Raw genomic sequence first — 258,007 nt, 5'->3', positions numbered from 1 at the left:
TCCCAAGCACCTGATCATTCACTCGGTAAATATGGAGTGTGCTCTGTTATAGGCTGAATTGTGTCCCATCCAAATATGTTGAAGTCCTAACCCTTGTACCTCAGTTGGAAATAGGACCTTTGCTGATATAATTAGATAAATTAGGGTGACATTTTACTGGATTAGGGCGCACCCTTAATCCCATACAACTTGAGTCCTTATGAGAAAAGGAGAGGACACACAGAGGGAGACACACGGGGGAAAAGGCCATAGTCCACGAGACAAGGCACACCGGGAATGCCCAGCAGCCCCCAGCAGCTGGAAGGGCAGGAAGGACCTCCCCGAGAGCCTTCAGAGGGAGCGTGGACCTGCCCACACCTTGATTTCAGACTTCTGGTTTCTAGAGCTGTGAGACAATAAATGTCTGTGGTTTTAATCGCCCAGTTTGCAGTACTGCTGTCACGGCAACCCTAGGAAACTAACACATGCTCCGGCTATGTGCTGGGCCCTGAGGGAGTCACAAGGTCACAGAGCTGGACAATACAGGTGAGGACCCTGCACTCGGGCTCAGAGGCCACAGGCCTTTCCTACAACCCACGAAGTTTATGTTTATTTGCAATAAGAATGTTGGGAAGAACTGTTGCACCACCACCCCACCCCACCCCACCCCCGCGCCCCCGCCTTGTCACCTTCAAAAAGAGCAATAACAACTGGACTATAAATTTCGTGAGGCCAGGACGATGGCAGCTTCATCCTTCACACTGAAGCCCCACTCACACATTCACACCAGCCTCTCATCCTAGCTCACACATATTTCACACTCCAGTTATAACGGCAGAACTGGGGGGGGGGGGGGAGCAACACTTCAGTGCAGGGAACACTCGGGGGCTGACAAGCCTTTCCAGGGGCCCTCAGATCCCACCCACCCCCTCATCCCCAGTAAGCAGACAGTCAGCATCTATGCAAGGTCAGCTCCAAATTAAGCCAGCACCCCGCTAAAACTCTTCAGCCACTTGAGGTGTCAGCTTGGTTTGTGGTTGGGTTTCATTTTCATTTGGGGGTTTAATAAAGAATAAAAAACAAGAGACAAAAAAGAGCAGACCACTGTGTAGGAATGGTAGCAAATGACACAGTGCTAGGAAAAATGGAATTCGATGAAAGACAGGTGTCTTGGGTTTGTACTGAAACCATCCGTGACATGACAGAGTCGAGAAGCACTGCTCTCTCTCCCCCTCCACATACACACCCATGAGATCCTTCAGGCAAATAAAACCAGCCCTGCTCCAGCACATGGAAGATCAGAAAGGAACCTCTTTCTCCCCCACATACCCTCTTAAGAAAGCTCAGGCCGGGGGCAGGGTTGACCCCAATGAGTCTGCTGCCTGGGGTCTTGCGTGTGCAGCGTGGGAGGGCAAATGGAGAATTCACACTTCTGAGAAGTGCTGGCTTCACACCCTGACACAGGCCTCTGCAACTTTGACCAAACACGCATGTATGGCAAGCTGACGTAACCTAGCTAACAGGGAGGCTGTCTCCCTGTTAGACTGTGACCCTCCAGAAAGGGTGGGGTCATGGGGCTAGGGTTCCAGATGAGAACTGACAGTCTGTGCCCCTACTGTGTGTCAGACGCTGGCTGAACACCTTACATCCACTCTTCAACATGTTCACCCTGTCAGTTAGATGTCGGTGTCCCATTTCACAGGAGGGAAAGTGAAGTCATGCGGCTTGCCCAGCACTGCACAGCCAGTAGTGGCAGAGTTAGGACCCAAAGTCAGGTTTTCCAGTGGTGTGGGGACCGTTCATGTCTACATCCTCACGTTAACCAGGAAAAGCTGGGCTGTGCTGCCTAACAAACTAATCTCCAACTGTGTTCACACAGGAAATGTGTAGTGTCTCTGATGTCCTATGCTTTGCTTATTTGCAGCCCTCCTGCCCCTCTCACCACACCTCATGGCCTCCAAGGCCACAGCAGGGAAAGAGGGACATCAAAGAGTCACACTGGTCTGCCTCAGCCCCGAAGTGACACACTCACTTCTACTGACAGCCCATTGTCTAGAGGTAGTCATGTGACCCAACCTAACTGCAAGGGAGGCTGGGAAATGTGGATGAGCGCCTGCAATATCGGAAGGCTGTGCCTGTTGGCCACCATAGCCAAAGACAGCGTGTCCCTTAGGTACCATGCATGTCTTGAATAAAAGGGCAAATGAGCCTTAAAGAGAAATTTCTTCACCAGTCAACTTGGGGAGCAAGAGAATGGCTCCACGGCAGGGATAACGCACCTGATTTGTTACATAACTAACTTAGGGATTCTTATTCTGAGCCAAAATTTTGTTTTGTTTTTTTCCCAATGCTCTGATATTCACGGGCGGCACTGTTTCTTTCACCATCTCTCTCTGTGTGCTTGCCCCCATCACATTGCAGAAGTATGGGGCCTTCAGGGTAATACAGGTGTCTGAATCCAGCAGACTTTATTACTCGTTGTGCACTTGCCACCAGGGACAAACAGGCCTGCAGGACTTGGAGGTGACCAGTCAGCTCCTTGGAAAAAGCGGCTCACAGATAGAGCCCCTCCCACCCAGAAATGTGTCCATTTGGTGTGCCAATCAAGAGACTTTCAAACTCTGGAAAGCGTGAGATAGGTGTGTGGGATAATAGAAAACACCTACTTCAAAGCCCACTTCACTTCAAAGCCCTCAAAATAGTGTTTGATGGATGGATTTGGAACAGAGAACTTTTAAGTTGGGAGGAACCAAGAGATGGTGCCATCCACCTACCTCGGGAGGGAGTCTGAGGCCAGGGCGGAGGCACCTGCCCGGAGGCAGTGCCTGGGCCCAGCAGGGCCTCCACGCCTGATTCCCAGGCCCATGGCTACACCCAAACATCCCCCAAATCTCCTTTCAATCTGTCAATCAGCAAATGAGAAACAAGCTGTTGAGAAACCACAGGACTTTGTCTCCATTAGGCCTGACAAAGGCTTGAAAAAGGTTCATGACTCCCAGTTGCCCAGGACAACACTGGGTGACAGGGAACTGGCAGGCGTGATGGGACGCTCCAATCAGGGAAGGAAAAGGGCAATTTGGGGCTTCTCTCTGTCTGCTCCAAGTCTCCTCGCCTCACTACCGTGCGAGTTCCCACTGTGTGCCACGCATGCCCTGTGAGAGGCCAGAGAGGCCAGCCCTCACCTCGGACTAGGTGTCCAGGAAGGCTACCAGGTCCTAAGGAGACCAGGGACTCACTCAGGAGGGAAGGGGCACCCAGGAGGTGACATACTGATGCGTGTTGGGCTCCCAGCAGGAGAGGCCATTCTCTGAGCGACCTCGCTGTGGCACACAGCCAACCAGGGGAGTGTCCAGGCTGCTCTGCCATGTTCTCAGGGTCGTGAGGCTCGGCACACTGCCCACCACGGGAAACCGAAACACTCTAAACTGCCAGGGACTCATTGTGACAATCATGTCAGAATGGACATGATTCCATGGTGAACACTAAGCGTTAAAGGAATCCTGGGGATGGTGGTTCAGCCCCATCTGGTTACAGATGGGGAAACCGAGGCCCACTGAAAGGACCTTCAGAATCTGATCTCATCCCCAGCCGGACCACCTTCTTCACTTGCTGTGGGCTCCTGCAAACCAAGTGCTGTGCTCACCATGGCCTCCATCCGTACACTGTGTCTCTGGGGGGTTCTGGCCTGGTTCCTGTAGCAGGTGACATTCTGCGACTCGTGTTCAGGGCCCTCCTCTAGGAAGTCTGCAAGTCTGCCCCCTCACCACCTCCTTCCGGCAGGGCCCCTCTGTCCTTCTGCTCCCATGGCAACCACCACATCCCAGGCCTCGCAGGTTTTTCTCTCTGTCCCTCACCTGGGCCATGAGTAACTGCAGGCAGAGACCACAGACACCCACTTGTGTGTCACGAGCCTCCACCCTCAGGAAGCTCCTGGGATTAAGGGCATGGACCAGTAAGTCCATGGATAGTGGATGGAGTGAACGAGGGAGACGAGGGAGGGAGTGACAAAGGAGCACACATAGCGATGGGTGGGGACTGAGGCAAGGGTGACCTAGTGAGCGCTATGCCTCTGCCGCAGGCCCACCGGCAGGAAGGTGCAGCAGCCTCCTCACCAGCGAGACGAGCAGAACACAAAACACACAGCATGAGCCCAACTAAGAAAAAGAAATATATAAAAGAGAATATTTCACGGTATTTTTAATAAAAGGGAATGAATGAAAGGAACATAGAGGAAGAGAACAGAGAGAGAGAAAGAAGGGAGGGAGGGAAGGAAGAATTAAAAGGGAAAGAAGAAGGAAAGAAAGGAAGAAAGAAAAGAAGAAGAAGAGAGAAAGAAGGTAGAAAGGAAGGAAGGAAGGAAAGAAGGGAGGGAGGGAGGGAGGGAGGGAGGGAGGGAGGAGAGGGGGAGGAGGGAGAGGGGAGGGAGGAGGAGGGAGGAGAGGGGGAGGGAGGGAGGGGGGAGGGAGGGAGGGGGAGGGAGGGACGGAATGGAAGGAGCTATGCCTGGCTAATTTCATTGAACATGATCCTGAGGCTCCTGAAGTGGGTACAGGCGGAGGCGGGGCTCTGATGGCAGGACCATTCAGAGTTAGCCTATAGAAGTGGTTGGACGTGTTGAGATTGGAGGTAGGAGACCAGCACAGGACCATGCCTTAGTCCAGACATCAGAAGGCGAAGAAACGTAGCAGGACGTCTGAGGACTCTGAGATGATACAGGCGCAAGTACCAAACTGAGTATCTGAGTGTGGACGGTGCCTGACACACATAAATGGAATCCAGACAAGTGACCAATACCAAACAGAATGCAGCAGGAAGAAGATGGGGATGTTGTGCGAAAACAAAGACAAGATAACTCTGACTAGGTGGATCATGGAGGGCTTCCAGGGGGTAGAGGCCCCTTAACCTCCTTTTCAAGGCTCAGCTGGCATCACTTCCACCAGGAAGACTTCCCTGACTGCTCAGCTGGGTCAGACTCCTCTACCAGGCTCCCACCAGCTGCTGGACTTTATCCATCACAGTGCATCATCACCCACTGGGCTGTAAATCTCTGTAGGTCCATCTCTGCTGCTGAACTGTGTGGGGGCAGGGGTGGTATCCCTCATCTCTGAGTCCCCCAAGTGCCACAGTATTGACATGTCCTAGGCATGGACTAAATGGCCTCATGTTAGTGGCTTTAATTAAAACATGCTATAATTTCCCCATGTCGCCTCCAGGTACCACCCTATTTCCCCAAGAAGAACAAATTCTTGAAAGGAGTCGTTCGCACACACTCAGATGAACAGCTGTCTTCCCATTCCTCCTGGAAGACAGGCCATCAGCGCTGGCGCTCCAGCCCCACCCAGCTGCCCTTGGCAAGGCGACCAGGGAACTCCCTGTTGCTAAATCTAATGGTCGGCACTCAGTCCTCTGGACGAAGCCCATCAGCAGCGCGTGGCCCAGCTGAGCACCCCCTCCTCCTCGGTGAGCTTTAAGGAGGCTACATGCCCCTGGACATTTCTTCTCATCTCACCAGTCAGCAATCTCTTTCCTGTTCCCTCTTCATCTCTCAGTCTCTGACCGTAAGACAGCTCCAGGGTCATCCCTCAGACTTCTCAATTTGCCCTCACGCCCTTGATGACATCAATCGCTCAAGTGGCTTTAAATACTATCTACATGCCACGACTTCCAAATGTATAACCCTGCCCCCTGAACTCTACTTCCCTGTACCCAACCCCCTGTGACCTCCTCACTGTGTGTCTAATAATAGACTGATACTATGTCTCCAAAACTGAGTTCTGAACTCTCTCGTCAAAACCCGCCCCTCCCACAATACTCCCTCCCTCGGTACATGGTCACGGCTCAGGCTGAAACCCTCAGAGTCCTCCCTGACCTTCCATGCTCCCACACCAGGCATGCAGTCCACCAGTACACCTACTGGTTCTATCCTAAAAACCTTCGCAGAGGTGACCAGCTCTCACTGCCTCCCCTGCCACCTCCCTGGGCCAACAGCCTAGCTGGTCTTTCTCTTTCTATCCTTGAGCCTATTCTCAATAGCTACTCTGACCTTTCGAAACATAAATTAGATCACAACATCGTCCTGCCCCAAATCCTCAATCGCTCAGAGTAAAAGCCAAAGACGCTGCAACAGCCCAGATGGTCTTAGGTCTAGGCTCTGTGACCTGTTGACCTCATCTCCATCTCTCTATCTGTCTCTGTTTCTTGCTCTTGCTCTCACTCTCCACTGGTCTGCTTATTGTTCTGCAACCCACCAGGCACACGCATGCCTCAGGGCCTTTGCACCTTCTGTTCCCCCTCTCCGCGATCCTCTTCCCCGAGACACCTATATGACCTGCTTCCTCCCCTCCTTCAGGTCTCTGCTCCCATATTGCTTTCTCACGTGGTCCTCCTGCTCCAGCCTGTTTTACAGCAGAACCCTGACAGCTGAGAGGAAATGGACTAATTCCCTCCAAAATGCAACTTGTCAAAACTGACAGAAGAAAAAGAAAATCTTAACAGTCATGTCTGTTAAGGATGGAATCTAATTTGAAAGCTTCCTTCCCTCCTACCTCTTTTCCTGCAGCCCCCATCAGAAGAAACAAAAACAAAGCAACCCGTCCCCCAAAAAAGCCTTTAGGCACAGACGAATTCCTTGGTGACTTTTTCCAAACATTTAAGGAAGAAGTACTACCAATTTTATACAACTTCCAGGAAACAAAGAAATAAGGAAACCTTCCTAACTCATTTGTGAGGACAAGTACTGTTCAGACCAAAACTAACAAGGACATTACAAGAAAATTACAGACCTTTATCCCTCACCAATATAGGTGTGAAAAGCCTAGACAAATTATTAGAAATGTAACACTACAATGTGTATAGAGGATCATGCATCACGACCAAGTGGGATTTACTCTAGGAATGCATGAGCAACTTACTATTCAACAATTCATGTACTGATGTACAGTATTGGGTGAAAAAGTGCAAGAGTACCTATAGTATATTCCATTTGGTGTAAAAGAAAAGTAGAAATATAAAAACATACCTACATTTTCTCACTTGAACAAAGAGAAACAGGAACAATAAACCAAGAACTAGCAAGGCTGGTGACTGTACCCGTTGGCTCAGGCTGCCAGAACAAAGGCCCACACACAGATGACAGGGTGGCTTACACAACAGAAATTTGTCTTCTCACAGGTCTGGAGGCTGGAAGTCCAAGGTCAAGGTGTCGGCAAGGTTGGAGTCTCCTGAGGCCTCTCTTGAGGCTTGTGAGGGGCTGTCTTCCCTGTGCCTGCCTGTGTCCTAATTTTCTCTTCTGAAAGGTCAGACTGGATTAGGGCCCACCCTAGCAACCTCAGTTTATATTAATTACAGACCCTAACTCCAAATGCAGTCCCATTCTGAGGTACTAGGGGTTAGGACTTCAGTGTGCAGACTGGCAAGGCACACACTTCAGGCCGTAAGAGAACTTGGGTGAGAATGGGGTGGGAAGGTTGGAGGGGAGGGCGGTGCTAGAATGACACTTTTCTGACTATAATGTGTTGTATAATCCCAACCATGTTAATGTTTTACATACTCAAAAAAGAAAAGAAAATCAACAAGGATTGGGGATTGGGAAGGGGACCTAAATTAGACTACAAACCACACAGAGCTGTATTTCAAATAAATAACATAAGTATATTGAAAGGAGAGAACGAAGTAACTTTTGAACACAGTATTTGCATTATATGCCCTCAGACAATAGAAAAAGATCTCTAAGCAAATATTGAATTCTCGTTAGAGGGCTTCTTTTTTGCAAGGAATGGGTTATGTGCATAGAAACTACTCAGTGCACATTCTAGGATGGGACAAGCAAGTGAAGATATTGCTGACAACGAGAGCTGAGCTTTTCACTGTCAAGAAGGCAGTTACAAATATGGAAAGGGGGAAAGATAAATGGACCACAAGGCATTGTTGGGAATTGAAGTGCTTAGTGTGAATGTACAGGTTTTAAATATATATAGACAGCGAGATATAGAAATAAATATAAATGTGAGTGAATATGTACATGAGTGTGCGCATGTGCACGCGCAATATTTCCCAGTTCTGTCTGCTAACAGAGCAGAGTAGCACTGAGCACACGTATGGACAAGATCTCGCTTTATAAATGCCACCCTCCACTAAAAGGAATCAATGACTAATCCCAGGGCTGGGGCAGGGAAGTACAAGACGAGCTTGGAACCGCTTCTGGTGGCAAAACGTAAGGAAGTGCTCAAAAAAGTGATGGAGACAGGTGAAAGGCACAAGAGCCAGAATGAAGGGGCTTCCACTGGGCTCAGGTGGGACAGTTGGAGCATTAAAAAAATAATAATAATGGCAACAAATGATTATAGTCTATAGAATGAAGAATCTATGAGTCCATGCTAACTCAAAAATAAATGAATAAATGAGAAGACTTCCTTACAGTAAAAGGCCAACTAATAAAAGTAGAAAGAATGACATAGTTAAAAATCACCATTTATCAATAGTAATAACAGTAACAATTTATTATTATTTCAGGCAAGAGTCATCAGTGGAGGCTAAAACTAGCGGATAAAGGTTTGAGGACTAACTGGACACTTACATAGTCTCAAAGTGTCGCCCCATGTGATGCTTTTTAACTATGAAAGGTAAAATACTAACTACCCTGGAGAAACCTGGCAGATGTCCACTTAACCAAATGCTCCCGTTAACATCGCCAGGACAGGGATGACAGCACGTGCCCCCTGGTATGATGTACTGAGAAGAACATATCCCTCCCGTGGTATTCCTGCCCAAAGCGCCTAACCTGAATCCAAAGGTGAGGAGCCACCAACAAACCCATTCTACAGAAGAACTGGCCTGTGTTCCTGGAAAGTGCCGGGAAAGAGGAGACAACAGAAGAGCCATGACAAATGAGTGCAACAGATGACCCTGGATTTTCTCCTAGTGTAAAGACATTATTGAGACAATTGGTGAAGAAACCTAACAAAGAACTAGAGTTTAGATAATAGTTTTGCACCAATGTTAATTTCCTGGTCTTGATGACTGCACTGCGGTGATATAAGAGAAGTACAGACCCTGAAATATTCAGACGTAAAGAGGCATCATATTTACATCTTATTTTTAAGTACTTCCGGAGAGAGAGAAAGCGAGAGAGAGACAGAGAGAATTAACATTCAGGAAGTCCAGTTGACGAGTATCTGAAAATTATTTGTATTGGTCTTCCAACTTTTCCGTAAGTCTGAAATTATGTCAAATAATTAGTCAATGTCATAAATTACAGTACATCTCTTGGCCCTTCCTATCTCCTCCCTGTGCTTTCCTTTCTTCTACAGCAGCTATTGATGTATCAGTGTAATATATTTCACTTATTTATTTTCTTGTCCGTATTCACATACCAGAATATAAGCTCTGTGAGGGCCGAGATTTGGATTTATTTTGTTCACTGCTGTGTCCCCAGCAACGAGAAGCGTGATTGATCAGTGATAGAACAATAAATATTTGTTGAATAAATGATTTGTACAGAGGTGTGTTATACATTGAATAAATTAGTTGGGGGTGGGGATGAATGGTAAGCTGGGCCTGAAAGCTGAGGTCCTCTCAGCTTTATGGCCTCAAGATTAACATTTGAAGGCAAACTTTCGTTGGAAGAACCTGATAGAACTTCCCTCCCCCTCACCCCCGACCCCAGCCTGTCCCTGGAACTTGCTTTGTTGTGCTGTTAACCTGACCTGGTTTTCCTAAGTCTGGCCTACCTCCAACAGGAATGAGTATGACCCCAAGAGAAATGCCTGAGACATGGTTCTGCTTAGCCCCCAAGGTGAGATGGGGATGAATTCTCCAGCAGCCACCAGAACCCATGGAGATAGATCTGGTCACAATCCCAGGCCCACAAGTCAATCCTCCCCAAATATCATCTCTGAGTATACTCTGCTTTTCTTCGTGGGCATGACTGGAGAGCAAAGGAAGACTCAAGAATGGCCAATCATAACACAACTTTGGGAGCAACTTGGGAGGAGGCAAAGGGACCCAAGGAAGTTAAGGCAGCAGAGAAAATACCTGTTTCTCTCTCTCTTTCTCCCTCCCTCCCTCCTCTTCTTCTCAGAAAATTTGTAATAAGCAGTTGTACTTTAGCAATTCTAGTCAGTGTGTCATCATCATTCTTACCCCTTATTTTAGAGCAGTAGTTCTCAAACTTGAAGGATCATGAAAATTACTTAGGATACAGATTCAATAGGTCTGAGGTGGAGCCCAGGAATGTGTATGTTTAACAAGATAAAGGGCCAGGATTCGAACCTAGGAATCTGGCTCAGAACCCAGGCCTTCGACCATTATGCTACGATCTTCTGCTTCTCTGATAGAGTCAAAAAAGTAGTTATAAGACTACCCATTGCAGGATTCTTCAATATCATAAAGCATCAGAAACTAACTAAATTTTTACCAATAAAAACATGATACGGTGGAATTCTGCTTTCAGTTAGGACAGAATAGCTTACAGGAAACTAATGTACCTGTTAAAAACAACTAGAAAATTCAGATAATGTTTATAAAAACATTTTTTAAGACATCAGGACCATACATTGGGCCATAAAGCAATTCTCAACAAATTTGAAAAGATTGAAATCCTCCAAAGTTTGTTCTGGTACCATGGGGGATTTAAGCCAGAAATCAACAACAAAAGGAAAACACAAAAAAATCTCCAAATACTTGGAAATGAAGCAAAACACTTCTAATAACTACAAAATAGAAATTAAAAAATATTTTAATGAAATGATAATTAAATGCAACATATAAAAACATGATATAGAACTATAACTATGATTAGAGGGAAATATACAGCCTTACAAGCAGATATTACAAAAGATGGAAGGCTGGAAGACAAAAATAGGAAACAAAGAAAGAAGAGTACAGAAATAAATGAAAAAGAAAACAAACAGGTAGTAGAGAAAATCAGCAAAAACAAAAATTAGTCCTTTGAAAAAGATGATTAAAATTGATAAATATTCAGAAAAATCAATCAAGAAACAAAGAGAGGGAGAATGAATTACCAATTTAGAAATGAAAAGTGGACAACACTACAGATCCCATGGACTCATTATGAACAACCATTTTCCAAAGCATAAGACCATCTAGGTGAAATTTCCAAAGTCCTAAAAAAATGCGACTTCCAAAACTGACACAGAAGAAATTTTAAAATGTGATTAGTATATAAATATTTTTAAATTATTTTTTAATTTAAAATCTTCCCAAAAAGAAATGCCCAGGCACATACAGTTTTCCTAGTGAGTACTTTCAAACATTTAAATGGGAAGTGATGTTAATATTACACAAACTCTTCCAGAGAATAAAAAAGAAGGAATACTTCCCAACTAATTTTATGAGATCAATATAATCTTGATGTCAAAATTTGCTAAAGACATAACAAGAATGGAAAATTACAGGTCAATTCCTCTCATGAAGGTAGATTCTAAAATCCAAAACAAAATTTAAGGAAAATGAATCGAGTGATTTATAAAATAGATAATACATCATGACCACAGATGATTGATTTCAGAAATGCAGGGATGGTTTAATATTTGAAAATCAACCAGGTTGATTCATTACATTTTCAGAAAATGATATTATCATTTCATAAAATTCAACATTCTTTCCTAAAAAAAAAAAAAAAATTCTTAGCAAACCCAGAATAGAAATTAACTTTCATGCTCTGCCCTTTTCCCCTTGATATAGAAAAGAAGACAAGGATCCTACTACTGCCATTTATATCAACATTGTTTTGAAGATCCTGGACAGTATGATAAGGAATGAAAAATAAAGAATACATGAGGTGTGATCAAACAATACGATGAATGTTTAAATAAAAAAAATATTACCGTGAAAGACATATTGCCATTAATCCTTTTTAAAATACCCCCCTCGCTTCAAGCACACTTATCCCATTGTTCTTGCCACTTTCTGAAGCAGTTCTGGAAGTCCTCTTCCGTGAGTGTCTTCAGTTGTGCTTTCATAGCTGCCTCAATGTCCTGAATCATTTTGACTTCGGGGAAGAGCCAGAAGTTACACGGTGCCAGATCCAGTGAATAAGGAGGATGAGGACACACTGAAATGTTTTTATTTGACAGAAATTGCTGTACCAGAAGCAATGTGTGTCATGGAGCGTTGTCATGATGGAGAATGTTTTATAGCACACTTTAGAACACACCTTCTCTCAACCATTGCTCACACCTAACTGACTACATCAAACAAGTTGAAACTTGTCACACACTGTTACTAAGGCTCAATGTGCCACTTCCCGTATTGAAGATCCCTGCCTTTCTGTTGGCTGGCACTCGGCAGCAGCATTCACCGTATTTTGTGATCACAACGGAAAGGCACTGTGTCACACATCACTTCTGGTACAGCAATTTCTGTCAAATAAAAACATTACGGTGTGTCCTCATCCACCTTATTCACTAGATCTGGCACCATGTGATTTCTGGCTCTTCCCCAAAGTCAAAATGATTCAAGATATCGAGGTAGCCATGACAGCGCAACTAAAGACACTCACCAAAGAGGACTTCCAGAACTGCTTCAGAAAATGGCAAGAATGTTGGGATAAGTGTGTTCGAAGCGAGGGGGAGTATTTTGAGGGGGATTAATGGCAATGTGTCTTTTACTGTAATACATTTTTTAATTTAAAACATTCACTATATTTTCTGATCACACCTCATAAGACTTGGAAAAGATGAAATAAACTCATTTTCTCAGACAATACAGCAGCCTATATAAAAAATCCAAATAATCCACAGATGAACTATTAAAATTCATAAGTAACATTAACAAGATTACTAAATGCATATAGTAGAAAAGAGAAAAGGCCTAAAATCTGTGCTATAAGCTACTATATTAAGAAACTTTTAAAAATCAAAATAAAAGTAAGCAGAAGCAAAGAAATAATAAAGAGCAGAAATCAGTGGAAGATAAAACAAACAATCAAGAAAATAAGTGAAACTAAAAGATGGTTCTTTGATAAGATCAATAAAATTGATAAACTTCTAGCCGGAGTAATCAAGAAAAATAATTATCATTTTCAGGAATGAAAAAGGGGACACTACCACAGATCCCATAGACATTAATACCTATAAACAGCATCGTGCTGGTAAATGAGCTCTCTCTGGCAGGGAAAAAATGTTTATTTGTAGTGTTTGTCAATTTCCATGTTGTGACTACTGCCACCATGGCTGCTTTCTACTGTCAATGTGACATCACTGAGTGCACAGCTCAAAAGAGATGTTCACAATAGACCCTGTGAGTCTTTAAGAGCTGGCTTCATACTTCAATAGTCCTCACAAAATTAAATATAAAAATCCTTACCAAAATACTGCAAATAATTTTATTCCAGTAAATTCAACAACTTAGGTGAAATAAGCAAATTTTTGAAAGACATGAGTTACCAATACTAACTCAAAATGAAAACACAAAACAAGTAGTAGACCAGTAACTGTTAAAGAACTTGAATTTATAATTTAAAAATCCTCTCACACACACACACACAAAAAAAAATGTCCAGGCAAATACAACTTTCTGGTGATTTCTATCAGACATTTAAGGAATAAATAATACCAAGCCTACACAAATTCTCAGACACAGGAAAGAAATACTTCCTGATTTATTATCTGAGGACCTGATACCAAAATCAGAAAAAGACATAAGAAAAGGACAGTATAAACCAAATCCCTTATAAAAAACATACAAAATTCTTGACAAATATTAGCAAATCAAATCTAGCAATACATAAAAATGACCATACATCATAACTAAGTAGAGTTTGATTTGAAATGAAATGCAAAGGTGGTTTCAGATTTGAAAATCAATGTAATTTGCCATATTAATAGAATAAAGGAGAAAACCCACATGATCATTTCAAGAAATGCAAGAAAAGCATTTGAAAAAATTCAACACCAATTCAGAGTAAAAACTCAGCAAACTACAAATTGAAGGAAACTTTATCACCCTGATAAAGAGTTTCTACAAAAAACTCTAGCTAACATACTGAATGGTAAAAGACCGAATGCTTTCCCTTCAAGGTTAGGAACAAGGCAAGAATGTTGACAAAAATGGAATATGAGCCTACCCTGTCATTCCCTCCTCAACAGAAACGTGAATATACAGGTACCAAAAGACAGGTTTAAGATTGTGCATAGCTGCTTTATTCATTATAACCCCAAACTGGAAACAACCCAAATATCTCTCAATAGTAGAATGAATAAATAAACCGTGGCATGGGCATAAAATGGAATACTATAGGTCAATAAGAAAAAAATTGAACTATTTATATATGCAACAATACGAACAAATTTCACAAAGCCAGATACAAACACCTATATACTGTATGAGCCCATTTATATAAAGCTCAAAAAACAAGCAAAATAAGCCATGGTGATGGAAGTCACGATAGAGGTTACCTTTGAGGAAAGCCGTGACCGCATGGGGATATAAAGGAGCTTCCAGGGTGCCAATAATTCTCTATTTCTTGATATATGTGGTAGTTACACAAATGGGTTGGCTTGCAAGTAATTTCTTAATTTATATGATTATGGTCTTGTGTATGTTGTTGTATGTATGTTACACTCAATTTTTTAAAGTACTTAAAAAATTATAGTGCATTTACACTATAAAATGCCATGTAGCCATTTTTTATACGGAATTTCTTTTTTTCATTGGGAAAGGGGAACAGGACTTTATTGGGGAACAGTGTGTACTTCCAGGACTCTTTTTCCAAGCCAAGTTGTTGTCCTTTCAATCTTAGTTGTGGAGGGTGCCGTTCAGCTTCAAGTTGTTGTTCTTTCAGTCTTAGTTGTGGAGGGCGCAGCTCAGCTCCAGGTCCAGTTGCTGTTGCTAGTTGCAGGGGGCGCAGCCCACCATCCCTTGTGGGAGTCGAACCGGCAACCTTGTGGTTGAAAAGACGTGCTCCAATCAACTGAGCCATCCTGGAGGCAGCTCAGCTCAAGGTGCTATGTTCAATCTTAGTTGCAGGGGGTGGAGCCCACCATCCCTTGCAGGACTCAAGGAGTTGAACTGGCAACCTTGTGGTTGAGAGCCCACTGGGCCATGTGGAAATCGAACCGGCAGCCTTCGGAGTTAGGAGCATGGAGCTCCAACCGCCTGGGCCACTGGGCCGGCCCATGTAGCCATTTTTAATGAGATAATTTTCCCTATATATAATTTGAAAATCTCTTCAAGACACCTTAAGGGAAAATTTTTTAATCACATAGCATGATATTAAATTTTAGAATGATCTGTTTATTATACATTTAAGTGTGTATATATACACACCCATTTTAGATGGATGGATAGAAAGATATTAAACTAATAGTTTTGAATGAAGCACAAAGATGTAATAAATGTGAAATTAAAAAGTGACAGTCCCAACCAAAATGAAAAATTTCAAAGGAAATATCTAAGTCAATGGCATATGATGGTGTGTCAACTATGGGCTCATGAGAGTAGCCCACCCTGTATGCAGGCAATTATCTACAGATAATTTTAAAACAAGAATACAACTAATTAAAAGTTGACCTGTTTTTTATTAATACCATGCATTTGACGATTCTAAATAAGGCTAGTAATAAAATACTCCTCCTGGAAAAAAAAACTTTTGTTGGTCTAGCTTCTAAATAATTGCTGCTATTACATTTGAATATTAATAATATGTGGGCAAGTTTGAAACTAGCACATTTTTATCACTTACCTTTTATTGAATACTGTATCCTACGTGGAAGTTAATTCAAAGAACTTCCAGTTAAATGGTTTGCACCCAATACACATGAACTCAGTTTCATGTGTTCATTTGGAAGGTAAATTCATAATGGTTGGGAACTGTGCAAACTTGCAAACTGAGAACTGTAGTATTTTTTATGATCGGAGAAAAATTTTAACTCATAAATAAAATATGCTTAATTTAAATATATTTAACATTGATATTTTTTAAATTGTTAATTGTTTTAGAACTAAATAACAATCAATAAAATAATGATTATTGTATGATTGTTACTGAAAGTAATTTTCTTATATTGAGGAGGGAAATTGTTAAAAAAAAAAAAAGCATCTGCTTCAGATGTTAAATACACCAGAAATGCTACTATTTCACAGGGTTACTGTAAGATTCAATTAAAAAAATGTATACAAAGTTCATGATATAGTGCCTAGTGTATAGTAGATGCTCAATGTATGGTAGCTTTTATTATTAACATCCTTAAACAATTGGTCCCCTACCCACCTTTCTCAACCTCTTATCCCTCTATTTCCAGACTTTGAGAAGTTCAGATTCAAATTCAGATGAAAGTTCCAACTATGTGCCAAGCCCTGTGATCAGTGATTTATACACAATATCTACTTTATTTCTCACAAAAACTCCATGAACACTATTTAAATCCCTACCTAATATATTACAAAACTACAGAGAGTTGAAGTAATTTTCTCAAATTCATTCAGCTGATAAATGGAAGTTTTATTGTCAAACCTAAGTTTTTCTGTTATGAATCCCACTCTTTCGCCATAACCACCCTGGAAGCTGTGTTCACCATTGGCACCATCATCATCATCACCACCAACACCACCATTTCTGAGCACCTACTCAATATGCACATGCCACGTGATGCCATGCTTTGATATACTCCATATAAAACAATTTATACTCCTTATAAAACTATTTTTCCCACATTGTATCACTTTCCTAGTTATTCATTCCTTCTTGCACCTCACGCCTCTGACCTGGAATCATTTTCCATCTGCTTAAAGTATATTCTCTTTAGAATATTTTGAGAGATCCAAGATGGCAGAATAAACACTGTGCCTGCATTCTTCCAGGAACTCATTAAAATTACAACTAAATTATAGAACAAACAACCTGGAGAACCATCTGAAATCTGGCTGAACAGAAGTCCTATAACTGAAAGTATAAAGAAGAAGCCATGTCAATACTGGTAGGAGGGGCGGAGATGTGGAACAGGCCCCAAACCTCCAAGTGGAGGTTGAAAAGCAGGAGAGATATCTCGGCCATGGAGGTTCCCCCTGGAGGCACAAGTGACCCCAGCTCCATACCAGCCTCCCCAGCCCAGAGTAGTAATGCCAGAAGAAGAATTCCCAAAACATCAGGCTGTGAAAAACAGTGGGGATTCCAACCGTTTCGGTAGGACAGAAGGCTGCAGGAAACCCAGGCGTCCTCTTAAACAGCCCGTGAACAGACTCACTCGCAGGCATTCACCTTAGGTTCCAGTGTAGGGACGGTGACTTGGGGGACCTCAGAGACACACGGGGGATGGAGGGGCAGACTGAGGTGTGTGGCCTCAGGGGGAGGACTGGAGAACAGTCAGCATTTTCCCTGTGAGGAGTCCTCCTTTTGTGCAGCCTGCAGGTGGACGCCCTCTTGCCTTTGTTGAGCCTGCCCCCCACAGGACAAATCTGAATTTGATTGGCCTGGTGAGCTCTGCTGCTTTGCCCTGCTGACTCAGCTGGGACCTTGCTTCACCCAACTAGCAAACCACCAAGAGGCTTTATCTGCGACTGAACCTTAAGGGAGGCGGCAGCAGGCCTCCAGGTGTCCTGGCTTTTTGCAGACCTTCCCCAGGCCTGGTACTGGTGACAGCTGACATCAGTTCACAGCAAGCCCTCTCCCACATGCTGTCATGTTTAGCACAGGCAGCGAACAACAGCAAATCATTTTATAGCTCCTACCAGGTAGTCCCCAGCCAGTCACAGGCAATGGCTGAACTGGGCCTGCACCGGAGCCTCTCCCAAAAGGCCCCAGAACTAACATACTTGGATCTTGGCTTCAGACCACAGCAGAGCACTGCCCAAGGAGCCCCAGAATCAGGACACACAAAGGGTGGTCTCAACAGGCATTAGAGCCCACTTGGCTGAATCCCACTCTGTGTGGTAAGCCCTGCCGCACAGCAGCCCATAAGCTATGGATGTGACCACACCCCACAGCCAATCAGCCTGAGGATCAATCCCACCCACTGACCTGCCAATAGCAAAAAGGCTCAACTATAACAGCAGGGTACACCCAACCCACACAAGGGACACTCCTGGAGCACCCTGCTCAGGTGACCAGGGACTCTGGGCCCCACAGGACACCTACTACATAAGGCCACCCGGCCAAGAATGGGAGACATAGCAGCCCTGCCTAATACATAGAAACAAACACAGAGAAGCAGACAAAATGAGGAAACAAAGACATACATCCCAAATAAAAGAACAGGAGAAAATTCCAGAAAAAGAACTAAACCAGTGCCGGCCGGGTGGCTCAGGCAGTTGGAGCTCCGTGCTCCTAACACCGAAGGCTGCCAACTCAATTCCCACATGGGCCAGTGGGTCCACAAGCTTGCCGGTTCAATTCCTCGACTCCCACAAGGGATGCTGGGCTGTGCCCCCTGCAACTAAGATTGAACACAGCATCTTGAGCTGAGCTGCCACTGAGCTCCCGTATGGCTCTGTCAGTTGGATCGCTTCCTCTCAACCACAAGGTTGCTGGTTCAACTCCCGCAAGGGATGGCGGGCTGCGCCCCCTGCAATTAACAACAGCAACTGGACCTGGAGCTGAGCTGTGTCCCCCACAACTAAGATTGAAAGAACAACAACTTGAATTGGAAAAAGTTCTGGAAGTACTCACTGTTCCCCAATAAAGTCCTGTTCCCCTTCTCCAATTAAATATTTAAATAAATAAATAAATAAATAAATAAATAAATAAATAAATAAATAGAACTAAACCAAATGAAGGCAAGCAACCTACCAGAGACAGAGTTCAAAACAATAGTTATAAGGATGTTCAAGGAACTCAGTGAGAACTTCAACAAAGAGATAGCAAGCATAAAAAGGATGTAGGAACCATAAAAAAGAACCAGTCAAAAGTGAAGAGTACAATAACTGAAATGAAGAATGTACTAGAAGGAATCAACAGCAGATTAAATGAAGCAGAGGATCGAATCACTGATTAGGAGATAAGGTAGCAGAAAACACCCAATCAAAACAGCAAAAAGAAAAAAGAATTAAAAAAATTAAGATAGTAACAACATTGATTGTAACAACATTCACATCATAGGGATGAAGGAAAAAAGAGAAAGCAAGAAATTGAGAACCTGTTTGAAGAAATAATGACAGAAAACTTTCCTAACCTGGCAAAGGAAATAGACATACAAGTCCAAGAAGTGCAGAGAGTCCCAAACAGGCCCACAGCTAGACACATTATGATTAAAACAGCAAAAGTGAAAGACAAAGGGAAAATCTTAAAAGCAGCAAGAGAAAGGCAACTACACTGTTTCCCCAAAAATAAGACCTAGCCGGACCATCAGCTCTAATGCATCTTTTGGAGCAAAAATTAATGATTAATGTAAGACCCGGTCTTATTTTACTATAATATAAGACCATGTCATAATATAATATAATATAATATAATATAATATAATATAATATAATATAATATAATATAATATAATATAATATAATATAATATAATATAATATAATATAATATAATATACCAGGTCTTATATTAATTTTTGCTCCAAAAAATGCATTAGAACTGATGGTCCAGCTAGGTCTTATTTTCGGGGAAACACGGTAGTAACTTACAAAGGAGTTCCCATAAGACTGTCAGCTGATTTCTCAACAGAAACTTTGTAAGCCAGAAGGGATTGGCACAAAATATTCAATGTGATGAAAAGTAAGGACCTTCAACCAAGATTTCTCTACCCAGCAAGGCTATCATTTAAAATTGAAGGACAGATAAGAGCTTCCCAGACAAGAAAAAGCTAAAGAAGTTCATCACCACCAAACCAGTATTATAAGGAATGTTAGAGGGACTTCTTTAAGACGGGAAAAAAAATTATGAATAATAAAATGGTAATAGCTACATATTTATCAACAATTACTTTCAATGTAAATGGATTAAATGCTCCAATCATAAGACATAGAAGGGCTAAATGGATAAAAAACAAAATCCTTACATATGCTGCCTACAAAAGACTCACTTCAGATTGAAAGACAGAAAATAAAGAGATGAAAAAAGGTATTTCATGAAAATTAAAAAGAAAAAAATGCAAAAAAACAAAAAAAAAGCTGGGGTAGCACTATTTATACCAGACAAAATAGACTTTAAAACAAAGGCTATAAGAAGAGACAATGAAGGACCCAGTAATCCCACTTTTGGGTATCCATCTGAAGAAACCCAAAACACTATTTTGAGGGGACATGTGCATCCATATGTTCATTGCAGCGTTGTTTACAATGGCCAAGATGTGGAGGCAGCCTGAGTGTATGTTGATGGAAGAATGGATAAAGAGGAGGTGGTATATATTGCTCAGGCATGGAAGGGAATGGGTTCTTGCCATCTGCAGTGGCATGGATGGACCTGGAGGGTATTGTGCTGCGTGGAGTATGTCAGACAGAGAAAGACAGATGCAATGTGGTTTCATTTATATATAGAATCTAAAGAACAGAATTAACAAACAAAACAGAAACAAGCTCATAGATACAGAAAACATTGACAATTACCAGATGGGAGGGGGATTGGGGTGTGGTTGAAAAAAGGGCAAGGGATTAAGAAGTACAAATTGGTTATTACAAAGTAGTTATGTGAATTTAGGGTATAGCACACGGAATATAGTCAATAATATTATAATAACTATGAATGGTGTCAGAAGAGAGCTAGATTTGTTGGGGTTGTAGATGGGAGGGGGTTGGGGCAGGGTGAAAAGGTAAAGAGATTAAAAAGTACCAATTGGTAGTTACAAAATAGCCATGGGGATGTAAAGCATTGGGAATATAGTCAATGATACAGTAAGAACTATGTATAATGCTATGTGGATACTAGACCAGTCAGGGGGATCACTCTTAAATTATATAAATGTCTAACCACTATGCTGTACACCTGAAATTAATATAAAATAATATTGAATGTCAAAAAAAAGAAAGAAAGAAAGAAAAGAAATGAGGATTCAAAAGACCTTAAACTTAGGTGAGAAAGACACTTTCTCTTCTCTCTGTGAGGAGACAATGAAGAGAGGACTTTAACTGTGGGAAGGTAAGCTGGGCCGTTAGGAGTTTGGCAAATAGCTATAGCAGGCAGGGAATTTAATGCCTGTAAGATATACTTGGGGTTCTTCAGGAAACACATATATAGCAGGAGTTGAAGTTATTCTTTGTGTGTTAACTCTTACCTGTTGTACAAAGACTTCCAGGAATATAGCTTAAAAAGTTGTACTCAAGCATCAATGTAGAGCATTGTGGAACATTCCTTGCCTTCCTTAGGGTGACACTATAGTAAAGAACCAGTAGGTTGAGGGAAGATGGTCTTTAAGTTGATGGAGGTGATATGTAGCAGTGAGGAATATGTTAAAAAATTAGAATAGGGGTCTGTGCCATTAAAATTTGGGCATTAGAAGGAAGTGTGGCCTGAGATATAAGGAATTAGATTCTGGGATATAATATAATGTTTACATTTCCATTTTATGAATGAATAAATGGATGCTCATATATGGAGGAGTGATACGCTCAAGACCACATAGCTAAAATGTGCCAGAACCAGGATGCTAGCACAGGAGCATCAGACCTAAATTTCTTCTCTTAATCCTATAGCACAGCCCTCAGAAGTATGGCTGTCTTCTCTAGATTAGCATCCCCTTTGCCTAACAGTCCTACAGCTACTTGTGCCCTCAGAACTCTCCAACCAGGTCTGTCCAATATGGTAGCCACTAGCTACATGGGGCTATTGAGCACTTGAAGTGTGGCTAGTATGAATTGAAATATGCTGTAACGGTAACACATACATGAGATTTCAAAGTCTTGGTGCAAAAAAAGAATGCAAAATGTCTCAAATAATTTTTATATTGATTACGTGTTGAAATAATGTTTTGGATTTACCACATTAAATAAAATGTATTATTAATATTCAAAGAAGAATATTTTTAGTGAAGGTCTATTGGTGGCAAATTTTCTGGTTTTGTTTATCTTAAAAAATGAATTTTATCCCCATTGATAAAAGATATTTTCACTGGGTATAGAATTCCAGGTTGACAAGTATTTTTTCTCAACACATTTAAGATACCATTCCACAGTCTTCGGGATCCCATTGTTTCTGTTGAGAAGTCAACTGTCAGCCTGTCCCTCCTTTACATATAATTGATCTTTTTGCTCCTGTTTGTAAAATATTTTCTTTGTTTTTCGTGCCCTGCAGTTTCATTGTGCTGTGTTTTTCTTTTCATTTAACTTGCTTGGAATTTTGGGGCTTTTGAGGATTGTTCTTTTCTCAATTCTGGAAAGTTCTCAGCCATTTCCTCTTCATGTTATTGGCTTTGTTCCAGTCTCTCCTTTCCCCCTACCCCTTCATTCTTCCCCCTCTCTCTTCTTTTCTCTTCCCCTTTCATTTTGCTGCTGCTATTAGGCTATATTTGAACTCCTCACTCTATTTTTTAGAATTCTCTCTTAAGCTTTGTCTAAACTACTATTAAATCTGTCCATTGCGTTTTTAACTCCAAATTATATATACATTTGTATATAATTGTATATACAATTGTATATAATTTGTATATATATAATTGTATATATATACAAATTATATATATGTAACTCCAATTACATATATGTGTGTGAGTGTGTGTGTGTGTATATATATAATTTCTAGGAGAAATAAAATGCGCACACACTCACACACATGCACACACCACCTGGGCAATGGCAGCTCACCCTGAGGAGATGCTTGGAGCTCCACCAAGGTGTGATGCTTTCCTCTCCAAGCCCATCAAGCAGCCATCCTCATCTCAGTGAGTTTGTCATGTCTTCCCCTTGAGTTGCCCAGGCACTGAAACCTTCGTCTTTGAGGTGAAGACACGTAAGCTCAGAGACATTCAGAATGTGCCCCAAGTCACACAGCTATCAGGAGTGGGAACTGGAAACTGAGCTCAGGCTTCCCAATTTGCACCTGAGGTTTTCCTTCTGGAGACCATGAGGTTTGTGTGTGAGGCTGAGAGGAGAAGACGTAGGTGCAGGTGGCACCCATTCTCCCATTTACTGCTGGGTGACCTCAGGTAACTAACTACGCAACCTCTCCAAGCATGGGAAAGTGCTTGGTCAGTGCCTGGTGCAAGTTAACTATTACTGTTTGTAAAGGATGGAGACCAGATTAATGGGATGAGGGAGTTTTAGGAAAGGCAGGTGGGTAGGACTATAAAGGGGCAGCACGAGGAGGTTCCTGTGTCATGAGGGAAGAGTTCTTCATCTTGATGTGATGGTGGTGACACAAATCTCCACATGTAATAAAACACCATCGGACTAGACACAAAAATATGACCCAAAGACCAGTGCATGCAAAACCTGGTGAAATCTGAGTTAAGACTTCCCCTGTAACTCATCATATTGTGCCAACCAATTTCCTGGTTTTGATAACGTACGTAATTATGTACGTAATTATGTCAGATTCACTGTTGGAGAAAGCTGGGGGATAGGTAAATGGGACTTCTCTATTCTTTCTGCAATTTCTGGTGAGTCTATAATTATTTCAAAATATTAATTTTTTTAAAAAGGAGTATAGACCAAAAACACCCTCAGTGTTACAGGTAGTGCCTGCGACTTGCTTGTTGTACAAATCTTGCAATATAATTTTCACTTATCACTACTTTGAAATCATAGTCGTTGGTAGATAAAGTAGTTGGCTAATAATCTTATTCTTCAATGCATTCATAAAGAAGCACATGTATTTCTAGGTCTCAAATTTCTTTTTAAATATTTTGATGACTGCATATCAATATAATCAGTTTTCTTTGTAATCTTCTGGTTTTATTGCACTTAGGAAACATGGCTCTGAGAAGGGGGTCCTTCCACATCCCCAGCTCCATACCACAGAAAATATTAAGAACCTTGCCTGGGGTGTGGAGTGTAAGCTGACCACCATGGTCCAGTTGAGGAAACTGAGGTCCAGAAAGGGGGTTTAACAACACCTTGACGTCTGTGATTCCCAAACTCACTTGGAGGAAAAAACATCTCTTCCTGGAGAAAAAGAAAGCTCCACTCCCCGTTGTCACCGGCCACCTCTGGGTGGGTGTTTACTCTGCCAGGTGGAGTCCGTCTGGGTCCACTCTGGGGCCGCACGGTGGCCTTTGAGACGGAGAACAATGCCACATTGTGGCCCTGGCTTCAGATAAAAGAGAAACTTGGCCCGATTGCCAGGCAAGAGCGATTGTCCCTTAATATTAATACAAGGAGGGTGTGCCCCTCGCCCACACCCTCGCCACTTTCACCGTTGTGGCAGTTGCATAGAATGTGATCCCAATGCCTTCTAATGGGTGGTCAAAGGCCAGTGTGCCGGGCACTTTTATTGTCAGCTGCCTCAGTAATCTTTAACCTCCCGCTGGCCAAAGGGCTGAAACCCAGAAAGACAAAACAAACATGGGTTGGGCACCAGAGTAGAGTGATTCAAGTGAACCAGTGCTGGAGGGAGTCAGTTCAGCCCTGAACCCCACCGTGCCCTCCCAACACCTCCAACCCACAAAGCTGGTCCGAATGTCCGAATGCTGGAGGACACATGCCCGAGACGTACCCCTGGGATGCCATCAATATCTCTCCCTTGGGGAATGGCTGTTAGCTTGTCCCTGCAGGTTCAGGGAAAGAGGACAGATGCCACACCAGCTATGCTCACCTCCAACCTGTGGCTGAGACTGGCCCAAGGAGCGAGGCATGCAAGGCTGGATGGGCTTGCTCCAGGAGCTGACACTTCCACTGAGCCCTGGAGGGAAAGGGTCTGAGTGGACAATGAGGTTCCTGGGCATCAGACCGGCTGGGCTGACCCAGCCCCATCATTCATCTGACCATCTTCCTGGAGCCTCACCTGTGAAATGGGGACACTGACATCCCCTCTTAGCATTGTTCCTGGCTGCTGCCATTGACTGAGCACTTCCCTCCACCAAGGGCATACTTTGCTTCAATTCTCACCAGATCCAGAAATGGGCCTCACTGTCCCCATTTTGCAAACAAGAAACAAGTGCAGAGAGGTGGACTCCCCAATGGCGACAGCAACATCTGAACCCATGTCCGCGTGATTCCAACATTGTCCACTTTCCACGCGGCCACACGTGGAGAGCCCTCCCGGCAAACAGGCAGTGATCCCGCTCATGGCGGCCGTGAGGTAGGGGTCATGACTCTATGTGACGGATGCAGACACTGAGACTCAGTCCCCGTGCAAGTGAGGGGCAGTTTCCGGTTGAAGCTCGAATCGTTTGATTCCATGTCCTCTTACTTCCTCTCTAACTGAGAACGGCTGCCCACGTCCATGGGCAACTATTCTTGTCACCGTGGTGAGAAGGTTTAGACACACAGCCAGGGCCTGAATCATTTTAAGATGCAAAGACAGAAACCCAGGGGTCCCCTAATGGCCGCTGGTGATGTGGGGGTACCTGCTGTCCCTGTCAGTGGCCTCGCTCTCTGGGAAGAGCAGTTGTCACTGTGTGTGCAAGGAAAGGACAGACAAGGTGAAATGCAACCCCCATCCCTACCTCCAAGGGCAGCAGCTGTGGACAGGGGGAAATACGCTGGCGGGAGATAGGGTGTCATTATTCTGGACCGGAGTCCCCCCTGCCTTGCCCTCACAAAGCTGGGCAGCTCTGGGTCTCTGCGGTGCTGGCAGAATGCCCCCTCTCTGGCCATTCCTTGGCTGGGGCCCCAGCCAAGCCCTCACCAACCCAGCTAATAAAGTTCCCTTCTGTGCCTAGGGCAGAAGGTCAGGAAAAGCCAGCAGCAGTTTGAAGAAGGTTATGGTCTTGGGATCTGCTGTCAGGGGAGGGAGTGGGGAGGGAGAGAGATAAGAGTGGACAATAAAAGATAGGCAGAAAGAGACAGTGGGGGGGTTGGCACAGGAGCGTAGCCCCCAGTGGTGCCATCTCTTTATGACCCATAAAGGGCACATAAACAGGCATCAATGACAGCCTTATCTCCCCCTCCAGGTCTGTAAATGATCATCCAGAGTCCACCACTGGCCTCAGAAACGACAGCTGTGCTGGTCACAGTGGGAACCGAGCCATCGGGAAAGGGAAGCCCAGGCTGGAAGGCCCTGGGCCTGTCAGCTCCCCTCCCAGGCCTCACAGCCCTGGATGTTTCTGGTGACACATGGTCTCTTCTGGGCCAGGGCAGCCTCTGCACAGGTGATGGTCCAGGTGCGACTGGACGAGCTCACTCCCTTGGGACGGTGCAGGCTGTCAGGGGTCATCCTTTGTAGCACAAACTGTCACTGGACTGCAAGGGCCTCCCTGGAAAGGGGAACTGACGCTTACCATCACGAGTGTTTCGGGCAGTTTGGGGAACAATTTAGCAGCATCCAAAACGATAAAAGATGGATGTTACTATTATTCATCGTAATTCTTGCAACAGGCCTGTGAGATGTGCCTTACTGTCTGGGGTCCTGTGCAGGTGTCCAATCTCAGGGGCTCTACTGACCCCCCTCCCCTGCCCCTCCCTCAGGGCTCTGGATCCATCATCACTGCATTTGCTACGAGCCCAAGGCCTGGCCTCCCACGGCGGCTCCAGCTGAGGGCTGAGCGCTGCGGGCCCTCACAGCACCTCAGAGGCCGGGGGCACGGCTGCCCCGGGGCCCTCTGTCTAGGGTCTTTCTGAAACACAAGGGAATGTCATGGGTACAGAGTGGGGCTCTTCCTGATGCCCTGGCAATGGCAGCCAGGGCCCAGAGCCACCAGAGGTTAGGTGACTGACTCTGCTACCGTTCTCCAAGTGCCACCACCTACACACCCTCCCAATCCATCCTCCACCCTTTGTCCTGCTCTGTGGACCAGGCCGAAAGCCTACACTTCCTGGGCAGCTTTACCCTCAGGTTTCCTGTCCAGTCTAGCCCATGGGAAGCCCCATCTGTGGATAGGAGGGCAGCTGGGGGGAAAGACGGGGGTATTTCTTGGCTTCCTCAGCTTTATCCGCACATGACGGCAGCTTTTGCCAGGTGCACTTCCCCCCACACAAGCTGGAACGTCGCTGTTGGCTCCTTCAACCCAGTTCACACATCCGTAAAAGGGGCCTGTGTCATTGTCCCTTCCTTTATGGGGTTCTGCTTACTGTAGGACCCTGGCTGGATGAGAACAAAGCGCACCTTTAGGGAGGCTGAGGCTGGTGGCAGCACCAGGTAACTATAGGAGGTGAACTCCCTCCCCCACCTACCCTCCAGAGTCTCTCCTGGTCGGTCCTCTTTCTGGGTGGTGGGTTGGCTGCCCTGCCCTAGCTGGACTCCCTGGGGAGTCGAAAGAGAACAATCCCCAGACAGTGGCAGAGAGAGGGGGCTGAGGGTGCGCCACTAGGCATCACAAGGCACGTACAAGTCTCCCAAAGGCCAAGAGGACACAGAGCAAAGTGAGGGGTCTGAGCTCTTGCTGCCTCCTCCCTGAGATGGCCACTTTGGAGGAGAAGGGACGCTGGCATGCAACCAGAGGCCATGGGACAACCTGCTGCCAGGGGCCAGCTGTGCACAGAACAAGATTGAAGAGAACCAGCTCTGCCACGCTGTGTGTGGGACAGCCCCTGTGCTCACACCTCCCCGGCACCCCCCACACACACACACAGACACACACACACAGACACACACACACACACAGACACACACACGAGAGCCAGTGTCTGGTTGGCCACCCAGGGGACATCAAGTGTCCCATCACGTGGGAGGGGAGCCCTGCCCTGAGTATGAGACTGGAATTCTCAGCTGCACTGGATTCTGCCCAAGGGGCCTGGGGTGATGTGACATCGTCCAGATGGGGCCAGAGCGTGGAGACAAGGAACACTGCATTCTTAGTGCTACTGGCGCACCAGTACAGCCGAGTAACAGGACATCCTATCTTGTTACTGCAGCCTGGTCCACAGTAAGGGGAGCGCCCCACAGAAGGGGGAAGACTTTAGAGCCAGAAGACGGGATGTGGAGTAGTTCTGCACCTGTCTCCATTTTTAAACAGTTAACGCACACCTGTGCGTTATGCCAAACACTGCAAAGTCCCTCTACATACGTTATCTCATTTAATTCTCACAACAGCCCCAGTGCCGCCCTTGCTGCATCTCTCTGTGCCTCAGTTTCCTCACCTATCAGATGGGCTCATAACACCTACATGACTGTCTTAGACTGAGGGTTAAGGGGTGCAGTGTCCAGAATGCTTCAGAAATGGAGTGTCTCTGAACGTCTGTCTCTCCCAATGGGCCTTGGGCCCCTGAGGGCACAGACCTGCCCTGTTTATCTTGATGCCCCCCACTCAGTGGGTAAAGCTTGACATGGTGGACCCTTGGGAATCGTTTGCTGGGCAAAGGAATACAGTTTTTAATTTTTTTAATAAATATTTTTGAGCTGTGATTTTTAAATGAAAGATCAAAACAACATACAGGTGAATTGCATTTGATGGAAACCCAGATCACAAGAATTTGCTGAAGCCTGATGTAACAACACGGGGACGTCTCAGAGTGACAGAAGTGGAATTAAGGTAAAAGCCCCCACACACCCATTTTAAAGCCCATCAGCAAATCGCGTAATTTCTATGTGGGTGGGGCAGAGGGCACTGTAAACTGTGTTCGTGATCTTGCCACAAGGGGGCGCCACTCTAACTGGTAAGCCCCGTCCATGCTGCCTGCCGGCGGGAGGTCTGCGAGCCTGGGGCTCCCATAGACCCGCCGCCCTGTGCGCGGAGCTTCCTTGAGCTGGGTGGAGAGCCTCCCAGAGCGGCTATAGGGGAACTCGCCCCAACGGCTGGGTTGGATAGACTGGGCAGCGGATGGGCAGGAAATGGTCAGTCCCAGGGAGGTCAGGAGGCTTCTCAGGGGCCCAGAGAGGCTCAGGAAAGCTTCCGGTGTGGCCTGAAGAGCTGTCCCACACCCCCTCCCTAAGTGCCCCCTCCCTAAGTGCTGCGGGGCCTGGAGGCCGCAGAACAATGACCTTCCGGAGTCAGAGCCTGGGCCCAGGGGCTTTGTGGACGGGGTGAGAAAACACCCCTGAGCTGAGCATCAGCTGGGTTCTCACCTCCACCCACCCCTGTGGCCCTCTGTCCACTTCCTCCCGGGACTGTCCTCAGTCATTTGACCCTGGTGGTCCCTCTGTCGTTACCCCTAGGAGGGTATCCAGGACAGAGAGCACACTCTCCCTGACCAGACACGTCAGATGGGCTCAACAGGTGGTCGCAGTCCTGTTCATTTCCAAGTACAGGGAGCCAGCTCCCCAGCAGCCTAGAGTGGAGAGACTTCCCTGGGTCCCCAGGGCCCTCTGCCACCGTGATGTCAAGACCTCTGCCACATCTTCAGTTGCTCCTGTCCAGCTCTGCCCTAGTTTTCTCAGAAGACAGACCAGAGAACCGGAGACACCCACAGGTGTCTGGTGGCCCACGTGCCGTCCTCGCCCACTCCAGCGTGATTAGCAGGTTCAGGGCCCAAGCTGCCACCAAAACCTGGACGCACGGCCAACTGGCTGGCTGCCTGGGGGCATCTACACACTCGAAGTCTGTGTCTGGACACCTCCTGGGTGCCACCGAGGCTGGTCCCGTCAGGCACCAGCTCATGCACCACTGGTTAATGAGGATGCTGTGTGCACGTGCATACACGCACACACTCAGATACACTCAGACACACACAGACATGCACACACACACTCAGACACTCAGACAGGCACACACACACTCAGACACACTCAGACACGCGCACACACACACTGAGACACTCAGACACACACACACACTCACTCAGACACACTCAGACACACTCAGACACACACACTCAGACACTCAGACATGCACACACACTCAGACACACTCAAGACATGCACATGCATGCATACTTACACATGCATGTAGACACAGACATTCTCACACACTTGCATGTGCATTACACACTCACACTGAGGGGCACACTGAGAGCTTCGAGGAGGAAGAGTCTCCAGGTTTTCTAGGCCCTGCTGCATGATGTATCTGGAATCCCATCTCTCCCTTCTCCCTCTCTCTCCCACCCCTTCTACTCCCCTCTCCTAGCCCAGCCCCTGATGACAGGGGATGTCCCTTCCTCTCTCAGTCCCAAGACCCACTCCTCAGTTCACATCCCAGCATGAGCAAGCCACACTTCTTTCCCAGCTACCTCCCTTGTCACCTGGCCTGGTGACTGGAGAAGCTTCTTCAGGAATCAAGGTGGCTCTGTGGGATTGGACACAGACCCAGGCCTGGGGCTGGTTGGCTGGTCAATCCTGGCCTCACCTACCTGTTGCTTCCTGTATGGTCTTGGGCAAATCTCACCCAGCACTTCTGAGCCTCCACTTCTTTGTGTTTCAACATCTCAAATACATGCATATGTGGATACACACCTCCAATACCTCTCCTACTCCCGCCACTTCTTCCTGGAAGCCACTTCTTCCTGGAAGCCCTCTTTGATCTCCCCAGGCAGTCAGTGCCTTCCCCACTGGCCACATCCTCCCATCTTCTCCTGTTCCTGTGTCTCCCCCTACACACTGTGACTACCTGAAGGCAGGGGCTGCTGTGACCCTGGTGCCCATTGCTGGAGGCCACACAGCCAGGCTGTAGAGACCCCAGTCACTGTCCCTGGAAGGCACCGGAGGGAGCAGAAAGGAAATGGGGATGGCAGGCTGTGGATGGGCGGCTGCCTCTCCCGCAACGTGGAAGATGCTGGTTTCCCATGTTGCTCTCCCTCCTGCACCACACGCCTGGGCGCAAACTTTGGGTTTGGCCTCCACCCAGGACTCCGTGCTTTTCTGTTCCTCCCCAGGCTCCAGGAGGTGTCTTCCTGCCCAACGAAATGTGGATCCTGGGGGCTCCCCTTCCCAAGGTTGTTCTCCTTCCCAGGCACCCCAATTCCTGCCTCAGTTCTCCAAGGGAGCAGAAAGTACTGGAAAGGAGGTCTGGGAAGGGGCCAGGTGGCCTGAGCAAAGAGTCCCTGATCTGGCCTTGTCCTGGGAGGCTGGCGCCATCCAAAGGTTTGGCCGGCCCTGGCTTTGGCCGCTGGCATCCCAGCCCTCCACCCCCTAGGACTGGTACCTGACCTTGGCTCTGACCTGCTCCCGCGGGTCACACCATGTCTGTACCCGCTCGAATCTCCCACCTGCTTCAGCTCTGACCCCGGCCCCTGGCCCGTGGACAGTGCTCTTACAGCCTGTATGAATCGCGCCTCAGCTGGAACCAGACCTCCTCTCCTCAGAGCCAAAGTGTCCAGTGTTCCTGTTCAGCTTTTCTGGCCTTGCCAACCATCCTGTTGGCGTGAAGAAAGCAGGCCACAAACCAGGACATTGAGGTGTGAGCATGGCCTGTTACATCACCATAAAAACTGGGCCTCGGTGTTCTCATCTGCAGAATGGGGACAGTAGCCCTGATGCAGGGAGGGCTGTGGAAGCTCAAGTGAGCACGTACACCCATCCCCATCCCTCCCACCATGCAGCTTCTGTTCCCTTGCACATGCCTGCACCCTGACTCTGGCCAGGCCCTGCCTAGGCCACCCTTTCTCCTCCTTCTCCACTCTAGTGCCCCCTTCTCTAGGAAGACTTCCTGTTTTTCCCAGTCTCAGGGATAACCGAGCATCATCACCAAACTGCCAGATCCTCCTCATATTCCTTCTCTCTCTTAATTGCTTATCTCCCCAACCTCTGAGGGCAAAAAGCGGTTGTGCCCACATGCCAAGCAACGTGTGCTGCCCACAAGAGGTTTGCTTGGGATATTCCAGCCTCAGGGGTCAGGGGAGGTCTGTCTCCCCTTTCAGCTGCAAATCACTGTGCCATTCTCAGCCTCAGTTTCCTCATCTGTACAATGGGGATAAAATGGGTGCCACCTTCCAGATTGCACTGCGAGCTCAGAGAGGAACGCACCTGAGTCCTCAGCCCGGTACCCAAGAAATGGCAAGTGTTTCATAAATGGCAACTAAGAGAATAAAGCCTGAAACCGCAGGCCTCTTCCTCTTCCATCTTTCTTCCTTGAAGATGGCCCCATTTGGTCGTAACCTCCTGGAATCTCTATCCTGGGCCATCTGTGGCGACGTAGGCGATTTTGGCTGCTCACACGCCTGTCTGTTCTGGGGCTAGTCCTGTGAGTTTGGGCATCCCTTCCAGGACCCTGCAGGCAGTGGCCAGGAGACACGACCCTGAGGTGAGCTGCCTTATATGTCTATAGTTTGATTCAGATGCTCAGGGTACCGATTCCAGGGCAGCAAGAAGGCTCAGCCCAGCCCTCATGACGGAGCTCACCGAGCCTGTCTTGGCTGCTGAAACCAGAGGGTAGGCAGGCATCCTAGGAGGCCGAAGATGGGCCCGGCCACTCTTCCTCAGCTACTGGGGGGCCTTGGCTTCCAGGATGGTGCAAACCCCTCGGGAAGAAGTCTTCTCAGAGATATTATTAAGATGAGAAAACGCACACGTTAGCTCTGAGAACCAGCTGTCTTACTGTCGGCCTGCTCGGGCTTTCACAGCAGAACACCACAGGCAGGGGCTCAGACCCCCGACATTTACTTCTCACAGTTCTGGAGGCTGGAAGTCCAAGATCAAGGTGCCACCAGGGTTGGTTTCATGCTGAGACCTCGTCTCTTGGCTTGTAGGTGGCCACCATCTCACTGTGTGCTCACGTGACCTTTCCTCAGTGTGTGGAGAGAGAGTGAGGAAGAGAGAAACAGAGAGAGTTCTGGTGCTTCATCTTACAAGGACTGTAATCCTGTGGGCTCAGGAGCCCACCCTCATGGCGTCATTTAACCTTAATGACGTCCTTACAGGCCCCGTCTCCAAATACAGCCACATGGAGGGTTAGAGCTACAACATGAATTTGGGGGATGGGGCGGGACACAAACATTCAGACCGTAGCACCTGGTGACAGTGGTAGAGTCAGATTCAGACCCCAGTTGGTCTGACTCCAAAACACATGCTCAGCTCAGACACCGAGTTGCCTGGCCCATCCTCGGAGCAGGAGTCAGAAGGGGCAACGAGCGTCCTCCCCCGCCCCCCACCAGGGTCCTTAGTGCCTCATTTATCCCCTGGTTTTGCAGCCCAGAGGGGAGAAGGGATGACCACTGGGGTGTTCGAGAACATTCCACAGGCCTCCTCCCAGCATACACGCAGGAGCGTGCCTGTGCACGTAGGTAGTCTATCTGCAAAATCTCGCCTGGCTCCTGAATCCTAGTTCTGTTTGTGCCCCTGGTCTTAGGGAATGGATTTGTTAATTGGGAAATTCAATGTGAGCTCAGATGAGGACGAGCCAACCCACCTCCCACCCCTCTGCACCTAAGGATGGTCACCGCAGTGCCGTTTTCTCCATGTGGACACATCAAGAAGGATGGTGTTTGGTTACTCAACAAACATCACAGCCCCTGGGGACACTGTGCTGAACAAGGCAGAGCCCCGGACCTGCCTGTGGGAGATGACCACCCCTTGGGGGCCAGCTGCCAGAGCTCAAGGAGCACGGCCTTGGAACCAACTGCACAGGCTCAGGGTCAGATCCCAGCTGGGCCACTCACTGTGCCGGAACTCTGCTTGTCCATCTGTGAAATGGGCCAGCAAGCCTGGCTCCACGTGGTTCCAGGGACGTTCAAGAAAAGAGATGCCTTTTTATGAAGTTTTAGAAAAGTAAAACTAAACAATATAACTTTTCTAATACTTTTCTGTGAAAATTATGTAATTTTCTTTTTTAATTTCAAACCCAAGATTCAGGGGTGTGGTCAGCTGGGCTGGGGGAGAGCAGAGGCCCTAGGGAAGAAGCCAAGTTGTCCCGTATTGGGTGGCGGGTGCATGGGGTTTATGATTTCCATACATAGAATAAAAACACACTGGGTCAGTCAGGAGCATGTGGCATAAACCAAGGACCATAATGACCCGGTCCTGTGCTCCTGAGGTCCTCACAAGAATTAAAGCGGAATGAAACGATGTCTGTAGGGAGCCTGGCTCCTTGGAAGCACTTAATAAATGGCTCCTCCCCATCTTCCTTCCTGGGATGTAACATTTCCCTTGCTTTTAAACAGCAGATTTGTGCCATCCCAGTGAATTTGAGAAGGAAAAAAGGGCACATCTCCCTTCTGAAAAGTCTGTATATTCCTCTTGGAAGTCACTCGAAGTACCCTCCGTCATCAAGCAGCAAGCGACAAAGGTCTCCCGTGGTGGCCTGTGCCAGGTCCATCCAGTGCCCCGGCTGTCCACAGCAAGGCCAAGGCTGCCTGTGCTCAGCCGGCCTCTCGCACACTGAGGCACATGGTACAGGCCAAGGGAGCGGCTTATATTATAAGGAACTGGCTCACGTGATAATGAAGGCTGACAAGACCCGTGATCTGTGGTCGGCAAGCTGGAGACCCCGGAGAGCCGACGGTGTGGGTCCCATGGGAAGGCAGGCATGTTCACGACCCAGGAAGAACTGTTCAAGTTCAAAGTCAGGAAAAGCCTGTGTCCCAGGTCGAAGGCAGTCAGGCAGCAGGAGTTTCTATTTCTCAGCGGGTGGGGGTCGGGGGGGGGAGCCAACCTTTTGTTCTATTCACGCTGTCAACTGATTGGGTGGGGCCCACCCACACTGGGGAGGGAAATCTGCTTTAGTCAATCTACAGATCTAAATGTCAATCTCACAGGTACACCCAGAATCTCCCCCAGTGGGGTGCACTATCTGGGCACCCCATGGCCCAGTCAAGCTGACACGTAAGATTACCCACCACAGTGCCCAGAGCCCACATGGGAGCTCAGCATCGGAGCACTTGCTCACCTGGACCAACAGACTGGGCCTGGTCGGGCTGCACTTTGACCTCATGCCCCACACACATTAAACACAATATAAGAAGCTGCTGGGAAGGTTCCTGCTGGGGGTGCTAGCAGCCCCATCACCCCGTCTCCTCAGGTGTCAGTGCCAGACTTAGCAAATAAAACCACAGGATGCCCTGTTCAATGTGAATTCCAGAGAAATGATGAATTGTTCCAGTATAAGTATGCCCCATGCAGTATCTGCATTAATTTTGTGTCCTTCACTCATGGCTTCATCCTATTTTCCTACCTTTGTCTTTCCTTTATTCTGATTTCTTCATTTCTTTCAGGTTGAGGAAATGAACCCAACACGAGGAATGGGGCCAGGCTCCCCACCCTGCCCTACCTGTTGCATGAATCACCCTTGGTGCGACCCCACTCTGAGGGCGGGTGCCCTGTGGCTTCCAGCCTCAGCCGTCCCCCCACGGAACTCTGTCTCTCCCCTTTTTGGACCGAAGTGCTTCGTTCCCCTGGTTTGGAGCTTGTGAATCACACTACGTTGGCTGAGCCCTGTCTATCTATGTCCCCAGCTGGGGGCTCGTTGCTCTACGTTCCTGACAAGTGGCCTGAGCTGCTCTGATTACTCCTCCCAGGGTGTCTGTGTGACCCCAGATGTCTTGAGCCAAGGGCATGAAGAGCCTGTGAGGGATATGTTAGTGTCATGGCCATCCAATGGGAGAGATGCTTTGTTTAGGAGACCTGCAAATTCAAAGCCCATCAGATGTACTTTCCTGGCCTGTGCCTGACCAGCCACAGAGGTGAGTGTCCTGGTCTGAGGGGGGGGATCTGGCCCACCTCCCATAGAAGGCCGTTGTGCCACCTTGAGTGACCCACGTCGCCTTTCAAGCTTGTTTCCTCCTCGCCAGAGTCCTGCTTGTCAATCTCAAGTTTGCTGTTCCACGCAGAATTCTGTGATTCTCTGTGCGGGTAAAGCAGATAATCTGACTAGTGTCAAGATGAGCAGGACAGAGGGGCTCGACCAATATTCAATCGGTCCCAGAAGAAACATTCATTCATTTGTTTAACAAACAGAAAAAGTTTGTTCATTGGTGGCACTTGGAACGAATCACCCACACACTTGAAATGCTCACAAATGCTGACTTCCAGGAATGCCAGCTCAGTGGCAAAATATTGGGAAGAGTGGTTTGGTCTTCCAAGGCGAGATGTTGGCCAAGCCTCTCTGGCTAATACCAAAAGGAGCTGGTCGACCTTGACATTGGCGGGAGCCCAAACTTCCCCATTTTATTTATGCTGTGCCCAGAGGAAACTGACAGAAGAATGAGGGATGGCGATGGGAACCTGCTGACCCTCCTCTGTTCGGTCTGTATCATACGGAACAAGAAGCAAACCTTTGCTGGGCAGGCAGCGAATGGGTCCCTGATCCACTGCCCGCACCTGCTGTGAAGTTCAGCATCATCCCGGTGCTGCCAAGTTCCCCCCCAAATGACAGCTTATTACCACCAGGTCCTCCATAAAAACAGCTTATAAGGTCTTCAGACCCTCCCCAATAGTAATAAGTCATTAAACTTCAAACTGGGATAATTCCAATAAATCACCTGTACCCACTATCTTAGTCCATGTGGTACAGATGGGGAAACTGAGGCTCCAAAAGAGAAAGTGGCTTGCACAGGTGGGCGGGATGGCTGATAGAGGACCCCCTACTCTGGTCACTGAACCAACTAAAGAGATCGTAAAAGCGTTCTGTGGTCCCATCATGGACTCCTGCCCCTGAGAGCCAGACACCAGCTTCTACAGAGTAAGAAAAGCAAAGGCAGCATCTCTACAGCCAGCAAAGCTACGTCAGTCTGTCTGCCCTGCTTTGGGCCACATGGGGGCTTTTACATTCGCAGGGTGGCTCCAGAAAACCAAGCTTTGATTTCAAAGGGGCTCTCCCTCCGGTTTTTAGACCAGGACCATTGAATGATGGAAATGCTCTGTGCCGGGACCACACATACATCGAGCTGGCTTTGGAGGCTCCTGGAATCCAGACCGCACGTGGAGCCCAGCTAACACCCTCTGTCAAGCCCTAACATGCTGCCAGCATCTCCCCAGGTCTCTGTGCTTGATAAAGGGGTGGCCCAAATAGAGGAGATGAATTCCAGGAATTTGATCTTTCAACACCCAAGGAGGTGGAGACTGGGGCTAGAAATGTCTTCCTCCCTCTAAGTGGCTTCAGGTGCTCCTGGGACGTGGCATCCCGGTGCCATCTCGTCATCTGTTCTCAGTCACTCATCCATCCACCAAGAGGCAGTAAGCACCTACTGTGTGCCAAGGGACTGGCCAGGAGGGCCCCCGAACTGAGTACAGCCATGCTCTGCACTCCCCTTTCAGGGCACACATCACCCCATCTTGCACCTGCTTTGCACGAATCTGATCCCCCTCCACCAGACTGTGAAGCTCACGGTTGGAGACTAACACAGAAGAGGGTCAAGTTAAGATGAGGTCATGAGGGTAGGCCCTGACCCAATATGACTAAAGTTCTTGTAAAGGGAGAAATTAGGACATAGACATACACCAGTGAGGACACCGTGTGAAGATGAAGGCAGAAATCAGAGCAATGCATCTGCAAGTCAAGGAATGCCACAAGATTGACGACAGCCACCAGAAGCTAGGGGAAAGGCCCGGATTCCCACCCCACGCCTCCCCCACCATCCTCAGAAGGAACCAGCTGAGCAGACACCTTGATCTTGCACTGCCAGCCTCCAGAACTGTGAGACAGTCCATGTCTGTTGTTTAAGCCACCCAGAGTGTGGTTTTCTGTTACAGCAGCCTTAGCAAATGAATACAGATGTGGGCAAGGGTTTGGTGGAATTGATGCACACAGCCGTGAGCTATGCACTGGCGACTTGTTTCCTAGGAAGAAGGGTGAGCGCTTTTGGGGAGCAGATATCCTCTAATTCATTCTGTGTTTACCCACCTGGCCCTGCGAGGCAGGCACTAGAACTGCCCTCTACTCAGAGAGGAGGATGGAGGTCAACTGGTGGCTTGCTGGGGATGGGGGAGGTGGGATTTGAACTCAGGCCATCTGGCTCCGGGACCCTCAGGTAGGTGTGTGTTGGTCCCAGATCTGCCTCTTATCAGCTGTGCTGTTTCAGCAAAGTGACTCACCGCTCTGGGCTCTGGGCTCCTCATTTACAGAATGCAGATTTCTCACCTTCCTTGAAAGGAGGTGAGAAAGGGAGCCAGGTAGAGGTGTACCCAGGGCTGAGCCTGCAAAGGTGACTTCCTTGGCAGTTCAGTAGCACAAGGACATGTGCACTGATAGCTCTCAGACGAGACCCAGCGTGCTCAGGACCATCGGAGAGGGACAGGGAACAGCAGATGGGGGTGGAGTGGGGTCGGCCACCTGCACAGGTGTGGTCACACCTTCACACCTGTCGGGAGGGGAGGGGATTTGCACAGACACTGCCACCCACACCCTGAGTCTCCACAGAAAAGGTCTTTCACATTCAGAAGAATTCAGTGCGTGGACCCGAGCCCTCTGACCTCGTGCTGGGTGCTCACGGTCCCCAGCTCCTTTGGACGACAGCAGCACTCATTGCCCCTCCCCCACATCACCTGAACTTTGCAGGGAGGGGTGGAGTTTTCAGAGAGGGGTTGAGCCCTCTCCAGATGGCCATCTCTCTCAGCCCATGGCACGTCCTAAGACAGCTTCAGAGGGTGGGCGGGGTGGGAGGAGTGGAGGATGGCGGGGGACAAGCACACATAAGGCCCAGCCTGGGACCACCTCCCTGCCTGCCACTGCGTCCCACGTCAGGGTCTCACCTGCCTCCTCTCGCGCCTTGCTGTCCTAGCCTGAAGCATCACTCGAAGGAAGCCCACTCCCCAGATTCACCCCCGCCTATGCTACTCCCCGCCCCCGATAATCCCCCCCTTCTGTTTCGGGGCTGTCTTTCCGAAACACGGATCTTGTAGGGCTGGTCCCAAGCCCCCAATGGCTCTTCAAGAACCTCAGGAGAGTTCAAGACTCTCCTGCCTGGCTACTCAGTTTCAACCACTGCCGCTATTGACGGGGACCCCAAAGTGACACCAGAACGCTTAGCTGCCCGTCTAGGACGTGCCTGTCACTGCCTCCGCACCTGCTGTTTCTTCTGCCCTCCCTGCCCTTTTCCGTCTGCTGAAGGCCTGCCTGCTTTTCCTTCCCTCGCTCTCCAGCACATCTGGCCGCAGGGCAGGCTCCCAGGGAGCCCCAGGGGCCTTCCCGCTTCTGTCTCCTGCCCACCCAATACTCTGCCCTGCACCACATGTTCCCGAAAATGTGTCAGAGAGCATGTGCCCCTCCTACTCCAAAACCACCCATAGCTCCCGTGGCTCGTGGGAGAGCCCCACCTCCATCCCCGGCCACCACGTCCTGCGCCTGCTCTGTGCACTCCGTGGGCCTGGATACACAGGGTTTAATGTCTGTTCTGTGTGACCTTGGACATGTCCCTCTCACTCACTGACCAGCTGTAATGGGAAGGTTCAACTACATGAGTTCTGAGGTGCCTACAGCTCTGAGGCTCTGCTGCAGGAGGAAGTCCCTGCACAGGGCACCACGCACTCAGGAAAGGGGTCTCTCTATCCGGCCAGCAGCCTCCAGGATCATTTGTGAGGGGCTCAGGCACATGCCCCTGCGGTTCAATCTGCAGAAACCACTAACCTTTGGCATCTCAGAGAGGATTAAAATAGGAAACCGTTTCTGCCTCCCACACGGGGTAGACAGTTTTCACAGTTCACACAGCACTTTGGCTCCCAGAGCCGCAGCTGCCGTGCCAGCATTTTTAGACGTGACAATCAATACTTAAAGATGGATAAAAAAGGAAAGGTGAGCAGTGGTGCCAACAGGATGTCTGCTTACCAAGGCCTCCACCTGCTTGTCAGGACATCTCTTCTCACTTCTGAACAGGCCCAAGGGGATATTCTCAACTGCCACAGGCACAGCCACTGGTCAGACGTGTGGCAGGTGTCCCGTGTGCCTGCACCCATGCACATGTACACGCCACTCTCTCCTCAGGGTGATGCCCAGCCTGACCCCACGTCCATTCCCCCAGCTACCCCTCTCGATTCTGATCTGCCTCTAATCAAATCTATGAGATGACACACAAAGACACAAACCGACACACACCTCGCAGCTTCTCTGTTACCTAAGATATTGACGCACATACCAGCACATACCAGCACGCAGATATACACACGTAAGTGTCTTCTCAGGTGGATTTTCTGTGAAGTGGGCGGAGCTCGGGCTGCAGGGCTCCTTACTTGCAGGCGCTTCTAAGGTCTGGCAGGAGCAGAGCTGGGTGGGCGTCCGGGAGCAGCAAAGTCAAGGCTGGGGGTCAGGTCACCGCAGGGCTATTTTGCAACAACATGCGCGAGAAGGAGGCATTCAAACTGCTGTGCATCTGAGCACAGAGCTGGTCCTGAGGGGAACCTAGAGGTCATCCACCCCCATCACTGTGCAAATGAGGAAATTGAGGCCCAGTTGAGAGCAAGTGGGAGGCCTGCCTCCGGGCTGGCCCTCTTCCCGTGTCCCATGTCCTTGCCTCTGGTGCCCGGACACAGGTGGCCTTTCCTCCTGAGTGCCAGCAGATGATGGGAAGGACCTCAGAGCTTGGCTGCACATTCACTCCAAGTGCTGAGCTCCGGGAAGTGTCATGAGCTCGTTGGCCAACCACCTAGTGAGCCCCCTGTGTGCCAGGCCCCCAGCAAGCCCCCAGGAAAGGAAATGGAAGACGCAGTCTCTGCCTCTAAAGAGCTCCAGGTCTGGCGGGAAAGGAGGTGGCTGCCCTGGCTGAGCAGAGCAGAGGGCAGGAGGCCCACCCAGGAAGGGGATGCCGGAGGTGAGGGGACAGGGACAGCTTCCAGGAGCTACAAGTGGTTTGGCATAGGGAGAGCACTGAGCGATGGAGCAGCTTGCTGGTACTTGCCAACGGCCTGCCGGAGAGTCAGGGTGGGCTCCTGGCATCAACACCCTTTCTTCTGGAGCTGCTGGCTCCAAGAGCCCAGAGGAGGGACTCCCCACGGTTCCTCGCTCACAGTTTGCTTTCTGGGCAACCTTTACCATCTCCGAGCTACATGCTCCAAGGAGATGTCAGGGTGTCGCGCTGACATTTCAACTCCTCCAAGCTGCTTGTCACCTCCGTGTTTTATTTCTAAGCAGCACATAAGAGGGTGGTGTCTGGCCAATCGTGGAGCCCAATGAACAGGTCTGGCCTTTTCTTGGGGAACATTTGAAAGGCTCTTGGCAGGACCCCAAGTGCATATGGGAGGGGGCTGCTGGGCCCACTGAGAAAACTTCAACGGGGGAGAGAAGAGACTTCCAGAAACCCAGGGGACTTTCTGAGCCTCTAATCTAAGGGAAGCACCTGCTGGCAGGCTCCCCCTGGCCCTGGGTTAGAGGCAGGCAGGGCTGTGAATCTGTAAAAGGTGACCTCCCATCAGAAGCATTGTGACCTGCATCCCAGTCCTGCCTCCACATCTTTCTCACTGTGGGATGCTTGTCTGCTTGCTGAGGGCCTCTGAGCTTCAGTCTCATTACCCACAAAACTGGGATAAAAATCAGTAGCCCGCAGGGGTCCTTTGCTTTGTAAAGTGAAAAACACCATCTGTACCTGAGGGATGACTGCTTTCCTGAATACCAGACAGGAGAAGGAGGAGCCTGAATGCCTGAGTCACCACCAGGAGCAGAGGAGGCTGCTCACCCCGGGCAGGCGATGCCTGAAAGTAGGCCGTCACCCCCCGTCCTGTCTTCATGAGCCACTGGATTTGGGACGCACCTTGTTAGCACAGCACAGCCATCACCCCAATCCGCACAAGCCCCCTTGTTATTCACTGCACAGGACAGTGCTTCACCTCCTGAGAGCATCATTGCACACGTGATGTGACTGAAAAGTGACAAGTGGGCTGGGCAGCGTAGCAAGTCATCTGGGAAAGCTGTTTGGAGGGAGTGAAAGGGGCAGAAAGCAGCCTGGAGGGGGCTCCAGGTAGAACTTAAGAAAACATAGACAATTACTTCCCGAAGTCTTCATTGGAGGGTCACACAGGGTTAAGGGAGTTTTGTTTTCTTTTAAAGAGTTTGAGCTTGTTTAAATATTGATGGAAGGGAGACAGAAGTGGGGGAGGGGTGATTGATTGTATTAGGTTCCTGAGAAGGGGAGGAGAGGACGTGACATACAAAGGTGGAGGGATGGGCCATAGGTAGGACAGGGTCCCATCTCCAGATGCTACTATGGATGTTTAATAACATAAACCCCTCATATACTTAGCAAGGTGGCCAGTACATAGTAAAACCTATTCTACATTAAATATAGCGTTTAAGAATGGAATAAGTGTTCATTTGGGTTAAATGCCTTTTAGGCATGTATTGCGATAACCCTATATGTCTTTTCTTATGCAACATATTGATGACACTTTTTATACTAATAGATTCACCTTAACATTAAACCATTCTTACATTCTTGGGACAAAGTCTACTGGACTTTGATGAATAATTAACACACTATTGAATTTGACTTGTATTTTATTTAGCATTTTTCCATCTGTGTTCATAAGTGAGAAAGGTCAATCGTTTCATTTTGAGGTTAGCTTTGATAGATTTTTTAGTGATGAGATTATTTTAGTTTTGTGAGGTTATTTGGAGAGCTTTTGGTCTTTTCTGTGCTTTGGAAGAGTTGTACATCTGTTTCTTAAATATTCTAAATAACGTAACATATAAAACTACCTGGACTGCAACCTTCTTTTGAAAGTATTTTTACAAAACTTTCAATGTATGCTATGCTTATTAAGTTTGTGATAGTTTTCCAGATAATTCCTGATCATTGAGGTTTTTGAGAGATTTCGCGTAACTACATATATTGTTCTTTTTGTCAACCACCTCTCTGCAATTAAATCCTTTGTCAGATTGTTTGTATTTTGTATCTTTCTATTTAATTAGAGTCACCAGATTACTGAACTTTATTTTTGAAATCAACCCACATTTTTCTGTCAGCTCTGTTTCTCACTGCATTAAGTTTGGCTTTGTCTTTTTTATTTTACTAGCATTGCTTTTTCCTCCTTTTCTAATTTATTAAATTGACTGTCTAAATTATACATAGTTTAGCTCTCATTTATGATAAACAATGCATTTAATACTATGAATCTGCCTTGGAGAATAGCTTTAATCTTATCAGGTAGAGTGTTTTTATTTTTATTACTTTCCAAGTATTCTGTAAATGTATTTTATTCCTCTATGTTCCAATCATTACTAAGAAGAATTTTTTGTAATTACAGTTACTTATGGTGTAATGTTTTGATCAGAAAATGTGATCTGTGAAGTATATATCTTTTGTAACACAATAGGATTTTTATGACCTAGCATATCCTCAGCTCTGGTTGATGTCCCATGGACTCTTGAAAATAAGGTGAATTCATCACTTGTGTGTACAAAGAGAGACACTTTATTGATATTATTTTTCTGAGAATCTTTGTATTTTTTGAGATTATTTAACTCACTTACAGCCTTGTTTCTGTTGTCTTGTTTTATGCTTCGTGTTTTTTAGTGCCTTTACTATTCTTTGTTCCCATTCCTTGCTGTCTATTAAAGTGTTGCTCATTTTTATCTGTTCTGCTGAGGAGAGAGGAGCAAATGTTTGGGGGTGATGGATTTATTCACTATCTGGAGTGTAGCGATGGATGCACTGGTGTTCACCTATGCCAAAACGTATGAAATTGTACACTGAGATATGTGCAGTTTATGTTTATCATATCTCAATAAAGCTGTTTTTAAAAATGCGTGCCATTTTGCTCTAAAAAATTTGCATTCTCACTAGAGATCACCCACTTGGGACTTCAGGTGCCCTCCCTAGCAGTAATCTACTTTGTGCAAACATTACAGGTGTATGTATCTTCGTCTTTCTTACACAAATGTATAAGCTCTTCTGCATAGCTTTTTCATCTAATATATGTTGGTGCGTATTTTCAGTTCTGTTAGTGATCGCCTTCCTTTAAGTTCATCAAATGCACACTTGTGCTTTTATATTTCTGTATTTTGCGAAAATCAAAAACACTGTAATGAGGCTTGATTGATTTCCACGTATTTTTCATTACTCATCATGCTTTCCTTCTTGCCTGGCCCCCAAGTCTTCGTTTCAATTTGGGGTTATAAATTCAGCTCTTTTTTTCCAGACAATTTTTTTACTTTCTAAATCTTTTTTTCATGAGTTTTTTTTCCCCACTCTGTTGTGTTGACCTGCTTATAGCATCATTTATACCTGTGCCTCCATGTTTAGTTGGCTTGGATGCTTTTCACCAGCCCCTTTTCCACGGCTGCTTTCCAATCTTGAGGTCTTCCTTCTAATTCACCTCTCTGTTGGCTGTACATCCTAGGGTAATTTTTTTCCAGGAAGGTGACGTGAGCCACATTTCTCTTAGTCTTGGCCTATCCAAGGATATTTCCTTTGAAGACACTTGGCTGGTAATTAACTTTTGGCCCACAAACTTGTCTCCTCAAATTCTGAAGAGAGACTTTCTTTGCTTCTGGTGTGTAGTCTTCAGAGGAGAAATCTGGAGTAAGCCTGTTTTTTCTTTCTTTAGAGGTAACCTGTTTTTAAATATCTCTTTGCTCAGTGAAGACAACTTGGGAAACACAAAGAAAAGTAACTGATCACCTATAATCACACCAAACGTAGATAAGACGGTTAATACTTTGGTGTACATCTTTTTGATTTTTTTTCTTTATGTGAGAAAACCATATATTCAAAGCTGAACTGAGAACAAGAACTACAAATAAAAAGGTATAGGAAATGTTTGGTTAAACTTTTCAGCTACTTGGAAGAGAATTAGTGAGTGAACCCGTTTCTGAACACAGTTTTTATTAATATAAAGTCACTTTCTCCTTGAACTCATAACATTAATTTTAAGCAAATATTTAAAGACTGTGGGGGTGGGGGCACAACACTAGTTTCTGACCTGGGTGTGATGACCTCATGCCTCACTATTGAGAAAAAAGGAATCTGTCATTTCACGTGGCTGGACACCTGGGAATTCTCATCTTTTCCTCCCTCGTGCCGGCCCACATCTGATCAGCAGGAAGTCCTATCCTGTCCAGTTGGCCTCCTTGAGGTCTCTTCCTCTCATTTCCCACTGCCTCTGTCCTAGACGAGGTCACCCCATCTCTCACAGGGACCACTGCCTTGTCTCATCTGCTTTGCTCCCCTCGTGCTCACTCCATGTACATCATGTGCCCCACAGCTCCCTGAGGCTTCACCGGAGGGAGCTCTTAGGTCTTTATATTTCATGTGCTCTTCCCTCTTCCAGAATGTTCTTACCTTCCACGACCATCTCCTCCTCGCCACCTCCTCTTTGGAACCCTAATTATCTCCGGAGCATATTCCTCCATCCAGTTCAGTGTTATGTCTACACCTTGATCAAAGGCCACCTCCTCCAGGAAGTCTTCTCTGATTTCCTCTGAACTCCCAGTACTTGCTCCATCTTTCTCTGAAACACTTGCTACTTTGGAGAGTGATTTTTAAAGGTGTTTCCCAGTGACCAATATATTTTCCAAACCAAAACTCAGTGTGAGTGATCTGTCTGGAACAAATGTGCTTTGGGAGAAAAAAAAATTCTTAATCATCTTGGAACTTTTCTGGAAAGTCTAGGATAGGAGTTGCTAGATTATTCTCCCTCCACTAAGAGAAAGTATAACAAAACAGAGCCAGGCAGACCTGCTAAACCATTCCCTATCGGGCAAGCCACACCACCCTTTGAGCCTCAGATTTACCATCTGTAAAGTGAGGATAATAATGCTGTCATTGGGAGATTTGGAAGGAGAAAGAGAAGCAGGAGTTAACATGGTTGTAATGAATGAAAATGGGCTTTGGAAATGACAAACTCTGTCAATGCCAGATAAGAAATCCCTTGGGGTTGGCTCCATGAATGTCTCTTCTTTGTGTCCCTCCGTCCCTTATGTCCCTGTTATAGGAGACTCCCCACTGGCCTGAGAATTTCTGTCATCACCATGTAACCATTTTCCCCCTCTCATGGAAAACAGATGGGATTAACAGATTGTAACTATTGTCTCTTGTTCTTGAACAAGGTACACCAGGATCTGTGTGTCCCCTCACAGAAGACAGGCTCGGTAGCTGCCACAGGAAAGTGAACATGTGAGGTCCACAAATACCCTCAGAGTTCCTCTTTGTTTAGAAATCAAGCTTGCTTAGTATATCAGTTAGGATCATGTTCAGCTATGTGTGACTGCAAACCCAAAATAACAGAGACTCAGACACAAGAGAAATTTATTTCTTTTTCACATTAAAGGAATCCAGAAATAGGAAATATAGGACTGATATGAGGGACACAGGGACATCAGGAACCTGGGCTCATTCTAACTTACAAAAATGGGAGCCTCACAATCTAAGATAGCTGCTGGAGTTCCAGCCATCACATCCATGTTCCAGACGGCAGTACAGATGAAGAATTGAAGAAAGCTATGCTCCTAACTTGAAGATGAATTCCTGGAAGTCCCACAGGACATTTCCGTTTATACTTCATTGGCCATAAATTATTCACTTAGCTGCAAGGGAAACTGGCACACAGTCTCCTGGATGGGTAGCAATGTGAGAGCTAAAAATCAAGGTACTGAGATGGCCCCATTTAAGGTCAGCTGGTAGATGATTCCAGGGACTCCTGAAGGGGAAAACATCGTGAAGAACAAGAGATTTTGCCAGGTAACCTTGTGTGTGTGTGTGTGTGTGTGTGTGTGTGTGTGTGTGTGTGTGTGTGTTTAGGTGGGAGGTTATTGTTGCTGGAACATGGTCTGATTCAGCCACCCCAGCACAAAAAGGAAAATCTAAAAAGCCATACTGGGCATCCCCGCCAATCTATTGTAGGATTGTGCTTCTCTAGTGGCTGTTAAGAAGACCTCCAGCCTCCAGGGGGAGTGTCTGAGTCAGGTTTCAGTGGGGACACAGGGACCAAACCCTTTGCTGAGTCCACACCTGGAGCTTCTGAATCATGACCAGAGGAAACCTCAGGAAGGGAAGCATGACATTTCTCTCCAGGACCCACAGAGATGAGGGGCTCTGGGTCTCATTAATTTGAATATTAAAAGCGATGTGTGTTCATTTTGTATCCCAAGCTGCTGAAAGAGAAAGTTATCTGTTGCCTGCAAAGCTTGGGCTGAATCTTGATGGGACCTGAGCTCCTTTTTTGCTGGGGAATCCTCAGATATAAAAGCAGGAGGGTTTGATGGGGCAAACTGAAACAGATTTGCATGTGTGCCTGCCATTAGCAGAACACTTTGATCCTAGATAAAAAGAGCCAGTACCATAAAGTGTGGAGCCTGGAAGGGCACTTACAGGTTACACGCATGCACACACATGCACACACACACTCACACACACAGACTTCCTTTACAGAGGAAGAACAAGGCCTCCATACCAGGAGATAAGCCGAGAGGGAGATAAGTATGAGGAGACGGCCTCAGAGCCACTGTGGGGAAATTAACTCTGGTTGCCCTTTGACGGGGCAGATGGTGGGAGACGATTCTTCCCGAAGCCAGTCCCCAAGGAAGTGGGGCCCATCAAGGGGCTCCCTGATGACCATCACAGCATGAGGCTGGCCCCAACCCCTGGAGCCCAGCTCGGAATTCAGCAAACGGGGAAATCTGCAGAGATGCAAACATGGCCGACCCACTTCCCAAGTAGAGGGGCATGACAAAGTGGGACCACCTGTGACTACAGGGCAAATCAGTTTGTCCTGAAAATGTGCCAAACCAAGTGTCCCCAAATCCTCCTTGTCTGTCCTGAGGGACCCGAGATGGAACTGGATAAGCAGACTGATGGAAAGGACAGTGGACCCTCACCCAAGGACCTGACCTTGGACACCTGAGGAATTTGGGGCAGGTCACATGGTGTCCCTGAGACTCTGTGCCCTCATCCGTGAAGCAATGCCTCTGGACTAACTGATCGCAAAGGGCCATCGCAGGTCTCTTCAGGGAGGTCAGCTACAACAGGCATAATAAGCCTAGTGGGGGAAGGACAGATGGGGCAGGGAGGTGGGGGAGGGAGAGAAAAGAGAGGGAAGACAGGGAGGAAAGCATCTGGGAATCTGTATCTGCACCTGAATTTCAATCTCCAGGTAGCCATTTCTCCTCTCTGTGCCTCGATTTCCTCATCAGCAAAGGGAAATCCGAAAGCACTGCCCTGACTACCTCCCAGGATTGTTGTTAGGACCAAGGCATAAGCTTTGCCAATTGTCAGACACTAGACACAGGCACAGGTGGGCATTTTTAACTTCTATTTTTAGTTAATTGGATGCAGAGTGGAGAGACATAGACTCTGGTCTTGTGGTCTTGGATGAGCCCCTTTTCTCTGTCCTTTGTTTCTCATTGTTCCCGGGGGAGGCTGGTCCACTGGATGGACCCCAAATCTCCATGCGCTCATGTGTTGTCTCTTCTATGAACCAGGTATTGTCTCACCTGTGTCTCAAATGCCCTAGGAGGTAGGTAGGGCCGCGCTGGATTCCTCTGTGCTCACATTCCAGAGCCTGCACTGAGCTTGGGGACATGCTGACGTGGCCACCTCTCCCTCTCCACGGCCACGTCGTTGGGGAGGCAGAAGAGGTTTGCTTGCATGGTCACATTTAGGACTGCCTGCCCACGAAGTTATTACATTTGTGTTTTATTTGACTCTAAGTGCCATGTTGATGAATAAACGTTCCCAGAGGAGGCATCTGTCTTGCTTATCTGGGCTTTTTTAGCTCACTTCTGTGTCCATCTTGGCTGCTTGAGTTGTAAACCACTTTAGGAAGATGGAAAGAAGTGAATCCTATGCCATCCTTTCATTTTGGCTCCATCACCCTATTTAAGCAGTGTAATATTTTTTAACCCCTGAGGACTATCGTCTAGGTATATGAAACAAAAAAAAAAGAAATGATTTTGTAGAATACTGTGGAATTTTGCCAGAGTTTCATAAGATCTGGAATTGTCACATGGAATATGATGGGGTTCTATGCAGTAATCTGGGTGACGTTTGTGGGGTTCTCAGAAACCCTGGTGGAGTTCTAGGAAGGCTGGTGGGGGATCACCAACTATTCCACAAGTTGGGGAGCGATCCCACTAGGTCCCACGTGGAACTGGATGGAAAAACCAAGAAGACCAAGCATGGGATGTGGCAGATGCAAGCGCTGGCATGCTGAGGTTCAGAATTGGCTAAGCCAAGGCCAGGTACCCCAGGGAAGAGCAGAACTGGTGTTCCCAGGGAAGCACAGGATCTGGGAGGAGGAGGGGTCTATACAGAGCCAATAAAACTCTATTTATAAAGACAGGTGGTGGGCCAGACCAGCCCTTGGCGATGGTTTGCTGACCCTTGGTTTAGGGCGGTGTTAGCTGCTGCTATACATTGATTTAGGGTCAGTGGGCATCTTTCCTCTAAATTTTGACTCAGACCTCCAAGCTCCTGCCACCTGGTATCTCCAGCATTTTCAACGTGTGTACATCAATTTAGCCCGTGAAAGGACTAAAGAGAAGACGGAGATGGGCCTCTCAGGCACCTTGCCTAGAAATGGCACATCCCTTCCCCTCGGGTCCCATGGGTGAGAACCAGTCACCAAGCTCCACCAAGATGCAGAGGGACCTGGCCAAGTCCATTCCAACCACGCTCCCCACAGAGGCACGGAGCTGAACTTTGATGAACACTGGCCTCTGCTGCAGACAGGTGATAGGGAAATTACCGCAAGTATTCATAAGGCACAGATGAAGTACTGATTAAGTCTGCGACAGGCTGAAGTTTTGAAAGAATCACGGAAGTCTCTCAGAGGCAAGAGGAAGGAGAATTCTTAACCGAGAGCCAGAGGACGAGGAGTGAGCGGGAGATACAGCAGAAGGAAGGCCGATCCTAAGCAAGGGGGCTTTGCACGCAATGTCCGGGACCCCGGGCCTCATCTTTAAGACAAAAGAGAACCAGAAGGAGAGCGAGACTATTAGATGTGTGTCATAGAAAGGTTACTCATGTGGTTGTTGGAGGATGGCTTAGACAGGAACAAGATTGGGGGCCGGGAAATCAGGGTTATTCAGCAGCATTTACAAACAGGAAACAAGAGGCCGGGTTCTAGATCATTTTAGGATATAACTCTATAAAATTTGTTAACGGGGTTACAGGCATGCAGGTTCTTGGTTGGGTGACTGGGGACCTTCACAGAGATCAGAAAGCCAAGAGGAGCCAATGTGGAGTGAGAGGGGATGAGGTTTTTGGATATGCTGAATTGTCAGTGTTGGGGGACATCAGGTGAGAAGAGAATGCCCACCAACGCTGGGCCCAGCTGCTGGCCGAGATCCCGGAAGTCATTTCACAGACCCGCCATCAGGGCGCGCGCCTGCCAGCCAACGTCTGCACTGAAAGCTGTCTAGACAGAGCTGGACCATGGCATAGTTCAGAGGGCGTGTCACAACTGACACCAGACAATATTGATTTCAAACAGGTGGAAAATACCAGCTGGCGAAGGTAGACGGGAAAAGTACCTCAACACCCCTTCATCAGGAGTTGTGGATCAACGAGACCAGATGTTGCTGCACAAAAATGCAAAGAATTTCATAATTTATCCACAGACAAGAGGAGCCTGTTAAAGTTGGGGCAGGCCGCCTGGAGTAGCAGGTCAGATGGGAACTCTCGGGGGGTGGGGTGGTGAATGGGACTGCCCGTTACCAATTCATGCCAGGTGATATCAGACACACACCTCCATACACGTGCACTGAGGGCCAAGACGCCGCCACGGAATAGCAGCAACATCTTGATCCAAGTGTCCCAACGATGGGCTAATGAGGGAGCCTCCTGACCCGAACATTCGGACTACCCTTCCTCTGGTGCATTTTGTCCTAAAAACCCAGTGTTGGTATTGTGGGCCCCTCCCGGGGACCAGGCTCTCTCCTGGGCAGGCCCATGTCCCATGTCGTGTGGTGGAGTCCTCACCACAACCAGGCCTAGGGCCTCCTCCTGCCATTTGCCCGGGGGGCAAAGGAGGAAGGAATTTACCCAACTCCATGCCTGGGACCCAGCAGGACCCATCTCCATACCACCTTTGGAGTTAAGACTGGACATCAAATGAGCTCGATCTCATGGCCTGGAAAATAAAGGCCTCTGGGCTTGTGGGGCCTGGATTCAAATTGAGCCTGTGACGTGGATACGGAGAGTGCAAGCTGAGAGCTGGGATTCCCCATCGGCCGCAATCCTCGATTATACATTAAAAGGATCATTTACCATGACCAAGTAGGATTTATCTCTGGGACGCCAGGATGGTTCAACATGTACAAATCAATGTGATACATTACATAAATAGAATCACAGAAAAATCACGTGATTTGCTCAATAGATGCAGAAAAAGCACTTGACAAAACACAACATCCTTTCAGAATAAAAACCCTCAACAATCTGGGTATAGGAGGAACACATCTCAACATAATAAAGGCCACATGTGACAAGTGCACAGCTAATGCCACACTCAACGGTGAAAGGTTGAAAGTTTTTCCTCTAAGATCAGAAACAAGACAAGATGCCTCCAAGACACCACTCCTATTCAACACGGCACTGGAAGTCCTCGCTTAGAGCAATCAGGCAAGACAAAGACATAGAAGGCATCTGAATCGGGAAGGAAGAAGTAAAATTGTCATTACTTGCAGATAATAGGGTCTTACATAGAGAAAATCCTAAAGACTCAACCAAAAAACTGTTGGAACTAATCAACCAATTCAGTAACGTTGCAGGATATAAAATCAACATACAAAAAAGTTGCGTTTCTATACAATGAAACATTTGAAAAAGATATAAAACTGTCCCTTTCGCAATAGCATCAAAAACAATAAAATATCTAGGACTAAAGTTTACCAAGGCAGGGGAAGATCTGTACACGGAAAACTATAAGACTTCGATGAAAGAACTTGAAGAAGACACAAATGGAAAGACACCCCGTGATCATGGATCAGAAGAATCAATCTTGTTGAAAAATCCATACTACGCAAGCCATCTATAGACAGTATAATGCGGTTCTTACCAAGATTCCAATTGGCCCAAATCGCTCGTTGAAAGGACTCATTATAAGGCATCAGCCCATCACAGCCCCTCTCCCACATCCCAGGTGACACTCCAGTCATGGCTGCTGCTCTACTGGGCCCACCAAGAGCTCCATGGGGACAGCATCTGAAACATGGAGTCAAGATGTCGACGTGGTGCGGTCTGCACTGGAGTCTCCAAAAGCAACAATAATGGGAGCTAGCCGGTCAGGGACAGGGCCAGGAACGGCCCCTGGAGGAAGGCCCTCTGCTCCTCTGTGCCCACCCACAGGCCTGGCAGGCGCAGCTGCTCAATAAGCTTATGTGCTGGGGGCTGGAGGAAGGGGTGGTTGGAAGGATACTGAGGGGAGAAGAGAAAGGGCCCCCAGGAGCATGGCCGTCAGTAGGAAGAACACTCCAGGCAAGGAGACTCAGACCCCTGGGGCAGCAGGGGCCGTGGGCTGGCTGCCTCGGTAATCCTTAGAGAGGACCCCCTCCCCAAATTCAATGTGGGACCTGGTCCGTTTCCCCAGGCTGGTCAGGCACCTGTCCTGGGTCCCCACAGCCCTGGGACATCCCCTCCCATACCCAACTTCAGTGTGCCACATTTTTGCCCATCTCCCATCTCCCAACTCCCTCCCCAGCTGGGCCCCCCCTAGGTGCCTGGGCACAGGGCACGTGGGGTGCTCAAGACTGTTTGTTGAGTGAACAAGAGAAGGAATGGACCTTGGGGAGCGAGGTGGTGGCGGAAGGGGCTGGATGGAGAAGGAGGCGGAGAGGGGTGGGGCCTCCTCCTCCTCTGCCCCCCACTCGTCCCCCAGCCCCGAGCAGCTAGGCCCCAGGGAGGCAGCCGAGGAAGCCGGCAGACAGCAGCGTCCGGACTGCCGGGAGCGGTGACTCAGAGGCCATCTGTTATTTAATGAGGAGATGACAAGCCAATTGGCGTGTTCCCCCTTCTCTTTAACATGGCAAATCGAAAAATGTGACTTTCTTGATCTATATTTTAATGATTCTGACTTGCTCACTCTTATTTCTCTTAATTCAACAGTAAATAAAGCTGCGATTTGCCCAGGGATTTCTGTGGGATTTCTTTTTATTTTGCTTTGGGGGGTTGGGTCTTTTTGGGGGGATAGGAGGGTTTTGCCGGGTTACAACCTTCCTGACTGCCTCTGGAAGGGGCCACTCAGTCGCAGGGTTTGCTCCCAGAATCACAAAGAAACGGGGCCCTGGAAAGGCCCCCAAGCCCAGCCCACTTCAGAGAGGACAGGCTGCTTGGAGGGGGGTCACAAGACGGCCTTGCAGTACAGACTAATCCTGAGGCTGCAGCGCCCCAGGTGGCTCTGCTGCTGACCCTGCACACCCGGCAGGTCCCTCTCCCTCTCGGGCCTCAGGTGCTCGGGCTGCAGAAGGAAGGCCAGGCTGGTCCCTGTGGGCCCACCAGCTGTGAGACTCACCCTGCAGTTTTGGGTTCTTGTGGATTATTCTAGTGGTTTGGACAAGCCCCATGCTCCAGTGTTTAAGAGCTGACCCTGCCTCCAGCCCGGGCTCCTCATCTGACCTTGGGCAAGTCCCCAACACGTGGAGCCAGCCTTCTGGTCACATCTGTCAATGAGGAAGCATGGCAGCACCCAGACTCCTCACTAAGCCCCAAGGAATGAGTGTGGCCACCCTTGGGGCCAGGAGAAGGATGAACCCAGGAGAAGACTTCCTGTCCTGCAGGAGGGGCTCTGGTCTGCGATGGGGAGCGCCCCTCTCCCTGTCCTGGGCTCCCAGTAAGTTTCGCAGTAGCTTCTAGCTCAGGAGGCCACTGGGTATAGTGAGAAGAAGGGGTTGGGAGTGTAACAAACCAGGGTTTGAAAGTGTTTATCGGCCCTGTGACTCTGGGCAGGAGACTCCTCTGAGACTCAGTTTCCCTAACTGTTCAGGGCTGAAACGCCCACTCACCACTGCATGTGGGGTGGATGAAATAACATGGGGCTAAGCAAATGTGAAAACTCAGGGGGCTACTGTGTCTTGAGAAGAGACGGTTGGGTTTTCCTAGTTAGCGACAAGTTCAGCCCTTGTGCCCAGGTGCTGTGCGCCTCGGCTCCCCACCTGGATGGAGGCCCTATGGGGGTGGGGGCGCTGAGCTGTGACCACGTGCTCTGCCTCCGTCCAAAAGCCCTGCTCACGTGACCATCAGCAGTGGATTGATGAAATTAAGCACAGATGGCTACTTTGTTGTTGTTCTTTGAACTGACAGCTGGTGGTATAAAAATAAATTAAATTAAATTTCACATAAGTCAGACTTTTTTGTATTTTTTTTAAATGATCTAAGTTTTTTTGTGTGTTGTTGTCGTTAAATTGTTTTCTTTCTTTTTAACATACGGAGGCAGAGAGAACTCCAGGGCAGCAGAAACAAGAATTACAAGAAGACAGCTCCAATGCGACCCCCAGATTTGGAGAAAGTCCCATCCCATCTTCCTACAGCCCCACCCCTCAGAGCTGGTGGGTTAGAAAAAAAAATCCTTGGCTCCTTTCTCTTAAGAGCCACAGGCCAGGGAGTCAAACGGTGCTGGGTTTGAAACCAGGCTCAGCCACCAGCAACCATGTGCTCTTAGGCAAGTCACCTGTCTTCTCTGCACCTGATTCTCCTGATGTGTAAGGGACGGGAAGTGCCAGTGTCAGACTCGGAGTCCCAAAGTGCTCAGTGCTTCTTGGCTTGTTAGCTGCCTGACGTTGAGCAAATCTTCACTCACATGGAAGGAATAGTGTAAAGATGAAATCAAGAAGAATATATGGAAAGAAGCCCCAGCCCCACCTGGTTCCTAGCAGGCTCTCAGAAACCACCCCTGGGCTGGCCTCACCCATCCACTCAACCCCTCCCGCCTCCTTTTCCACACTCTGGGCTCTGGGTGGGCACTGGGCACAGCCACATGCACACACAGGTGAAGAAGGAGGCTTTGCTGGGTCTGGAGGAGCAGCCCCCCCCTCCCCTGACCCCAGGGTGTCCATCCCCTTTCCCTGTGGCGGCTGCATTGTTAAACAGCCCACCTCCGGGCTGAGCCACTGGCCCCAGCGGCCACACCCCCTCCAGCAGGGGTCCCACTCCCCGAGCACCCCAGGAGCACTCAGAGCCAGCTTCTGTCCAGTTGGGCAGAGAAGGAGGAGGAGCCAGCGCCCCCTTTCAGGGAACCTGCAATCCAGGCTCGGGCAACTCTGGGGAAAGAGGGGCGGAGTCCAGGGGACAGGCCCTGGACGTCCTGTTGTTGGAGGCGCACGGCTGCCGGTTCATTAGAAAAATGACGCGACACTACACATTTGCATAGGGGTTCATGGAGCAGTTCTTACTAGTTTCGTACAAAACAGGAGACAGAAATTGCTCTTGTTGGAGAGATGAAAGACTGTTCCTGAATCCCATGCCAGCCGACCTGCCCCACCCGAAGGTGGCTCCCTGGAACCAAAGCACACCGTGAGAAACCCCAGAGCCAGAGAAGGTCAGACAGCGCCGCCACACCTCACACTGACACTCCAAATTGCATTTTCAGGGGTCCCTGGAAGATCCTGTACTAGAAGTCAGAGAACAGGGGTGCATAGGCCCCACGATGCCAAGGAACGACTAAGTGACCTTGCAACTACCCACAGTGCTGTGTGATAGAACTTTCTGCCAAATATCAAAAATATTCTATACTTCTGTGTTTGCCAGTACGGTTGTCACTAGCCACTCACTTTATTTATTTATTTAGCACTGAAAACTTGGCTAATGCTAATTAACTGAGGAATAAAACGTTTCAAGTTGTACTGTATTTTAATCTAAATAGCCACAAGTGGCTACCATACTGGCAAGCCCAGCTTCAAATTCTGAGCCTCTGTCTTCCAATCTACAAATGGAACTGTGACGCCTGACCTCCCCTGGGCTTTGAAGGGTGAAATGAGATGAATGGACATACAGGAACTTCATGAACTAAAACCTGGTGAAGAAATGCAAAGGATTCCATTCAGGTTCATTTCTTTCACCGTAATTAACCAGTATGGACTATGAAGTACTGAGCCTGCAAAGCAGCAGGAGACAGACTCTAGAGGTGCAATCAGCCCAATAAATGTTATAATTGGGGAAAAGGACAGTCCGGTCAATAAGTGGCAATGATGTGGGTTTTTGTTCCCTGAAGAGCGGCTGCCTCTGAGCGGTGCAGGTGGTCCTGGACATCTTGGATGGGGCCTTTTCTCGCCCATGACATTACCCCTCCCCAAAGCTCCCGGATGTGGACCTCCAGGACCCAACTCTAGAGGCCTCCACTGCTGCCCAGCCTTTGGGTCACCTCGATGGGGCACAGGGCTGTCCTGACTCTGATGACAATACAACATTCAGCAGCTGTTGTGTTTGATGGATCCTTTCCCGCAGGGACCAGACCCGTCAGTGCAACTGTTTTCAAATGCAGGTGCTTTTATTTTTCCATTTGTGGGGAAAGGAGGCAGAGGGTAAAACGGAGCTCTGCTCATTTCTGCTGATGCCAGGTTGAGCATGCATTTCTCTTCTGTTGACTTGGTTTCTCAATTTGTATAAAACAGGATTTGAACCAGGTGACCTTTTTGGTACGTGATTTTCTCCAATTCTAAAACACAACAACAATGACGATGATAACTACAATGTTAGGAGTGTTTACTTGTTACCAGACCCCAGGCTAATGCCTTTACACTTCTGCTTTAATTCCCACCAAGGAGGCAGGATTATTACCTTCCTTTTATAGATGAGGTAGCGAGGGCTCAGAGAGGTGAGTGTCTTGCCCAAATGCACAGAGCCCACCAGTGGCAGAGCCAGACTAACTCCAAACCTGCTGCTCGACTCCGTCTGATCTACCTGTATATTGTGTCACATGTCCCCATCCTCACCGATTCAAGGATTGGGAGACTCGAGAGAGTATCATGCCTAGAGTCCCAAATATCAGACCTACAGGCAGCATCTGATCCCATCCCCTCAGTCAAAAGTGGGGACCAAGACCTTGAGGGCAGAAGGAATTTATTTGGGTCCCATGGCCAGTAAGCAGTGGTTGCTCAGCCTGACAGCCGGCTCCAGGAAGAGCAAAGGTTCCTGTCTCTGCGATGGGCTCTTTGCTGATGTGGGCAGGTGTGTGATCTGGAAGGCGCCCCTGGAGCAGACAGACAGACAAACCTAGGGAAACTTCCTGCTGTTGCTACCTAGGCAGCCTTAGCAGAGGCTCCTCAGTTCTCTGAGTCTGTCTGTCCATCTTTCCATCTGAAAATGGCGTGCCCACTGCTCCTTCCTGCTGAGGAGACTGGATGCACTGCTGGCATGGGGGAACCACAGCACTCCAGGTTCTGGGTGCATACCGGGCACTCAGGGCGTCCAAGCACTTAGACCACTGGCCTCTCGGCTTGTTGTGCACAGATGACCGTAAGGCTCAGAAGCCCTGGCCAGGGGAGGGCCACTGTACCACCAAAGGTCAGGACCCCAGGAAGGGCACAGAGCCGTGGACCTGCACCAGCACCGCCCCCTCCATGGGGCGGTCCTCAGGGCTGAGTCCCCAGCTACGTGACCAGAAGAGCCTGGCAGCTGCCCGCCCCAGTAGCACCAAGAGAAGAGGATTTCAAGTAAATTAAAAACAAGCATGTGTGTTTCTCCTTTGCCCATCTGTGGCAGCTTCTCAAAGCACCAGCTCTTGGAGGGGGGAAGGAACAAGGCGGAAGTAGAATGGCTCTTGGAGAAGCTGGAAAAATTAGCAATTAGGAGGGAAAATTGTAATGAGAAAATGAGACTTAATAAGGCAAACACAATACTGCGGCGGCTTTTTTCTTGCTCTCTTGCCGAAAACAAGTGGTGACTTCATGTCTGGGTTTCTCTGCTTTCCTGTGGCAGAGCCAACTGGGAAAGAGCTGGAGGAAAATGTCTCCATTGTTCCCAGACAGTGTCCCTGGCATCCAGGAAAGAAAAGGCCTGCTAAACTGTGACGAGCAGGAGAATCTGCCCGCCGCCTTTTGTGGGACACCTACTCTGCTCTGGGTATCCACACTGTGTGCACATACTCCATTAGTCAGGACGGGCTAGGTCTTGCTGCTGTAACAACCCAACTCTAGGGGCTTAACAACCAAAGTCAACAACTAAATAAATCTGTGCTTCTTGATTTCCTATAACTCATTCAACATTTAGCCCACATTTCTTGAGGACTAACACTCTGCTAGGCATGGGGCCACTGGGGTGAATAAAGCATACACAGTCCCTGCCTTCATGGGGCTCACATTCTAGGGGGAGACGCACACAACAGAAAGGAAGGCAACAAACAAGAAAGGGACAGATTATGAACCTAAGAAGGAAAGCATTAGAACTGTGAGATGACTTTGCTGAATGAATGAATGAATGAGCACACACAGGAGTGAATGAATGTTTTCCACCCTTATTTCTCAAGACCCACCTCAAAGGACACACAGGCAGCCGAGAACACAGCTTTGGAATCAGAAGTTGAGTTGCGGTTTCCGGTTCCACCATTTTCTAGAGGTGTGGTCTTGGGTTAATTACTTGACTGTGTGGGCCTCAGTTTCCCCATCTTTACAAAGAGGACGAGGAAGCTTACCACTGAGGTCTTCACAGATTTAGTGTTTACATAAAGTGTCCAGCACGATACAGGTGCCAGTACCCATTCAACACAGGGCAGCCAGCAGTCTAATTGTTGCCACCCACAGAACATATCGGTGAAAGGAGAAGGTCCCTAGAGGTCACTCAGATGCAAAGAAAACACAAGATTGGGTGGGGGCTGGGCTCTGCTCCTGCCTGAGCGCCTTTCCTCCCTGAGAAGTGGGGAGTTTCGGTCCTCAACTCCGATATCCCTGGGCCTATGAGTTAATATTTTTAAGGGCCAGCAGACAGACACCTTCAATATGGAAACAGCTGGCTCTTTTATAGATATTGATGGGGATCAGTATCCCCGGGCTTTGCCGCGTATAACAGTCTGTCTGCAGATGCTGGAATTCGGTAGCGGTGACAATGCTGAAAAGCCTGTGGCAGGCTACCCGAGTGGGCAGAGGCCTGCTCCAGGGACATCCCAAGCTCTCATCTGGGAGGGTCAGTGCCATCTAGAAATTCAGTTCCAGAGCACTAGCAGGACACCTGAGCTGCTGGAGAAGACAGAGTGGCGCCCACTTGCGGCCAGAGGTGTGCAGGCAGTCCCCCTGAGTATTCATAGCGTCTAGGATGGGGTGTTCCTATTGGACAGAGCTCATGCCATAGCCCACCTGTGGTTGTCTTTGGTTCTGCCCCCAAGCCCTGGTCCAATCAGCTATGCAGGCAGGTAAGTGTCGCTGTCCTCTGGAGGGGCAGGTTAGCAACCCCTCCAAGGCCCCGCAGCCAAAGGAACGCAGTCACCTCAAACTGCTGCCATAACCTTCTCCCACCCTGGTGATCTTGGGTGAGTCACTTCCTCTGTCACCAGCAAAATGGGTTGAGTGGACCAGACACCTTTACTACCCCTGTTCGGATGCCGTATATACACACACACAGCGACTGGTTTCTGGCCAGTTCCTGCCACATCTAGGAGAAGGTCAACCCATTTCGCATACATGGGACCTCAAGGACTAGTGGAAGGGTGGGAAAGACCCCTGTAAGGCGGCCTGAAGCCCCAGCCCCTTAGATGCACACACAGTGAGCAGGCAGCACCTGTGACACACTGTTCGGCCTCTCCATGACCATTTCCTCTCCATCTAGCTTTTCAAGCATCAGACCAGCTAGCGCGGCACCAGCACCATTCCTGCTGTGGACGGAAGGCTCCTCTCTGCCAAGGAGTTATGAGCGGAGCGTGGCGCATTAAGGCCCGGAGTAGCCAAGCGTTTCCGGCCCTCCCACCGCCAAGCCAGTCCCTTGCAGCCCAGGAAGGCCGGAGCAGGCGAGAGAAACAGCTGGGCTGCCTGTGCAGTGTAACTTAATGGGAGCTGTAATTTCTCCAGTGCCTCCATCTAGAAATGGGAGTGATGTGCATAATTTATGGGGGTCTGGGTCTGCGCAGCCAGGCTGGGCGCCCACTTGCTCACAGTTGGACGGATGTGAGAGAAGAGAAAAGCGCCCAGAGGGGACCTGCCCAGAGTTGCCTCCCTGGCCTGGCTCCTCAGCCCTATTTTCTGGGAAATTGAGCATCCGGCACTGGAGGGGAAGCCTAGGGCTAACACTTCTCTGGGCTCGTTTCCTGCGGCGGCAGGGTGAAAGGGGTCAGCTGGTCTTATTATTGGGGGTGGCTCTTATATCTCTGAGACTGCCCAGCTTGTGGGGGGGGGGGCATTTGAGCAGCCATGGGTCCTCTCTTTCACCTTCCATCCTGATGCCAAGCTGGGTTATGTGTTTGGTTTCCATCCCCTCCCCCACCGGCCACTGGACTATCAGCTCGCTGAGGGCCAGGATCCCTTCTGTTTTGTTGACGGCTGTTTGCTCAGCATCTAGAATAGGGCCTATTATTTATGTATTCAATTATTATTTGTTGAATGACTGAGTGAGCTCAGCATCTCAGCAGGAATGAGGGAGACCCTGTGGTAGAGTTGAAAGGAACAGATACGCATTTGATCCTAAATCTACTGCTGTTTTGATGTGTGACCTTGAACAATTTAAGCCTTGTTGAGCTCTCTATACCTCTGTTTCCTACTCTGTAAAATGGAGTTATTCTCTTGGGACCCTAATGGGACATGTTTAGGTTGGGAAGAGGGACCCGTCAGCAGCAGGCAGGGTTGGTGGGGCAGCTATCAGGCCTCCTCAGGAACCAACACAGGTTTCAGGAGGGGGCTGGGAAGCTCTGCACAGTGACTGGAGCTCAGGTTTCCAGACTAGGGAGTACCAGGTTCCAGAATCATCCCAGGGTTCTAGAACCACGGACTTGGAGGTTCAGGAAATTCTACCACAAGGTTCCAGAACTGCCCATCAGGGTGCTAGAGCCAGTGGCTCTGGGATTCCAGACCCACACACCATGGCATTCTGCCGCTCTAGAACCATGCCCAGGGGCTCAGAGGCAAAGGTTCAGGAAGGACGAGTGCCCTGATTCTAGAAGCATGGACCCTAGTGCTCCACCTCTTGCTTAGGGACCCTGTTCACACTGACCTCAGGGGGAGCCAAAGCACACAGAGAACCAGGGTTTTCCCCCTGATGGATCCGCCATGTTTACAGTCACATGGCGGACACAGCACTGAAACCAGGTGTCCTGAATGCCAGGTTTTCCTCCTGGAGGTATTCACTACCCCAAAAGGTGCACAGGCCCGGCACACTGGGCAAGCGCCCGCTGGGAGTGGATTCACTGGGGCTCCCAGCAGCAGAGACACAGCTGAGCCTTTTTGTCCAGAAGTCTGGCTGGAGATAGCCCATGTGCTCAATAATACATTCCCCCAAATGAGGACATCGATCAGGTGGCACAGGCAGCCCGCGCCCCAACCTGGGTCAGGCCAGGATGACACATCTGTCCCCGCACAGGGCGCAGGCAGCTTCCCCAGCCCACAGGGGCCTTTTGTGAGAACAGCTCAGCCAGCCCTGACTCGCTCATCCCTCTGCCCAACAGCCTGAATATTCCATGGGCTTGAATAATGCAGGCCTCCCACATCACAACAAACCAAGGGGAGCTGCTGGAAAACTGCAGACACAAACGGTGGTGGGGTCCCAATTTCTTTTCCTAACCCATCACTGATTTGAATTAGAGGAGGTTCCCACTAGGCTAAGGACACGGCCTGATACATGGGATGGGATTGGGGTGGGGTTGAGGTGGGGGAGGGCTTGGGGCTGTGTGGAGGGGCACCATACCCCCCCAACCTCTGCGGTGTTGGAAGCATCTGTCAGTTGGAAGGAAAACGGGTTGGAGCTAGGCTAACGCAGGCTTGGATCCCGACTCCATGACGTAATAGCTGTGGGCCTCCACCCAGATCACTTGACCTCACTGAACCTCAGTTTCCAAATCTGTAAATGGAAGCTACTGCCTTTGGATGCGGAAGAGGAAAGTGCAAATGAGACATTTCAACATGCATTAATTCTCTCCCTCCTCCTCCTGCATCACCACCACCACCACCACCATCATGGTCTCATCCTCATCCTCACCAGGAAGGTCTTCATTCCCCAGGTCAGAAGAGCAAGAAACACGTTCCTGCCTGGCTTTCACCATACCCAGTTCTGTAGAAATGTCCTGACTGTTTCAGAGAATATGTTTGGCCAACAAATTTAGGGGCTGGAGAGGAGGGCTTTACAGAGAAGAGTTAAAATGTCCAACCGTGGACGGTGAAAGAAAGAAATGAAGGGAGCCCCCAAACCTGTAGCCCAGTCCTCTTAAAAAAAAAAAAAAAAAAAACGAAAAAAACTACTCTTGTTTTTTAAATGCAAAAAGAAATACCTGTCCGTTATAACAATTCAAGCAATAAAAGGATACTTAAAATCCAAACAGCCTCTCCCACTCCAGTCCAATCCCATAAGAGAACCAATGTGAACAAACTAAATTAATATAAAGTAATCTCTATTTCTATTGTGACTCTCTATTAATTTGCTAGGGCTGTCATACCGTGTTTCCCCAAAAATAAGACCTAGCCGGACCATCAGCTCTAATGTATCTTTTGGAGCAAAAATTAATATAAGACCGAGTATAATATAATATAACATAATATAATATAATATAACTGGGTCTTATATTAATGTTTGCTCCAAGACACATTAGAGCTGATGGTCCAGTTAAGACTTATTTTCAGGGAAACACAGTAAGAAGTACCACAGATTGAGTGGCTTAAACAACAGAAAGTTATTGTCTCACAACAATCTGATCTCACTAGAATGCCAAGATCAAGGTGTCTGCCATACTCGCTCTGAAGGCCTCAGGGAAGGATGTGTTCCAGGCCTCTCTCCCAGCTTCTGGTTGTTCCTTGGCTGGTGAGAGCTTAACTCCAGTCTTCACGTGGTGTTCTCCCTACATGCAAATGCCTGTCCAAATTTCCCCCTTTTCTAAGAATTCCAGTCATTTTGGATTAGGGATCCACCCCACTCATGACAGCTTAATTAATTACATCTGCAACGACCTCATTTCCAAGTAAGGTCTTATTTTGATTTACTGGGAGTTAAAACTTAAATGTACGCATTTGGGGGGTGAAGGGGGGGACTATTTCAACCCATAACACTCTGAAACTTCCTTTTTTCACTTAAGCATTTATCATAAACATCTCTCCACATCAATATATTGTTCCAACTTTTTTTTTTTTTTAAGGAGGACACAGCTCACAGTGGCCCATGGGGGGATCGTACCAGCAACCTTGGTGTTATATTAGCACCGTGCTCTAACCAAGTGAGCTAACTGGTCACCCCCCAACTTATTCTTTAAAAAGAAAAACAAACACAGATATATCAAGGTGGATCCAAGATGGCAGAGTAGATAAACACTGTGCCTGCGTCCTTCCATGAACACATTAAAATTTTAACTAAATTATAGAACAATCAACCTGGAGAACCATCTGAAGTCTAGCTGAACAAAAGTTTTATAACTAAAGATACAAAGAAGACACCACATCGAGACTGGTAGGAGGGGTGGAGACGCAAAACAGCCTGGCCCCAAACCTCCGTGTGGTAGTTGAGAATCAGGAGGGATAGCGCGGCCACAAAGGTTCTGCCCAGAGGGACGAGGAACCCCAGCCCCTCCAGGCTCCCCAGTCCAGAGCACTGGTGCCGGGAAGAAGAGCTCCCACAAATCTGGCTGTAAAAATAGTGAGGATTCTGATGGTTCAGGCGGGACGGAAGGCTGCAGGAAACCCAGACGTCCTCTTAAACAGCCCACACACAGACTCACAAACTCACAGGCACTCACCTTGGGCTCCAGCGGAGGGATGGTGACTTGGGGGACCTCAGAGACATACGGGAGGGCAGACTGAGGTGTGTGGCTTCAAAGCCAGAGCTGAAGGACAGTTGGCGTTTTCCCTGTGTGGGTCCTTCTCCCTTGCAGCCGGTCGCCATCTTTCCTGTGTTCAGCCCACGCCCATCATGGCCAAATCTGAATCTGATTGGTCTGGTGAGCTCCAGCCCCGCCCCACCCAACTTCCCCAATGCCTGAGGCACTTTATATGCAAAGCAGCCGCCCTGCCCACATTGCACTCTCCCTTGGAAAACTATGGGAGTCCGCAGGCCCCAGGAGGGTGGCCCCAACTGGCCTTGGTGTGCAATGAGATTTTTGCTGAGTATATCCAAGCTCAGCACTGGCACCAAAACAGAATGTAAATTAACCTGATGACCACAACTCTTTCCACTTTACTGACTCCCTGAGACCCTGCCTCACTCAACTCACATACCGCATGAGCCTTTATCAGTGGCTGAACCTTAAGGGAGCCAGCAGATGGCAGCAGGCCTTGGGTGTCCTGGCTTTTTGCGGAGCTACCCCTGGTGGCAGACATCTTCAATTCACAGCTTGGCCTCTCCCACACGCCTTTAGATCCAGCACAGGCAGTGGCCAACCATGTATGGCTTTGTAGCTCCTACCAGGTGGTCCCAGGTGACCGGTTAGCTCAGTTGGTTACAGGCAGTGGCTGACCTGGGCCTGCATTGGAGACCCTTCCAAAAGTCCCCAAAACCAACGTACTTGGAGCTTGACTTCAGACCACAGCAGAGCACTACCCAGTGAACCCCACAATCAGCACATAAAAAGGGCAGTCTCAACAGACACCAGAGCCCACTGGGGTGAATCCCACTCAGTGGGGTAAGCCTCCTGCACAGCAGCCTGTAAGCTGTGGACATGGACAACCCCACAGCCACTCAGCCTGAGGGTCAATCCCACCCACTGACGTGCCAACAGCAATCAGCCTCAACTAAAACAAGGGGGCACACAGAGCACCCACACAAGGGACACTCCAGGAGCACCCAGAGCAGGTGACCAGGGAGACTGTGCCACTGGGCCCCACAGGGCACCTACTATTTGAGGCCACCCGGCCAATACCGGGAGGCATAGAAGGTTGACCTAATACATAGAAACACAAAGAGGCAGCCAGAATGAGGAAACAAAGACATACATCCCAAATGAAAGAACAGGAGAAAATTCCAGCAAAAGAACTAAACTAAATGGAGGCAAGCAAGCTACAACAGACAAAGTTCAAAACATTGGTTATAAGGATGCTTAAGGAACTTAGTGAGAACTTCAACAAAGAGATAGCAAGCATAAAAAAGGACATGGAAAACATAAAAAAGAACCAGTCAGAAGTGAAGAATACAATAACTGAAATGAAGAAAGCACTAGAAGTAATCAACAGTAGATTAAATGAAGCAGAGAATTGAATCGCTGATTTGAACACAAGGTAACAGAAAACATCCAATCAGAACAAAAAAAGGCAAAAGAATTAAAAAATGAGAAGAGTTTAAGATATCTCTGGGACAACATCAAGTGCAACAACATTCACATCATTGTGGTACCAGGGGGAGAAGAGAGAAAGCAAGGGATTGTGAACCTATTTGAAGAAATAATGACTGAAAACTTTCCTAACCTGGCAAAGGAAACAGACATACAAGTAGAGGAAACTCAGAGAGTCCCAAACAAGATGAAGACCCACACCAAGTCACATTAGGTTAAAGACAAAGAGAGAATCCTAAAAGCAGCAAGAGAAAGGCAACTAGTAACTTATAAGGGAGCTCCCATAAGATTGTCAGCTGATTTCTCAAGAGAAACTTTGCAGGCCAAAGGGATTGGCACAAAATATTCAATATGATGAAAAGTTAGGACCTACAACCAAGGGTACTCTACCCAGAAAGGCTATCATTTAGAATCCAAGGACAGATAAAGGTCTTCCCAGATAAGAAAAAGCTAAAGGAGTTCATCACGACCAAACCAGTATTACAAGGAATCTTAGAGGGAATTTTTTAACATGGAAAAAAAAAAGATCAAAATTATGAATAATAAAATGGCAATAGCTACGTATCTATCAACAATTAATTTCAATGTAAATGGATTAAATGCTCCAATCAAAAGACATAGGAGGGCTGAATGGATAAGAAAACAAAACCCTTACATGTGCTGCCTATAAGAGACTCACTTCAGATTGAAAGACACACACAGACGGGAAGTAAAGGTTTTGAAAAAGAGATTTTATGAAAATGGAAAAAAAACACAAAAACAAAAAAGCTGGGGTAGCAATAGTTATACCAGACCAAATAGACTTTAAAACAAAGGCTATAACAAGAGACAATGAAGGACCCAGTAATCCCACCTCAGGGATTATTTATCTGAAGAAACCCAAAAACACTACTTTCAGGGGACATGTGCATCATATGTTCATTGCAGCGTTGTTTACAATGGCCAAGATGTGGAGGCAGCCTGGGTGTCTGCCGATGGATGAATGGATAAACAGGAGGTGGTACATATATGCAATGGAATATTGCTCGGCCAGGGAAGGGAATGGGTACTTGCCACCTGCAGTGTCATGGATGGAACTGGAGGTGTGGTGCTGAGTGGAGTGTCAGACAAAGAGAGACGCAATGTGATTTCACTTATATGTGGAATCTGAAGAACAAAATAAACAAACAAAACAGAAGCAAACTCATAGATACAGAAAACATTTTGATGGTTGCCAGATGAGAGGGGTATTGGGGATGTGGGTGAAAGAAGGGGAAGGGATTAAGAGGTACATATGGATTGTTACGAAGTAGTTATGGGGACGTAGGGTACAGCACATGGAATATAGTCAATAATATTGTGATAACCATGGTGTCAAACGGGTACTAGATTTGTTGGGGTGATAGATGGGGGGGGTTGGGGGCAGGGTGAAAAAGGTGAAGGGATTAAGAAGTACAAATTGGAAGTCACACAATAGTCATGGGATATAATGTACAGCATAGCAAATATAGTCAATGATATGGTAATAACTATAGTGCCAGGTGGGTACTAGACCAGTCAGGGGGATCACTTCTTAAATTATATGGATATCTAACCACTATGCTGTACACCTGAAATTAATATAAAATAAGATTGAATGTCAACTGTAATTGAAAATTTAAAAAAGGGGGAAAGGTGAAGGGCAATAAGAGGTTCAAATTTCCAGGTATAACACAGATAAGTCATGGGGATGTGATGTACACCATGGGGAATATAATCAATATATTAGGTATGTTTTTAATAAAAATCATATATGTGTATATATACATATATACACACACACACAAACATGAAAACAGCTTTATTGTGATGTAATTTGCATACCATACAATTGAACCACTTAACGCATGTATTTCAATGGTGTTTTAGTATATTCACAGATACGTGCAATCATCACCACAAACACTACCTCACCTCAGAAAGAAACTGCATATTGTTGAGCTATAGTTCACCCCTTACCATTCACCCTTTTATTCCCCCTCCTGCTCAGCCCTAAGTAACCACTAATCTACTTTTTGTCTGTATAGATTTTCGTATACTGGGCACTTCATATAAATGGAGTAATATAAATATGTGCTCTTTTGTGCAGCTTCTTCCAGTCAGCATAATATTTGCGAGGTTTGTCCATGTTATAGCATGTGTCAGTATTTCATTCCTTTCTGTAGCCAAATAATATTCCATTGTATGGATAGCACACATTTTGCTCATTCATTCATTAATTGATGGACATTTGGGTTGTCTCTCCTTTTTGGCTATTATGAATAATGATGCAATAAACATCCATGTAAATAAACATCTGTATACAAGTTTCTGTGTGGACTAATATTTTCATCCGTCTTGGGCATGAGCCTAGGAGTAGAATTGCTGGGCCATGTAGTAACTCAACGGTTAATCATTCAAGGACCTGCCAGACTGTTTTCAAACATGGCTGCACCTTTCTACATTCCTACCAGCTATGTATATCCTCGTGGTCACTTGCTATTATTTGACATTTTAATCTAGCCATCCTACTGAGTGTGAAGGGACATCTCATTGTGGTTTTGACTTGCATTTCTCTGATGTGGAGAACAAGATGTGGAGCATCTTTTCAGCTTCTTATTGACCATTTGTATATCTTTTTTGGAGAAATAGCTATATTCAAGTCCTCTTTTCAATTTAAAATTGGGTTGTCTTTTTATTATTCTTATACCAGTTCTTTATGCATTCTAGATCCAAGTCCTTTATCAGATATATGATTTGTAAATATTATCTCCCATTCTGTGGGCTGTCTTTTTGTTTTATTGAGAATGTCCTTTGAAGCACAAAAGTTTTTAATTTTGATGAAGCCCAGTTTACATATTCTTTCTTTTGTTGCTCTTGCTTTTGGTGTCACATCTAAGAATCCATTGCCAAAACTGGTCGTAAATATTTACCTTTGTGTTTTCTTCTAAGAGTGTTATAGCTTTGGTCTAATTTAGTTTAGTTCTTTGACCTGTTTTGAGTTAATTTTTGTATGTGGTGTGAGGTAAGGGTCCAACTTCGTTCTTTTGCATGTGACTATACAGTTGTCCCAGCATCATTTGTTGAAAAGACTATTTTTCCCCCACTGAATAGTCTTGGCACCTTTGTCAAAAACAAATTTACTATAGACACATGGATTTATTTCTGGACTCTCAATTCTATTCCACTGATTTATACATTTATCTTTATGCCAATCCACACAGTCTTCATTACGGTTGCTTTGTAGTAAGTTTTGAAATCAGGAATGTGAGTCTTCCAACTTTACTTCTCTTTTTCAAATTCTTTTGGCCATCCTGGTCCCCTGAAATTCCATATGAATTTTAAAATCATCTTGGCAATTTCTGCAAAGAAGTCATCTTGGATTCTGATAGGGATCGCGTTGAATCTGTAGATAATTTGGGGAAGTATTCCATCTTAACAATACTAAATCTTGGCTGGCTCAGTTAGTTAGAGCGCAAGCTCTGAATAACAGGATTGCCAGTTTGATTCCCACATAGGCCAGTGAGCTTGCCCTCCACAACTAGGTTGAAGACAACGAGCTGAACCTGAGCTTCCAGAGGGGAAGCCAGATGGATCAGTTGGTTAGAGCGCAAACTCTCAACAATAAGGTTGCCAGTTCAATTCCTGCATGGGATGGTGGGCTGCGCTCCCTGCAAGTAAAGAATTGAAAACAGCGACTGGACTTGGAGCTGAGCTGCTCCCTCCCCAACTAGATTGAACGACAATGACTTGGAGCTGATGGTTCCTCGAGAAACACACTGTTCCCCAATTAAAAGCAAAAAAATGAAAAAGAAGACAATGCTAAATCTTATAATCTATGAACATGGGATGTCTTTCCATTTATTTAGATATTCTTTCATTTTTTTCAACAATGTTTTGTAGTTTTCATAGTATAAATTTTGTGCTTTTTTTTGTTCAATTTATTCCTAAATATTTTATTCTTTCTGATGCTATTGTCAATAAAATACTTCAAATATTTCCATTTCTGTTTATTGCTAATATAAAGAAAAGCTATTTTACTGTTGCTTATTTTTCCAGCATCCAGCCACTTTACCTTTTTTTGTTTTTTGTCCTTATTTAATTGCTTGAATTTTCTAGATACATAACTATATAACCTGCAAAAAAGAGAGAATTTTATCATTTCTTTTCATGTATTTAAATTGTTTTTGTTTGTTTCCTTTCCAATTGTATCAGCTAGCCCAGTGTTGAATAACAGAAGTGATAACAGGCACCGTCTCTTGCTCCTAATTTTAATGACACTGGCTTTAAAATTTCTGTCTGCTGTTCAGTTTGGTGAAAGGCCTCTACCTGTTCAAGCAGTTTTCTTATATTCCATCTTACTTAGGAAAATATTGTAGTTAAAAAGTGTGTATTCTTTAGTCAGACACTATAAGTCTGAATCATAAGTTACTTACTAGATTCGTAACCTTAAAGAACTTACCCAACCTCTCTGTTTCCTTGGCTGTAAAGTGAGGGTAAATAACACTCCTGACTTACGGGGTTGTTGTAACAATTACATGATTCCTCTGTCTTCTGACTTTCAGGGTGGCAAATGAGAAGTCTGATTTTAGTCTAGAGTCTCTTAGTAACAACATTGTTTTCCTCTGTCTGGAATTTTGAAAGCTTTAATAAGTTTCCCCTGGAATTTAGGAATTTTGCCAGGCTAATCCTGCCTGAAACTCAGTGTGCCCTTTCGATCTGAAAGTGTTTGAGATTCTACTGAGGGGGAAGGAAGGCAGTGACCTCAGACTCCTGTACCTGGCCATGATATCATTCGTATATGAGTGCCAAATTTTTTTTAAATTCTAGGCAATGACAATATCAATTATTGATGATAATGTGGAACAAAGGGAACTTCACACTGGCAGGAGTCAAAATGAGAAGAAACGAACACCTCATGACCCAGAAATTCCACTCCAGGGTGTATATCCTGGAGGGTTCTGGCCCACGAGCATCAGAAGACTGGCCTTATACTGTTATGATAGCAGAAAACGAAAACTGGAAACACCCCTATTTCATCAGCAGGAGAATGAATCCACAAACTGTGGTCTATTCGTGACAGGACGTTACACAGCAGTGAAAAAGAAGGAACTGGAATCCGTGTAACGTGGACGATCTTGGGAACGTGGCATTGAGGGGAAACCAAGCAGGGGACAGAAGAAGGATACACATAAAATTACTCAATTGCATGCGGTTCGAAAACATGCAAAACTAAACAATGTCACCTTTTGGCCACAAGCACGTAGTAAAACAATAAAGAACAAGAGAATAACAAACAAAAACTACGGGGCGTGATTGCCTATGTGGGAAGGCGGGCCGGGGGTGGGACCTGGGAGGGTCCACAGAGGGCTTCAAAGTTGACATACGGTCCTGTTTCTTAAGTTAGGTGCTGGGCACACGAGGCTTCCTGTATAGTCGCTCCTTATACCGTATGCATTTGCACAAATACTCTTTTGTTGGTCTCCCTGTTAAATTAAGCAAAGCGAGTTTGCTGTGAAAGGGGGTAGAGAAAGGAGGCCGTAGCTGGAAGGGTGGAGATGAACGCAGGTGGGAGTGCTGGAAGTGGTTCTCCCAGGTGCACTGTTTGTGGAGAATTTAAAACATAATAAAACCGACTAAAAGGCAGTCTGCTTTTTATTCTCATCACATGCCTGCAATTCTATACAATATCAGCAATAATGGAGAAAAATTTTCTGTTGCTCTGAGTCCTAGACAATTGCTGCCATTATTGTTGAGTTTTAATGACACATGTAAGCTTCAGGTCAGCATACTTTGTTACTCACCCTTTAACAACCTTTCAAGTCTACAGGGAAATAACTTCCATTGGCCATTGAACCAGGCAGACTCAGCTACCCCTGGGCAGCCCCCTGGTCTCCTCCTGTCCCCACCCCCAGGGACACACCCCTAGGCCTCCAGCTTGCAGTCCCCAGCCTTGTACCTCACACCCACCCTGGGCACCCCCTACATGGCACACAAGCTCAGCCCGAACAGGCCTCAACATGACTCAAGGGGGCTTCAACTCCAGTTACCCCCCACTCGGGCCACCCCACTCCTCCCACTCCCTGTCCACATTGCTGTGTCTTATGTACCATATCCTCTCCCTACACTGCCCCACAGATGCCCAGAAAACCAACCCATCCTGAAGAGATGACCTTAGGGGCTGTTCCCTTCAGGCAGCAGCAGCGGCCCTTTCCTTGGGGTTACCACACCATGCTCCACAGGCAGGAGTTTGTTGCCTGGTCTTTGGGTCATCTCCACACCTGGTGCCTGGACCTCCCTGGCCGCAGGTGTTCAGTGAGCATTTGATGACGGTGAGTGAGTGATCTTTTCAGGCCAGGATTTTGTATCCAGATCCTTTGGAGGAGGGCTGGTGGCCCTGTGTGATGGGCAAGAGACACTGTGTACCACACAGAAGGGCCTAGACCCCAGGGCAGGAGCTCATCTCAGTGGCCCAGAGAGCACAGCTGCCTACCTGCGGTGCAGAGTCCATTCACGACCGCGTACTTTCTCGGGGCCATATCATAAGGCTAAGAATTAATATTTTAATTCCATTTTAATCTCCTCGATAAATCTATATAAATTCAACACAATCCCAATCAAAACTGATCAAGATTTTAATGGGATTTGACAAGCTGATTGTAAAATTCAGAGGGAAGAGTAAATGTTCGAGAATAGCCAAGACAGCTTGAAAAAGGAGAAAACAAAGAGGTGAATTTTGCCCGACAAGATGTCAAAGCATATTACAAAGTAATTTTAATAAATATAATGTGATATTAGCACATGAATGGATAAATAGATCCTGGGAACAAAAATAGAAGATAAAAAATAAAAAACACTCATGTATATAGGAATTTAGTATATGAACAAAGGTGGCCTTTCGAATCAGTAGGGAAATAGTGGATTATTCAATAAATATTGGAACAATTTCCTATCTGGAAAAAATAAAATAAAATTCTTCATACCATTAACAAAAATTAATGGAAAAAAGATGTAAATCTTAAAAAAAGAAAAAAAAATACCTGCAAGAGGAATAGAAGAAAACATGAGGATATATTTATGACATTGACGAATCTTAAATCAGATTTAAATTCATAAATTTTACTACGGAATTAAAAGTCTGTATGAAGAAAGATAATATAAAGTTAAAGAAGAAGTGGCAGACGAAAAATATTTACAACATAGGTAATAAATGTATCCGAAATATATAAAGAAGTCATTCACTGTGAAAACAGGAAAAAGATATGAGTAGACAAGATGCAGAATAGAAGCTATAAAGGGTTACTACACATATTAAAAGATGCTCAACTTATTAGTAAAAAAAAGGGAAATGCAAATTAATTGACATATTTTTTTCCCATCAGATTGGCAAAAGTTTAAGTGTGCCAACATCAAGTGTTGGAGAGCAGCTAGAATATAGGCTCTCTCTTACCCTGCTGGTGAGATTACAAATGGGGAAAGTCACTTTGGAGACCAATTTGGCAATCTCTATTAAAATTTAATATGCAGCCTGCCTGCCTTCTTTCCTTGTGGAATATTCAGTCCAAAAGCCATTAGCTAAGGCTGAGCAGGGTAGGTGGCCACACCAAAGAGAGGAAGGGTGAGCGTTTCCATGCTGGAGTTCCGTGGTGTGAATACCAAAGGCCCAAGTGGGGTGGGAGGGCATTTGAGCAGGGGGTCAATGGGATATCATGGTGGGGAGAGATGGGAGAGGAGGGTGCCTGCACACTTGGGTGATGGTGGCGGGACACTGGCGCCCAAGCAGAGTGAGGGGATCATCCAGGCAACGGGAGATGGGTCACCTCCTGGGGGATTGATCCTATACATAAATATGTGAGGACAACGGGAGTCTGGACTCTCACTGTGGGGGAAGGGCGTTAGAAACATGGGAAGGGAGAAAACTGGCATGAGCTCTGTGGTGCTGGACTGGAATTGGAGATGCGAATTGTGAAGAAAGATACAGACATTTCGATGTAAAGGGGTGTATGTGAACATGTGTGTGTTTAGCTCTGGCCACTGAGAGAGCCAGGGAGACCGACACCCCAATAGTAGTGAGCACACTTAGTGCCCAGATCTTGGCTGCTAGCCCTACGTTCCACTAACACGAAACAGGGCTCCTGGGAGAAGTGGTTGAGCCATTGATCCAGGGCTGGGGCAGAGAGAGGTGAAGAAGGCTCAGAGAACGATGAGGACACCAGGGCCAGCCTGAGAGGCTAACCCACTGGCCAAATCGGGGACAACTGGGATATCAAATAAATATGGTAAATAACAATAATGATCGGAACAGATGGGGAATGGGATATTTACATATCACACACACAAGGTAACACCTTCCCCAACACACATACACACACACATGCATGTGTATGTTGTTAGTTACAAAGGGAAAAGAGTAACTCTACAGTTACAAATTGGCAGAACTTACCATAACCAAATGAACAAAGTCAAGCGCACTGGCTATGGGACAAGGTGAAATCTTGTATCACCTGATGGGATGCAGGGAGTGGAACCCAGCATCACTTCTGTCGTGTGCCTGAGAAAGACGTAGAACCAGAATCTAATCACAAGGAAACAGGCAGGAGGGTCCACGCTGCCGCAGTCTGTCCTCAGAGCGAGACTCTCAGTCCTCGCTCGGCCACTGGCTGGGCCAGCCTGTCTGCCACGGAGGCTCCCTGCCGCCCAGGAGGCTCTGATAGACACCTCAGGTAGCCCACGAGGATTTACTTTTTATTTTTTTATTTAAAATGTCACAGGAAGTCCACTCGAACACTTGAAGCCACTGCCAAGTGTGTACGCGGTTGATATTAATTAAAGCAAAAGATGACAGCCTCCAAGAAAGAATCGTTTTCTACTCTCGGGTAAATGACCTTTCAGGGGATCTTGCTCTTCCGTTCTGGTTGGTCATTACCAACCATTACTGAGTGTTTTCAGTACAGCTGGGCTTGCCAGCTCTGTTGCAGCATTTGGTCTCCCAGCAAGCAGAGGGCTTCGTTCCAGGGAACCCCGGGCCAGCAAGCTTCAGCTGGCCAAGCCAGCCACGACAGACGTCTTTGCTGAACAAAGAATGAACTCTGCTTGGAACACAGCTCTCTGCCCCTCCAGGGACCCTACAGCCACGTTGGGGATGAGTTCTCACCCTCAGCTTTTCAGCGACATGACCTCACTTCCTGTGGTCTCACTGCCTCCCTCCAGCACCGTTCCCTTGCAGTTCTGGGGCCTCCAGACCTTGCCTGCTTATCAGCCCCTCAAAATCGCTCCCCTGCCTCCTCAGGGGAGAGCCCCAAGCCCCACATTACACCCTGTTCCTCCAAACCTCAGCAGGGGTCTTGCCAAGTGCATTAAACTCCCTCTTCACGCCTACAAGGACGGTGGCTAGAGAAAAGAGCGGCATCGCACGAGCAGTTTCACTTCACATCCCTGCTCGCTCTCCCAGAGCGTCTTTTCAAGTGCCAGCTCTCCCTCCTCCCAGAACCACATTTCCCACCTTTTCCTCTTTCCCAGATGTCCACTCTGCTCCCTGGGCCCCTAAGGAGGAGTCTGCTGTATTTGTCATCCCCAAATCGACCCACCTCCCTGAGCTGGGCCCACACTCTGCCCCTTCCCCCACCTTATAAGCTCCCCATAGGCAAATCCAGTGGTCACTTACCTGACAGAACGGCCACCTGTGTCCCCACAGCTGACGGCCCACCCTGAGATGCTCTCTCATCCTGCCTGTGGCACCCTGCTGACATCCCTCCTCCGTCTCAGCCCGATGCTCCCACGCATTTACACCTCCGTGTAGGTGCCCCCAAGTCCTGGACCCTCTTCTCCATCACACTTGCAGCAGCGGGATCCCGTCCAGACCGCCTGTGCCTCCCTGCACGGTCCTCGTGCTGACAGCACTGTGATAGGTCGGCTGGTAAAGGAACACGCATGGTCAGGCAAGTTAAGAAAGTTTTTATTGTAAGAGAGAAAAGTGTATCGGACTGAGCAAAGACCGCTACAGCCCGGGCTGCGTGTCTAAAGGAGACTTGCAGCCCCGAAGGAGGGGGTGAGGAGGGTTTTACAGGGGCGGGGCGGACAGCGTAGCCTTGTTTGAACAGAAAACGCTGACTGCCTGCAAACCAGTAGCTGTTTTGTGGCGTTTTCTGTTATCGCAAGTTTGGCTCTGTCTGCAGGTGCAGGCCAATAGACATTTCGTTGTTTTCTTGCAGACATGGCTCTGCGTGTAAGTCAAGGTCTCTGAGACCTAACAATGAGAGACCTGACATTAAGTCAAGGTCTCTAACATGCAGAGACCTAACACGTTGGTCACGAGCTTAGACGAAGACGGTTAGGATACAAGCAGACCAAGCCAGAGGTGCCAGTTCCTAGGCCCCTGGATTTGTCACCTGGATGGTACACAGTTGCCACTGATACTTTCTGAGTGAGTGAGGGTCCCAGTGGACCTGCAGAAATTCATGAGCTCCTCCCCAAAGCCAGCATAGGCGGAACCCGGCCCACACAGAAGCCTGGGCTGGACGCAGGTGGGGCCCCTGCTGGCGCCTGTGCCCCTCTCCACCCGCGAGACTGCAGAGCAGGACACAAGACACTCAGATGTGAGCCTCTCCGCATCTGTCTGTCCCCCTCGGCAGCTCCACGCTAATGCAGGCTGGTCCAAGAACTGTTTTGGACCTAATGCTGCAAAACTAGGACAGGACCATTACCTGGATATCTCAGGAACTCACGCCATCAACGCTTGGGGGCCTTTCCCACATTCCCACATTTCTGTCTGCAGCTGTACCTCTGACACTCATCCAGCAGGTCTCCTGGCCCCTCATCCCCGCTCTGTGTCCTCCTCATCCCAGGAAATGGCTTCCACACCCCCCAACCAGAGGCTTGGCAGAAACCTGGCTGCACCCCGATTCATCTTGGTGCCCTGCAGCTCTTGCTCATTTGGCCTCGACCATGGTGGTCTTCCAGTGCCCTTAAACCTTCCCCCAAAGGCGCCATCCCACCCCAGGGAACTTGCCACAGCTCCTTGTGGATCACAGCTCAGCTCACATGTCACCTCCCCTGAGAGGCCTTCCTGGACTATTGCAGGTAAAGGGCCTTCCCTCCCCAGCCACTCATTCCCTACTGACTCTCTTTCCCTTTTAGTACTTGTCACCCTCTGGAACCATCTTACCTCTTTACTGGTTTGCTGTAGGATTCTCCCTCCAGAGTGGGATCCCCTCAAAGACCCAGGACCACCTCCCCACTCCGCCCAGCGCAGGAGCTCCCAAGCTGGGAAGTGGATGCACCTGGCCCCGGGCTTGGCAGGAGCCTGACTCCTACATTCTAGTCCCAGCTCATCTCTCTGAGCCTCAGTTTCCTCATCCATAAAATGGACAGAACCCTGCACCCCGCCCCTCTCGGGGCTGTGCTGGAGGTCAGTTGGGATGCAAGTCACCCTGGTGGGAGGGGTCCCTGCATAGACTAGCTTCCCACCGGCACTCACTCTACTGAGCTGCTCCCTGAAAGCCAAGAAATGCCTAGCTGACGCCTAGTTTGGGCGCTATAGGTCTGTTTGTTTTTGGGAACATTCGTCTATGCTGCTGCTTGGGACCTTCACTGGTCCCAGCTTTCTGTGCACACCATAAATTTCAGTCACGTGGACTCACTCAGACTGATCAACACTGAGGCTCTTTACTGTAATGGAGAATAAGCTTCTTTAGAATTATGACTTCTTTTTGCAAGATAAATAGCTGGAGGAAAAGTAATAGAGTGAAGGAAAGGAGTGTTTTAATATGGCTGGATGCAGCGCGGGGTGGCGAAAAATAGCTTCGTTTGTTTTTAAATAAGAGAAAAGAGAGGTGAGAAGTTTCATCCTCACGGTAGAATTTTCGAGGCAGACACAGGAAACGCTCAGCCCTGGAAGAAGTTCTCCACAATGGTGACAATGTCGTGGAAAGGGAACGGGGTCAAGTCACAGCTTCATCTTCCCAGAAATGGGAGAGAAGGAGTTTGACCTCAGTGGGCCTCAGTTTTCCTCCTCTAGAAAATGGGGTACTAAATCGACCTTCCCCCGGTGTGGAGATTGGAAGGGCACAGGGCGGGGGTGGGGAGGTCCCTGTAATCTGGTGGAGAAATAACAAGTGGTTTCCAGTCGTGAGGCCTCAGGGACACCGCATAAGGTCCAGGACGCCTTTACGTCTCCTGGGTGGAGAAATGAACCAACGTGCTCCAGGCTGGCACGTGGGCTGTGGTACATGGCAGGGCAGGGTTCACACCCCGGCAGTCTCAGCCAGGACACGGGGTTTGTTTGTCTGTTTGTTTAATTAATTTTAGGCTTACAGAAAAGTTTTAAAAATAGTACAATTTTCCATATACCCCTCACCCAGCTTCCCTGCAAGTCCGCATGTTGGGGACCGCAGTGCACTTAGCAGACCCCGGAACTGAACAACCTACAATACTACTGACTGCACCACAGACCTTGTTTGGATGCCGCCGGGTTTCCACTACTGACCGTTTTCAGCTCCAGGACCCCATCCCTGGCCCCACCCACGCTGCTGTAGAGCCCAGGGCTCCTTCGTCTTTCCGTGGCGGTCATGCCCTGGCACTGTTGATGTGTGCTGCTCAGTCACTGTGTAGAACGTCCCTCAACTGGGTTTGTCTGACATTTCATCAGGATTGGACCGCGCTGTGCATTTTGGGCAAGAATCCCGCAGAGACGATGCTGTGTCCTGCTCAGTGCTTCCTGTCGGGGGTCCATGGTGTCCGTGTCTTATTCCTGGTGACGTTGACCTTGATCACTTGGTCAAGGGCACATCTACCAGGCTTTTCCACTGTCAAATTCCTATCTTTCCTTTGTAATTAATAAATATCTCGAGGGAGCTACTTGGAGACCGTTCACATTGTGTTTTTCAAACGTTTGCCCACTAACTTAAGCCTCCGTCTGTGGATCGTGCCCAAAAAATGTGTTACACTACAATGTTCGCCAAAGGGTGACTTTCTATGTTCTTCTTTCCTTTTACATTAATAACAGGACTTCGACTGTAAGGAAGAACCGTGCCTTTTCCGTACTTATTGATTTAGATCATATGGGCTCGTAAAGATTGATTTTATTCCGTGTTATAATCCGATACCACCATTACTCATTTTTGTTGCACAAAGTGTTCCCGTTTGGCCATTGGGAGTCTCTTCATGTTGGCTCCTGTGTCCTCTGGAAAAGCTCGCATCCATTTTCAGCACGTCCTGAGTTTCTGGTGCCACAAGATGCCACGAGCTCCTCCTGTGAGAGCCTCTTCCTCTGCCGAGCCTGTCCTGGAGGATGGTGCTTAGAAACCAAGTTTGGGGGCGAGGTGTGCTCATTGTCACTGGGGCACCATTGCTTCAGACCCTCCCGTGGGTGGAGCTGGCAAACACATGTGCTGTGTGCTGAGCCACACGCCCCCACACCCAGGACGCATGTCTGCCATGCGGTCCAGTGCCACCGGGGCTTTTCATTCAACGCCACAGGGTTTGTGTTAGCCTTCCCGTTTTCCTGATTCGGAACTTTTTCCTCCAACAGTGAGACGCCCAGCTCTTGTTATCTACATTACAATGACTTGTTTGTTCGAGCCTCAGGGCTGGAGAAGGTAGTTTCAGAACGGCTGTGAGAAACATACTCACTGACTGACCAGACGACAGCACCTGTGCGCAGTTCTTTCTCCTGTGGCCTCGCAGAATCTAGTGAAGACATTCCCATCCCAAGTGGCTTGGGTTAGTTCTTTCCGTCCCCATCCCTTCCAGGGGGTTATGTCATCCATTTAGAATCTTATTCAATTCCTGTCCTATTTATGAACTTTTGAGCAGCTTCCAATCTTTTGTAATATGGTTTGGTTCATTGTTTGGGCTTTTGTTCCATTTAGAGATCCCACGTGTCCTGGTTTGTTTGGTTTATTGGGGGGGGGGGGGTATGTGAAGGGCATGTGAAGGGCCTGAGAAACCTTGTGGAGACACTCAGGGCCCTTTCCCTACCCCAGGAGCAGTCCTTTAAGGTGAACCCCGAGGGGTGCGGGAGCTGCAGGGGAGTGGAGGCTCTGCTGGAAATAGAAGACAAGCCCCTTCCTTGTGGGCCTGGGAAGGGTCACAAAGGGACTCACACAAGTGGCCCCCCAAACACTTTAGGTTTGGGTAGATTTGCTGAAGTTGAGCTAGACACCCATACCTCATGAAGACATCGATCTGTTTCATGGTGAGGTTCAACTGCACGTGTTCTGTGCCCCTCCCATGCACACACAAAGGGGTCATCTAAGCCATTAGGTTCAGTGCGGGTGCTCTGCCATGTTCTTTGCTCTCCCATTGTACAGATGGGGAAACTGAGTCCAGGTAAATATCCCTGCCAAGTGCTGCAAGAGCTGAACTGAACCCACCTTCCTGCAGACTCACACTTGTCATGCAGCCTGTTAGCTTTGCAGCATGGAGAGGGTGGGGGGCTTGTTTCTTCCCCAGAAAACCTGCTCCCCATCCTCAGAGCCATTTTGGGTAATGGCATTTCCAGCCCCCAAGCTGTGGCCGTGTGGTCCTGGCTCACCTCTCCTCCATAGGCCCCTCTCTCAGATCTGCCCTTCCTCCCGGTGTTGTCGGATGGCTGGGCCCCCTCGCCTCCCCATACCTGAGTGGCTCCTCACTCCAGCCTGGTCCCCCCAGTGCACTGTGTAGGGCCCCACAAATATCTCCCCAAAATTCAGAGAGCCCCTCTCTAGAGGAAAAGAGCCACACTTCTTTTGCCTGAAGTGGGAGGCTCTGTGAGGCCTTGGTCCTCTCTGAGGGGGCTCCTCTGCCCGTGGCACCAGCCCAGCCCCAGGCCAGCCTGGCACCTGCCTCCCTGTCCCTAGGGAAGAATGTTCCTGTGTGCTGGGGCCGGGCTCCGAGGCCACCTCCTCTGGGCACCCCATGCTGGCACTCGTCCCTCTGGTGTACCCTCTGGTGTACTAGCCCTGATCCCATCCACTTGGGGGAGTCTAGCCCTCCCATAAATGCTGAGAAAACTGTAGATGCAAAAATATCTCTGATACAATCTATTATGACATAGGGAGAGGAGGGGGGAGTAGCAGAGTGGCATTGGAGACGGGGAGGGAGGAGGCTGGGGAAGCAGGAGGGAAGAGGAGGGATGCAGGGAGGGGGTGGGCAAGCGGAGGAAGCCAGGACGGCGGCATCTCGCAAACAATGGAGGCAGGTCCCCTATGAGCGGCGGAGGTAAAAGGGGAAGAAAAAGGCAAGGCCGAAGTCGCCTTTCTGCAGCTTCCTGGCTAACACACGACAGCCTGCTTGACCACCAAGCCCCATAAAGGGCTCAAAGCCTCAGGGGCGCTGATTTCACACAGGTCTGCCGCCTGCAGGGACATTTCTGGATGGCAGACGCTGCTCGGCTCTCCTGTGTCTCATCCTTTCCATGGCCCTCCGTGCAGGTGGCACCCACTGCCTGCAATGTGAGCTCCTGGGGGCACCCCACTAGCCGGAGTGCTGTAAACCTGCTCATATTTTTGTCTCCCGATTACAAATCTTTGGGAAAATGATTTATCCTCCTTAAAAGTAGGTAATCCCCCTGTGACTTTCTACCCATCAAGGAAGGCATGCGTCCTCTCTGTTCACAGGCGTAACATTGGTGGAATTGTTGGGAATAAAGCATTACAGCCAAAGTCACCATTCTAACAATTTCCCAAATTATGTATTTTTTAAGACTCTGTTATTGTCCACTGTTTCAAGACTTCTTGTGGAGCTAAATAGCTTGCACTTTTCTTCGGCATTTTCTGGGCACCTACTGTGTGCAAGGAACAGCGGGTGCACAGGGCTCTAGACAGGGCCTTGGATGTCAACCGCAAAGTGAACTGCAGCCAACGGGATGCTAGGACAACGACAGGACACCACACCACGCGCGCTGGGATGGCGGGGCTGAGCCGCAGTGTGAGCGCAGAGAGGCCCGGTGGGGAAGACATCCCAGCCACAGGGCAGGCGGAAGCGAGGGGTGCTGGGTCCTAGCACAACGCTGGTATTTCTTGGATAAATAGATGCAATGTAAACGTGGTTTTTATATGTTGGTTCCTTAACGTCGAGCACATCTGTACTGAAAGGCCTTTATTTACACAACACAACAGCAGCAACAACAAACCCCAAACATACCCCATGCAAACAAAAACCCACCTCTCGGACCAGGTTCTTGGCTCGGTCTGAAAAGGTATCTGCTCTCAGAGCGAGTTGGGCGCAAGAACTCTGCCCCGCTTCCCAGGGCAGCGTCCTGGCGGGCGGTTCAGCCCATCGGGCACCGCCACCAGGGGGCGCAAAGGAGGGGGACTGGGGAGGCCCCGGTAAGGACTCCCACAGAGGCCTGCGGGGGGGCAGGAACCCAGGGCTAGAGGGAGGGCACGTGGGTTTGGTTTTGATGGGGGTGGGAAGGGAGGTTTGGCTTGTCTTGTTTGGACGGCAGAGCGAGGCTTTGTGGGGTTTCTCTACCGTTGCCCCTGCCTTGTATTCTCCTCATCAGCACCCGCCAATGTCGATTCTGGGGGCGGTTCCGGGTGGTGCTGTGCGTCGCCCCCACCACTCAGCTGCGCCCTTGGCTTCTGGTCACGGAGACTTAGCTGCTTTGTGCTGTTTGCCTGTTGTCTGTGAACTCATTTGAGGGAGGCAGCCTAGTGGGGCTGGGGGGTGGGGTGGGGGGTTCTTTGACTCCTAACTCACCGTTGTACTTTGTTGCAAGTTTGCAGAAATCACTTATTTTAAAATGTGCAGATTCAATAGTTGAAGCCTGAAGTCTACATAATTGAATGAATAGAATCCTGAGATGATTTAACAAGCGCATATACTCATATTATCCTACTAACTGCACACATTATTTGGGCTTAATTTTTCTATTTCCTAGGCTTGTAATCTACTTTCCTTCCCATCAGATACACAGCAATTCTATTCTTCCAGTATCAGCTGTTTTATAATCATCACCCTGACAGCACAGCTACATCCTTGTATTCATTTAATAACTATTTATCATCCTCTATCTTCCCATTTTCAAAAAGGAATAAGTTAAGTGCCCCAGAAATTGGAAAAAATTGAAATTTGACCTTTATTAACTGGGTTAATTGTCAAAATCTCTGCTTGTAAAAAAAAATTAATGACCAAAAAGTGTAACTTTTAGAGTTTCAAAGATTAGGTTAATGTTCAAGGAAGTATAAACTTTGACCTTTTTGACACATGTCATGAGTAACATCTATCCTAATAAATTGCTACCTGTGAGCAATTATAAAAATTTCCCTGTATCCAATCATGCAATTTAATTGCCACTGGAAATTCTGGCTTCCTTAGAGATAGCCTGGAGAAGTATTTGATGCCTGCGGGAGTCGTTTTATATTTGTTTCAGGGAGGTATATTTGTTCATTTGGATTTCCAGACACTGAAATGTTCATGGACAGAGATCCTAGCTGCTTCAGCCGAAGCCGGCTTGGGCAGTAAACAACAAAACTTGTCACAGGAATGAAGTAGAAACAGGACAAGCTTCTGTGCCCCGATGTGGCCTATCATCACTGAGGCTGGATCCTCTCGTTTCCTCCTTAAATGTCCATTTACTGTAGGTTGAAGTAGGTGCTGGACTTACACATATTGTTGCAGCTACACCTCCCAGCGATCTTATATGGTACTTCCATTTTGCAGATAAGAAAACCCAGGCCCTGTGCATTAAGAAACTTGCTGTAGGTCACAAACCACGGTGGAGAAAGCAGTGGGTCAGGATTCTACTTCAGCTCTGCCTGATTTCGGAGTCCCTGTTTTTCGGATGAGCAGTTTCTTCTCTGGGCTCCAATCCTGACTGTTGGCTCAAATGCTAATACTCTCAAAGGATTGCGGAGGCCTACCAGTCGTCTACACTGGAGGGAGAAATTGTTCATTAGTTCCCTGTCAGAAAAGCAAGTCTGCGTGAATAAAACAGGTGGAGAGATGAGGATGGGAGCAGCTGGGACACACTTTGCAGAAAGGCAGGAAACGGGCATGGGACAAACCTCCCCAGCGGCACGTGGACGCCGAGGGCAGCCATCCCGGGGTGCGCTCCAGCTGCTTTTGGGGGATTTAAGCAAACCTTGTGATCCCAACAGTAGCTCCTTGAAGCACATGCTGTTGAGCTGGAAAAGGGTGCTTTGAGGTTCCACCACATCTGATCTTTTTCTCCTAGAACAAGCAGAAACAGGAAAGCGAGAACAGACAGGGAAGGAGGGAGATTTTAATCAACCTGGGATTTCTCCAGAGGAGCGCATTCACAGGTCCAGGAGGGGGTGTCTCCCACTGCTGTGACTGGTCCATCAACAGGGAACCCTTTTCCAAGCACGCACTAGGTGCCATTCAGACGAGCCCGTGGGGGAACACAGCCTCCCCGCCACCAACATCCGCTCAGCACAGCTGCTGTAGAGCTTGGCCTAAAGCATGCCGAGGAACGTCTCTGGTGCCTGAAACAATGAGTATTATATACACACATACTACACACACACACTAGTGTCTATGTACACATACACACGTATCTCTGCGTATACATGTATGATACACACACAGGCCCGAGGCCAGGCCCAGGGAAGTGGCCCACATGAGTTGGAGGCCGTTAAGACAGTTCATACAGACTAGGAGTCAGAGCTGATTTGAGGGTCACAATCTGAGTTTACGTCCCAAGCTCCACAGGTCATGCTATGAAGTCCACAAACACCGGCTTCTCTGCCTTTTAATCTCATTTCTAGGGGAAATACCAACGGTGGCATTTGTGTTCAAAGGAGCTGGCGATGGTTACATTTTCCACGTAAAGAAGCTACTGGTTCCTGTAATAATTAGGTAAACCTCCCCAGGGGCTCTCCTCTGTGGTACCCACCGGCTCGGTGGTGTTCAGGGCTGTCTCCTGCAGGATCTCTCCAGGAGCCTGACCTTCCTGGCCTCTCCTGTGCCTGCCTGGCCATTGCTGCCTTCACTCCACTGCTCACAAAGAAACCCCTGGATGCCCAGCTGCCACATCCTCTGGTCGGTCCTTTTTCCCTTCAGCACCACAGCCCAGGGTGCACTGCTCGTGAACGTGGCACGCTCTGCCCGGGTTACGGTTATTTGTTCAAATGGCTGACTCACCACCTCTAGGGCAGCAAAGGTTTCTTAGGAATCTTTGAGGTCCCCACAGAACCTGGCACTGCGCCAACAACACAACTGTTGCTAAGCCTGGGCCTGAAGTTCCTGCATCAGTGCACAGATGCGAGCTGCTGCCTGCAGAGCAGGCATAATTTTGCTGCCCCAGTCCTACTAACACTGTCTGCCTCCTGGGAGTGGCTCAGACTGAGAAAATAGTAATAACTAACATTTACTGAATGCTTAGCACACAGCAGGCACTAGTGCCAGAAGCTTTTATCTGTGTGATCTCATTTGGTCCTCCTGGTCCCCTCTAGAGGAAGGAAGCACAAGGAACCCTAAAGGAGGATACGCAAACATTCAAAGGCTGGCCGTCCCTTGGTTCCGCGGCCAGGAGAGAAGCAGGTGCGGTGTTCCGAACGTGCACTCAGCCACTGTGTAAAATGACTAAGAAAATCAAAACACACCAGACATTTACAATACCCTCTGCACATCAGTCGACCTTTGATGGCCGGCAGCCTGTCCATGTCCCAACAGTGAGTAGAGCCCTCCCACCAATCGGCTGGTGTCGTTAGAAAGTGTTCCCTCACGGGGCTGAGAGCTGCCTCCTGACACTCTGAGTAGCTCCGTTCCTCCTTCATGCAGCAGTTCAAATATAGGACGTCAGGAATTAAATCCCTGTGAACACCTATAGCCTAAGCACACCGGCTTCATGTAAGTAACAAATTCACCAGTACATTTAAATACAATTCGAGTCACTCAAATTCAATGTACACGTAGGACTTCAGGATTATATTATATAAGGTGCTGCCGATTAAAATCATCGGGTCACCCTTAATGAGGTGATTGGATTCTACTCTATACCTACCTGAAATTGACATTTAAATAAAAGCGAGCAAAATTCTTGGGTCAGGTTATCAGCTATACCCTATTAAACACATTCATTTTGCCAGATCAATATGAGCATGGCACAATACATCACATAAAAAGCATCTCACTGTAGCCATGGTTACAGCCAACACTTTAAGATCTGGTCTCTCTGAAACTCACCCCCCAAATCAACTACCACTATGAAACTAGATTTTCTTTAGTCAGTGCTATTCTAGTTTTGAGCTCAAGTCATAGGTACTTTCTTTGGATTGTCTTTTTTTCCATCTTTCACTCCAACATGTACATATTAACCACCAAAAATAAAAATAAAAAAATACAGTGATGACTTACAGAAAATTCCCTCATTTTTAAACGAAGGTTTAATTTAGCATAACCATGTGTATTGGGAACCTGAAAATATTTTTAATGTCTCACCCCATCTCAAAAAAAAAAAAAAAATTAAATATATCTTGTAGTGAGCCTGTTCTAGAAACTATGGGGGGAAATCACCCATCAATTGCCAGGCTGCGTGGAAGAACTGAGTGGTTTTTCTAGGCTGGTGAAATCTAATTGCTAACTGTTTACACAAATAACACACAGAGCTAACGAAACAGAAGCAGAAGCTGGCATTTTTCCAATGACCAGTCTGAACAGCCTCGTATGCAACAGCATTAAGAGAAAGTAAACTTTAAAACGATTTGAGAGAAAGGTCTATTTTCATGACAGATGGCAATGAGGGTTCTTCAATGCCAATTTCATCACTTCTCCTCCATTTTCAAACGCTGAAGTTCTGGCTCCAAGTGTCTGTACAGCAGCACCCCACCTGCCAAGACGAATCAGGGCTGAGGGGTGACTAATGCTTGCTGTGGTCTCGCCACCCTCCCAGTCTTTCTAGGGCCATTCTACCCAACTGAGGAAATAATGTTGTTCAATAGATACTCTTGTCTTCTGACATCAGAAAGTCCTGTTCTTATGAGCACCAATTTTATGTCCCTCAATTAGGAGCCTGACATATAATCACTTTCTGATCCAATGACCTTAACAAACAGATGCTGCTGATGGGGAATTCATGGACAGAATAGCCTCCAGATTTTTTAGCAGGGATGTTTGATAATTTAGTACCATTCTTTCATCTTACAAGTAAATGAGGAAACTGAGGCCCGAGGTTCCCAACAGCCATCGTTGGTGGTGCTGTGATGACTCGGGCCGGAATCCTGACGCCAGTCCAGTGCTCTTCCAGCTCCATCAAACTCAGATCTCCAGGGAACATTCCAGAAACTATCCATCTCATGACGCTATTTTATCTCTGAATTGTGTTGTGTTTTTTTAAAGGAAAAACTCAGTATTAGATTTGACAACTTTTAATCCAATGAGAAAATACATCTACAGACAAGTTAGTCATGAAAGTTCTAGTCTCTGGGACTTCTACAAGCAGAGTAGGAAACTCCTTGAGTACCACAGTGCTCTTGCCTTTTGGGAATTAATGAGGATGCTTCAGAGACTATTTCCTATTTTTGGTGAGGCCCCTCGGGTACCACACGGACAGGGGAGATGGCAGCCCCAAAAGTCCTCTTCTCAGTGAGTTCAAAGTACACACACATCAGCAACGCAGCAAGTGACAGGCGCCGACGCAGAAGGATGCTGCCCACCTCCCAGAAGGATGAAACCTGCCAAGTCATGTCCGATGCGGCAGGTAGACCTGACCTGCCGAGCCCCAGAAGACAGGTGTTCTCAGGACAGCTGTCTTCTCCAAGGAGAAACACTGTGACCATCCTCAGACGACCTGTGTGTGGCAATGTCCACCCCAACAGCCAGGCGAATCATTCACATAGCATTTTCAAAGTGAGTGATCTGCTTAGCGAAACATCAGACTCAATGTAAAAGTTGATAGAGAAGGGAGACCGGTAATCCATAAGCTGAACACTGGGGGCTTTCTGGGGATGGATGACACCCCCCTCCACCAGAACACCATGCCAAGCCTTTACTTCCCCCCAAACTTAAGTGGCCCTCTTTTTGTGTTCCTGCTGCCACCAGGTCCCCTGTAGGGCTGGTGAGGGGTGACCACGGGCCTTTCTTTCATTCCTCTCTGAAACCCCAGCCAGGGCTAGCACAGCACAGGTGAGGTTCCGAACCTGCCGGGGGTATTACTAAGACGGTCTGCATGAAAGCTCGGTGCTAAGGTCCTGTCCCACGCCAAAGGAAAGGAACAGACAAAAGCATTAATCATGTTCTCGTTTTAATAAGGCCTTTTACTCAAAAGTGTAGCTCTGAAAATCTCTGGCTTGTTCTGAAAACGGAAGAGCCAGGAGCCACCTCACTCTGAACCTGGCTGGAGAGCTGTGGCCAGTGGGTTTGCAAACTGTCCATCTCCGAAGCTGGAAATCAAATGCATCACTTTAAAATCAGAGGCAACAGCTAAAATTAGGAAGATGATGCATGTCCTACTTTGATTCAAGAAGAAAGGGCAAGTTCTTAATACAGTAACACAAAACACAAAAGTAAACAAATCTTTAGAAATCACTAGATATGTGTATGTGTGTGTGTGTGTTTATATAATTAGGATTATCATGAACATTTAAAACTATTAAAAATAAGTTTGCCACCTTACTTTGCTTTTGGTACTGGGGTGTTATAGCTGTAGGAAAATTTTTTTTTTGCCCAGACTCTTAAGTTTCCAAACCTCAAGCCTGTTCTCTGCTGTGCAACTGCCCCACCAGCACACAAACACCCGGAGCTCCGCCACCCAGTCCTGTTGGCAGGAGGCAGAGCAGGCTTTAATTCTGGTTGTCAAGCTGACAGGCCCACAAAAGCACAGCTGACAGAGGAGCCGGATTCTTCCCCAGGAAGAAAATACATTTGCCCACAATGGGTCTGCAAAATCTTCCAAGCCACCTCTCGTCCCCATTGCTGTCATGGTTTGTAACTTGTTTGTTTTGCCTAAAAGCAAGATGGCAATCTTAATCAAAAAGGGAAGCTAGATCTTTTTTAAATAACTTAAAAAAATTATTTTTATATAAAGCAGCAAAAACATATTTTTCTCTCTGCAGAAAAACAAAACCAAAAACGTGAACAGGAAACACAGCAATGTGAATGGACTGTCCGTGGACTTGTGCGCGACTGAACCCCCAGCAGACGGCGCACCCCCAGAGCTACTCTTTAACGTCCTCAGTGCTGTCTGAAGGCTCTTTGGCATCTTCGGTCGCTCTTTTACTTTGCTCTTGATTTAAATCTTCCTTTTCTAACCTGGTCCCGTTGGGGATAGAGTTTTCGCCATTTACGAGCCCGTTTTCCACAGCCTTGGCCCGGCTGACGGCTTCCACAAGGCTGAGGGCCTCCTGCACGCCGGCCTCCTCCTCCAGGTTCCTCAGGACCAGGGGCAGCCTCGAGTCCACCACGCCGCCTTCCAGCAGCCCTGGGTTACTCTCCTCGTACTTGGGGAGTGGAGCCCCCTCCTCCATTTGCTTGCGGTAGTATTCCCGGTTTGCAGCTGCACTCTTCACGGCTTTTTCCAGAATCTCTTTTTCACCTAAGCGCAACTTGATGGCCATTGTTGCACGAACAGAAAGATCATGGTTTTTCAAGAAGGACTTGTCTTCCTGGAAAATGAAAAAAGAGCAGCAAAACGAATTATAAGAAGTCTAAATCAGTAAAACTACAGAGACAGAAGGCAGATCAGTTGTTGCTGGGGATTGGGGCATGAGGGAAATTTAGGGGGTGACAGAAGGTTCTAGAACTTGAGGTGGTTGAAAGACTATATATGTACATCAAAGTGTACATTTTAGAAGTGTGAGTTTTACTGTATGTAAATTATACCTCGATAAAACTATCATAAAGCAAAAAAGAAGAGCCTAAATCACATGGTGCTCTAACACAATGACAGACAACTTCACTTAGTCTTGAACTCGTTCTGTCTTGTGCACTGACGGAGCCCCAGGGCTCAGCCCTTGGCTCAATGGATGAATGAGTGAATGAATGAACGAGAAGTATTTCAAGCCAGTGACTCAATGGCAAACTTTGAAAGTTCAAATGAAAACTCACGTTTGTTGTACGCTATGAATTAGAAATTATAGAGAAGTATTACATAATTTTAAAATTTTATCTTCTAATCAACAATGCCTCAATATGACTCTTTCAATAAGTATAAATGTGTTAAATAGAAAAATGTTAAGATGAATAAAAATTTCAAATGCACAATTTTGCTAAAGAATTACAGCAATTTACATTTAGGAAGGAATCTCTTATTAAGCATCTTTCAAAACATGACAAAGTTCAAATCCTCATTCAATAATCTAATTACCTCAATATTTGTTTTGTATGTTTTTAAAAGAAGTGAGGCTCGGTCTTCAAGAAACGTCCAAAGTTTGACCTCATTGTCCCAACTCACAGGATATTCAGAGTTGCCCAGGGTGAAGATTCTATCAATGGCATTATCTCCTAGCAAATGTTCCTTCAATTCTTCTGCAAGAAATACAAACAGCCATCTGTTAGGGGAGAAAAAGCACTACTCACTTTAACAAGCAATCCACCTTACAAAGTATCTTCTCCACCAATGTCACTTTCTCGTGGCTAAAAGCTCTCCCCGCTCAGTCAGCCAGGCCATTTCCAGACTCTCCAGAGTTGAGTCAGAGATGTTTCCGGCAGGAAAACAAGGTGCTGTCTTCCTGAGCCACTATCCAGCTTTGGCATTGCATTCCATTTCTCATGGTTTTATGAGGGACACTGAAAGCCTTCGGATAGTTTTCACGAGGTACTTTTGAAAGACACAAGATACTTTGGAAAGACAATCTATAAGGACATTTTGACAATACCCTTCCCACAAGCCATGAGCTCAGTCAGACTAACTGGGTCAAAAAGACCTTTAGGTGAACAATGTAAAGGGTAAAAACGAACAACAGCACAATACTCCACTGATCCTTCTAAAATTTAGGTCTGATTGGTGCTTATTCCAGTAGTTGACCTGACAAAGTTATTTGTCTCATAACAAGTAAGCCCACAAACTGAGAGAAACAAGAAAATGGACGATAAAAATCTCAGTTAATGAAAAATGTGCTTATGTCCCTCACTTGTCAGGAATTTAAATAGGAATCACAAATAAACCCAAGTAAAATCTCAATTACCTTCAAATATATTTAAGAGGAAGAAGGAATTCAGCAACTGCTCTGAGCATTTTCTCTCCTGGCACATTAGCTTCAAAAGACCAAAACATGCCGATCCTATTCATCCTCAAGAAACACACCCAGGCTTTTTATGTAATTATGAGACAGTATCTCTTTCAGAGCAAAATGCCCCACAGCTGTCACTATTTACAATTCAAACTGAAGAACTTCTGTTGCCAGCAAACCAAACTTTTATCAGTCTTCGAGTAATTCGAAGAATACATCAATTGTCTTGACATGACAAACTGTCTCTCTGACTAGAGAGAAACGAATCACCGATGCCCCTAACATGATTCAAGCAGTTTTTTTTGTTGTTTCATTTTTTTTGTTTTTAAGAAAACAGAAGTTAATCTAATGTTCAAAGAAGAAATGTATTATGTTGCCGTTGTTAGTAATAGGTCATGATAAAATTCAGGATTTTCACATTTTTGATCCTGCAGTTTCTAGAAGTCTTTGTATAAGGTAATGAAGATTTTAAGAAATGCTCCCTTAGTGGTAGAAACTTCTTAGAAGCCCCAAATACTTAAATTAAGGTTACTGTTTTCGTTTTCTTCCTCAACCTCGAGTGCTGAAAGCTGAAGTGCAGAAGCAGACCCTTCTCTCTCTCTTCCTTTTAAAGTGAAACTGTGCATCTCTCGGGGAAGTGAACCAACAGCTCCGGAGTGGGTTTCCTTGCCCTGCGTTCCTCCAGCTGACAAACCCTGGACCAAGTCCCAGCCTGGGGTCCGCCCGTCCTCACCGGGGCTCGTCCCTTCACCCGGCCACTGAGGGACTGCGCGTTTGGCGCCCTCACCCTTCAGCCTGGCTCAGTGTCAAACATGGGTTCCTCCATCCCCTGGAGTACTAGGATCTCTTCCATGGATTATGTGATTTGCAAACCAGCAGAAGCTACGTGGGAGCCTGGGCGCAGGTGCTGCCTTTAGTAGAGCAGGGCTCTAAGTCGGGTCACCCCTCTGAGCTGGCGTTTCTACGGCAGTCAAATGGTCAAACGGGAACCCCTATCTCTCACCAGGCTGATGAGGACCACGAGGCACACAGCAGGTGCTCACAAATGATAGGGGTTATCGTCACCATCATCCCTTCATTATAAATCCCTTCAGCAGAGGAACTGTGACATTCAATTCTGTATCCCTATATTACATGCAAGAAAAGGAACTCTTGTTTGTTAAATGGAATTGATGAGCTACCAAAGGACCAGGTCACCAAAAGCTCTCACCTGAGGGACGGTGAGGCTGCAGCAATATGGCTGCTTCTGAGGGACAAGTACCATCTTGCACTCGGCGGGTTCTGCAGTTGGTGTCTAAACTGCCTCCCTGTGTTTTGGGACTAAGTTTCTTCTTCCTCCTTCCTGATGAAGACCTTGGACCTGGGCAGCACTTGTCCTGGATCCAGACATAAGGTCAGGGAGCTGAGGACCGCAGAGCCCAGCAGACTCCCCTCCATGGGCCATGGTTTACTGCTGCGGCCCAAACTGCCCTTCCCCAGCGCTCGGGCCGCAGCTTCGGGAGGACAGTGACTCGTCTGGTCTGTTCAGGGAGGCGGTCACTCACTCTCTCTCTCTCTCTCTCTCTCTGTCTCACTCACACTCCACTCACTCCTACCCTTTCTGTTCTGCACAGGATTTAAGGTAGTTGACAACAGCAAACACACGTGCACAGACACACACACTCACACAATGAAACCTCAGCACCGAGGATGAGGAGCAGCAGTTTCAGATGAAAAATGAAAACACAGTCACAACAGGTAAACCTCAGGAAGAAACCCCAAATGCCTTGTCTTAAGCAAACATAAAAGTCAGTGCTCCATACATATGTTTAACTCTTTCTGTGCCTGAAAAGAGAGGCTGGAGACAAGAACATTTTGGGACTTACACAGACTCTGTTTGCAGTGTTATTTACTCTAACAGGACGCCTGACATTAAGGGGCCAGCTGGCAACTTCAGATTCAGAACACAGTTGGCTAACAAATGAAGTCCTGTGGCCCATGCACGCCACTGCGGGCCATGTCACTTCAGGGTCAGCTGATCATTAACTTCTCCAGGCATGTTAAAGATATTAGTACACTGTGAGTGAAATTAGGCTCTGTCAGACTTCGGCAATAAGCACATTAAAAACTTCCATCTCCAAATGTAGAATTGTGATACACTTAGATAATCCAAGATGTTTTCAGTTTTCTTCCAATGCAATAGACAATTGTTTATTACAAATAAATACTGATAACACACTGAGGATTTAATAAAACATTTCTAGGGTAAGCTAGATCAATTTTTTTCTTTCTCCAATACCACCATCTTACGTCCTCCCCCAAAAGGTACTTTGGTTTCCAGCAATTTTATCTTTAATCTGAATCCCGATGCTTTCCAGTTTCCTGAATTTAAAAAAAATGAACATCTTTTTTTTCCCCTGAAATGATTTACCTTCGGTCATGCAGAATACTCGGAGAAAAGCCAGGAGCTGGGCAGAGATGGGCGGCTCCGTAAAATGCAAGGCGAAGACACTGGAACTGACAAAAGCAGGAAGGAGATCAGTGACCTTGGAGTCACTTACTTGCTCCAAAGTGAAATCCATCCCTTAAATCTACAGCCCGTCCGACCCCAAGGAGCGCTGAGTGGGCCCAAGTCGCTCCAGCATCTCATCTCAAGCATGGAAGCATTGTTTTGGGTCATTGAAACACGCAGGAGGCCTGGCTGACCGAAAGGATGGCAGTAACCACCTCTGCCAGCAATTCTCACAGTCTAACAGCCTTAATCTCCGGCTGCACACAACACGGTACGAGAAGGAAGCATGCCCGTGGGCCTTAAAAAATGTTCACAATAATTCGAGTTCACATTTTAATCATTAATCAAATATTGACAAGTTCAATACAAAAAAGGCCTGGCTAATCCATTTTCATTAAGAATGGTTCCTCCATTCCCCGTAGAACCAATAAGTCATAATTCTTGTCTTCTTTATCATTTTGCACCTCACATGCAAGAAAACCTTAAAGAATTTAACCAGAAATTCTTGAAATCACTGAGGATCATGACTTCATTACAGAAACTAATGGTGGCCAAGAATTAAATGAAACAAATTGATCCAGGTTATTAACCTTTTCAAGGTGAAAGACATTAATGATACCAAAGCACTTATTTCACTTAATGAGGATTTCAGGCCACATCCCCTAGAACGGATGGTGAAGGCTCCCAGCAACACAATTATGTTTATCTGAAAACGCTGGTCAATCACCACGCATCTCAAAGGTTTAAATGTGCTGTGTAACAGGGATAAAGGGATTAAGACAAACCACTGTAGAGAAGTTTTATTAACACACCAATTAAACATTATGCAACTGGAAATGTTTCAAGCACGGCAGGAAAGAGCTGACCGTTGTACTTACGTGGGGATGCCTGCGCGGGCCAGGACCTCGGCCTTCATAGCGTACAGCCTGTCACTTTTACTCACTCCAAGCTTTATTTTCACTCTGTCGTGTGAATTATTGTCAAAGAAAAAACCACTGTGGATCACAAACTCTGCATTGGACCGAGTGCCATAAAAAATGTAAATCTGAGATGCAGTGAAGAAAAAATAAAGGGACATAAAAGAAACTTAACATCCATTCTTAACACAAAGCAGGACAAAGGGTCAGTTCTCATATACTTTACGTGACAACACAGCTCTGAAGTGACCACACACCTACTCTGGACATCATGTGTGGCGAGGGTGAAGTTTCAGCAAGGCGTGCAATTTCCCCAACTTTCCAAGCTATCTGAGATGGTGAAAAGGACCATCACTTCTGCTGCCCACATGGGCCTTCCTGGTGCACAAAGGCGCGGGATCCTGGGGTTCCCCGGGGTCCCCAGGCCTCCCGCCTTTCCTTTTGAGGGACAGCAAGACTATTGCTTTTCTTGTGCCCTTTAAAATTCAGCACGTTCTTCCTCTCCTTTCAGTATAAGAGAGTCTTCTGGAGCAGGAGTTTAAAGCAATGTCTGTGAGGAATTCCTTTCTAGATCCTATGGCAACTCTGCAACCAGCAGGAGGGTGTATGAACTTGTCTGCAGGAAGAGATCAGTGCTTTGTTAGACTAAGACTTTTCATTTTGTCTCATTTGGAACGTCAGGGGTCTACGTCAGTTCTGGGTATTGTGTATTATCTGCTCGGTCAAAAGACTGACAGAATACAGGTCTTTACAGGTGCATGTTTTCAAACTTACCGAATCGCTTAATCTTGCCCCTGCCCAAATTATTTGATTAAAAATTCAGATTAAAGTGAAAGCACAAGGAGATAGATCTTACGGCTACGATTCACTTATGTTTTTGCCACTTAAATAAACTGCTTCTTTATAAAGAAGGTTCTAGTCAACAGAAAAAGAAATGACAGCAGTGCAGTTTATAAAATTGAAAAATCTGTTCTCCTGCTAGAACAACAAAGCTTATTTTCAGTTACAAATTTTAGGTTATTACAAATATTAGCTCAATGGTGCAAATGGCTGCACTTAAATCTTTTTTCTTTGTGGATCCAAAGGTCCAACACAAAGCATAGCAGCTTCAGGTCTCAAGATGTGTTCCCAAACCATCCTGAATATAAGCCCCAAGATTTTCTGGCCGAGTTAAATGCCTTTTTAAATTACCAGCACGGTATTAACTCAGGGGCCCCAGGCCGGCCCCCAGCAGACACTGCAACCCACCTGCTCTCCAGCCTGGAAGTCCTGCAGGGCGACACATTCGCAGCGGTCGTCTTCCAGGTTGTACCCAGTGGTGATCTGGAGATGACAAGAAGCCCAACATGTCCAGGGCCGCTCACTCGGGAGGCCTTTTTGTTTTTGGACAATTAGAGAATAAAAGCTACCCAAAGTACTTAGAAGGGTGCATTGTGCGTACTTTATAAAACTGAGCGAAGAAATGCTTGGTTATTTTAATTAATACTATTTACGCCAGAAATTCTTATGGAAGATTCCATACCTGAAGTAAAGGACGTACTCTTAGGAAAATATATTGTATAGATTATCACTTGCTGGCCTCAGCCAAACATAAACCATTTATTACAAAGTTAGTGCCTTTGAGGCCCCCCCATGAGGCAAAGCTGTGGCATTTGCCCCCCACAGTCGGATTTAGGACTCCTGGAGAACTCTAATTGACTTGCAAATATTGTCTTTATCTAATGTTTGGCCTTTAAGAAACTGAAGTGGGTTTTCCTTTGGATAAAGAATCGCAGAAAAAGAAAAGCTGTTCCTGAATTATGTACATATATTACTCTGAAATTAGAGAAATTAAAACTTTCAGATAAGCAAAGGAAAATAGTTGTATCCTATTCATTTTCTGAGAGCTGTATTGTGAGTTTCTAAGCCCATTACAAATAAATACAAAAAATCCACTAACTACATCACCTCCTAACCTCTCCTGTCCTAGCGGGCACCAGGCAACCTCAAGGTCATGGCACAGGAGTCACAAAGAAACTCTTTGCACCTCAGCTGGTGGCATTTTATCTTCTAAATCATCCTTGGGGTCTTTCCTCCCCAGTCTTTCCATGGCATGACTGAGGGCTTCGTTCTTTCTGGCCTAGCTTAGCATTTGCAAAAAGCTTCCAACTGGTCTCCCAAACCCAGCACTGTGGCTCCTGCATCCCTGGCGACATTACAGTGTCGACCTCCTGTCTCAAACCTTCCGGTGCCGCTCCAAATTCTTGAGCAAGTCCAGTTTACCAGGAGGGCCAGACCTCCCTTCAGCCTCCTGACATGACACTGGCCTGTTCGTTTTATTAACCATACATCTAGAAATCCTTCATACTTCTGATCTGCAAGACCAATGGGAAAGCTGAAAGCAATGAGAAGCCAGGTATTTTGTACACTTCCACTCACAGAACAGCTTAAACACTTGATAAAATCAGCTCCATGAAGTTCCTGCCCAACACTGAGAAAAAAATCACTTTTCTGACTCTAAACATGACCTTGATAATAAGGTATGGAGTAGGAACTGCGCATCAACGCTCCACAGCGTGGCTCCACAGGGACCCAACAGGAGCGTGAAGAGACAAGAAAGAAGTTAGGGGAAGCGGGCAGGAAGGGGGGGCGGGCCACCAGTACACAAAAGTAAATAGGTAGAAATACAGGAGATAGACAACAGGACAGGAAGGGCGGCTTATGGGAGGCGAGGTGTGGATTTTGCGCAGGGCGCTCAGGGTGGCCTCACTGGAAGAGGTCTGAGTCGTCCTGAAGTCATCCCAGGAACAATGTTTCAGGCAGAGGGTACAGCATGTGCAAAGGCCCTGAAGTGGGCTGTGCTCGTGTCTGAGGAACCTCAGGGGCCAAGGCCTGTCTGTGCAATGGGGACAGGCTGGGCGGGTGTCTTGTCTGCTACTGTAAAAACCTGGGCTTTTACTTGGAGACTGAAAGCCTCATGTCAATCTAAATGTTTTTAAATTTTCAATACTCAGAAAGACCTTGAAAAAGAGCCTCCCTTAATTCTGTGTGAGTTTTTCAATGCTCCTTCGCCTGACTGTAGTCACATATTCAAATACCAGGGCCGATTATTCCAACACACTTTACCTACTGGAACACAATGGCCTATAAACTACTTACGTAGAAGTGTCCTTCTCTGTGCAAACTGAACCACCTCAAGAAAGGAGACCTGCTGCTTATGTTAATTTTGAACAAGTCATGCAGAACTTAAAGACATATTATTTCTTACAGCTTAGTACTATGTCGTATAAACTTGTCTAAATTTGTTTTTCCACGTGGCCTGGAAATCAGTTCACGTTCACCAGACTCTCTGGCCCAGGGATTCATCTAGCCTCTTATTTCCTTCTGCTTCTTCTCGCTGCTACTGGTTTGAAATTACTGCCACAGACTTGATTCTTCCATTCTACTCCCATAACCAGGTTTTCGAGACATTGTTCGAAGCACACGGCGTTGCTGGGTTACAAATTTCTATCTACTCTCTCAGTGACAGTCAGAATAGACAGACAACAATTGTCAGGATAGACACACTCACAAAAGAAAATCTGTCTGAAAAGCTGAGCTTTAACTTCAAGTACCTTATTTTAAAAAAGAGATTAACTGTTAATACATATAATATACAACTTCATAGTGTTAAAATAGATTCTTAAATTCTACCAGGCAAAATTTCCCATGAAGTCCTGTAATTACAAGGGGAAACAGTTCCCCAAAGGGGTTGCATTAACTATGCAGGGAAAACAACCACTATAAGGAAAGTACTAACATCTTGTATAAACCTTCTAAAGGTTAGAGAGGTTTTGCCAGGCCTGTGGAAGTTAAAGACTTTATGAACAGTATTAGAAAATCATTGAATTCCATTTACATGAAAGCAACACAAAAACCAGTGTGTGTGTGTATGTGTGTGTGTGTGTGTGTGTGTGTGTGTGTGAAGGTGAAGGTTCAAATGCACAGCAAAGGGTGGGAGAGGTTTGCAAGAAACCAAAACCGTCAACCTGGGAGGCAGGGACCCTGTGGCTGGGGGGAGGAAACTCCGCAGAGGCTTCTGTGTTGTTTAATTGGTTTTGTGTGTTTACAGTAAAGTATGTACTTGTTAAACTTTAGAAATAAAAAAATAAATCCCAAGGATCTATCAAGTTTGGGAACCAATGATCTAATCCAAAAAAAAGAAAAATACTATAGTCAAATATTAAAAGCTGTTTGAAAAATTTTTTAAGTTCAACCTTATGATCAGCTTAAAATAGCTCTGAAGGAAAAAAATAAAGAGGAAAGAATGTAAAATTTTATTCACTAATGAAAATAAATGGTAAAATATGGTACTATTCCTTAAAATGGCTAATTAAATGAAGCATATTAAATTAAGGCTAAAATATAATTGTAAAAGTGGAACTAGTCTTTCTCTACAATTTAATAGTGTACTTGTTGCTAGACCTTTCCAAATGAGCGCCAGGGTATTCTATCTTAAGAGTTTGGCATACATTACATGTGTGCTGGCCACTTTGTAGAATTAGTCGTGAAACACTCATTTACAGCATTTTCTCAGTCTATTTATAATACTGCTAATAATAACAAAGAAAGCTAACACTGAGAAAAGATGAACAACAAAAAAAAATTAACCAAACCAGTATACCAGTATAATGTTTAAAAATTCAAACTATTGTGAAGTTGGTCATACTTTGATCTACTGCGACTATCAGGAGATGGTCCTCAGACAACCACCTCAGCAGAGAGCTGGCAACCTACTTTGTTGCTTGGAATCCAAAGAATGCTGCAGGCTTCCTCCTTTTCGGCATCACAGGGTATTTAACGATCACCACAAAATTTCCCTATTTTCTTAATGTCTCCCCACCAGCGCTTCCCACATCTCACGCTACCAGCTAAGTCCTGCACTCCAGGCCAAGGGCGGAAAGCCCAAGTGCACCGTCCTCCCACCCCAACACCAGGAGTCCGGGACGCTCCTGAACAAAAGCAGGTTAGTAAACGGGCCAAGATGTGTCAGCATGTCAGGTAGAGAGAGGGGGGCCGGGAAGGAATCCGAGAACCGTGTGTAACCGGAAATACAGTCAGCAAAGGAAGAAAACACGGAACACACGAGGAAAAATGAGAAAGAAGAAAGGTTTTTTCAATAAAACGTATTTTCACAAGAATAAGAAAAACGAAAGTTTGGTTTAGTCTGTGGTTCAATAAGATAAGAAAATGAATGTTTAGGCTGGAATTATGGTTTAGCAAATAAATGCAGTTCACTGTGGTTTTTGAAAGTGATGTAAGATTCAAGTTCCCGGTTTTCAGGATTAAGTAAACACAGGGAGAGAAAAATACCAGCCTCTATTTGTGGGCGGCGGGAGGGGTGTTTGTTCCCTTTGGAGGAGGCAGTCGGCAGAGAAAATGGTTTGTAGGTGGAATGTCCACTTTCAAGCTTAACCACAACAGCCTCCCTGATTAAACACAACACACACAGGAGGTCGTTACCAGGCCGTTGGTGTGATTGCACATGTCCCATAAGGGAATCAGCGCCAGAGTCACTCGGGAACCGTCCTCCGTGGGAATTTGGTTTTGTCGTGTCATAACAGAGGAGACTGCCCACCTGGAACAACCAGAGAAGAGGTGAATTACACTCGGAACACGTAAAAGCCCATGGCTGTAATAACTCAACCAGAACCTGAGGTTTGCCTGACTGCTCACGAATTTTCAAAACCTTTTCCTAAGTACTAACAGTGATGGCTGGGCTTCCTCACCATCATTTAAAATTAAATCTAGACTTGAGAGGAGGAAGGGGGAAATGAAAGGAAAAGGGAGCCAGAAGGCATCCAGTAGGAGCCACTAAGGAGGCTATTCCCAGGAAGAGACCTGGCAGGAGGGCCCCCCAGGGTCTTCCTTGGGCACAGACCCTCCCTCCTCCAAGCCAACCCCACCCTCTTTTACCCATAAGCTGACTCTGCCCCTTTCAAGGTACAAATAACATAACTCCTTTCTGATCAGAAATCCTCTAAGAACTCTACAAAATGTGGAGTGCTATTTTTTATTATGCTGTGCAGTGAATTAAGTCTTTTTGTTCAAAAAGAAGTCCCACTTAACACTAAAATTGTCTAATTTAAAAAGAAAAAAAAAAACCCTCACAATCACCCCACAAGGAGGTTCCTCTCCAGTATCAGCTGGCTGCCTCATCTAATCCCCTACCATTACAGGTTAATGGCAGTTTCCACAGGGCCGTTAAAATGCTGACACTTATCCCAGCTGTCCATTGTAACTTCTGAAAGACTAACTCCGTCTTGAGGCTTTACATGGTCACACAGGTCACTTCTTCCTGAAGCATGTTGCACTTCCAAGATCCCAAATTCACTTAGGAACCACCCCTAACACACACACACACACACACACACACACACACACAACCAACCTGTAGTCCTCATAAGTGAAAGAATCCTTCAAGGGCAGTTTGTTGGCATGAGGATGAGTCTGGGAATTACAAGTTTTAGAAAGCAGAGGTGAAGAGAGAAAAAGGGAAAACAGAAGTCAGTCAGCAGAATTTCATTATCTAGCTGCCTAACAGATCCTAACAAGAGCCAAGTGCAGCAGGAGGCGTCCAGCAGCGCTACTGAGGGATCAGCGTGCTGTTACGCGCTCATACATCACTGTCAGCTTAATTTGTTGTGCCCAGCAGCCGCCATAAATCTGCGGCTTCCTATTTCGATACTAGAACCCACAGACACGGCACAAACATAAAATTTAAGGTAGACTGACTTCACAAAAGGTAGGCACGCCCCCTGCACAGAAACCCAGAACCCCCCAAGTCAGGTGTCCACGCGGGCTCCCTTTGTGTCTTCTGCCGTCACGTGCTGCATATCCCTTACGCATAGATTTCAAACCTCTTCTGATATCAATAAAAGGGACAATTAACGGCACTCTAATAAATGGAAAGTTCTTTCACTTATCTTTGACTTACATCATTTGGATGGGAATCAACTTGGTACGTGTAAATGAATCACACACATGGTTAAGTGTGGCTCCAAGACCAAAAAAAATCAGGAAAAATACAGTTTTGTGAAATTACAAAATAAATTTTACAAACATTTAAAACAGAGATCAGCATACTTAAATGTTACTACTCCTTTTTTTCTGGACAAAAGAACGTTTGGTAAAAATATCCAAAACTTCACACTTATGAGAAAATTTTATACATTTCATAGTCTGTCTTCACAACACTCCCCCCGCTGCCCACACCTTAGACCTTTCAAGCACTTAAAAACTTTGTCTCAATTAAGAAATTAAAAGCTGTAACAGTATAATTTTAATCTTCAGTTTCAATTACAGTCTGATAGACAGATTGCAGTAAGCGATCAAATGAACAAATGGTTATTCCTGAGCTACAAATGAAATTCTGCTGTCCTGTGTCTGCGCGCGGCTAACGCATGAAGCCCCACGTAGTGTGCAGTTTTTACTCTTGACGCATTAGCATCACAAGTGCACAGTAATTTATCATCGCTCACTGTAATGTACTCGCTGGCACCGTGTGCAGGACAGTAGGGGATGAGGTAAAAGTGGCTCAAACCGTAAATCAATTAGAAAACAAAAGCTTGTGCTCAGTGCGCAATTTTAGGCAAATTATATACTACAAAAGGCTGCCAATTGGGTGCTAGCTCCCAGGTGCCCGCTTCTCCCCTCGAATCCTCGCCCAGTTTTAACCCTTTGGAAGAAGTCAACATATAAAAATATAGTCACGTTAATTTTTAACTGTTGTGATAATCGAAATGAAATTAAAGACGACGTTTTTAAAGTCAACATATAAAACATCATATTGCCCTGGGGCGTTTTCTAGCTGCTACAGGAATATCAGGAAATCCTATCTTTGGGGTTAAAAAAAAAAAATTGATACCACGGTCAGACGCGAGAATCCAAGACACTGGGGCCACTGACTGTCTCTTCTTTGTAACAAATGAAATGCTCGGCTGTGTCCTGAGCGCTTTGAAATGCTTTCCACTGAATTAAGAAACCTAACCACACCAGTATTCAGGTTTTTCCTCAAAAAAGTACAAATTCAGCAGATAAGAACCGTCCCTCTACCTAAAACTGCTTTTATGGTAAAAAGTACCACAGAAAAACTTCAGCGTTCTGTTGCTAAAATTTCCTTTCACTTACAATTAAATGAAACTTCACATCTAATGGTACTTGGGAGTATTCACATCCCACCTTTTCTCAAACTCTAGGAGGTGAGTGAGCATTGTTGTTTTTGTTACTTTAAAATACTTTCATGCATTTAAACTGTGGAATGCACTATAGTATTTTGAAAGCTGGTAAATTCCAATGAGAAATCCCCGAAGTATTCAAAATCTGATCCACGCCCCTCAGCCCAAAAGCTTGACTTATTGAATAGCAGAAAAGATGAGAATTCTCGAAATTGGAATGCTGAATGCTAAAATGACTCAAGGAAGAATCTTCCAACACTCAAAAGATCTTCAAAGGGCTTTGGACACGACAGAAAGATTCAAACAACAGCGACCCCCTCAAGGACTAAAAAGATGAAAACTTCTCTCTGAAGTGTTTCTCTTCCTACTACTTGTATACATTTCTTACCGAAAACATAACTTCATGCTCACAGTCCTGATGAAGTTGTAAAGAAAGCTCAAGAAAAAATGCACAAATGCTTTCTTAAGATTAAGATCATTTTGGTTATAGGGTTATGTAATATATGCAGAATCTGTTAGAAATAGTTGTTCTTATCTGCTTAAAAAAATAGGGTGTGCCTAATGCACGTAATTCTGATCTGAAAAGCAATTCTGCCACAGACGCATGCACTTAACAGTTATACTGAAGCAAAATGTGACACTATGGGGAATGGCAAATAACTGCCATTTCAACAGAGCTCTCACTACTGTGACACTACCGCCACCTACTGGTGTCATGGTAGATAGGTTACAGGCGCAGAGTTCTTGAATTCTTTCCCAGGGCAAGGAAGGCCTTCACAGCAACTTATCATAAACCAAGACTGGGTTTAGCTAGAATGGTTACTGCTTCAGCTTTACTCAAGCAAAATCTGGTTTCTAAAATATCTACCCCACCTCTTGAAATTATAATAGTTTTACAAGGATTTTGAAACATTCAAAGATTGAAAATGATTTGCATGTGAAAAACATTTAACTTGGAAAAAAAATATTTTCAGATATCCTGAAAAAATGAACAAGAATAAGAAAAATGTGTATTCCAAACACTCTTCAAGCTTTGGACAGAGTGATTTAAAAAAAACAACAAAAAAAAACCCACGCTTAACAGAATGATTTTTTGGTTTAAATACCAAGACTTTCTCTGTTGAAAACCAAGTTAAGGTTTAAAAATACATCTTGTAAAAAATGTAATATTAACCTGAAGTTACCTGAAAGTTACGAAAATGTTTTCAGGTGACAGCCTTTAAGCTCATACTTTATAGGGAGGCTAACTGAACGTGCCTCACTTCACAGAGCAAAATCCTGTAGGGGTTTTGTTTATCATGACTAGAACACACATGACTGACCTGTACTTTAAAAATAAAATTGTAAATTAAACCAGAAAACTCACACTTTGTGGCCAGTTCGTTTTAACTGTGATAGCTGCAGATACACATAAGCTGGGTGAGGGGTTCATGTCAGAGAGACGACAGTGACAGACAGTGACAGGGTCTCCCGGGCACCCAACAGGAGCAGGTCACTGCGTCGGTCCCCTTAAATACGGGTTCGGAAACCAGCCACAGCTTTTCTGCACATTTTTTAAGTGGCTGCTATTTTCCCTTTCTTGAGCATTATAAACATTTGAAGCTGGAAAAATGAACAACTGCCGCAGCTCATAATCAGACCTGAAGCCCGGAGGAGCTCGCTTTTAAACGAGGAGCTCGTTTTCCTCCGCCAAGCCCGGCACTCTTCACTCCCTCCTCCAGGAGAGATTCCAGATGAGGCTCAGTAATATCGTACCTAGTACAAAATAATCACTACGTTTGGGAAAGATTAATATCTAAAATCATTTGTTTGGCTTCAATAAAAAGAAGTAATATTGCTAAATATGTAAGTATGACATTTTGAAGAATTTACCATATTGCCTGGGTCTAGTAGCTATGCTTAAGGAAATTAAAAAGCACTACAGTCAGCATATTTGATCCTTATTAAAGTTCTGTCTTGGACTATCACTCACATAAAACAAAAATAAACCAAGAAGAAATTTACATAAAACCTATGGATTACAAGAGTTTGAAGATGAAAAAATGAACAATATTCTGGCTTTAAAAAATTGATTTAGCATGCAGCTTCTCTTTATAGTCCCTTGATAAAAATGAAATCTCCCTAACAAACACTTAATAAAACCTGTCAATATCTCTGGAAAGAAAAATGACACAAATGCATTAAGTATTAAATACCCTTGGAAAAAGTCACATATTCCATGAATTTTTGATGTACTATCTTGACATTAATGTAAAACCTTGATATTTATAATTGACAGATATTTAATAAAGTATAAAAGAAGATGGCTGCTGCACAGCATGCAAATTCTTCAGGTTGATCAGAAATGAGAGATACAGACATGTACTTAAACTAAATAAACAGTTAATATGTGTCACGTGAATCAGTTGCAGTCTTATTTTAAGCTCCAACAACAAACCTTTGTGGGAACCAAAATAAGCAGAATTTGTTATTACGTGAATTCCTAATTCAGAAACCTTTAGTATGTGAAACAGCTTTGAAACATTACCAGTTCTGTATAGGAACAAGATACATTTGAGATAAAGTGGTTTTTTTCTTTAACATCTAACAAAAAGCATTTTTTAAATAATAAAGATAAATGTGCCCATATATATGAAGAGGTATTTCCTAAAACAATTCTCAAAAGAAACACATTTAACCAAAAGAAAGATTCAAAATTCTCTAAGGAGAAAAAAATAAAAGAGGATTAGAATGCACAAACAGCCCTTAAGAAACAAACACTTCTCAAAATCAGATCTGTGCTTTTCAAGAACACTCATCTCTACCCAGCCCGTCTTATAAGGAAACCAAAGTGAATACATTTAATTATCGTCTTCAACGAGGCATTTAAATATACTAAGAAAAGTGGTTCAGTTCATAAAAATGACTCCTAAATACTGTATTATAAAGAATTTATAGCCTGCTAGAGTATATAATCAACTATTAATTTCAAAAATACATATAGTAGTTCAGTGTCTTATTAACAGCTTTATAGTATCAGGAATCACAAAATGTAATTTAGAAGTTGCACCCAGTTTGTTCTGATTAAAAAAACATTTAATAGTATGCAATTAAAATTTTTTAACTAAAATATGTCTACGATTATATTTGGCTTTACTTCTTAAAGCATATATCAATAGGGACAGTCGCGTTAACTAGCTGTGGATACACCTAACCCTGGCAATGGTTCCATTTCTTACTTCTACAAGGCTAAAATCAGTTACAGAACCTCAGACTTGACCTTTTTTGGGTAGATATAAGTTTTGGCAGGTACAAGTTGTGGACATGTGACCCCAGCCCACATAACCAGGAGATCTTTGGTGCTTTGAATGCCATCTGAAATGTCTCCCTCCGCAGGATAGCCCTGTGGCACCCCCGCTAAGCCCGGTGTGGGTCCAGAGTCTCAGCAAACGTTAGATCACCGGCTGACTGGGGGGAAGGGAGAGGCCCCTGGTGATTCCGTGGACCCACGCTGGAGGCCTGGCTTGCACCAACCATAGAGGACAAGGGGCCAGAGGCAGATCAGAAGGAAAGAGGGATTTCCCCTGAAAGAAGATGACTGAAGGAGAAGTGGGAGACAGGAAACGAAGGGAAGACAGCAGAGTACTGACAGGACAGCAAAAGATGGTAGGTAGACTAGAGGGAAGGCAAAGTAAAGGGGGGCAGAAGGAAAAACACTGAGGTCCCCCCTTCCCAATGAAGGCTCACTAGAAGCAGCGTGTAAGGCGGCACACTTCTAGGCTGACCAATCCTTCCACTTATTGCACTTTCTAAGTGGGTATAACAGTTTAACATAATGACAAATTGCAAAGTATCTACTGAATCTAGAATTTAGTTCTGATGACCATAAATCAGAATCAACGCATGGTTCATGTTGGCTCTTGAGGGAAAAAAATCAATTTTTAAGACTTTTATTTTTAAACACAGATTACATCCAACCCTTCAGGGAATTTTTCATCATAAAGTTCTTTGAATTCACTCAATACGATCAAATAAATATATCAATACACATTAAATTTAAATTGTTTGCTTCTCTCTTATATATATTTAATTTTTCTATAACAAATGTGTTACCTTATAATAAAAAAATTGAAATTAAGAAAATGAGATTAGTGGAGGAATATCAACATTGTTCAATAAATTTATAAAATTACTTCAAGATGGAAGAATTGTTTTCATTGAAGACAATGACATCTATAACCTACATCCAGTTTAAATTCAATTGAAATTGGTTGAAACACTGCAAAAAACATGCGTGTTTCAGAACTTGACGGGTTACTATTTGCACACCCTGAAGATGTCCATCAGCTCTGAACCAAACTGAGTCACAATCAATCAACACTTTAACGGTCAATCATTTATTCACTTAACAAATATTTACTGACTCAGAAAAAAGTCAACAATAGGTTAGGACTAGAAATGCATGCATCCAGCAGATGTTTTATGTACTGTCTCTGAAGTGGAAGGCACGCTGCTAGGTACCATGTGACAGGTGGACGAAAAGATTTACTCACCTATGATGTTAGTAATCCCTCTTGGTGTGATACTGCAGAAAGCAGCTTCCTTTGTTATTAACGAAACACACATAATTCAATAAAATGTGCAAAGTAAAAAGAGTCAGCAGTAAAAACAAGAATTCTCGTTATCCGTCCTTAACACATGGCTCAGAAAAAAACGAAGATTCTCGTAATCCGTACGCAACGTGTTAAACCCTTTCTTTGCCTTTTGACTCTCCCCGGCCCAAAATATCCCAATCTGAGTCATGTAAGGACCCCAAACCATGATCAAAGCTCTTCTCTGGTCTGCAAAGACAACGGCTCCACCAAGTGCTCGATGCTTATCCATAAGGTACATACTCTTGCAACCCCTAAGCTTATCAGAGAAACTAGAAATACGCAGAATGGTAAAGGCAGTTACTGTTTTACAAGAACATACTTGCATCAAAAAGTCAGGCAAGGATTATTTATTATCAGCGTCGTAGTATTTTACTTTTCACTTCAGCTATTTTAGACTTCAAGGACTTTGGCTCTGGTTAAATGAAGCAGGCTGGCACGCTCAGAGTCACCAGGCATTTATAAGAGGAAAGCACTATGACCACCATTATGACACCCATTTCCTTGAGGGGGTGACCGACACTCAGAACATGAACATAAACCCTTGTCCCCGAAAAGGAATTGCCAGGGTTTGATACACAGGAAAGCTCTCTGGATCTCCCAGGGAGAAAGAGTGAAAGAGAAAGAAACTGAGAGAGGAAGAGGAAGGGGGTAGATATTAGCAATCGTTATCTGCCTAGCATTCTGTGCAAGGAACTCTTCTGAGAGCTTTATGTGTATTGTGTAATTTAATCATCCTGGTTCCTGTGAAACAAGCACTACTAGCCCCATTCTACTGATGAGGATACAAGGACAGAGAAGTTTATAGCATGTCCAAGGTTACCCAGTTAATAAATGACGGGGCTGGGACAACGACCTAAGCAAAAGATCTCTGAAGTTTAAAGCAAAAAGGATTGCAAATAAAGCATAGTTCTGATACGGTAAATACATTGTTTCTTAGTGAAGTTCTAGAAATAGAGCTATCGGAAAGGGAATTATAAAGCTGAGAGGTAGCCAACATTAGCAAAGCTAAGACTGTGACTCTATTATTCCCCCAACCACCAGGAAGGGTACCACATTCAGTTAAAAATCACTATCTACAGTCATAAACCTCAGACCGGGATGGTAACTGGAGCTCACCTGACCCAGTTCCCTTCATTCTGGCCGTGGAGAACCCTGGTCCCAGAAAACACATACGTACCAAATACACAGAGATATAGACTCACTCCTTTCCTTCCTTATGTTTTAAAGCACAGGAGTCACATTTGGAATTTACTTTCTGGTATTTTCTTCACTAGACTTATGCCACCATGGTGTGCCAACAACTTCCAATATTCTATTATCTGGAATTCCTATCATTTTCATGATAACTCTGAACAGTCTCTAAGACACCCCACAGCTTTATCAATCATTAAACCAGCATTATCTCCAAGTTCTCACATCGTTTTGGCTACTTGCAGCTCTCCTAGTTGTCGTGTTGTTAGGGAAATGAACCTTGGCCTTGTAAATGCTGTGCCTTTAAGCCTGAAGGAAGTTGAGGGAGTCTGTGAATGGCTAGTGGGAAATGAACTCTAGGGGAGCACCACAGAACCCCAGAACCCGTGGATGTCAGACTTGGGATTCTGGTAAAGACAGACCAAGCTCTGATGTAGTAATACGTCAACCCTAATGGTTTGGGAGGCCTCATACGGTGGCGTGAGCCTCCTGAGCGCCCACGTTTTCAGGCACATCATATGAATCAATACATCAGTCTGCTAGTTTGTCACCAGCTGCCCTGAGTTGACTGTGGAAAACCCCGGGGATAGAATCTCGGGTAAAGGTCCCTGCTGCCCCACTTCCGGCTGCAGGTCACAGGGAGGTGGGTGAGGGTGCGTGGCTGAGAACACGGCTCCAGGTTCAGTGGGCATCTCCACGGCCCCTGCAGTCTGTCAGCAGAGTCGGGACACAGCCAGTCGTGAGAGTGCTGGCCCGTCTCCGTCTCAGCACACTTTTCAAACTCCTTCATTTTCTCCACTTCCCCAGTTTACCCTGTGCTCGAAACGTACCAATCAAAGAGAAAATACCCAATACTATTTCTCTGGTCACTGTCACTCGAGCAGAATTATGAATGTCCCAACGACCGAGGAAACATCATCACCTAAAGATTCCACTGAACAAGAGGTGACAACACTTCTCTGGTTGTAATATGAAGTCACTGATAAAGGGCTATGGCTCGGAAAAGTCCAAACCTTTTCTGTATTGCCTGGAAAGGGAAATTTCAAATGTATTATCCTGAGATTTAATAAATAAAACCAATATTTTAACCTTACTGGCAAAAATACCCCCATGAAAACTGCAATGTTCTGAACTGCAGGGTTGTATTTATTAGAGTAAAAATTGAATGGTATCACAGCGAGTCCAGACAGCCCCTTGACTTCCCAAATGCAATTTAAAAAGTCCATGCCTTTGGGTAGTAGTAGCCGAGCGCTTTCTTCTTCCTTAAGCAAAATTATTTTATATTCATCTTCAGTTGATGAAAAAATTCCCTCTCTCATTTCACTAAGAGTCCAAAATAGGTACCAGAACTCTTCCAAGCACTTCTATCCCCCAAAAAATAAAAATAAGAAATAAATAAAAGCAGGCACTAAAATGGCATCTATCTTTATTGTCTATTTCCCCTATTAGCATAAAATTTCTTAGGAAAAGATAAAAAAGAAGTCATAAAGAAAAGTTCTTCTGTGAAGTGTTTTTAAGGGTAGATTATACCTTGAAACTAAGAAGGAAAGGGAGGGGCAAATTGTGCAGAGCTCGCACCGAGCTTTACCTGTGCGGGGCTCGCACCGAGCTTTACCTGTGCGGGGCTCGCACCGAGCTTTACCTGTGCGGGGCTCGTACCGAGCTTTACCTGTGCGGGGCTCGCACCGAGCTTTACCTGGCTTCCATCTAATGAGAACAAGCAAGTGATGGCCAAGCAGTCAAGTCAGAAAATATGAATCTGACTACTTCCTTTTCCATAAAAATTATTCTTTGCCTTGTATTTTCTTAATTAAATCCTTCACTGATCAATAGTTATGAAATGGATTTCACTCTCATTTTTATCAGAGGAAATACTACCTCACATTCTAAGAATAATACCATTTTGTTGGAGCAGTCAATATCTGGAAACAAACTGTCAATGAAAGAACAGTTTAATCAGTGCATATCTTTTAAGCACTACCTATAAAACAGATCATTATTAAATTGTTCACTGGGAACAGAAAGCAAGAAATCCAATACATCGACTTAAGTCATATTTTGATATTAGAAGACTGTAGATTATAGTCATAGATGAGAAAAGACTTCAGAACTAGGTTAAAAACCAGGTCTAACTCCTAAACCAGAGTCTTGACACTTGGGTGACAGTTACATTCAGGGGACAGGAATGGCAGTGTGGGAGAAGGCTGGGGAAGAATGTGCTGGAAGGGTAAGTGTGAATGAATGTCAGGGAGGGCGAGGTGGCTGGGCACAGGGAACAGCCAACGGAACTGGTGAAGAGCGGCCCCAGACCCATAGAAGGTTTGTCACTGGCAGGGCAGTGGTGGGGGCCCAGGCTGAGAGAGGAATAGTCTTGGTAATCGTGGTTAAAGACATAAGATGGACAGGACATTAGCTCAAAGACATAGGGACGTCCTGTAAACCAAGGAGCTAAAGCTAGGACAGAAGGAAAGGCTGAAAATGCAGGGAAATGAAGAAAGCACACGTAGCAATGTCAGGGCCCCTGACGGCCGGCCGCGGGGCTCGCCTGAGCTCCCAGGGAAGGTTCTTTCTCAAAGGAACTAAGGGAGGTGAAGACACAAGAAGCCCTGCGATGGAGACAACAGGGACAGACGTTCCGGTCACATGGTCTCAGTTTTCTCAGGGAAGGAGGAATCGGGGAGCCTGGGGGGCTCAGTGCTGAAGAGACGAAACAAATCGCGGGGGATGAGCCAGAGGTCAGGAAGACGTGACGATGCATCTCTGGGGCCAGGCTGAGGTCTGCCTCCTCTTGGAGTTAACGGTCACCCGGCCACTCCTGCCGACGCTCCTGAGCCCAGGAGCAGAAGCGGGGAAAGAGGGCGGTGAGGAGGACGTGAGTCTGTCAGTAAAGGACAGCTGCCGGCTCTTTCGTAAGAGACATGAGACAAATGGAGTTTAGATTTAGTCTCCAACTACTCAGGCTAGGGAAGGTGGTGTAGAAGAGAACCCCTTCCTAAACACTTAATGAATCTACTGCAAAAAGAAAAAATCTGTTTCCCCATCTGCACTTCCAGACACATACAATAAAGTGACATTTCCAACATAGGTTTTCCTAGATCATTAGCTTTGTCAATTAAGACTCTATATTCAGCAAAATGACCACTGTTTTTTCTATTCGTCCTTTAAGTTCTAAAAAACAGTTGCAAAATCTGGAAGTAATCTTATTTATCCGTGAAAAAACCTGATGTAGAAAATATTTTCCCCCAATTTTCACAACTACCATTGGTATTATTTTCCAAAGTAGAATAACCTACCCCCCTTCACTGATTCACAGCCAAACCCTCGGGCAGTTTAGGGTCCCTCTTCCTTCAAACCTTTGTATGACCTCCAGTGACCTCCGAATTTCTAACAGTCTGCAAAATACCACCTAGCACTTGATTTTATACTATATTAAATTGCTCTTGAGTTGCTTTGTAGCATTCATTCATTCAGTCAGTCATCCACCCACTCAGTCAACAAATATTCATGGAGGGCCCCCTTGAGTGACACGCCGTGCCAGGAACTGGAAACAAGTGCAGGAGACAGCGCTGGCTTCTGCCCGCGCATAGCTTCTTCCTGTCTGGTGGACAGTGGGGACTAGACACACAGGCACAGCTGCGATGAGAGTGGCCTGAGGGGTCAGGAGAGGGAGGGGGGCCTGGCGGAAGGAGGGGGCTCTCCCACGGAACCTGTCAAACACATACTGACACATCCAGACCCCACCCACGTCCACTGTGCCTGCTTCCTGTTCCACACAAGTCGTAAACTTAGTTTGGAGGAAAAGTGAGAGAATTGCCCATCCTGGAGTGATCACTGACCAATGTGGAGATTTCTTTTTAAACTAGCCCTTTATTTAAAAAGAAAACAAATAGAGGGGCATCTGCAAGGTGGAAGCACATGAAGAACAGTCCTCCGAGATCTGGAAGGCAACTTCCAGCTGTGATCTCAGGTTCAGGGTCAGTCCAGCCTCCTCGTGCCCATTTACAGCCTTGCTGGTCCAGGCGGGCAGAGCCGTCCTCTGCTTTTCATGTGTAGGTACCCCTCCCTCGCTCCTCACACACAAACACACCCCAACAGGCGCACTCACGTCAACCATGCAGGAGGTGCGGCCCACAATCAGAAGCAGGTGGTGACAGGCCCCTTCTGATCAGTGGCCGGACAATTCCTGAGTGTGGTGGGCAGACCAGTGTGTCCGGGCACTTTCCCAGCCACACTCCTATTATCACGCTAACTTCTCCAAGTGTGGTCACTTTGCAGATTAACCTTTTGGTTTGAAAAATAAAACTAAGCACTTCAAATTACTCAGTCACTTAATGTGCACACATGCTGACAAGGAGAACGTACCTTTGAACAGCCACAGAAATTAGACTAGAAAATGCCCACTGATTGTTATTGGGGAAAAGGCACCCATTATAAGGACGGCCAAAATAATCACATCTTTCAATCTCCTAACTATGCTTAAAATATAAGTCCATAAAAAACAGGACATAATGCAATAAACATAGTATTTACAGTGAAACTCTGTGAACTACGGGATGACATATACCTGCAAAAAAACAGGAAAGGAGCAGGTGTTAAGAAACTTTATAAAAAGGATTTGATCAATCTTGGAAAAGAACAGTGAAGTCCAGTCACTGTTATTTGTGAGAAAACAATGCAGGGGCGCCGTTTCACCCTCATGTGCTCACACATGTTTCTGCATCTTCAGTGCGTTCTAGCCGAGCTTCGCCCCTCCACTCCACGCATTCCCGAGTGTCTGCTGTGTGGAAGGCACTGTGGGGGCAACAGAGAAAGGTGGGTCCCTACTCACAAGAAGCTATGATGCTACCGCAGGGAGTCCAGATGGGCAAACCATGATGTGTCACGCCACAACAAACCGTATGCGTTGGAATTACAAAGAGGTTACCGACACTGTTGTGAAGGGAGATCTGGCAATGACTCATGAAGGGCGGGGCATATGGCTTACATCTCTAAATGCGGGCAGGCGGGTGGGCAGGCAGCGTGTCCCCCACAGACAGCACCAGAAACAGCCGTGCAGAAGGGCAGGCTTGCCTGGGGAGGCCCAGGCGGCGGTTTGTGGAGGGAGGCTGGTGAGTCCGGCCCCCAGGGCCCTGCAAAGGGGCCGAGCACAGGGCAGGGCTCTGCAGCAGTGCCTCACCCACCATCCTCTTCTTCACTTGTAAAACAAGACAGAGCCTCCACCACGTTTGCTGTATTTGAGAGGCATCAGTAAGCTAGTATCCTCCCAGGAGAAAGGATTTAAATTTGGTAGACACTGGTAAATGATGGAAATGAGGACGGTGGTCTTCTCTAGGGAAAGCTAGCAACCAAAGGAGGACTCCACAGAGTGGAGGACGTGGTGGATGGGGGCGGGGCTGGCTGTGCCTCTCTGCTCCATGGGGTCCATCCTAACCCCAGGACCCAGGCATCAGCAAATGTCAGTGCCTTCCTGCCTTTTAGGACAGAGGAAATGAACACATTGGCAGGAAAAAAGGAAAAAGAAGCACGGGAGGGAGAGCAAGCGACAGCACCAAGGCACGTGGGGCATCGTGCCACCAAGGACACAGGTAAATGGGCTGGTCTAGACAAGGAAAGAAAAGTGAAGAGGATGGGTAAGGGGAGGTTTGGAGAAGGACGGAGAGAAGCCAAGGAACTGAAGGTGGACAAAACACCTCGCTTCTCTTCAGCTCAGAGGCAGGAGCCTGCTGAGAAGGCTGGTCGTCTCGTCTGTTTTGTGATGACCATTAATCTGCTGCTACAAAGTCCAGTTGCCCTCGCTGTGCTCAGCGTTCACCCACTCACCTGAGAACTGATATTCTCTGCCAGTCCCAAATTTCTAGCTTTCAGAGCTCTCCAGTTCTTTGACACATATGCTGTGTAGTCTGAACAAAGACCCTGGCTAGTTAAAACGTGATGAACAGTTGCTTCTACACTGCTAGTCTCAAGCAGCATCCAAGCCAACACAGAAACCCATCTGAGTCGCTTCCATTTCCACAGTGACTTATGAAAAGCAGGCGATCTGAAGGCCTCCATACGGCCTACCGTACATGCTTACGGATTTATTTTGGTCTCTTCAATTCCATACACCTGTTTCTGTTCTTTGAAACGGAGGAAAATTGTGAAGCATAAAGGAAATCGTAAGAGATTCTGGACGGGCTCCAAAGAAGCACTTTGCTCTCCCAAGTCCTGTAACCCAGGCCCCGTTCTCTGGGTGCTACATCCGGGCCTTTGGGTCAGACCTAAGGACCCCGAGAGTGGAGCCCAGGGAACGCCATCTGTAACATGTCTCCCAGGTGACTTATGTTCGTTCGAGGGGAGTCCAGTAACTGGTTTAGTGCCAGCTCCCACCAAATAGAAGAGTGAAGATCTGTGCTATCTGATTTAAGCCCTGCTGCCCCTCACGTGTGCCGACAGACACATGTGAATGATGGCAAAATGCAGTCTGGGAGAAGCTGCACTTCACACGAGGGCTTCTGGCCCCATCTTTGTCCGATCTGCCCACTTGCGGCTCTGAGTCACTGAATCCTTGCTAAATAGAATAAATAAAACTTTCATTTTCCTCCTTAAGTTACTGTGTATTTCCTAATATGTTGTATTACACGTATGTATGGTTTATAATTTAAAAAATAATTTCACTTAAGAAAAAGTCAAAAACGTCTCTGACAGCAGGGCCAGACTCCAGCCACATGATGTTTTTCTCAGGATCTCCAACTCTGGCCGTATTATTCATTTTCTCAGAACTCTAGTACAAGCTTTGACCTGACCTGCAAAAAATTCATTTACTCAACATGCCAAACACCAGGCTGGGAGCTGTGGAAACAAAACTGAAGAAAGTTTGTTCTCAGCCCTCCAGAGACTCAAACCGGCCCTGATAAAGAAATGAGTGAAATTAAGCAGGTGACTCATTAGTGAACGATTAAACTTCTAGATCTGCTGGGCAGGGGAGACACAGGTAAGTGCTGTGCTCATGAACTGCTGTCTTTCCCACAGCAGAGCCTCTGGGACCCCTCAGCCCCACCACATCACAGTGCTGGTGCCTCAACTTCCTATTTCAAGAACTAATCATACATGTTTTGACAGCACTACTCAGTTTCTATGGAAAAGGGTCTGACTGAGGTAGGTCCTAAATTTCACTACTATCCAAATCAACTCTAACGGTAACAATAAAAATAATTCACATTCATGGAGCACCTACTATGTGCCATGCACATGAAATGTCCTAGGCACTTTACAGATGATAACAAATGCAAACCTCACAGTAACGCTATAAGATGGGTACTACCATCACCCTCACTTTACAGACAAAGACACTATGCCCAGAAGAAACCTGGCCCAGGTCACCCAGCTAGGAAGTGGAGGAGCTTCTGAATCCGTTCACCTAACCACTTCAAGTGCTGTCTCTATACAAACATAATACATATAATAGTCAATTTTTTAAAATTGGGTGTGCTCACACAGCAGGTACTTTCCACTTATGTGAAGATTCGTACTTTACAAAGTGCTCTTATACTTCTCATTTAATCTGCCCAGTACCAACATACAGCAGTGACTGGTGCCTCCATTACCAAACGGGGAAGCTGAGGTTAAGTGACCTGCCACTCTTTAGGTTACTTAGAAGCAGAGCTGTAACTCAAACCCAGGTGTCCTGATTCCGAATCGAACACTCTTTCTAGTGCCTAAAACAAATGCAGAAAATGGGGAGCCAGTGGTGCCCCACAATAGCATCATGTATTTTTAAGGATTTTAAAGTGAGATCTAAGCATCTAACCCTAGATCAACTGATCCCCTTGCCAGGTCAGGCTCAGCAGCAGAGCAATGACCATTTCACAACACACACTGGATACAGTGATACTTTTCTCCATCTGACCATTTTCCAGCCACAAATTCTCATATACAATAAGATTTTAACATAAGAATACTACGAATCTACTCGCCATGACCACAGAGCACAGAAAAGCTCTCCTAACGCTGTTTCCATCTTGCCACCCTCTTGAAGATCGGCTTCCGCGTGGTCCCAGGACACCACTCCTTAAAGTGCTTTCTCCTTCTTAGAATCCTAGCTATCCTAAAACATCACAACCTCTCCTACCAGGATTCGTATATTTAAGGGGTCCGTTTTATGGAAGACCTGACAAGTGGAAATACAACTGAACTACAATGGAAAAAACAAATTCCCTTCTGTCTAGCAAATGTCCTATCACAACATTTATATGCAAAGAACCAGGTAACAGTCTGATAAAAACAGCACTTATTACAGTCAATTTATTTTATGAACTGAATCTTTTGTGCAGGGATTTTCATAATGGTTGTAACCTGAAAGTTAAAAAGCAACAGAAAAAACTCTAAATTAAGTTCTTAATAATCAGATAGACAGGAAGGAAACATCTTTGGTTTCTCTAAATGCCAGGCCATTTACCTCGTGCTTCAAATGTTGCTTTTAAGCCACCAAACACCAAAACTTTAGTTCCCTAAGTTACTATGTTCCATACGAAGCTCCTGACAACCAACGTACTGGCCCCGCTGTGACAGCCACACATGTCTGTCCCTGGGGGCAAATTGCTTTGGTTGAGAACCCCTCCGCCAGGCAAAGAGTTCTTTAAAAGGACACAGAAAACATCATCTTCAAAAAAATAAAACGATAAATTAGACTTCATTAAAACGAATTCATTTAATTCATTAAAATTAAACTTCATTAACATGAAGAACTTCTGTTCCACAAATGATATCATTATGAAAGTGACTAGGCAAGCCACGGACTGGGAGGAAATAGTCACAAAACATGTCTTATAAAAGACACATATCCAGGAGGAAACACCCAATTATACACGGGCAATGGAAGAGAAGGAGGGCAGGGTTTCCCAATGTTTATAGTTTGTTTGCGGTAATAAAACAGTTCTGAAGATAGATGGTGGTGGTGATATTTGCAAAACATTATAAATGTAACTAATGCCACTGAATTATATACTTAAAAATGGTCAAAATGGCAAATTTTGTTACATATATTTTACCACAATTAAAAACTTAATAATTATACTTGCCCCCAAAAGTACACATTGAAGTTTGAAAACTTATTATAAAAAATGTAAACTGTATCGTTAATCATTTTATACTGATTATATGGGTGTACTGAGTGAAATATAGTACAATTTTGTTTTAAATGAGTAAAGATCTGACTGGCCATGCCCCTGAAGAGGATATCCAAGTAGCTAATAAGCAAATGCAGACACACTCAACGCATCTATCAGTCATCAGAGAACGAAAGTCAGACGGCAAGACACCACTGCACACCCAGGAATGTCTCAAGGACCGAGTATGGAGAGCAACTAGAATGTTCATGTACATTGGCCCGGCCACTTTGGAAAACAGTTTATCAACGTCTACTGAAGCTACACAGGTGACTGCCCAATACCCCAGTAATTCTCCCAAGAGAGTACCCAGAAGGAGGGAACGCGTATGTCCCCACGAGGACAGATACAAGCTTACTCACAGCTGCTTTGTTTATAAGAGCCAAAAGCTGGGAACAACCAACATGCCCATCAGTAGCGGGACAGATTGTGGTATATGCACACAATGGGAAACTATACAGCAGTTACAAAGAAAATAAACTACTACTCCACCCGGCAACAGGGATGAAGGTCACAGGTCATTACAGTGAGCAAAAGGCAGAGGCAGAGTCCACATGCAAGGTTCTACCTAGAGGAAGCTTGTACAGGCAGAAATAACCTGTGGTGACAGAGTCCGCAGAGAGGTCCTCTCTTGAAAAGGGGGGTGGGTACCGACTGGGAGCGTCCTGGGATGCTAGAAATGTCCCACAGCTTGGTCTTGGTGGTGCTTACTTAGGATAAGAGCCAATCTATAGTTAACATATGTGGACGTTAAGTGTATAAGTTAAATCTCAATTCGAAAAAAGTAGAAGCCCATAGACAAACAGTCCCAGCTGCTCGCCTTGACTCCAGGGGGTTACTAAACGTCCCCTACCTCTCTGGTCTAGTCTGCATTTACTCTATTAATATCGGCCATTTTAAAGAATAACTGACATGGTCAAAAGCCTATTCATTATTACTATGATATAATTCATCAGAAGATATTATTTTTACCTTTTTCTATTACTTGCCATATGTAATGTCTGCAGAGACTGTAGATAAATCTTACAAAAACAGTTCATAATTTTTAATGTTTGGAAGCTATTACTGATCTTTATCTAAGCCTTTAAAGTATAACCGTATTTTTCATGTGGCAAACTCTTAAATCACTGCATTCTTTCCTGCCTCTGAAGTGCTCTTTGCAGTTTTTGCCTAGGATTTTGGTAATTGATCTTTACCAAGTAGCGAAATGCTTCTATTTGAATGTTTTATTGTCATTTAGCTTTTCCCCTTGGGACTAATTTCCCCAAGCAGCTCGGGCATCAGGGACTGAGGAGAGAACAGGGCTAAGCTTGTGCCCTTTCACACCGCAGGTGCCCTGAATGTGACAGTCTCCACAGTTCAGTGAACTGGGAGGAACTCTCACAGGTCACCCTACTCAGTTCACACCGTGTCCGAAAACCACCTCTCCGGGACCCCGGAGAGCAGTGAGAAAAAAACCTGCATTTGTAAAATGCTCTATGTCTAAAACCATCTTTCCTTCCATTTCTCACCTAGCCTCACACTCCTACAAGGGAAACAGGAAGGGAAACAGGGCAGTTTCTCTCTTCTGGTACGTGTGGAAAGTGAGGCTCAGACAGCGGGAGTGACGTGTCCATGGTCACAACACAAGCCGCTGGCGGAGGCTAGGACTCCAGAGCGGGCTGTCTAGTCACCCGTCTTCCCGCCACGCCTACTGCCTTCCAGATGCTTCCTGCTCAGCTGTCCTTCCAAGGTCAGAGAGCTTTCTGAGTGAAGAGGCTCATCCACACAGGAAGGCCCCTCCTCAGTCCCTCGTCACCCAGAAATCTGACCGCATGCCTCTCAGGTGTTCATCTCTATCCCGACCAGAGTGTCAGGCAGGACGGGGCCAGTAAGACGGCCTGCAAACAGGCCCCTGGAGGCCTCGCCACAGCCTGGCTCCTTCCACTAACGACCCACATTCACAAGGCGCTCTCTCTCACAGCTGAGGTTCAACACCCCCTTTATATTGAAAAGGAAAATGTCAGTGAGGTTGCCTTGGAATGACTTTTTCTTCATGCAAATTTGATGTGGTTCATTGTCACGTTCTTATGGTGCTTTGAATTCCTAGAGCAGCCTCCAGGAAGGTAGCGCCCACCCACACCCCAAAAGGAGATGCAGAATTGTGGCGGTACGTGTTAGCACTGTGACCTGATCACGACCTCCTCGTGGCCCCACCCCGCAGATGGCGTGCTCACCCAAGAACCGATGACTGAGCTCTAACTCCGTGCCGGCTCTCACTGGTCTCGGCACCTGGACCACACAGGCCGACCCCTGCCTTCAGCAGGTCTCCTGAGAACATCACCCACGGCTTAGAACATGTCAGCAGCTTGTGTGGAAATACAAATCAGATTTACTGAGCAGCTGGTACTCAATAAATGTTTATGGGATGAGTGACCAGCTGCCTTGGTTACAAGATGAAGTCAGTATGATCCAGTGGAGAAGATACTTCAGCTCCAGGCACGAATTTAAGTTCTGGTGTACCAATAACTAGGTACGCATTTAAGTCCTGGAGCAGACAGACCAGGAAATAGACCTCACTTTCCTCACCTGTCAAATGGGAATAACAATCGGACCGACAGGTCTAGTGTGAGAATTTGATGGAATTGTGCTTAATGCAGATCTTGGCACCGAGTCAAGTGCTACCACACGCTAGTTCTGTTCCCTCCCTTCCAGCCTCTGTCTCTGCTCCACCCTCACCGCCTCGTGTCACCATGCATACCACACTCCAGCCACAATGAGTGGTCGTGCTGTGCCCTCTGCCCTTCACAGGGCAAACTCCTGGACCTTCTTCAGGGTCAGTTGCAATTCCTACCTCTGGGAAGCCTCTCCTGACTCCCCACTTTTCTGCTGTTTCCCTTTCCTCTGGGCTAGTTTCCCCCAATTGCTATCGTATCACCTACTGGATTTGGTTTTCCACTAGACTGAAAACTGGAAAACAGCCCCTGCATCGTCAGCTCGCTGCCGTCCCAGCACTGAAGAGTGCTCCTGACGTATGAGTGGGGATAACACGGCTAAGTGCCAAAGAGGAAGGCCTAGATGCAGTGAGTCTGCTGTGTGACTGGGCGGGGGGCGGGGGGTAGGGGCACGGGGGTTTGTGTACGCACATGTGTGTGTGTGCAGGGTGTGTGTACACGTGCGTGTGTATGACAGAGACTGCCTCTCCCCAGGGCATCTTTCTCAGTTTGGGAATTCTATTCTGAAGTCCTCAGTACACCCTGGTCCAACACTGCGCTAACTCAAGGAAATCCATTTCACACCTACATTAACATTCACTGACACACTTCCTGTCACCATGCTGCCCCCATTCAGGTGACAAAGAGTCAGCATTTACACACAGCAGCTGTATCTAGGTCGTCCCGGAGGTTAGTCTACTCGCCCATTAATGGAAGCCAATGTCTTTCTGGTTCTAGAAACCACGGACACTAACACACTTTAGACTAATAAAACGACCACACGAGAGCAAGGGCTCCAAAGCCGACGGTAGCATTTCTGATATAAACGCTGCCAAATAAAAACTGGCTTATTAATTTTAAACGACTTCCAGCATTTAAGGGAAAACATGAGACTGACACAAAGACTTTAAAACTCATTAGAGTTGGTCTTGAAATCACTGATATATTTAAATTGAAAGCTGCCCGTCTGACAGCTTTTCATTCAGACACGCTATTGTGTACGCCACTATGGTTAAGGTTGGGTGAGCACTTCCATTAAAACCTTCACTTTCACGAGCTTATAATTTCACAATAAAAATGTGCTCCGGGCTTCACTTCTGCATACAAAAGATTTCTGCTTGAAATATATATCCCAAAGTACAAAATAAACCTGTCTGGACTGAAAACTCAGATACAAGATTATGTTTGGTGTGTCTTCCGTTAAAATAAGCCAGAAATTTAGGATTGAAAATTTCCTTTCCAAACCATAAAGGTTAGAACTAGAGAAAGGCTGGTAAAGTCAGTTTAGGAGCAAGGGGGAAAAGAGAAACTTCAAACCAATTTATTCCAGAAACCTCAAGACCATCCTTAAATACCCCAAACTCTTCACATTCAGTGTCACCAGATACTGTCAATTCTACCTTAAAACACTTCTCAAATCCCTCAGGCTATCTGGTCATCTAGCCCGCCTGGTGGGAGGTTATCTTTAAACAAGGAGGCACAGCCAGGTCAGTCTGATGGTGGGCTCCCCATGGCTCCTGGTCACGCCCAGGACAGAAACTCCAGGGCCTGCTGAAGCCCTCGGCCTAGTTCCTGCGGGTTTCGGCGCCCTCCCCCGCTCCCCCCCAGCTCCCACACCCTCCATCCCAGCTCCTGGGGACAGGCCTTTCCGTTTCGTCCTCTTTTCTGTACATCCAGTACGGAACTCTCCTTCACGACCCCGCTGAAAGGGGCGCAGACCCACCTTCTGGTTCATTATGTTAACAGCATGCTTTTACGTTTTAAAAACAATTCATATCCCTTGTTAAGTGAGACAGGGTAGGTTGTAACTGTGGACACTGAGGCTCAGGGAGTTTGAGCCACTTGAACAGGTGTCACAGAAACAGAACTGCTAAAGCCCCAGCTGCTCCATCCCACCCTGGCCTGAGCCCCAGAAACCAAAAACATCTCAGGGAGATGCCCGTGTCAGACAGGGGAGCTGGTCCCGCAAATCTGTAGTTACTTCCCTCAATTCCAGGGGGTCTATCTCTGCTGGGCTCCGGCTGTCTCCTCCTGCCCCCGTCTCTGCCCCGCTCACCCCAACTCCAAACATCATGACACTATTCCCCTCCACCAGACAAGTTTGCCTTTCAAGCCCCAACTCTGGTACCATCGGACGCCCCAGGCATCTCAGAGCTCAGACAGCAGACCCTGCCTCAGTTTACCATTTTTGCTCTTCAACATTTCCTGCCAATTGTTCTTCTCCCATCTCTACAATGAACTTCTAGAAGGCAAGGGCCTCATATTACTTTTCTATCTCCTTATAGCACCTACCACGGAAATGGAAGAGAAGCACTCAGTAAAACTCCATTATCAGAAAATATTTTAAATAGGCAGTTATTTGATTTAATAAAAAAAAGTATGCATGCTATGTTTTCAACTACTGATTTTCAGAACTTACTTTTTCTTTAGAGCTGAAAGAATAAAGTTGATTTGTGACAGGACAGAAGTACCCAAAGCATGACATCTGACAAAGCTCGAGGACTACGGAACACTGTGGGGCCTAAAAGTGATGGCTCTCCAAAACTAGACTTCGGGTCTAAAGTGTAGTAGTCGCAGAGCATTTTGCTGCAGTCGTATGTGAGGTGGAGCCATCCAGTAACCTCGAGGAGGACAGTTGGGGAGAGGGTCAGAAGTGTATATTCAGATACCAGCACAGCCACAGGCAGGGAGGCAATTCGCTGGTGTGACAGAAAGTGTAAACAAATGAAGAATGTAACAGCTGTCCGGTATTAATAAGCTTTAGGAGAAAAAGAAAGCAAGGTAAGAGGGTACAAAGCCAGGGCGTGTCTCTGAGACGAGGAGCATTGGCCCAGGGAATGCCCACAAGGGACAGGTCTGGACACTGGAGACGTCTGGACAGGAGCTCTCAGGCCCCTCAGTCAGGGAGACAACAGGCAAAGACCCCATTCGCCTGGGCCAGGTTGCGCCCGCCTCTGAGCACCAGCTTTCTTATCTCCTACTTGGACGAGAGGGACATACCCGTGCCAGAAGATGAGGATGAACTGCTGGGAGGGACAGGAACGCAGTTCATAGCTATAAGGCCCTAAACAAATGTAGGTTCTCACTTAATTAACATGGTAATTATCTTCTCCAAATGCCGCTTCTCCTATTTAAAAACAAACCAAAAACCCTCCTCAAGCTTCTCAGCTGAAAGCACTCTTCCTTCTCTGAACTCCCATGTTTTTTAATCTGTGCCCTTAAATATCACTTTTTGCTGAACTAATTAAACAAGCCCAGAATGTTAAGCTTCTGGTTAATTTTGTGAGCCGTCGATTCCAAGCAGGTGCGTCACGCAGAGAAGGTGTTTGCTGAGTGAACACTTCAGTTGGAGAGCAGACGGGGGTGGGACAGGACTCGTGACAGATGATGAAATGTACTCTTTTGCTCTAAAAGTCAAGAAGAAAATGATGAGATGAAGGTCCTAAGGACATATTCTGCCTCCATGTACGGAGTGGCTCCCTAACCATCGGGAAGGGCAGCCTTGAAAAACCAGGCCGTGAGCAGGGCCCACGGTCGGGCAGAGACCAGAGGAGGGTCCCGGAAGTGCGCTGGGCCGACCCCGCTGGGTCTGGGGCAGGGCTGGTACCAGCGTGCTAGGCCCTGCATAGGTATCACTTCTTTATTGCCCCGGCCCAGTGACACCTATGCAGGGCCTAGCAGGGCAAGCACCCAAGTCTCCTTTCTACAGATAAGGGAACTCAGACTCCATCATGATCTGCCCAGATTTACACAGCAGGCAGCAGGCGTGGACCCTCTGGAACTGTTCCTGCCTCCACAGTACACTGCACCCCACGGAAACATGGGCTGTCAAAGCTAGCAGGCTGGATGCAGCGTGAACAGCAGGATGGAGTTGGAAGACCTGCTATTAACAAGACCGCTTTTGAAACTACTATATTGCACGGGCCCTATTTTGGATAATCTGCCCAGCAGAGACTTATTGCTACAATGAATTTCCACGACGGTCAATGACGTGGTCCACCTGTACCAGGCTGTAAGCCCACCAGGGCTAGAATGAAGCACCAAATATTCAAATCAGAGTGGCAGGCAGTCTCAATCCCAGGTAGGGTTAACAAGCAATGCAAACGCAGAAAAGCAAGGAGCCACAGTGAATACCAAGAGCCTCCAATCCGAGGAAACCAGGAAGGCTGGAGTGGCCGTTGTGTCAGAGCCACGACACCTTGAACCGAACAGCAACACGCCGCCTTGGCCTGCCTGGGACGACTCACTAAGCTACCACTTCTGGCAGAGCAATCCTTCTCGCGAGCTCACGAGACACAGTCTACAGATTCACTCAAGTTCACCCAAGGCTAAGCTCAGTCCACTCTTCCACTGGCATTAAAATGCGGCGAGGTGAAAAGTGTCAACTGTGCCTCCACATTCAGCTGCTGATTAAAATTGTCTATTAATAATATAATAATCGCTGTTACAAAGGTTCTTCTACTGTCTCTACTTCCTTTTCACACTTTGGTCACAAGTGTTTTTTTCCTTGACAGACACAAAGGGTGACGATGGGACGGCTGCGGCCCAAAATGGGAGGACCCCGAGAAATTACGAAACAGCCCTTTCTGTACTGAGAAACAGTCCAGTTTTGCAGGCAAGTGAGAGAATCTGACATCATCACCAACAACTAACATGAGTGGCTGGTTACAAATGTGTCTGTTAACTCGGAAGAATGTTCTCAGAAGGGCACTTGTCCGAGGTCTCAAAAATATAAGCAAGTTCCCTCTTTGGCATACAAAAAATAAAACCCCAAAACAAAAAAGAACTACAAATCACATCCCACGGGATGGGGAATTCACTCACCAAACAGACCCTAGCGGGGCTGGAAAAAGAAAAAAAGCAGGTTTCAAGCAAGTCTTATTTGAAGCTTCTTGTTTCTAAACTTGTGGGGATTTTCACAAAAAGTCCTACTGATGAGACTTGTGGGAAAGACCAAGGGCTGGTGAAGCGGAGGCTGGAGGGACAGACACGAGACTGAGAAAAGGCTGGGGCTGTGGGGACGGAGGGAAGCGGCACATGGTCTCTGGGCGGGGTGGACAGAGCTTCAACCCTGAGTCGCCATGAGCAGCTCTGGCCAGCTTTCTCACCCTCAGCCTGTCACCTCACTTCTTTACTTCTGTAAAAAGGGGGGATGCCCAGCTTTGGGGTGATGAGGACTGAAGGAGCCTCGTCAAGCCCCTCGGCCCTCCGGGCACGCAGGGGCGTCTGCTCAATAAACATCACAGACGAGTGAGGCCCCATTTCTGACCTCTGCTTCCACTTCTTCAGACACGAATTCAACTACCAACGACCAGGGCCTGGTAGCGGAGGTTTCTTCTGAATCTAATTTGGTTAATTCTGTCTCAGAGTCTATGGGAAGGCAGTAGTTCCCAACTCCTCCTCACTGTAAGAACGAAAGGAGAGAAAGTTCTCACAGTGCTTGGCACACAGCAGGCATGGCCGTACATGCTAACCCCTTCCTGCGTCCTACCACCAGGGAGGCACAGGTAAGACCCTCTCGTTAGGGCTGTTGCAGTCCCCACGCCGGTGCTTCCGCTAACATGCACACACCTGGTGATGCATAAAGGAGGAGACGAGGGACAATCCATGTGCGTTGCTTTGTTGGACATCTTACCTAACTCTGAGTAGCAAAGTTGGAAATTTTTCTAAAGGGGCCCAGGACCCCAAGTCAGGTAATGAAATGAGAAAGGGAAGGAAAGCTGTGGTTCAATAGGAGGGCTGCCAGGGGAAGAGCCGGCAGGGACAAGGGCGGGAGACAGGCGTGTCACTAGCAAACACAGCAGACGGAGAGCCCGGAATCTGTACCTGAAAAACTGGCACAGAGCGTGGGGCTGCCAAGCCTGCTCCCTGGTACAGACCCACAGCCGAAGTCCCGAAGTCCCCAAGACAGGAATATGTGCCACCGACAAGATGCCAGGCACAGCTTCCACAACTAGAACCATGAATGCAGAGATAAAGCATTGCATTTCTTTAGTCCCCCAAAGGCTGCTGAAACAAAAGCTGGAAGAAACAAAGAACTCTAGATTCCCAGAAGGTGAGGTCTGAATCTATCTGAATTACTGTAACAGTATACAAAACAAGTGATCAGTTAAAAACACAAGTCCGACTTTTCAAATGACATATCTGCAGCCTATGTTTATGAAAACAATGAACATCAGATACACGTTTCGGATAACTGACAAAACCAGAAACTTAAATAAGGCCAACACTCATACATTTAACACAGATTAATAAAAGCCAAGGTCAGCAATCGGGAACAAGCAAGGACACAGGGCAGGGAGTTTCAGCACGAGAGCCAGAGGCTCTCACAAAGATCCCACAGGAACTGGAATCCCTCCAAAGATGTGTGAGTCTGGAATGACTTGCCTGAGTCCTGGTGTTTTCTCATTTTTTACATCATTCTAAGTCAAATCGATAAGGATAAAAAAGAGAGAAAGAACCACCAGCTTCATCACCACTTTGGGGGAAACCAGGGGCCTTATGGCTTCTTCTAAGAGTGAACAGCTGCCCTCGGTACAGCTGAGACTACATCTCGGCGGGAGGGCTTTCGTTCAGGGAGCTGGAAGAAACCGCCAGCAGGCCGACCCCAGGCAGGCTCACGGGATGGACCTGTGAGCACAGGAGTCACAGTGGGCAAGCCACGTCAGCTTTGTGTCAAGTTACAGCCCAACACAGATTTAAACAAGACTGCTCTGCCCTTAAAACCAGACCACTTCTTCGTCCCCAGATTAAGTCCCCAGCAGCGACAGAGACAGACTGTGGCTTGGCCAGCCTGTGGCCTGGATGGGCTGGGGTCTAGCTAAGCTGCTCTGAGCCAGCCCAGGTGTGCACACCCTGCTCCATCGCTCAGATTCCCATTTGCAAAGGGAGGACCAACACCTCTCTCCCAGGTGGCTGGAAGGATTAAAGCAGCCTCAGGGAGGGTCACTGACTGGGCATCAGCTGTGGCTCTGGGTTCCCTCCGAGGTGCCCAGGAGCCACTCCCAGCCCCCTTAACCCTCCCTTCTCAGCCCCACAGGGACCGAGCGCCACGGAAAAAGGCCCCCGGCCAATTCAGGTGAACAAGTTGCAAACAGAAATCCTTCTTCACCTCCTCCGTCCTGGACTCTCAACCCAGTTCCTGTTATCACAATCCAAGGAGTGACTCTGGATTCACTGCTCGTGAACCTCAATACCGCCAGCCTATTCTATTAGCCTTCTCTCACACTCACCATCACCTCTGACTCTGTCCCTTCCCTCTGCACTTCTGTAGCTATTCGTACCCCTCACCCCTCAGTCAGTGGACGTGACACTGACATGAAGTCAGCTGAGAACAAAAATGTCACATATGGAACACATTTGCCTCCAGGGAAATATGTAAGTGGGAGTGAGGTCAAGAGAATGGTATCTAGGAGGCAGCGTCCACAGCCACGCTCTGAACTTTGCACTATGTTTGCAACTCTTTTGTAAGTCTAAAGAAGTATTTCAATTGGGGAAGGGGAGTTATCACTTTGTGAGGAATATAAATGATCAATGTCTAACTATTACATTGTTTTGTACACCTGAAACTAATAAAAAAATAAAAAAATAATTTCACAAAACTTATTACTAAAAAAAAAAAAAAAATTATTTCAAAATCAAAAAACAAATCTCTGCATCCCTAGAGATACCAGTCTCTGTGCCCAGGTGTGGTACCCCACACTTGAAAGACACTCAATAAATATTAGTTGAATTCATAAACAATCAAGAGGACACAATGAGCTAAAAAAAAAAAAAGAAAACGGTAAATCCAAGGTCAGGAGGAGGTGGTGGCTGGTTTTCCTTAGAAGCCAGACTCTTAACACAGGTTCTAGGTGAAGGGAAGGGCCAGCAGAGCGGGAGGGCTGGCTCCGGAGAGCCCCATGGGAGGGACGACACGGAGTACAAGCCGTGCGCACCCTGGGAAGCGCGGGGTAGCACCTCTGCCAGCAGAGGAAGTTACACTTGCATCTATGTGTGCTCCCTGACAGTGGCACCCACACACGTCTGCAGACAGCTTCAGATGCTGACACACAGTGCCCAAGAGTTTAAGGGTGGCAGGATCTGTAAAGTACGCAAACGCCCTAATGCCCCAATTTGATGCTCGTTTCTGAAGGCCTTGTATAGATTTCTATGTGTAGATGTGTTAGGAAAACACAGGCTAAATCGACTCTCTGGCAATTCACGTCTCACGCTACCCTTGTGTGGCACTGTCACAAGAACACGAAAAATGGGAGAAGCAACTGTTTGTATTCAGCCACAACTGCCACAAGATGCCAAGAACCAAAAGTGACATCTTCCTCTGGCTCTTGGCGGCCCTGTTTTCAGCAAGTTGTGAGTATGGCTGCTTGAATCTTCTGGCTAGGCAGGAGAAGTTGCTTGTTCAAGGAAGACAGCCAACATGACTGCCTTACTCCGTCCTGAAGCGTAAGGCAGGAAATGTGGGAGCTTGCGGCAATGGATGCGTGCCTTGAAATAAGTTCATGGCCCAAATGAGTTTCTCCATCTCCATACATTTCCTTGCACCTCTCCAACTGTTTCATGGACCCCAAAGAGGAAACGTAAGGAAGAGGGGGACAAATCACTTAAATTATGAGATCAATGGAAAAAATGGTAATTTTATAGATACGACTCTCTGTTCTGTTAACCCCTGGATACTTGCATTTACTTAAAAGAGCATCATGCTCAAGATCAACAACACAGGAAACTGTGCGTGTCCCTCAGACAACTCTTAACCGTAGGCCCGGCGGCAGCTCCGACCGCAGTGCCTGGTCCATTACATGGGATTACCAATGAAACAGCTGACTCACAGGGTCTGTAAAATCCTTTTTCACTGACATGGGTGAGAAACATTTGGACTATCATTCACCTATGTTACATCAAATCAAATCTGATGTAATTTACTTCACTTTCACACAATGACACTACTTCAAAAATGGGTTAAGCCACATCCTACTTTTCTACTGATTTCTAAACAAAACTGGCCCCTATTTCCAGGCGAAACATCTCCCTTGGAGCTGAACTTTGGAATGCCCTGATCTGCTGAGAGTATTTTTACAGGTTTAAAAATCTGAGACAGCTTTAAATGCCATTACACTGCCTTCCGCCATTAATGCTCTCTTCTTCCCTGGTTTCTTTCCTTTTCACAAGTTGACAGAAGTTTTACCACCACTTAGGGTTGTCAATCCACACAAGCCTTTGCCAGCATTTGGCTGAGCCACGTTCCTGAATTTAGCTTCCAGAGTCGGGGTGTTGACGTGCACCCATTAGGCTGCAGCGTGAAGTTTCACCAGCAGGTGCTGTATCTTCACACAAGGTCCAGAAAATCCTCAGGTAACGTGCTCGACAGGTTCTGCGACTTTGAGCGAAATGACATATGACAAAACCAATTTTACTGTAGGCTAACTCATATTAACAAGAGGAAGTTCCTCCAGCCTCTCATCGACATTATAATGAACTGACACTGAACCAAAGGGTGTTATTCCAGGACCTGGGGGGATGTTCTCCAAATTCCTTGCATCTGAGGCTTCTGGTGACATATGATCATCTGCTGAACACCTAAAGGACAGACTGTATGTTGAACGTCTCAAGAAGGATACAGTGTAAATACAATGAAAAAACATAGACAACCGTACAGCACAAGTCCATGAAGACCAGCAGAGGCTCGGAAAAACTGTTTTAAATGAACTTGGAAAAGCAAGTTAAAGACAGAAAGTAATATGAACAAACAAGTAGCCTCACTAAAAGGTCCTTGACCAAGGAAACATGCTGGAAGGAAAGAACACAGGAAATCATTTTTCTAGCTTTTAGGCAACAACAACCAGAGCAAGAGAAAGAGAAACATTAAAATAAAAAATGCAATGCAGTAAAATCTACCGAAAGGAATTTATAATTACCGGAAATCAGTCCTAGTGCTACTTTTCTCTTAGAATAAAAATCCTAAAGCCTGAAAACAAGTAAGCTGCGAGGCTGGATGGACCCTGACGCTTGCATGCACTTGGGATCCCCACCAGACACAGGGACCCAAAACACGCTTGCTGTCACACCACGGGTGCTCCAGGAGACAGTGGCCAAGAGACCCTCACTCCAGCCGTCAGCTCAGAAGAATAATGGGCTTCAGTTCAGATGCACAGCTTGGTGCGGACCCTGGGAAGATGATTTTAAATGGGAAGTCACAACTGAAAACAGCGAACTGAGTTCTGGAATTTGGCCCCGCTCCCCTCAAATGGTATGCAAGTATCTGTGATATAGGACACACTTGCTTTTATTTCTCTGGGAAAACGGTTCCCCTGACCCTGAAAAAGGTTAAGAGCCACAATGCAAAAAAAAAAAAAGAATCAAACTGGGGGCAGGTCACTGTAATGAAAATGTTAAATATGAACTGACATAATAGACTCTCTCTCCCCCGAGCAATAATGCCTTGATGCAGTGACCTCCTAACAGAGCAGAGGCCCGTCGGATGCTGGAAAAGCATGAGAGATACATGGTGTGGTACCACGGGGAGAAAACGCGGCTCTGATAAAAGGCAGCAGTACGATGCTAACACTCGTGTTTACTCAGGGTTGGTACTGAAACTTCTGGAAGCAACGTGAACACTCGCAAAGCAGAACAGCAGCTAGACTCAGAATATGACGTTCTGAAAGGGAAGTTTTGCTGAAGTCCGTGTTTCTTTGTCCTGAGCCCTCACGCACGAGTCTTCGACTCCACAGCACACACCTTCCTGGTGGTCACACGGCACATCTCATGGTGAAACTAAATCACTCATTAGGAACTTTTCTACGAAAGCTCACTATGATGTATTTTCAGTTGGTAATGATTCCCTTCTGCCACCTGTTTCTACCACTGTTAGGTGCCGGTCCCGTTTTCTCTGTCACTGACCACACCCACACTGACCATGGTCGGGTCACAGCTGAGCTGTTCCCACTAAAATAGGGGTTCCCCAGTGTACCCAGTGGCATGTGGGGTCACAGGAGAGATGGGGCCGTTTACCTACAGTGCCAATCAGACTTGACAGAATGTCATTTAACAAGATTTTAAAACTAGAGCAAACATAAACATTTGCATGAATTTTTAAGATTTATAAACATGAGACCAAAAACCAACAACAACAGCAACAAAAACATGAGACTTTGAAGCCATTCTGAGCTTGTGGTTGGTCACTTTGGGTTTAGTCCCTAGTCTTGCAGGAACAGTCTCCACTAGCCTCGGCCACTAGGAGTTTCTTAGAAGAAAAGGTGAAGAAATGCTAACATAAGGTACTGCAGGGATGGGGGAGAAGCGACTAAAAACAACAAAAAACAAAACAAGCGAACAACAGGGCCTGAAGGATCGAAACACAAAACGGGAACATAAACCGAGCGTCTCTATAACGAGGCCTACTGTACAGACGGTCTCACGTAGGTCAACTCCTTTCCTCCGCTCAGCAGCCCTGCGTGTCAGACGCTGCATTATCCCATTTTACAGACACGAGAATGAAAGCAGAGATTGCCCAAAAGGACAGCGCTCCACAAGGAGCCGCAGGGACTCAAACCCGGCAGGCCGGCCCCAGAGCCCGCCCTCTCCACTGCCACCACTCTGCCTGGCCAAGGTGACTTCGGCCACGATGCCCTCGTTTTCACAGGAAGTTGTGCTCCTATCGGCCACGGGCTCCGAGGCCTCATTCACAACCTTAGAGAGATTTTTATACACCACTTCTACTTAGAACAAATTAAAATGGACTAATATACAGCATACTTTAAAAAACAAATCAGCATTATAATTAGTGAATTAATTGTCAACATTTTACTGCTAATATGTATGAAGAACACACAAACAGAGCTTCAGTTTCTTGGAAAATTTATGCACAAAGCACTTTTTTGTATTAGATACATTTTGTGGCTTTTAAATTTTCATTGTATTTTGCTTTCGGAAAAACTTAGTGCCTTTCATAATTTAGGAACAATTGCTGCCTATATTAACACGGACCCTGATGAAATCAATATAGTCAAACCATATTTCAGTGATATTGCTGTGAAAATGGAAACAATGGACTAAAACACATTTTCGTGTGAAAAGCAAAATGTTGCAGCATGCTTTCTAAGATGTCAAGTGAACACCTATGTAATCAATTTCCTTTCCCCCCCCACCCGCCCTGTCAGGCAGACCGTCAGGAAGCAGCCAGCGGCTCACCTGGATGACTTTGTAGAAGTAGGCATACTGCCGAGCCGTGTTCTTATACTGGCTGAAGACGTCGTGGATGGCTTGTGTGGACTGAAGGTACCGAACTTCGTCTTCCCCAAAGTAGAGAGGGGTATCGTACTCGCTGGGGAGGGTCTGAATGTAGGGCTGCCAGAAAGAGTTAGGATCGGCGCGCTCACACAGCAGATGAAAGGCCAGTGTGATATTTCCCATGGCTTGAAGAATTCGGTCTTGAGAATACAAGGGCCCTGAAGTAACCCAGAAGTTAACAGCGTAAGTTCCACCAACATCTTTCAAAAGTGTGCATTCGAAATACATATTAAAATTATAGAAATACCCAAAAAGTCTTGTAACACATAAAGTAACATGCATCTTTGTTTGGACACTCTTCTACTATGTCAGATGACAAGCATGGAAAACACTTAATGTGGATTCAGGGGAGTATTTCGCTAGTTGAGAAAACAACCAAATATGGTCCTTAGCACCACAAAATGACATTTTACGTGTTTCTGTCATTTTCACTTGGCTTTGAACAGTCAGAAATTATTCTCACCCAAAACTGAATTTTTAGCAGATTCAACAGTCATTAGCAATTTCCGTGGAACCCATAAAAATAACTCTTCTGCCTAGGAGGAAAAAAAAACAAGAAAACAGTAGAATCATCAAAACGTATTACAGTCTTCAATCCAACAGTGTCTATGGTCAGAAAGCCCACGACACGTGAAACACAACTTAAGGCTGCAGGTAAGTACTTCATTTTAATTACCAAATATATTTTAAATGTAAGCACTTACGATGTGGTTAAGTGAGTGGAAGCTGGTTTAAAATCCTGTTTACAGTAGAAAAGCTATACATACTGAGAGAGAATCAAAAAAGGGACTTTCAACTGTAATTTGAAGCAACTATAACTTGGGGCGGAGCACAAAGGTGTTTATTTTATTCTCTGCTGCACTTATATTTTTAAGCGCTAAAAAACAGAACAAAATGTCTACCTCCAACAGAACCCTACCCCGTCCATGTCAGCTGCTCCGCCTGCTACTGCGTGTTTGAAGCTAGGGGAACAGTCCTTCCTCTCCACACTTGTCTTTAAAAACAGTTCCCAGCAAAAGCACAAGCCCCTAAGACAGACTTTGGTTTACTCATTTTTTTCCCCAAAGTATTATCTCCTATTTTGGCAACAGGAGAGGCTTTTTCTCAGCGTGTTCTGTATGTGTATTTATACTGCTTCTAGTACCTTGACTGTGGTGATGGTACCACGGGTGTATCATGTTTAAACTCATCAAATATATATATTAAATATGTGCGATTTTTGACGTATCAGCAATCGTCAATAAAGCTTAAAAAAGCCCGTGCACGCAGTGAAGACAAACCCCCGCTGGGACGGCTGGGGCAGTGTGCACGCTGATGACGCCACCCATCTGATGCAAGGGCAGAACGTGTGACCGCTCATTTCCTCTGGCCTTTTACCAACGTCTATCTACTATCTGATTGTTTCTGTGTGTCTTGTCCCTTACTATAGGTTATAAGCATCACGCAGGAAGAGACCCTGGATTTCTTTTGGAAGCCAGGCATAAGAACAAGCAAGGTACTGCTGACAGACTAGATATTTAGAAGGTATCTAATAAACCAGTGTATGGTTTGTCAGTATACCTACAACCTGGCCGAAAACATTGCTGAAGTCTAAGAGGACCTATTAAGTTAACACCCATTTCCTCCACCCAGGTTCTGAAGCAACTCAGAGAGATACAAGATGACAACAGATGGTCACCCGGAATACCACCTACTGAACCCCAGAATTAGACTCTCCCACCTGGTTACAGGCAGCACTGGAGCCCCACAGGCCTCCCCATGTGTGACCTGCCCCTGGAAAACTCAGAGGGTGCAGAGGACACAGCACAATGAATGCACATAGGCAGCCAGATCCCACCGAGAAAGGGGCCAACCCCAATCATCAAACAGATTAAGTTCCGCCTTCTTTCTAGGAGAGGCACAGTGAGAGGCTGAGAGAGGCTGCTGCTCCCTCCATCTTGAAGGAAGGACCAGAGCGGAGAAAAAGCATTTGTCCTTCAGCAGATGTGTATTTTTCTTCCTTTCCTTTGGTTTGTCTCTCAGCAGCGGTGCCTCCATCCAAGAGACTGGTAGCATCGTCAAGCAAACCAGCCTCCAGCGTACCCCACCCCACATCCCGTCCACCGCAGGCCCTGGGTGCGCTCCCTGCAAACCACCTGAGCCCACATCCTGTCTGCATTTAAATCTCAGAATTCTGTGAGGCGCATTCTGTCGTCGCCTAACAGAGGCCCAGACATGGGAAGTGCCGGCCCCCAGCACAGCTCCCGAGGAGGACGAGCTGGGAGGGGCTGCCCGGAACACGGGCTCTACCAGGAGGCTGCCGGGCGGGAGAGCGAGCGCTGGTGGCACGCTGCCTCCCTGCCAACAGGTGCACTAGCCCAAGGCATCGGTCTCCACGTCCTGTGCCTCCTCCACGACACCCCAGTCCAGACACACAGACCGGCGGCCAGACCAACAGGCTATACACTCACCTTGATATCTCTTGTTGCTCTCAAGCCAAAGCCTTCTTCTTTGAAGCTAACCATTTCAAAACCCTCGACAGAAGCTCCATTTTCAGATGCCCATTTCATTAGGTCAGGAAAGTAATCTTCTCTTTTTCCATCGAAAGTAACAGACAAACCTGTATCAATCCGAGTTTCAGGAAATAAGAGCTGCTTTTAGGACATGTATCATTCACGCAACTCCCAGGAAATAAAGCATAGCGCGTAACTGACATAGGAAATACCAGTAACACTCCAATCTTGAAAAAAACCAAAACGAATCACCAGCTAGCCGCAGCACATCTCCTATCGAGTGATGGGAAAGACAGACCTTGCGCTTCACTTACTGAGAACGAGCGAGATCTCTAACTTTAGCATAAGTTGTAGTCAACGGTCTGTGCTCAGGAGACACTGAGGATACACAAAACTTTTCAGCCCCATTTTTGATGAGGCAGGATTAGCAGTCTCCATTTAGTGCCAATAAACACATCATAAAGGAGCCTGTCACCATCTGGGGCTTGAGACCATCTAACCAAAGGCTGCATGACTGTAGATGTTTGTGGGAAAGCAATAAAGCTACTACTTCAGGGAGCAAATAAAAAACAAACCCTCCTCTGACTCACTTTCCTGACAATACATAAACAGGAGTCTAAGAAGGTTTTCCTCCTCCTTGTAAGCACAGGCTCCTTATTATGTTTCCCCTGCACCTTCCTCGTGGCCCTGAAGGACTGGTGCCCTTGCTTTCTGTGCATTACAGAACAAAAACAATAGGTATGCTGAACAGGCTGTTTCAGCTGACACTTGGCCCCCTTGCCAGCGTGGCCGAGAATCATTCCGACATCTACTGAATACACCCGTAAAAACAGCTCGGAAATAAAAGTACATCTCTTATTTAATCAAAATATGTTTCAGTTCATTGTAAACCTCGGCGAAACATTAAGCAATCAGTAAATACTTGTGTGTTGACCACACACAGCACTATGGACTGACCTCAAACCCTAAAGGGAACACAGTATGGAGAAACAGATTTAAGTAACTATTTCCTAAAATAAGGATAAGGAAAAGGCATATCATTTTAGCCCCCAGAAACAAGCATTTCCCCTCCACAGAGCTCAACACTGTTACCCCTTGCAAAGCAGGCGGCCTCTCAGCAACGGGTGGGCTCCCGAGAAGTGCCCAGGGCAATCTCTCCCAGCCTGGCAGCCCCTTCCCCAACCTTGCAGAGGCATGAAAGACACTGAGAGCGTGACTACTCCCAAAACCTTTCTGACTTATGATGAGTCTCGACATGATTTTCTTAAACTAGGATTGGCATTCTAGAAAACGTACCTTTCTGTTTTTTCCGTATTTTCTCCACCAGAGACCGGATCTGCACATACTCTTCCCATTCCTTTCCCGGGCCAGGGGCAGGACTACTGCATTCTGTAACATAAAAGCCACGCACACATTTCTTTCAGCTCAACCTGCTAGTCTTCAGAAGAAAGAGGATTTGGGTTTTGTTGTTGCCGTTGGTTTAAAGGACAAAGATACTATAGCCATGATGAGAAACGTGAGAAGTGCAAGTCAGCTATACTTTTCAAGCTATAAACCCTCCGAAACTATTCAAATGCCACGTGCTCAACTGCTGCCCCAGTACCTGGTGTGAACACCCAGCTTATATTTACTTCCTTCCTGCTGCTCTGATACACCGTCCTTAGATCATACTTGCAAACAGGAAAACCTAAAAAGCTATGCTAACCTGCAAAATACTGCCCTGAAAACTCTTGTAGATGGTAAGAGACGGGAACATTGAAAGTCAATGTTTATTTCTAGTTAAACCTGTAACAATGGCTAAGAGAACCATCAATTTGGATATGAGGACAATTAGTCAACAAACATTCCACATCCATGTGTAAGGCACTATATTAAGCCCTCTGGGGGAGTCACAAAAAGAGACAGCAGGGTCAGTGCTAAGAAAGCAGCGGGGATTCTGCTGTAGGCCAGGACCACAGGCAACACCTGAGACTGGTGTTTGGGAGGCTGCACTCGGGGCACCCGGCCTGCAGCAGCTCTTCCCTTTGAAACAGCTACCAGTTTAGAGAGAGAGCCCTTCCCACGCTCCGCTAAACCTCCTGGCCCGCTCTGCTGTCCGGAACGGAGTCTCCGTGGTGTGTAATCAGTAATGACCAGGCAGATGCTGACTCATAAGTACAACATTAAGGCCGACCAGTCTTACTTCATTCTTCCATCAACAAACACTGACTGAGGCCCTGGAATATGCGGAGAGGAGCCTGTCCTAAAGCTGCTGGTCTAGTGGGGAGGCAGGTGGTAAGCGGTCAGTGCGTCAGGGCTCTGTGGGGACCCACAGCGCTCTTGCAGGAGGGGGACGTGAGGGTCCAGGGGCAGTGGGATACTCAAGGGGGGACATGACCCGGACTCGCTGCTGCCTGCTTGTCAGGGAGAGAAAGCTACACTTGTATTGGGGCTTAGACTCACAGAATCTAAACATAAAGAGCAAAGAAAATGAGACCAGTGTAGTTAGTAGTTAATAGAGTGACTACAGCTAAATTTAAAACATGCACAGCACCAGTAAAAAACAAGTTACCAGTTTATGCTACCTTTCCAAAGCAAGAGATTTCCTTTCCTTGAACCAAGAACACCTAACTCCAGCAGGTGAAAACTGGCCAACTCTTACTGAACCACTAATGATGAGGCTGAGCCAGCCTAGTAAGGGAGCGCTGGCTTCCAGGTCTGCCCCCCTGGGGCTCGACATCCCAGAACACACCTTCATGTGCCGTAGCTCACGTGGCCCTCGTGACACTCCCGAGATGAGTCTTTATTTACTGGTATGAACACTGAGACTCAGAGTGGGGAAGTAACTTCCGAGGCCACATTGCTAACAAGTGGATGAGCCTGTCCGTGTCCCCCGTGCCCAGGGAAGCCCCTGCCGTGGCGCCTGCGCTATGGGCGCTTTACATTCAGTATCACATACAGGCCTCGTTCAGTCACGCGGCCCTGACAGTGGCGCGGAAGCTCCGCGTGCAGATGAGCACGCCGCAGTGGAAGAGGTTCCGTAACCTGCCCAGCTCACAGGCTCACTTCACGCCTCACCACATGGGTGACTGTCCCACGCAGCACTGAGGACACAGGAGCCAAAAGGCACGTGCCCCATGGGAAGGCCGAGAGCGCGACTTACTCTGCAGCAGCTCACTAGCCAGGTTCAAGGTTTCCTTCGGTGACACACTTGCTGTAGCACCGGTGCCTGACTTTTGCGTTTTCACTCGACTCTTCTTACCCATTTTCTGACTACAGAGAAGAGGAAGAAAAGACAAAGAGAAGTTCACATTACATTTCCAAAGAACAAAATCAAGTAATAAAAGGTGGCACCACAGTGGCTTAGCCTTAAGATGCTAAGAACTTACCTCACAGGTGCTATATCCTGAAGTTTCCTTCCAAAAAGAGAAAAAAATGTGTAACAAATATTAGCATTTGGAGGCTCTCAAAAGAAAAAAAATCTGCTTTGTAGTCTCTGGAAGAAACTGTTTCTTTTCACCTACAGAAACTATAATAGAAGCAAATTTTACTCTAGAACTTCTTTCAAATTACACAGATTTTGTTGTGTATACTAAAATGTTTATTCCCCGATACTACAGAGAAAAAAGTTAAGTATACATACATGTATCGAAAACTGTCCTCTGGGCACAGAAACAGATACACCTGTATTCTCCACGCTTTGCTTTAAAAAGATCATTTCCCTGGACATGTTAGAGCTCAAAGAAACTTCAGAGAGAGGTCACCTAACTCCTTCATTTTGTTCCACGGAAAATTCACAGTCCCGCGCCCAGAGTTTCACTGGAGTCCGTGGCAGACCACAGACTTGAATGAGGTCTCCCAGTACCTCCCAATCTGGTACTTCAACCACCCACAAGTCCTGTAAGGTCTAACATATAAGCAACGACCAGAACATTCCACAAACAGATGAGACAGTGGGACAGGAGGCACCAGTGGCTCTTCTCTGCATCTCAGGCCCCTCCGTGTCTCCCAAGGGCACTTCTGTGGAGGGCCACTGAACTTGACCTAAAAGTAACGAAAACTAGCCATAAGTGTGGAAAGAAGGGCTCTGATCACACTCCCAAGTGTGTGTCGCCTGCAGAAACCCGCCTCCGGTGAGGGGCTCGCCTGGCTCTCCCTGCGGCCCTGGGGGCCAGACCTGCTGTGTGTTAGGTGCTCAGCAACCCTGAGGAGGCCCTCCAAAAGCCTTCCCTCTTCGCAGCAGCAAAGCAGGGGTAAGTGTATTCCACGGAAAGGGAAGAGCGATGGCCAACACGTGGCTGGAAGCCCTGTGGGCACCATGACCGGGGCACAGGCATCTATCTGTGTGCTGCTCTCGCTGGTCAGACATGGTCCCGCCGCCACACCCACAGAGGCCCCCGGTGACGGCAGCTGCTTCAGGGGGCTTAGCTGTGACTTGGCCAGAAGCCCACAGCTTCCAACCTGAAATCCTGTATCGCGTCCGGCACACAGGCAGGCTGTAAGCGCAGGAGACTCACTGAAACAAGCTCTCTGGTCCATGCCTGGGACCATGCCCAGGGACCTTGCTAGCGGCTGCAGGAGACATGCAGGAGCCGAGCGAAGGAGAGGCCTGGCCTCAGAGATGAGGAGGTAGGGAAGCAAGACTCAGCAAGGAGAGTTCCTCAAATCAGGAAGGCAACTGAACAGGGAGGGGCAAGAAGGATGACTAAATTTTAAGACTCAGTTTGAGAAGGTGGGAGAATCCAGTAAGAATGGTTTCCTAAATTCAACCTCCTTCAGCCTTTTTCAGCTAACAAGAGTTCCCCTACATCAGGGGTGTCAAAACTGCGGCCCACGGGCCAACTGCGGCCTGCAATCCATTGTTAATTGGACCGCAGCGAATTCCAAAAATATATTTAGTTTACTTAAATAAACCAGGTGAGGCAATACGTACTTCACCTCGAGTGAGTGGCCCGGCTATTTGTGTATTTTACTGCATAAGGCCCTTGGTGAAAAACGTTGAAAAAAGTTTGGACACCCCTGCCCTACATTATGGATTTGAATTGAAATAACTACCTACACTTTTCATTTATGATTCAAAAATCGGTTACACACAATGAATCATTTTCATTGTGATTTCAGCTGTATCTGGGGCTAGATTCCCAGTTTCAACAAACGAAACAGTCAAGTAGACATCTCGTACATCCACAGGGCTCTCAGGGGGAAAAGCTCCCTGTTAGAAATTCACCAAGTTCCTACAAAGACCAGACATTTATCTCCAGTATTTATTGCAAACATGTATATTAGAAAAATATAAAGATGTGCTAAATTAAGTGTGTGTACACACTCCCACACTCAAGTGAAATTTCAAATACTAGCCAGAAGATACAATGCTAAATAAAAGTTCTCCCAAAGTTTAGATTGAAATCAGGTATAATTTACAAATTTTTATTGAATTATCTGGAAAGAATAAAAAAGATTTATACAACACTTAAGACAAAAGAAAATACGTAGAGGGCGGCTGGGTGGCTCAGTTGGTTAGAGCGCGAGCTCTCAACAACAAGGTTGCCGGTTCAATTCCCACATGGGATGGTGGGCTGCGCCCCCTGCAACTAAGATTGAAAACGGCAACTGGACTTGGAGCTGAGCTGCGCCCTCCACAACTAGATTGGAGCTGATGGGCCCTGGAGAAACACACTGTTCCCCAATATTCCCCAATTAAAAAAATAATTAAAAAAAGAAAATATGTAGAAAAGCAACAGAGGACTGACAGACAAACGGATTCTACGAACAATCATAGTTATAGCTGTTCAAAGGGGCATCTGTAAGATGGAGCAGCGCGCCAGGAGTTTCACACACAGCTACTTTTCTTAATCAAGATAGTTTAACAATGTACAGAATCCTCAAAATGTGGCTCTTTAAAACACCATAAACTATTTAGCAAGTCCACCAACAACTTCTCTACCTGATAGGTAAAATGAGCTTCAGAAGACAGTAAAGTAAATGCATACTCAACTATCTAAATTGCTGACTAATATGCAAGTGGCATCTGTAATCAACAACCACTTCGGACCAACCCAGTGATGCTTCTACACATCATCTCTGTGGTGGGACAAACAGGTCCCAGAAATAAGAGTAAGTGCACGTCGGGACCTTGGCTGACGGCGGGGGTGGTGGTCAGAGAGGGTGCTGGATGGACGGTCGACCCATTTTTACGTAGTTCACACATACTGAACAGACTGAGCTGGAATTCAGCTGCGTGAGCATTTCTTTTTTTTCCAAAAAGTCTGAGTGGAAACGATGTATATTTGTATTTTTCTTCAGTTGCCTTCAACTAAATCCAACTAGAATAAACATTTTTGATGATACTTATTTGGCAATTTATCCGGGAAAGCTTAGCTCAAACCCAGCATCTGCTTTTCAATGTAGCCCACTTTACAGCTGGGTTGACTGAAGGAGAAAATGGCCCCGTGGCTGCCTCCTACCTCAGGCGCCCGGCTGCAGAACGCACTTGAAGGGAGTGTGAGAGGCTGCCTGGTCTTTGTGTAGGAAGAAAAGAATCTCACGAAAATACTTTGCAGGCCACTGGGATCGGATTACTACGCTCCGAATTAAAATACAAGTTATGGGATGATGGCTCAGGAAAATGAAAGCACTCCCAAACTGCAAAGTATTAACTGTGCTGATGTCTCTCCTGCAGAACCGGAAAGGCACACACAGCCTGCGTCGCACGGCACCCAGCTAACGGAAACCATAGCGTGCATCAGACATGTGCTCTTTCTCTGCAGACGAGCAGGGCCTCGCAGTAGGGTCAAGCCATCCTAACTTACACCAGGTAAAGCGGCCAACTAGCACCCATCACTCCAATCTATCAAAGGAGGTCCTGATGTGTCACAACTCTAAAGGACCCAGAAGTCAAGGCAAGCAGGCAGGCCGGAAGCTGGAATTCACTTCAACTCAGGAGCTTCTTAAGTAGGAGGATGAACATGGACCTATAAATGGCATGTAAGTAAAATTTCAATCTTTACACAGAACAATTTGGGCTGTCATACAGATAGATATAGATATACATGTACACAAACTTGAGGTTTTTAAAAAACAGATGTTTCTTGCTTTCTACAATGCTTTTTTGCTATTTTTCCACTAATTTACACCATAATTTTAGAGGTGCTTAAACTATTTCTGATTGACTCCTCAAGACATAATAGTTTGAGTTTTAAACTGCTATTGAATTAAGTTGCAAATATACTTAAATTAAAATGAGCCTCCTATTTAAAGGGAGTTGCAAAAAAAACCTCTCATAAAGCAAAGAATAATTTGGTATCAGGAATGATCATTTCCTATTGTATCTTTCTAACAGAAGAAAGAAAAAACGATAAGTGTGAAGGAACAGCTGTAATGTGTCCAATTACCTTGAAACCACCCACAGTCCTCCCATAAAGGATTCTAGATTGTAGAATTGTGGAATTTCAGGTTTAGGAGAGACCTTTGGGGTTACCTGTGTTAACTCTCAGCCCCACACGTTTAAAATAATGACATCTAATGTTACGTAGCAGCCATGGCTGTTAAAGTGCTTTGCGATCCACTATTCATTCGTCCGAAAACCCTGTGCGAGAGGCAGGGCTGTGTCATCCCTGGTACCAACGACACCACCTGAGGCTTGCTGCTGCCAAGTGGCAGAGGCTGGAACAAACCAAAAGTTCTGAGGGTGCACCTCTGCTCCCCAACACACCGCACTGCGGCCCCGAGCTGCTGCTCCATCACTTAAGTTCATCATCCACCATGACCTGTCTCAAGTCTGCCTTTAAAAGAGAAAACAACCCTTCAAATTTTTGAACACAGCTTCCTGTGCCCCCCCCCCTCGCCCCCAGTCTTTCCTTCTCCAGACCTAACATGCTCCTCACAAGGTACTTCTCAAAAATGGACAAAACCACTTCGGTACATTACACTTCAGTGAATTTTTTTTCGAAGTCAACAAAACCCTTCAGATGTGCTCTGAGAGGGACCACTGCCTTCCTGGAACTCAATTCAAGGAGGTTTCAGTAATAATATACCTAAGATTGCACTCGCTTTTCTACAAGCCAAGTGCACAAGTGAAGCCATTCGCGCAGTCAGTGCACACGCTCCCCTAGCCTTCAGGGTCAGACGGTAGTCACCTGGAACCTTCCTCACATACACTGACCTGCAGCAAGACAGACATGCTGGAGCAAACGGAGTGTGTGACCCGAAACACAGTTCCTCATGCTAACCATCGTGCTGTTTGCTTCTAGGCTACTGCAGCTATGCGATCCCTGCCAGTGTGCCATGGCGGGTCCCCAGCATGGCTGTCTTCATCATAGTGGCATCATTCGGGAATTTACTACATCAGGAGCTGAGGGAAGCATTTTACACCACAGACAGACATTATTTATGCCCACTTTGCAGATGAGAAAGCTGAAGTTTGGAGGTTAATTAATTTTATGCAAGATGATAGATAGTTGGAGGCAGAGCCTCCCCAGCACAGCTTGATGGCAAACTTGACTGATACTCAATAGATTTCATGGACTCACAGCTCAAAACCAACCCATCCATGAAGGCTCTGAAGGTCTGTTGTCACCTCGGAAGTTCAAAACAACAGTATTCCCTCAAGTAGTAAAACATACGACGTGAAGGTTTTCTCTCTGGTCTTTAAAAAGTACAGAGCCATTTTGCCGGCCTTGTCCAAATACACAGGAGTGGCCTCCGCTTCAGTGTGGGACATGATCAAAACTTTCAAATTAGCTTCCACCCGGTCCCACACACCCCACACCCATCTTTGAAATAGGACATCCTCTTGTCCTGGATCACAAAACTGCAGAAACCACTTAGTTGACCATGACCTGTAGCAATACTAAAGCATTACAATCAAATGAAAACTTTATTAGTCATTAGTCAATGTTATGGTAAAAGCAACTAACGAGTATGTTTCAACACGAAGCCTTACTTTCTCTTAACTGTGCTTAACAGAAAACTACTGATATTGAAGTCATGCCTCACTGAGCTTGACACCTTAAACCACTTAGTCACAGAAGTTTTTGAGACCTTTTATGTTCTAATGAATTGTATCCTAAAAAAGATGGAAAGTGAGATGCAGGATCGTAGATAGGTAATAAGCCTAACATAGTGCATATTTATTAAACGTTCTATGTAGACTCCTGATTATCTACATACTCTAGACAATTCTTTACTCTTTCTGAAAAACGCTGACAGAGTTTCTTCCTGCTCTGTCCCTCTGTCCCCCATGACTGAGCCTGGGCATGTGAAACGTTACAATCCCACTTTGCGTGGTAAACAGTACCACTCAGATCCCTGTCAAAATCTGAACTCGAGTCGGTCTTCTCTTCTATTGTCGGCCGTGAGTGGCTGGACTTACCTTGATTATCAATTAATTTCAACTTGGAAAGGACCTGAGTAAGAAAGAATTTCAAAGTTTTAACTTTAGGATATGACTTTTATCATCATTTGGAGTCATTTTTCTTCCAAACTTATTTCAGTTGAAAATTGTCAATTTCAGTTGAAAATTGCCTGTGTTCGTACCTCTTGTCTTACCATCTGTTTATTTCCAAAACCTGGAGAAAACTCCCCACCTAGAAATGGAGTCCACACAGCTAATCTCTGGCTTGAGTTACTAGGTGAATTAAACGAGAAAAAGCAAGACTTCTAACTTTCCAATTGTACTAATTAAGCTTTTTAAGACAACTAAGTGACTTGAAAAAGAAACAAAAAACAAGTCTCAATTCGTTTATAATAGAAAAATATAGTGTGCATATTAATAGTGTGTTAGAAAGTTATTTTTACTTTATGTAAATTTACATTATGTAAATTAATTATATCTGCAGATAAAAACACTTGATTGACATCTCCAACTTTATGAATCGGAAAGTGAGATGATAAAAGGAAATCCAATGTACAGAAGTCAATTTTGCCAAGGAAGGTACACCTGTAAACACAACAAAAGTGAAACCTAGAAAAATTTAAAAGCAAGAACTCCTTAGTCCTCTTAACTGGCTAAATATGACTCAGAATGAACAGATATCCAAGATAAACACTGCTACGACTATAGCAAGAGAAAAAGGTTGCACACAGCAAATCAAAATATTGGCCTCAATTACAATGCTAGCTAATTGAAAAAATAACTGGCCACAAGCAACTTCCAAAATAACATAATAAAGATATATTCACTCTTCTGTTAAAAATGTTTAATGCCATAGTAATAAATGACTGCTATTCTGGAGGGGAAAGGGAGGCAGCAAAATCTAGGCCCCATTCCCAGGATTTAGGTCCAAGGAGAGGAAACACACTTGAAACTCTTCCTCCCCACGCCCCAACAGAAGCACCATGCACAGTAGCCAGGGGCAGACAAACCAGTTTCTAAAGATAAAAACCCTCCCAGTGAAAGATAGTCATCAAACCACACAAAAAAAGACACACTATTATTAGTTACATTTCTAAAAGCTACTTCAGATTAGTGATAAGAAAAAAGGAGAGTATGTAATTGAAACGTTTTAAGAGACTTGGAAAGCCTCAAACTAAACTGACATCTACTTAAAAACAATGTAGAGTAACCCTGAGCTAAGAGGTAAGATTTTTACTCGTACTGTCACCAAAATTCCACACAGCACAAACGAGGTACCTGGTTTTCATTGATTTCAATAATTACCTACTAAATATTTACTACAAGCAAGCCTCTGTTGTACTAATGTTGATACTGTCCTCCTGCTGCCATCTCCTTTGTCCTTCTCTTCTAATATGAGAGCATCAAGTTGTAAGGAGGCCATTGTGACCTGTTATCAGAGCTTTCAAAATAAAGACAGCTGAACTTCAGAATGGAAAAAATCTGCAGAAAGGCCTCTAGTTTTCTCCTTTTCCAGTGGCCTCTAAAGCAAAGGTTTAATTATCATTTAAAACATGGCTTAAATGTTCACCACCAGGAAGAGAGGCTCAGTAAGTGTCCCTTTCTTATTGACAATCTTACTGCACCCCTATTGACAGAATTGAACAGAAACTTTCATTCCTACAGCACATGCGGGCATCAAAGTTTTAACTATCAACTCCAACCTCATTCGCATTCCAGGAGAAAAGCACTGAGAGATGTTAGCATGCTGGAGATGAGAAGCAGCAACCATTTCCCTGGCTGAGACTGGAGTTTCATTTCAGATATGAACCCACAATGTTGAATACACAGAGAGAAAGGAGCGCAGACAGGAAGGGGCAGCAGAAGGCTAAAGCCAAGGTTATTCGGGGTCCCAATAAAGAGGTTGTTCTGCAGCTGTTCGAGAAACTGGCGTTACAAACTACTTTCTTGGGCCAGAGAAAAACTCCTTAAATTGCTGGAACTTTACCAAAATATCAATCACAGCAGCCCCTGGGACTCATTTGGTAAGGCAGGACTTGCAAGCACCGTAGCCTCTACAGACACAATACACCATGGTTCAAGCAAGTCTTGCCAAGTTTTAACCGTGGAGAGGAAAGCTGTGATTATTTTGCTATATTCTTGGGGTAAATGCATTCCCTTAAAATAGTAAGGGAAACCTCTTAGAGGCTAATGGTTAGGTCAGTTTTGAAACACCAGTGGGGTCATTTTTTTAAGAATAAAAATGGAGTAGGGAGAAGTATCATTTATATACGACAAAATTCACACTTTTCTGGGTCCAGTTCTAAGTTTTGACACAGGCGTATAGCTGTGTAACCACCACTACAACCAAACCACCTTCAGGTCCATTGTCAAAACGTTAACTCTTCCAAGGCTCCTAGTAAAAGCAAAATTAAACTGTCAATATACTTTATAAATTTATTTTTGCTTTTGAAACATCACACGTTTGCTTTTGAAACATTTGGAAAAGCAAAACAATACCCTTCAAGTGACCCTAAGTGTGTCAACACACCGCGGGGGTGAGGCCCCCCGCAGCAAGTGGCGCCCGACAGTAATCCTCTCCTTTCCCCAAGCGGCAATCGGAGAGGCAGAGCTGCGTCGCCAGGCTGGAGCCACGAGGAGAAAGAGTTTAATGCCGGAATGACAAACTCCAAAGCACTGAATTCTTCTCCCTAGTAGGGCACGAAGCGTGTGGAAGATGGCCAGGGCGCGTGGGAAGAAAGATGACCTATTTTCAACGACTGTTTTCATAACTGGAAAGTGAGAGAAGCAGGGGCTAGTCCGCGGGCACCCCGGCGGGCACCTCAGATTTGGAGAGAGGAACATAAAGCCACACACAGCCTTCACCCAAGCCGCGGGGTGACGACGGGAAGAAGGAAGGAAGCGAGAGCGCGCGAGCCGGCCGCACGCTGAGCCGAGCCTACGAGCGCCAGGGAAAGGGGCCCGGGCCCCACCCGGTGGACAACGAGGGGCCCGGCGCTCACTGCACCTGCCACCACCTTGGGCGGCGGGCGGAGCGGGGACCGGAGCGTTGGGCTCCAGAACAACACGCGGGGCAGCGGCGAGTTCGCCCCCGTCCGGGCAGGGCCGGAGGGCAAAGGCCAAGCGGCACCCTCCGACCCCACCGGGTCGCCCATACCCAGCCCTCCCCTCCGGGCCCCAGGGCGCCACCGCCTAGCACACCCCGGGCCCGAAGCGGCCAGCGGAGCGCGGGCCGGACCTCGGCCGAGGGATGCCGGCCAGGACTGGGGGCAGCCTCTCAGCGCTCGGGAACGACGGCGCGAATCTGCCCCGCGGGCCGCTCGCGCGGAGGGACCACCGCCAGCACTCACCTGCCCGCTGGTCCCTTCGCGCAGCCGCAGCGGCACCACACTCCCGGCCAGACCCACCGTCTGCTTCAACCAAGCCCCAGGCAGCGGCGGCGGCTGCGGCCGGACGGGAGGGGCGGGACCGCGGCCTGAGACGGCCCGCCGCCGCGGCCCAACCCGGCTCCGCCCGCCCCCGGGCCCCGCCCCCGGGCCGCCGCCGCCGCCGCCGCCCATTGGCCTCCGGCTCATAGGCATGGGCACGGCCCCGCCCCACCGCCCCCCTACCGTTTAGCTCGGGCTCCTCCCCGGCCATTGGGCCAGAGGGCTCCTGGGCCCGAGCGGCCGGCTCGGCCCCCGCCAGCTCAGGGGCTACAATTGGTGGGGCTACGCCACGCCCGGGCGCTGATTGGAGGGTGGGCACCCCCGGGCCCCACCTCTCGCGTCCAAGTTCCGTTAGCAGGTTCGGTTGCTCCCGAATGTCCTTTGCCCCGGAGGCGGGACCTATGGGAGGGGCCCTCTGTCAAGTTCCTCCTCCTGAGGGGAGGGGCTGAAAGGAGACTGGCTGTTCTTTCCTCCTTTGAGAGCTCTACTTTCTTCTGATTGGTTCACAGGAGACTCCCGTCGCGTGTTTTCCGTCGCCGACGCAGCGCGATGACGTAGTTCCCCGACATCCCACGTCCAAGATGGCCGCAGTCGGCAAGGAGAGACGTAGCTAAGGGGCTTGCCTGAGGCGAGGGTGAGTGACCCACGGACCGCTGGTAGCGCCGCCCACCCCCCCCGCCGCGTACCTGGAGGTCCGAGGAGGGCTTGGCCAACTGCCTCCATCCGCTGGCGGAGTCTCTCTTCCTGGATTCCGCCTCCCTCTGCTACCCCCGGTGTAGATCGAAGTTAGCGGGCGATGGCGGGACTGCGGGACGGGCTTCGGGAGAGGGTTTGAGGCGCAAGAGCGGAGGAGGGAGTCCGGCGCTTACCCTAGGAACAGGTAGCGGCTCTCAAAGAGCGGCGGCTGGAGTTCGGGGACTTTGTAGCGGGTGGTGAGAAGGCGCAGGGGTCTCCCGCGCGCGCACGTTCTCCCGCACAACCGCACCTGCCCACCTCTGCCCACCTACTGTGCAGTGTCTCGGTCCCGGCCTTGGTTAGACCTGAGACTGGGTGTCGTTCCGCGTCTGGCGTGCTCCGGCGTTGGCGTCCGGAGAGCCGTGTAACGAGGGTGGGACTAGGAATGAGGACGAGGCACTTCCGCGATTAGGTTCGTTTTTACCGAGACATCGTTCGTCCCGGCCCTCTTCCGGGTGGGTTCGTTTTGTTACTAAAGGAATTGTTCTTCGGAAAGTTGAGGCGTTAGTATCGGAGTTCTCTGAAAGCTCTTCAGCTGTTACCAGCACAAAGCACTGTCGGTAACGCTTCCTAAATTCGAATTGCCGGGTAAAGGGAGCTTTCGCTAAAGCGCCTGACGTTAGAAACGACTTCTGAGAGCAGTTAACCTGAGGGTGGCCTTTTATGCTTTTACGCTAAGCTCTGAGGCTCCTTAGAGATGCTTAGCACAGTGCCTCGCAGTTGTAGGCACTCATTAGAGGTTTATGTGAATGGTGTTGCTGGAGTGAAAGCTCCGTGAGGTGCCTTTTGTGTCCCCAGCACCTAGAGCCGAATGGAGAAGGGGTGATTACAGTAGTGGTATTGGTAGACATTTTGGGTGAGTGATTGTGTTCTTAGGATGCTTGCTTGTTAAACAGTCTTGACTATAAATGTAATAATTTTCCAGGATTGTGTTTTGTTTGTTTTTCAATGTGACTATCATAGGTGTCTAATTTTAGGGGTTTCTTTTGTCTCATTTTGATTATATTCATTTTTTTTCAAACATTGCTTGATTCACGCATAAAGCATGTTTAACATTTTGTTTCATTTTGAAAACATAGTTTGCACCAACAAGGAATAAAGAAACATTCTAATTGCTAAGGAGATCCTTAAACTTTAAATGCCATTTGTAAAAATTGAACATCATAAAGAAAAAAATTGATCATATTTTTGGCCTCCAAAATGAGCTACAGTCATGCTACAGTTTGACCCACATAATGACGTTTCAGTCAAGGATGGACCGAGTGTACAAGTGGTCCCATAAGATTATAGTGGAACTAAAAAATTCCTATCACTAGTGACATCGTAGCTGTCGTCATGTGGTAGCACAAGGCGTTATGGCCTTGTGGTGATGCTGGTGTAAACCTGTGCTGCCTGTTGTATGAAAGAATAGCAAATACACTTATGTACAGTATAGTACATGATACTTGATAATAAGTGACTGTTACTGGTTTATGTGCTTACTAAGCTGTACTTTTTATTGCTATTTTAGAATGTATGCTACTAAAAAAGTTTGCTGTAAAACAGTATGCCTGTCATGCCAGCAGTCGCCTCATACATCTCGTGTTTACTGCATCTCTTGGTTCCATCATTTTCTCCATTGCATCCCGTATCTTGATTGCGTCTTTTCTCTTGTGCTTGATTTCATCTCGTTTTGTACAGTAGCAAGCTGTACAGGCTTGTAGCACAGGTACAGTAGTATATACCGTATAGCCTAGGTGTGCAGTAGGCTATACAACCTCGGATTGTATAAGTGCGCTCTGTGATGTTCGCACAACAACGAAATCATCTAACGACAGATTTCTCAAAGCATACTCCCATCCTTAAGTAGCGTGGGACTGTAGTTCATTTCTGCAGGCTATGTTGGAAAGCAATGAGTTCACTGAGTATCTAGAAGGTAGAAAAATGTTTTGTTTGTTTTCTCCAAAACTGGGTAAGGACAAACAAATCAAGAAGAATTAAGTTCAAGGTAGTTGGGGAGATTGTTAAGAACACTTAATTGGATTAAATCTCATTTGTATATTTAGGCTCAGATAAATTATATGCCAGAGAACTTGCAGATAAGATTGTAAAATCATTGTTCATAGCTTTAGAGGAATCTTAAAAGCACAGTGAATGATAGAAGACTGGAGTCTGGTCAATGTCTCAGTTTTTGCAGAGCAATTAGATGACTCCTGGATGCTAGAACCTGTTATTAATCCATTTTAGAATCTTGTTGGGGGAGCAAAAAGCTTTTGTGCGTATTTGGGAAAGGAGAGCTGATTCCCTCAAACCAGCAGAGCTCCAGTTCAAAAAAAGCTGGGTGACACAAACCATGTTTCCTTTTGCTATAAATGTACTAGATCGATAGTGGGTGGGCGCTGAGTTCACTTAGGTTTCCTCGGGGCATTGAACATAATCTGTCTTCCTATCCCAGCAGACACAGATACATGTACACTGGATAAGGGCTAATTAGATGGATTTATATCCATTCAGATTACCAAACCCAAAATGTTGATTAATGCCTTGATGTCCGCCTGAATGAAGAAAGGTCTTTAGAGAGAGGCTCCAGGGCTCTAGTCTTGCTCTTACTCTGGTTAGCATTTTTTTTTATTACCAACGTTAAATATGTAAGAGGCATGCTTCTCAAATACGTGCAAAACCTGTAGTGATAGCCAGCATGTTAGATGACACTCAGGATTCAACGAGTTCTTAACGACTGAAATAGTAGGCCCAAATAACAAGATACAAATTTACCAAGAATGATTAAATTTACAAAAACACTATTGTCCTTGTTTGACATGAGGAAGACCTAACTTGACCAAAATGGTTCTAGGATGTAATGTTCCATTTATAGAAACAAGTAGGGTCCAGATTGAGGGAAGGCAGTATCTTAGTCTAATGACAAATTGTGGCTCTGCCACGTCCTAGCAGTGTGATTAGGCAAGTTGTTCCTTGTCTCTATAGCTCGATTTTCTCAGTGATAAATTGTGAGGGTAAGAAAACACAGCCTGCAGGCATGCTGGGACTCAGCGGGCAATCAGTGGACACGCAGCTGAGTGCTACTCATCTCCCTTCCCCTAGTACTGTGCAGGTGACATAAAGAGTATTGTTTTCCATTTTGGATGCTAATACTTAGGAGGGATCTTGAAACACTGAAAAAAAATGTTGTAGAAATGGGATGTTTGTTTGCCCTGGAGAAGAGAAGGGAATGTAAAAGTTGTCTTTATATGTTTGAAAGGCGATTAGTAGACAAGGGAAAGGTATTTTCAAGGAGCAACAGAGAGTTGTTGAAAGGTAGAGGTCATTCATTCATTCATTCTTCTGGGCCATCCATGTACCAGATCTAGGGGATGAACATAACAGGTAATAGATGAATAAAGCAGATAGAAGTCAATATAAAATTAATACAAGAATTAATGTGAACACCAGTTATTGATACTCAGCAATGCCATAGGCCTGCTTTGTAAACTATCAAGGTCCCATTAATGAAGTTCAGTGAGTGACCCGATGTACTTAATGTTCAGGGGGAATTTCTGTGCTGTGTGAAAAAAATTGAGTGGTGACCTTTAATATTTCCAACTTGTAAGCATCCATAATTCTGAATGTTGCAAATGCATTTCATCTTTCATCATGTAAAGTGACATAATCTGAAGCACATTCCTGAAAGATGTTGCTAACCTGTCTTGACAGTCAGCTCCTTGTTTATGGAGAGTTTTACTTTGTGGGGTTCATAAGTCTCTCAGTCATTTTCACAATAATTGTGAACTGCTAATGAGAAAATTTATGACTTTTTGGGGCCTTGTGAAAAAATCATTAAAGAGGAATAGGGGACAGGGTTATAGAACTGAGGCAAGAACTATTTCAGTAGAATGAATGATTTAGAGGACTGTTTCTATTCTATTTCTGTACATTTATTTTCACTGCGTTTCATGTATTGTTCATTTTGCCCGTGACTCTAAGGGCATCTACACTGGATTATTGGCGTGGGGTTTCGTCAATGACAGCAGAGTAAAGCAGGCTTGAATAAATATATTTGCGATTTGTCCACTTGTGGACTGAGATTCCTCCCTGTCTCATCCCTGCTGGGTTTTCCTACCCTTTTCTCCACTCGGCCCCTTTCCTCTCAGCAGATGGCTTGGCACTCAGCTGCCCAAAGAAAGTGGAGATGCTCTTTGATGATTTACTTCCTCCCCCTTAGATGACTTTTCAGAAATCTTCCTCAAACTTTTCCTTCCCTTCTGTCACAGAGAGAGCTTCCTTTCCCGGGTTAACTTTTTGGCTGTTTTTTATTACCCCTTGACCAGCTGGCGCCAGTGGCTCCTGTAGCAGCTCTTTCCCTTCTGCCTAGACGTCCTGCATTCTCCTTTCCGCTGAAAAAAATAAGACTAACCTATTTCATGGCCTGGTCCTTCCCTAACACCCCTTGTAGTCTTCCTTCTGCCCCACTGCACGTCTGAAAAGATTCCTCTCTTTACATATGTGTATGTATCTGCTTCATTGAGCTAAAATTCGCACAGCGTACAAGCCGCCCGTTTGAAGTGGACAAGTCAGTGGTTTTTATTACATTCAGAGCTGTGCAGTCATCACAATCCATTTTCGTTGTCGCAGATAACCAATCACTAATACCAGTGACCTTTCCTTACTTCCCTGTCCTTTAATTTTTCTGTAGGTTTGTCACTGCTGACTACCACTTCTGGCTTAAAGCTGTCTCTTGGTTTCTCGTGCATTAAGGGTGCGCGTTTCCCCACCTCTGGCCGACCATGCCTTCCTTTTCTCTCCGTTGGTGACTCTTCCTGCTTCTGCAGTTCTTCAGAGTCCTGTCCCCGGACCCCTTCCTGTTTTTACTCTCCGTCACCATGACTTCAGTTGTCAGTTCTACGTAGGTGAATCCCAAGTGTAATAGATATGTTCTTTCCAGATTTCAGCAGGGCTCTTTATCTGTCTGATGGATATTTCCACACAAGTGTCTTAGAAGTTCTTCAAATCTGGTACTTTTAGAACCACATTCTTCCGTTTCTCCCCTCATCAAAACCAACTTTTTCCTTACCCGTTTTTCTTTTTGGTATCACCCTTCTCTGTCAGGCAGGCAAACTTGAAATCATCTCTTGCTATTGTTTGCCTCTCAGCCAGTTAATGACGCTGCTTTCTCCCCCTCCCAGTGTGTGGGGACAGCGCGTCATTAGGCATTCCGTGAAGAGCTACTGTAGACGCCTAACGGATTTCCTTCTGCTTGTCTCTAAACAGCCTCTCATCACTCTCGCTCCCCTTTCCGTGCTTTATTATTTTTCATGGCACCTACCATTTTCTGACAAATATTAACATATGTGTTTCTCTTTGTCTCTGCAACTAGATGTTTCTGGTGGGTCAAAGACCTTACCTTTCTTGTTCCCTGCTATGTTATCAAGGCCTGGTTCATAGTAAATGCTCAGTAAATAGTTCAGTGAGTAAGTACTGTGCGTGGAGAGCTGTTAGGTTACTATATCTTAAAGTAGAGGTTCCCAGCTAGTGTACCATGAGTAAATTACAGCTCTGCTGAGATATTAGTTCCCTCAGCCAGCTGGCCAGTCGCCTTCTGCTCTACAAAAACATATATGAATGCCTATTACTGTTATCTATAATCAAGAACCAGAAACATTTCAAATGTCCGTCCACTGTAGAATGGATGGAAAATTGTTATATGGTCATAGAATAGAATACTTACTGTACCCCCAAGTTTCTGGACTTCAGTACTATTGCCATTTGGATCAGCTTACCTCTTGTTGTGGGGTTTCTGTGCACTGTAGAATGTTCAGCAACATTCCTGGCCTCTACCCCCTAGATGCCAACAGCAAGTCCCCAGTTATGACAACCAAAAATGTCTCCTGATGTCGCCAGGTATTCCCTGGGAAGCAAATTCGCCCCTGGTTGATAACCACTGCTCCACAGCAATGAGAATGAACGAATACCGCCTTATGCAGCAAGGAAGAACCCTAAAAACGTAATATTTGAGCAAAAGAAACCAGTTGGAAAGAGTGATACTATATCATTCCACAATCCTTCAGAAATTAATACTTCAATAGAAGAATACAGACGTTCTCCTTTGTAATCACAATATCATTATTACCCCTAAGAAAATTAGTAGTAACACCCTTAGTAGCCTCTAATATACAGTTCATAGTAAAATTTCTCTTAATTGTTCAGTTTCCTTTATAGCTTTTTTTAAAAAGCAGGATCCAATCGAGGTTCACACATTGAATTTAATCATGCCTCTTTAATTGTTTTAAATGTAGAACAGTTCCTCCCATCTTTTTTTTTTCTTTTTTTTTTTTCTGGTGTTCCTCCCATCTTTTTTTGCTTGTTTTCATGACATTGACTTTTTTGAAGAAGCTAGGTCAGTTGTCTTGTAGAGTGTTGCACTTTCTGAATGTGACACATAGTTTCTTTTTTGTACTATTTAACTTTTTCTTCTACTCCCAGTATTTAAACTAGAAGTTAGGTCTAAAGGCTTGGCTGGATATAGGTTAAGCTTTTGGAGAGTAAGAATACTACATAGGTGGGTGACATTTATTTCATATTGCATCACATCAGGAGGCACATAATGGCAGGTTTTCAGCCTGTTAGTGATGCCAAGTTTGATCATTTTTGGTAAAAAAAAAAAAAAAAAAGTACGTTTTTCACAATAATTACTACCAGTGCTAGCAAAGTGGGTTGTTGTGGGGTTTTTTTATATTAGTATGGACTCGTGGATTGTTTATTCACTCTTTCATAACCAATCATAGTCATTCTTCTTTTTAATATTCAAATTCCCTGAATTTGTCCAGTGGGAGTCCATCCTGTTGGCTGCTGTGTCTCCTGAAAAGCTTCCCTTAGCCCGAGCACTCCCAGGCAGGCCCCTGCCCCAGACTGGAAAGGAGACCTGAGTCGTTGGAGAGGGTAATAGTGTTGGAAAGGACGATGTGGGTACCAGGTTGTTCCCGACTGCAGGGGTGTGGTTTCTTCTAGGTACTTGAGATTGACAGAGCTGGGAAGGATGGAGGTATAAGGATGTAAACCATCATTTGCTTTGATATTTCCAATTAAAATTTAACACTACAGGTTTTTTCTTAATTTTTTATGTATATGTGTTTGTTTACTTTGCACTGAAAGCCTTGATTCCTGACAACATTGACATTTACGTATTTGCTTTGTCCTGCAATTACAGGACAGTGGTTTGACAGTTGCAGTATTCATGCTGCTACTAACAGTGCGTTGCTGAAGCTCAAGGTTTCTGTGCAGCTTTTTGTTGTAGACTGTCTCACTCAGGATGAAATGAGCAGAAACTGCTTGTAAAGGTTTCCCGTGTGATCGTGTTCTCTGATGAACACGGGGTTTACTTTGAGTTTTAGGATTTGCTTTTTTTTTGTTTTCAGTTAAGTTCGTGAATACGTTAAATATCTACATGATTCCAAAGTCAGTTACAAAACAAGTCGGAAGCCAACTTAAAAGAGCTCCTAGCAATGGCTGTGGCTGGAACAGTTTGGGTGATGGTGTTGGTTGATAACTCAGAGAATAAATAAATACTGATGAGTCCACACTAATGTAAATAAAGGATCGATTGAATAAATAAATAAATGGAGGTGAAGGAACACATCTTTCTTACAAAAGAATTCCAAAATCCCTAGATGTTCGAGTCCCTTATCTAAAACGGTGTAGAACAGTGCGTTCGGATGTGTGAACTTGGCTTTGGAGGTAAACCTGGGCTTGTAACTGCCAATCAGAAGTGTTATTTCTGTGGGAAATTTTGATCCAAAATCAGGTACAATCTGTGATTATGGATAGTTTATAATGACTGGGATTGCTTCCTATGGGGTGTCCCTTTTCAACTTTGCTTCTTTCTCTTTTCTTAGGATTCTTAACATTTTCAGAGAATCTGTTGGAAAGAACAAGTCTACTTCAATAAATGAAGGAGAATAAAGAAAATTCAAGCCCTTCAGTAACCTCAGCAAACCTGGACCACACGAAACCATGTTGGTACTGGGATAAGAAAGACTTGGCACATACACCCTCGCAACTGGAAGGACTCGATCCAGCCACTGAGGCCCGGTACCGCCGAGAGGGGGCTCGGTTCATCTTTGATGTGGGCACGCGTTTGGGACTGTATCCTTCTCGCTTTGGAATCTGTATAGATAGCTGCGCCCCCACCAAGAATGAGATGAGATGCTCTTGACAAAATGTGTAGTGATACCTCTGTCCTGAAACAACTCTTAAATATCTTTGCTATTTAAATGTTATGATTTGCTTGGCACTTCAGGGGGTTTCTACTTCATGTTTATCGTTTAAATATGTAGACTTAGCCATTGAACAAGTGGCCACAGTTGACGTTCCTCGCGGGTGCTGAAGCCCTGCCCGCCTCGTTGGTATGGACCCTGCACCTCGCTAAGTCTTGTACCTGAATTCCGACCCCTGAGATGCCGTCTGCTGCTCTGCCACTGACGGTGTTTGCTTCACCTGAGTTTGGTGCTGTGGCTTGTTTGTCTTTATTGTTTTGGCACATGTAACTAAGAATATAACCTGTAAAACTTCTTGGCTAAAGTCCTTAACCAGACCAATAGCCACTATGATACCCTGGCAACTGGAATAATTTATTTCCATCGCTTCTATATGTTTCATTCCTTCAAGCAATTCCCAAGATATGTAAGTATTTGAGTTTTATTGTGATTCTCTGTTACATTATTATTTCCACACAGTTTAGTGGACTGATCGTAGTCTTTTTATCATATTTCCAGAAAGTATTTATTTTTACATAGTACATACTACATACAAACAAAATGAAGTTTGAACTTTTCAGTTCACTGTATTCAAATCGTATTTAAGCTAATATGGACCACAGTCCTATTGCACTTTGTGTGAAAGTTTACTTCCTTATTACCTTCCCCAAGAGAAATAGCTTTCAGTCCAGAATAGATGACATGACATATACACAACACATGGTAGAGAGTGGGCCGTAAGAGGTAGAGACAGAAGGCTGTAGCATTCAAGGGGAAGATTAGTTACCTTGTGAGGCGACCGGGGAGTGTGCAGGGAGGAGGTGCCAGCGGTGAGTGAAGCCCCGACTGCGTAGGGCGGAGCCAGCTAGATGGGGCAGAGCGGTAGTCCAACAGGATGTCGCCTGACAGACGCGGAGGAAGCACGTGGTGCAGTGTCAGCCGAGCCAGGAGGTTGGCTGGGCAGGAAGGGGATGGTGGTGGGACCCTGGGCGGAAAGGTAAGACTGGATCAGACGAGAGGGCGCCTTGAACGCCAGACTCGGGCGTGTGACTTCAGTGGGTAAACTGAGGTGACTGAAGAGTTCCTAAAGAAGGTGATACAATTAGACATAACAGGAAGTTGGTCTATTGGCATTTTTCCTTTTGCGAGTTCTGGGTGAAGGAGACCATGTCAGAATCAGCGTTATACCTCTGACACAGTGTCTGCCATCTAATGTGACCAGGATTCTGGAGGCAGGGACATGCAGGAGACATTGGCGTGGGCAGAGGAAGCTGACAACAGAGCCATGAGAAGGCCTCGGTGATGTGGGAACTGGACTACAGGGGAGCCAGGCAGCTTGAGGGGAAGGAAAGCAAGCCTGGGCTCTGGTGTAGAGATCGGTCCACAAGACGTGCATTTAGCTCTGCCCAGTTTCTGTGGCAAAGCTGACTGTGAAAAGAAAATTTGTTTCTGTGACTTTCTTCCTTGTTGGCATCTACTTTGTTTACATGACATGTTCTTCAGAAAATTAAATTTTAAATAATTTATGAAGCCAAATTGGCGCGGGGGGGCGGTATGTGTGTGAAATTTCCTTCAAGCTTGTAGTGTCAGTATTTGTGAGTGAGAAAGAGGACGGCAGAAGGGGGGGGGACCAGTGTGCTGAGAAGGTCGGAGTCCTTGCTTCTGTTCCTGTGTGAGCTCTGACACCGGTGTCTCAGGGACTTTGGTCTACATTTTAGGTCACAGGAGCTTGTTGTCTCTTTCTGGCTGGGAAAGTAGAAGAAACACCGAAAAAATGTAAAGATATCATCAAAACAGCTCGTAGTTTATTAAATGATGTACAGTTTGGCCAGTTTGGAGATGACCCGAAGGTAAGAATCATAACTTCCTACCTTTAAATCTCAGTTCCTCGTGGTCGCATGAAGATGGAGGTGCTTGTGTTGACAAAACTGACGTGGCATTTACGCTCGTGGATGTTATAGTTGAGTGGTGGGTAGCTCTTCATCAAGTATTCATGTAACTGTCTGATTATAAGCTGTAGTTTAAAGGTACAGTGACAGCATTCAACCTGGGAACCCAGACAAGTCCCCGCACAGGTCGTCTGGGGCTGAGGGGAAGTGCCCTGAGGGGTGATATTAGGCACAGACCTCTAATTACCCCATTAATCGAGTATTTGAAACACAAAGAGAGGCCCAGCCTTGGGCTATTTTATAATAATACTCTGAGCTACAGCCTGGACTGGATTGGCACACTTAGTAAAAGAGTGTTTCTAAATTTAGAAAATGTGTTGAAGCTTCTGAGAAACAGGTGGTGACAAAAACGGAGGGGAAAAAAAGTGTCGGCAGGATTTTTTTCATATTGTGTGAAAGTTACTAAGATTTTAAAAAGCTTTCCTGAAAGAATAGAATGCTTGGGAAACTAGGGTAGAAGAACCTTAGTTCTGCCATGTCATTTGCATAATAAAATCATGAGGGACTCAGCTCTATTCTGTGAAGTAGCACCATACTTCAAAGTGGAAGCCAGTTGCCTCCCTGTCTTCTCTCCCCAGAGTTAATGGATTTATGCAGCTGATAATGATGAGACTTTCAATCCTCTACGAAGCCCTTTCTTCTCGGATGCAAACAAGCGATTCTCTAATTGGTCTTCCCGCATAGGGTGTCTTGATTGTATTTTATAAATTTTTGATGGAAAGATTCAATGTAATTAAATATGTCCATTTCCCTAAATTGTTCTGTAGATTCAGTGAGTTCCCAATCAGAACATCAGTAGCTTTCATTTTTTTTTCTAGAACGATACTAAGTAAAATGATATTAAAATTCAGAGGGAAACACACAGAAACAAGAAACTTCTTGAAAAAGGAGTAGTCCCTTCCAAATGTTGAATCCCTTTGATCCTGATACAGAAGCAGACAACAAATCAATGGAGAGAAAAGATCGTGTGTGCGCACAGATAATTTAGGATTTGGTTTCATAAAAGAAAATTATGTATTCAGTAAATAACAGTGGGACAGCTTATTTCAGATAGATGAAAGATGTCAACATGACTGTGATGTGACCTCGTTTACATGCACACACTAATAAGTATTTTCAACTGGCACAAGTAACCCACAGTCCGAGTTTGCACGAAGCCGCCACCATCATAATCTCTTCTTAAAGTGTTCAATGTACATTCCTGGAGTGCAGCTTTTTGATGGAGGTCTGGAAAGAAACTACAGTTCAGTTAAATTATCTATAAAGTAAGGGTCTGTTTTGTAAAAGGGGACTCGTGGATTGAAAGCAATAACATTCCTAAGAATGTTTATTTTCTTTCCAGTATTTTAAAAAACTTAGTTCTGGTTGTTTCGTCTTCTAACTTTCAGTGCTTTTCAGAATTTGTCATTGTTTCTGAGCCTGTTAAACGCCTGAGTGGGAGTGAGGAGAAAGGAATGAAACATGATTGTTAAAATAGAACTTGAAGCGAACACATAGGAAAGCTCACGTTCTAATGTTTCTGGTCTGTGGCAAATCACTATCCTGACACTTGTTCTGCTACTTGTAGGAAGAAGTGATGGTTCTAGAGCGAATCTTACTGCAGACTATCAAGTTTGATTTACAGGTGGAGCATCCATACCAGTTCCTACTCAAATATGCAAAACAACTCAAAGGTGAGAAAAAAGTTATTCAAAGAACTTCTTCATTCTGAAATCAAGTTGTTACAATGGTGGGATGATGCTGAGATTATGCCTCTTAGAAGAGGAAAGCAGGAAGTTGAGTGTGTGAGGGACCCAGGCCGTAGCTGCCCAGACGGCTGAGGACCGTGGCTGTTGCTACTGCTTCCTTTTATGTATAAACGGATTCTGTCATCCAGTTGCCAGGTGATAAGGAGGCAGGAAAATGAGTCCGAATGTTTTAAACAGCCTAATAAAATCAGCCTTGGAGCCAGGTTTCCCATAAATGGAGGTTCAGCATAGGAAGGTCGTGTGGAAAGCACGGAGGTGGGGCTTGGGCCTGCTCAGAGTCCTTGCTGTGTGTGGGGACGATGCTGAGGGCACACTGGGCTTTGAATAAGGACTGTGGCTTCTTGCGCTGCTTTTCTTCTGTTACTTCTAATTTGCCTTTTTCTCCCCATTTCTAGGTGATAAAAACAAAATTCAAAAGTTGGTTCAAATGGCATGGACATTTGTAAATGACAGGTACGTGTGTTCAAATGATGATATAATTAGTGTTTTTAAATTGGCAGGGACTTTATATGTCATTTTATCCAGACTATTTTGTATTGAGGAAATTGACTTGCCCCAGCTTGAAGAACCAGTTAACGGCAGGGCTGGAGCTGCAGGCCGGGTCGTCTGCTCCCAGCAGAGGGAATGCCTTGCCACGTCACAGTGGTGTGAGATGCCGAAATCTCATCACCGGTTTGAAACCTAAGTCTGAAACAACACACTGGACTGTTTTGGTGCCTAAATACTTAGAACCCATTCGGTTCTACAGAAATACTGCCTTGTAGAGATGTTAGAGCCTGGGTGTTCTAGAGCCCAGGGAGCTAACGAGGTACTACACAGGGAACAGAGCCTGTGAGTGGAGTTGCCATCTTTTGAAGGAACACTTCAGTGGCTGGGATTCAACAGTTTGAAGAACATAAACCATTTTCTCTTATATTTTATGACCTGGCAATTTTTGAATTCACTGAAATTCTCCTGATTCTTTAGACGGACAAGTTAGTAACTGTGGTTAAAGTAACTTAGTTTGATACCTTTAGGAGACTAGAGCCATGCTTCTTTTATTTATAATACTTTATTCGATTGTGTTTTGGGAGGAGTAAACAAATCGACATTTAGATGTGGCACCTAATTTCCATTAGGTTAGTTAATCATAGGTGTTTGCTCATCCAAGTCAAATCCTCTCTTTTTCTCGTTGAACTAGTCTGTGCACGACCCTGTCACTGCAGTGGGAGCCAGAGATCATAGCGGTGGCAGTGATGTATCTCGCAGGACGTTTGTGCAAATTTGAAATACAAGAATGGACCTCGAAACCCATGTACCGGAGGTGGTGGGAGCAGTTCGTGCAGGACGTCCCTGTGGACGTGCTAGAAGGTATTGGGCTGCCGGGCGCTCCTCACGGGCGCTCCGTGTTCAGCTGGTGTGCTGCCTGTGAACCCTGAGTTCCGAAAATGGACCCCTCCCCAAACAGGCCTGTGTAAAGTGTTCTCAGAGGCGTCTTTAGTTCAGTTCTCCAATACAGTGTTCGCGCTGTCTGAGCGCTTCGTTCTGGTGCCGTGAAAATGCCCACCGCGCTGTGCATGACAGACACGGCGTGGTTACACGTGGGATTCCCGTACACTGGTCCTCAGAGGGGAATCGTTGCTCAGAGGGAAACGGGCTGGGTTTTTCCCTGAGGTACAGTTTTACTTAAAATGTCAATAATTTGTGATGAATGTAATGGTTGCCTATCACTTAGACATCTGCCACCAAATCCTGGATCTGTACTCACAAGGAAAACAGCAGATGCCTCATCACACGCCCCATCAGCTGCAGCAGCCCCCACCGCTCCATCCCCCCCCACCAGTGCCACAAGTGCCACAGTCACAGCTGCCTCAAGGCTCCGAACCGCCCCAGCCCCAGCAGAAGGACTCCCAGCCGTCAGCCCCGCCACCACCGCAGCCAGCCCCGCCACCCAAGAAGCCATCCCCGCAGCCTAGTCCTCCCCGCCAGGTGAAGCGAGCCGCGGTGAGTGGCCAGATTGGCACAGGGCATGGTCGGCTTTCTGGGTGGCGGTACGCGACCCAAGCATGTGCCCGTCTCTAAGGGATCCCACGAAACACCAAAAGCAGGGTGACCTCGCTGTCTGACGGCGTGTCCATGGGGAGTCTGAAAACCAACGTGGTCCGAGGAGCGGTGCCTCGGAACCAGGACGGCTCTGTCCCCTCCTCCAGCCACTGCCGCCTGAGTCATCTCCAGCAAGGCCTGAAACCTGCCAGGGGGTTGTTTCCACGCTGTACCCTGCTGGAATGGGTGTCTCCAGCTCCCTCTGCTCTGTGGCGTTCTCTAAGTGACACAGTATCTGTAAGAGTTTCTCCCCATAGTAGCGACGTGGCCTATGAGGGAAGCCATTTGATGTTACACAGCCCCCAGAGGAAGCCATGCAGGACCAACGTGCATCCCCAGACACCGCTCACCCACTTGAGGGCAGAGCGTTAGAGGGCCAGTAGCTGAGTGCTGCTTAGAACTCACTCTTGAGAAAAGTTGGTATTTCTGTGTGATTTGGAAACAGGCAAGGAAAGAAGCAGAAATGGAGGTGCCAGGCTTGCCCTGCACAGTCCGGTCAGCATGAGATTTTGGGAGGCCGCAGTCTGGCACTGTGGTTGTCAGCACTTGGGTCAGCAGTTTTTCCTTCCTATTCCCAGGGTCGTGGTTAACGGTCCTGTGTTTTTTTTAACAGGTCGTTTCTCCCAAAGAAGAGAACAAAGCAGCAGGTAATTTCCTTTTCTAGTGTTTTCTTTTTTATATATCTTATTTTTATGTGTCTGCTCATCAAAACTAAATTCTTAGTCAACATTGTTTCCTTTCAGATTTAGATGGGCCTTAAAATGTAACCTTGGAGCCCATCAAAAACTTGACCCTGTGCTCGCTTCGGCAGCACATGTACTGAAAACTTGACCCTGCCTGCCCAAAAGGGGCATCGTCTTCTCCACTTACCCCGACTCGGCACTTGCAGAGTGTATTCTGACCAAAGGCATCAGAACACATTAGTGGCAATTAGCAGTGTACTCAGTAACGTACATAACCATGGAATTACGAATGCAGAACTGTTGCAGCTGTATTTGTTTCTAGAGATTAAACACACCACAGTAAAGAGAGTCAAGGGCCCTGGGCATCCCCATACTGAACAGGAGCAGCAGAGTGGTACAGAGAAGGGATGGGCATGAGGGCAGGAGTGGTGCCCGGAGAGCCCCCGCACGCCTGGACCTGCTGCTAATGCGAGCCAGGCCTCTTCCAGACTCTGATGTATTAGGTGGGTGCAAAAGTAATTGCGGTTTAAAGGGTTAAAAATAATTACAAAAACTGCAATTACTTTTGCACCAACCTAATAAATGTAGTAGAGCCCGACGTTGGTTAATTTGTTTCTATGTTGGAGACAGACAGAGTGAGCAAAATCGGGAAGAGTACAGAAGACAAAATTAGAAGCGCTTTGACTGAGCTTTGTCTCTGTCAGTCAGTGGCCCTGTTGTACTGAATTCTATGCAGGCACAGACTGCGTTTACTCTTTTCTGTTTCTCTGTTGCTTAGTTCCAGGCTAGGAACCCAGTGAATTATTTATTGAACTGTTACTGAGATCTTCAAGTTACAGTAAAGCTACATTTTTCCCAGGATCTAGGGGGGAATGATAAGCTCAGTGCAGGTAAATTGCACTGAGCAAACAGTAAGTGAGACAGACAGTGTGCTGCGCTCCTCGCCACGTGGAGACGCTGTCACTGAGCTGACATGCAGTGTCTGTAAGCGAAGTGGAAACAGCCAGTGGTGACCTTGGAGGTCTGGAGCTGAAGGGGTGGGACCTTTAGTGAAGGAAGGCAGGTGAGTAAAGGAATTGGGAGGAAAGGGAGAGAAGAGTCTTCCTGGAATGTGAGGAGTTGGAAGGGAGTCGCTTTCGAGAGGCCTCAAGTGTGGTTGGAAGCAGACAGTAGCATCTGTGGGAAGAAGAGGGATTTGCGTGGGAGTGAGAGCCACGGGAGGCTAGTGAGCAGGAGCAGGGCCAAGTCCGAGTTCATTTCACAAAGAGTTTTCTGGCAGCAGTAAAGGCACTGATGGTTGGGAACGGGGAAGAGCTTGCCGGCATCTGAGTGAGAGCTGGTGAGGGCAGAGTCAGAGTGCAGACCAGGCCGGGAGGGAGGGTCAGACCCAGCCTGGACGTGGGATCTCGACGGCGTGGTGCAGGGCGTGCCACTGGCTCCAGGGGGCCCTGAGATGGCCGTGTGCCCTCAGTGCAGGACCCGCACCAGATCCTGAGAGGTAGTAAGAAGAAGGAATGTGAACACTCTTACTAGTCAAGCTCCACATAGATTCCACATTGAAATGATCAAATTGCATGTATATAAGGTTAAATATTAAAATTAATGTGACCTCTTTGTAACATGGCTCCTAGAGAATTTACAATTGCCTGTTGGACAGCACTGATCTAGGTCCCTTCTCCTTGGCTGGCTGTGGGAGGGGCTTGGAGGGAGATGCCTGAGGTCAGAGTGATGCCACGTACTAGAGATGGAGGGAAAAGGGCTCAGGTGCTGGCCACTGGGTCTAGGGGTGGGGCTCGAAGCCAGGTGCCCAGGCTTGGGGGTAAGAGAGAAGCGAGAGATGTCAGTTTACAGCTCATCCACCTAGAGAGATGGGATTTGGTCTCCGAGGAAGATGTAAAGAGAGAGACATCCCCAGACCTTGAATCCAGCCTGTTTGAGGCAGAGGAAACCACAAAACCAAGTGGTCAGCTCCGCCAGAGCAGAATCAGACCAGTGTACCAGCCAGGATAAAGTGGGTTCCGGGAAGAAAGGGCCAAACAGACAAACAGACAAAAAGATCAAGTGAGCACACTCTCCACCTTTGTAAACAGAAGAGACTGGACCTGGGGAAGCCTGTGTGGGCGACTTAGCACGGTCACTGTGGATGCCGGTCACACGTAGCTGCTTGAGCTGAGCGTTGGGCCCTCCGCCCCGTGTGGGCCTGGCTGCTGTGCTTTCAGGGCGGCTCGCACCATGTCTGTCCTGGTGCAGTAACGTGCCACTCTGACGTGCTGCCACCTGGGAGGAACTTTGTGAGAGAAAATCAACTGCAGATATGCCTGAGTAAGAACAAAAAGGCGGTTTCTCCTCTGAGCGCTCTGGGCTTTCTTGTTCTGTGTGACTCCGATAGTCAGGCTGGGTCCCTGAGGTGCTGTACGCTGCTCTCAGGCCATGGAAGGGCTTGTGATAACAGTCGGCAAGGAAGCGGGGCAGCTGTGGGAAAGAGGCTGACTGTAAGAAGCTGGATGGTTAGCTTTCTTTTGGGGTGCAGGGGGTATATTGACTTGATTTGCTTTGTTCTTGTAAAAGAATTAGTACGTGATGATTCAGCTGAGGGCTTCCTCAGGTTCCCTTAAAGGCCAGGTCATAGCCATTCTTTTACCCCTAAGAGATTCCTGAACAGTATTTTTTTTCTCTATAACATGTTTACATGAATCTACATTTTCTTTGTAGAACCACCACCACCTAAAATCTCCAAAATTGAGACCACTCACCCTCCATTGCCTCCAGCCCACCCACCGCCAGGTAAGTGTCTGCGGGAAGCTGCCGGAAAAGCCAGCTTCTGTTCCTGCCTTTTGAAAGGCAGACTTGGGAGGCCCTGGGGAGAGCTTACGGAAGGGAGACTTCTGTAGCCGAAATTTTCAAAGATAGTAGTGACTAAGGATCTTTCAAACCTTTTTCACAAACCAGACCCTTTGAGGGTATTGTAAATTCGAAGTCTGTCTGAATGTTCTGTGACTCTCACATCCAGAAATGCTGAGCTACCCAGGAAAAACGAATTTGAATCAGTTCTAGGAAAACGAGCCCCGCCAGTGTGTGAGCACCGAGCCACATCCTGGCAGGGCTGCTGAGATCTTAGAGCCCCGCCCCTGTCTCTCGTACCTGCTTCCTGTTGGCAGATCTTCTCAGTACGTGTTGAAAGATAAGCACTCACTCACCAAGCCACGTGGAGAATAAATTTTAAGAGTGGAAAGTTCTCCGCAGGCGTACAGTGAACTGGGGAGCCCCCTTGGTCGGCATCAGTAAGAGCAGAGGACAGAGTTGTAAAGAATTCTTTACCTGTGGCAGCATTTTGGAAAATGAAGCATTCAGCAGAGAAGGCAGGAAGTTGTGTGTGTGCTTTCTGAAGGGTGGTGGATGTTCCAGAGAATTCTCTGACCTCAGCGGCAGCAGCCCCTTCAGTCGGCCGTAGTGACCACTGGGTGGGCCCGCAGCCAACCTTAGGCTCCTGGAACCACGCCTGCAGCAAACGTGCTGCTGCTCAGGCTTCTCTGTATGTACTCAGTCGCGTTGGTTGGTGAGCTCTGCGAGCACAGGTGTCGTTTCCCACGTGGGGACAAATCCCACAATCCCCAGTTCAGTGTGAAGCTCGCCGGAAAAGCCGCCTGCTGTTGGTCACTCAATGTTTATGGAGCATCTCCTGGCAAGTGTGGGTCCCCAGGTCCAGTGCCCTGGTGGGGCAGGCGGGGACGTGCTCAGGAGGCTGTGCTGGCCTGGGGAGCCCCAAGCAGTGAAGAACTGGGGTGCTGCAGCGCAGGCGCTCAGCGCAGGGGTGGTGGGCCTGGGAGCCAGGAGCCAGCCAGGCCGCTAGAAGGGCCACGGGGGGAGGACGCGGAGCCTCTGAAGATGGAGGTCGGGAAGGGGGCAGTGGTACCGCCGCAGGAGCTCGCTGCAGCCACCCAGAACTATTTTGTGGGGGTGGGGGTGGGGGTGGGGGGCAGGCAGGAGGAAGGATCAGAAGGAGAAGCAGGAGTCTGACTTGGGGAGGGAAGAGGGGCAGGAACCACAGTTCCCAAGAGGCACTCGGCCGGAGCTGACAGGAAGTCACAGGGACGTTTCAGAGGGCAGCTTGTGACAGTCGGGTGTCAGCAGTGTGAAGAGAAGCAGCACAGGTGCTGGGAAACCACTTTTGTCCCAAGTTGAGTGACAGAGCACAGGGCACATGCACTGCTGACTTGAGGAGGCGGCAGTTACGTGCTGCCAGAAGTGGTTTCTTAAATATGGAAGCACGTCTGTGGACTCACGCGGCCATGGGGTGACACGTGGAGGAATTCTGGGTGGTTGGCATTTTCTGCACAGGCCTTGAGTTCATACTTTGTGTACCCTACTCCATTTCCAGAACCACAGGGTCCCTGGTGCCCCCGGAGCCCAGCGTGGTCTCCACAGGGAGGTGTCACCTTCTGACTGGGCGGTAGGCTGCTGGTAGCCCGGGCAGGCCCCAGGGACATGGCTGCTGCTGAAAGATGTCCTCACCGACCTGAAATCCGCCTCGCACTCACTTTGGCGACAACAGTGAGGGAACAGCAGACACCGCGGTGCCCTGTGGGTGGGAAAGCAGTGGCTGATGGCTGTGTGCGGTGCCTGGGCCTCCCACTGCCCAGGGCAACCCGGGCACATTGTGGCTCCGTGTCTGCACAGTGACAGGGAACGTGGGAGAGAAAGTGCGGGAGCTGGAAACCCTCGTCATGGCCCTTGCTTTTCCTCGTTCGTGTTCTCTGGGACCGGAAGTCTTGCTGCTGTCATTTGTTTTTGACCCTGCGCCGCCTTGGGAAAAGACGCACGTCTCAGTGTTTGGCTACCCCGGTGGGGGTGTCCAGGGTCATTTTTCAGGCTCTGACCGTGACTGAGGAGTGAGTGTCAGGGTAGGGTGAGGCTCTGGAGAAAGGGAGAGTGCAGGAGAGCTGTGGCCGGGCCACCCCGAAGGACAAGGGACGGCGACAGGAGTTTCTCCGGGATGCGTGACCCCACACAGGCCCGCGCTCGCCCTCTGCAGACGCTGCTTTCTGAGAGGACGGGGTGGCTTTGGCCTCACTTCTCTTTGGTAGAATAGAACCGTAATTGCCACCTCTATGGCCACATTGCAAGTGTCAGTGACTTGTCCATTATTTTTCACGTGCTCCCTCGTTCATTTGACCAAGTCTCAGGCGTCTGCTAAAGCCTGTGCTGCAGGAGTAATGCAGTGTGGCCCTGGCCCTGCGCCCAGTCTCCGGAGGGGCCCTCGCATGTCTGTGCTGGGGACAGGGGGCTCCGTGGGCCGCCGGGACTGGGGTGCTTAGGAGCGAGCGTGGCTGGAGGTGGGGTGCAGGCCTGTGTGACTGGTAGGGAGTGAGCTGATGGTGTCAAGATGTGGACCCTGGCCTTGCTCTGGCCTCAGACACGATAGCTGCTCCCAGTTCCTCTGTGAGTATGTCCCTGGGGGAGCAGCAACGTGGCAGGTGGCCGTGAGGGCCGCTGTGGAGCCACGGACCCGCCCTGCACCGCAGCCCTGGGCACCGATGCGTCTCTCCCCCGCAGACCGGAAGCCTCCCCTCTCAGCGGCCTTGGGCGAGGCCGAGCCGCCGGGCCCTGTGGATGCCAGTGACCTCCCCAAAGTCCAGATTCCTCCTCCGGCCCACCCCGCCCCCGTGCACCAGCCCCCGCCGCTGCCACACCGGCCGCCACCGCCACCGCCCTCCAGCTACATAACCGGGATGTCCACCACCAGCTCCTACATGTCTGGAGAGGGCTACCAGAGCCTGCAGTCCATGATGAAGACGGAGGGTCCCTCGTACGGCACCCTGCCCCCCGCCTACGGGCCACCAGCTCACCTGCCCTACCACCCCCACGTCTACCCCCCTAACCCCCCCCCACCGCCAGTGCCCCTCCCCAGCCTCTTTCCCCCACCCGCCATCCCGCCTCCCACTCCTGGCTACCCTCCACCTCCCCACCTACAACCCCAACTTCCCACCCCCACGCCTGCCCCCTACCCACGCCGTCCCGCCTCACCCTCCTCCAGGCCTGGGCCTGCCACCAGCTAGCTACCCACCTCCATCGGTCCCCCCTGGAGGACAGCCGCCTGTGCCCCCACCCATCCCCCCACCCGGCATGCCTCCAGTGGGGGGGCTGGGACGGGCAGCCTGGATGAGATAACCTGACGCCTTTTTTTCCTTTGGTTTTGTAACAAGTTTTTCTAATCTTGAAGAGTAGCTGAAGTGGGTGAGCAGCAGGGTACCTTGTATGATGCTAGACAGTGGCATTGTGGGAGGAGGTGGACCGACTGGCCGAGATGAAATCGGGGTGGTCCTCCACGTCTGGAGAATGGGGACAGTGGCTTTCAGTGTAGCCTAGGCAACACCGATTGCCACCGATGGTGCTTGGTGGCAGCTGATGTCGGCTGAGTCCTGCACTGGGTGACTTTATACTAGTGAAAATGTTAACCAGCCACATTGGCTCAATGAATAGCTTCAGTAAGGAGTGAATTTCCTTCTAGAAATCAGTGCCTATTTTTCCTGGATGCTCCATTTTAAATAGTCCAGTTCCATCTGAAGTCAAGCTGTTGTCATCGCTTTCATTCTGTGATCTGTCCCGTGATACCCAGTAGGTCAGAAGAACCACTTTTTTGATTTAGAGATATTTACATCCTTTGTATTAAAGTTATTTTGAAGGGGATGCCTGGTTGGATGGCTTTTTTCTTTTTCCTTCAGGGATGAAGGGGGAAGTGTACTTGGAAAGTCATGTATGTTTACATGATCTGCAGATTCCTGTACATAGAGGTACATTTTTTCAGTGTGAATGTAACATACTGTGAATTCCACCTTGGTTACAAACAAGACCATCCAAATACAGTCAGTCGTGAAACCTGTGTCCATTGTGGCGGAAGGGGGCTGGGGCCTGTAGCACATCTGCCTCTCGCCCCGGGGCCGACTGACGGGAGGCACGGGGGGACACTGCCCAGGGGCCTCACCGCCAGCCAGACCTCACCCCACATCTCCCGGGCAGCACCCTTGTGGACCAGCCTCCCACGCCCTGTGCCTGCTTGGCTTTCTTCAGAGGAACCGGGATTTGCAAACCACTTTGGAACTGTCAGCTGTACCTGCATAGACACGGGTTCCTGGGTTAGACAAGGGATTGCATTTGAAGTCCTTCCCCTCTCTGGCCCGTGGCTAGGCAGAGGCCACTGGAGTAGCAGTGAGCGGTCTCCACTGCTCCCACCCAGCTGACTCCCCGTGCGAGGCGTTCGCAGGGGCCACGGCGCTCTGCCCCGGCATCCCCACCACCCAACACAAGCACTGCACACCCAGCACGGAGGCTTGCAAAGAGCCTTTATTTCTCTAGCGCAAAGTATACACTATCACAATCTTCTGGTGCTCCTTTTACTAAAATAGTTCAAATCAGTGTTTTTACCACACTATCAAAAGGTTCTATTTCTTTTTCTCTCCCCAAATCAAAGTGGTTCAATACAAGGTAGAAACGGGCACAGCAGTCCACAGCCCCCAGCTCTGCCCGGAGCGGCTGGCCCAGCTCTCAGGCTGTCACGTCCTACAGAAAATAGAGCATGGCTGCCGGCGGGGATGGGGACCAGACAGAGTTCCAGCCCATTCCAGAAAGCAGCAGATTCTGGCCCCACATTATGAAAAATATACACCTCTACCGCTCTGCAGTCATGCATTGTTTGTTTCTTTAAAAAAAAAAAAAAAAAAAAATCAGTAGTATTTTGTTTCCTCTCAAGTTTTCAAGGAAAAAAAATGAAAGGTCACTTTTTTCTCTTTAAACACTGATGTGTAGCTAATCGGATAAAAATGTGCCACCCTAGAAAATGTGCTCAGCAGATTTCAATTCCAGGCTAGAAGGGTGGTCTGCGTCACAGTGGGAACTGAAGCCACAGCACAGGTGTCACACTGGCTTCAAGAGCTAGAATCAGAGTATTTGCAGAGGAGGAAAGGGACCTTTATGAAAGGATACCGCATCCAGCAACATGTCCCCCCCACCAGGACCTTTGGGAGCTAAGGCTCCAGAGGGGAAGAGAGTCACCCAGTGTCACCTTACGCACTCTCCCTGTTAGTGGCAGAGCTGGGACTCCCCTGAGCTGGCCCCTAACTGCCCCCATGGTGAGGCCCCTCTGAACCCCTCCAGCCTGTGGGCTCCCCCCACAACAACGCATTGTATCCTGTGTGGGGTCAGGCAGAGATGCTGCTGGCTTTGTTTTTTTAACAGCTTACACTAGTGAGATGACTGTCACAGGGACAGTTGTGTCCTCGACAGCCATCCCTGTGCAGTGTTGGCTCAGGGACAAGAGCCATCTCCCGGCTCGCTCTGCCTCCATGGCAGACACACTGCACCTGACCCCTGGACAGCACTGCAGCCTGAGGGACAGGGTCACTTCCCTCCAGTGGGGAGGGTCCCTTTGCGGCTGTTCCCAGGGTCAGTTTGCAGGTCTGCAGCTACCAGGAGCCCTGCCTTATTGCTTATTTTCAGTCGTGGCAAAGTCAATGACCCAAACATGACGAGTGGGCTCCCAGATGTGATTCCCACCCAAAGTGGATCCATCCGCCCTAAGCTGCTCTGTGGTTCTTTGGACTCCAAGACCAGAGGGGCCTCCGCCCCCAGCTCCCTGCCCACTGAGGCAGGAGTCACCCAGTGCCGTGACCAAGGATGTTCACCCCACTGCCAGTGCACAGCCCGTGACAGGGAGATCACCACCTGCCGCGACGGCAGGCGCCCTCCAGAAAAAGCCGATAGATCCTGTAACACCCAGGGCAAGGGCAACGTGGCTGTCACTGTCGGCAGTACCACTTAGCCCTCCCTGGGCACAAGGAGGGTCACGGGCTTTCCCGTGCGTGGACGACCCAAGGGTGCCAATGGCAAATAGGTGGGAAGCAGGGCAGCCCCTCCCACCCCCTGCCTGGTCCCCACCCCTCAGCTGGGCCTGGACGAGGTCCGACAACCTCGGGCTCTGCAAATGCCGGCCGCGTGAGGCCGGCCGCGTGAGGCCGCACGCAGCCCTGTCCCGCTGTGCGAGGGACTCCACAGAGCAAGGGGACAGCATTCACGGGGGCCTATCTGCCTGCCTTCCAGGTTCTGGGATCTCACTTGTAACCTGCTACAGATCTCCTAACCCCTCTGGGCCTCATTTTCCTCATGTTTTTAAGTTTATATACCGCACTTTACAGTTTCTACATGGTCATTTACACTGACGGTCTCATTTGATCCCCAGAGCGCTTTACGGAAGGCCTCATGGCCCCATTCTACAGCAGAGGGCACTGAGGCTCAGAGCGCAGGGGACCGCACCCGAGGAGGCAGCAAATAGCAGAACTCAGCTGGGGCCTCAGCTCCCCAGCCCCCAACTCCGTGGCCGCTCCAGCAGGTGGACGCCATTGGCTCACGTGCTGTGAACGAGGACACAGGCTGGTGACAGCTGACAGCCTCTAACCATGAGTACGCTGAGGCATCTGAGACCTCATTTTGCACCAGGGGCCTAGACAGGCTGAGTGACTTGCTAAAGGTCACAGCAAATGAAAGCCAGAGCCACAAGGAGGGCAGAACTTGTCACTGTGGCCAAGCTGCTCTGTCCGCAGTGCCCCAAGATGGACCAGGGTCTGGGGGGCCCAGCCGTGGCCCAGTGCTACCCATCCGGGAGAGGCACATGCGCTCAGCCCAGGGACCCTGCCCTTGGCCTGCTACGTCCCTGGCCCATCATGTGACCCACGGAAATGAAGATGCCTCAGACTCTGGGCAGGAGGGGCCGGAAAAGGGCACAAGCTGGCACCGGGCGGGGCGCCACTGTAGAGGGGGAGAGGAGGGGTGGAAGCATGAACTCTGAAAACAAGTAGCAGCTGGCAGGAGGGGCCACAGGAAGAGCCTCAGGAGCCTCTGGCCAGCCACGGACAGGAGTCCCTTGTCTGTGCCTCCCGGGACCCAGTGCTTGGGGAGCCAGCGTTCAGGTCACAGCAGGTGGGGGATAAGTGGTGTCCCCAGCGTCACGTCCAGCTGCCAGTGGCCTCTGTCCAGTGCGGGTGGCAGCCAGGGGACGGAGGGCTTGATGAGGTGCCCCTCCACCAAGGGCTGGGAATGGCCTGGCATGGTTCCTGGGCCTGGCCTCAGAGCAACCTTCAGTTCTCGCCAGTGGAGCCTGAAGCCCAGGCCCTGGGGTGGGAACGGTGCTGTCCGGGCCACTGAGCTGCAGGAAACAGCCAGCAGCTTCTCGTCTCCCGTTTGCTGGTGTGTGAGACGTGGGAGGTGGAGGCCGGCCAGGAGTATGTCGGGCCCATGGCAGCCGGGCCACGGCAAGCAGCGTCCTATGTACAATTCATCACAGAAGAAGACAGTGGCTGGGCCACAGGGCCTGCCACTGCCTCTGAGGACCTCGGGCAGGGACAGTCCACGTCCATGGAGGAAAGGCCCTACAAGGGCCCCTTGAACTGGTTCCCAGACAGGTGCTGCCGGATGGAGGGCTTAGAGCTGGCGGCATCGCCCAGTTTTCTCCAGACCACCTGCGGACAGAGGAGAGACGTGAGTGGCAGGCCCGCCGAGCCCACCCGCTGGCCTGTGCACACATTCTGCCTCATTGCTCTTCAAAGTCACTACGTCCCCAGAGCCATGGGCCAGAAGGGGAAACTGAGGCCCGGAGACACTCAGACTAGGTCTTTGCACATCCACCCTCACGGTCACACCTGCCATCCTGAGCAAGTCACCCCTGGGGTGCAGGCTCGGCCTTGCGACTGTCCAGTGGAGCCCATGGACTCAGGAGGGGGCTTGAGGGCATTCAGAAGACCCACCCCACAGGGGGCCCTGGTTCAGCCCCTGTGAGTCACCCTCTCGTGCTGGCCCCTGCCAGGGTCCAGAGGTGGGACGTGTCAGTGAGGTGGGTCGGGGGCACATTCTCCCTTCCCGGCAGCCTCAGCCCTGCAGGCTGTCAGAGTGGAGGGTCCTGCCGGCACCCCCAGTCTGAGCACCTGTGCACCCACCAGGGGCACCAGCCAGCTGGGAGGCCAGGAGCCAGACACCTGGGACCAGGCAGAGGGTGAACAAGACCAGTCCTGGGGGTCCACAGGGTGCACTCCCAGGGTGGACAGAGACCAGGGACCCCATTCTCTGGCAGTGGGGTGAGTCCAGGCCGGGGCTCCCAGCCCCAGTGCCTCCTCCCAGCCCCCCAGGTCACCTGACCCACACTCCCAGGGTCAGGCCAAGGCACCCCCGCCCCGCCGCAGCCCCGCCCCCAGCCCGCGAAGTGCCTCACGTTGCACATCTCACGGACGATGGCCTTCTCCTTCTCGCTCAGGTCCTCCTCACAGCGGTCCTGGAGCTGCCGGTCCAGGTTCTCGTGGACCTCCAGAACCTGCAGGGCACAGGTCAGGGTCAGGGCAGAGGCCACCAGGCGGGCCTTGCCCTGCTGCAAACAGGAGCCGAGGACACTGAGCCGCTGTGCCCCAGGGTCAGGGACGTGGACAGGCCTGAAGGGCAGGTCGTCCTTTGTCACTTTGTGTCCTCTCACCCCAGGGACACTGCAGACACCACACGAGGGAAGCCGCACTGGGGGCAGAGCTGAGGATGGGTCGGCTGGGAGCAGGGACCACCCTCGGACAGGTGGACTCACTCCAACCCCGGGCCCCCACTTGTGCTTACTGGGCAGGGCTGAGGACCCTTCACTGCACACAGGTAAAGGGATGGGGGGCACAGCAGAGGGAGATGTGCCCCAGGAGAAAGCACCGCCTCGTCGAGACCTGCCCCTGGAGGCCCTGAGGTGAGGCCGCTACACCTGGAGGACAGGCTGGGCCTGGGAGGCCTGGGCTGCCGTCCTATCCCGAGTCCTGACCATGCCTCTCACCTCGAGGGAGTGCCTGCCCTCCCCCACCCCCCAGGCCTCAGTTTCCCCCGTTGCAGGCATGGCAGACATGTCACTCACTGGCTACCACCATGCGGCACCTGAGTCCCTCCCCTACAGTGCTCCAGGCGGTCACAGCCATCCAGTCTCCCACACACAGATGAAAGCCCCACCCTGCTGCTCAGATGCCCCCAGAGAGGGCAAACGTAGGGTCCAAGGTCCCATGTCCCGCAGTGCCCAGGGAGCGGGCTCCTGAGGGAGGGGGAGCTGGGCAGGTGGGCAGGGCCTGGCCCTCACCTTCATCGCATGCACGACAGCCTCGGGCTTCTGTCCTGCAGGGCTGTAGCCGGCGGAGGGGGGCGAGGGCAGCTCAGGTACCGGGCAGGCCGGGCCCTGTGGGAAGGAATTCCGCAGCTTAGCTCACCCTGAGTGGCTCTCAGGAGGCAGCCACAGGTGTGACCAGCGCTGAGCCAGGTCCCTGATTCTATGGGGCCAGGGGCCAGGCAGGAGGAAATCGGGGTGGGGTAGGTGATGGGGGAGAGAGGCAGGTATGAGGCGCAGGCCAGAGCTGAGGGGCAGCGCCTCCAGCCACCATGCCCAGCAGGCTCCTCGCACAGAACACATGGAAGGAAGCACGTGCCACTCAGGGCAGAGACGCACAAAGGTCACCAGCAAACACCAGGCGGCTGGACTCCGAAGCCCCTCACACTCTCCACGCCACCCAGTGGGTGACTCGACTCCACTCCACCCCCAGGACAGTCTCTTCCAGGCTCGAACCCTGCCTCCCAGCCCTGTGCAGCCACCTGGCCACCTAATTCAGCAAACACTCTAACTGGTAACTCGCACATCAGCCTGGGAGCAGGGGGTGGGGAGCCAGACTCCCAGCACCCACCCGCCTACGGCAGAGGCCAAGTGTCTGCCCAAGGCCCTCCAGTTTCTCCCCATAAGGGTCACTGGCCCAAGTGGCCAGGGTGCCTTAGGCTGCAGGGGGACCCCGGGACTCAGGGCCCCACTAAAGAAGCCCACAGACAAGGAGGCCTGGAGGGTGGAACCCCAGGGGCCAAGAGGAGCCAGCAGGTCAGAAGACGGTGGGAGTGGGCCTAAGGGGAACCGGACAGAAACATCCAGAGTGCCCCAGCAAGCTGGTGAGCACTGATCAGGGACAAGCCCTCCAAGCCGGGTTCTCGAAGGCCCTGCCCTCTCTGAGTCTGTTTGCTTCGCATCAGTGGGCCCCATGACTCCTCCAGCGTCTGGGCAGATGTGGTGAGCTTGGCTAAGGATCCTGCCCATCCAGGCTGCGCTGTGCAGAAACCATCATGGCCCAGAACCTTGTGCCCAGCAGCCAAGGCCCCTGCACTCTCCTCCTCTGCCTGCCTGGCCTACACCTGCTTCCAGGGCCTCCACGGAGGCCGGGACCCACAGCCTTGGGGGCAGAGAAAGCTGGGCTTGGGCAAGGCTCTGCTGGCTGTGACTTGAGGCAGGGTCCCCGACCACGCTGCCTGGGTTCCCTCATCTGGACAACAGAAAGGGTCCCTGTGTCCTAGGGTGTGTGCAGAGCCCTGGGACGCTGCCCAATGGGTGTTCCCCTAACTTCACCCCAGGCTGCCCAGCCCCTGGTGCCCAGGCCAGATATGTCATGTGGGGGAATCAAAAAGATCTGGGGACCCTGGGGGAGCTGGCAGCAGGTGGAAAGCAGGCCACACGCATAGGTGCACTACATGAGGCAGAAGGCTGCACTCCCCGGACTGGCCAGGAGGGGGCGACCGCCACACACGTACTGCCAGAGTGCCTGACCCTTGCCACCTCTGGACTCCTGTCCTGTCTGTACCTGGGACTCCCTGAACTGCCTGCTCTGTAAGGGGGCTTACTCCAGGAGCAAAGGCAGGAGGAAGCCAGGAGTGGCCAGGGAAGGCTGTGCGATGCAGCCCTTTCCTGGTCCGCCTCGCCAGGCTGCCAGTGAGAGAGTGGCCACGGTATCCTACAAAGGAAGCCACCACTGGACAAATAATACGTACGAGGAGCAATGGCATGTAGTCAGGACTGCCACCTCATGGCTATTCCCCAAGCACAGCTCACTGGAAGGCCTCCTCATGGGGGGGCGGGCCACTGAGTAGTCAGTGACACGTCCTGCCTCCTCTGCCCACTGAGTGGTTAACACGACCCTCTCGGCAGATGCTACCTTTTTACATCCCCATTTTACAGGTGAGGAGGGTGAGGCTGGATGACTTGCCGAGGCCAAACAGCTAGTAAACAATGGGGCTGGGCCTCGAACCCGAGCCTGTAGGACTCCAGGGCTGATGCCAAAAGTGGGGAGACCAGCACATACCCAAGAACTGAAAACCTATGTCCCCACAAATACCTGTCCAGGAGTGTACACAGCAACACTAGTCACATACAAAACATGGAGACAACCCAAATGCTCAGCAATGGTGAACAGATAAACAAAATGTGAGTCCATACAGTGCAATATTATTCGACAGTAAAAGGGAGTGAAGCCCTGATCCATGGACCTCGAAGACACTGCTATAGTGAAAGGAGCCAGTCACAAAGCACCAGTCGTTTATCAGAGGACTCCTTGTATGTGAAATGTCCGGAACAGGCAAAGCTGTAGGAGCAGAACGTCCACTAGCGGTTGCCAGAGCCGGGAGAAGGCAGAATGTGGAAGGATGGCTTACGGGGACGGGGTTTCTTTGGGGGGCGATGAAATGATCTCAGGATGATTGCACAAACCTGGGAATACACTAAAAACCACTGAATGGTATGCTGAAAAATAAAGTTAATTGATAAAACAGTGGGGAGACCAGCTTCCCTGGGGAGCTGGCAAAAAGCCTTGACCTCCTCGCAGAAGGCTGATGGGTACAAACCTCCTCCCTCTGCTGACAGCTCCTCCCATGGAACCCTGAGTCCAGAGTCCAGCCGGGGTCCTCCTGCAGCCCAAGGCAGAAGCCCTGTACCCTGCCCCACAGCCACCTGGGCCAGTGACCCTTGTGGGGGAGAAGCTGGGGAATCCCTGGGCAGACACTCAGCCTCTGACATAGGTGGGCAGGGGGTGAGCGAAGTGGGTAGGTATGGAGGTGGGGACGTTGGGGACAACCAGCCTGGCAGGGACGGCGTGTCCCCATCAGAGTCACCTGCTTCCCCTGGGGACCCTCTGACTCATGGACTGTCTGCCCTTGCCATCCCCTGGGATCTACAGGCAGCTTTACAGAGGACATGCCCAGGTGTGGAAGAGCCTATGCCCCCGGCAGCGTCCAAGCAAAGAGGGTCCTGCCACACAAGCCCTCAGTCTCCCTATGGACCCACGTGCCAGACGCAGGTTCTCCAGGACCCAGCAAGGGCTTGGTACCTTGGAACATCCTGGCCTCAGCCTCCACCTCAGCCCTGGCGCCTCCCTGCCACCTCAGCAGCCTTCACGGCTGCCCCTCCCACAAGACACCCGACCCTCTCTACCCACCCCAGGGACCTGCCCCCAGCCTCAGTAGAAGCTCATGCTGGCTCCGGGCCCCCAGGCACTAGCTGGGCAACGCTGGCAATCCACCCTGCGCCGGTGAGCCATGGCTCCCTCTGCTCCCATCCTGTAGGCCTGGCCCATCACAGCAGCCAGCCGGTTTCACAGCACTGAGAGGGCTTCGGGACACAGCACGCCATCGCTGTTAGCCATTAGGGTTCCCACAGGCGATCAGAATGAATGAGGGGGGCAGGGGAAATGAAGTAATGGAGGAGCCACCCCTGCGGGCGTCACCAGCATCTCAGGGCCCTTCCTCATGAAACAACAGGAACCTCATTTGGCCACAGGCTCCTGGATAAATATTTGGATTATCTGCTGTCAGTGGGTCTTGCACAGCGTCAGCAGCTACATTCCTAGAGAAGGTGCGAGGGCCTCAGAAGAGAAACAGACGCTCGGCCGGCAGCCAGCGCTGCACCACCCACATCTGCCAGCGCCAGGGCCAGCCAGGCTTTGCTCATCGTCCTCGTTGTCCAGGGCAAAGGGGAGACGGCAGGACCAGGACCCTGGGGCGAGAGTCCAGGCCCACCTGCCCACCTTGATGACCTCAGGCCAGCCGTGTTCCATGGGGACAGTTAGGGTCCCTGCCTCGCTGTGGCCTGTGTGTGTGGAGAGCTTCCTGCACGGTACTGCATGTAGCAGACACTCAATACACTGGTCATTCTTGTTACAATCATCTTATTGCTCAGAGAGCTCACAGGCAGTGGTGTTCAGTATATTCACAGATTCGTGCCATCGTCACAAGAGAACATTTTCATCTCCCAAAAGAAGCCCCGCACCTGTTAGTAATCCCTCCACACTCTGCCCCCATCCAGCTCCTCGCATCCACTCGTGTGTTCTCTGCCCCTAGAGATCTACCGTGTTTCCCCAAAAATAAGACCTAGCTGGACAATCAGCTCTAATGCGTCTTTTGGAGCAAACATTAATATAAGACCTGGTATTTATATTTTATTATATTATGTTATGTTACGTTATACCTGGTCTTATAGTAAAGTAAGACCCGGTATTATGTTATATTATATTATATTATATTTATTATATTATATTATATTATATTATATTATATTATATTATATTATATTATATTATATTATACCTGGTCTTATAGTAAAATAAGACGGGGTCTTATACTAATTTTTGCTCCAAAAGACACATTAGAGCTGATTGTCCGACTAGGTCTTATTTTAGGGGAAACACGGTATGTATTCCACACCGCGTGTCACCCAGGTATGATGGAGGCATTTACCCCCAGGGAGCTGGCTGCCCACTTGGCAGAGGGCCGGCCCCGTGCCACCCCTTCCTTTCCCATCAGGGCAGGGCAGAGCCAGGATAACCCACTGTGGATAACTGAAGTACACAGTCCACAAACATGAGCTTCTCCTCACCCTCAGTTACAAGGCCTGGGGTAGGGACCCCACGTACACACACGCAGCTCCAGCCCAAGCTCCAGCGCCAGCCAGCACCCTGTCCCCACTGTCCCAGGAGTGACACATGCTACAGCGTCGCATAGCGGCACGGCAGCCGGGCCTGAGCAGCCGGACACTGCCCTGCGCTGCCATAACGGCAGCCAGAGTTCGTCTTCCACCTCTAACCACCAAAATGGGCCCTTAAAAGTCTCTGAGGGCCAGTCAAGGAGCCCAGGCCCCTCCCTGGGAGGGTGGAGGAAGATGGCAGGGGAATGAGGAAGGCCAGACCTTGACCTGTTTAGCATATTCACAGATTCGTGCCATCGTCACAAGACAATGCCCTCCCCTGACCTGGAAGCACCTGGGACAGAAACCAAGGGTCCCAAACCTGGTTTGACCAGACACTGTCCACGGGCCCAGGCAGGTCACTAGCCAGTCTGAGCCTCACCCTTACACTGAAACGTGGCCCAAGGATTCGAGAGGTGCCAGGTCTCCATGGGAGCACTGGGGGTCTGGGATGGGGCACTTACGTTCTGCAGGGAGTCCTGGTAGGAGGGGGGCAGGCTGGCGAGCTGGGACTCCGAGTGGTACGGGGAGAAGCCTTTCCGCAGCGTCCGGTACTCTCCAGAGCCTGCCTGCTGCAGAGGAGAGTGGGGGCGAGAGGTCAGATGTGAGGGGCCAGGATTGTGCCCCATCAGGACCCAGAATGGCTGCCCCCACCACCACCAAACGAGACACTCCTACCAGGGCCTCCGAGCTGCTCCCTCCCTCAAGGCTGTGGTCTGCTCTGCCACCTGCTTGGACGCCCCGCCCATGCACCCTCCGTCTCTCCCCCCACCCTGCTCTAGCCCACTCCATCCCATCCCTGTGGGTGCCATGAGCCTCGGGCCTTCCTTTTGCTCCCCACTGTGTGTTGTACTCATGCTGGCTGAACAGCTGAAAAAACAGGTGAGTGAATGAGGGTGTGGATCTCGCCCCTTGACCATTCCTCTGCTCCAGGATCCCCACTTGGATTCCCCACACGCCTTCTCCAGCCCTGGGGCCATATCCACAGGAAAGCCCCCCACCTCCCATGGGTGCTGGGGCTCCCTACAGTCCTCTGCTCAGGGGGTCCATTAGCCTCCAGCATTGGACAGGAGCTCTGAAATGTGGGCCCTGGGTCTCACCCCTCTGTCTCCTCAGGAACCAGTGCAAGCTGGGCTCATAGCTAATGCCCAGTGCGTACTTAGCAAGGGGGGGGGGGGGAGAGGGAGGAGGGAATGAGTGTATAAGTAATGAATGAGTGAATGAGTGAATGAGTGAATGAATGAATGCAGATTTGGTCTTAGGTGGTTTCCTTCAGGGCAAAGCAACCCAACCCCCCAGCCGCAGAAGCTAGGGCTGGGGTCTGGCACCCAGAGAGGACCCAGGGGTCACACTCAGTCCCATACAGGCCTCCTGGTCTAGCTGAAGAGCCACAAGCACACTTTTCTACTTCAAAGGAACTGAGGGAACTCTGCTGGGCAGATAAAATGCAGGGGAATGTCCGTCCCATAAATCAGCAGGCTCTAGTTACCCAAACAAACCCTGGAGGGGAGGAGGCCAGCTGGGGCAGTGGCAAGGGCGGGGGCAGGGGCTGGGGCACAGGTAAGGGCAGGGCCAGGGCTGGGGCAGGGGTAAAGGGGGGGCAGGGGCTGGGAGCCCCTCCTGCTGCTCATCACCCTCTCATGGTGGCCCCCAACGTGTGGCAAGGTCTTACCAGGTAGACCTTGGGCACGGCCCAAGAACTTAACATGGGACGGCGTGCCCCTCCCCAGGCTGTGCCTGGGTGAGCCGGAGGCATGACAGCCCATGCATGCTACGTCGGTCCTCCTGGAGCCAGGGCTCTGATCAGGGTGAGCCCCCTACCACTGGACACCAAACAGAGAAAGAGGCCGCAGCCCCTGCCCCCTGCCACCCAGCACTCACTCAGCCCCCCACCCCCATGCACATCCCCACTCCTGGGGTGCTGTGCTTCCTGGGGGGGGTCACTCCCAGTTCCATAAGAGGCAAAAATCCCGAGCCAAGGTATTTTCCTGGCCAGGTCTCTATGACAGCTACAAAATCTTCCCCAACAGAGAGTACACTGGGTTGCAAACCCAGACACACTAAACGTCCACACCCAGTGACACAGGATGCTCACCTACCTGGTCTCTGACACCATTCTGCAGGAACACTCCTACCTGCGGTGCCAGGTAGGCAGAGAAAGTTAAAAAACCAAATGTAAGGCCCAGCCGGGCCCAACACACACACACACACACACACACACACACACACACAGCCGCAAGGCCAGGAATTTGGGCCTCTGCTCTCCCCCACCAGCCCCTGGACCAGGACAGCTGGGCACTGCCCTGCTCTTAGGCACACACCGTTCTGCCCTGGGCTGAATCTCACCTCCTCCCTGCTTCTCTGGCGCTGGACCAAACGGATGCTGAGGCAGCCCACAGGCCCACTGGTTGCTACCAAAACACTGCTTTGTGTCTCTCCTCCCTCCCCCAGACAGCTCCCTGGGAGGAGGTGTATGCAGGATGGGGGGGGGGGAGTTTCTTAATTAGCAGCAGACAGTTCCCACCCTTGCCTTCAGCGATCCTCTATAAACATTTGCATGTCCACAGAACTTCATTAGCAAGCCTCAAAGCTGGGGGCGGGGGGAGGCACAATCTCTCATTAGGGGCAACGTGACTAATGACGCATGGAAATGAGGAGCCATAATTGCACTTAAACCCAAATTAAAAATCCTGGTGTTTCCCTGTTGGTGCCCTGGAAGAAAGAAGTCACCAGGTTTTCATTGCTGAGGGAAGGGAGCTCACGCGCTGGGCCTGCACCTCGGGGCATGGGGGCACTGCCGCTCCCCAGGGAAGACACCTGCCCACCTGCAGTCTCCCTAACTAACCCGGGAGAAGGGCCTGGCACACACAGTGGGGGCTGAAACAGGGTTTCCCGAATCCTTAAAAGGGAAGGTAACAAGATCCAGCGCTGCACACACAGCACTGCCCTTCCACTCTGTCCATTCCCCACCTCCCAAGGCCAGCGAGACTTCTAGTCCCTGAGGGGGAGACCCAGGAGGCTGCAGGGCCCCCGTCCACTGTTAGGACGCCCTGGGCCGTGACCAACGCTCAGAGCTGGCTGGCCACGGATTCCACAGGCCAACTCCAGCCTCTCTGGGCCTCCCTGTGGTGCTACAGGCGTGCCACTACCTTCCCTGGGGACACCCCTGGATAAAGCTCGGAGCCCTGTCAGAGGGTGCTGAACAGAAACAGGCCAAGGGTGGGACACGGAGAAAAGGAGGCACTACCCACCTCCCTGGCCTGGACACGGGGGCTCCTTGCCTGGGGGGCCAGCAGCTGTGGGCTGGCCCCCTTTCAGGGTTTGCTCAGGGACAGCCATTCCCACCCCTCCTTTCTGCTCCCAAAGGGCTTTTGGCCCCATGAATAGGACGTCTGCTGGAGCAGTTTCCTGCTCAAGAAGGCCCTACTGTGGCCTCCAGCACCTGACCGCAGGTGGGGGCTCGAGGGTGAGCAGTGACACTGTGCCCAGTAGCCTGCCCACAGGTGTCTGCTCGAACTGTCAGACCCAGGCCCCTGGGCCGATTTGCATGCAGCGACCAGGGGCAGTACCCGCTCAGAGTGGGCCAGGCAAGCTTCTCAGCCCGTGGGCCCTCCTGGTGCAGGCAGGGGTGGGTGTCTCAGAACAGGGCTTGTGACACTTACCAGCCCTGCTTTCCAAAACCTTAACATACCTACCTCCTGGGGGGGCAGGGGAACAGGCAGGGCTGCGGGGAGGGGGAGGGAGCTGAGCACTGAGCCCCAGGGGCACTACTGTCCCCAGGCAGCCCCAAGGACCTCGCTCAGGGGCAGCGGCCGGGCCGTGGCAAACCCCTCCTCCCACCTCTACCTCAGGGTTCTCCCCGCACAGAGGGAACCACAGCGACTAAGCCTGCTGACCTCCCGAGTGGGCGGGGCCAGTGAGTAGGTGAGAACCTGCTCTTTTCCTGTCGTTTTGTTACGCTGGAAATTGACACCAGCTCAGAGATAGGGCAGGTCCCAGGAAGACTCTAAAGGCAGGACCAGGGCACCCTGGGTGGTGGTCAGCTCCCAGGAAGGGACGGGAAGGGCCCAAGTGAGGGGACCCCAAGCAGACAGAGCAGCACACAGCACTCAGAGCAGCCCCGCCCCACCCCAAACACCACTGCACACCAGTGCCACCCGGAGGCTCTACCTGAAGCCAGCTTCTCTGGACGCAGGGCTGGGGCAGCTGCAAGGGAAGACGAGCAGTGTCACCCACCAAACGCCACTCACGCCCCTTACGGGTCCCCCTACCCTGGACACCTTGGCCGGCATGGTGTTACCACACCTCAAACTGGGGTGGCGGGTCCCAAACACACCTCCCAGAAGCCCCCCATTTTTAAAACTCCAGATTTCCCAAGGACGGACAGCATCTGCCACACCCTGGCACGGGGCACCTACCCCCTTAGGGAACGGCAGCCCTCCCTAAGTCTCACCAGAACGCAGCTGTCGTTCAGCAGAAAAGCAGCCCTTCTGAGAGGCTGCAGTGGGGTGCATGGGGCTGGAGACACCCCCAGATCCCAGCCAGCTGGGAGAGGCCAGGGCCGGACGCACTCCCTCTGGCCTCTGCTCTGTCCTCAAGGTCCTCACCAGAGCAGACCGGTGCCAACCAGATTCACTTTCTTTTTTTCTTTAATTTTAAGAGAACTCATTTGCAGGCCGTTATACACACGGCTCTGGGCCCAGAGGGTTCTTCCTAATAAGTCCTCCGATTAGGCAGGCGAGATCCCACGTGTGGTTAATGTGTGGCTAATATCACTTATCCACCGCTGGCACTGCTCCCCTGATCCCCATGCAATTTCTGGCCCTAAGTCCCATTTTTCAAACTCGGTGTGTGCACCGCTCAGGACCTGGGGCAGTGACTGACAGGCAGCATGTGGCCCAGGCCTCGTCCATCACAATGACCGCACCACCTCACGGTCCCACAGAGCAAGGAGGTGGGCACAGACGCAGATGCAAACACCATCGTGGCTGGGTGGGTCTGAGCAGCCCACCCACTTCTCACGTCTCTGCTTGCACATAAATTGGGGTCTCAAAGGACACGGCTGCCGGATGGCCTACAGGCGAGATCACGGTGCCTGATCCATAAGCCTCACCGCTGGCCAGCCCCGGGCCTCGGTATTTTCCATGATTTGCCCTTTAATCCCAGGGCAGGCACCACTAGTGTCCTCATTTTGCACATGGGAAAACTGAGGCACAGAGAGGCTAAGCCACTGGCCCAATGCCACCCAGCTGGTAAGATGACACTTCAGGGATTTGAACCTGACGCTCTGGCTTAGAGACCTGGGCTTGGCCTCATGCCATGCGGACTCTCACCCAGTGTGTGGCTCACAGAGGCCACCGGTTAAGCCTTTGGCAGAGGGGGCAGGGGTGGACTTCCTACTCCATTCCCACCCATGTTGCTAGACTGACCTTCCACTTGGTACTGGAAAGAGGGCTCCCTCCTGGGCTGCAGGAGGGGTTGGACCGGTTCAAAGGTTCTGCTAATGAGGCACTTAAAGCCCTCTGGAGACCACACTGCCCATGACAAAGGGGGCGAGGACACGACAGCCTAGCCCAGACACCAAACGGGCAGAGCGGGAACGGCCGAGACCTTGTCGCCAAGGCAAAATGTCACAGAAGACCCCAGCAAGCTGAACCGCCACAGAAGAAATGCCGTGGGGCCAGCATGTCCGGAGGGCTTGGGCAAGGGAGTCCCCCCATCAGAACAGCCTGTCTTCCTCAGGGACTCAGGAAAAGAATAGGGGCATCAGCGATGGGCTTAGATGGTAGCAGCCTGGATGGTTCAAAACGCAGACAAAGGACAAACAGGAGCGGTTCATTTGGGGACGGGCCAGTCCAACACACTGGCCGGGTGGGCACAGTCTGCCAGACCTTGAAATTTTCCGGGTCCTGGGACCAGGAAAAGGTGAGAAGGTCAGCCACGGCCCAGGGCATTCCCCAGGTGCCGGGTTCCATTCAGTCCGCACGTGGACTCACCATCCCTGCCTTACAGGTAAGAAAACCGAGGTACCAGGACACACGGACTTTCACCGAAAGCCACACAGCGGGTAAAGCCACTTTCTTATACCATCAGGCCAACGACAGCACTGCTGCAGGCTGAACTGTGTCCCCCTCTCCACTCGTAGGTTGATGTCCTAACCTCCAAGACCTCAGAATGTGACCTGTGTGGAGATGGGTCTTTACAGACGTGATCACGTGAAAGTGAGGTCCGCAGGGTGGGCTCTAATCCAACACGACTGGTGTCCTCATAGAAAGGGGAAACTGGGACACTACACACAGAAGGAAGATGTTTAGACACAGGGAGGAGATGGGCGTCTACATGCCAAGGAGAGGGGCCTGGGACAGACCCTTCTCTCCCAGGCCTCAGAGGGAAGCATCCCTGCCTTCATCTTGGCCTTCTGGCCCCTGGAACCACGAGAGAATACATTTCACTCGTTTCAACTGCCCAGCATGTGGTTCTTTGTTATGGCAGCCCTCGCAAACAAAGAGTCACCCATGCCAGGAAATCCCGCTCCACCAGGCCTCAGTTTCCCCATCTGTGCTTGGTGTAAATCCTGGGGTCACTTCCAACTTGAGTGTTCAGCCCCCGAGTGTGGCACGACAGGATGGGGGAAAGAGCAGACAGGGGTGAGGAGGAGGGGGCAGGCTGGCGGGGGGCTGTTCAGTCACTGGCCTGGACCAATGCCTGCACTCCCCCAGATGGCCGCCTGCTTGCCCAGTGTGACACAGCATCGCAAGCTCCGCGTGCTTTTGTAAAGCTGGCTTCTGGGCACACACAGAGCCTTCATTTATCAGCCCAGCAGGGGAGTTAACTGAGGGAAAGACAGAGCTGAGGCCCAGCATCAATTATAGCCACCCCCACCCCAGCCCGGCCGGGCACAGAGAAGCCACAGGAAAAATACTAACGTGTATGGGGGCCCGAGATGAATCATCACAGAGGAAGCAGCTGTGCTGATGAAATTTTTAAAGCCGACAAGAGAGAGAAAACACGAACTGCAATACAGTAACTTAGTCTGTGAACACTCTGGCACAGTTTTAATTAAAGCTATTTGGGAGTTAAATAGAGGCCGTGGGGGGAAGAGGTGGGGCAGTAGGAAGCGGGAATCCACAGAGGCTCGCCGTCCTCCCACCCAAACCCCAAAGCCACATCCCCTTAAGACAGTTCAAAGAATAATACTGCTCTCCCTGACTTTTCGCCAACAGGCAGATTCCCCACTTTGCACAGAGCTGGAGGTTTCTGTGCAATTCGATTTCAATGACAAGACTTAAATGCTAGAATCATAAATATCTCACAAGCCAGAGCTCATGAGGCCAAGGCCAGAATCCCTCCCTTTCAAGATTCCCAAATATGTTCATCCATCACTTGATTACCTCCAAGTATGATACACTCACTACCTTATAAAGCAGCTCTCCAATGGTTGAGCAGACCTTCCTCATTCTGGGCAAGAACTAGCCTCCCCTCTTGGCTTAAGACACTGGGTGGGGGGCAGCCAGGAGCTCCCCGAGATGCATCCACCCAGTCCAGCTATGCTGAGCATTGGAGGTTTGACCACTCAGACCCTGCAGCCCAGTCCTTGAGTAGCTGACAGTCCCGCAGGGGTGAGGGCCAGGCTCCCTAATGGAGGATCCCACTACCCTACCAGCACAGCAGGCAGCCCACGGGGCTGAGAGCACAGAGCATGAACAAAGCCACTTGGGGGTGGTTGAGAAGGCTGTTGGCAGGAGGTCACACCTGAGCTGGGAGCCTATGACTTGCGAGAGTCCAAGAGGAAGAAGGCTAAACAAACTCCTTCTTCCCTGGACTCCGCTAGAAAAAGGCCAGTACTCTCCCCATGGAGAGTGACCATGGGGCCTGACCATGGGGCTTGCACCCGCTCTGCTGTCCTCCAGCAGCCCCTTGTACACGTGAGTCCTGCTGGCCGGGAAAGGAGGTGTTCAGGCAGGGACAAGAGTGAGACTGGACAGCAAGCTCCCTGATGGCAGGCTCTGCCTGGTCACCCCTGGATCCCCAGAGCCATGCATACAGCAAGTGATCAATTACAGTACTGAGTGAGTGTCCATTTTACACGTGAGTAAACGGACCCTGGGGAACAGGAAGTGGCTTGAGGATCCTTATAAGGCTGGTGCCATCTGAGCCACCCCAGGAATCCAAAGGCAAGCAAGGTGAGAACTGTCACCAGGAAGCCCCGGGATGGGGGATGGCCCTTCTCTCACTGTGTCTCTGTCTCTCTCTCCTCAGGGACGGGGGATGGCCCTTCTCTCACTATCTCTCTGTCTCTCTCTCCTCCTGCAGGGCTCAGAACAGCCGTGCCCTCCTCCAAGGCCAGCAACGCCCACCCACCTGCAACAGTGCGTGGCAGGGCAGCAGGAGCTCCGTGGGTGACCCTGGAGACACTTGGCCAATGCCACTGGTGCCTGAGTGCTTGTGCCAGACGAGGACAGTGGGCTCGCAATGCACAGGCCCGAGCAGCACAGCGCATGGCAGCTGCCTTCCTGGGATGCTGGGTGTAGCGGACGCCGGCCCCCTGGGACACCCTGGGCAAGGCCCCAGCCCACCAGCACAGTCCCTGCTGAGGCAGAGACGAGGAAGCAGAGCTGGGTGGCTACGCCCATGACACACGCCAGCACCCACAGCTGCCTCCAGAGCAGCTCAGCTTCACCAGGCCTCATTGAAGGAGAAGGAAAAGCGCTACAGAAATAAGACGCTGGAAGCTTCCATACTGTTTGGCCTCTGAATGCCCAGCACTTCTGTTCTGGCAACGCACAGAGAAAACCGTGTCCTTGCCCCTAAGTCCCAATCTAACCGCCTGCAGCCAGCAAGCCTGGGTCCGGGCAAGGGTCCACTTGCCCCCATCGGACCATGTCTGTGCCCAGCGTGCCTGGCCCAGGCGTGGGCACAGGGGTGGGACAGAACCCTAGTGCTGCTGCCTTCAGGCCAAGGCCCAAGTCTGGTCCCTGGGAGCAGTCGGAGCAGGCTGGGGAGGTAGAGGGGCTGGGCAGAGCCACCTGTGCCCAGGCAGCTGCCGTCCCCTTATGTCACAGCCTCCCATCACTGCCCACCCACAGCAAGAAAGGGGCCCCTGTCCATCTCCACCTCTGCATATGTTGGTGTGGGGCAAAGGGACACATTGATGGGGGGGGCTCCCTCGGGAGGCAGGGAGTGCATATCAGGAAAAGAAAGAGCTGCCACTCTGTGACCTATGTGTGTGCAACGGAACATCACCGCTGACAGCACCCAAACCAGCCCTTGGTTCTCATCCCGCTTCTCCCAGGAGCAACGGGACAGAGAACGAGCAGACCGGAGAGACTCGCACGGCTGCCGACCCCACCGGCCTGAGGCTTCAGCTACCAGACGTGGTCCTGGCCTCATGCCGCTGCACAGTGGCTGGGGCGGCTCGCTCCCCTATTCGCTGGCCGGGCACCTGCTCCTGAGCCCTACTGCTGCCCCACCACCCCCATATCCTGTGTCACTTCCACCCACAGTGCCCACAGCCCAGCCCAGCCCAGCCCACACCCCTCTTTAGCAACCACGACCAGCCCAGGTCGGGCCCACGTGGAACGCTGGGTCTAAGGAGCCCCAGCCCACACAGCCAGGTGAGACCCCAGCTCCTCCCGGCTCTTCCAGCCCCGAGGAGCCAGCCAGACTTGTGGCCAAGCCATTCCACCATGACGGACCTTACACCCCATCACAAAGTTATAAAACCAGCCCTATAATGCAATGCCTGCCTGGCTCTGCACCGGAGCATGGTGGGGAGGGGCGGAGCAGCCATGGGAGTGAGAAATGAGGGGCAGCCCAAACCTGTACCCTGTACTCTGCAGAGCTGTGGGAACTGTCCACGTGGCCCGAGCAGGGACAAGGGGGCCGGGGGAGCCAGCAGCCACCCAGCGGGCAGAGAGGGTGCCTCAGGCTCCCTGAGAAGGGCAGTGGCGCCAAGCCCACTGGTTGCCCAGCAACTGGGGCCAAGCAGCTGAGCCTTCCCTGGGGCTGGTTCCCAGAGAAATGCTGTGGGCATCCCAGCTGGCCAGCAGCTTACGGACCAGGGCTGCGGCAAGGGAGGGGGAGGGGAGATGAAGCCAGGGATGGGTACGAGGGAGACAGGCTACAGGGCCGGCCACGCCAACAGACCCCTGACCCCAGCCTCCCATCACTGCCCCACCCACAGCAGGAAAGGCCCCTTGTGCCAACAGTCATGCCCCCACCACGCTCCAGCCACACTGCAGTGCCCTGCCTCTCACCCTGCACTACCTCCCTGCTGCATGCCCTCTGCATGCCCTCATCGCCTGGTCTCTAACCCGCTGTCCCTGTGCTGGGGACGTGCTGAGGATGAGACACGGCCTCATCTGTCTGTGGGCACGTCAGGCCCAGGAGGGAGGAAGATGGACCCCAGCCCAGAGAGGCCTGGGTGTGGCAGGGGCAGGGAGGTCTCCGTGTGGGTCTCCCTCAGAGGGACGCATGCCAGCCCACCTCTGAGCTTTGATTCACCCAGCTGCTAGAAGGGCAAACAAAGCGGCCTATTACTTCAGCAATTGTGTGTCCGTATCATCTCTGGTACCGGTTCAGTGTGGCCCCCAAAGAGCTCGCAGACCACTGGGGGACAGAGAGTGAAAAGACGTGATGCAGGGTACCCCAGAAGCAGTGAGCAGGGGTTAGGTGCCTGTGTTCCAGGAGATGGCTTGGGATGGGAGTGGCGGGGGGGTGGGGGTGGGGGTGGGGTTACGAGTATGAAGGGGGAAGGGAGCCCAGGTAAGCTGGGCCAGGGTGGGCACAGAAGCCAGGGGTGGGCACCCAGAGGTGGGTGGAGGGCTCATATTGGCCCTTGCGTGCAACAGGCACGGTCCTCCAAGTCCGCCCCCAGACGGCCTACCTGTGCGGGGAGTTTGTCCCCCTCCAGCAGCTTCACCTTGGTCTCCAGTTGTCTGATGTAAGTGGATGAGGGATCTGTAATGACACAAGACGGGGGACACATTAACCATCAGACTTGGTCTCCAGTGGGAGAGTTGCCCTCCCACACCCCCTCTGCAGAAAGGAGATGAGGGGTTCCCTCGCCAGCTTGTCCTGGACCAATTCCTTCAGCCTCCGCAATGCTTCGGGTCCTCTAAAATACTCCCCTGATGGGGCCCTTGCAACCAGGGCCAGAGCACCCCAGGGTCCAGGGTCCAGCAGGAGAAACTGAGGCTCCTAAGCACACTAACTCAGCCCCTGACGTCCTCTGCCTGCACCGTGTCTGATGTGCAGGAACTTCTACAAACAGTCAGCGGAGGAGGCACATACGGCAGATAAGCCTCCACCTTCCGACCAACTCTTACCAATGAGAACCGCCAGGAGCTGGACCACCACCTGCCCACCCCCAGCGCACGGCCGGCACCACCCAATGCCCTTGGCATCTTCCCGGATGGCATGGATGTCATGCCCCTGCCCCACTGGTGCCCTGTAGGACTGGGGCGGCAGCAGTTCTCCCCCCAGAATGCCGGGCATGACCTTCCTGCACCAGGGGTTGGCCCCGGACCCAGGAATTCCTGCCCTTCAGCTAGGCTGTCCAGAGGCCGCCCCCAGTTGTAAGAGGCAGCTTTCCTGCATGGGTGCCCCGTTTGCCCCTTGACCTGCCTCACTTTGTTCCCTAAGCACATGGAAGGACCCTCAGGAGCTCTGCCCAGCCAGCCCCAGACCAGGCCCACAAGCATTTGCATTTTTAAGCATCAGGCCCAGCCCTGGGCAGGAATGGGTGGCAGCTGGCCCCAACCACTCACTTCTGGGGAATGACACCCCGATTCCAGTCCACACCAGTCACCTCTCAGGAATGCAGAGCCTTCTGGAAAGGGAGAACAGTGGCCCTCTGCAGCCTACCCCACCTTCAGCCCCAGGGATGACACTGACCACAGGCCAGCTCGGCCGGGGAGCCCTTCCGGGGGCTGGGTGCTCCCCACACTAGCCTCACCTCACCCCAGCTCAGGAGAGCCAGCCCCCTTTGACAGCTGAGGAATCAGGGTTCCAGCGGCTTGTTTACAGCACAATGCACAGCAGTGGCAGAGGTGGGGCTGGACCCTAGACAGTGACTGCAAAGCCCCCCCACCCCGGGACCCTGTGCACACTCGCCGTGTGGGCAGATGCCATGTGCCCAGACCTGGGTGGCCACAGCTGTAGGAAGGCCTTGCTCACACCCTGCTTTGGCCTGCGGTCACTATAGTCCATACTGCCTCCAGCCTCAGTTTACTCACTAGTCACCCAAAACTGACAAGCAGTTCTCCATCCCTTCCCACATCGCATCCATGCAAACAGGCCTGATGGAAAAGGCCTCGGTGTCCAGGGTTTGCTGGGCCCCCCTGAGCACAGGGAAGGAAAGGGGGTATGCCCGGGGCTCCCCAACCTGTCTGTCCCCTGCATGCTGTTAGCAGGGGGGTTCCCTGGAATGCCAGCTGGGAACCAGCAGACAAGATAAACTGAAGACGGTCCCAGCTCTCTCATCCGTACAAGTTAAGGCAAAGAGGCCCCAGTGTGGTCGCCCTCTAGGTGGGGTTGGTGGGGGAGGGGTGGACCCACTCCCCACCCCATGTGACATATGGCAGCCCCTGCAGTAGGCAATGTCCCCATTTTCCAGATGAGGAGGCCACGAGGAACGCAGGGTCCCCACTTGCTGGTAGGTGAGCAGGAGGGCCCAGGCCCAGCCTTCCTGCTCCTATCCCCACCAGCCAGCCCACCCCTGACAGTCAGCCCTCAGGACACCAAGTGTCTGGCCGCCCCGAGCAAAGCTGACAGCACCGCACCATTGAGGGAAGCTGGCAGAGGCTCCCAGAAAGGAGCCGCAGTACTTGGTCAAGCCTCTCTCATTACTGCCCAATCCTTGGGGGTGGCCGCAAGCCAGCCGCCCTGCTCACCGCAGCTCCCACCACGGGATAGGGCTGCCAGGCACAGCCGCACTCAGGAGAGGGACCAGCCACTGTGTGCGACAACAGCCCACATCCGGTCACTAACTCATGCACTCAGCCTTTCAGAAGGTAAACACAATGCCGACCCAGTCTCCTGGCTATGCGGAGGGTGTTGCCTCTCTGCCATTTCTATGGGAGGAGTCAGGGGCTCCCAGCATTTCCCTTCTCGGTTAGACTGCAGTTGGAGCCACAGACTGCGATGGAGTCAGCAGACCGGCTGACCAGCTCAGCACCCTCAATGCGCAGCGAGCAGGCCGGACACACCACTGCTCCTGTCTGAGGCAGCCTTTCCCTCAGCCACGGCAGGTTCAACACCCAGCTCCCAGTATAGCTGTGAGAAGAGTGGTGACAGATGCAGTACCGGGAAAGGACCCAGGCCATCACACATTCCACAAATGACCCAAAAATACCCATCCGCCCACCGCCAGTGCCAGACCTCAGGGCCCACAGGCCACAGCCCACAGGCCAGCTGTCCTCCCAAGTGGGCCACACGTGGGCACAGACCACAGGCCATGTCCATGGCCCCAGACCAAGGATTGGGCCCTGCTCCACCTGTCTATTTGGGTTTACCCCAAAACCCAAGAGGCTACAGAAAACAAAGCACACTTTCTAGACCACTGGGAATATGACAATATGAGAGTCTTAAAATATTTTAATTTGTCCAGTAATTCCAACGGAATCCATCCAAAAGAATTAATTCTAATAATGGAGCATGCAGACGGTGTCACAGTGGCCAAAACTGGAAATAACGATGTATCCAACAAGAGAGACACTCTGCCATCATTCAAATGATGTTTAGGAAGAGTCTCTCTGCTAAACAATGTGGGAAAACACTTAAATGCCAGTGGAAAGAACTGGACACAAAATTACATGTGTAATTGCTGCTACATTTTAAAAACTGATGCATTGAAATAACGTCAGCAGAGGGCACCTGGAAATACTGACAGCAGCATGGCTCACGTGGAGGAAAGGGTGATTTTTAAAATTTAATTCACACCATTTCCTGTTAATTTTCACATAATCTACTTTGAGAATAGGGAGAAATCTTTCTTGTATAAAAAAGGAGAATAAATTATTGCACCTTCACATTGCAGACCCACCCACTGACATCACTGAAGCTTTTAATCCAAGAGAGACAGAAGGGTGGCTGGGAGGGCAGCCCAGATAGTGGGCTCAACCAGCCACCCTCTGGCCCCTTCTCCCAGCTCCGGTCTGGGGGCCTTTCCAAAGCTCCAGCCCCCACCCCCCAGCCCTCCCATTCCTGCAGTTTATCAGCATTCGAGGCACCTCCCGCAAGTCCCGGAGAAGCCTCCTCTGCCACGCCGGACCCTGGCCACACACTCAGCTGCCCAAACCAGCCCCTGCACCCTGCCAGGACCCAGGGAGCAGGACATCTGGTCACCCGTGGGACAGAGCAGGAAAGAATGAGAGGTGGACCCTGAGGTGGGGGGGGGCAGGAGGGCAGGAGACGCTGGGGAAAGGCCTGGCTCCCAGGGAGGACGTCCTGATCCTTCCCAGAAGCCTCAGGCAACGCGTGATGCCACCGGGCGCCTCTGAGCCCCAGCCTCTTGGAGATGAGTGTGTAATTAAATTAATCCCAAGGTTCGCAGTAATGAGGGGAGGAGCGGAGGGGGAGGGAAGCGTCATTTCCCGGCTTCACTGCTTGTGAGGAAAACGAGGGAGCTGACCAGGAAAGGGACTCCAGGCTGGACTGGCCAAGGCGTCCCCTCCCCCTTCCTCTGGCCCCTCCTGGGCCCGCTAGACCAATTCTGGGTGACTCACGATTCAGCTTCCATCTGGAGGAAGGGGTGGGGGGGCTCCCTGCAACATTCTTACTTCCGGGACCCAGAATATCAGCCCTTGCTTTGTCCCTCCTCACAGATGCTCTGTGTACCCCATGGTGTGGGGGGTGGTCACCAGCCTGCAGTCTGTGAGCCCCTCCCCACGGACACTGTTTGGCTCCTTCCCAGGAGGCCTGTGCTCGGCACTGGCGCTAACCATCAGACTACCCTGCCTTCTCGGGAGCTGTGAGGCCAGGCCGGTCCCATCTCCCCTCCTGGCCTGGCTTCCTCCCTGGCTAGGCAGTGTTGCCCCAGCCTCACCTTCAGTCCAAACTGTAAAAATTTGGGAGCCAGAGGTCACGTCTGATCACCACTGTAGTCTCACTACTCAGCTCACACCTAGCTCACTACTCAGCACATAGTAGGTCTTTGGAAAAAATCTGAGGACCTAGCAGGAATTCATCCTGCTGGGTGGGTTGGACCAGTTTCCTGAAGGAGTCAGCTTTCAGCTGCAATGAGAGGAAGGCGCGTCAGCCTGTGACAGTCACAGGAGGCCCTCAGACCCCAGTCACCAGCTCTCATACGCTGTCTAGGGCAGACCTTGCTCCGAGTTTACATCCTAGTTTGGGTGAGACAGGACTCAAGCACCAGCAAGTTAGTGGGAGGGACCCTCCCCCAGCCCAGCTGGGGGGTGGGGAAATGAGGCAGGGTGGGGAAGAATGGGAGGGGTGTCAATCCACTGGGGAGCTCTGGGGTCTCAGGGTTACTCGCCTGCCCAAGGGCTCACTGGTGGGGGTGCTTTGGATGGGAGGTGCTACTGATACTGAAGCCCTGCCCACCTGGAGAGTTGACAGAAAAAGCTCCCAGGTGGAGCTGCAGGTGTTGGCAGGTGAAGTGAGTGGTGGGCCCGGAAGCAGTAAGTGCCTCGGGGATCTGGGCATTGTGCCAACAGAGTCTGCCACTGCCCAGGAGAAAGTACGATTTTCCCTCTCTGCATAGGAAGAAGTATAGACTGACAGGGCGTGTGTGTGTGGGGGGGGTCACAGTGACACATAGTTACACACGGACCTGACTCTCTAGCTATTGCCCTGTCCAGGGTCCCTGCCAGCCCTGCCTCCCTTCCATCCCCCTCCCACTGAGCAGGGTCCCTGAAAGGCCTTGGGGACAGGCGGGCTTTGTGGCAGGTCATTAGCAGGACGCAGCCATACCATGCCTTAGGCCTCCTCCGTGGGGGCTCTGCCGGGAGATGGCTGACTCCTCCACAGGGCTGCTCAGCTGATTAAATTCCCTTCTCTTTCCACTTCATTAAGAGGGGCCGGCTGTGGCATCAGGGCCAATGGCTCCGTGGGGGTGGAAGGGCCTCATTAAACAGACGCACCCTCATCATTCCAGGGGTCCACGCCCTCTCTGTCCCAGGAATGAAAACAGCTCAGAGAGCATCTGCTTTCTCGGCTTCTCTCCTTTCTCCCCTGTCCAGGATGCATCCCCGAGGGGCAGGAAGTGCCTGCACACACCTGCAGGTCATGTGAGGGGCGTGGAAATCAAAATGGAGCAGGGCAGGGCAGGGAGATGCCCCACTCTGCACCAGTGCCTCCTGGTGGTGGCGCCGTTGTGCCTGACAGAGCAAGCTGCTCCTCCCACAGGTCACCTCAGACCCCTCCCCCACCATGGGGAGGCACTGCCATCCCCGTAGGCACAGAAAGGAGGTGCAGCCATGCGCTGAGGACCAGGACCGAGGACCAACCACAGGGAGCTCTGACCAGCTCCAGGCACCAGGGACACCACTATGGCCGGAATGGTTGTTTCCCCCCGAAATCCGTGTGCTGAAACCTCATGCCCACTGTGATGGTGTTAGGTGGGGCCTTTGGGAAGTGATTAGGTCACGAGTGTGGAGTCCACAGGAGATTAGTGCTCTGATAAAAAGAGACCCCAGGGAGCTTTCATCCCTCCCACCAACTGCGGACACAGTGGGGAGACACCGTCTATGAGGCGGGCCCTCACCAGGCACTGAATCTGCCAGCGTGCTGATTTGAGACTCTCAGCCTCCAGCACTACGAGAAACAAATGTCTATTGTTTATGAGGCCCCCAGGTTGTGGCATTCTGTTGTAGCAGCCGGAACAGACTCCGTCATAGAGCAAGAGCAAGTCATTCCAGCAAGAACCATTGATAACTAACAAACAAACAAACTGACTCAGATAACAGCATGGTGGTTACCAGAGGGAAACAGGGGAAGGGGTTGAGAAGGGTAAAGGAGGTCAACTATATGGTGATGGAAGCATATTTGACTTTGGGTGGTAAACAACGCAATGGGCAGATGATGTATTATAGAATTGTACACTTCAAACCTCCATAATTTCATTAATCAATGTGACTCGAATAAATTTTTAAAAATTTAAAAAACAAAGAACCATTGATACCCACGCACACGTGATGAGCACCAACAGTGGTTCCTTACACACACTGGTCCTCGTCTTTCCTCACTGGGAGCAGGCCATCGGCCCCCGGTTCACAGATGAAGAAACTGAGGCTGAGGGAGGTGAAGATGGTGTGGACCAGGCCGTGGTACCGCGGCCTCCTCCTCCCGGCTGCCTTCCTTCCGTCTGGCTCAGTGCAGCCCTGAGCCCGAGATGGCAGCAAAGGCCACGCTTCCTGCAGTACCCAGTCCTGCTGGAAAGTGACTGGTCCTTGGCTGGTACTCAGTCCCCTGGCAGCTGCTGCCCACCCACCCTGCCCACAGGCCAGGCTCGGCAGGCCTGGGAGCTGAGCGTTCTGCTGCCCTCACCTCTGACCCACGAGCATGTCCAGGCCTCCCTCAGCGAGGCCCAGGACACGGGTCCAGCGGAGTCTGCAAATGGCCCTGTCTTCTCAAAGGACGTGGAGGATGTTCCATCCCAAGGCCCACCTATTCCCGGGACCCCGGGCAGTTCTAAAGCATTGAATTCTCACAGAGCAGAGCCCAGCACTGGAAAGGAGAGTTGCCAATTTCACGACAATCCAGGCTACCAGTGGGGTGTGAGTTCCCCATCACTAGGGGGAAGCAAGGAGAGGCTGAATGGCCTCTGTTTAGGCATCATCTGCTGGATGGAGCCCCTGGATCACTGAAGGTTCCCAATGTAGGTATGAGGAGGGCACGGGAAGTTGCTTGCCAACCTCAGTGCAAATGCACTCACGCTGCCACCCTCCAAGCCTCCCGGGGACCCTGCCAGGTGGCCAGAGAAAAAGGATGTTGAGAGTGAACAGGTCTGCCCAAGGTCACAGAGCCGGGCACCAGCAGAACCAGTGTCACACATGCTTGTCCAAGGACCTGGCCCCCTACTTTGAGGGTCTCTCAGCCTAATGAAAGAGCTATAGGAATAAACACTTTTGCTGAAGGGCAAAGAGTAAAGAGGTACAGCAAGTACTGATGGGGAGAAATCAGGGACTCCTTCCTGAAGGAGGCGGCATCTGAACTGAGCACTGAAGAGCAAGCAGGACTCTGACAGGCAGACAACGGGGTGGGGATGTAAGGCAAGTACAAGATGTGGGCACAGCGTGAGCAAAGGCACGGAGGTGGGACCGTGACAGGCAGGTTCGGGTACACCTGAGCCATTAGCATCTGCCTCCTGGCACCCATCGCAGCTCCAGGAGGTGCAGGCTGAATGTGAGACAGGTATTATTTATGGATGAAGGCAGAAGGGCGGAGGGAGGCTTATCAGGGGAGCATCGGGTTCCTGTGAGGACGCCTGTCAGGGGTGGCAGCCCTGAGCTGGGCGGGTTGGCAGGTCCGGGCACTTTGGCCCCAGCCGTTCCCTCCTCCAGCCTGGCCTGCCCACCTGGGCTGCCCACAGGGGTCTACAGGGTGGTACAGGCAAGTCAGAGCTGACTTCCGGAGCCCTGGGCCTGGGACAGAGTGTTCACCTCCACACAGGGCACTGAGAAGGGCACCTTCCTTCCCATTCGCACACACAAACTTTCCTGAGCACCTTCGTGTGCCAGCAGGCACTTGAGGAAAACCCTGACCCTCCCGTCACCACAGACCATCCTCACCTCCAGCTGATAAGGTAGGTCCTGCTACCACTGTGCCTGCTTCTTGGAGAGGAGCCTGCGTCTCAGACAGGTTAAGTCGCAAGGCCGCAGTCACACAGTGAAAACACTGTCTGGCTCACAGATGTCCAAACGGCCGGCATCCCGCCCTCCCATGTTCCCACCTCCACGCCCGGAGACGTGGGATCATGGAAACCTCGAATGCCACTGAACAATGAAATGGAACAGCCGTGACTGGAGCCCCACCCTCTCCATCCAGAGTCCACAGAGGGAAAAAAATTAATGGGCACCGAGAAAAACAAACGATTGCATTAATGAAAACTGGGCTCTCTCCACGCGGGCCGCGCAGCCTCCACTGATAAGGTTCATGGCTGTCCCCTGGCTGCCATCTGCCCCTTTGTGTGCTGCATGAGCCGCTCTGGGGATTCCCACGGATCAGCGCCTTGGCCACTCTGGGCCGCAAGGGTGCCAGGCGCTTAATTCCAGGGAAAGACACGAGGCTTCCAGAACTGCACTGAACTCTCGAGGGAGCAACAAGACAGGAAGCCGGGTCCCCATCGGCTCCTTTAGAACGAGCCCCGGGCGGGTCTGCCTGGTAGCCTCCGGTGTTCTCTAACCAAAAACTCAAACTCCTCGCTACGGCTGGGGAAGCCTGACAAGCCAAACCAAGGCCGTGTCACTGTTTCAAACCAGAGAGAAGGGGGAAAAAACAACTTCTCCTGTGCCTTCAATTCTCACAGAAATTAACCTGTGTGGGCAGGTGACGGTGAGAGCGACAGCCCTGTTCATGTACCCTCCCCCACCAAGCCTGACTGTACTCCAACGGGAACTGCAGATAATGGCCAAGAGCAGATTCCACAGACCCTGCCCGGCAAGGACACACACACAGACACACAGTGGCTGAGTCACCCTGGGCCTGTGGCTGTCAGCACCGCAGCACCGACACACACTGGCTCCCTGGGGACCTTATAACATCTGATCTCTTCTGAATTGGACTCTAGGGGCCTGGACATCCACATACACTTTAGATGCCCTCCCTGTGAGTCTACCGTACACACAGGGCCTGGAAGCCCTGATCCATGCTGAGCAGGGACTGTTCAAGTCGTCTGCCCCTTGGGCTCCATCCCCAAGGGACCCCATGCCCTCCTGGACCTGACTATTCATTGGTGGGGCCAGCCTCCTGCAAACACAACTGAACTTCAGGGATTGTGACGAGGCTGGGACGGGCTAGACTGAAGTCTGAGGGGTGGAGGGAGGGGGGCAAACATTTACTGAGCCCCAAAATGTATGTGTCAAGCCCCTTAGCAGCAAAAAGGGGAGACCTCTGCTGGTTTCAGGAGAAAGGGGAGTTTTTGTTCATCATCAGATGTCAACCAAATCTCTCCTGAGTGCCAGGCAGCCCCTGCGTGAGGGGCTGGTTAGGCCAGGATGGGGCCAACTGTCCAGCAGAGGCAAGAACCATGGGGAGGCAGCAGCAGGACACCAGGGGACAGTCCAGCGTGTGCAGAGGCAGGGAGGTGTGGCAGGTGGAGGAGGACAGGGACGCGACTCAGAGCCCCTGCAAGACTGCGTCCCTGCAATTAGGCAGGGCAGCAAGGCCCCGCCCAGTCAGAAATGACGGACTCAGCATGGGGACAGCAAACTGCACTTCCCATTTCACATACAGCTCACCGCAGGGTGACGACTGACCAAGGCATCAGCAACAAAGCCAGCTGACAGGTGCCGTTCCCCATGAGGTCCTGAGGAAGGCACCTTCTTCCCACTGGGGCAAAGGATCAACTCCGCATGCACAGGGCACGTGGCAGAACTGATGCTGGGAACGTGAAAGCAGAAGCCTCGCGCCTGCCAGTGACAGCCGCAGAGACTTCTGTTAGGAAGCGACAGGGTCTCTCAGGAGAAAAGCCCGGCAGCAGTCTCCACACATCCTCTGGCTGTTTCCCCATATGACATCACAGGGGACTTGTCCTCAGCCTGCGCTTGTGAACTGTACTCAGCAGATTTCTGTCCCCGCTCACCCCCGCCCCCACCAAAGATGCCCACACCTTAACCCCCAGAATCTGGGACAATGGGACCCCACATGACAAGAGACTCATGATGTGATTAAGGTTACGGAGCTCAGGTGGGAAGTTGGCCGGGACTATCTGGGTGAGCCCAACCCACTTGCCTGAATGTTTAAAAACGGAGAGCCTTTCCCGGCTGTGGTCAGAGGGAGCTGTGACCAGGGAAGAACAGTCAGAGAAATGTGCTGGTGCTGGCTCTGAAGAGGGGGAAGGGCCAGTAGCTAAGGAAGGCAGACAGCCGCTAGCTGGAAAAGGCAGGAGAGCCATTCTCCCCTCCAGCCTCCAGAAAGAGCAAAGCCCTGCTGACACTGATTTTCGCTCTTCTGACCTCTGGAACTGTAAGATAATAAATTGTGTTCGTTAAGCCCCCAAGGTCGTGGTAATGTGTGACAGCAGCCAAAGGAGACTAACTCAGGAACTAAAAGTTGTGGCTGTGTGACTTTAGGTCGCTTGTCTAGCACTCTGAGCCTGTTTCATTTAAAAAAGAAATTAAAAACCCACCTTGGAAGGCTGCTTTGGGGACCAAGAAAGGCAGCGGCTATAAAAGTCCCCAACAGTTACTAGATGCTCAATAAAAACCACCCACATGCTGACAGCATGACCTTGATGGAAAGGACCGGGGAGCTGAGGCTTCCACACAGCCAAGCTGAGGGCATGCCCCCCTGAGTCCCCAGCACCAGCTCGCCATGGAGACGTGACACTCACCTCCACTATGTAACTGCCACCTGGGACCTGGCTCACCCGAGCACCCAGCACCTGCCTCCTTTTCAGAGCTAGCGAAGTCTGGGGCCTCGCCACAAATTTTTAAAAGTGGGGTCTGAATTCAATTTAGGAATGTCACACGTGAAGGTCATTTGAAGCGAACGTGGTGTCATTTGTTCGTAAAGCAAATGCCCGCTCTCTATTTTAAGTTCAGATTTTGGTAGCGTATAGGGTACTGGGACCACAGAGCTGGCTGTGACGTGGGAGCAAACTCAGGCTGGTTCCATGCACGGCAGAGGAGAAGCCTTTCCAACCACACAGAGCGCCCAGGCGCAAAGGGTCATGGAGGGCATGGAGCCCTGGGGACAGATGGACCCTGGTGACTGATGACTATCCAGCCCATGTACATGGGCAGAGCAGGTGGCCTGTGGGGAAGGGGGTGGGGGTGGGGGAGGGAGGGAGCGAGCAGGGGATCAAAGGCTGAGACCGGAGCCCTGAGTCCAGGGCTCAGCCTCCTGCCTCCTAGCAAACTGACCCCATTTCAAGCCAAATCCAGGCAGGAAGGAGGTTCCAGCAAAGAAGGAACTGGCAAGAGGAGAAACGGCCCAAGCCGGCCTTCATCCAAGCCCCAGGCCACACGGTGACAAGAAGCAGGCAGGGAGCCCTTGGTCACACACAGGTCACCTGGGGATCTGATCTGAATGCTGCAAGGGTGAGAACAAACCCCGAAGCTGGTGGTCCAGGTGGGAGGCTCAGGGAGGGGAAGGGCAAAGCTCGTCCCAGGGCAGGCAAGCTGAGACCACCTCCAGCTGCCCCGGCATGCTGGGAGAATAGAGCACTGCTCCTCGAGACAGGGGTGGGTGGGCAGGACCTCGCTGCCCCTGGGTGTACTGCAATCTTGTCCCCTGACCCAACCACTCGGAAAGCCAATATACCTGCGCATTCACCTGAGGTCACTGGGGGGCCAAGAGGCTGGCTCAGAAGGGCATGGGCTGCCCCAGGCCAGGCCTCGTATAACTGGCAGGGAGGAGGCGGGCAGAGCTTAGCCTCACCCTGCTGTGGAGAGCCCCTGGATGTGGAGTCAGGGGGCCGGCTTGCCGCATGGGGGCAGGAATGGCCACAGCGGAGCCTCAGTGTCCCCTCGGTACAGTGAGGACGGATGGGCTCCCGGAGACCCCAAACAGAAGGGTACACACCCTGCATGACACACTACCAAAGGAGGGCTACAGCCCTGCAGGCATTGGTGCTGACGGGGGGTTCTGGTGTTTCGGATGCAGGGTTCTGCCAGCCCAGCTTCAACGCCAGGTCCATTCCTGTCCTGCCATCACTGGTGGGCTCAGCTCTCTGAGTTGCCTTTCACCCAGTAAATCCAGCTAAAGTTGCCCTTTGGACCCACGGATCTCCCCACTAAGGAGGGGGTGCACAACTTCTGGGGCTCAAAGGTCACCTGCTTTCCTTGGGCAGGGCTTATAAAACCGTCCACTTCCCACCGTGACATCAGTGGTGGCCCAAAATAGGACTGACAGACCAGGAGCTCACTGTCCTGCTGGCCAGACACTTGGTCACCCAGGCACTGAGGATGCGCTGGGGGGTACAGAACCGGAGTAACCGGCCTGGGGTCAGCTGGGCCTCTCTGTACTCATAGCTGTGTGACCTCACACTGGTGACTAAACATCTCTTAGCCTCTGCGTCCTCGTCTGTAATGGGAGGGGTGATGCCCGCTCACTGAGCTGCTGGGATGATTCTGAAATACCCAGGCCAGGCCACTGCAGCTCAGGAATGTGGGGCTCAGTTAACAATCTTCTCCGAGGTCCTTCCAGAACCTTCACAAGCATAAGCTCAGAGTTCGGATCCCTCCATGGCACTTGACCAAGGGACTTCCCTTGGGCCCCTGGTCCCCTGCTCCAGGACCATAGCCCTGTGGGCAAACCATGGCTCCCCTGCCACCCCTGCTGGAGTGGTCCTGCTCCACTTGCTCCAAAAACCTGTCCCCACGGCTTTCCCACCTAAACTCCCCAGCAATGCCCTCCCAGCCTCACTCCTCCCTCCCCTCGGTGCCCTCACCCCCCACCTCTCAGCTGAAGGTGATTGATTGTCCCCACACTGAGCCCCTCCATGCACCTCTGGCCACGCCTCCACTGCTGGGGAGCCCCAGCCCCTGCCCACCCAGCAGGGGGCCCTTCCCCTGAGTGTGCTGGGCCCAGGGCCTGGAGCACTTATCTACTAGACTGTGCATAGCCCTGTGTGAGTTCCTGCAGGGTTGCACCACTCACCAAGCCTGGCACCTGGAGAAGGGTGGCCGCCCTCACGTTGCTGCCTGCACACTGCACTCGACCCTCAAAGCCCCACTGTGGGACAGAGCCGGGACATTAGCCCTTTGTTTCCCCAGGATCAAACACCACCTCCGGCTCTCACAGGTGACCTGTGAAGCTTGTCACCATCCAGGGCACACAGGCACCTCCACTGGTGCATGCACCAGGGGCCTGTGTGACCCTGGGCGGAAGTCTGCTCTCTGGGACCCAGGACACCCCTCTGTACTGCATGAGTTGAGAGCCTCTGGGGAACCTTCAGGCACAGGAGGGCTCAGCTAGGCGTGGTGGGCGTATGCCCATCACCGCAGCGCACCACCGTGCCTGCCCACGCAGCTGTGTTTCCTTAAGACAGATATGAACGCGAACAGACCTGAAGGTCAGTGGAGCCAGTGCCAGGATGAGGTCAGTGTTTGGTTACTAACGAGAACAAACAGGCCTGGGATCTGCCAAGGAAGGGCCCTGCTGGAGAAGCGCCACCGGGAAGTGAGGTGGACGGGGTGCCACGGAGCCGCCCTTTGTGTCATCATTGCCACAGGGGACATGACAGCTGGCCACCAGAAGTGCCCCACAGCCAGCTCCTGGTCTCAGCAGAAGGACAGCACAAGACCTGGGAGGGGACCGCAAGGGGCTCTGGGGGTTGGGACAGAAGGGCCTTGAAGGTCAGCCTGTCCCAAGCTCTCCTAATATTGGGTTGAACCGAGGACCCCAAGGTGTTTGTCAACTTATCCAAGGTCGCAGGCCGTCAGCGGCACGGCCAGGACAAGGGCAGGCGCCCTGGACCCCAGGCCCTGCACAACCCTATAAGGACTGTGGGGACAGAGTTCCAGAGAGCAGTTTCCAGGCTCTCATCCTCACATGGAGGGGTGCTGGCTCGGGTAGTAGATGGCCGTCAGCTGTGGCTAGTTGCCCGTCAGCTGTAACCAGTTAGCCAATTAGCCACTGATATAACTGCTGCGTCTGTGCTGGTGAGTTGTCAGTGAGTCGGTTGGTTGGCAGGCAGAGAAGCGGATGGCAGGTTATAGGTCCTGTGATTCCAGCCTCCAGTGAGAATATAGTGGTGGTATGACTCCCCTACCTATGGCTCTGTGGGTGTTCCTTTTTGGCCTCACCATATCCTGCGTTCTTATGTGGGGAGCGGGACCAGAGACCCCGCAGGCTGCCCCGCACGACAAATGGCGGAGCGAGCAGGGTCTCCCGCATGACAAGGATGCACGTCAAAGCCTAACTCCCTTCTCCTTCCTGGTGGCCAACCAGCTGTTTGTCATGGGCAAGGGGACAATGACAGTGAGAGCAGGGATTACAATACGATAGATACAATAAGAATCCTTGTGTCTACTCACATGCAGATGAGAGAGAAGGGAAGGGCCCCTCACAGCAGAACGCAAACTGCTAAGTTAGAAGGACAGAGGAAGTTAGAAAGCCCCCATTACCATGGCCGGGCAGGGAACCAGTGGACGCTGACCCAGAGTGGGGGTGTCCAGCAAGGACAAGACAACCATGTTGTCTCAAAGTGCCTCCCACAGGCTGTTTATTCATAACAAACATGTATTACTAATCGCTCAGTGGGGAGACCTTTGGGAAACTCTTAAACCAAATGAGCAAGTTCACTCCCAAGACCAGCCCGCACCAGGCACCTCGTGACAGGACGTGCCACTTACACAGCCTCCCCTCTGGGCCAGTCCTGCCCAAACGCACAGCCTGCATGCGACTGTGGGGCCACGTCAGACAGGGCCAACATGTAGCTGTGTGTACTCTTCAAAAGTGTGGGCGAAATGACAAAGGAAAACTAAAGACCGGTTCCGAGTGAAAGAAAGCTAAAGAGAGTGTACAGCGTGTGACCCTGGACCAGAAAATCCTTCCTCTAAAGCATCGTGATGGGACAAGCAGGGTGTCAGCATCCAAATTCCTGATGCTCACCGCCGCGTCGCATCGTGCCATCACTATGTGACCATCCTTGTTCGCACATCTGGTTAAGGCTGAAAGGGTGTGTTAACCCCACCTTCTCTCACACGGCTCAAGAAAAAACACAGTCCGCGCTCAGAGAAAGAATGACAAAGCAATGAGGCAAAAACTGCTGGCAAATCTAGGGGAAAGCTACAGGGGTCCTTGTATGATTCTTGCCATATTTCTGTAACTTTAAACTCACTTTTAAGAAAAAAACAAAGACACCTTCTCCACCATTTCCAGAACCTCGCGGGAGGCCCGCTACCTTTGTTATCTGATCTGATCCTCACAGAAATACTTTAAGAGAGGTGGTTACTTCCAACTGGGGAAATGAGGCCGGATAAGGAGGAGACTCACCGAACCTCACAAAGCGGGAGATGGTGCAGCGGGAAGGGAACCCAAGGCCCGGGCCAGCTCTTACCCACCAGAGCCACGGTCCCGGGATGCCCACCCGCTGCAACCCGGACTGTGGGCTGGACCACAGGCCACCCCCAGCCGCCCGAGGGACACTGGCCCCTCAGCCACTCTGTGACCCCTCCCTGCCTATGCTCGGTTTCCCCACCTGCAACACAAGGGCCATCTAGGGTCCATCTTTCAACATCAGCAGCAAGCAAGGGGCTCTTTGCTGAGTCACATCTGGGGCCAGCGCAGAGGTGGCAGGGGCAGGGTGGCATGCTGGCCTGGAGAGGGGCCACCAGAGCCACCACGCTCCCTCCCACCCACCCCAACGGCATGCCAGGGAGATGCCTCCAACGGCCGATGGCCCCACTGAATGAACGCCCCCTGCCCCGACCCCATCCATGGGGGGTGTCTGAGGCAAAGGACAGCGAAAGCGTTCTTTGCACTGACAAGCAAGCAGGCCGTCCCCTGTCCTCTCTCACCTGCAGACATCGAAGAAGATGGCGTCTTAGTCCACATCCTTCCAAACATAACACGTCAAGAAGATGAAACATCACAGAAAAAAATGTATTTTCAGTTCAATCTTAAGGAAAAATAAACAATCAACCTCTGAGCACATTTGAGAGGTCTGTGTAAGTCTATTAGAACAACCCGGGAAACTTGTGGTTTCTCAGGGACACCCTGAACCAGGGCTCCAGTGCTGGCTGGGGCTCCGCAGACAGTGGGGAGACACACGGCTTCAGATTCCGTTCTGACCATGAACAGCGGCACGACCGGTACTCCACCTCTCTGAGCATCTCTCTCCGTGCCCTTCATCTCCCCAGGGGTATAAAGGTCGTGCACACCTGACGAGGGCTGAGTAGCGTCCTCCCACATTTACATCCACCTGGAACCTCAGAGTGCGACCTTGGATAAGGGTCCTTGTAGATGGAAGCAAAGTAGAGATCCAGCTGAGACCATTCTGGATTAGGAAGGGCCCTAACTCCATACGAATGTTCTTATACGAGACAGAAAGTGACAGACACAGGAAGAGGCGTGTGAAGCCGGAGGCAGAGACGGGAGCGAGGCCACAAGCCAAGGACTGCAGGACGGCCGGCAGCCGCCAGGAACTGGAAGAGCCAAGGAGGACTCCTCCCTCGGGGCCTCCAGTCCTGAGGAACAAGCCTGCCGACACCCTGATTTCAGAATTCTGGCCTCCACAGCTGGGAGAGGTAAGTTTCTGTTGTTCGTAAGCCTCCCAGTGTGTGGTTATTTGTATCAGCAGCCCCCAGAAACAAACACACCTTCTCATAGATTTTTAAGTGGGGAAATGGGAAGATGATGACCAAATTGCAGTCACACTGTGTCGCCCCCGGCGTGGGCCATCCAGAGCACCGTTCTGGTGTAGTGGGCAGAGTGCCCTCCACAGCCCCCAAACCAACCAAAACGCCAACCAGCCCGAGGTCACCACTAACCAAAAACACTGCTGTGAATACAAGGGACCATCAGGAAACAGTCTGTCCAACAACAGAGCAACTGTCACATAAGTTCTGGTTAGCCCACATGGAGATTAACCCACTGACGACGTTTATGACGACTGAGAGAGGAAAGAAAAAAAAGAGCACCTGATGCAATGTTGAGTGAAAAAAGCCAGATTCCACCTTAAATATACAGACGGCCAGCAGCCAACACACTCACGCACGGGGAGAAAATAAACAGTTCAATCTTAGGGGAAAAAAATTCTTCTGAGCGGGACCTGCCTGGGAGGCTGGGCTAACTGCGTTTTGGTTTTCTTTCTACGTTTCCAAATCTTCTTTCTCTAATGAAGATGTATCCTCTTAGAAATCAAAATAAATAAACTAATCAACTCTGAGGCTGGCTCTCGCTGTCCCACTACCACAGCACAGAATTCCTTTCCTTAACAGGCTCACACCAGCTGCCGCCTTGGCAGGTATGCCCCAGACACCAGGGACAGGGACCCAGGAGCTTTCAGCCCAGAGCTGCCTGTGAGTGGATACCACCCAAGACTGTCCCCTTGTCCCAGCAGGCAGAGGGGTCCTCGGACCTCACACCTGTCCACATGTATCAGCTCAGACACAGCAGCCGGGGTCAGCCTGCATGGAGAACGGGCAAGAAGGTCTGGGCTGGAGATCCTACGACGGCCCAGGACCCCTCTGAGTCGCGGTTTTCCCATCTGTGAAATGGTGACGGTCACATACACGAAGAGAAGGGACTAGTACTGGCAAAACCACCTGAATAAAGCCACAGGGGCAGGATCGAGAATGACAAACACCTCATGTAGCAACTCCAGAGCCCCCCATGCCAGATGTGGGACAGGTACTCAGCACTCCTAATTCTGACGGTCGGAGCAGCCCCCCAAGAGGACCGGTGCCAGGCTCACTTTGGAGAGGAGGAGCAGAGGCTCAGCAATGTCCAGCGGTCCTACCCAGGCCCCTTTCATGGGGATGTTCAAATGCCATTGAATGAAGGTACAAAGGACAGGCATGCTCTCAGAGGGCCCCAGAGAGAGCTCAGCTATTCAAAGCATGCCCCCGCCCCATGGCCTGGAGAAAGGTCACACACTCAGGAAAACTCCAAGCTGAGAAAGTCACAGCGCTGGTCGCACACTCCCACCAAGGGCACACCTTGGTTAATCAACACCACAGCCCAGCTCTGCCCTGACGCTGGAGCCCATGGGAGCCTGAGAAGCCCCTTCTGCAGGAGGGACCCAAGGTCCAGAGCAGGGGGTCACAGAGCTGAGATGAGAAGCCAGGCCCCTGCCCAGCCCAGGGCCTGCCCACTGCCCACGGTAACCCGGGGGGATTCCAGCAGCACCGGGAGGACCAACCACTCCCCCAAGTTCCAGACCAAAGAGCTTAACACGGAGACAGCCTTGCTGCTTGGCCACGTCCTGCTGCAGCCACAGGCCAGAGCCCTCCGTGCAGCCAGGACAACTCACTCATGTGCATGCACCGTCCCTGGGCCTGCCCTCAAGTTCAAGGGCACCACGTGGGGGCATCGGTGGCCACTCTGTGCTGGGCCAGGCTGAGCCCAGGCCTGCCGCCCCTCGCTGTCCCAGTCTGAACAGTGAGCTGGACCACACGACCTCTGCCCTGGTTCTGGGCTCCTTGCAAAGTCCTTGTACCCTGAGCCCCACACACAGCCCGCCACGTTAGAGCCGACCACGCCTGGGCCGGACACCAGGACAGTCCCCTGCCCTTGTCACCTGTTTCCTGGGGGAGGGCTGCTTGCAAAGGGGACTCTGCTGCTCTAAGAGTCACTGACCGCCACGCTCTCCACTGGGTGTGGAGGTTCTGCTGTGACCGCCACCGAGATGCAGAGGTGGAGGCCAGAGACAGGCAGGTACCACAGCATTCACTCACATCCGGGCCTCCCAACAGGCTGACAACCCCAAATGGCTCAGGTCCCCTGGGACGCAAGGCCAGAGGGCCTCCGAAAGGGCGGATGTGAAAACAGCCCAGCCCAGACCCGAAGTCTGAGCGGGAAGACCCGCGTGCCTGAGCCCACCCAACCATGAGAGGAGAGGGCAGAGAAGGGAAGAAATGAGGCTTGTTTCACACGTCTCGGCAGTCTCCTTCAGGACCATCCCTGGCTCGCTCCCCTACTGCCCAGCCTCTGAAATTCAGGGATCACACAGACAGGGACGGTGGGGGACAGGTGGCAGCAAGTCCACAGGCAGCCTTGGGGTCAGCAAGCCCTGACCTGCCAGCCCCACACCCCAGCCTCCCTCCGGGGCCTGCAGGCACCTCCCTTACCCTAATAGGAGGAAGGACTCGGCCTGCAGCTCCACGGGGAGGGGCGTTCCCGGCAGCATGAGGAGGCTGTGCCATGTCCCCTGGGGCCCTCGGGCACCTCAGGAAGCAGCAGTACCGAGAATGACCTTCCCACAGCTGCCACTGCTGTGACAGGCACAGTAAGCCTTGGCATGTCTGGATCTGAGCGCTGGGATGGCACGAGCTTGGGCGAGTCGCTCTGGCAACCAAACCACACTGGCATTACTCCATTTACCAGGCTTAAAAAGACAATCGGTTAGGGAAGAGGCGCCCACCAGAGCTGCAGGGCCAGAGGGAGGAGAGGATTCAAGCCACAGAGCCCGGGGACCCACGGCTGTCCTACAGATGGGCAGACCCAAGCACAGACATCACTCACTGGGTGTCCCCTCCGTGCTGGAGTCACAGACTCTGAGGACTGGGGTCTGCCCTGGGAGCTCACAAACAGCGAAGGGAAGGGGGCCATGGGGGTACCCACAGATGGGGGCAGCGCACACCCTCCAAGGGCTGGACAGTGCCCAGGTGGGCAGGGCCTGCTTTCAGGCAAGACATGCCTCTGCCTGGGAGCCCAGCTCCGCCCAGGCACATTCCACATCCCACGGACACAGCACAGCCACGGCTGGGCGCTGCAAAGGTGAGAAGCTGACTCCGACACACCCATGTTTCAGAAAGAACAACTGAGGCCTGGGATGAGGGCGGTGCAGGCTGGTCACACAGGCCAGTCGAGGACTGGCACTCCCAGGCTGCAAGTTCAACATTGGGAATCTCGGCTGGGCAGGGACTGGGAGGTGGTGTGAAGTCACCCAGCCTGGAGAACTACAGCTCCCGGCATATGCTGCGGCCGAGGAAACACTAGTGGGGAGGACAGATGGAGGATGCCCAGGTAGGGCAAGAAGGGACGGCAGGAGAGGGGGCCTTAGAGCTGGCCCCCCACTTGTGGCTTTGGCACCTGAACAGCCCTGAGTTGCAACTTTCCCAACTGTGAAAGAATCACCTTTGCTGCAGGATTGGTGAGATTAAATTCGATTCATAGGCCATAGTACGTGGAGAGCCTAGTACAGTGCCTGACCCCCAGCGATGGGTGTCCCCCATCCTCTCCCCTCTGCCTAGGCCACTCATGTGAGGACCTCAGCACAGAGCCACTGACTGGACCTCTTGCTTCCTTCAACTCTACCCTGTCCCAGAAATGCCCAATAGGCACCCAGCCCAGTGCCAGCCTCACAAGAGTGAGGACGCACTGTGCCACACGATCCACGTCTTTTGGGGAAGGCCAGAAAACAATGGCAGTCTGGGCCAGACGAGAATGCCACTCCCGCAGGCTGGCCAGCTGCCCCCAGGCCTGTGCAGCCCTGAGCAGGCAGCAGATGTACAGAACACCGGCACTCTGGCCGGCCGGGGGCCAGGTCCCTCCCCATTGTCACCACTGCCCATGGCCTCGCCCCCATTCCAGCATCCCCACTGGTCACTCAGACCCTGAGGGCAGTGGCAGACCTGGTTCATCTCTGCCTCCACGAGCCCTCACCCAGCGCCCACACAGAGTTGGGATCCATGCCTTTCCATCATCGAAGGAGAGCTCACATGCCCCTGGGTGCCTGGCACAGGGCGGGTGAGATGGGCATGGTCACCTCATCCTACAGGCGCTGAGCCTGAGCCTCTGAGGAGGGGCGGCCTGTCTGCCACCACACGGCACCAGAGCTGGGGTTGGAATCAGGGCTGCCCCACACGGGAGGTGATGTCCAAAACCTGCATGGGTCAGGCTGGCCTCAAGGGCAGAAGGACAGTTTATCCAGGAGGGGGCTCTGCCGGCCGCAGGCAGTGTGTGCGCCCCGAGAGCTGTCCCAGAAACCAGATCAGCAAGGAGTCACCTCGTCCTCCGCCCTGCACACCTCACACTCACACACATATGATGCACACACAGGGATGCAGTCACACCCGCTCACACCCACACATGCACATACACACAGGCATGTGCACACTCACACACTCACGTTCTGTCTCTCTCCAGGGTCTTGACACTGAGGGAAAACAGTATCGAGCTGGGATGCAGTGAAGGGGTCATTTGTTTTAATTATTAAAACAGCAGCCACTTACTCTCAGCCGTCTATAATGCCACTTAATTACCCAGTACATAAAACTGCCTTTGCATCTTAGCAGGGCAATAAATCAGCTCAGAACCAGAGTTGTTTAAAGCATTCTAGCCAAAGATTCGGGGGAGGGAGTCATCCCTTGTTTCCCCGCAAGAAGCAATAAACCAGATCTCTGCTCTGAAGCCCAGGTCACACAGAACACATGTGCCAGCTCCAGCCAGGAGGCCCGAGTCCTCCCCCTGCGTGTCTGTCCACTCCTCAGCAGCCCTGCCCCACCGTGCTCCATCCTTTGTGTGGTCCACAATAGCCCCACCAGATGGCGCGGCGTGGCCAGCAGCCTCTTCCAGCCAATCACTCATCCTGTCGGGCCCCAGCAGGACTGTGGGCAGACCGCTGCCTCACTCTCCCCTGCCTGCCTCCTGGTCCCCAGCCCTCGGGCACAGGCAGCTCAGGGCACGGCTGGGCCATCAGTGTACCTGGTGCAGGTGCCTCCCCCCAAGGGAGTAGGCTGAAACCACCAGGTGATTCAGTAGTCACTCAACATCTGCAAGACGCCAGGATGAAACGGAGAGGACGAGAGTGGGCAGGTAGGGCCGGCACCATGCTCCCGACACTGGCAGAAGGCACAGTGCAATGCTTGCCAGCAGACAGACATAAATCACCCCCTCCCACAGGCCACCCTGGCCCCATGTGCCAGCATCCCCAGCACGCTTCTTGGCGGGCAAGGGAGCCTGTGGATGGCACATGCACGAGCAGGTGGGCTGTGCCGCTCCTGGGCATGAGCCAGACTGGCGGCCTTTCCTCTGAAGACAGCCCCCAGAGCGCCTGGAGGTGGCGGCACCGGTCTTTGGCAGTGGACCCCTGGGCTGTCTGCAAACATGGCCATCACAAGCACTGCTGCGGTGAGTGGCCTGTGTGCCAGTTTACCTGCAGGATAAATTCCCAATGGTGGGCTTGCTGGGCCAAAGGAGGCTGCCTGCGCAAGCTTCTGAAAATTACCAAATGCCCTTCTTGGAGGCTGCGCCATTCACACTCCCATAGCAGGTGTGAGAACACTCTCCCATTCGCAGGTCTGAGGAAAGTTTTGTTTTGTTCTTTGAAGTGAAGGAGTTAGCCAGCTGGAGGCCTTTTAGCTCTGCATGCTGCCTCCTCTTACCTGGGAAGCACCTCCTGTCTGCCCCATGTCCCCACCACCACCCCCAGGATGGCTGACCCCAGGACACACCCCACCTGCCTGGGTTCACCCTGAGGCTAGACAGGTGCATCTCAGGGTCAGCAGGAACAAGTCTGCACTTTTCTGAGGTCCTCTCCTCCAAGGCGCCTTTGGGATTGCCCCCACGGAGGCTACATGCCCTCCCTCTGCACCAGGGCCTCGAGCTCTTTTTGATTCCTGTCTCATTCATGTAGCCCCTTCCCAATCAGCATCCATCGCCTGACTCTGAGCCGCCTGAAGGCAGGGACTCATCTGCTGTGTGCATGTATCCCCTGGGGGTGGCGTGGCGCCTGGCTGGGTCTGATGGTGGCGACATCTGGTTAAGGCCATCGGGAATCTGAGGCAGCAGCTCGTTCACCCAAGGCCATCTCATGCCCCTGGGACCAATGTCCAGCCTGCTAAGTCCCCTCACTGACCATCCAAATTAAATTATCCTTACAGAAAGATGGGCATCCAGCCAACCTGAGGCCTTCTGCACAGACTGAGTCAGCTTAGGGGCAGATCGGACTGGGGTGGGAGCAGCAGGGAGTAGATGCAGGAGAAAACAAGCAATGGGGAACACGCACTTATCCACAGAATGCTCTGGAACTGCCAGAAGTCCTGGGGGCAGCCCCAAAGAAGAAGGGGCAACAGACCCTCCCTGGCGGCCTCCGGCCTCTGAGCATGCAGCCAAGCGGCTGTACTCGGGGTTAGTCACGGGCCACTGATCGCACTGTCCCCAGCTGGTTCTGCGAACGAGAGCGGCTCCAACTACAGTGCAGCCACTTGGAGACTGTTCCCAGGTCCCTGGTCCTCACATGCTGCCTGCATCCCCGACGCCCCTACTTCCTCCCACGGCCCGGCCCGCCCACCGTCCCCTCACAGCCACCCAGGCTGAGACACCACGTTCAGTCTGGTGGCAGGACGGCAGGTTTCAGGGTGAGAAACCAGCCCTCAGGGTCACATGCTTGATGGTGACACTGAAGGACCAGAGTAGGTCCCCAAGACAGGACGTGCAGGCACAATGTCACCGAGGGGAAGCTGAGCCTGACACTCAGCTGACAGGGGCCTCGCTGCATCCTGCAGCTCTCAATTCAGAATCCAAGGTGCAGGGGTGGGTCTGGGCGGGCAGTGAGAAGGGGTGCTACAGGGGGGCCAGAGCCCTGAGACAAGGGCGCACCACCCACCTTCCCGGGCCCTCCCCAGGGAGGAAGCATCCATGGTTCCTGCCCTCGGCAGCTCACCACCTGGGGTGGTGGTGCCCACAGATAAATGAATACCCCAGCTGGGCCGTTCTGTGTCTGCTTAAACCTTGACGATGACAGACACGAACCTCATTTACCCACCACTTCACTGGACCTCACAACAACCCTAAAACCAGCTGATGTTTTTTTCCCCTCAGTTTATAGCTTATCTCTCTTTTTTCACTGTTTAATTTTTCAATTACTGTGTTTCCCCAAAAATAAGACCTAGCTGGACAATCAGCTCTAATGCATCTTTTGGAGCAAAAATTAATATAAGACCCGGTGTTATTTTACTATTAGACCAGGTCTTATATAAGACTGGGTATAATATAATATAATATAACACCGGGACTTATATTAATTTTCGCTACAAAAGACGGACTAGAGCTGATTGTCCGGCGAGGTCTTATGGCATAGCTGACATACAGTGTTATATTACTTTCAGGTGTACAGCATAGTGGTTAGACATTTATATAACTTACAAAGTGATCCCCCAATAGCACCCGCACCCGCCTGGCACCATACGTAATTATTATTGACTATATTCCCTGTGCTGTACTTTACATCCCCATGACTGTTTTTATAACTGCTTCCATATCCTGGCCATTGTAAATAAAGCTGCAATGAACGTAGGATTGCTTATATCTTTTCGAATTAGTATTTTAGATTTCTTCGGATAAATGCCCAGAAGTGGGATTGCTGCATCATAGGGTAGTTCTATTTTTAAGTTTTTGAGGAACCTCCATACTGTTTCCCACAGTGGCTGCACCAATCCGCAATCCCACCAACAGCGCAGGAGGGTTCCCTTTTCTCCACGTCCTTGCCAACACTTGTTTGTTGATTTATTGATGATGGCCACTCTGACAGGTGTGAAGTGATATCTCACTGCGGTTTTAATTTGAGTTTCCCCTAGCTTACATTAAGTTCTCCCATTTTCCAATTGAAAAAACTGAGGCTCAGACAGAGTCCACAACTGACCAAGGTGACTCAGCAAATGAGGGCACCAGGATTTGTGCCCAGGTTGTCTGCCTGTAGGCCCATGTCCCCAAGCCCCACCGAGGGCATCACATGACCTAATACAGACGCCGCCACTACAAAGGGGGCTGGGGGCACGTGAACACGACAAGCATGCACAGCAGAGCAGGGCTCCAGCACACCTCTGTCCCCACTGAAGGCCCAGGAGTTAAAAATCAGGACTGATTAACAAGAAAACCCCAGAGCCCCAGAGGCAGGCTACTGGGCAGGGGTCCCAGGCACAGGGGGGCAGAGGAACCCAGTGGGGAGGAGGAAACTGAGGGAGGGAGGTGGCTGAGTCCCGCTGAGGGGCTGGGCAGGGCGAGGCTCCCTCTGCATTCCCAGACCCAGGGAAGACACATAAGCAACAGCCTGTCCTTCCCAAACCAGCCGGACAGCATTGCAATGGCCTACATGCCCGGCAGTGGGCTTCAATGTGCTGTTCCCTTCCTCAAGGTGGCCCTCTCCTCTGCCGCCACAGCCCAGGACTCAGGCTCTGAGATCTCCCAGGTCATGAAGCAGGGGCATGCGGGGAGATCTGACCTTCGGTGGGGGGACGCCGGGCCTGCCATGCAATGCCTTGAACTGTGCTGAGGGAGGAACGTGGAGAAGGGCCTTCAATTTCCCCATGAAAGTCAGACAACCTAGGACCCTCCCCAAGAGGTCACCAAAACCTGTAGTGCTAACCTGGGACGAATGCAGCTAGAGAAAAACTGAAGACCTAAAAATTAGACGGCTGACACTCCATGTGCATTGACTGAAGGGCAGGATGTATCAAAACAATTTTTATAGACAGGGACGGAGAGGGGCGTGCATGCCTGGGCCCCAGCTGGGAGGCGGGCAGGCTGCACAGGCAGCTGGGAAGAGCTCCCTCCCCCCACCCCCACCCCTGGGATGGTCATGTGAGCCCAACAGGACACCAGCCCCCACCAGCCAGCACCCCCCCATTTTAATAACCATTGTCTGGCTGTTCTGTTAACAGAGGAGTCTATACTGGACAGCCCAACCCAAGCAGAAAAGACACCGGAACAACCACAAACATAAACAGATGTCCAGCAGGCCGGTGGGGAATGCGGGTGGGGGCATAATGACGCAGGAGGGGAATGCTGGCCACCCCCCACTTCCAGGCAACGGGAAGGCAGCTGGCGGTGGGGTGGAGGCAGACTGATGGAGAAACTCCTGGGCCACTTGACAGAAAGTCCCAGGAAGTTAGAGAAGGAAGCTGTGAGGGGTCCCCCACTCTCCCCACTATACATACGTACTAAATGTTACTGTAAAAGGAAACTGGCCTTTCCTGAGCACCGACTGCACAGAAGGCTTGCTCACGCCCGTCAACACCACTGCCAAAGTCGACTTGGCACTTACTACATGCCAGGCACTGTGCCAAGCATGTCACATGAATTATCGCAGACCTATGAGGTAGGCACTATCATTACCCCATTTTACAGGCAGAGAAACTGAGGTCTGGGTGGTGGTGTAAAGTACCCATGTCACCCCAGATGGCACCTGGTGGGTCTCAGGCTTTGATCCAGGGCTGACCCACTCAGAGCCACTTCATCCGCAACCCACGGCCTCCTGCCTCCCCTCCCTCTGCCCAGGGAGGTAGAGCATCCTGGTCACACACTCCTGGAGAGAGCCAAGGTCTCTAAGACACAAATGCCCCTCGCCCTGCCTGGGCAGTGTCTGGGCAGGCGCCCACCTCCTGCCACATGTCTCCTGACCCAAAAAGGGCTCTGAGCAACCTCCAGCCCATGCCCAGCAGCCACCCTGACACCTGGACAGGAGGCCAGCCTGGCACACCCCTTCCTGTCGCCCCCCAGCCTGGCTAGGGTGCCTACCTCCTGCAGGCAGTGGTGGGCTCTCGGGGGCTCCTCAGTCACTCCACTGTCCCTCACCATCCACTGAAAAGAAGGGGCCCAGATGGCTCCGATCCCCAATCCCCAAGGAGCCAGAGGCAGAAGATGCGGGAACTTCCACGCAATCCAACACGCCCAAGGCCTGCTGAGGTCAGGTGCCGTCACGCTGTACCATCCACCACCCAGAGCACCGGGCACACAGGGCAGGGTGAGGCCTGGCGATCCCACAGCCCTCTGCCCTCCCACAGCCACACTGAGAGCTGCCCTGGCCTCTGCCGTCACCCCTGGACACGTGCAAACACTCAGAAGGCAGCACCTTCCTGACGGGCCAGCAAGGAAGCCAGACAAACACATGAGGACACCGCTCAGGAGAGAAGTGGCCACTGGACTGCACGCCAGTGCTGAGAGGGACACAGGCCCGCTGACGAGGGGACGGGCACGAGGCCCTCAGGGAGGATGAGGCCGGGGAACAGGTCAGGCCAGGCCGCACATCCCACAAACAGAAGGAGGACTGTGAGCTGCGTCGTCATTAGTGGTTTGGCCAAAAGCCAGGCGCAGGCTCCTAAAGAAGGGCAGTCAGGCTGTCAACCAAGGGAGGATTACCACGTCCCAGACAGAACTGGAGAGGAAGTGGGGTGGAGAAGGAGGGGCTCTGTTGGACTTCTGGGGGGTCCCTGCCCTCCTCTACCTTGAAAGTGGTCCTGGAAGGCAGGCAGGGCCCTCTCTGCTGGGGAGGCTGGTGCCTGGTACAGTGGCGGGAACATGGGCCTCAGACATGTGGGTGGGCTGCCCGAGGGTCGCTGGGGACCCCAGGAGGGGGCGGCTGCAGGGAGAGCCTGCTGCAGGGCGGCAGGGGCAGCGTGAAGGTCCAATCCGAGCTCTCGGCCTGACCATCCAGACTGTCCCCAAACCCAGCCAAGCAACATCCTTCTTCAACAAAAGACCCACACGACCCATCTGCCTTATCCACAGAAGAAGATCCAAGTTCATCTAACTCCTGGGGCAGCCTGACCACAAGGAGCCTAAAAGCAGGACCTGAAACCTGGGAATCACACACACACGGCTCTGGTTTCTGAAGCGCTGATAGCGCCGGGGTGTTTGCTCAGCTGTCCCCGGCAGTATGTCACGGGTCCCAGGGCTGTAAGGATGGCCCTGCCCCATGGCAGCACGTCCCCACAGCCTGGGGATCGAAGCAGTACAGGCTGGCCCCTGGTGCTGGGACAGTCCACAGCCATGAAATCAATGGCACCTATCCAGAGAGACTCCGAGAAGACAAAGACAGAGGCCCGGCTGCCCAAGGCCACAAAGCTGGGACACTTCCGAGCCAACACCTGGACCTGGTGCCTCCCACCTCAAACTGCCACCCAGGAGGCCTCATTAGAGCCCGAGGCATCTGGTCAGCTGTCCACACCTCCGAGGGTCTGCACCAAGGGTGCTGAGCACAGCGCTTGCACACGGCGATGTGATGACCCTCCCTGTGATGGCTGCTGTCCCAGGCCCGGGCTCCGAACCCAGCCGTGGACTCACTGAGGACACCTGCTAACGATGGAGCTGGTTAGAAGGACCCTGAGCTAAGGGCCGCCATAACTGGCCACTCGTGTATGTGTGTGTGTGAGCAGGGACAGCTCCAAAGAGGGAACTTTTGACGTGGGGCTGGAAATGTGCCTTTCTGAGACCAAAACGCCTCCACAGGCAGTGACATCCATGTGCAGCTGTCATGGCCTCACTCCTTACACACCTGAGCACCTTACATACCTCATTCCATCCAGCCTCACCACAACCCTGCAGTAAGGAAGGTTCTAGCATTCTCCCACTTGACCCTTGAGGAAACAGGCACAGAGCGGTTAGGTTAAACGGCCAACCCAAGGTCACACAGTCACCGACACTGGAGCCCAGGACAGCGCTTCCTCCCTCCAGGCTCAGGGTGGTAAGGAAAACCTGCATGCTTAGCCCTTCACTGGACCCTATGATGTGTGTTCCTCATCAATCCCACTTTATAGATGAGGAACCTCAGCAGGGACCAGAAGTAGCCCAGGCAGAGCCCAGGGTAGCAGGGGTTGGGGGCTGTGTCTTTTATGCTGTCACGCTGTCTTTTTTGTGTGGGGGGAGGGGGCGTTGGATATGAGACAGTTATACCAGGCTGGGCTTTCTAAGGTGGTGACCAGCCAGCAGGGGAGGGTCAGAGGAGGGTGTGGGGCTATCACCCAGCAGGCCAGGCAGGAGACACGGAAATACATTCCAGGACCTCGAGATATGCCCTGCAGGACCCTGGGAACGAGGGGTCCACCCAGAGCCAGACACGTCTTATCTACATGTTAACCTTCCGGGCCACTGACCACAAAAAGCACAGGCCTTACGGGTACATACACCCACCTTTTGAGGAGGAGCAGAAAGACCCAGGCCCTCAATACAAACAGAGGAGCAACCACAACCAAGCAGAGGGGTGGCACGTGCTCCAGCCGGGGCTGGCACGGGGTCTGCGTGGTCCCAGCAGGTGGAAAGGGGCTCCTCCCCTCCCCCCGCCTCCGGGGCTTCAAGCAGTGCGGCCTGCCCGCAGGCTCCCACTGTCCACCCCCCTTTGCCCAGGCAGCCCTGCCTGCCAGGGGCACACTCCCCCCAGCAAACTACCCCGCAGAGAGCTCACCCCACTACACAGGAAGGAGGAATGAAGACAAAGGCAGCCCAGCGGCAAGGACTACCAGGCCCTCTCACCACAAATGCAGGGTCAACCAGAGACGCAGCCATGGGGGAGAGGCTGGGAGGGCACCGAGGACCAGCCTTTCCAGAACCGCCATTCGGAGTCTAACCCCTCCCAGGGCATCCGGCCAAGGTCTGCCGGCCGGGTCCACTGTGGCCATTACAGCAACCGATAACGATTACGAATTTACACAGACACCCAGGTCCGACGGCTGTGGTACCAAGGCCAGGGCCTTTCGTACACATGTGCTGAATTTGCACACCAGAGCTGCACTGCCCGCCCCACCTGACAGAGGAGCAGCAGCTCTCAAAAGTGGAGGGACAGCCCCGAGTCAGTGGTGACCAGGTGTCCTGGCAGGACGTGTGGGAGGGGCGCTGGCCGGGCCCTCAGCTGCCAGGAAGATCCGCGTGGTCCGAGGACGTGAGCGCCCAGCAGCACCTGGGATTCTCTTCCTCCCTGCTGTTTGCAGACAGATTTATGGTGCCAGGAACTCCTCAGAGACAAAGGTGGACAGGAAATTGAATCACAGGCACAGGGGAATTTGTGGCCTGCGCGGGGCCTGCGGACGTAAATATTTCGGCCGGCACATCCCAGGTTGCAGGCTCCCGTGACTGCCATGAGTCGGCTCCACCAGGCTGATTAGAAAGCAAGCCCCACTCACCCCTTCCTCCTGCCTTCTGACGCATGAGTGGCCGTGAATATCATACGTGCCCAGCTTCCTGCCCCTTTATCTTGCCAGAGCCAGAGGAAGAGGGGCTGAAGGGACGGGTGAGCGATGTGGGCAGCGGAGCTAGAAACTGCTCAGTGGAGGCATCCTAGCCCCAGAGGGGCGTCTCCAGAAGCATGAGGTGCAGACACTCCCCACATGGTGTCCTGTTACCCTCACCCAGCCCCTGGAAGTCTCGGGAAGTCAGCGGCTAGGGCCAGATTCCCCACACCATCTCACAAGCCTGCCGGCTGGTGTTCACAGGGCCCCAGAGGGACCAGGGGGCAGGCTTCCTGTGACCCTGGCCCCAACACAGCCAGCCTGGCAGGGCCCCAGCAACGTTGTGAATGGCCAAACTGAGGTCCTCCCTGGGATTTCCTCCATTCCTGGGGGACAACTGCACCTCCTTCAAAAATGAAATTGTTTCCAAGAAATAACACGTTAAGTCTGAAGGCCACAATGTGGGCTGTTCACACCATTGCTGCCATTTCTGCAGTTTTTCATGAGGAGGCTGAAAGTTGTGCCTTTGTCACCAGGATACTGCAGGAGCTACCAATCTAGGCACCCACACCCTACCTCAAGCCCGTCCTCCACCGGGAAACCAGAGAGCCTCAAGAAGTGTAAGCGAGATGGTGTCACCTCTGCCTGGATTTAGATAAAATCCTAACTCAACAGCTCTGCCCACTCTGCCCACTAGGTCACTAGGCTCCAGCCACAGTGGCCTCCATCCTGCTCCTGGAAAGCACCAAGCTTATCCCCACTGGCCTCCACGTCCATTTCTGGCTGGAAAGCCTCCAGGGACACTTCCTGACCCTCCAAGCCCCCATCCAGGTGGCCCTCTTTCCAGATGCCACCATCTGTTGTTTGTCCTTCGTGGCATTCACCAGTATATGACACCATCCTGTCCATTGATTTGTTTTCTAGTTTGTTTCCCTAATAAGACCTCAGCCTGAAGTCTCCCAGGAACATGGAAACGGACATCCAATCAATACTCATGAAGCAGGGGCTCCATCCACAGCGGAAACAGAGCACGCGGCCCAGCAATGGGAGGTGGTGCCAGGAGGCCTGGGCTCCAGTTCTTCTCTCGTGACCTCAGGCCCACCCTGACCAGGTTCCTGGACTTCTGAGCCCCACCTTCCCTGTGCACAAGATAGGATGACAGTGCCCTCAGAGCTGGGGGCTTCGTGGTGACCACAAGAGACACCATGTGCAAAGCCAAGGACCGGAGTCCGGTGCTGAAGGGGACAACTATAGTTGTACTGTTTCTGGGGGCGCTCAGAGACCAAACACAGATGGCCACTACCCACACACCGTCTAACGTCTCCTGGAGCCCCCAGTAGCCCCAGCCCAGCCACTGCCACACCTCACCGACCACCCAGAGTGAACACCAGTGGTGCAGACTCCAAAGGAAGGAGCCCCCAAGGAGCTGGCTCTGCCTGGTTTGGGGTTAGGAGTGGTTATGGTCTTAATGTTTGTGTGTCCTCCCCCCAAATTCATATATTGAAACCCTAACCCCCAAGGTGATGGTGTTAGGAGGTGCAGCCTTTGGGAGGTGCTTATGCCATGAAGGCGGAGCCCCGTGAACAGGACTAGTGCCCTTATAGAAGGGACCCCAGAGCTTCCTCACCCCTTGTGCCCCGTGAGGACACAGTGAGGAGGAGCCAGCTATGAACCAGGAAGCAAACCCCTCACCAGAACCCAACTGGGGGGGCATCTTGACCTCGGACATCCAGCCTCACAACCATGCGCAATAAATGCTTGTTGTTTATACGCAGCCCGCCTGTGGTATTGTTACAGCAGCATGAGCAGACTGAGAAAGGGGTGCTGTGCTGCTCCCAGGCCTCCTGCTCCAAGCCCTTGGAGGAGTTCAATTTTGAGGAGCACTGACGGCCTCTGGGTCTCACGGGGAAGCGCAGGACCCTCAGTGATCCAGTGTGCCGGCACCAGCTGAGGCCACCGCCTTCCCAGGCAGTCACTGCTCCCCTGCTCTGGGCCTCAGTGTCCCCACAGAAGGGCAGGCTAAACAGGGCCTTGTTGACAGCAGGCGGTCAGTGACGAAGCCCCCAGGGCTTGGCTGGGAGCCTGCACGCGCTTCCAGGCAGGGACCCCGGGCAGCAGCACTCAGCTCCCGCCGATGCCGGCCTCATTGCTCTGAGCAGCCCAGGCAGCTCCGTGCTCCAGGTGCAAGGTCTCCAGCCCTCCACGGCCGCCTGGGAGGTGGGGGGTGGCAGCCTTCGATGAGGACTTGGTCTTTACAGCCACTGTTCCCAAATGCACCCCTCACCACGACCCCACCCGAGACCCTCAACTCCCTCTGCACCGCCCCCGTGGAAGGGCGGGGAATTGACACAGGCAAGCCTGGATAGGGCCCACTGCACCTGCTGGGTGACCTGAGTGAGCCCCTCTAATCGCTGAGCCTCCGATCCATGGCCTGCAGAGCCCCCCCCCCCCCCCCGTCTCTACAAGCTCTCCACAGCCCCCAAGCAAATGAGGGTCTGGCCACAGGGGTCTCCAGACCCTGCCTTGCTGGAATTCTCACGCTCATCGCCCTGGAGTACGAAGGACAGAGGGGGGTGGGTGCCGCATTCAGGAGCTGCCACTTGGAACCCAAGATCTTGTCCAGACATCCTCACTGACAGAGGGCACACTCGCTGCCAGCTGTGCAGAGCAGTTCAATCCTGAGTCACTGTTACCACCTCACAGCCACAGCCCTGCCCCGGGGGCAGCTCAGAGGACATGGAAACAGTTCTGGGGGTTTGCTGTGTGCTCCACAGTAGAAGCAGTTGGATCTTTTCCTGGATCGGGGAGGCCGAGATGCTGGCTGTGCAGCTCTCCCCACCACCTGACACACACCCGGCACACTCCCCCACCCCTCCCAGGCTGAGGCACAGGGAACCCTGCAAAGTTCCATCCAGACCAGGAGCAGTGGGGGAGTAAAGATGAAGGGGACCACGGAGTCACCCAGCATGTAGTGAGAGGTGTCAGGGAGGCCGGGCCTGGAATTAGGGAGAGAAGGCAGAGAAAGGAGGCAACTGGTGCTGGGGAGCGTCCGTTGGCTTCCAAGCACATCTAGGAGCTTGTCAACGTGAAGTGATTTGGTTAGTCTTCATGCCTGACCTCAGGGGTGCACCAGCTGGGCGGGCTGGGGTCTGCCTGCCTGACTCCACCACTCTCAGCTCTGTCAGCTGGGCATGTCCCTAAAACCGTTTCCACGGCTGCAAAGCCAGACCTGCCACAAGGGATTCTGGAGCTGAATGGGGTCACAGGTCAGGTCCTCACCCAGGGATGGGCATGGAAGCTGCTCAGTGGGGATGCTGGCCATCCCATGGCCCATCCCACTTTTACACCTGGAGCCCCAGAGAAGTGAGTGACTGCCAAGGTCACCAAGCAAATGGCTTCAACTAGCAACAGGGCAGCAATGTTTCCTGGAGGGTCAGGTCGGGAGCCAGAGGACAGCCTTTCGGAACTCATCCAGAATGGGGCTTGGTCGCAGCCTCCGAGGGGACAGTCAGTGCTTCCTCCTTCCTGTTTAAGTGGCACTACTCCCCGGATCCGCCCTGTTCTGCCCAAGTTCCCTGACAGGAGCCGTGGGTGGGGCCCGCTTCCTGACCGCCGGCTGGCACGGGGCTTAGGGTGCTCAGCCGGAATGCGTCCAACTGAGCAAGGGGAGTGCGTGACAGCGATCCCGGGAGATGCACAGAAGCCCTGTAACTCAGGAGCACAGACCCTGAGCCCCTCTGCCAGCAGGGCCCCACCGGCACGCTGTTCACCCTGCATGTTACAACCCTGCTCCTCCTATGTCACCGAAGTGCCCACCAGTGTGGGGCTTGGCAGGCACCAGCAGCCAGTATTCACTCAGCAGTGCTCAGAGCACCACAAACATGCATGCTGCCAGCATCAGAGGAAATCATTCACAAATGTTTGCACAGTAGGCTTTCTTCCCCTTAAATGGACACAAACGGTGGCAGACCCACACACCACACCGGCTTACAGCCCTCTGAGCCCTGCTCCATGCCCAGCGAACACTCAAGTTCCAGGCCCCGCAGCAGGCTGCCAGGGACAGGCCAGGACCTCGCCCCCTCCAGGCTTCCCTGGCCGGGCCCTGAGCAGCTGGGCCATTCACAGGCCATCAGCAATGAAACAAATCCAATAGGAAAGAGGCTTCTGGAATATGGAGCCCACCCCAGGACACCCAAGAACGAAGGTCAGCATGCTGCGCCAGATGGTCTGTGTTTCACGGCTGCAAGCTAGGGACAGGGGTGGACATCAGGAATCTGAGTCACCTCTCAGGCCAAATCAGATGCCTTAAGCCAAAATGACCCCCTCTGTTCCCATCCAGAACTCACGCTGCAGTGGAAATCCCAGGGAAAACCAGCCTCATCTACCACCCACCCCACAGCTCCCGTCCATGCACCTCTCATGGGGATTGCTAGGCAGATGGTCACATCTCCCTCTGTCCCCAAAGAGAAACCACAGACCCACAGAGGGGGCCACATCCAAGGGCCTTACAAATCACGAAGTCAAGCTGTGATATTTGTTCGGATTTCTAGACATCTTAGTAAAACTCAGAGCGTGGCTGCTAGCCTTCCCCACTGACCACATCTAAAACCCAGGGCCAGAGGCCCCAAGACAGCCAGCGTGGTCCTGAAGGCCGCTGTGAATGGAGTGAGCTGGCCAGACAGCGCACAGCGACCCTTCCCGCTCTGAAGCACAGCAGCCCAGGAGAAGGTGCTCCCAGGAAGCTCTCCCCAGCTCTGCTTGGTGACAAGCTGTCCCCATGAACCTGGCCGGTGGGACCTGCCCCTCTGGCCCAGCAGCCTCACCTCTGGGAACCTGTGAGCCCAGGGAATGTTCAACAAGGAGCCAAGTCTGACGTCCGCACAGGAATGCCAGGGGCATGCGGGGTGCACACGGGTCCAGAGCCCACCTGTAGCTCACTTTCCAGCCTGACTGGGGAGAACAGTATTCCTGATGAGAGCTGCCTGGACAGCAACAAACATTTGCAAGGCCTCTTTGGGGTTTACAATCTTCTTATCCCACAATGCCCTCAGATTCAGGGGCAAGGGACAAACTATCAGTCACTCTGCAGGAAATCAGGGCTCAGAGTACCTCCCCAAAACCTGATGAGCACTCCCACCCCACCCCCAGCTGCCTGGGTGCACAGGGGCACCCATGAGCATGTGTCCCAGAGAATCCTGCTCCCTCAGTTCCCAGCCAGCTCTGCACCCACTCGGGGGCCTTGTGTGTCACAGCAGACATCGGCTGGGGAAGCAGCTGCCCCTGTACCAAGCGGGGCTGGTTCCAACCGCCGGAAACAGTACTCCTGACGGTCTGCTCTCTGGTTCCCAGTCTGCGTCTTGCTCACTACTCCTGCTCAGGGCGCTTAGGAAACACATTAAATAAACAAGACTGTCACCACCACTGAGAAGCTGCTGCGTGCCAGGTGTGCGTCCCCAGTCTGCACAGCACCACCTGAGTGTCCCTGAGCCCATTTAACAGCCGAGGAGACTCAGGCTCAGAGCAGTGAGACAATCTGTCCAGCAAGTGGGTGGCAGGAGCAGAAGTCACACTGGGCCTCCTGCCATGTCCCTAGGGCTCCTCTGCCAATGGCTGAGCAGGTCCCAGGGGTGTGCCGTGGGGACACCGTGGCGAGGACTCTGCCTACCATGGTGGGCATTCAGACCCTCCGCTTCTCCCTCTCGTGGGCCTGGCGTCGCCCAGGCACCACGTCACAGGGAAAGGCACACGGCCGGGGCACTTCCAGGGCCCAGGCTGCCTGGGTCTAACGGGCCTCCACTGTGTGACCCGGGCAGCTCCTGTAAGCGCCGTAGCTGTTTCTTCACCTGCACTGAGGACTTCATAAGCCACGAAGAAGAAGGGCTGTGTCCTCGGCGTGCTCTCCTCCGTGCAGTCAGCAGGCATTGTGGAGGGAGGGCGGCGCCGTGAGCGTGTGATGCCAGCGCAACACAGACTGTACCCACTTGTCACCTAGATGATCAAACACTCACCCCGGAAAAGAGCTTCAAGAAGTCAGCCCTATCCTTGGGAGGGGCTGGGGGAGCAGCACTGATATTAAAAGAAATAAAATTGTCCTCTCTCCCAATTACACGTGATAAACTTACCACCGCACCAATGCCCAGCAGTTGTGAGCATTTAACTAAAGGTCAAAAGCAAAAATAGAAGCTGTGGGGACGGTGCTTTTAATCCATTGAATGTGACCAAGGGGAGCGAGGTGTATGGACGGGCTGCGGGGACTCCCACACTCACTCACACACACACACACACTCTCTCTCTCCTGTAGACACACACATTCATTTAGACACATGCAAACACACACTCACATACTCTCACATAGACACTCTCATGTAGACACACATGTAGAATCTCACACACACACGACACACGCATGCACACATCCCTTGTGTCTTCCCCATGTCCATCTCCTCAACTCCCCACAAATCAAAGGCCCCAATTCTCGCTCTCACCCAGGCCAGGTACTGAGCCCAGGGCAGGTCAGAGAACCTGGGGCCCTCCCCGTTCTTGGGGAGCCTGGTCAGGTGTATACTGAGAGGCCACACGTCACCCTCCTCAGCTTCCTGTGCCGTCGTCTGCAGCTCCGTTAATCTGAAAAGCTGGTGGCTGACTCGACAGCTGAGGAGAACTGGGGCTCAGTGGCAAGGCAGGGGGGGGCCCCAACCCCAGGCTCCTGCCAGTTCACCCTGCAGGACACACAGGGCACCCACAAAGGGCCCGGGGTGTTCCAGATGCCCACTGGATGCCAGATGCCAGCCGGGAGCCACTGACCAACTCACCCCATTCTCCTGTGAGCCTTCCCAAAACCCAGCCCCAAACAGCTAAGGGCAAGAAACACAGGACCGGGTGGCCCCGAAAGGCAAGGACTCAGGTTCGGGATGGCTGAAGGAGGCCAAGGTGGGACAGGCTTGGCCACCTTGTGACTCTCAGGGCCCTGCCCACCCCTCACCACGCTGAGGGCCCGTGGGTGCAGAGTGGCTGAGGGATGGGCTCACACCAACTCCTGCCTGCGTCACGTCTCCTGACTCTCCATCCTCACCTTACTAAACCAGGACACTGAGAGAGAGAGGGCTGCCGGGCTGTCTGCCTGAGATGGCCTGAGGCCAGACTCCTCTGCCCACCCCTAGCTGGCTCAGTCTCACAGCTCTGGATGTGTCAGCCTGGGAGGCAGGGCACAGGGTAACCCCAGCAGCGTCCACTGTGGCGAACCACATACACCCAGAGTGAGTCACTGGGGCAGGGCCAGCCCTTCGTCTCAGCCTCACATTCCTGGGGCTGCTGCTGGAGAGCAGACACCTTCCAGGAACCCCGTCATCGAGGCGGCCTGAGCCACTGGGACAGGAAGCAGCACGAAGCAGTTGGCCCACAGAGGAAGGAGGGGCCAGGCGGCTCGGGTGTGGGCTTCGGGTGAGGCCACGGGGCCCAAGGGGGCCTCGCCTGTCCTGCCAAGGGCACTCCCAGCACCTACCAGTCACTCATGGTCACTCCCCAAGGAGGCAGTAGGTGCCAGACCAACAACAGGTAAGACATGGCACGTCCCAGGAATTCACGACGGAGGCTGACATTGAAACTGTCACAGAATGAAACATGTCTCCAAGAGACCCACACTAAGCACTGAGGGTGAAGGCAAGAGGGACTTGTGGACACTGGGGCGGGGAGGTGAGGGGGGCTAGAGCTGTGAAAAGAGGGGCAGCATTTCAGCCACGGCTTAGGGAACGGGCAGCGAACTAGAGGTCAAGAAGACAGCCAGGGCAAAGCAGGGGGGTGTGGAAATGCCTGGATGGTATTCAGGAACTGTTACTGGCCTGGGGTCATGGAAACTGCCGGAAAAGATAGCAGAGCAGAGCAGAGATAGAGATAGAAAAGTATTCCAGGCACATCACAGAGCACTTTCAACTTTGCTCCCAGGAGCCTAGACGTGATGTGGAGGCTCAGGGCCCCTGTGGGGCTGAGCACAGGGTGGAAGCTACGTATTAAGAACATTCCAGAAGGACAGAATGAGGGCAGGACGTGGTGCTCCAGCAGCTGGGAGGCTAGCTCCGGGAATACTGGAGCAGCGGGTGGGTGTGGACGGGTGAAATCCCACCACAGAATGGCCAGGGGAGGCCGGTGAGCCCAGCCTGCAAGACTGCAGACCCACACTCACCCTGGCACAGGTTCACCATAAACCACTGTGCTCGGTGGGGCAACTACCTGGGCAAGGCAGAGTGGCTGGAGCCCAGTGAGCAAGCCACCAATGACACCATGCCGAGCTGGTCTGGGCCCCGCCTGCAGAGGGTGCTGCCCCTGAAGTCACATCCCAAGGCGACATCCTGGGAGGGCTGCCAGGCAGGCAGGCAGAGCACGACGCGCAGGCCTGGGGTCTGGCCTCAATTCCCCTCCTTACAGCACACTTACAGCCACCCTACTCGTGAGCAGAAACCCCGTTACCTGCCTCAAGGGTCTGCCTCCCTGGCCTGGGCACCCACTGACCCTGCCAGGCGGCCCCAACAATGGCGCCTTTTGGTTCGTGGTCCCATTACCTCCAATTCTCTCGCCAGCGCCAGGGCCAAAGCAGGATTTCCAGAGGGATTTCTCAATGGGCTTGCAGACAAACATCCTGTCAGCGGGGCCTGCTGCTCATGGCCTGGCCTTGCAAGCCCACAAAGGGGATGGAGCAACGACCCTTCGGAAGTGGCCCGGATTGGAGCCCAAACCGCACGGTTGGGCTGCGAGGTCGTACACAGGAGTGGTCAGAGAAGAGGTTGTTTAGACTCAAAAACTGAAACCAGTGGCCTTGATCATTACTAACTCAGTCACAAGTCACTACACTTTGCAAGCCCCCATTCGCTTCTCCCACCAGGTGTGAAGGACAGCTGAGTGTGTCCGGTTCCTCCCGGAGGAAATAGGCTCACAGAGGTGGACGCACTCACCCAAGAGCCCGTGGCCAGTGTGCATGGGCAGAGCCAGATGCCAACCTCTCTGCCCCATGCCTCTGTGCTGCCATGCTCTGCCCCCTGCACGACCTCGTCCAGTCTCAAAGACACATGCCCTCATGTTCACTCATTCCAGGTGGTGTCCCGGGAGGGCAAGGGCAGGACTCCGATGGCTGGGGGACACTGGGAGAGGCTGTGTGCCTCTAAAGGTGTCCCCCTCTCACACAAAAGGCAGTGCCAGGCCTGCCCCTTGGAGAGCCCTACAGAACACAGCATCCCTTCTGAAGGTGCCCCGTTGGGGCATCCACATGATGGAAGGAACGCACGGTGGCCCACAGGCCACTCAGACACGGCCACAGAGCAGTCACTGATGTATGTGGTAAGACATTCCCAACACCTCACAGGGAAAAATTTGGGATTACAAACAAGAGAAATACTATGTGGCAAAATTTGTGTTTTAAAAAGCCTGTCTTAGAGAGGACCCTACATGGAAGAAGGACATTAGGTAAAATCTGAGGAAATCTGAATAAAGTGTGGACTCTAGTTAATACAATTCATCGCTGTTGGCTCGTTAACTGTACCAAATGCGCGATGCCACTCTCGGAAGCCAGGAGCAGGGGTTATGGAACTCTGTGCTATCGCCTCAATAATTCTGTAAATCTAAAAACAGGTCTAAATAGCAAAATTTATTTTTAAAAGTGTGTGTAACAACTCTACGCATGTGATAAGATCTCACACCACTACACACACACCGAAATGAGTTCAGGGAAGGGCCGGTGCCACCTGAGTGAGGGTCTACAGTCCAGCCACTGTGCTGTGCAGACGCCGTGGTCCTGGTGCTAATGACGTCATGGTCCTGGCTTTGATGACGCACTCTCCTTCTATAAGATGTCACCAAGAGGAGAGGGGGCAGCGGGGGAAAGGCACAAAGAAGCCCTTTGTACTAGTTCTGCAATTTCTTGTGAGGCTATAATTATTTCAAAACAAAAACTGAACAGAAGATGTGTACAGACCTCCCTTTCGACTCCTCTTCTAGAAACAGAACCAAGTATTAGCGCAGATGATGTTAAATTTCGATTTTGAACCCCCCAGTGTCTCCCAAGCTTTGCACGATGAGCAATGGATTATTTAGGGGTGAGCAATACTCTGCATCTCCCCCAATGATAAATCATAGGGGTGGGGGGTTGGAGTCTGCGGCCTGAAAGGACCAGGTGAGATGGCAGCTAGAGGGGTGTGCCCCAGCCCCAGCCTCGTAGGACGTTTGTTGGGAACGACACCGGGAACATATGAGCATCCTCGCCCCCTCTCCCTGCATGCACCTGTCCCACAGAGCCCAAAGGAGGGGCCACCTTATTTCCCACCCCCAGTGGGGTTCACACATCAGCAGGCATTCCAGCCTCCTGGGGCCCCTGTCAGGAGCACCCAGGATAAATTAGGAAGGCTGAATGAGCTCAGGCTTGCAAGGGGGAGGCTTTGGGTCTCAGATCAAACCGAAGGCAGAGACAACATCTGGAGTGTATGACGCGCCAGGAGAAATCCACATCGTGGGCCACGCTGTGAAAAGTAAACCCCACGTGGCTTTGGAGCCAAGAAATTCCAGAATGAGAGTTCTGCCACTGCTCAACTTTCACGTCCATGTAACTGTCCCACTGCCCACAGAGAGTAGGAAAATCACACTCGAAACTAGGACGCTCCGGGTTGTCAGACACGCACCAGTTCCTGCCAATAGCAACACTGGCCACACACAGCGGCCTTCTGCATGCTGAGGTCCACGGTGATTATTCTTCTACATTTTCTATAATAAACAAGTAGGGGTTTGGAAGAAGAAACAGTTACTGATGTAGACAGGTGGCTGGTGCACAGAGAGGCTGTACATCCCAGCTCTGCCCCTTTCTGTACTGGCCTTGGGCTGCCTGAGCTCTCTGTGCCTCGGTTAGGGAGAACGTCCCATCAACCAGGGAAAGCATGCCTGAGTGAACATGTGGTAAGTGTTCTAACTAAGTACCTGTTAGCTGCTGTTGTTACTACTATTGATACTAGCGTGTGTTCATCTTCAACAGCCCGTAAGAGGGAACAGATGGCGCCACCCCATCTAACGGAGGCAGGACAGTGAGGCACATGGGTTTGCGTGACTTGTCTGGGCTCACACAAAGAGACCCACGACCATAGCTGAGGTGCAAGGACCATCCCCCTGGGCCCTCATGGGTGGCTCAGACACTCAGAGGGCCAGCCAGGTAACCAAATCACCATCCCACCTGGGACACACCAGTGAGTGGGCGTTTGCCAAGCACAGCAGGGAGGTGAGTGAGATGGCCGGAGCCCAAGCCCCTTCTCCCTGAATCTCAGGCCTGAGGCTGGGAGAAGGCCCTGCTTGGAGCACAGGGGCCAGGCCAGCCGCCTGGCAGCCTCCTTCCTCTTCCCTGTACAGAGCTGCTGTCCTACTCTGGGCAGGACTTTCTCTCCAGGTCTCCCCTACCTGCCTTTGGGTGGCTCCCAGACCCAGTAGTAATAATGAGCCAACATGACTCTAAGGCCCAGAGATGAGCAAGGCTGGGGAACCTCAGGGTCCCTTCCAGATGAGACCCGAGGAGGGGTCCAGGACAGGCTGGGGCCAGAACCAGGCCCCTGACCTGCTCTCGGTCTCCTATAGAAACACACACACATATGGAAGCCAACTCAGAAAGACACCAAACCCCATCTGTCTCCCCAGCAGAGACAAGCAGGGCACAGCCTGGGCACGGGGGTGGGGACACTGGTCAGCAGGCACCAGGGGCATGGGTCCCATCTGCCACTAACGCCCCTCATAGCTTGTGGCACTCAGCTACAGACAGTACAGCACAGAGCTGAGAAGGCCTGGGGTGCTGGGCCCTCTAAACCTCCATTCTCCACCCAGTATACAGGGAGGAAACTGAGGCACAGGGCTGGGGGACACTTGTGACATCCCATGGGCTCATGAGGCTTTGTTTCCTCATCTTACCATGGGGGGGGGCTGATACCGACCTCCCCCTCCACAAACCCAGGCCCCAGCAGCCCCAAGGGCTCCTTTTCCTAAAGCCCTTTAATGATAAATGCGTGCATTTGGGGGAAGCAATCTCTTTAACGAGGCTTCATTTCCAGATGCCAACTCATCACTGTCGCGCTCAAGCACTTCCTCGTCTGAGCCGCTCGGGATGCGGAGAGGAACGGTGATGTGCGGTGAGGCAGCCCCAGCCTGGCCCCCAGTGCCCACGGGCTGCCCCTGCCACGGCCCCTGCTGCTGGTCCAGGTCCCCACAGCCCCAAATGCCACCAGGCGGCCTCAGGGCTGGCTTGTCACCACCAAGTCCTGCAGTAACGGGCAAACCTCCAGAGCTCGTGAGGGCCCCTGCCTTTCTGACCCAGGGTCCTGCTCACTCCCATGGGTGGGGTGGGAGGGACAGTCCCAACCGGGCAGGAATCCGCAGAGCAGTGGCCAAGATCCTGGGGGGGTGCCACCGGCCCCTCAAAGCCCACCCAGTAACCCCCACAGGGCAGCCTCCCCACTGGGCCCTTCCCCTTCCTGGGTCCCCTGGAGGCCCTAAGCCACCCGGGGTGTTAAAAGGAGGCAATCTCAGGACAGGAGTAAGGGCGCCAGGGCGTGAATCTGCCATAGCCACCTGCGTCAGGAACGGCCTGCATCACCGGTGCCCAGCGCCCGAGGGTTCAGAGCAGGGCTCCCTTGGCCCCACACCCCCGCGACTACTGGGCCCTCTCCTCCCCGGACCTTCTCACGCATCATGACCAAAAATAGCTTCAGGACCTGATGCCAACGGTCAGAACTGTCCCTTCAAGGCCTCTTGGGAGATTGTGTTTGTTAGTTTCCTTATTATTAGAGGGGGAAAAAATCAAGGACAGCGTACATGGATTTATTCCAACCCCCTATGAGGTGGCCCTTTAGATCCCTAACCCAAGAGTGTTTCACAGGTGACAAAGCAGGGCTGTAGGAGGGCAGGGGAGGGGAAAGGGTCTCAACAAGATCAGACTTGCCATCCACTGCTCCCCTGCCTAAGGGTCTCCCCGGGCCAAACAGGACCAGCTGTGGGCCCTGCGTGGTGGACAGCCACAGGCCCAGAGGTCTGCTTTTCAGAGGCGGTCAGCAGAGCAAGTGCACCTATGGGAACTGCCCCTCTGCCCCTGGCCCCCCTGCAGCCCCATTTCCTGTCCTTCCAGTGGGCTGACCCTCCTACCCCACAGGCTCTCCCAGGTGCAGAAGTGGCACATGGCAGCCCGCGGTCACTGGAGCCTGGAGTCCCACCCCACAGCAATCTCAGAAGTGTCTGCTACAAAATAAACAAAGCGGCCTCCTATGAGCCTCTGAGTCCCCATCAGCTGGAGAACGAGGCTAGCCCAGTCCAGCGAACCTTCCCTCTACCCTCAGCCTCCTGAATCACCCTGGCCACACTCACCCCAAGCCCCAGTCTGCACACACCCACAGGCCTCCGAGGCCATTCTCTGATTGGGACGGTCCTTCTTTCTTCCAGCTGCCAATCAGCAAACCACCGAGGGGCAAGTGGGGATAACACTGGGGAGACAGGGCATGTCAGGTGGATACAGGACTCCCTCCTCCCCCCACTGGCATCCAGGATGCCAAAAACACCAGCCAGCACACCAGTAAATTAGCACCTTTCAGAGTCAAATGCAGGCAGCTGGGCCAGCTTCCTCAGGGCACCAACGCATGCATATTTAGCCAGAGAGAAGGGAGCCCACAGACCCATTCAAAAGTCACCAGAAGACTGGTCTGTAGGAGAGGGGAGGAAGCATCAAGGTTGCAATTCAAAAGAAGAAAATTAGGAGACGTCTCGTTTTTATTCCGCTCCTGCTGGCAGTGGCGGCCGCTGCCATGGGGAGCTGGCACAGGAAGCCAATGGTGGGGGGGAAAGCTGGGAAAGCAAAGCCTTAGGGGGTGGGGTGGCTGGGGTGGGGGTGCAAATGATCCCTCCTGGCTGCTGCCTTCTGATTCTGGGTCAGATCACTCCCCCGCCTGGGCTAGCACCCGAAAGGTGAGGGCCTGCAGTTGAAAACTGGGCCACTGTGCGCCCTGAAGGCCTCAGAGCAGCAGGAATGTCCAAAACCGCAAGAGGCCCTGGTCCGGCTGCATGGGGGATGAGAGAATGGGCTGGGCTGGGAGCAGCCACCTGAGCAAGGCTGGTACGGAGAGAGGACCCAGGCTTCTAGAATGTTCTCAACTTCCGGAAAAATTCCTGAGCCCCCATGGACTGGAGCCCCTCCAACTGCCTCATCTCACAGATGGGTAAACTGAGGCCCAGGGGAAGTGGGGGGTGACTGAGGCAGAAAGGAAATGATGGAGAGAGAAGTCCAAGAAGCACAGATTTGCATGAGAACATCTATCCAACCCTAAAGCCCTCATATAAACCCAGCTTCAGGAGAGAGGCGCCAGGGGTGTGACCTCTGAGGACGGGGGGTGAGGGGGGTGAGGCAGAGCCTATCCTCCAATGTGGCAGATGACGGGCACAGACTGGGACTGTCAGGTGTCCAGGATGCTCAGCCAGAAGAGGGAAGAAGAGCTTAAGGGCACGCATCGCCTCTGCACCCTGCACGTCTCCACCTGCGTGCACACACGAAGTTCATTTATTTTTATGTTTTAAAGGCTTCAGAGAGGAGCCTCACTAACCCTCCTCTTATGGTTCTTGGTCCTTCCTGGGCCACGACCCCTCTCAGCCTCTGATGAAAACTATAGGTTGTGGCCCAGGAAAAATGCATGAGTGCACAGTCACTCCAGGGTGCAGGGGTTCCCTGTCCTACCGCCCTGGCTGAGGATCCCTCGGGTCACTGCACAGAGGGCACAGCTGACACAGAAGGCAGCGGGAGCTGCCGAGGGGCAAGCTCAGGGCCTGTCTCCTGTCACAACCCCCATAATAAAGCCCCAGGCCAGAGATTCCAGTGCCCCGCCTGTGCCACAGCTCCCCCTCTGCTCCCTCCTGCTCAGAGAGTTTGGGTTGCACCAAAAACAAGGGGTCTTTTCATCCCGCACCTCCCACAGCATTTCAGCCCCACGCACTGGGGAACAGCTCACATTGCCCAAGACCAGGCAGGCTGCACTCACGGGAACAAGGTTTTAACTCGGTGGAAGGGGATTAAGCACTTGCAGGGGGAAAGCAAGATGAAAGCCACCACCCCCACTCCAGGCCACCCTGGGGTGGGGACCTCAGAGGCTGGGCGGGAGGACAGGCAGGGAGCCCCCCAGGGCCTCTAGACCACACTCCAGGAGCTGCTGTCTGCCCCCCATCAGTAGCAAGGATTCTAATGGTGGGCAAAGGCTGCAGCGGGTGGAGGAGGCAGCAGGCTCAGGAGACCCTCGGGCTGGGGCCAGGAAATGCAGGGGGAGGGGGCGGTAGGAGGAGCAGGAGGTTCTAGGGCTGTCGGGGTGCTGGGGACCTCGGGGCATTGACATCAGGGGTCCCCTGCCCACAGGGCTCCCACCACAGGGCTCCCACCACGTCCGCACTGTCCTTGCATTTCCAGAGCAGGACGGTTGAGAAGGCGCTTTCCTCTGCCCCGCACTGCCAGCGCCTCACCCAGGCGTGGGCAGGGGCCAGGGGCGGATTGTCACCCTGCTGGGATCTCACGATGTCACCTTGACCACCACGCCCCCATCACCACACACACAGCGGGCACAGTGAGCAGAGGGACCAGGCCCAGGGCCAGAGTCCCAGGTATGGTAAGCAATGGCCTCATCTGCCAGGGCCCAGCTGGAGTAATGGCCCAAAGGTGGACCCAGGCAGCTGGTCTAACCCCGAGATGAGACATGGCAAGACAGCCCACCACCCGCCACAGCCACCTCCTCAGAGAAGTGGGGGCACAGAGGGCAGGAGGGGAGCCAAGCCTAAAGCTGGTACAGCCGGTCAGGGAGGGGTGGTCTGCAGCCACCCCAGGATGCTCCCCACTCGGAGCGGAGGGAATGCCGGCTGGCGTGGCCAGCCCCCTCCACCCCACTGTTTTAAAAGCTGTTTTCTTTGTTTTCTGACCCTGCGGGCTCTTGGCCTCACTTTGAGGATGAGTTGGAGGCTGGGAGCAGGGGCTGGGCCCTGTGGGGGGAGGCCTCAGAAGCCCCAAGGAGCCATGTGGCCTCTCCCAGCTAGGGTTCCAGCCCATGCATGTGAACCCACACAAGGCCACCAGAAGTGTCATCCATGGCTGTAGGGCAACCGCCAAGAGCCTAGTCCTGCAGATGCTGAGCAGGTGAGGGTGACTGGTCACACATCTTGTGACTGTCCATCAATACGGGCTGACCTAAGCCTCAAAGGAAGGGTGGGGTTTCAGCGGGTGCCTGCCAGCAGAAGCCCTAAGTGTCTGCATGTGCCTGGGGCTCCAGGTCCGGGCTGGGGGAGGAGTCCTGACACCACACTGGGGTCAGAGCGTCCTTCTATGGACAAGGGGGAGTCCCACAGCCTCCCACGGCCCAGCAAGGAGTTGTCTAGATCACTGCTGCCCAACAGAACTCTCTGGAATGATGGAACTGTTTCTTTGCTTCATTGTCAAGAAGGTGTAAAGCTCTTACAAGGGGTTAGCGCAACTCAGAAACTGAAACTTTTCATGTTACTTGATCTTAATTAAATTGAACTAAAGCAGACACTTGTGGCCAGTAGACAGCTCAGGGCTAGAGCCAGGAAACCTAGAAGCAGGGTTGGTTACCTGTGAGGTGGAGGGTACGGGAGCACAGGTGAGAGGAAGGGACCCAAACCCAGCGGGCACAGAGTCAGCAGGATGGTGACCAGTAAGACATTGGGCCTCAAGGTCAGGAGCGGGAGGTAGAGACTGGGGGCTTAGCAAGGGGGAACGTCCCCACCAAGGGCAGGTGGGTGGAAACTGCCATCGGGAGGACATCTTCTAGAAGATAAGCCTGAAGTGGGCGTCAAATGCCACCGAGAGGTCAGGACGCGCAGGCCACTGGAGCATGCCAGAGCTGCAGTTCCCAGGGTCCAGGGCCACCTGGGGCCAGGAAGCAATGGGTGGGAAGGAGGTGGCAGCCTCAGTGCTCCTTGGAGAACTGGGTGGGGAAGGGAGGGAACCTGAGGGGCAGGATGCCAGAAGGCAGAGGATTTCGTTTATTGCTTTGGACTAGGAAACATGAGCCTATTTGTAGGGGAAACAGCCAGGAGACCCGAGTTAGGTCTGAGACAATGGTGGGGGAGGTTCCACAGGAGGGGCGGTGGGGGGGAGCCCTCCTCACCAGCCAGGACACAAGGCGCTGAAAGACGGAGAAATTCGCTGTTCAATTTTCTGTCCCGTATAAAAGTGGTGTGTGCACATTCCAGAAAATATGGGAAACACAGAAAAAGGAGAAAGGGCAAGTCGGGCGCTTCCCATTGTCCTACCAGCTACAGGAGACGTGAAGCAGCTGGGAAATCGAGCCTTCTGAGAGCCCAGCGCGGGCAGTGCAGCCGGAACCCACGACAAAAGGCCACTCCCAAAGCGGGCTCATTAGGGACAGGAACCGTGCTGCAGCGCTCGGTGACACCGGGTGCATTCAGGGCCCGTACACAATTGGGCCCTTGTGGGGGGCAGGGGAAGCTGCTCGGAGCCTCTGATTCCAAGACAAGAGTGAGCCTCCTTGCCTTACAGCCCGGAGCCAACGGAAAGACAGACTGGGGGAGACAAAGAGACGCTTCCCCTGACAGTGGATGGGCTATTTTTGGAAATGGGTCGAGTCTTCTCCATAATGCTGTCTCAGTGCCATTGGCCCTACCTGCATCTGTCCCCTTGAATGCAGCCTTCCAAGGCCCCCACCCCATCTGGGCAGCCCAGCATCCCACAATGGGGTGGCGTAGCCTACGTGGCAATGTCTGGCAGCCTATGACAGCTCCCAGGTGCGGGGGGAGCCAGTGGATTTGTCCAGCGCTGGCGTAGGTGCTCAGAAAATGGGAGGCCAGTTCAAACCCAGCTTTCCACTGCAACCAGGCTACCCGGGCTGGGCACAACAAAGCCACCTCCCTGGGTGTCCATGCTGCAAAGGTCGGGCAGGGGACAACACAAACGGCCTATTTCTCCCTCACAGCTAATGTCGACTGACAGCAGCTTCCCAGCCGGGGCCAGCCAGGCTGTCACCCAGTGTGGGGCAGTCCTTGCTCCCAGATGACCCTGAGGCTTTTCTGCCGGAGCTTCGCACAGTGCTCTGCCCCCCAGGGGACCCCAGGGAGCTTCTACAACCACTGGACCAACTGGACCGGTCTCTGGGGGTCCATCCAGGTACTGGCATTTTTAGAGTTCCCGAATGATAGCTAATGTATAGGCGAGGTTAGGAATGACTGATAAAAGCAGGCATGCGTTTTTTTTTTAGTAATTAAGGGGAAACAGATGGGAGGGGTGAAAGTCACCCCCTCGGGGGTTGGGTTTGGTTGTTTTGTTAGTAGCTGAAGACCATTTGGCACCAAATGGAGCACATGAAAAAGGAAAGGCAGGTGGCCAACATGATTTGACCAGTGTCAGCTTTAAAAGAACAAGAAGGGGAGAGTAAGTCGCCATCCAGTGCCTCACGGCCACCCATTTCTCACCCCAGCGTTTACTGAGCACCTACTACGTGCCACGAAGACTGGACCTTGCTCTGAAGAAGGTTATGGACTGAGGAAGAGACAGGACGGCAGGGACAACTTCAGGTCCAGGATAAGCGAACTGTCCCCAGCAAACCCCACACCAGGGAACTGGAGCTCAGCACTCTCCTCTAGCGCCAAACCTGTTACCTGGTCCTACAAGAGGTGATCAGGTGGCAGAGGCAGGTAATTCCACCGAGGCTCTCAGCGCGGCCCTGCATAAGGACAGGCGGGCCAGGTAGGGGTCTCGGCCTTCGCCAGGCCAGACAGAGCAGTACCTGTGCGTCACAGGCAGCCACCCCACCCCCACCACCCAGCTGCTCCATCCTAAGACCTGCCCCTGCTAAGGACCAAGCCAGGCAAGAGACCTAACCACAAATGTGACCGACAAGAGGCAGGATAGGCAGGGCAGGCAGCCCTTCTGTTGTGGTTCTGTCTGTCGCAGGAACTCTGAGTCAAGGGGCCAATAAAGACCAGGCTCTCTGGGACCCTCAGCCCAGTCCATGGAGGACTCCCATTTTACAGGTGGGAAAATGAGGGCCCGGAGAGAGGTAGGGACTTGCACAAGGCCAGGTCACTAGTGGACGGAAGCTGTGGGTTCTGTCTATATGTCCAACCCACAGAACAGTGCTGAGTGGCCCAACTGCACCCACAAAACCTCGGATGCGGGGAACATGTCAGCTGATGGGGCCACTCGCAGGCCCAGCAGATAACCCATCTGTGTATTTATTCAGTAGGGAGCAGGAGAAAGGGAAGGGATGGGCTGTACAAAAGATCCGATTTCTGAGTGGACTCATCGGGGGGGTCACTTCGTAAATTATACAAATGGCTAACCACTATCCTGTACACCTGAAATGAATATAATGTGGGTACCAACTATAATTTAAAAATAAATTTATAAAATAATTTTTAAAAATTGTTTTAACAAGAAAAAAAAGCCACAGCTGGAAGTGTCCACAGCTGGAAAAGCCCAACCCAGGGACTTTAGGGGAGATACAGGTACTGTGGGAGGGGCCACACAGACCCCACCTGCCCCAGCCCTGCCCATTACCCAACCCCTGGTTCCCGTCACCAGCGCCGCAGTGAGACAGATGAGCAGGTCGAATGCGCACTGTGAGCCTGGGCGCCCAGCCTGGCCTCCTCCCTGCTGTCTGCTCCACCTTCAAGGCCTATGTCCCTCAGCTCCCAAGTTCAGCCACCCCTCCCCTGATCCCCCAGCACCCTGAAGAGGTTGAGAGACAAACCAGGGCACTTCAGACACAGAAAGGGACATGGCGAACAGTCACACCCGGAGGAGAGGGTCACCTGGGTACATGCAGGCAGTGCAGACTCCAGGGACACACGGATGGGACCCCCAGGCCCGGTTCCCACCCCACTGACCTGGTGGGAGCTGCCTCACCACCTTGCACCTTCTCCTCAGCCCCGGCGGGGATCCCAGTGGGGCAGTGGGGCTCTTCCCTTTCTGAGAAGCAGTAACATAAAACACCGCAGCTCTCAGCGCCGTGCCCAGGCACATTTGGTTCTCCCCAAAAGACATTTTGGGAACCTGCCCCTCCGCCAAGTCAAGATGACAGAGCCGGGGCCACACAAGCTCAGAGATAGACAGAGATGATGGACGGAGGGCCCACGCGGGTGGTCTATGGGCTCCAGCACCCATGCGGCCAGGCCTGGGGTACGTCCCCTCCCTCACAAGTCTCCTCTGAGTGCCCACTGGCTCCAGACAGTTCCTGAGGATTTCCGGCTCTCCCGGGCATTTCCTCCATCCCAAGATAACATCAGTCACAGATGCCCACGCCATGAGTAACAATGGCTCTTCCAGAGTGAAGGAAGGGAGACCCTCCAGTAAACACACACACAAACCCTAAGACGTACCCACACGGCAGCAGAGAAGTGAGCAGCCCATCTCTGAATTCAGGAAACAACAAATGACAAACGGCGAAGGCCTCTGGCTGATGGGGAAGCAGGAAGGAGGAAGGGGAACACACCCTCCCTGCTCCCCAGGGCCACTGGCCTCGCTTCAGTGAGACCACGCTCCCCACCTCCAGTGCAACATCTGTACAGGGGAAGCCCTAAGACACTCACAGGCAAATCACTAAAACCCGAGCTGGAGGTCAACGGTGGCTTGTTCAAAAGCAGGCATCCATCACTGGGGGACCCAGCTCCAGACCTGCCCCGAAACCTCCACCCACCAGCCCCCACTGGCCTGTGGAGGCAGGGGACAGCGACGTGTCACAGTGACCGGCTCTGGGTACTTGCTAGGAGGGGAACAATTCCTGATTTTTCATGATCAAGGGAGCATCACATCCCCTTAGCAGATAAGCTTATTCCTCTGTCACCAAGCCATTGGGAAGCCACTTGGGTCCTCTCATCACATGCCAAGGAGATGGGAACTACCTGACAGTCTCAGAGCTGTCCCTACACGGATCCGGGCATTGATCCTGGGAACGCAGGTTGTAGGCGTGGGCAGAGCAGCCGTGGCTGGCTATTCTGTCAGTGGGTACAGAGGGAGACTGCAGGCACAGTGTGTTGCCCACAGTTGCTACCTTACCTGAGCCCCCCAGCAGCTCAGGACTGCCTGAGCTCAGAGGTCACAAGTCACGAGGAGGCGATGGGCAGGGACCTCCAACCTGCCCTTCAACCAGACAAGGGCTCCTTTGACTCCAACACAGGGCAGGCCAAGGGCTCCCCTCAAAATTTTGTGTCAGAGGGTCCCCCACCCCCCTGCGAGCAGGCAAATCTGCAGGGGTCCAGGTGGCAGTAGAGGCCACCGAACCCACCCTTTTAGGCTCGGCTCTAGGACCAAGGAATTATTATTATTCTCAGGACACAGATGAGGAAACTGAGGCTTAGCCATTCAGGGAGCTGCCATGTACACACAGCAGGTGGCAAGGCCAAGCAAGACTCCCCCAGGTCTCTCCGAACTGAAGCCAGAGCCCTACCCAGCAGGCTGCAGCGCCCCTAAACTCCCCCAGCACTGAGAGCTCTGGCTGGGAGGAGAGGGATGGCTGGTGTACACACATCGCTACGCTTCCTTTCCCTTCAACTCACAGACTGATAAAGGCTTCCCATTTTACAGAGGAGAAAACAGAGGCCCCAGGTTCCAGAAGTCGCCTTAAGTTCCAGGCTCTCAATTCTCTGTGCTAATGACATGACAAGCATGGTGTGGAAAGTCCCCATGGGGAAACACAGATTGCGAGCAACAAAAGAGTTCCTTGCTATTCGTGCTGCCCTGGGGACGACATTAAACCACGTTTGTCCTCAGAGCTCAGAGGCCAGGCCACGGGGGAGAGGTGTGGTGGCCCCCACAGCCCAGGAAAGCCAGCCTGGCAGAGAAGTGAGGACACCCTGAGCACAGACACCTCACCAGCCTGCCTAGTCTATCTCACCTGAGGGGTTTTGTGAGGAAACAGGAAGCCAGGATGAGGCTCAGGGGCCCACTTCCCGGGAAGAGGTGCCACACCTTTGTAACACAGGTCCCGCCCCTGGAGCTCCCTCCCTACCTGTCCTAGGTCCACCTGCTGAGGACCAGGCCTCCCGTGGGAGTCCCTCCTCGCCCCACGGAGCCACACTATCACGACACACAGGGGCGGCAGGCACAGGGCATCTGGCCGACTCCCACACGGAGACGCTCGACTGATCCCAGACCCTACCCACCAGCCCCCACGACCCAGAGCACGTCACCACATATCTCTGAGCCTCAGTGTCCCCATCTGTGATATGGGACCATTTGGGAGCTCTGAACAGAATGGAGTTGGGCTGGGGAGCTCTCTGAAGCGCTGGGCACCCCTGGCCTGTCCCTGGTTACCTGCCCGAGAGCGCCTCCTCCCCACCAGCCTTTTGTGCCAGGCCAGCACCCCAAGGCCTTTTGTGCCAGGCCAGCACCCCAAGGCCGTTGATGGATGGTCAGGGTCAGGCTGGGGAGGGAGTGGAAAGGCTTATCTAACCCGGCCCATTGTCTTCACTGACCTTTGCTCCAGGCTAGGCTGGCTTTAGGAAAAGCCTCCTTCTTAGCCAGTCCTGCACAGAAGGCCCCGAGCTGGAGGCCTCTCATGAAAGACCTATTCAGGGCCAGCAGCTCTGTCTTTTTTTAAAGGCCCAGACCACCCTCGCTCTACCCTCCCTTTAAACCAACAAAAACACAAGCCGAAGAACAAACTCATCTTATTTTGAGAAGCTCAAATTTTTAATCCAAACTTGAAAAAGTAAAGAGGGCCATACAAAGGCCTGCGGAGGCTCTGGTTTCCCTAGGTTAGCTAAAGGGGCGTGGGCCCCAGGGGTAGGGGGAGGGGACAGGGCACTAACAGGCACAGGACATGGGGGGAGGGGCGTGCGGGAGGGGGAAGAGCAGGGGAGAAACGGCTGGAAATGCTTTTGTTTGAAAATCACATCAGTTCAAGGGGGCAAACCTGACTTTCTGGTGTTTGGGGTTCAGCTGCCTCAGTTTGCCCCACTGCATTAGAGCAAACAGTGCCCCCGTCCAGCCCTCTGTCAAAATCAAGGAGGAGAAAGGTCTATTTGCACTCGCAGTCAGAGGCCCGCCAGCACGGGCCAGCCAAAGATGCCTTGAATACAGATGGGCCCCCTCCCACCACAGCCTCCAGGGGCCTTCCAGGGCACCCAGGCGGCTGCAGGTACCCCACAACTCCCAAGAGAGAACCACAGGGCCACCATTCCTGGGGCACGCTGGCAGGTGCAGCCAGACCCGGGCTCAGACACAAACATTCAGATGAGCCGTCTGTCTACACAGCAAACCAAGTTGTACAGAGAATGGACACCAGAGGCCGTTTGGCAAGCCCCCAAAGCGGTCCCTATAGTTTTTCAAGAGGAGCCTTGGAAGAAATATTCACCATAAGGATCCTGACAACCACTGAGACCCACTGTGTGCAGACCCTGACCTCCCTTGACCTCCTGTGGATAAAGGGGGCACTCTGGGTTTACACTTTACAGAAGAGCAGAGAGAGAGGCTCCAGGAACTTAAGTACCTTCCCGAAGGAAGAGGAGGAGTGGGGATTCGAGCCCCACACAGCCTGGCCCCTCTGGGTAATGGGGTTTTCAACCATCTGCTCCATGGTGACCGATAAGGAAGCGACACTTCCTAGGAGGGAGAGTGAGAAACTTGGGTCAGGAATCAAGACTAAGGAGTCACCAGTGTCTGCTGGTTAACAGTGTCAGCCAACATGACAATAGGCCAGAGATGCAAGCCAGGCCTCGGTCTGAGCAGTGGAGGACCCCGGCCCCACCCAGGCAACTGGAATGGAGACCCTTCCAGTCTCAGCTGCCTTCCCAGGCCATGCTCAAAACCTCTGTCCACTTGCTTGTTGCTAGCCCGGGGATAATACTACTGCCCGCAGCTCCCGGGAGGATGAGCGGAGACCAGTTCCACAAGGCACAAGCCCCAAGTCTGACTCCACTTTCTCCTCCACTCAGGCTGAGGCTCATTATTTGTTTTATCTACAGCCTGCTCTTCACTAGACGTAAAACTCCGAGGACAAAAAAGGCGTTTCTAAGAGAAGGGCCTTTCCTTATTTCCAGGCACCCTATTCATCTTGTTGGGAGAACAGCTCAAGGCCACCCATGACTTTAAGAGACAAAACTAACAGTAGCTGCACTGTCTGCAACTGAAATCTGTGATAATGATGCTGAATTTTCAGTTCACCCCAAAGCACAGCTCTGCCACCACAAAGCCTGCTGCAGCAGTCCTGTTTGAACTGTGTGGGGGACGTGGGGGAGCGGCACATGATTCTGCAGGAAACCCTACACCTCCACCCCATGCACCCCCAGTGGGGTGGAAACCCTCAGGTCTAGCCCCGTCCTCCACGCCTGCATCGCTGGCTGCTGCAACTGGCACACAGCCAGGCAGGGTTCAAGTCCCCTGGTCCAAAACGTGACAAAACTTCTCTGCAAATATGCTAAAAACTCAAGCACTTCAGTGCCCCACAGTGAACCACTCTTGCCAGGTGTCATCAATGACGCAGCTGAAAACATTTCATTTCCCAGCCACAGGATTGACGCAGTCCCTCCTTATTAACGCACTTGGGGAAACCCAGGCCCAGAAATCTGACTCTCCCAAGGCCCCCCAGAAGGTGAGGCCAGAGAGGCTAGGACTGGAGTTCCTCATTCCCCAGACCCTGAAACGCCAACACGTTAAACCACCTAACTCTGTCTGAGCTACTGCCACTGGCCTTAAGGAGCCTGTGGTTGAAGGTGGGGGGTGAATACAGAGTTACAAAAAGTAACCGGAGTTGTAGTCATAGATTGCTAATCAGTAACAAAATATCGGTCTCAACCTGGTCCTGCCCTGAACTCACAGGCTGGAAAGGTAAATAAAGGAAAAACTGTCCTACACTAATTACCACCACACCTCCAGTTCCCACCCCAGACCCCACCCCCAAGGCGCCTTCACAGGCCACTTGGCCACCAAACTAGAGAGGTCCCTCCCCTGCTCAGGCTGTCACTCTGGGAAAGAGCGGTCGTTTAAGGCCTAGATATATTTTACTCTGAACTAGCAAAGCCTTTAAAAGAACCAGAAAGGGCTGTTCAATCTCCACCTTTGGGCAAACAGTTCAGGTAGCAGTAATTGTCACCAGAACTGGGAACTAAGCCACCAAAAATGTGGAAGAACAGGGAGGTAGGAGAGGAGTGAGGCAGCAGGGAGGAGGGCAAACGATCAGGGGAGTTGGAACTGGGCGCCACTGCTCCGCTCCCCAGACCCAAGCTGGGGCGCCCTGCACTGGGCCCCACAGTCAGTCACACTGGCCTGGAAGACCTGAGCTGTCCTGAGGCCAAAGGTCCTGCCACCCACACCCTTAACACCTAACACCATGACACTTCCTGAAAGGAGTCCCAACAGTTTACAAATCCCTTCAGAGGCTCGCTCCACCTCAGATCCTGGAGGCAGGGACCACCTCCATTCTACAGACAAGGAAACTGAGGCATGCAGAGGAACAAGGGCCAAGGGTCCACTCCTAGCACATACGTCCCTCTGGAAAGTTAGAGCCTCCGCTGAGAAAGGTCTCCCCACCCCTGAGAAGTGCAGGACAATTAGCAAACCCAGAAGGCTCTAAGCCCCATCCTCTGGCCCAATGACTCCGGGTCTCATCCTGGCTGCCTGTGCTCCTTCCCAGACAGCAGGCAGCAGGAGGAGGCTCAGGAGGAATTCCAGCCCCAGCACACACGTGGACGGAGCTCGGGGTGGGGAAAGCCTGCTGCTCCGTCAGAGGGAAAATTCATGCATGCTCAAAGGCCCTTTCTTTTTGTTTTATCCCCATGAAGAACTTCCCACTCCCCGACAAGGGTCTCCAGGCTGGGGTGAGGCGCCCCCGGCGAGCCCTGCCTGCCCGGACTCTCATACTGATAACTCTGCCAGACAGAAACTTTTCTGGGGTCTGGTGGGTCCCGGCCGGCCGAGCTGCGGCTTAGAAGCTGGGCAGGGACACGCCTCCAGCACTTGAGCAGAAAAAGGCCGCCCTAAGCTCTACTGCGGGTGTGCGTGGGCTCGCCCTGCCCAGAGTATGGATGCCAGCTGGAGGAGAGGTCTGGAGTGGTGGCCGCCCGCGGGGAAGGGGCCGTGACCCGCGCTGCCCCGCCGGTTTTGTCCTTACCGTGCAGGCCATTGGGGATGCTTCGGTGGTGCGGTGGCGCCGACAGGTCGTCCAGGGATCTGCGCGTGGCTACGGCTTTGCTGTCGGGGACCTTGTGCGGCCCCGGAGGCAGCAGCGGGGGCGGCACATGGTGATGGTGGTCCGGGCTACCGCCGCTCCCCGCGCTCGACGTGCTGCTGCCGTCGCCCACGTCGCGGGCCCCGGTGCCCGCCGCGCCACCCGCCAGCGGCCCGCTCAGGCTGGCCTGGCTGTCGATGGAGCTGCGGGACCCCGCGCCGCCGCCGCCCGCGCCGCCTGCACCCCCCGCCAGCGCCGCGCGCTCCTCGTCCAGCAGCAGCACCAGCTCCTTGAGCTCCAGGTTCTCGCGCAGCAGGGCCTCCTGGCGCGCCTCAAGCTCGCGCAGCTTCTGCTGCGAGCGGGCCACCTCGTGCCACACGGCGCCAGCCGCGTGGCGCCCGAAGCGCTGCCACTCGCGCGCCAGCTTGCGCCCCTTCTGCCGGTCGTCGTCGAGGAAGCAGCAGAGCTCGCGCAGCTCCTGGTTGTCGTCCTGCAGCCGCTGGTTCACGTCCTTGAGGCCGCGGATCTCCAGCAGGTGCTGCTGCAGCCGCCGGTTCACGTCGCGCATCAGGCCGCCGTGCTCCAGCATGAGGCCCACCTTCTCGCCCTCGGCCCGCCGCAGCCGCCGCGCCAGCTCCTCCTTGCTCCAGCGCAGCAGCTCCTCGTCCGGCACCTGGCTCAGCTCCTCCGACGCCGCCGCCGCCGCCGCCGGGGGCTTCGCCATGGCAGGGCCGTCACCACGGCATCGCCCGCGCCCTCGCCGGGCCGGCGCTCCCAGCGCCCGGGCTGTGCGGGGCCGGTCCGCGCGCGGGTGGGGGTCGGCCGGGGGTGCGTGCGGCCCGCCCCGCGCCGCCTCTCGCGTCCTCACGCAGCGCCTGCCGGGGCCGCCGGGAACCCGCGCGTCTCCGGGCTCGGCGAGCAGGGACCACTGCTGCGTCGGCCGCCGCGGTGCCAGGCGCTCTCCGGACTCCGGCGAAGCGGGCGGAGGCCCGCCCCCGGCCCAGCTCCGGGAGCCCCAGCCTCCCCGCCCACTCCGGGCGGGGAGGGGGCGGGGCGCCGTGGGCCGGCCCCGCCTCCGGGGGAGCGAGGGGGCGGGCGGAGGCGCGGCCGAGCCCCGACATCCCCCCGCGTTATGCGCCCGCCCGCCCGGCGCCCTGCCAGAGGCGCGTTCGAGCCGCGCTCCCGCCCTCCCTCCCGTCCGATTGGGTCTCTCCGGGGGTGTGTGGGAGGGGCGGGGCGCACGCGGGGGACGCCGAAGAGATGGTACAGTCCAGCCACTGGGCTTCCAACACTCCCCCATCCCCCCGGCGGTTCAAGTTTCTGCGCCCGGAGGACGCCGCCTGGGCCAATCCTAGGGCTACAGGGCGCTTTTAAAATGCAGGTACAGTACGGGGAGGGCGACGGTGGGAAAGGTAGGGCCGGGCTTCCCTTAAAGGAGACGTGCGGAAATGCGCGCCGAGCCCCATCCTAGGCCCTCGACCCCCGCCCACCCTCCCCGTCCCCAGTAAACACCCTCGACCCGGAGGACAGCTCCCGTTCTCCCTCCCGGGGCACCAGAGTACAGCTCAGTCAGAGATACAACGAACAATAGGCCTGTGACACAGGGGTCGCTCTCCCGGCGGCAGGGCGGCTCTTTGTCCCCTACCCTGCCCCCTGCTCCTTCACCCCCATCTCCACCGCGGTCCCCTGCCGGAACTCGCAGAGGGGTTGCGTCTCCTCTCCAGCCCGGGGCTGTGGCTCTATCTTGTGCGCACCGGGAGGGCCAGGGCCTCGCCCGCCGTGTCCCGGAGCACCGTACCCTATTCCCTGCCCCGAGGGGACGAGGGCGCCAGGAACGTGTCGCCGCCCCGAGCGGCGCTCACAGCTCCACTCCCCGCACACCCGGCCGCCGGTCCCCGGGACAACGGGGGGAATCGGCGATTCGCAAGGTGAAAACCACTGGGACAGTGGAGAAAGGTCTCCCACTGGGGCCTTAACACCGGGGTTGCAGGGCTCCGAGCCGGCTGCAGAACCCCCTCCCAACCGGCTGCCTCGCCCCTTCCCTCAGCCTGTGAGTCTGTCTCGTTATCCTCATGTCCCCGAAGACCATTTACGGCTCGTCTGCTGAGAGCAGGGCGGAGGGGGGTGTCGGTCCCCCGGGACCTGCAAGGAGATAAAACCCGCGCACTCGACCGTGAGCAGCCACAGCCTGGAGCGCGCGCCCGCGCAGCAGCTGATGTCCCCATTTACAGTTGCTCAGCCATTCACCCGACACCCGTGTTCGCAGCGCCTACTCTAGGCCAGACCTGTTCTAGACTCCCAGGGGTTTCTGCAGGGGACAACAGCAGAGGCCACGGCCCTCTCGGGGGAGAAAACAAATGAGATAACTATGAGACTGTAGTAAGTGCTGGGCAGGGAATTAAGACAAACTGCTGTCACAGAAAGTGATAATCAGTTACTTTAGATCCCGTGGTCAGGGAGGACCTCTGAGGAGGTGCATCTAATCTGAGATCTGAAAGAAAAAGACAAAGACAAGGGGAAGGGAACTCTAGGTGGAGGGAACAGTTAGTGCAGAGGCCCTGGGGTTGGCCTGTTAGTGGCCTATTCAAGGAAGGCCAGTGAGGCTGGGAATGGACAAGGAAGAGGGGTGAGAGATGAGGCCAGAGGGGCCAACTCATGCCTGGTTCTAAGGCAGCTGGGAAAGAAGTGGGGAGTTAGCAGGAAGCAGCATGACCCGATTTGCCTTTTAGGAGACTCACTGTAGGCCATATGTGGAGAAGGGATTGGGGGTGAGGAGTGTGCACAGAAGTCCAGATTCAGTACCTTCTTCCCCCCACTCCCATCCACTCCTCCCTGCAGGTACATGTTCAGGAAACCGGGTGGGAAGAGCATGGGCCTGAGGGGCATAGCTTGGAGGATTAAGCCCAGGGGAGCTGACATTCCCCCAGACACAGCTCCTGGCTCCTGGGTGGAGGGGGCCGTTCTCCCCGCTGGGGCACTGTGCTCCACAGGCCCAGCCATTTGGGTTTGGAGAGAAAAAGGGTTTCAGCTCATATTGGGGAGGCCATGGGTCTTTCTCACCCCAAGAAGCCAGATTAAACAGCTCCCTGAAGGCTCCCCCCACCCAATGAAGCCTGTGCACAGATCTGCTCCTGGGAGAGTCAGAAGTGAGCATACGATGCCCACGACTCACTAGGGAAGTCTCAGGCAGGATTAACACTGTCCTTGTGGGAACCCCCTTCCATTTGCATGTGGCTTCTCGTGGTCCCTGTGGCCTGCATCCCCTGATCCTCCTCCACTGGCAGCTTTAGCTGAACTTTCTGAGAGAAAAATGAAGCCTCCATCTAGACGAGGTTTGTTTCCATCATCTACAGACTCAAGAGTCCCCTGGCCAAGAGTTCCACGAGAGCGTCCCCAACATCACTCTGGTACAGCAAAGACAAAGTGCTAGAGATGAGGCCACTGGGTGGCTTGAGAGGAAGTCTCTGCTCCCCGCACCATGGCTGGGCAGGCTTGGGCAGAGCAGGATAGGATGGCAGGAGGCTGAGAGGGCCCAGAGCTGAAACAGGCTCCTGAAGCAAGAGGGACCATCTAAGCTGGAGCCCCACGGCCCCACAAAAGGCCCACATCCCCGGGGTCCAGCAAGAGGCACCAAGTCCCCTAGAATACTCACAGCCCAACAGACCCTGTACCCCGAGCCAGGATCTCGGAAATGTCACATGTCTGCTTTCATTTTAGCCCCTCGGACATGAGAAGCTGTGCCTTGTCATGAAAACTGTAAAGCCAGATCATGGACCTCTAACACAGTAATTCTCTAGATAACCCACTCAGTCAACGGAGTTGTGGGCCTTTTAATAAAGATGCACCACCAATCCCCAATTTTCCCCCCAGAATCTCCTAGACTGTATGTGTCCATTTAAGGCCACACAAATGTTTTTGAGAGCCAGCTGGGGTGAGAGCCGGTATCCTAACACAGAGTAAACAAAATATTCCAAAATATTCCAAATTCCCACACTGGTGGTGATTGTCTCCCCACTGGGAAGGGAAGGGGTTCTGTAACTCTCCTGCGTGACTGGGGCACTGCCCAGTGCAGGTTACCATCTGGTGTTTGCTGAGTGAATGTGCGACCCTTCGGCGCATGACCCGCTGAGTCTGAACCCTTCATTTTGAAGATGAGGAAACTGAGCCCAGGAAGGTCACTTTCATTGCCCAATGTCAATTTCATTCACTGGTTTTACTGAACACAAAAATATTACATAAGACTTTACACATAAATGTGTGTATATATATGTGTGTGTATATATATATATATATATATACATATATATGCGATCATATATATATTGTAAATGTAAATTGTACTACAAAAGAGATGAGCAGAATACATCATTTTGGAAGCATCTGAAACACAGGGAGCAGCTTCCTGGAGGAGCTGACGCTGGAGTTGATTCTTGAAGAATGAGTAGGAGTTTGTCAGATTGTTAGGAGGGAGGAGAGGGTCAGGATACTCCAGGTGGATGGACCAGCACAAGCCACGGCCCAAGGTGAGCAGCAGTGAGGGGTGTGTCCAGACACAGCCACGCCTTACTGCTGGAGCATAGGAATGGAGCTGGGCGGCAAAGGGCTCTGTGAGCCATGGGAGGTAGTATAACCCTCTCCCTGGGGCTTTGATAGGTAACAACAGTAATAATAATCACCACCACCTACCACTTGCCCGTGCTCCGTCTGATTCTAAACCAGCCCTCACGTGATGGTTTTAACAGCCCTAGGAGATGTTGTCATTAGCCCTTCTAGCATTGAACATGGATTCCTGTTGGCTTGGTTGTTTGTTTCCACGAAGCTAAGATCACTGAGTGTGAACTTATGGGCAGTGTTCAGAGGCCGAGGATGGTGGTGTGGCCAGAGGGTTGTGCTACGCTGAATGTTTCCGATGCCCATGGAAAAGGGCCCGTAATACTGACACAGATAGTGTTGAATGAGCGTCTCTGCGTGCCCACACGTGCTAGGGTTTTACACAGATGGGCTCACTGAGTCCTCACCGTTGTCCTGTGAGGTAGCAGTTCTCTATCCCCATGTTACAAAGGGGTACACTGAGGCTCACATGGGTTAAGTCACATGTCCAAGGTCACACAGCTAGCAAGTGAGCAAGCTGGAATTCAAACCCAGGACCCTCTGAGCCCAAGTGTGTACCTTCCCCCATAGACTACTGCCTCCTGCACCCAATTTCTCAAAGAGGAAGACTGGACCTTTCACTGGTTCTGGTTCTATGATGCTGGGGGCCAGCCCTGTGCCAGGACCTCGGCCACCACCTGCCTTCCTTCTGCTTCAGGCCTTCCACATTGTAACCAAGCCAGACACCCACCGAAAAGAGCTCTTGCAAAGCTCTTGAGAGGTGAGTAGTGCCTCCTCTCCTTACATGTTGTCCCCACCCTCTGGACCAGGACAGTCTTCCTGTATGGACATTTGCGCCCATTTTCCAGAGGCAAACACTGAAACAAGGGCTGTCCCGGAAATCCAGTGCTTGCTGCAGGCAAACTGGGCTACAAAGGATGTCAGATATGGCTCTGGGATGCAGCCAGCTTCCTTTTGGAATGGGAGCAGCATGGAATATGAGGAACCCCAAGACATGGTTTAATGACCAAGTGTCTCAACTCCCACATTTTTAGGTAGGGAAACTCACTGAAGCTGGGGCCACCAGCAGGACAGTTCGCCTGAATGTCAGCTCCCTGGGGGGCAGCAGAGAGAAGCCTGGGGAGAGGGTAGGTTCACTCACACCGTTTACCCAAGTGTCAGGTCCCGTTTTGGGGATCAGGGGTCAGCAATGCACAGGACAGCGTCCTAGAACCACTGACGTCACAGGCAAAAGCCTCTAAATTAACTTGAGGGCAGTGGGAGCCACAGAAGAGAGACCTAGCCAGACGTGTTTAATAGCACAGGACAGGACGTGAGAGTGGAGGAATGGATCGGAGGGTCAGCTGAGCCTGGGAGAGAGGCAGGAGGCTGCAAGGCCAAGCCAGACAGAGGCCAGGGAGAAATGTCCCTTTAGGGACCAATATGTGTGTGTGGGGGGGGGCAGTATCGGTATCTGCACCCCTCCCTGCCCCTTGTTTCCCAGCTGCAGCTACTGATGTCCCCTCACACCATTGCCCCAAGAAGCAAGGCAGGGAGGGAGCCTCAGCCACAGGGGAAACTGAGTCAGGGGAACTCTTCACAGGCGCAGCTCTCACCTCAATGCACTTAAAAACATTTTTATCATCAACTATCTCATATGACCACCAACTGCGATACAGCTCATTGCCCGGCTGAAGGAATCAGCACCAGTTTTGACCGCCCCTGGGACCCCTCCTGGTTGCTGGCCCAGCCCACCCCAATTCCAGGGTAACCAGGATTCTGAATGCTGTTTTGATTATTCCTGTGCTTTCAGGGTACTCGATCTCCCCCTTATAGTATACTGCTTAATTTGGCATGCTTTCGAACTTTATTTAAACGGTGCCGTACTTCATGTGTCCTGCAGCATGCTGTTTTACTCTTTGCTACGTTGATCTATGTAGCTTATTCACTGCCTCACAGCATGGTTGACATTTTGGACCGAATAAGTATGTTGTGGGGGTGCAGAGGGGGCTGTCCTGTGCACTGTAGGATGTTTACTAGCACCCCTGCCCTCTATCCATTGGATGGACATAGCGCCCCCACCCCTAGTAGTGAAAGCCAAAACTATCTCCATACCTTGCCAAATGGCCCCCCGGGGAGCGTCTGCTGTCCTAATACCCATTGCACGAACGTATTACCATTACTTTTCTCCTGTTGAAGATTTGTTTCTAGTTTTTTGCTTTAACCTGCAATGCTGCCATGGATATTCTTCTACACATATCAGAATGTACATGGGCATGAACTTGGCTCACATTTGTGCCGAGACACAGTATGGCTGGGTCATACAGTGCACACAGCTTCAGGGTGACCAGATGACGCCAGCTCCTTTTCAAAGAGGGGGTGCTGCTTCGCACTGCCGCCAGCGGGGTATAGAGTGTGGCTTGCCTGTCCTTGCCAACGGCTGGTGGTGTCACTCTGGTGGGTGAACCTTTGTGCACTTTCCACGACCCACTTTGTCTCCCTTGGGGCTCTCAGAGCACAAGAGAAGCCCAGGCCAAATTTCATACATGAGGTGCCCAGTAAAAAAAAGAAGAAACAGTGGCGCCAGTTTACCCACTCGTGACTTATTTGAAATGTTTGTATTTATCAGAGTGATACTTTCACACATGCACAAATACAATGCAACATGTTTTGTGCTACTCGTAGGATAATTACAGGGTTTACTCCAGGTGACAAGTTCCAGGCCCCAGACATGTGGTCTTGGAGCGCGGCTGTGTATCTCTGTGCATCACTGTGGGGGGGGGGGGGTGGTGTAGGTGGGTTGCCCCACCTGTGATGGGCGCTTTGCATCCGCCTCCTCCCAGCTGTGCTTCTTGACGACAAAGACTTGATCTTCCCTGGGACCCTCAGGGCCTGGCCCCAGGGGTGTTCTTGGGGTGTGTGCATCACACCATCGGCATCAGATACCTCTGGGCCACACCTGCCCAGCCCCTAGCAGCCCCCATGCCCTGCATGACAGGTCTTGGGTGCTGCCCTAGGCCCAAGGTCTCCAAACAGCAATGCAGAGATCCGAGCCCCATCTCCTCTCCTGCCTGAATATTTCATGCGCAGAGGGTGGAATGAAAGTCAAGACCTTAATTGTTAATGTGGCTTCTGCTCGCTCCAGGCCCAGCCCTCCCAGCCCCCTCCAGCTTGCCCCTCCTCTTTCACACAACAATAGCAATAACAGTAATTCCTCCTGTGACCTGCTCTGGGTGAGGCTGGGCTGAAATCAAGTTGTTCCTCCCAACCCCCACTTGAGCCCACAGCTGGGCAGACAGACATTGTGACATAAGTAACTTAAACAACCAGACTATTAGGTCCACCGTTTTGTTCACTGCTGCTCCTAGTTCCCTCCGGGCATAGAACCTGAGGCCTCAACAAGTGTTTGTTGAATGAATGAATGAATGAATGAATGAATGAATGAATGATAACCGAAGCAGCTGGGCTAAGTAGAAAAGCCCTATACTTAGAATCTGTGTCTCTGGTCTGATATTTGCCAGCTGGGTGGCCCTGGGGAAGTCACGTCCCTCTCTGAGTGGCTGTATCTCTGAGTGTCTGCTCTGCTAGGGAAAGGCTGCAAGGTCCCTGCGAGAGCCCAGGCTGGATGAGTCTCTCCAGACTCTGAAAGCCTAACTGCAGAGCTGAGCCTTCTCTCAAGAACAGGCTCAGCCTCGCTATGACCCAGCTCAGGACATGTACCTTTGCGTCCTGAGCGCTCAGGGCCCCTGTGAGTGAGCCGGGCTCCTAAGGGGACATCTGGTCGGGCTCTCCAAGCAAGATCAGCCCAGTGGTTCTCAGCCCTGGGCACTTGTCAGAATCACATACAAGTTGGTAAAATGCAAGTGCTCAGGCCCTTCCCAGACCAATTTAATCAGAATATCTGGAGAAGGTGAGTCTTACAGGCAGGGCTGAGAAGCACTGGGTGAGACAAGGCTTTTGTGCACTGGTGTCAGGCTGAGTTAGAAGAACCCACCCCATTTCTGGGGGCACACCCCTCCCCGAGTGTCTGGATCTAGAGATCCTTCTCTATGGTTATCCAAATTCCCCAAATAATACTCACCTGTGTGGCCTAGGGTAGGGAAGGGTGCTGGGGATTCTGCAGTTCACTGTAGTATTCACTTAACAACCCTATTTTTTTGGTTTTTTGGTTTTGTTTTGTTTTTGCCCTGTATCTAATGGGGGAAAATGAAGGGAAGGAAAGTATCAAAGATATAACACCAAAAAATTATCTGGGACTGATGGACACTGTGGAAGAAAAACAAAGTTCTATGGAAAAATAACTTCACAGGGTGATCTGATCATAAATTCCTAACTGGACAGTCATGGTGGGAAGTCAAGCCCCAGGCCTATCATTTCTTTAGTGAAGAAAGTTTTTAAAGCCAGCCCTGTCCATTGTTCTTGTACAACTAGGTTAACAGACCTTTGAGATGCCAGAAGTAATAACCCTGAAGAGGGTATTAAGGCTCAAGGAAGCCTTAATCTGGTTAACTGTCCTGTAATCTGATCCCTACCTTACTTTCTCCAATCTTCCTTCTGTCCTCTCCTTAATTTCCAATGCTTAAAAGAAGCTGCAAAACTTATTTTCTGGAGCATCTGATCTTGCTCCCTGGCATATGTCGTCAGTTTGGCTCAAATAAACTCATAACAATTCTCTACAGGTGCGGACATTTATTTACGTCAACAACACATAGGGCCAGCAGAGAAGTGGGAAAAAAAGGAAGAAAAGGCTATACTAAGTTCATCAGAACAGCAGGATTGAGAAGATCCTAGAAACATCCAGAGAGAGAGAGAGAGAGAGAGAGAGAGAGAGAGAGCCACATGTAAGGGGTCAGGCAACAGTAACGCTAAAATTCTCAACAGCCACTCCTGAAGCTAAAACTGTGAAGCAATGCCTTCAACATTCTGATGGAAATTATTTCAGTACCTAGTCAATCAAATGTGGGGGTATGGTAAGACATTTTCGGACATGAAATAGGGGGAACAGGGAGCCCTGAGGTGATGGTGTAAGGGACGGCTGGTGCGAGGGCTTGGGGACCAGCAGCAATCAGTGCAGGTAGAACAGGGAGGGAGGATTCTGGGAGGAGCTGGCCAAGTAAGAGAACCCAACTCAAGGATTCCCTGGGGGCTTGGTTGTCTTGAGAGGACTATTAGAGCTGTCAGAGCGTTTGGTGGTGAATCAATGATAAGTACAAAGAAAACCAAACAAGGAGGCAATTGTTAATTCCCAGGTAAACCCAGCAGTTCTACAAGGAAGGAAATAAAGTCACAGGACATATGGTGGCCCTGTTGGCAATAATGTTTATATAGTATATTATATAAACAATATTGATTTAACCAAAAATTACCCTACAGCCATACTAGGAGGATGGGGGAGGGGACGGGGGGGGGGAGAGGAATAAGTGGGTTAAACCCTCCTGGTCTCTAAAAGAAAGGCAGAGATAAGGCCTACATTGGAAGGTCAATAAAGAACAGGATAAGTATGTTATTTGGAGATGTGGAGATAAGGCAGGAGAATAGAAAACAATTGCCTCTGAGAAGCAGGAATTGGGTGGAGACATGGGGCAGGAGACTTTTTTTTAATAAGCCTTATAATTTTGATTTTTGAAATGGTGTGCATGTGTTTTTAAATTAAGATATATTTTTAAAAGCCTGTCATTGGACTTCCCATTAGAAGCACTGAAAGCTAGAAGACCACAGCCACAGGTGCCTTAAACATCTGAGGGGGAAGGATTCCAGCCTGGATTCTCTGCCCACAGAGAAAATCAAGCAACTGTGGGACTGGATGGAAGATAAGCATTTTCAGAAATGCAAGGTCTCCTGCTCGAGGGTCCCCCAGTCTGTCCCCACGTTTTCCGTGGTCATTTCCAGTTTACAGAGCAGTCTGTGATAGTCCCTTCCCTCTATCTGCCCAGCGGGCCTGTGAGGAGCACGAATTGTGCCCATCGGATCACAGAAGCTGAGGTTCAGGGGCGTGTTTGGGGGTTCACAATGCATCACTCCCATGGCTGGTACACCCTTCTATGAAGACAGGTGATGGACCTGCCCGAGGGCCAGGGAGAAGCAGCCACACTGGGATTTCAGAGCTGGAGACACCCCTCCTGGTCCAGAGGCTCTCGGCAGGGCGAGTGCCGTGGAGAAGACCCTGCAGAAACGTCAGTCGAGCCTCCACGCAACTCCCAGGACATTGGATGTCCTCAGACCTGCCTGTGTGGCCCGGGTGACATGGGCAGACACAAACTCCTCTGGCGATTATAGGACAGGGAGAGACGGGGAGGAGGAGACACAGGCTGTAAAAGTGGTGACAGCAGCTCACGGAGCCATGATGTCCACAATTTCACTGACAAGGCCCAAACCTGTGGAGAATTTGTAAGCGTTTATCTGAGCCTAACTGATGATATTACCAGGAAGCAAGATCTCAAATGCTCCGGAGAATGACAGTTTTGCAGTTTCTTTTATACATTTGGAACTAAGGAAGATTGAGGAAGGTGGGAGGAAGCAGGCAGGATGGGATTACAGGATAATTAACAAGATCATGTGCTCCCTTGAGGGTGGTTATGCCTCCAAGGGGTCTGCAAAAGACCTCACTGGGCGTTTCAAAGACGTGTGAACCTAGATGCACACAAACAATGGACAGAGCTGCTTAAGGCAAAGATGAGCCCTTTACTGAGAGAGTTATGGGCCTGGGGCTGACTGCCCACCATGAGCTCCCCAGTTAGGGACTGTGATCAAGTCACCCTGTTACTTGCAAGATTACTTTCCTTGGATTTATTACAGTGCCCCTTTTTCATCCATATCACTAACCCTCCCGGCAGCACCACCACCACCACCACCACCCCCCACCCGCAGGCCCCGTGCTAGACCCATTTAACAGATGCAACAACTAAGACTGAGCAAGTTTTAAATAAATGCATCGCTGAGTTGCAGTCTTAGCCATGAGTAGGGTTCTCATACCTGCCTGGTGATAAGACTCATGTGGGATACAGTCAGCCAGATCCCTTCCCTGGAGATTCTGACCGACCACCTCTTGGTGAATCCTGGGATCTGTCTGTTTAACCAGTGCTGGCTTCAGGACTCACCATGTCCAGGACCGCCCCCTCTCCCCCCACCACTTGCCTTATATTCACAATCGGCTGATATTTAACCGGCCCAGGTACTTGGCTGGTCCCCCACTGCTGGGCAGAGGCTGTTTCCAGGCTGCACTGCTCTAAAGAGCTCCTGTGGGACGTGTCTGTGCACAGATTGGTCTTCCTGCTGGACTGTTTCCTTGGCCAAGTTTCCCGGAAGTGGGGTTCCTGAGTGAAAAGATGAATGTGTTCCCGCTCCCAGTCCCCAAACACTATC

The 258,007-nt window shown here is 50.4% G+C and overlaps 3 protein-coding genes across 11 annotated transcripts; 1 reads left to right on the top strand and 2 right to left on the bottom strand.

The window, feature by feature from the left end:
• Positions 1 to 86,296: 86,296 nt before the first annotated feature.
• SETD3 (SET domain containing 3, actin N3(tau)-histidine methyltransferase) lies at positions 86,297 to 147,724 on the bottom strand. 5 transcript variants are annotated; one of them, XM_074326950.1, is made up of 15 exons: positions 146,836 to 147,003; positions 143,429 to 143,537; positions 137,523 to 137,549; positions 137,297 to 137,406; positions 135,451 to 135,543; positions 134,113 to 134,261; positions 132,126 to 132,198; positions 131,564 to 131,820; positions 99,931 to 99,989; positions 99,003 to 99,117; positions 94,770 to 94,844; positions 93,483 to 93,649; positions 92,524 to 92,609; positions 89,249 to 89,409; positions 86,297 to 88,547 (listed from the first exon to the last, which is right to left on the bottom strand). In XM_074326950.1, exons 4-15 carry the CDS (start codon positions 137,397 to 137,399, stop codon positions 88,101 to 88,103), a joined length of 1,785 nt encoding a protein of 594 aa, XP_074183051.1. In that variant the 5' UTR covers positions 137,400 to 137,406; positions 137,523 to 137,549; positions 143,429 to 143,537; positions 146,836 to 147,003; the 3' UTR covers positions 86,297 to 88,100. The 5 variants fall into 5 exon arrangements, with proteins under 5 accessions (XP_074183051.1, XP_074183052.1, XP_019607134.2 ...); XM_074326951.1 differs by lacking the exons at positions 143,429 to 143,537; positions 146,836 to 147,003 and adding an exon at positions 147,600 to 147,721; XM_019751575.2 differs by lacking the exon at positions 143,429 to 143,537.
• CCNK (cyclin K) lies at positions 147,657 to 169,022 on the top strand. The gene is given in 12 exon segments (XM_074326953.1): positions 147,657 to 147,793; positions 155,514 to 155,763; positions 156,219 to 156,300; positions 157,592 to 157,723; positions 159,390 to 159,495; positions 159,966 to 160,023; positions 160,751 to 160,920; positions 161,285 to 161,553; positions 162,266 to 162,299; positions 165,048 to 165,119; positions 167,889 to 168,294; positions 168,296 to 169,022. Coding segments are annotated over 11 exon segments (1,734 nt in total). The 5' UTR covers positions 147,657 to 147,793; positions 155,514 to 155,566; the 3' UTR covers positions 168,504 to 169,022.
• Positions 169,023 to 169,658: 636 nt separating this feature from the next.
• On the bottom strand, positions 169,659 to 247,135 carry CCDC85C (coiled-coil domain containing 85C). Of its 5 annotated transcripts, XM_019751581.2 has the most exons (8): positions 245,999 to 247,127; positions 190,037 to 190,110; positions 183,322 to 183,357; positions 181,251 to 181,286; positions 179,616 to 179,723; positions 174,472 to 174,567; positions 173,590 to 173,688; positions 169,659 to 172,843 (listed from the first exon to the last, which is right to left on the bottom strand). In XM_019751581.2, exons 1-8 carry the CDS (start codon positions 246,777 to 246,779, stop codon positions 172,754 to 172,756), a joined length of 1,320 nt encoding a protein of 439 aa, XP_019607140.1. In that variant the 5' UTR covers positions 246,780 to 247,127; the 3' UTR covers positions 169,659 to 172,753. The 5 variants fall into 5 exon arrangements, with proteins under 5 accessions (XP_019607140.1, XP_019607143.1, XP_019607141.1 ...); XM_019751584.2 differs by lacking the exon at positions 174,472 to 174,567 and having other exon boundaries at positions 245,999 to 247,135; XM_019751582.2 differs by lacking the exon at positions 181,251 to 181,286 and having other exon boundaries at positions 245,999 to 247,126.
• Between the last annotated feature and the right edge of the window lie 10,872 nt (positions 247,136 to 258,007).

Source organism: Rhinolophus sinicus, linkage group LG03, assembly GCF_036562045.2.
Source record: "Rhinolophus sinicus isolate RSC01 linkage group LG03, ASM3656204v1, whole genome shotgun sequence".
Lineage (NCBI taxonomy): Eukaryota > Metazoa > Chordata > Mammalia > Chiroptera > Rhinolophidae > Rhinolophus > Rhinolophus sinicus.
The sequence above is the reverse complement of the archived record's forward strand: the minus strand, read 5'-3'. Positions and strand labels throughout refer to the sequence as shown.

Bases quoted from the DNA above. Each gene is read 5' to 3' on its own strand.
- SETD3 (XM_074326952.1), bottom strand. From the start codon at position 137,399: ATGGGTAAGAAGAGTCGAGTGAAAACGCAAAAGTCAGGCACCGGTGCT. The intron at 131,821-132,125 runs GTGAGAATAATT...GGGTTACTTCAG, and splicing joins TGCTAAAAATTCAGTTTTGG to GGCCCTTGTATTCTCAAGAC. The intron at 94,845-99,002 runs GTAACGACCTCC...TGTCATCTCCAG, and splicing joins GCAATCACACCAACGGCCTG to ATCACCACTGGGTACAACCT.
- CCDC85C (XM_019751581.2), bottom strand. From the start codon at position 246,779: ATGGCGAAGCCCCCGGCGGCGGCGGCGGCGGCGTCGGAGGAGCTGAGC. The intron at 190,111-245,998 runs GTAAGGACAAAA...GTGTCATTACAG, and splicing joins CATCCCCAATGGCCTGCACG to ATCCCTCATCCACTTACATC. The intron at 179,724-181,250 runs GTAGGTGAGCAT...TCTCCTCTGCAG, and splicing joins AGAATGGTGTCAGAGACCAG to CAGGCAGGCTCTGGAGAGTA.